Source organism: Dendropsophus ebraccatus, chromosome 4 (genome assembly GCF_027789765.1).
Source record: "Dendropsophus ebraccatus isolate aDenEbr1 chromosome 4, aDenEbr1.pat, whole genome shotgun sequence".
NCBI classification, from domain to species: Eukaryota; Metazoa; Chordata; class Amphibia; order Anura; family Hylidae; genus Dendropsophus; species Dendropsophus ebraccatus.
The window spans coordinates 9,503,207-9,770,516 of record NC_091457.1 but is presented as its reverse complement, the minus strand read 5'-3'; the positions used below and the strand labels follow the sequence as shown (position 1 = coordinate 9,770,516).

At 45.2% G+C, this 267,310-nt stretch overlaps 4 protein-coding genes, 1 long non-coding RNA gene and 1 other non-coding gene across 6 annotated transcripts; all 6 read right to left on the bottom strand.

The window, feature by feature from the left end:
* Window positions 1-28,386: 28,386 nt before the first annotated feature.
* Window positions 28,387-57,864, bottom strand: LOC138789194 (uncharacterized). The gene is made up of 6 exons (XM_069967801.1): window positions 57,795-57,864; window positions 57,307-57,654; window positions 56,429-56,770; window positions 55,862-55,966; window positions 54,851-55,324; window positions 28,387-28,709 (listed from the first exon to the last, which is right to left on the bottom strand). Exons 1-6 carry the CDS (start codon window positions 57,862-57,864, stop codon window positions 28,387-28,389), a joined length of 1,662 nt encoding a protein of 553 aa, XP_069823902.1.
* Window positions 57,865-66,348: 8,484 nt separating this feature from the next.
* Window positions 66,349-66,537, bottom strand: LOC138790155 (U2 spliceosomal RNA). The gene has a single exon (XR_011362860.1). It is a non-coding gene; the product is annotated as a U2 spliceosomal RNA (small nuclear RNA).
* An 11,876-nt stretch (window positions 66,538-78,413) lies between these two features.
* On the bottom strand, window positions 78,414-237,929 carry LOC138789193 (uncharacterized). Its single transcript, XM_069967800.1, has 15 exons — window positions 237,905-237,929; window positions 237,324-237,520; window positions 235,953-235,960; window positions 234,788-234,839; window positions 233,994-234,210; window positions 233,153-233,299; window positions 224,003-224,350; window positions 221,764-222,084; window positions 218,618-218,722; window positions 216,383-216,754; window positions 213,004-213,378; window positions 81,716-82,090; window positions 80,397-80,593; window positions 78,966-79,100; window positions 78,414-78,542 (listed from the first exon to the last, which is right to left on the bottom strand). Exons 1-15 carry the CDS (start codon window positions 237,927-237,929, stop codon window positions 78,414-78,416), a joined length of 3,003 nt encoding a protein of 1,000 aa, XP_069823901.1.
* LOC138787851 (uncharacterized) lies at window positions 120,184-150,342 on the bottom strand. The gene is made up of 8 exons (XM_069965112.1): window positions 150,001-150,342; window positions 146,098-146,436; window positions 145,114-145,212; window positions 144,490-144,864; window positions 128,246-128,593; window positions 124,147-124,488; window positions 123,544-123,621; window positions 120,184-120,896 (listed from the first exon to the last, which is right to left on the bottom strand). Exons 1-8 carry the CDS (start codon window positions 150,119-150,121, stop codon window positions 120,499-120,501), a joined length of 2,100 nt encoding a protein of 699 aa, XP_069821213.1. The 5' UTR covers window positions 150,122-150,342; the 3' UTR covers window positions 120,184-120,498.
* On the bottom strand, window positions 158,376-171,962 carry LOC138787852 (uncharacterized). The gene is made up of 3 exons (XR_011362524.1): window positions 171,646-171,962; window positions 160,336-160,674; window positions 158,376-158,658 (listed from the first exon to the last, which is right to left on the bottom strand). It is a non-coding gene; the product is annotated as an uncharacterized lncRNA (long non-coding RNA).
* A 356-nt stretch (window positions 237,930-238,285) lies between the features above and the next one.
* On the bottom strand, window positions 238,286-265,585 carry LOC138789192 (uncharacterized). The gene is made up of 8 exons (XM_069967799.1): window positions 265,423-265,585; window positions 264,075-264,275; window positions 261,431-261,781; window positions 251,066-251,407; window positions 248,885-248,980; window positions 246,571-246,945; window positions 240,314-240,679; window positions 238,286-239,263 (listed from the first exon to the last, which is right to left on the bottom strand). The coding sequence occupies exons 1-8, from the start codon at window positions 265,583-265,585 to the stop codon at window positions 238,863-238,865; spliced, it is 2,295 nt and encodes a 764-aa protein (XP_069823900.1). The 3' UTR covers window positions 238,286-238,862.
* Between the last annotated feature and the right edge of the window lie 1,725 nt (window positions 265,586-267,310).

Below are 267,310 nucleotides of genomic sequence, written 5' to 3'. Positions count from 1 at the left end.
ACACCTCTCTATAAGACCCACACCAGATATGTATAGTGCCCACCTAGTCCTATTCTCATGGGGGCTGCACCGTGTATAGTGCACTAGATACAGTACACATGGGCATATGTAGGTTAGTACCGCCAGATCGGACATATGTGCCGGTACTGTACCATTAGTATCATCCTATTCCTGCTGGTTATGTGTTGGTTATGTGACTACCACCACCATCAGCCATATAGGTCTCCAGGGGTTTCTCCTTCTGTCACCCACTGGCTCCTCTTTCTTCTTCATGCAGATGTAGGTTTCCGGGGGGGCAGTAAGATATGGCCGAGGGTTCACAGTCTTTGGACAAATCTTTACAGTTTTTCCTCCTCATATAACAGTGGCTCGGTACGGTTTGTGGTTACAATTGACAGAAGAGGACAACAAGCTTGCTGATTACAGTACGCCTTAGGTGGCGTTAAGGAACTGACTATTCCAACGTAACCACCCGGCAGAACCATCAGAGCCAACTCTTCTCAGGGCTGAAAGTTCTCTCTGTCCACCAGCAACAGTCCCTCTGTCAGGTCACCGTCTTCTCCATGATGATCTCCCAGTCTCGGTAGGTGACACTGTGATGGCACTTCTCACCCATTACCACCTACAGCACTGCAGATGACCCACAACTCAGTATTTCCTCGGGCACCTTATCACTTTCTCTCCAGTCCACCAACACTCTTCTGATGGAGGAGCCCACTCCAACCCACAACCCACCAATACTCTTGCAATGGACAAGACCACTCCAGTCTTCAGGCCACCAACATTAGGATGGACATATTACTCCAGTCTCCGGCTTATCAACGCTCTTTTGATGGAGGAGCCCACTCCAGCCCACAACCCACCATGAATGGACAAGACCACTCCAGTCTCCAGGCCACCAACCTTAAGATGGACATATTACTCCAGTCTCCGGCTCATCAACACTCTTCTGATAGACAAGCCCACTCCAGTCTCCAGCCCACCAACATTGTTATGATGGACAAGTTACCCCAGTGTCCGGCGCACCAACATTGAACGAGCCTACTCCAGCCTACTAACAGCATCTCCATGGACAAGACCTCGCCAAAAAATTACACACATCACTAACTGGTTCTCCAGACAGGTCACGTGGCCCAACTGCACTGAGATCCTTGGTGTCAAGGCACTCCTAATAAATCTGCACATCTCTTCCCCTATCTCCTCTTAGGGCTGATAGTACTCTCAGTCCACCAGCAACAGTTCCCACTGTCAGGTCACCGTCTTTTCCATGATGACCTCCCAGTCTTGGTAGGTGACAATGTGATGGCACTTCTTACCCATGAACCCTCACAGCACTTTTGATGACCACTACTCAGCATTTCCTCAGGCACCATATCACTTTCTCTCCAGCCCACCAATGCTCTTTTGTTAAATATAACCCACCAACACTCTTTTGGTGGACAAGACAACTCCAGCCCCAACCCACCAATACTCTTGCAATGGACAAACCCACTCCAGTCTCCGAGCCACCAACATTGTTAAGATGGACATGTTACTCCAGTGTTGGCCCACCGACACTCTTCTGGTAGACAAGCCCACTCCAGTCTTCAGCACAAAAACATTGTTTTGATGGACAAGTTGCTCCAGTCACCGGCCCACCAACATTGGATGAGCCCCCTCCAGCCCCCAACCCACGAATACTCTTGCAATGGACAAGACAACTCCAGTCTCCGGGCCACCAACATTCAGATGAATTTATTACTTTCGTCTCCAGCTCATCAACACTTTTCTGATAGACAAGCCCACTCCAGTCTCTGGCCCACCAACATTGGACGAGCTTACTCCAGCCCCCAGTCCATACTGTTGCAATGGACAAACCCACTGCAGTCTCTGAGCCACCAACATTTTTATGATGGACATGATACTCCAGTGTTGGCCCACCGACAATCTTCTGGTAGACAAGCCCACTCCAGTCTTCAGCACACCAACATTGTTTTGATGGACAAGTTACTCCAGTTTCCGACCCACCAACATTGGACGAGCCCACTCCAGCCCTCAACCCACCAATACTCTTGCAATGGATAAGACCACTCCAGTCTCCAACACACCAACATTGTTGTGATAGACAAGTTACTCCAGTCTCCGGCCCACCAACAATGGACGAGCTCACTCTAGCCCCCAGTCCACCAATACTCTTGCAATAGACAAGCCCATTTCAGTCTCTGGGCCACCAACATTGTTAAGGTGGACAAGTTACTCCAGTTTCTGTCCCACCAACATTGAACGAGCCCACTCCAGCCTACCAACAGCATCTACATGGACAAGACCTGGCCAAAGAATTACACAGATTACTAACTGGTATTCCAGATAGATCACGTGGCCCAACTGCACTGAGATCCTTGGTGTCGAGACACTCTTAATACATCTCCTCATCTCTTTACCTATTATCAGCCTTGTGGTAGTTGTTATCTCCTGGAATACATGGGCCCCGGCCTCAACCAACTTTATTTGCTCCTCACACAAGAAAATCCCATACACAATACCAAAGAAAATCCTCACTACAAAAAAACTACATCTAGTTACATCACACCCTTCCCACTGGGGTGATTTTTTTTGAAAAATACTTAATACTAAATAAAATGTAACACACAATGATTAATATTACCAATAATATCACTATACTAGGCCCAAATAATACCGTCGGACCATGAGAACTAATATTACTACATAGTGACTAAATAATTCTACCATAGTGTCACTTAATAAAAACTATTATACAAAAGTCAAGTGGGTAGCATAGCTACATCTAATGACCACAGGGTGGCATCTTCTCTAATTGGTGTTGTTCACATTAGTAGTAACACATAGAAGGTATCATTGAAAACAGTAGTGCCAGATAGATAATGCCCATAAAATAATAGTCACAATCAGAAAGGGTCCCATAATTTGCTCCAGACAGTAGTGATGTCCCAGATAACCACATAGTAAAGGTGCTCCCTTTTATATGGCACAAAGGAGTATTACTACCTTCTGTACCTCACACCGAAATATTGCCCCTTACACTCCACACTAAGTAACAGTGCTCCTCTTAGTGTACCTCATGATGATTATGTCCAACATTGTGCCCCAACACAGTGATAATGTCCACCATTGTGCCCCCACAATGGCCACCATAGTGCCCCCACTCAGTAATGAAATCCAACATTGTGCACCCCCACATAGTGATAATGTCCACCATTGTGCCCCCACACAGTAATAATGTCCACCATTGTGCCCCCACATAGTAATGATATCCAACATTGTGATCTCACATAGTGATAATGTCCGTCATTGTGCCCCCACATAGTTATAATATCAACTATTGTGCCCCCACATAATGATAATGTCCACCATTGCGCCCCCACATAGTGATAATGTCCACCATTGTGCCCCCACATAGTAATGATATCCACCATTGTGCCCCCACACTGTGATAATGTCCACCATTGTGCCCCCACACAGTAATGATATCCACCATTGTGCCCCCACACAGTAATGATATCCACCATTGTGCCCCCACACAGTAATGATATCCACCATTGTGTCCCCACACAGTAATGATATCCACCATTGTGTCCCCACACAGTAATGATATTCACCATTGTGCCCCCACACTGTAATGGTATCCACCATTGTGCCCCCCCACAGTAATGATATCCACCATTGTGTCCCCACACAGTAATGATATCCACCATTGTGCCCCCAAACTTTAATGGTATCTACCATTGTACCCCCCACAGTAATGATATCCACCATTGTGCCCCCACACTGTAATGATATCCACCATTGTGTCCCCACACAGTAATGATATCCACCATTGTGCCCCCCACAGTAATAATATCCACCATTGTGACCCCCCCACAGTAATGATATCCCCCATTGTGTCCCCACACAGTAATGATATCCACCATTGTGCCCCCAAACTGTAATGGTATCCACCATTGTGCCCCCACACTGTGATAATGTCCACCATTGTGCCCCCACACAGTAATGATACCCCCCATTGTGCCCCCACACAGTAATGATATCTCCCATTGTGCCCCCACACAGTAATGATATCCACCATTGTGCCCCACACAGTATTGATATCCACCATTGTGCCCCCACACAGTAATGATACCCACCATTGTGCCCCCACACAGTAATGATACCCACCATTGTGCCTCCACACACTAATGATATCCACCATTGTGCCCCCACACAGTAATGATATCCAACATTGTGACCTCACATAGTGATAATGTCCGTCATTGTGCCCCCACACAGTAATGATATCCCCCACACAGTAATGATATCCACCATTGTGCCCCCACATTGTGCCCCCACACAGTATTGATATCCACCATTGTGCCCCCACACAGTAATGATACCCACCATTGTGCCCCCACACAGTAATGATACCCACCATTGTGCCCCCACACAGTAATGATACCCACCATTGTGCCCCCACACAGTAATGATACCCACCATTGTGCCCCCACACACTAATGATATCCACCATTGTGCCCCCACACAGTAATGATATCCAACATTTTTATATGGCACAAAGGAGTATTACTACCTTCTGTACCTCACACCGAAATATTGCCCCTTACACTCCACACTAAGTAACAGTGCTCCTCTTAGTGTACCTCATGATGATTATGTCCAACATTGTGCCCCGACACAGTGATAATGTCCACCATTGTGCCCCCACAATGGCCACCATAGTGCCCCCACTCAGTAATGAAATCCAACATTGTGCACCCCCACATAGTGATAATGTCCACCATTGTGCCCCCACACAGTAATAATGTCCACCATTGTGCCCCCACATAGTAATGATATCCAACATTGTGATCTCACATAGTGATAATGTCCGTCATTGTGCCCCCACACAGTAATAATGTCCACCATTGTGCCCCCACATAGTAATGATATCCAACATTGTGATCTCACATAGTGATAATGTCCACCATTGTGCCCCCACATAGTAATGATATCCAACATTGTGATCTCACATAGTGATAATGTCCGTCATTGTGCCCCCACATAGTTATAATATCAACTATTGTGCCCCCACATAATGATAATGTCCACCATTGCGCCCCCACATAGTGATAATGTCCACCATTGTGCCCCCACATAGTAATGATATCCACCATTGTGCCCCCACACTGTGATAATGTCCACCATTGTGCCCCCACACAGTAATGATATCCACCATTGTGCCCCCACACAGTAATGATATCCACCATTGTGCCCCCACACAGTAATGATATCCACCATTGTGTCCCCACACAGTAATGATATCCACCATTGTGCCCCCACACAGTAATGATATCCACCATTGTGCCCCCAAACTTTAATGGTATCTACCATTGTACCCCCCACAGTAATGATATCCACCATTGTGCCCCCACACTGTAATGGTATCCACCATTGTGTCCCCCCACAGTAATGATATCCACCATTGTGCCCCCCACAGTAATGATATCCACCATTGTGCCCCCACACATTAATAATATCCACCATTGTGCCCCCCACAGTAATGATATCCACCATTGTGTCCCCAGACAGTAATGATATCCACCATTGTGCCCCCACACTGTGATAATGTCCACCATTGTGCCCCCACACAGTAATGATATCCACCATTGTGCCCCCACACTGTGATAATGTCCACCATTGTGCCCCCACACAGTAATGATATCCACCATTGTGCCCCCACACAGTAATGATATCCACCATTGTGCCCCCACACAGTAATGATATCCACCATTGTGTCCCCACACAGTAATGATATCCACCATTGTGCCCCCACACAGTAATGATATCCACCATTGTGCCCCCAAACTTTAATGGTATCTACCATTGTACCCCCCACAGTAATGATATCCACCATTGTGCCCCCACACTGTAATGGTATCCACCATTGTGTCCCCCCACAGTAATGATATCCACCATTGTGCCCCCCACAGTAATGATATCCACCATTGTGCCCCCACACATTAATAATATCCACCATTGTGCCCCCCACAGTAATGATATCCACCATTGTGTCCCCAGACAGTAATGATATCCACCATTGTGCCCCCACACAGTAATGATATCCACCATTGTACCCCCACACAGTAATGATATCCACCATTGTGTCCCCACACAGTAATGATATCCACCATTGTGCCCCCCACAGTAATAATATCCACCATTGTGACCCCCCCACAGTAATGATATCCCCCATTGTGTCCCCACACAGTAATGATATCCACCATTGTGCCCCCAAACTGTAATGGTATCCACCATTGTGCCCCCACACTGTGATAATGTCCACCATTGTGCCCCCACACAGTAATGATACCCCCCATTGTGCCCCCACACAGTAATGATATCTCCCATTGTGCCCCCACACAGTAATGATATCCACCATTGTGCCCCACACAGTATTGATATCCACCATTGTGCCCCCACACAGTAATGATACCCACCATTGTGCCCCCACACAGTAATGATACCCACCATTGTGCCTCCACACACTAATGATATCCACCATTGTGCCCCCACACAGTAATGATATCCAACATTGTGACCTCACATAGTGATAATGTCCGTCATTGTGCCCCCACACAGTAATGATATCTCCCATTGTGCCCCCACACAGTAATGATATCCACCATTGTGCCCCCACACAGTATTGATATCCACCATTGTGCCCCCACACAGTAATGATACCCACCATTGTGCCCCCACACAGTAATGATACCCACCATTGTGCCCCCACACAGTAATGATACCCACCATTGTGCCCCCACACAGTAATGATACCCACCATTGTGCCCCCACACACTAATGATATCCACCATTGTGCCCCCACACAGTAATGATATCCAACATTGTGACCTCACATAGTGATAATGTCCGTCATTGTGCCCCCACACAGTAGTAATGTCCGTCATTGTGCCCCCACACAGTAGTAATGTCCACCATTGTGCCCCCACACAGTAATAATGTCCACCATTGTGCCCCCACACAGTAATGAAATTCACCATTGGGCCCCTACATAGTGATAATGTCCGCCATTGTGCCCCCACATAGTTATAATATCAACCATTGTGCCCCCACATAATGATAATGTCCACCATTGTGCCCCCACATAGTAATGATATCCACCATTGTGCCCCCACACTGTGATAATGTCCACCATTGTGCCCCCACACAGTAATGATATCCACCATTGTGCCCCCACATAGTAATGATATCCACCATTGTGCCCACACTGTGATAATGTCCACCATTGTGCCCCCACACAGTAATGATATCCACCATTGTGCCCACACTGTGATAATGTCCACCATTGTGCCCCCACACAGTAATGATATCCACCATTGTGCCCACACTGTGATAATGTCCACCATTGTGCCCCCACACAGTAATGATATCCACCATTGTGCCCCCACACAGTAATGATATCCACCATTGTGCCCCCACACAGTAATGATATCCACCATTGTGTCCCCACACAGTAATTATATCCACCATTGTGCCCCCACACTGTAATGGTATCCACCATTGTGCCCCCCACAGAAATGATATCCACCATTGTGTCCCCACACAGTAATGATATCCCCCATTGTGCCCCCACACAGTAATGATATCCACCATTGTGCCCCCCACAGTAATGATATCCACCATTGTGCCCCCCACAGTAATGATCTCCACCATTGTGTCCCCACACTGTGATAATGTCCACCATTGTGTCCCCACACAGTAATGATATCCACCATTGTGCCCCCACACAGTAATGATATCCGCCATTGTGTCCCCACACAGTAATGATATCCCCCATTGTGCCCCCACACAGTAATGATATCCACCATTGTGCCCCCCACAGTAATGATATCCACCATTGTGTCCCCAGACAGTAATGATACCCACCATTGTGCCCCCCACAGTAATGATATCCACCATTGTGCCCCCACACAGTATTGATATCCACCATTGTGCCCCCACACAGTAATGATATCCGCCATTGTGTCCCCACACAGTAATGATATCCGCCATTGTGTCCCCACACAGTAATGATATCCACCATTGTGTCCCCAGACAGTAATAATATCCACCATTGTGCCCCCCACAGTAATGATATCCACCATTGTGTCCCCACACAGTAATGATATCCGCCATTGTGCCCCCACACAGTAATGGTATCCAACATTGTGCCCCCACACTGTGATAATGTCCACCATTGTGCCCCCACACAGTAATGATATCCACCATTGTGCCCCCACACAGTATTGATATCCCCCATTGTGCCCCCACACAGTAATGATATCCACCATTGTGCCCCCCACAGTAATGGTACCCACCATTGTGCCTCCACACACTAATGATATCCACCATTGTGCCCCCACACAGTAATGATATCCACCATTGTGCCCCCACACAGTAATGATATCCACCATTGTGCCTCCACACACTAATGATATCCACCATTGTGCCCCCACACAGTATTGATATCCCCCATTGTGCCCCCACACAGTAATGATATCCACCATTGTGCCCCCACACAGTAATGATATCCACCATTGTGCCCCCACACAGTAATGATATCCACCATTGTGCCCCCACACAGTAATGGTATCCACCATTGTGCCCCCACACAGTAATGGTATCCACCATTGTGCCCCCACACAGTAATGATATCCACCATTGTGCCCCCCACAGTAATGGTGCACTCTCTGAGCTCCAACCCACTAATAAATCCATGTGCCACACACAGTACACCTAAAATTATACTTTTATGCCCCCAAGAAAGTAATAATGCCCCAATTATACAATAATGGTTGGCATTTTATTGTATAAAGGCACAAAACTTATCACTGGTTTGTGATTCCCCTTTTGTGCTAAAATATAATAATAACAGCCCCCTTGGTTGTTATAATACTCACCTTACGCCCATTGTTATAATACTCACCTTACCCCCATATTATATATCAATTTACATAAAAGTGAATGGCAGTGACATTAACCCTTTAACTACGCTAGGCAACCAGAAGTAGAGCATTATCTGCGGTATTGCCTGAGAGTGTGCTGCCACATAGAGCTCTCACTATTGTGTATAGAAAATTCTGATTACACTCTGCCGCCACCATTGTTTATGGAGTGGACGATATAACGGTGCTATTTCTGGGGTTGTTGTACAAACACTGTCATCCGGCATACTATGACAGCACTGTTCAGTAACAGTATTGCTGGTATTTGTACGGTATGTGTACAGTATGGCGACATTAGTTATGTAAAGAATGGCGACATTATCTATTTGTACTACATTTGTATATTATAGTGACATTAGTATATGTACAGTATGGCAGCATTATTTATTTGTATGGTACGTGTACAGTATGCTGGTATGTATTACACTAACCATCAATTGCAAAGTATTTTCACCATATAACAGCATTATTTATTTGTATAGAATGTGTACACTGTATGATGACATTAAGTACGTGTACAGTATGGCAGCATTGTCTGTGTACACTGTATGGTGACATCAGTTATGTGTACAGTATGGCAGTGTTGTCTGTGTACACTGTATGGTGTCATTAGCTGTGTGTACAGTATGGCAGTTTTATAGTTACATAGTTACATAGTTAATACGGTTGAAAAAAGACACATGTCCATCAAGTTCAACCAAGGAGGGGATGGATACAGGGAAGGGGGATATACAAGGAGGGGATGGATACAGGGAAGGGGGATATACAAGGAGGGGATGGATACAGGGAAGGGGGAGGGGTGATATGTTCTATACATATGCATCTATATTATTTTGCTAACTTATTATTGTTATTGTCTGTGTACAGTATAGTTACATTAGTTATGTGTACAGTATGGCAGCATTGTCTGTGCACACTGTATGGTGTCATTAGTTGTGTGTACAGTATGGCAGTATTGTCTGTGTACAGTATAGTTACATTAGTTATGTGTATAGTATGGCAGCATTGTCTGTGCACACTGTATGGTGTCATTAGTTATGTGTACAGTATGGCAGCACTGTCTGTGTACACTGTATGGTGTCATAAGTTATGTGAAAGGACGCTGGTTGAGCTCAACCAAAACACCACAGAGACCCCATCACATGTCTCAACGTCAGTGTATTCTAGAACATTGCCCCCTGGGAAATCAAATACGCAAAAGAACACTGCAGAGACACCATCACATGTCTCGACGTCAGTGAACTAGCCAGACCTTCCTCCGGGAAGGAACAACCAAGCCAAGCAAACCTACTCCACACTGATGAGGGGCAAAACCCCGAAACAGCTGTCTGTGGATGGATACCTTGCTTAGGTGGTTTCCTTAATTGGAGACATTCCTTGGCTTGGTTGTTCCTTCCCGGAGAAAGGTCTGGCTAGTTCACTGACGGCGAGACACGTGATGGTGTCTCTGCAGTGTTCTCTTGCATATTAGTTATGTGTACAGTATGGCAGTATTGTCTGTGTACACTGTATGGTGTCATTAGTTATGTGTCCAGTATAGTTACGTTAGTTATGTGTACAGTATGACGGCATTGTCTGTGTACACTGTATGTGCACACTATGGACCTTACCAGTTCTCATTGAGGTTTATGGGAGATACAAATAACAGAGGCTGATAGAGAGGAATCGTCCATAGACAGCTTCCTACCACCAGTGGGGTCAGTGATCTCCAACTTCAGCAGGACTGAAGACTCCAGCTGTCCACCCCATGACCAGACTCTAATAGGAGGTCACACTGATAGAACATACATAGGATTTCAGGACCATGGACAGCGGTTTGTATCGAATATGTTCTCTTAAAGGGGTTGTATTATTTGAGAAACCCTAATACCCTAGTGTGGGCGCTAGGTTTGGACCCCCCGACAGAGAATAGCTACAAGAAACTTGTCTATAGAGGATCCAGCTCCCCCACGTGCTATACTGACAGCTTATTGATTTCAATGTAAAAGGTGTAATGCATCACTTACCCTGCGGAGGCGCTGCAGAAAAATTAACTACTACCAGGTTTCTGTGATCCACCTTTACACTTCATCGCACCCTAGGGTCTGAGGGTATACACGTCCCATAAGAGGGATTTATCCATGTCTTACATAGGAGCTGCTTCTCCTTTAACAAAAATCCAACCTGCGACAGTCCCGCAGAGAAACCCCCCTTATGTAGGGGCCCCCCGGTCATCTATATATAGCTCCTTTATTCTTTGATGGTTACATGATGAATACGTGTGACCCTGCGGAACTGCTGTTACAGAACGAGTGTCCTTGAAGAAGAGCCGGCAAGTGAGATGTTGATTGTGGTTGTCAGATTAAAAAGATGGAAAATTACTGAAATGCCATTAGTTACTGTGCAACAAGACTCGCTGTTGGGAAGGACTATTGTGAGCGAGCGCGGCCGTGAAATGCGTCCGTGCGAGAGGATCAAGTCCTGGTCCTGAGATTATCCATACGGCAATGTCTATGGGGTTGGGATCCCAGTTATCTTATAATGTCCAGATGGTTATAGGGAATCTGTCAGCTCTGTATCATGTTCCTGGCAAATCCTGACTGCTATTCCTGACTCCATTCCTGACACAAGTTGGGTATGGACAGAGTGGACAGCACACATGGGGACAGCTCACACAGGCTGTAGATAGGGAGGAGAGCATACATAGAGGACAGCTCACACAGGCTGTAGATAGGGAGGAGAGCATACATAGAGGACAGCCCACACAGGCTGTAGATAGGGAGGAGAGCATACATAGAGGACAGCTCACACAGGCTGTAGATAGGGAGGAGAGCATACATAGAGGACAGCTCACACAGGCTGTAGATAGAGGGAGGGCATATAAGGAGGACAGCTCACACATGGTGAAGATAAGGAGGAGAGCATACATAGAGGACAGCTCACACAGGCTGTAGATAGGGAGGAGAGCATACATAGAGGACAGCTCACACAGGCTGTAGATAGGGAGGAGAGCATACATAGAGGACAGCTCACACAGGCTGTAGATAGAGGGAGGGCATATATGGAGGACAGCTCACACATGGTGAAGATAGAGAAGAGCACATACATGGAGGGCAGTTGACACAGGCTGTAGAATGGGAGGAGAGCAGACATGGAGGGCAGCTCAGAAAAGTTAAAGATAGGGAGGAGAGCACACATGGAGGGTGTCTCACACAGACTGTAGATAGGGAGGAGTGCATACATGGAGGTAATGTCACACAGGCTGTAGCTAGGGAGGAGAGCATACATGGACAGCAGCTCGCACAGGCTGTAGCTAGGGAGGAGAGCATACTTGAAGGGCGGTTCACAGACTGTAGATAAAGAGGTCGCTGGCTTTTTTAGCTTGCCAGCGAGCTGCTGGTGAAACATGTTAGGAAATGGCAGCAGTGCGTTTTTAGACTAGTACTTGGGTGATTAAGTATTGGGGATTGTAGGTATGCGTATATCAAATCGCATATACTGAGACATTCAGCGTGCTCCCAAGTACATGCGCCTGCATCCCTCAACATTGGAACTAATGTGAGGGAATATAAGGAGAGAATCAGTAGCAGTCAGGGACAGCAAACGTGTTTTATGTGTTAGGACTCTGGTCATGCGCTCGGCTCGGCTTTCTCAGCCATAATGCTTCACATGTTTTTCACATACTCAGCTCTGCTGTTCTTTGTTATAGCAGAGGCCAGGGTTTCACTCCCCTGGCTGTTCAGCATAGGTGTTGTGTGTGTTCACTGATTATTGATTGACAGCTGACTTACCAGTTAGCTTTCTGTATCTGGCAGGACCTGGAGACTCAGCCCCAATCAAGTCTGGGGCGGGGACTCCAGACTGAATAAATATCAGACCTGAGGTCTCATTTCTTGCCTGCGATAGAACCTGGTTCCTCCTGTGTATCTTGACCTAGCATTACTCTGACTTTGTACTTCTGATACCTGACCTTTTGGCTTGGACCTCGACTATTCTTTGGATCACGATTTTGTACCTATACTGACCAGCTGTTACCGACTCGGACCTCTGACTTTCCCTTGCTTGTTTGTTAGTCTTGTCTCTGTTTTTCGTGTATGCACTTTGCCAGGTTAGGGAACGCCGCCCAGTTGTCCGCAGCTGTTTAGAGCTGTCGCGGCAAGCAGGTAGGGCCAGCTGGGGTGGCTGCCAGTTCTAGGGCTGCACTCGTCTTGTTTTCCCAGACCCCCTACCTGACATTATGCTTATCGTTTGCCTGTCACGTCCTGCAAAAGTCGAACAGTTGTTCACTTGTCTAGCACCTACAGCCGAGTTGCTTCTACTCTGAACGTTATCTCTTCCTATAGTATGCCAGCCCCTTATTTTTGCTAGAAGGCAGCAACCCCCCAGTACTATTTTAATTCACCACCGCACATGTTTGTTTGAGCACCTTCTCATTTTACCTGTACAGATAAATAAAAGTTAAGTTTTAAGCCTCCGGGCTATCCATAGGCACTAGGGGATCTCTCCCCACAGTAGTAACCAGGTGCCACATTTAACACCGCCATACCAGGCCTGACCAATACCGCCATACTGTGCCTGGATAACACCTCCATGCCAGACCTGACCAATACCGCCATACTGTGCCTGGATAACACCGCCACACCAGACCTGACCAATACCGCCATACTGTGACTGGATAACACCGCCACACCAGACCTGATACGACCATACTGTGCCTGAATAACACCGCCATACCAGACCTGACCAATACCGCCATACTGTGCCTGGATAACACCGCCATGCCAGACCTAACCAATACCGCCATACTGTGCCTGGATAACACCGGCACACCAGACCTGACTAATACCACCATACTGTGACTGGATAACACTGCCATACCAGACCTGACCAATACCACCATACTGTGACTGGATAACACCACCATACCAGGCCTGATACGACCATTCTGTGCCTGGATAACACTACCACACCAGACCTGAACAACACCGCCTTACTGTGCCTGGATAACACCGCCATGCCAGACTTGACCAATACCGCCATACTGTGACTGGATAAAACTGCCACACCAGACCTGACCAATACCACCATACTGTGCCTTGATAACACCGCCACACCCGACCTGATACGACCATACTGTGCCTGGATAACACCGCCACACCAGACCTGACCAATACCGCCATACTGTGACTGGATAACATCGCCATACCAGACCTGATACGACCATACTGTGCCTGGATAACACCGGCACACCAGACCTGACTAATACCACCATACTGTGACTGGATAACACCGCCATACCAGACCTGATACGACCATACTGTGCCTGGATTAAACCGCCACACCAGACCTGACCAATACCGCCATACTGTGCCTTGATAACACCGCCACACCAGACCTGATACGACCATACTGTGCCTGGATAACACCGCCACACCAGACCTGACCAATACCGCCATACTGTGACTGGATAACATCGCCATACCAGACCTGATACGACCATACTGTGCCTGGATAACACCGCCACACCAGACCTGATACGACCATACTGTGCCTGGATAACACCGCCATACCAGACCTGAACAATACCACCATACTGTGCCTGGATAACACCGCCATACCAGACCTGAACAATACTGCCATACTGTGACTGGATAACACTGCCATACCACACCTGACCAATACCGCCATACTGTGCCTGGATACCCTGAAACACCAGACCTGACCAATACTACCATACTGTGCATGGATAACACCGCCATAACAGACCTAAACAATTCCAAGGATGTTGGTATATAACAACGCCAGGATGTTGGTAATATATGGTTGGTATATATTGATGTTGGTATATATGGTTTGATCAAATTATATACCAACATCCTGACGTTGGGTTTTAAATGTAGCCGAGAGGCATTAGTGTCAGCCATAGGTGGGATGTGCAGCAGCTCCTTTCTTTCTCTTCATGACTGTATAGTAAGTGTTATATGGGTACAGTATGGCAGTATTATATGGGCATAGTAAAGTTGTGTATGGTTATGCTATGGCAGTATTATATGGGCACAGTATAGTAGTGTATGATTATGCTATGGCAGTATTATATGGGCACAGTATAGTAGTGTATGATTATGCTATGGCAGTATTATATGGGCACAGTATAAGGCTATGTTCACACTATGTAAAAGTACCATCGGCAACAATAGCCGTACTTTGTACGGTGTGGAACACTGCCTTTACTGCTATGGGATCCATAGTATACGCTCCGGCTGGGATCCCATACGGCGCCCCAAACAACTGACATGTCAGTTTTCTGCGGCCGCAATTAAGTGAAATGTGGCCGCAGAAAGACCTGTCAGTTTACACTATGAAGCGAGCGGCTCTGGCCGCTTGCTTCATTGTGCGCTATTGGAAATTCTGATGCGGGCGCGCGCTGATGCGCCCACATCAGGGCTCTGCGGCCGGAAAGATCATCCGGCCGGTACTTAAGTACAGTACCGGCCAGAATGATCTTTGCAGAGACCAACAGTTCCGTGACCCGGCCGGGGTCACGGAACGGCCTGTCGTTCACGTAATGTGAACATAGCCTAGTAGTGTAAGGTTATGCTATGGCAATATTATATGGGCACAGTATAGTAGTTTATGGTTATAGTATGGCAGTATTATATAGGCACAGTTTAGTAGTGTATGGTTATGGTAAGGCAGTATTATATGGGCACAGTATAGTAGTGTATGGTTATGGTAAGGCAGTATTATATGGGCACAGTATAGTAGTGTATGGTTATGGTAAGGCAGTATTATATGGGCACAGTATAGTAGAGTATGGTTATGGTAAGGCAGTATTATATTGGCACAGTATAGTAGTGTATGGTTATGCTATGGCAGCATTATATGGGAACAGTATAGTAATGTATGGTTATGCTATGGCAGTATTATATGGGCACAGTTTAGTAGTGTATGGTTATGGTATGGCAGTATTATATGGGCACAGTATAGTACTGTATGTTTATGCTATGGCAGTATTATATGGGCACATTATGGTAGTATCACTAGACTGATTTTGCTTCTTCCACAAGGGGCGGACCTCATTCGAACTATGGACCTTGCTCCACCCCGGGGGTTGTATATCACATCTATAATATGGGGGTGCAATCTTTTAGCAGAAACCATCAGTGAATTGTTTCCATATGGAACAAATAACCATAATGGAACCAGTAAAAGGATAGGCCGACCCCAGCCCTGGTGTGCAGCCTCCTCATAGACCAGGAATGCCTTCCACTCCAGCGACTATCCGCAGCTCCCCTGATGGATTTTACCTGCCGCACCTCGGGAGGCGATGACAATGGGTTTGTTGTGAAGTCCGGCTCTATTTCATCAATCATATCTTTCAGCCGGCATTGTGTTTTAAAGAGGAGCCATTAAGGTAAATCACCACCCACAAAGACAGCTGCGTGACACAAACACAAGACAGGACGCACGGCGAACGCCGGGGAAGAAAAGACGCCGATGGGGCTCCTAACAAAAGAATATATTATTGGCTGCCACACGGAAAGAATGGAGAGGTAGACGCGTTCAATAGCGGCATTCACATCACACATTCAGCAGCTCGGCCAGATGTGGCGGCACTCTCTGCCTCCAATGTCACCCAGCATCGGGGAAACTATAAGGTTTTTGTTGGGAAGAGGGGGTTGTTGTTTTAGATAAAATTAGGTTTTGTTGTGTATGAAAGGGCGAGCACAATGTGGGGCGCTGGGGGAGCAGATAGGGATCCGTGTTCCGGTGTGGGCTGAAAAGACTCTTTTTTTTTTTTTAGTATTTCCACTATACGCGATTGTATAGCGTTGACTGTGCGCAGCTATCTCCCGAGTTACAACCACCCACCTTCTCTCTATTATGCGCTTACATCACACAGTGTTATGTCACTCCGGCTGGTAATGAACCTAAGTAACCTGAAAGTTCACTCCAAAGCCTAAAGAAAATTGGATTAAAGGGGCACTAACCCATAGTAAAGGGGCAGTAACTTATAGCGAAGGGCACTAACCTATAATAAAGGGGCACTAACCTATAGTAAAGGGCAATAACTTATAGTAAAGGGCACTAACTTGTAGTAAAGGGCACTAACCTATAGTAAAGGGCACTAGCCTATAGTAAAGGGCACTAACTTATAGTAAAAGGCACTACCCATAGTAAAGGGGCATGAACCTATAGTAAAGGGGCACTAACCCATAGTAAAGGGGCACTAACCCATAGTAAAGGGGCACTAACCTATAGTAAAGGGCACTAACTTATAGTAAAGGGCACTAACTTATAGTAAAGGGCACTAACCTATAGTAAAGGGCACTAACTTATAGTAAATGGGCACTAACCCATAGTAAAGGGCACAAACTTATAGTAAAAGGCACTACCCATAGTAAAGGGGCACGAACCTATAGTAAAGGGGCACTAACCCATAGTAAAGGGGCACTAACCTATAGTAAAGGGCACTAACTTATAGTAAAGGGCACTAGCTTATAGTAAAGGGCACTAACCTATAGTATAGGGGCACTAACCCATAGTATAGGGGCACTAACCCATAGTAAAGGGGCACTAACTCATAGTAAAGGGGTACTAACCTATAGTAAAGGGCACTAACCTTTAGTAAAGGGGTACTAACCTATAGTAAATGGGTACTAACCTATAGTAAAGGGCATTAACCTTTAGTAAAGGGCACTAACCTACAGTAAAGAGGCACTAACCCATAGTAAAGGGGCACTAACCTACAGTAAAGGGGCACTAAGCTATAGTAAAGAGGCACTAACCTATAGTAAAGGGCCACTAACCTATAATAAAGGGGTACTAACCTATAGTCAAGGGGCAGTAACCTATAGTCAAGGGGCAGTAACCCATAGTAAAGGGACACTAACCCATAGTAAAGGGGCAGTGATCTATAGTAAAGGGGCACTAACCCATAGTATAGGGGCACTAACCCATAGTAAAGGGGCACTAACTCATAGTAAAGGGGGGATACTAACCTATAGTAAAGGGCACTAACCTTTAGTAAAGGGGTACTAACCTATAGTAAATGGGTACTAACCTATAGTAAAGGGCATTAACCTTTAGTAAAGCAGCACGATGGCTCAGTGGGCAGCACAGTTAGCACTGTAGCCTTGCCTAGCGCTGGGGTCCTGGGTTCAAATCCCACCAAGGACAACATCTGCAAGGAGTTTGTGTTTGCGTGGGTGTTCTCCGGGTACTCCGGTTTCCTCCCACACCCAAAACATACAGATATTTAGATTGTGAGCCAGGGGCACAGGGAGCAATAATTGGCAAAAACTATGTAAAGTGCTGCGGAATCTGTGTGCGCTATACAAATAAGAAAAAGCATTATAATAAAGCATTACTAACCTACAGTAAAGAGGCACTAACCTATAGTAAAGGGCCACTAACCTATAGTCAAGGGGCAGTAACCCATAGTAAAGGGGCAGTGATCTATAGTTAAGGGACACTAACCCATAGTATAGGGACACCAACCCATAGTAAAGGGGTACTAACCTGTAGTAAAGAGGCACTAACCCATAGTAAAGGGGTACTAACCTACAGTAAAGGGCCACTAACCTATAATAAAGGGCCACTAACCTATAGTCAAGGAGCAGTAACCCATAGTAAAGAGGCACTAACCCATAGTAAACGGGTACTAACCTATATTAAAGAGGCAGTAACCCATAGTAAAGGGCACTAACCTATAGTAAAGAGGCAGTAACCCATAGTAAAGGGCACTAACCTATAGTAAAGGGGCAGTAACCCATAGTAAAGGGCACTTATCTATAGTAAAGGGCACTAACCTATAGTAAAGGGGCACTAACCTATAGTAAAGGGCACTAATCTATAGTGAAGGGGTACTAACCTATAGTAAAGGGGTACTAACCTATAGTAAAGGGGCAGTAATGTTTAGTAAAGGGCACTAACCTATAGTAAAGGGGTACTAACCCATAGTAAAGGGTACTAACCTATAATAAAGTGACAGTAACCCATAGTATAGTGGCACTAACCTATAGTAAAGAGGCCCTAACCCATAGTAAAGGGGCACTAACCTATAGTAAAGGGGGAGTAAAGTATAGTATAGTATAGGGGCACTAACTCATAGTAAAGGGCACTAACCTATAGTAAAGGGGAAGTAAAGTATAGTAATGGGGTACTAACCCATAGTAAAGGGTACTAACCTATAATAAAGGGGCAGTAACCCATAGTATAGGGGCACTAACCTATAGTGAAGAGGCCCTAACCCATAGTAAAGAGGCCCTAACCCATAGTAAAGGGGCACTAACCCATAGTAAAGGGGCACTTACCTATAGTGAAGAGGCACTAACCCATAGTAAAGGGGCACTAACCTATAGTAAAGGGGCAGTAACCCATAGTATAGGGGCACTAACCCATAGTAAAGGTCACTTACCTATAGTAAAGGGCACTAACCTATAGTAAAGGGGCACTAACCCATAGTAAAGGTCACTAACCTATAGTAAAGGTCACTAACCCATAGTAAAGGTCACTAACCTATAGTAAAGGGCACTAACCTATAGTAAAGGGGTACTAACCTATAGTAAAGGGGCACTAACCTATAGTAAAGGGGCAGTAACGTTTAGTAAAGGGCAATAACCTATAGTAAAGGGCACTAACTTATAGCAAAGGGCACTAATCTATAGTAAAGGGGTACTAACCTATACTAAAGGAGCACTAACCTATAGTAAAGGGGTACTAACCCATAGTAAAGGCCACTAACAAATAGTAAAGGGCCACTAACCCATAGAAAAGGAGCAGTAACCTATAGTAAAGGGGTTCTATAATCACAGAGATGAGTGCAGGGAGGGGGATAGAGAGGACTGTGCAGCTTTAACTCTATGACCACACAGTTCTCTCTATTATCATGGAGATGAGTGCAGGGAGGGGGATAGAGAGGGCTGTGCAGCTGTAACTCTATGACCACACAGTTCTCTCTGTAATCACAGAGATGAGTGCAGGGAGGGGATGGAGAGGACTGTGCAGCGGTAACTGGATGACCGCACAGATCTCTCTATGATCATAGAGATGAGTGCAGGGAGGGGATAGAGAGGACTGTGCAGCTGTAACTGTATGACCGCCCAGATCTCTCTATGATCATAGAGATGAGTGCAGGGAGGGGATAGAGAGGACTGTGCAGCTGTAACTCTATGCCCACACGGTTCTCTCTATGATCCAGCAGAGTGATTCAGGCGTACTCTGCCTGATCAATGGAGGATTGTTTAGGGAGCCGGCATGGCAGCAGAGAGAGGTTAGCTCCTGAGCTGTGCAGTTTGGAAGCCCCGGCAGTGCCCGATCCCAGCCGCTCTAACACCACAAGGCAGAACAGGTTTCTACCTATCTCATCCATCTCTCATACTGATCTCTCTGCTCTTCTTGATACATAAGAATGGTCGTAATAGATTGCGTAATCTCAGAGAACAAACCAGATGTACAAGGGCCATAAAGATCAGACATGTTCTCTATAATATATGTCGCGTTATGGAACATAGAGCTGGGCCTGAGCTTCCACTTGTTTCAGTGCATGAAATCTAGTGACAATGCTGCCCTCTGCTGGACACCTTGCAGTATTACAGGATTGTGAAGGTTTTGTATAGGAATAATCTTTGCGCCTGCCTTTAGCTCTCTGTATATAAGTGCTTTGCTTTTTATACGGCTAATATTTTATATAACCATTAAAAACCCTGACCTGTGTAGATGTGTTCCTCATTCTCTGTATCCCTTACTGTTGTACAAATGTCCCTATGGGCCTAATGGTGTGCAATGATCCTCACCGCTATATCCATGTCCTTGTAGATACCTGTCGGTATGGCAGCTCTAACAAACCTTTTGGTATTATAATAGCAGGATATTAAGCTGTCGCTGCTTTTGTTAATGTGCCAAAACATTGTAGGCCGGACAGACTCCTAATAATCTGCTAATACTTGTGGCAGGACATAACGCTGCCCATATAATGCCACCATACAGTGCCACCATATACTAACAAATAACAGGGATATATAAGGGGAGATTTATGGTGTGAAGTGAAACAGGCCCAGTTGCCCCTAGCAACCAATCAGATTCCACCTCTCATTCCTCACAGACTCTTTGGAAAATGAAAGGTGGAATCTGATTGGTTGCTAAGGGCGACTGAGCCAGTTTCACTTTACACCATGGTTGATAAATCTCCCCCATAGTGCCTTGTGGTGAATACATAACAGCACAAAACAGTGGACACATAATGCTGCCATACAATATACTGTATAATGCCAATCATCAATACTTAATAACAACATAAGAGAACCATGTACGTTACATTAATATATAGTGCCAAATAACAAAACTATAGTGCCGTAATATAGTCATGTAGTGAATGCATAACAATGTTAGCAGTGCACACATAGTATTGCCATACATTGCACTATACAAGGCTAAATAACAGTGCTATACAGTGCGGTATAGAGTTCAGCCTGTACGGCCCGGGCCTAGGATGGAACCTGTCACCTCACTGTACGGTGTTTATTGGATGTGATAAGATGAATGTAATGTGCTCTGTGTATTCTCCAATATCAGTGTTACTGGCAGTGGTGGATGGTTACACACACACACACACACACACACCTAGCCGATAGGCAGCAGTGTCAGGTAGGTAAATCAGTCAGTCAGTGCACAGACAGATGGTCAGTCAGTGAATCAGTGCAGGCAAGGAGTCAATCTGTGCAGGCAGGGAGTCAGTCAGTCAGTGCAGACAGGGAGTCTGTCAGTGCAGGCAGGAAGTAAGTCAGTCAGTGCAGCCATGGAGTCAGTCATTGCAGGCAGGGAGTCAGTAAGAGCAGGCAGGGAGTCAGTATAGAAAGGGAGTCAGTCAGTCAGGGAGTCAGTCAGAGCAGGCAGGGAGTCAGTCAGTATAGACAGGCAGTCAGTCAGGAAGTCAGTCAGTATAGACAGGGAGTCAGTCAGTCAGTACAAAATAATAGTGCCATATAATGCCTTTACAGAGCCAGGTGGTCAATACATAACAGTAGATAATAGTGTCCACATTATCTGCTATACAATGCTATGATATACTGCCAAATAACTGCACCTATACAGCCATAATAGTGTTGTGTGGTGAATATGAGTAATCTTAGTATTACAGCCATATAATACCACAATGTGCTACCAAATAGCCATGTCATATAGAGCCTTAATAGAGCTGTGTGGTGGATATCTATTAGTATTAAACATTGTCGCAATATGCTGCTACATTAGAGTGCCATATAGTGCCTTATTATTGCTGTAAGGTTAATACATAGTAGTATCAAACAGTGCCCATGCAATACTGCCAAACAGTGCCACCATATGCAAATGACATATCAAACAATGCCCATGCAATACTGCCAAACAGTGCCACCATATGCAAATAACATCTCAAACAGTGCCCATATAATACTGCCATACAGTGCCACCATATGCAAATAACATCTCAAACAATGCCCATGCAATACTGCCATACAGTGCCACCATATGCAAATGACATATCAAACAATGCCCATATAATACTGCCATACAGTGCCACCATATGCAAATAACATATCAAACAGTGCCCATATAATACTGCCATACAGTGCCACCTTATGCAACAGTGCCCATATAATACTGCCAAAAACTAGGTTCACACTTCATCAATATAATATAGTCCAATGTTCAGCCTTGGGCTATCAGGGAATGCTGGGGGTTGTAGTTTCGCAAAAGCTGGAGATTCCCAGGTTGGAGACCACTGCTGTCCTACCCCCTCCCTATTTACCTCCTCCATTATGCCGTATATACGCTCCTCATACAATAAGGAATGATTTTTGAATCATTTTCCTGGTGAACGTCTCGGTGATTCCTGATGTTTTGTTGTAAACAATTGCCTTGTTTTTCTGCTGTTTCCCGGCTCTGACGCTCTTATTAGACTCCCATCAGATAGGAATGAGGCGTCACGACCCGCGGAGGGGCCCATTATCTAGCGGCGGCGTGGTATTATGCGCTTCGGGAGAGTTTATGTTTTGCATTTGAATTCAGGGAACACTCAGCTCCATCCGTTCCACTTACCCTTATCTAATGCTGCCGTTTCTATAGTAATCTCTGCATCCTGAGCCTCGATAAGTAACTTCTTTCCATCTCATGCCACCATCTCCCTGCGCCAAGCAATATGGCGTCTCTTCTTGGAAACTTTCAGTCCGCAAGATACCATTGAGAACGATGGACTCTGTGTCATATTATGTACATTCATCATGCTATTCCTACAGTGCCATCTGCTTCATCACAGCTCAGCTGCACCTATAGGTTACTGTAGCTGGGTCATGTGACCAGCACTCAGATCACCACAAAATTACATGGTGAAAGGGACTGTCCAGAGTCAGCTGACTTTAGGTGACCATATAACTGACCGCAGAATGATCTTTCAGCTGTCATTTATCCCCACCCCCCCACAGGAACTTTTGGCATGGTCGAGTGTCCCTGTGTTCTCTAAGGGAAGGGGCAAGCTGCAGCAAGAGAGATTTGGCTGCCATTTATTCCTCCCAGAACAAAGGGGTTAGGTGGTGATTTTCCGTGATGCCCAACTCCTATCTACACCGACATCATCCATTGGTGGTCAGCCAGGAGAGCCCCATACCCTAGCAAGCTGACAAAAGTGTAAGGTGTATTGGGAAAAAGGAGAAAGGATGACGCTGAACCATACTCTATATTGAAAGGAAGTTGAAGGAGAACACTGGTGCTTTAAGTGGTAAAAAGCTTTGCAGTAGAGAGAGAGAGGGAGGAGAGGAGTTGCCAGAGGGCCCCTGCCCAATATAGTAGCGTGCTTTGCCAAAACAGGTGAAGTAAACAGAAGAGGTGAAAGAGAATACTCATACTCACGGATGACTGTTCTAGTCCTTGACTGCCTTATGTCCCCCAGTTGCAGGCTACCCATCCTAGGTGAGTAGTGCAAGCCCCAGTCCACGTTATCTAGATGAAGCAGACTCCCGGGCCAGTTGTCCTGCACTGCGCAGTGGGATATGTAGATGTTCCGTACCTTTGTCTCACTGGGGTCAGTTCCTATAGCTTCTCAGGTAACTGCCTTGCACACTTTAGAGAGGTTCCTGGCGTGGGCAAGGTGTTTCCTGTTTGGCTTCTCCCCCCCTTGTAAGTGTTTAGCACTGCATAGCTGTTTTAGGTCTCACTAGAAGATTTCTGTGTCTGAGCTGATTCTCACACATTCACTCACTTGGACCTACAGACACTAACTCCCCAGTTTCTCCCACCAGGAACTAACTCCTCCTACTGGGGCTAAAATAAACTCTCCTGTGAGTGGTGGGGGCTGTGTGTGTGCGTGTGTGGAGAAAGAGAGGATAGGATCAGAGAGAGAAAAGCACCAGCACATGTGGATGGACAATACATAACATGTGACACATAGCATAGTTAACCCTTTTGCTCCTTCAGCTGTGCATAAAGTTAGAAAAAATAGTAGTGAAACCTAGTGGAGAAAACAGAATAATACACCATCTCCCACTTGAGGAAGTCACTTACTCAGGTGCAAAGGAACAGCACCCTGTGCTGGGACACTACATACTCCCCCACTTGAAATAAGCTATCCACGGCATAGCACCTAGAGGAAGTTACGAGGGAAGGTGAGCATAGCATGGCTTAAATAAGACAATCAATGAAAACACTTACAGAATGTGAAAGTATAAAACATTTCAAAACTTTTATAAAGTGCAGAAGGCAATGGTGAGATCGTCTATAGTGCAAAAACGTTGGTAAACTGGAACTGGTCATCAGAAGTCTCCGAGAGCAATATATGTACAAGAAGTGAAAGTGCATGGTTTAGAATCAATCCCTAACTATCTAACTAAATATACACAGTATAATCGAGAGGAAATAGACAAATAGAGGGGCAAAGTTCAAGGGGTAATTCTAATGAAAGTCCAGGTCCCTGGAGCACTGTGGATGTCCTTTGGTGGACCTGATACGAATCGTACGAATCGATCGTTCGAATCTACACGATAATTGTTCGGTTGAAATGCAGTTAACAATTAACGACCGAACGAGAAATCGTTGATCGCTTTATAAGACCTGGACCTATTTTTATCGTTGCTCGTTCTCAAAACGTTCGCAAAATGTTCGCATTGAATAAGACATCGTTCGGTCGTTTGCAATAGATACGAACTCAATAGCGAATAAATAGCGAAGAAAAACAATCGCAATTACGATCGTAAGTAACGATTATCGTTCCATGGAAATTAGTGAAAGTTTTCAGGTCTTTTCGCAATAGCGGTCGTTTGAGATTGTTAATCGTTAACAATTATACAAACGATAATCGTCCAGTGGAATAGGGCCCTTAGTTGGCCCTGACTCTCACAGTCTTCTGCTTCATTCTTCTTGCACTCGTGGCTGTTTTGCTAACTGTTAAAGGGCCTATTCTACGGGTCTTTAAGAGGAGCAATCGAGCGCTCTCAGCGCTCTTTTGCTCCTCGTTCCCCACTCGCTGCCGCCGCTATTCGTTGCGGCAGCAGCGAGCGGGTGAGTGCGGGAGGGGGCTGCGGGGAGCTGTGGGGGGGGGGGGGCTGCCCGGGTGATCGCTGATCGCCCAGGCAGCCCATAGGATATAGCAGCGTCTGCTGACGACGCTCCTATTCAACGGAACGACGGCAGCAGATCGCTGCTATATTAGTCGTTTGTTTTTCAACATGTTGAAAAACAAGCGACTGCAACGATCAGCCGACATGAACGATGTCGGCTGATCGTTGCACTCTATTCCACGGGACGATAATCGTTCTGTGGAATAGGCCCTTAAGCAAAAGGTTCAGATACATCTTTAGGGAGAATCTGTCACTAGGTTTATTCCACCTTAAATGAGAGCAGCATAAACTAGTGACAGAAATGCTGAACAGATAGGTGTATTATTTACATCATTCTGCTCAGCTGTTCTCCTAATATGCAGGAGAATAGGATTCATGCCACCGCCCATCCTCCAGCTGCTGATTGACAGTTGACTGCCTATATAGAGCATGGTTAGATCAGCAGCTGGTGGGTGGAGTTTTCTGCTTCTCATGAATATCCAGGACTACTGAGTACATGCACATAATGGAGAGGACTACTTATTGTTCATGTTATTCAGGAGGATCTCTCTGGATCAGTAAGTGATACATCATTCTGTTCAGCTTCTCTGTCAATAGTTTATGTTACCCTGAGAAAGGACGGCATAAATCTACTGACAGAGTCTCTTTAAAAAAGGCCACTAATAAAGATACAACGCATTTTTTTTTATCAAATTGATTTAAAAGATTATAAAAAAATATATAAAAGGATTATATACAGATGGTATGGCAGAAATACAATAACCAGGTGTTCTTTGGAAATAGTATGAGAGTGCGGACACTTTTGCATAGATAGGAATACAAAGGTGCATAGTGCATAGTTACGTCATCCATCCTCCAAGCATAGGCCCCTGATGAAACCGCAAGTGGCTAAAACAAAACATGAGCTGCAAATCGGTGCAGGACAGAGACCAAGACACTGGGGGTCACTCCAGAGATATTCAGTCCATACAGTAAATACTGTCCATAATTACTATTTGCAGTCCATCAACTACACACAATACGAGGTGACAGGCAGGTGATATGGGCTATGTTGTCCTCCAGGCCATGGTCACTCTCCTGTGGTCTCACTTGTACACCAGGGTGGAACATTGGTTCTCTCCAATTTTCTTCATCCATATGCAAAGGGGCAGACGCACAAACTGGCTCATAAATCCTCTTGGCTTGGTAGTTGCCAATCTTTTTATCTCCGAGTTGCCCTCAGTTCCTTTTAGGACCCAATCTCTCCTTGGTGACACTACTTGGTGGCTCTTACTGCCATATACTGCCCACACTGCATCCCTCTCCATTCTGCTATAGAACTACTTTCTGCTCTCTATGGTTAGTCCTCCTGCTTCCCCACCTTAAATTTACCTCAACAGAAAGACAAAAGTTCCTGTATACCAGGTGCATATAGTAGGTTCCCTTCTTCTCTGGCCAGGTTGCAGAAGACAAGCTCAGGGTTCAGGCTCCATTTTCTCTGGATACTCATGCTGACCGCAATCTCCTCCGGGGTCTTCAGTATCGGACCCCTTCTCTCTCTGCGATGCAGGGTCTGTAACAATAATAAATAGCAGTTTAGCCACTTGGCAGCATAGTACTAGACACAGCTCTTGTAGCAGGCTGCTCATTGTGGTTGGTACCAAACATTTTAATGTGCAGAGACATTAGCTGCCATTAAAGGGGTACTCCAGGCTGGAGGGCTTTTTTTGTTATGGCCAGGCAGGGGGTGGACATCCATATACCTCTATGGTTCCAACGTTGGGTCCCGCATCTCACTGCTCCGGTCTGTGCCCGGCCGCTTCCTGGTCTGTGATGCGGCTTGAGATGTGACGTTTCCAGCCCACTTAGCCATTTAGCCTTCATTCACCCCCTCCCCAGCCATAGCAAACCTGCTCGGAGTACCCCTTTAAGGGGAATCAGCTGCCAATAAAGTGTACCTGTAATTTCAAAAAACTTTCGACATGTAAAAAATTTTGATTGGTCTGAGTCTGAGTGTTCACACCCGTCCGCTCCCTGCTTTGCGTTAGAAAAAGGGGCTGGGCTCATAATGGAGCTCTATGGAGCCTTTTTCCTAACACATGATTAAAATAATCATCAGCATCAACTGCAACTATAGTCATCGTATAGCAGGACATAATGAATGTGGACAAGTGAACTGGGCGACAGCCTGTTTCGCACACCACCTGCGTGCTTCTTCCCAAGAGGAGTTCACAGAGTGGTAAGTGCCTCATCTTTAAAAGCAAAAGAAGAGACTGTGGAGCCTCATTGAAGAGCCTCGAAACACAGGACTCTGAGGATGTTTCAAGACTCTTCAATGAGGCTCCAAAGGCTCTTCTTGTGCATATTCATGTTTCCCAGGGGGCAATGCACCTAGGATTTCACTGAATTGAGTGCTTTCACTAGCAGCCGGCAGTGTTATAGTTTGGCTGGTCTCTCTGAGATCAGCGATCTGTTTCTCATCTTTACAAGGACTTTGTTGGTTTCTTAATTTCCGAAAGAACTATATTGGGTGATAGAGCACCACCTAAGTGCAAGATCAATAGCGGCAGTTCACATTGTCCGGCTCTTCTGGGATGGTAGTGCCGAGACGCTCTTTGCCTATACCTGTGTGTCCTATGAAATCTGGTCTGGATAAGAGTGGTTTCTTATCAAAAAGGTGGTCTTTTTGGACAGGTTTCACATTATATTCAAAAAGACCAAATTTCACCTGACGGATCACATGGATGGATTAAATCATATATTATACATTGATCATTTTCGTTTAAATGACCACCCCCATAGAAGATGCAGATTTTGTGGTCTTTGTTTCAGCTTTATGGCTATGACCATCAGTCACCTTTCTTATGTAATGTCCATGTGACGCCTTCATCATCTTCTTCATCTGATGTTCCCTGGTGATCAACTTTACACCGGAATATCTTCCCATAGTCTTCCTCTATAACAGTGACCCTCACACAGCTGGTGGTGGAGAATAATCCATCTTCACCTTTTTGAGCCTCACTGCTTATTGATGGTAACGTTTCCTCCTCTTTGTACCAGATGACATTTATGTATCGTGGATGAAAGGAGTGAATTCTGCAGCTTAGCTCCACATGGTCCCCGACATTGTAGGATTCCTGGTCGGCCTCTATTGGATCCAGAACAGGTGGAGCTACAGATAGAGAGAATAAAGGAACCTTGTCAGATTTGGGAAAGTTGAAATAATAAGTGTGAATAGGATCCATGGCAGATGCAATTGGTCACCATGCTTAGAAAACAGGTGTCGGACCCCTCTGTCCTTTGATCATGATGCGCCAAGTGCTTAAGATGGCAAACAGTGAAGGCCTTTAGGCCTGCCATCTTAGTACTCCTAGTACACCCTGTCTTTGCAGTAGTCAAATCGCCATACACTGCAATACATTATTATTGCAGTGTACTGTACATGTGATCAAGCTATTTTTTTTTTTTTAATTTTAAAAGAAAAGAAAGTAAGAGGAATTAATAACACAACCTTTCCTTTTTATCATATAAATAAATTTAATGGGAACCTGTCAGCCAGGAGACCAGGGCCAAGCCCACACAAACCCTTAAGGGAAAAGTCACTGTCTTGGACAAAGTCATGGACTTTAAAAAAAAAAATTGTTTGGGAGGAGGTGGGTGAACATAACAACACACGTCGGTGTGTGCTATGCTTTGCTCCGGTCCCTGGCTGCCTCCTGGTCTAGAGAGGTGACTTGGGACGTGACATGTCAGGCCTGCTCAGAAAGTCAGCAACCATAGCGGGGTCCTGCCTTGGCCACTGACTGGCTGAATGGGCCTGACATGTCACGTCCCAGATCTCACTCAGACCTAGCAACAGCCGGGGATCGGGAATAGAAGTGGAGGACAGTGGACACTATGTTGTTATGTTTACCCACCTCACCCCCAGATGTCGCCTTTAACAGAGCACTGGATACTTACCCCATCCTCCTGGTCCGTTGCCAAGGAATCACCTCTGCTGGTCTTTGCTCTCATTTTGCTGACGTGCAGAGATGAGTCCATTGGAAATGGGAAATCACTGCTCATCTCGTCTCCTTAGCATAATGAGCGCAAAGACCAGTGGTGGCGATTGCTAGGCGATGGGACCGACATCCGGAGTATCCGGCACTCTGTTAGGGCGTAGGGTGGGCTCTGCCCTGGTCTCTCGGCTGACAGGTTTCTTTTAAAAAAATGACTGCAGCAAGAATTTCAGAAAAATCCATTTCGCTAATAACATGGACCCACCCTAAGCCGAGACCGTACGAGGAGCCGGACAACTTATCTAAGAGATGGAGGAGAAGGATGAGATAACTGGTGACATCTTATAGAGATCAGTAGTAAGACAATCCATTCCTACCCATACCTCCCAACTTTAGGCGAGAGGAAAGAGGGACATGGATACGCCCCTAACCCCACCCAAAGACACGCCCCTAAACCACAAGACACGCCCCTAAATCAGTCATAAACGCGACGTTTCGGTGAGTCGATCGCCATTTTCACACTTCAAAATGGTGATTGACTCGCCGAAACGCAGCATTTGTGTGTTTGCTGTGCTGCACTATTTGTTAATGCTTTGCATGTTGATGGAATAAACACTTCTTTCTCTATCTCTCTCCTATCTATCTATCTCCTATCTATCTATCTCCTATCTATCTATCTATCTATCTCCTATCTATCTATCTATTTATCTATCTATCTCTATCTATCTGTCTCCTATCTATCTATCTCCTATCTATCTCCTATCTATCTCCTATCTATCTATCTATCTATCTATCTATCTCCTATCTATCTATCTATCTTTCTATCTATCTATCTATCTATCTATCTATCTATCTATCTATCTCCTATCTATCTATCTATCTATCTATCTCTCTCCTATCTATCTCTCTCCTATCTATCTATCTATCTATCTATCTATCTATCTATCTATCTATCTATCTCTATCTATCTATCTCCTATCTATCTATCTCCTATCTATCTATCTATCTATCTATCTATCTATCTATCTATCTATCTATCTATCTATCTATCTATCTCCTATCTATCTATCTATCTATCTATCTCCTATCTATCTATCTCCTATCTATCTATCTCCTATCTATCTATCTATCTATCTATCTATCTATCTATCTATCTATCTATCTCTCTCCTATCTATCTCTCTCCTATCTATCTATCTATCTATCTATCTATCTATCTATCTATCTCTATCTATCTGTCTCCTATCTATCTATCTATCTATCTATCTATCTATCTATCTATCTATCTATCTATCTATCTATCTATCTATCTTTCTCCTATCTATCATCTATCTCTAGTTAGATAGATAGATAGATAGATAGATTGATAGATAGATAGATAGATAGATAGATAGATAGATAGATAGATAGGAGATAGATAGATAGATAGATAGATAGATAGATAGGAGATAGATAGATGATAGATAGGAGATAGATAGGAGACAGACAGATAGATAGATAGGAGATGGATAGATAGATAGATAGGAGATAGATAGGAGACAGACAGATAGATAGGAGATAGATAGATAGATAGATAGATAGATAGATAGGAGATAGATAGATAGAAGATAGGTAGGTAGATAGACAGACAGGTAGGAGATAGGTAGGTAGATAGTCTATCTATCTACCTATCTAAGTAAAGCCCCCCTGTGTACCAGAAAAATAAAAAAGGATACTGACATGGCAGCACAGCAGTGGCTTTCTCCCCAGTAGTGGCTACTTGCACACCTCACACACAGCTCCCAGCCCCCGCAGCTCCTATGTCCAGTCCCGCGGCCCCTGCACTCTCTTCTCTCCTGCTTGTCCCAGACAGGTGAGCTCATCAGCAGCGAGGAGAAGATAAGCAGGGGAGAAGATAAGCAGGGAAGATGAATGCCAGTGCCGCGGGGCTGGAGATAAGAGCTTCGGGGGCTGGGCGGTATGTGAGCTGCCCGCTCAGAGCTTTGAAAGGGACAGAGAATGTGACCTGTCAGTGGCCACTGACTGATACTGAAGGCCGCAGCTGCTGAGTGTCAGATGGCCTTCAGTGTCAGTCAGTGGTCAGTGTGTGGCAGCAGCGGCACCCCCCTCCCACATGTAACTGCGGCACCCCCCAGGGACCGCTCACTATGTCCAACCCCTTCCCTGCCAGCTAGCCTCCCCCCACCATCCCTGGAATAAGGACGTACTCACTGCAGTTGTGTGCTTCAGCCCTCCAGCGTCTCCTTCCATCTCGGCTCTGGGCAGACATCACTCCTCTGCTCCGCGCGGGAACGCAGGGGATGAGAGAGGCCTCTAGTGACCGGAGGCAGAATGCAGCTTCCGGCCACTAGAGGGAGCTGTGCACAGCCCGTATCTGCGAGCGCTCCATCAGGAGCGCTCACAGTTAAAGGGACAGGTATGTTTTGGGAAGCGGGACACAAGGGGGCCGTTCCGGGACTGTGCCGCTGAATCCGGGACGGTTGGGAGGTATGCCTACCTGTCACCCGCAGCGTCACTGCTTTACGGATCGGAGATTCCAGAGCTTCATGGTGAACTTCCAAAATAAGCTTAGTTCCATGATGTTTATATACATCAGGTGTTATAGATATAGAGCAGATACAGCTGGAGACATTATTCTTCGATGATGTTATAAGAGGTTCCAACACCAGATGAGAAGGTCTCAATAATGGAGTAGCCTCATCCTTGCTTTCTGGCAGTTTGTTGGACCACGACGATACTAGATTCTCGTCACTGACTTCGTTTAAATATAAGGAGAAAGCAATATATTTTGGACGGAAGTTTACTATAGTACAGGCCAGAGATGTCTCTTTATTATGGATCAGGGCAGGTCCAACGATGTCCCAAACCTCAGGTGGAGCTGCCAAAATAATTACATATAGCGTCTATTAGAACATTGTATGATAACTGTTTCTTAGCAATAATAAATCCTAGGTCCCTTATTAAGGCTGCGTTCACACTACGTATATTTCAGTCAGTATTGTGGTCCTCATATTGCAACCAAAACCAGGAGTGGATTGAAAACACAGAAAGGATCTGTTCACATAATGTTGTAATTGAGTGGATGGCCGTCATTTAATGGCAAATATTTGCTGTTATTTTAAAACAACGGCTGTTATATTGAAATAATGGCCGTTATTTACTGTTATATGGCGGCCATCCACTCAATTTCAACATTGTGGGGACAAATCCTTTCTTTGTTTTTAATCCACTCCTGGTTTTGGTTGCAATATGAGGACCACAATACTGACTGAAATATACGTAGTGTGAACCCAGCCTTATACATCTATGAGCGATCTATGCACATAAGTATGGCTGCTTACATTTATATTACTGATAAAACGTCGCACTTTATGGGTACGAAATTGCTGTTTTTTGACCAGACCTCTGACTGTACGCTTGTTTGCACTTTATATACAACTTATATACAGCTTTTACCTCTTTTAATATAAATTGTGTACACAAAGAACAAGGACAGTAACAGCAGCAGCAGGATCCCAGATACAATCCCAACGATTTGACCGATACCATGACCGCTATCTAGAAGAATATAAAACAAATACGGTACAAGAAATTAGCATTTATATTTAGTCTTCTACTCTGATCGGTGGGAAAATAATTCCCCATAGGAACCTCCATTTATGTATTACCAACGTGTCAACTGGACACACATGTACACCCCAGGTGGCCATAAATGTCAATTTGCTCCCAGTTACATGGCTGGGATTGGATATCTCCCATTCTGGCCATTTCAGTGGGATGTCAGCTGATAGCGAGCACCCATTGTGTAAATGTAATGTGTGAAGTGTGCAGGTCGCTCAACGCATATACGAAATGTACTCATCAGAACACTGTGCTTGACCACCACAGACATGTAGCTAGATGAGCCAATGGTCTGCAGATAAATCCCATGTCTCTAGTCAGCTTCAAAGTAGCCGTACACCCTATACTGTGTGTATATATATATATATATATATATATATATATATATATATATATATATAATGGTTGATTATGCATGTGCTACTTTTGGATATAGGGGAATAAGCTGCGGATAGTTGCTTATGACAGAAGCTTATGTCCTGTTAAAATATATGCCATTGGTCGGAATTCAGAAGACCCCCCACACTCCTTTAAATAGTCAACCAGTCCCTCTAAAACTGCCAAGTTCCATCAGTGTTCTTGGATTGTTTATGGTTATACCACACTGGACCTTGATGTCAGATGTATAGATACGTAATTGATAAGGTTGTAGAGTACTTCAAGACCTGTGTCATGACACTGCTGGTGGATATCGGACAGGGTAGACAGTGGACCCTGTCCCAGTCCACTGTCCCCGCCTATTTGCCTCGGTCCGCCCTAGGCGGCTGCAGGCAACTGGGTGACAGTCCCTGACTTGTGATACATACAAACAATGGACACAGACTAGATGAACAAACAAATAATGGAGAGTCAGATAGTCGAGGTCAAACCTAATGGGCAGCAGAGGTACCGAATCACAAACCAAAGAGAAGTCAGGTCACAATAGCCAAAGTTTAACCAAGCGGGCAGCAAAGTACAGAGTCATAGACAAGGGGGTAGTCAGATCACAGAGGTGAGTAGAGGAACGCGCTTCGGGCAGGACTCTGGCCCCATGAGGATGTCGCTGGAGCATGGGTAGGTAAGGGTCTTACAACCAGATTATATCCTTACACCAGATATACATTAGATTCTGCAAAAGTACATGCAAAAGTACATACCTAGCACAGGCTGCACCGATATAGTAACATTACAGGTGAGGGCATATTCTTTCAGTGACCTGTGGCTGATCACACAGGAATATACATCTCCATCCTCCTCACTGCTCATAGGTCTTACAGACAGCAGACTTGTCACATTGTAGGTTCCATCATGGTTCTGTACTGGTATACTGGTGCAGGTCCGGTTATCCAGTTTGGATTTGTTGGACGAAGCTTCACTGTATTTCACCCAACGTATTTTCACAGGTTCTGGATAGAAGCCGCTCACATCACAGGTAAGAGATGTCTTTGTGTCTAGAATCATCTCTAGTCTGGAGTCACTCACTGCACAAGTCGGTACGGCTGAGGAGGAACAGAGACACAGAAATAGGAACGGACATAAAATAACAAAATCTTAAAGCGTCACTGTCGTTTCATTTTTTGTTGTTGCCTAAATCAATAGTCCAGGCGATTTTGAGAAACTTTGTGATTGGGTTTATTAGCCGAAAAATGCATTTTTATCATGAGAGTCAGTTGAAGCTCCCCCCCCCCCCTCCCTGTCTTCATGGTTCTCTATGGAGAGGGGAGGGGTGGAGGGAGACGAGGCACCAAAACAGAACAACAAAGAGTTAATTTACAGCTACATCACCTATCTCCTCTGAAGTCAGCACTGACCTCTCTGACCTCTGAATACCGGCTTTCACACAGCTCCCGCTAATCCCGTAATCCTTTGTTCTCTGCTCTCTGCTGGCGACTAATCTCCTAAAGAGTCAATAGAACTAAGGAAGGAGGAGGAGGAGGAAGAAGAAGAAGTAGTTGTGGGAAGCTAGCAGACCCCTTGGTCATCACACTTTGTTCCACCATTGTACTTACCTGACACCTCCATAGTGACTTTCCTTGTTGCTTTCTCAGGAGTGACGATAACAGTGCAGGTGTATTCTCCTTCATCACTGGGCTGTATATTGGATATATACAGGCTGCCGTCTCCTCCTATAAGGCCACTGTCTGGTATATGTGACCGAAGTCTGGTTTGGATATGATCTCCAGCGTGGAACCAATAGACAGGTTTTTCTCCTTTCAACGTTGTTAGAGTCCAACGGACAGAAACCGTAGAGAGATCCAGAGGTGACTCCTCATATCCATAGAAGAGACAAGGGAGGGTTATATTGTGACCTGGAGGTGTCTCTATAGTAGAATCTGTCCTGCGGATTTGTAATAAACCTGGAAGACAGACAAGGGTCACTTAGTTTAGTAACATCTACTTAGTTTAGTAGTTTAAAACATATCTTGCCATGGCCATTTCACGCGCATGCGCGCTTCATCAGATGATCTGATGAAACGCGCATGCGCGTGAAATGGCCATCATGACTATGCTGTGAAGCGGTATGGTGTATGTTTTGGCAAGATATGTTTTTCAGAGCTTTTAATTGCACCCTGGAATAAAGCAACTTTCAACAGATGGGTGAGTGCCCTCAGCTTTTTTTCTACTTACTGGACTGTGTAGATGTATGTGTCTTTTGCCTATGAGGAGCACCTCGTTGCTGATTGGCATTAGCCCATTATACGTCCTTCTAACTGCATATGTATTACAATATAGAAGTAGGTGCCGGTGAACTTCTTCATTAACCCCATCCTATAATCATAGAGACGAGTGCAGGGAGGGGATAGAGAGGACTGTGCAGCCGCGACTTCATGGATATACAGTTCATATACAATATACACTGTGTATAATATATGTAGCATATCTATGGCTGCATAATGAATTGATGTACGGGGGTATATTACATAATACATATATAGGGGCACTCGGGGAGGTTTATCAAACATGGTGTAAAGTGAAACTGGCTCAGTTGCCCCTAGCAACCAATCAGATTCCACCTTTCATTTTACTAACAGTCTGTGAGGAATGAAAGGTGGAATCTGATTGGTTGCTAGGGGCAACTGAGCCAGTTTCACTTTACACCATGTTTGATAAATCTCCTCCAATGTGTATAAAAAAAAAACATGTATGGGGGGGGGGGGGGGGGGGGGAGATTATTTCATTCATATACGTGGGGCACAGTGTATATCAAATTTATGTGGGGGAGTATAGTATATAACTTACATATGGCAGCATTCTATATAGTTTATATATGCAGCACAGTGCGTAATGAATTTACGTATGGGGGTATATTATATCATTTATATACGGGGGCACCGTGTATAATGAATTTATATATGGGGGTATATTATATCATAAATGGGGGCACCATACACCTGGGTCTACTGAGAGCAGGTGTATTCAGTGTGATGGTGTACATGCAGGGCCGGCGTCAGCACCCGGCTAAGTAGGGCAAATGCCGGGGCCCCCAGCTCCTCTAGGGGCCCACTCCCGTTTGTTACTACATTTTTTTTGTTAGTAAAAAAGAAAAAAAAGTGTAGTAACAAAGAGGACTGGGCCCCTAGAGGCCGCATGTGACAGTTAGGGGCCCGCCGATCCATACTGGGGCCCCCGAGCACCTGTCCTCCATCACAAATCTTCCCTACAGCCGAGTAGGAAAGAGGACCTTTGAGTCTGAAGGACCTTTGATGATGTCACGGGTCATGTGATCGGACACATGACCTGAGGGCAGCAGGTAGGCTCTGCAAACTAAGTGTCCTGTATGTGCTGGTTCTTCTACTTGTTTTGTGTATAGAGGTCCTGCTGTAATATATCTATATCTATTACAGCAGGATATATATATATATATATATATATATATATATATATATATATATATATTACAGCAGGACCTCTATACAGAAAACAACTAGATATCTGTATCTATCTATCTATCTATCTATCTATCTATCTCCTATCTATCTATCTATCTATCTATCTATCTATCTATCTATCTCCTATCTATCTCCTATCTATCTCCTATCTATCTATCTATCTCCTATCTATCTATCTATCTATCTATCTATCTATCTATCTATCTATCTCCTATCTATCTATCTATCTATCTATCTATCTCCTATCTATCTATCTATCTCCTATCTATCTATCTATCTCCTATCTATCTATCTATCTATCTATCTATCTATCTCCTATCTATCTATCTATCTATCTATCTATCTATCTATCTATCTGTCTGTCTGTCTGTCTATCTATCTATCTATCTATCTATCTATCTATCTATCTATCTATCTATCTCCTATCTATCTCCTATCTATCTATCTCCTATCTATCTATCTCCTATCTATCTATCTATCTATCTATCTATCTATCTATCTATCTATCTCCTATCTATCTATCTCCTATCTATCTATCTATCTATCTATCTATCTATCTATCTATCTATCTATCTATCTATTTCCCTATCTTCTATCTATCATATGAACATGGTGAGACCTCTAGTTCTCCTATATTCAGGCCCTGCAGTGATATACAGTGTGTGTGTGTGTGTGTGTGTGTATATATATATATATATATATATATATATATATATATATATATATATATATATATATACACACACTGTATATCACTGCAGGGCCTGAATATAGGAGAACTAGAGGTCTCACCATGTTCATATTATAAATATATATATATATATATATATATATATATATATATATATATATAATGCTGGTGCTGCTAGTTCTCTAGTATACAGCTCCTGCTCTGTGTGTGTGTATATATACACACACACACACACACACACACAGAAGGAGCTGTATACTAGAGAACTAGCAGCACCAGCATGATATATATATATATTCCTGTCACTGTGTCTGACTCCTCCAGAGTCCTGACTACTGCAGAGATCAGGAGATACAGGAGGAGAAAGATATGCAGCAGCTGCATGTTTCTTCTGCTGCAAATCTTTCCTCGCCTGTCTCTCCATGATTTGCTCCTCAAAGGGGCCCGCCGAGGCTCTGTCGCCCAAGGGCCCACAAAAAGCTGGAGCCGGCCCTGTGTACATGTTGTCTATCACTGTCTCCTGCATGTATATGTATATACTGTAGGCCAACACAATGTATACATGTAGCAGCAGGTATACTGAGGGTCCCTGGGTGTGAGACCACTCAGAGTCCCTCGCCCCCTTCTAGCTCTGGCTGCCTGTCACCCCAGCCTCGTGCTCCATTGTCTCTCTGAGTCTATAGGGTCACACAGGCTGAATACATAAGGAATCTATGGTGTCTGCTCTCATAGGCCTACTCTTCATTCTCTGGTCTTATAATAGATGAGACTTACCAGCTGCTGGATGGAGGAGGCTGAGGAGTGTAACCCCCATCATCAGGAGGAGCCTCCGCTCTGTGATCTGGGTGTCTGCCATCCTTCTGAGTTACTCTCCCAGCACGGGTATGGGGGAGGAGACGGGGCCACGTGCTGTGTGTATACTGTCCTGCTATGCTGTGTTTCTACTGTCCTGGCAGCACATGAGCTTTGTAATTGCGACATGGCCTCCATCCTCCATTCCAGCCTCTAAATGGCGCTCTGTCCTTTTGGTGGCTTGCCCTGTGCCCATATGGCACATTATGTCCACATGTGGGGTATTTTCGTTCTCAGAAGAAATTACCCAACACGTTTTGTGTTCATTTTCTTTTTTAACCCCTTGTGGAAATAGAAAAAAATCAAGGCTAGACCAACATTTAGTGTAAAAAATGTTTTTAATTTTTACACTAAATCATTGATCTTGTCTTGATTTTTTCATTTTCACAAGGGGTTAAAAGATAAAAAAAAAACACAAAATGTGTAGCGCAATTTCCCAGTCAGTAAGTCAGTAAATACCCCACATGTGGACATAAAGCGCCATGCGGGTGCAGGGCAAGCCTCTGAAGGGAAGGAGCGCCATTTGGATTTTGGAGTCTGGATTTGGCTGGAATGGATTTTGAGGGCCTTGATGCAGTTGAAACCCCCCACATGTGACCCTATTCTGGAAACTACACCCCTCAAGGAACCTAACAAGGGGTGCATTATGAATATCGAATATTTGTGCCGTGAATGTGAAAAAATGAAAAATTTCCCTTTCACGTCACATTGTTCCACATTTGTGCCCGTCACCAGTGGGGTTCATATGCTCACTGCCCCCCTTGTTAGATTCCTTGAGGGGTGTAGTTCGCATAATGGGGTCACTTGTCGGGGGTTTCCAGTGTCTTGGCAGCACGAGGGCTCTGTAAATGGCCCTTGAAATCCTTTCCAGTGAAATCCAGCTTCCAAAAGCCAATTGGCGCTCCTTCCCTTTGGAGGCTCGTCCTGCGCCCGCTTGGCACTTTATGTCCACATGTGGGGTATTTCTGTACTCGGGAGAAACTGTGCTACACGTTTGGTGTTTTTTTTTCTTTTATCCCCTTGTAAAAATGAAAAATTGAAGGTTTTAGTGTAAAAATATAGAATTTTTCCTTTTTCACGCCACATTGTACTGAAAATCTGTGAAGCACCTGTGGGGTCCAGATGCTCACCGCACCCCTTGTTACATTCCTTGAGGGGTGCAGTTTTCTAAAGGGTGTCCCTTTAGGGGTGTTTTTTAGGTTTTGGCACCCCAGAGCCTCTTCCAACCTGAAGTGGTACAGTCAGAAATGACCAAATATAACGGAGCCATTGAAATGCACTAGGCGCTCCTTTGTATCTGAGGCTTGTGGTTGCGTCAAATAACGCAATAGGGCCACATGTGGGGTATTTCTATAAACTGCAGAAATGGGGCGATCAATATTGGGGTGCATTTCTCTGGTAATAGGTTTATAATTATGAAAAATATTGGATTACAATAAAATCTCTGCACAGAAAATTTAAATTTCAAATTTCTTACATACTTAGCTTTTATTTCTGTGACTCTCCTAAAGGGTTAAAAAACTTTCTGGATGTGCTTTTGCAGAGTTTAGGGGGTGCAGTTTCTGAAATGGGGTGCTGTGTGGGGATTTCTAACATACAGGCCCCTCAAATACACTTGAAATCTGAACAGGTCCCTAAAAATATCTGATTTTGAAATTTTACTGAAAATTTGGAAAATTGCTGCTAATGTTTTAAGCTTCCTATTGTCTAAAAAAATGAAATATAGTTAAAGAAATGCCGCCAACATAAAGTAGACATGTTGCTAATGCTATTTAATATGACATTTCTGATGCATAACCATTTTCTGTATAAATATGAACCAATGTAGAGGGCTCTCTAGAAGCGGGTGGTATGTTGCGAACACTGTGGAGACATATGACTTATGCACCTATATAGATTGTACATCAACATTTATTACTTAAATTCATATATCATGTTTGGTCTGAATCTTATCAGTCGATCATCGCTATAAAAAACCTTGTATAGGTCAAACTTGTAATAGAAAACAATCTAAATACATAGAAAATACATAAAAATCCTAACTAGTATAAAGATATAAAAAGGTAGAACAATGGAAGAGTAAAAATCTGTATAATAAAATCTATGTGTATGGGGAGCCTAGTGAAGTTGCCTGCGCCGGGCCCAGCGCAGGCAGCTCACCTGAGTGAATTTAGCGGTAGTCCCGAATCTCAAGGTCTGGCATGAGCTCGTATCGCTGTGTAGCCGTTAAAATAATTGTATCAATATTAATGTCTTGGTTAGATGGTTTTGCTTTTCAGGTTATACACATTGGAGGTAAGATAAAGTGATACTTGAATGACAAATGGTGGGATGTCCACCTCTCACCCTGTTGGTGGTAGCTCTCACGGTCCGATATGGTATTGTAGCGGTAGTCCGTGTCTCAGTCAGTTCGGCTTCTTTGAGATCCGTGCAATTGAGATCTGATTCAGCACAGTGAGCTATCTCATGCTGTTTGCGGCGTCCGCATGCATGTGAGCGCGCGCTCTTACTAACTGCCGCTTGGTTTGAATGTCCAGGCAGATACGGCTTAAGTTCGGGATCTATACTCCAAAATCAGTAGATTTTAAAAGGCTCTGTTATCCTTGATTCTTGAACGCGTTTCAGGAGGTCTACTTGCTCCTTTCCTCAGCAAAGAACTTTGGATAAACTTAGGATTCCATCCTTAGGGGTTAGGTGAAGCAGACCTCCACTATTTTTCATTTTCTGTATAAGCAGAAAAGTTTCAAAGTTGGAAAAATGCATTTTTTTCACAATTTTTCTTTTTTTTTTTTCATAAAGATTCGTTATAAGTATCGACTTCAATTTACCAGAAATGTAAAGTACAATATGTCACGAGAAAACAATCTCAGAATCAGCCGGATAGGTAAAAGCATCCCGAAGTTATTAATAAATAAAGTGACACTGGTCATATTCATAAAATTTGTCTCGGTCCTTAAGGCCATTTCAAGCCCGGTCCTTAAGGGGTTAAAAGACCATAGTGCTTACATTTTTTTTTCACCTTTTATTTTTCTTTTCTTGACACCGATTGTTCTTTGGAACGACACTCTTCATGTCATAAAATTTTCAGCAAAACTGGAAAAAAATCATAATTCAGGTGGGTTTCGTGTTTATAAAGCGTATTTGATTTTACTAGTTTAAAAAAAAATTAAGATGTTAAAAAAAACTGTTCAAAAATAGCTTTGTTATGATCCTTATAACTAGAGATGAGCGAGTAGTGAAATATTCGACTTTCGAGAATTCAAATCGAATAGGCACCGATATTCGACTATTCGAACGAATACTCAATCCCATTATAGTCTATGGGAAAAAAATTCTCGGCACTTGTAAATCCAAATTCAACCACTTGGAGGTCACCAAGTCCCCCATGAAGCCTCCCTAAACGATGCCAACACCTCCGGAATGACACTGGGACATTAGAGGGAGCATGCCTGGGTGCACCCAACACCCCAAAATCACAGTATAATGCCACTCTCCGCAGTTGCGAATGAAAAATATTTGCGAACACTTTACGAACGTTTACGGCAATATTCACACATTTCCTTTGTATTTCTTGTGCAGTGTTACATACATTCATACATTACTTACATTCCAATGTGCGTCCGTAGAGCGTCATGTTATTTGCGCGTATCACGCGTCATGCTGTACGAACGTTACTGCAACAGTATGTTGCCTTTTACTCTGCTACTGGCACAATAGATATCACGTGCCTTTTACTGGGCAACTGCTGCAAGATCTCTCCCTGACTAGGTTGAAAGCTCATCTGCGGTCGAGAGGCGGGCACCAAGTATTTAAGATTCGAGGTCATGTGGTTCAGCCATCCAATGAGGGTAGACGCCGTTTTCGTGCTGCGTGCGTACTCCAAAGGTCCCTCACAGCCTCCCTGCATGGTGATTGGTTTAAAAAAAGCGCCAACTGCGATGGGAGGGCTTTCCCGCTTATTCGTCACACTACTCGATTGTATTCGAATCTTTCGAAACCGTATTTGCTCATCTCTACTTATAACCTTTTTTATATGTGATTTTTTAAATCAGTTTTTATTGCATTTTTTTCTGGGATATTATATGACCAAAAATCATAAATTGCAGTTTGACAGTCCTGTGCGCTTACGCATTTTACTGTGCGAGATAAGAAATGTAATAATTCAATAATTTATATGATTTCACATGTGTCGATACAAAATATGCTTATGCTTTTTTTTTTTAAACATTTTTTTAACCCCTTTATGACTGAGGTCATTGATGCCCAGATGTCCAGGTCACAATGAAGCAATGTTTCTCCCCGCCTTCTAAAAGCCGTAATACTTTTATTTTTCCACCTACAGGGCTGGTTAGGGTGTCATTTTTTGCAGCATGATCTATAGTGTTTATTGGTATCATATTGGTGTAAAAAAATTTTTTTTATAGGTTTTAATTAACTTCATGATACATAAATCAAATAAATACAAAAATCAGCAATTCTGGCGTTTTATTTTATTTTTTTCTGTTCACCGTTCACCGTGTGGGAACAATATTGTTGAATTTCAATAGATCGGACAATTCCACACGCTATGATATATAATATGTTTATTTTTTTACATATTTTTTATTGGGGTTTCAAGGGTTTGAAAAAAAATATTTTTTAATTTCTTTTTTCTTTTACCATTTTTTTTTCTTTTTTTTACACTTTTTCTTACAGTTAAATATGCAATCATTAGATTGCATATACTGATGCATGCTCTGCCATAGCATAACTCAGAACAGACAACACAGCAAGCTGATGCTAGAGGAAAGTTAAGGGTTAATTTTCACACACACAAAGGGGTGGTACTAGAGAACACTGGCAGCGGAGCAGGATACACATGAGGGAACAGAGAGCGGGGAAAGGGGATCCGGTGAATGGGTGAACTACTGTAGATCAAGACCAAAGCAGGAAGACCATCTGTCATTTTATTTATTGCAGGAAGGGGGGGGGGGGGGGTGCACAGAGGAGAGGAAAACACGGACAGGACCAAGAAGACCTTCACTTTTTTGTATTTCTGTACTCTTTATCTCCTGCATAAGGGCCAGTTCACACGGAGTAAAACTGGCGGAATCCCACGACAAAGAATCCCGCCAGCCTCCGTGTCATACAGGCAGTCTATGGGGCCTATTCCACGGAGCGATAATCGGCCCGATTTGGCCGATTATCACTCTGTGGAATAGAGGGAATGATCAGTAGATGATCGTGTCATCGGCTGATCAGTTATTTAGGTTCAAACCTAAAATCACGTTGATTTCGAAACCGACGATTTTGAAACATCATACATTACCTGTCCGGGCTGCAGGTCTTCTCCTTCTCTCCCTGTCCCGCGCTGCAGCAGCACCTGTCTGAGCTGACAGACTGCTCAGCCAATCACTGGCCGGGACCGCCGCGGTCAGTGATTGGCTCAGTGGTCTGTCAGTTCAGACAGCCCCGCTCCGAAGCTGCTGCAGCGCGGGACCGGGAGAGAAGGAGAAAACCTGCAGCCCGGACAGGTAATGTATGAAACAAGGGCTGCAAGGACAATGGTAATGATGTCCCTGCAGCCCTCGCTAAACGATTGTCGGGCCGTGGAATAAGCCCAGTAAACGAGCGCCGATCAAGCAGATTGGCGCTCGTTTACATCATTGATTGGGCCCCCATTGGCCCGTGGAATAGAACCCTATGGGAGGGCTTGTGCGCCTCCTCTCTCCGCTCAGAAGAATTGACCAAGAGGAGAGGCGCGGAGAGATGAGGCACGCCAGCCCTCCCATAGACTGCCTGTATGACACGGGATTCCGCGGCGGAGTGTGAACTGGCGCTAAGACATTGCGGATACTCTGCCTGCTCTAAAACAAACTCACTGCTCACAAAAAATTAGGGATATTTGACTTGTGGGTGAAATGTATGGAAAATGTAAAAAATCTCCATTGATGTTATATCACGGGGAATGTAAGTAGAAGAAGCAATGGTGATTTCCTCACTCAAAAACCAATATACCCCAACATCATGTCACCATCTCTATAACTTGTCACGTGTCCATGAGCATCAGTTACAGATTTTCGCCGAAGTCTCCTGCTGGCACCCCACTCTTCTTGAAAGGCGTCCCTCAGGTCATTGAGGTTCTGGGGTACAGAGTTACCAGCTTTTACACGGCAACTCAACTGATTCCATAGGTTTTCTATAGGATTCAGGTCTGGAGAAAGAGCAAGGGGAGAGAAGGGACGGGGGGGCCTCCTGGTGTGATATAGTATAGCAATCATTTTCACCATATGAGAAGAAAAGGACTTACCTGGTGGAGTTGTGCTAATACATAGGCGCTATCGAGCATGTGAAAGGAAGTATACCGCAGCACCTGCTGGGAAACGCCGACCAAGGGGGGTGTGCGAGACAATGCAATTGTGATCCCAGGGGGATAACTGGACCACGGGCAATCCCAGCGTGTCGTCGGGCGCAGGTATCTGCGTAACCTACGTGATGACGTGTATACGCATGTTACATAAGCCCGTAGTGACGGCGTCTAGGATATGCTATCTACGTTGTTAGTCCTCTGTTACGCAGAAGTCTTACTTTTTCGTAGACTGGAGACATACTAGCCAATGTTTCCTGATTACTGTTACAGTAGCTAAAACAATGATAAATACACTGATTTATAAAATATTATGAACAACTAGGGGATTAAATACATAAATAAATCAATAAATCAATGTTAAAATAAATAATCACTCACAATTGCAATATCTGTAAACTAATAGAGAAAATCTAGCGGCGCCATCTGGTGGTGACACTAAAGAACCACAGTGTGAGATTTTCTTTTATTATCCCTTCTGCTAGTTCTATCTCTCAGTGGCATCTAGTGGAAATAAAAAGCAACTGCAGTATTATGTTTTCTCTATATCGTTATACTAGTTCTATGCATTCATTTAAACCATCAGGGATCAGTGTTTGGATCTGATAAATCCGAAATAATTCCCTTTTAGAGAATTATGAATTGTCATACAATTCATAATTATCCTCATTCTTGTCCTCAAGAAAGTTGCGGAACTTTGTTGAATATGTTTGCATGTACACGGGCTGCACACATACATGTTGCGGACTTGACCCGGAAGTAATCATGATGCTTGTTCAGTTTAGCCTTTTTAGGTTGAGTCGCCGCTATGTGAATGTTAGCTTGATAAAGGCCCCCTTTTGATGCGGAGAGCCGAAACGCGTTGCAAAGCCAAATAAATTATATATTCATTATCCGCGGATCACGGATGGTTCATCTCGGCTACCCATTGATGACCTCTACCCACTAGGAATATTGTATACCTGCGCACGACGACATGCTGGGATTGCCCGTGGTCCAGTTATCCACCTGGGATCACAATTGCATGCCTTAGCAGACAATATGGAGACTTGTCCATATTGTATATCCTGATATAATATGACTGGAGCAGGAACGTTTTCCATCATTTACACCCACAAGCCAAATATCCCTGACTTTTTGTGCGTAGTGTAGTGGTGCATTTCTCCAGATAAATGACTGAATGATAAATCCCTATGTGGTTATATGTCTGACTTCTCCCTACATATACCTGCCTATGCTTGTCGTGTCATACCATACCAATTGCCTACTAAAAACACCATTTAGTTTTCTTCCATATAAAAAAGGTTATATCTTATAAGAAGGAAAAACCTCCTCAATTGTACACTTTTTTTTACAATAAATATCAAAGTTGGCCCGCAACTCTGTGTATTTGAGTTGGACACCTCTGCCATCGAAAACCTCTCCTGCTCTGGACACTTCCTGACATGGACAGAGGTGGCAGCAGAGAGCACTGTGTCAGACTGGAGAGAATACACCACTTCCTGCAGGACATACAGCAGCTGATAAGTACTGGAAGACTGGAGATTTTTTTATTTAATGGCATTTACAAATCTGTAAAACTTTTTGACAGCAATTTTTTTCTCTCGATTACCCCTTTTAATAAATGTCACAGAGAGACAATTACAAAATCAGAACAATACAAAAAAGAAAAAGTGATAACAATACTCATCAGGTATCTCTATAATTTAGGAGGTGTAAAAATTTGATATAAATTTCATGTGCTGTTACATAAAAAATACAACTATATATAAATGTAAACAATATTAAATACATGAAGCTGGCAATAGCAGAATATAAATGGAGGAGTGTAGTGGATGACCCCCAATAATACCGGAGGAAGAGCAGCGATTCTGTGACTGTGACGGTAAGTGTAGGTGAATACAGGATCGGCTATATCACAAGTATCAGGCAACAACAGGTCATCTCCTCCAGGATTAGTGAGTAGCCCAAGATTAGCAGCTTTATGTATTATTCTGGCTCAGCGCAGCATTTGGCACATTTAGGTTAAAAAAAGTCCTCCAGCTTCCTGTCCCCCATATAATCCCCCTCTCCCCCTTTATAATCCCCCTCTCCCCCATATAATGCACTTTATCACCACTATCCCTACAGTGCCATCTGTTTCATCCCAGCTCAGCTGCATTCATCTATTTCATTGCTGTAACACTGTACTCTATACAACATGATCAGCACCGGGCATTTGTACAGTAATCAGAAAACATTTGGAAGAAGTCATCGAGGACAAAACATTATTATAAGACATCTTGCAGTCTCAATTTTAGGATTACACAAGAGGCGAGTTGGAAAAACCACGTGGAATACTGTAACTCGCTGTGCTGTGGGTTCAGGTCCAGATTTCATGCAGCCATAAGGCTAATAAATATAGTTCCTGGTCGATCTGACAGTAACAGCTGATGAATCCAGACACAGGGAGTACTCCAAAATGAAAGACCAGAATGAACGCCATGTGAACATGGCCTTAAGATTTGAGCTCCCCAAAGGCAAAAATTGATCATTGGGCTCTCTGTTTGTGGTGACCCGATACAGGCCCCTAAACCTTTATTGCACCTCAGTAAGGTAACTCCCTCGGGTTCACACAAGAGGGATGAGGTATCCACTGCAGTTAGTGTTTTTTCCCACTAGGTGTCACTAGAGTGTCTTGTTTAGTGTGCACAGCTAAAGGAGGCTAAGGGTTAACTATTGTATGTCACATGTTGTTCTTACAGGTGCAGGTTAGTGATGAGCGAATACTGTTCGATCGAATAGTGAGATATTTGAATATTCAATATTTGTACGAATATCCTGCGAATATTCAATAAATATTCAATATGCGTTCAAATCCCCCTGCTTCCGGTTTCACCCTGTAAATGGTCAAATAGATGTTTTTCACTAATCGAATACTTGTTCCCATAGACTTTAATGGGATCGAATATTCGATCGAATATTCGAATATTTGCGGGATATTCGTACGAATATTGAATATTCGAATATCTCACTATTCGCTCATCACTAGTGCAGGTGTTTCCCCTTCTTTCTTCACCCTACCTTCTGCTCTCTCTCTCTCTACATACACAGCCCCACCAATCACAGGCAGGATTAGACGGCCCCCCGAGGAAGGACTTATGCTGGGTTTACACGGAACGATTATCGTGCGAATTTGCACGATAATGATAGAATTCGAACAATAATCGTACGTGTAAATGCAGCAAACGATCGAACGATGAGCGAGAAATCGTTCATTTTGATCTTTTAACTTGTTCTTAAATCGTTTGCAAAAAATTCACAGATCGTTCTGTGTAAACAGTTGTCGCGCGAAAGTCCGGCCAACCGCAGCCCGGCCCCCGCTCATCCGCAGCCCCCTGCGCCGGCTCGATCGCCACCCCCGCCGCCCCGAACGCCGCGGCCGCTCCAATTGTCACCCCCGATCGGAGCGGGGGTGGCGATCAGAGCGGCGGGGGTGGCGATCGGAGCAGCTCATGGGGCTGCGGTTGACCGTGGGGCCGGGCTGCGGATGAGCGGGGGGCCGGGCTGCGGATGAGCGGGGGGGCCGGGCTATCTTAAAACGCGCGATATCTTAAAACGATCACAAAACGATTTTTCCGTACAATATATCGTACCGTCTAAATGCTGATCGTTATGAAAAAAAAATCGTTACTCCAACATTGTTAATCGTGCTATCGGGCCAATTATCGTCCCGTGTAAACCCAGCATTAGGGTCTATTTACACAGACAGATTATCTGTCAGAGATTTGAAGCCAAAGCCAGAAACAGACTATAAACAGAGATCAGGTCATAAAGGAAAGCCTGAGATTTCTCCTCTTTTCAAATCCATTCCTATTTTTGGCTTCAAATCTTTGGCAGATAATCTTTCTGTGTAAATGGTCCCTTAGTTCCTGGTGGGAGAAGTTAGTTGCCTGGAGTGAGAGGGACCCAACTAAGCAAGCCACAGTTCTTCCTTATGAGTAATACAACCAAGATGCAGTACTAAGGAAGTACCCAGGGGAGAGTAGCCACACAGGGATCACCTTGTCCACATCAAAAACCTCTCTAAATGTGCAGGGCGGTTACCTCAGCAATCAGCAATGGTTGAACTTGATGGACATGTGTCTTTTTTCAACCGTATTAACTATGTAACTATGTAACTATGTAAAAACTGATCCCAGTGGAACAAAGGTACGGAAAGTCTATGTATTCCATTGCGCAGTGTAGGACGACTAGGAAGTCTGGTGAGTCTGCTTAGCCCAGATAACAAGGCCTGGAGCTCGTATTACCCACCTAGGATGGGTAGTCCGCAACTAGGGGGCAGAAGGCGGCCAGACTAGTGTTTATACATGAGTGTTCTCTCTCTCTCTCTGTATATATATATATATATATATATATGTGTCTTCTACACACCTACAACTGGTCCAGGCAGAGTACACTTCTACATTGGACAAGGCCCCTCAGGCACCTCCTCTCCTCTCCTCTCTACTTCAAAGCTCTCTTCTTAAGCACCTTGTTTCTACCTCAACTACAAGCACCTTAGTAACTCGCAAGATTGTACTTTTATATTGCACTGAACTGTATTCCTACCAAAGTACTTTTTTCTATTGCACTAAGTTCTTCCAAGTAAACCGTTCTGTTTTTATTCAAAGCATTGGACTCTGGCTTATCCTTACGCACCCACACACACCTGCACACATGGGTTAACCTTTCTTACCGTCCTGCTGCGGTGCCAAACTGTCCGGGGTGGGTCCAACACTACTCCAGGCTACCGTGATAAGTGACCCTAGACCCACTCAGCTACCACACCACCGTACCAGCTGACACGGCAGGTAGACCAAACCTCTCCCGATTGCGGCACCGCACCACATGTTGAAAAAAATACTAGAGAGAATTTTGACCTCTCTATTAAATCTGCAGTAATTCCCCAATGAATCTGACAGAACATTGGACATACTGGAGATTTATGATTTCTACTGGGTTCCCACGCACACGCACACACACAAACACACATACACACACACATACACACAGTACATTGGTTAGTATGCTTGTACACTATGCCCAGATGCAGTTTGAGTCTAGACCCCTGTCAGCTCCTTTCTCACTTTCTCTCTTACAGTTGGCACCGACTCTCATAGACTTCCAATTCACCGCACTCACTTCCCGGCAGTAAAGTCCTCACAGTATAAGACGTCTCAATAACATATCGGCATAAGACTTTTTGCCCAATAGTAGCAGACATTGGGGGTTACTCCAGTGACATCCAGTCCATAATCATTATTTGCAATTCTTTACACCATAGGCTGTATCCATGTTTTCCAGGACTCCCTTGGGCTGTATTCAAATACGGAACGATTGGATGCCAGCATGCTCGAGTTTCGATCATCTCTAGTCCTGAGCACACAACGCAGTAATAAGGCAGTTTAACCACTTGATGGCAGCATAGCACTGGAGACATATACTGTACATAAACCCAGAATAGGTGAAAGTTGAGGACCTTAAAGTCGAGAGGGGGGTGCTCCCCTACCTGCATCCTCCAGTTAATCTGAATGAAAAAGGTTTCTTGGACAATTCCTGTAATGGCTGATGTGTATATTTAGTTTCTCTATATACCAGGTGCATATAGTAGGCGCCCTTCTTCTCTGGCCAGGTTGCAGAAGACTGGCTCAGGGTTCAGTCTCCATTTTTTCCGGATCTTCATGCTGACCGCAATCTCCTTCGGGGTCTTCAGTATCGGACCCCCTCTCTCTCTGCGATGCAGGGTCTGTAACAGTAATAATGCAGTTTAGCCACTTGTTGGCAGCATAGTACTAGACACAGCTCTTGTAGCAGGTTGTCTCATGTAGATCATGTAGTATGACGGCTGTTATTATAGATTCATGTTTATAGTGGTTGGCACCAGACATTGTAACGTCCAGAGACATTAGCTGCCATTAAAGGGAATCTAGCGGACGATTGGAGGAATCCCACCTGCTGATAGATACTGATAATACCTCCCCTGTCTCTTTCTCGCTGTGTGAGGATGGAAGAGAAAGAGGACGGATACCCAAACCGTGGAAGAGGTTGATGCCGGACGTTAGTGGACTAAAAGATGTTATAAGATATCATTGATCACATGAGCTCTGCTGTACTTATACAGCCCAGATTTATCAATTTGTATGAGAAAAAATTTCCGTGTGGTCCATAACCACCAATAGGGCTTTCATTTTGTTTTAGACCCCTCTAGCTCCTTCCAGTCCCTGCATCCTAATCTTTCCTGCCTCTAGGATGAGAGGTCCAAGCAGGACCTGCACACTCAGCCAATCACTAGTGGAGGCGGGACACTGCTACATGCAGTGATTGGCTGAGCGGGCAGGTCCTGCTCTGGCCTCGTAGGACCAGATGACCATAGGACCAGGACCAGATGGAAGCAGCAGGGGTTTGGGGGTGGGCAAGTATCACTCTTTTTCCCTTTTTTTTAACACTATATCAAGTTTTACTAGACAATGGCATAACCCTTTACTATTTCCCAGTATGATCATCAGCATTAACTCCAACCAAAGTCTTACTCGGGGTTCTCCAATAAGGAATCCCATTTCGCTGCATCCCTGCTGCCCTTAGTGTTAAGGTCCCCATATAATTTATACTTTTGCTGGCCGTACTCACCCCTCTCGGTGGGTGTCGCATTTGGCATAGGGTGCATGGGGGGGGGGGGGTCTCCCAAACATCCACTGTCCGAGCAGTCTAGCTGGGGCTCTCAACCCTCCCCTCACCATAGAGAACATGGGAACGCTCGACCATGCCAAATGTTCCTGTGTATGGGGATCTGGTGTGATCCATTCCCGAGACCCGTGTAACATGAAATCTGGTCTGGATAAGAGGGGTTTCTTTTTAAAAAGAAAAAAAAAAGCTCAATGTTCCAGCTTTATGGCTATGACGATCAATTACCTTTCTTTTGTAATGTCCATGCGACGCCTTCATCTTCATCTGATGTTCCCTGGTGATCAACTGTACACCGGAATATCTTCCCATAGTCTTCCTCTATAACAGTGACCCTCACAGAGCTGGTGATAGAGAACAATCCGTCTCCATCTTCTTCAGCCTCACTGGTTATTGATGGTAACGGTTCCTCCTCTTTGTACCAGATGACATTTATGTATCGTGGATGAAAGGAGTGAATTCTGCAGCTTAGCTCCACATGGTCCCCGACATTGTAGGATTCCTGGTCGGCCTCTATTGGATCCAAAGTAGGTGGAGCTACAGATAGAGAGAATACAGAAACCTTGTCAGATGTGGGAACCTGGACCAATGAGTGTAAAATGGAGTTCATGGTAAAGTTGGTAACCAGTTATTCACTTACAGGCAATAAGTCACCGTGGTTAGAAAACAAGTGGCGGCTCCTTCTCCCCTGTGATCATGATGCGCCAAGTGCGTAAGACGGCAACTAGTAAGGGCCTATGGGTCTGCCATCTTAGTACTGCTATTACGCCCTGTCTTTGGAGTACTCACATCATACACTGCAATACAGTATTATTGCAGTGTACTGTACATTAGATCAAGCAATATTTTAAAGGAGAAGTCCGGCGAAAATTTTTATTAAAGTATTGCATTGCCCCCCAAAAGTTATACAAATCCCCAATATACACTTATTACTGGAAATGCTTATAAAGTGCTTTTTTCCCTGCACTTACTACTTCATCAAGGCTTCACTTCCTGGATAACATGGTGATGTCACTTCCTTGATAACATGGTGATGTCACTTCCTTGATAACATGGTGATGTCACTTCCTGGATAACATGGTGATGTGACTTCCTGGATAAAATGGTGATGTGACTTCCTGGATAAAATGGTGATGTCACGACCCGACTGTGCAGGCTGTGGCTGCTGGAGAGGATGATGGCAGGGGGACACTGAGGGACACAGGGCACTGGAGGGACGCTGAGCATCCCTCTGCCATCATCCTCTCCAGCAGCCACAGCCCGTACAGCTTTGAGAGTCGGGTCGTGACATGTTATCCTGGAAGTGACATCATCATTTTATCCAGGAAGTGACATCACCATGTTATCCAGGAAGTGACATCACCATTTTTATCCAGGAAGTGACATCACCATGTTATCCAGGAAGTGACATCACCATGTTATCCAGGAAGTGACATCACCATGTTTATCCAGGAAGTGACATCACCATTTTATCCAGGAAGTGACATCACCATGTTATCCAGGAAGTGACATCACCATGTTTATCCAGGAAGTGACATCACCATTTTATCCAGGAAGTGACATCACCATTTTTATCCAGGAAGTGACATCACCATGTTATCCAGGAAGTGACATCACCATGTTATCCAGGAAGTGACATCACCATTTTTATCCAGGAAGTGACATCACCATGTTATCCAGGAAGTGACATCACCATGTTATCCAGGAAGTGACATCACCATGTTTATCCAGGAAGTGACATCACCATTTTATCCAGGAAGTGACATCACCATGTTATCCAGGAAGTGACATGACCATGTTATCCAGGAAGTGACATCACTATGTTATCCAGGAAGTTACACCACCATGTTATCGAAGAAATGACATCACCATGTTATCCATGAAGTGAAGCCTTGACGCAGCAGTAAGTGCAGGGAAAAAAGCACTTTATAAGCATTTCCCATAATAAGTGTATATTGGGGATTTGTATAACTTTTGGGGGGCAATGCAATACAAAAAATTGGACTTCTCCTTTAACCCCATAAAGGCCACGGGCATACATTTACGCCCCCGCTGCCTGGGCTTTAAGGCAGGAGGACTTAAATGTACGCCCTGCCGCGGTCGCGGGCTATGGAGCGGGATCACAAGCTGAGCCCGCCCCCATAGCGGGTGAGGACTGGCTGCTATTTGCAGCCAGGACCTCACCCTTAATGGCGGGCCGCCGGTTTCGCTCGGCCGCCCGCCATTAACCCCTTAAATGCCACAATCGCGCTGCAACCGCAGCGTATAAGTGACCGGAGCATCTCCGGTTACTTAGCGATCGGGACCCCCGCAGGGTGTCTGCGGGGGTCCCGATCGCATTCCCTGACTGCCAGAGGTCTTCTCCTTACCTCCGTGCAGTCCTCGGATCGGTCCTCTGATTCAGCCTGCCATGGCATAGCAGGGATCAGTGTTACTGATCTAATGTATGTAAGTGATAGTTCCCTGAGGGAATTATAAAAGTGTAAATAAATAAATAAATAAATGTTTTACAAAGTGCCCCAAAGCCCCTCCCCCAATAAAAGTGTAAATCACCCCCCCCCTTCCCTTTTCATACATTAAACACATAGAAAGTAATAAAGTTAATTAACATATAATACACCGTAGCATTCGTAATCGCCCGATCTATTAAAATAAAACATTATTTTTCCCGCACGGTGAACGGCGTTAACAAAAAGCGGTAAAAAGAACACAGAGATTGCTTTTCTTAAATGACATCTTATGTATAAAAAAATTACTAAAAAGCGATCAATACGTTTGATCTAGAAAAAAAAAAATTATTAATAAAAACTTAAGATAATGACGCAAAAAATGACACCCCATACGACCCCGTAGGTGAAAAAAATAAAAGCCCTATAGGAGTTACAATAGGGCCATTTTAAATATGCCTTTTTGCAAAAAAAAATATTTTACTGCTAATAAAAATGGTAAAATGATAGAAAACCTAGTAAACCTGCATATGGCCGTGTTCAGGAAAAAACGAAAACGCAAAAGTGACAATTGGCCGGGTCCTTAAGGGGTTAAGAATCCCACAAGTATAAACGAAAAAGAAATAAGAACACCCCATTTTCCCAGAGTCCAGAGAAATCCATTCCACTAATCCCATGGACTCACCCCAAGCCAAGACCATACGAGGAGCCCGACAACTTATCTAACAGATGGAAGAGATAACTGGTGACATGTTATAGAGATCAGTAGTAAGACGATCCATTCCTACCTGTCACCCGCAGGGTCACATCTTTACATTTTGGAGCTTCCAGAGCTTCATGGTGAACTTCCAGGATAAGTTTGGCTCCATTGTGTACATATACATCAGGCGTTATATATATAAAGCAGATACAGCTGGAGACATTATTCTTTGATGAAGTTATACGAGGTTCCAGCACCAGACGGGGTCTCAATAATGGAAGATCCTCATCCACGCTTTGCGTCTTTGTGTTGGACCATGAAGATACTAGATTCTCATCCACGCTTTGCGTCTTTGTGTTGGACCATGAAGATACTAGATCCTCATCCACGCTTGCCGTCTTTGTGTTGGACCATGAAGATACTAAGTTGTTATCATTGACTTCATTTAAATATAAGGAAAAATATATTTTTTTGGGACTAAAATTTACTACAGGACAGGCTAGGGTTGACTTTTTATTATGGATTAGTTCAGGTCCAACGATGTCCCAAACCTCAGGTGGAGCTGCCAAAATAATGATATATGGCGTCTATTAGAACATTGTATGATCACCGTTTGCTTAGCAATAATAAATACAAACAATTTAGATACTAGACATTAATCCTGGAAAAAAAAAAAACAAGAATCATAAGATCGGCACATCTAAAATTTTTACATTGATCTCTTACTGGAAAGGAAATAAGTATAGGCTACAAAGAGAAAAATAGGCAAAGCCAGGGGATGACCTCACCGATATACCGGGAATGGTAACCTCCAGCCATGTCATCAACACAGATAGACCCACTACAGACATGAAAATAGTTAAAAGCAGCCCCCCCCCCCAACTGCTAAAAAAAAAAATCCCACAAAAATAATGGGGCTCTTGGTTACCATTTGCAAACAGTGTAAACCCCCCCACCAATGATATGGTGGCCCCATGCCGGGGTGGACCTATACTGTACTCTGGCCTCTCCGCGGCATGTAATATGCCTATGCTATGGGCATGCAAGATCCATCTTATACCGGCAGATATACTATATACTGTATATATACAGCTCTTACCTCTTTTAAAATAAATTCTATAAATAATGATCATGGAAACTAACAGCAGCAGGAGAAGGATCCCGGATACAATCCCAATGATTTGACCGATACTATGATCGCGATCTAAAAGAATATAAATAAGTGAATCTGTTGTATGTCCCTCTATAGCCATATAGTAATATACATCAACCATTGGTCACAATGCAAAAAAGTCCAGAAGAAGCTGCGCTCATGTGTCAGGTGAGAGCGGCGCTGCCACGGGCGAAGGCTAGCTTGTTACAGGGCGGTAATATGACCTGGTAGGTTCCCCTTCATTTTGAATTTAGGCTTGGACTGCAACCAGTGGTGATGCTCCAATAGAAAACAAAATGAGAAGACATGGTAGACGCTATACAGTATATATAAATATATATCTATATCTATATATATATATCTATCTATATATATATATATATATATATATATATATATATATATAAATATATATACTATATATATATATATATATATATATATATATATATATATATACATATATAATTAACATCTGTATATATCTGATCTGACTCTGCAGAATGTATATACCTGCTATAGGCTGCACTGATATAGTAACATTACAGGTAAGAGCGTCGTCTCTCAGTGACCTGTGGGTGATCACACAGGAATATACTTCTCCATCCTCCTCTCTGCTCATAGGTCTCACAGACATCACACTTCTGACATCAAATGTTCCATCATGGTTCTGTACTGGTATACTGGTGCAGGTCTGGTTACCCAGTTTAGCTTTTTTGGAGGAAACTTTACTGTACTTCATCCAATATATTTTCACAGTTTCTGGATAGAAGCCACTGACATAGCATGTAACTGATCTCTCAGTGTCTCGATGCATCTCTAGTCTGGAGTCACTGACTGTACAGGTCGGTACGGCTGAGGAGGAACAGAGACATAGAAATAGGAACAGACATTGAAATACATAAGTTCTAGGCCGAGCTATGACTCCTTCCCTTCCCCCCCAACCTCTTATCTCGTTCTCTCCTCTGTTTTTCCTCCAGCTTCTTCCCTCCCTTTTTTCTCTACATTCTTTGGCATTTATTCCTTCTCTTGTCTATATGTTGTATTTAGCTTTTTTTTGGTGGAATGTGTTTATTCACGTTCCTTAGAAAAGTGTGGAAAAAGTTGGACACCCACTTTGAGATTTTTTCACCAAAAACAGACATCACTTTTTAAAAAATTTTTTAATAAATAATCTCATCAAGCCATTTATGTACAATAAATGACTGTGAGCATTCTGTCTCTGTCGGTAGAAACAATGATTGTGCTAGAACTTAGCCTGGTTCATGGCAGTCTATACCTCTACCCCTGATGATGATGTTCAGGAGAAAGACGTAAGGGTAAAAACATATGTATAGTAATTGACAGGAAATGTACCAGTTGGGGCAAGTGTTAAGCAATGCAAGACTTACCTGACACCTCCATAGTGACTTTACTTGTTTCTTTCTCAGGAGTGACAGTCACAGTGCAGGTGTATTCTCCTTCATCACTGGGCTGTATGCTGGGTATATACAGACTGCCATCTCCTCTCTCAAGTTCATGCTGTGGTATATGTGACCCAGATCTACTCTGCATATGACGTCCACCATGGAACCAGTATACTCGTTCTTCTTCTCCTTCTGATGTTCTCAGAGTCCAACGTACAGAAACCATAGAGAGATCCAAGGGCGTCTGATATCCAAAGAAGAGACAAGGGAGGGTGGTATTGTGACCCAGTAATGTCACTATAGGGGAATCCACCCTGCCGATCTCTAATAAACCTGGAGGATAAACAAGAATCACATCATTTAGTAACATCCTACAATTCTACAAAAGTCCCATCAGAATATGTGAGAACAGGCAGGTTTATTGGCTGGGGGAGAATTCCCAGTACTGAGTGGTGTCCAGTGGCTGCAGATACCGGTAGAGGAACCAACAAGAAGGTGACCTGACCGGGCAGGGGGGCTATTGTCATCACATATCTCCTTCATGTTGCAGTGTTACACCTCTGAGGATTACACCGGACACCCCTCAGAATGACAGAAGAGCACATTTCCTCGTAAACCTTATACACTTCCCCTTTGCCCCAAAATAAATTAAAGGGAACAAATCAGCCCAATCTAACACGCAGGACAGTATCCTGAAGCAAGAGGAACTGATCCAGATAGAGCAAAGTTGCTAGAAGCCTACATACTCTATCTTGCCGCGCAGTTGTAACCAGAAGATTCTGACCACTCTGCTCAACTCAGGTAACAAGGTCTGGGGCTTGTGTCACCCTAGAAGGACGGGTCACCCAACACTGCAGGGCAATAGGTGGTGCAAAGACAGAAGTCAAAACACGGGCACAAATATTCTCTCTATTCTGAAGTATTCTACTTCACCTATTTCTAAAGTTCCGGCAGAGCACATTACTACTTGGGTTGGGACTCTCGTGACATCCTCCTCTCCACTTCTCTGAACTTACTCTATTTCTCAGCACACAACTAAGCCAGTACGACTATACTACCTCTCAAGCTCTCAGCACACATCTTGCACCTTTCCTGGGTCATCTCCCCTTTCTGTGGGTGGCGGTACCAATAGTCTGGGTGGGCCACAACTCCACTCCAGATCACCGTGATAAGTACCCAAGGGACCCCCTCACATCCCGGCAGGTCACGACCACAGAGGAAAGGGTATAGCCAGCCTCACTAAACTAAAAACAGGTGTGCCCCCATACCTGTGCTCAACCGGCACTGGCATCACGACAACCTACCATCTGGCCAACCACTACTGCAATGGCATCACACAGCACCATCTAGCAAGTGACCAGTCGCAGTTGTCGCAACACCGCACGAGCAGCCACCATATACTGTATGTGTGTATATGTCAGTAGTGTCTGTAACACTGGTGTATGTGTGTGTATGTCAGTAGTGTCTGTAACATTGTTATGTGTGTTTGTGTATGTCAGTAGTGTCTGTAACACAGGTGTATTTGTGTGTGTGTATGTCAGTAGTGTCTGTAACACTGTTATGTATGTGTATGTCAGCAGTGTCTGTAACACTGGTGTGTGTGTTTGTGTATGTCAGTAGTGTCTGTAACACTGGTGTATATGTGTGTGTATGTCAGCAGTGTCTGTAACACTGGTGTGTGTGTTTGTGTATGTCAGTAGTGTCTGTAACACTGGTGTATATGTGTGTGTATGTCAGTAGTGTCTGTAACACTGGTGTATATGTGTGTGTGTATGTCAGTAGTGTCTGTAACATTGTTATGTATGTGTATGTCAGTAGTGTCTGTAACACTGGTATGTGTGTTTGTGTATGTCAGTAGTGTCTGTAACACTGGTGTATATGTGTGTGTATGTCAGTAGTGTCTGTAACACTGGTGTATATGTGTGTATGTCAGTAGTGTCTGTAACACTGGTGTATATGTGTGTGTATGTCAGTAGTGTCTGTAACACTGGTGTATATGTAAGTAATGTCTGTAACACTGGTGTATATGTGTGTGTATGTCAGTAGTGTCTGTAACACTGGTGTATTTGTGTGTGTATGTCAGTAGTGTCTGTAACACTGGTGTATATGTGTGTATGTCAGTAGTGTCTGTAACACTGGTGTATATGTGTGTGTATGTCAGCAGTGTCTGTAACACTGGTGTGTGTGTTTGTGTATGTCAGTCAAGGCCCGGACAAACAGTGGGCAGGGGTAGGTGATGGCCTAGGGTGCCAAACGTCAGGGGGCGCAGTCTGGATGAAGTAATTAATTTACTTACCCATCCATCCTGCCCCCCTCGCTGGCCTGCCCCGCACTGAAACTATGAGCGCTCCTTTACAACTCCTTCGTGTCCAGAAGGTGTAAAGGACCTTTGATGACGTCATGCCCATGTGACCAGTGTGGGAGGAGCTATCTTCCTCTGCTAGGCTTTCTACGAGGCAGCTGGTTTCCTGGGCTTTTTGTGCAGTGAATATGATCAGCAGGAGGTAAGCCACATTGAGGGCACTGTTCTGCAGGGTCAGGGGTGTATGGGTGCGATGATCTGCAGGGTCAGGGGTGTGTGGGTGCACTGTTATGCGATGTTCTGCAGGGTCAGGGGTGTGTGGGTGCACTGTATGCGATGTTCTGCAGGGTCAGGGGTGTGTGGGTGCACTGTTATGTGATGTTCTGCAGGGTCAGGGGTGTGTGGGTGCACTGTTATGCGATGTTCTGCAGGGTCAGGGGTGTGTGGGTGCACTGTTATGCGATTTTCTGCAGGGTCAGGGGTGTGTGGGTGCACTGTTATGCAATGGTCTGCAGGGTCAGGGGTGTGTGAGTGCACTGTTATGTGATGTTCTGCAGGGTCAGGGGTGTGTGGGTGCCCTGTATGCAATGTTTTGCAGGGTCAGGGGTGTGTGGGTGCACTGTTATGTGATGTTCTGCAGGGTCAGGGGTGTGTGGGTGCACTGTTATGTGATGTTCTGCAGGGTCAGGGGTGTGTGGTTGCACTGTTATGTGATGTTCTGCAGGGTCAGGGGTGTGTTGGTGCACTGTTATGTGATGTTCGCCAGGGTCAGGGGTGCGTGGGTGCACTGTTATGTAATGTTCTGCAGGTTCAGGGGTGTGTGAGTGCACTGTTATGTAATGTTCTGCAGGGTCAGGTTGTGCTGCCAGCGGCCACAAGAGTGTGGGGAAGAGAAGACGGGTGCCCCAGTTGAGTATAAGTGTTTTTTTTTTTTTTTTAGTTGGTTTGGTTGTTTTGGAGGATTACTGCTATATGGGAAGGGTAAGTGAGCACACAGGGGGGGCTATATACTACTGGGGGCAGTACACAGGAGTGTATATACTACTGGGGGCAGCACACAGGGGTCTATATATAACTGGGGGCAGCACACAGAAGTGTATATACTACTGGGGGCAGCACACAGGGGTCTATAGATAACTGGGGGGAGCACATAGGGGTGCTATATATAACTGGGGGCAGCACATAGGGGGGGCTAAATATAACTGGGGGCAGCACACAGGGGTCTATATATAACTGGGGGCAGCACATAGGGGTCTATATATAACTGGGGGCAGCACATAGGGGTCTATATATAACTGGGGGCAGCACATAGGGGTCTATATATAACTGGGGGCAGCACATAGGGGTCTATATATAACTGGGGCAGCACACAGGGGTCTATATATAACTGGGGGCACCACATAGGGGGTCTATATATAACTGGGGGCAGCACATAGGGGGGCTATATATAACTGGGGGCACCACATAGGGGGTCTATATATAACTGGGGGCAGCACATAGGGGTCTATATATAACTGGGGGCAGCACATAGGGGGTCTATATATAACTGGGGGCAGCACATAAGGGTCTATATATAACTGGGGGCAGCACATAGGGGTCTATAAATAACTGGGGGCAGCACATAGTGGTCTATTTATAACTGGGGCAGCACATAGGGGTCTATATATAACTGGGGGCAGAACATAGGGGTCTATATATAACTGGGGGCAGCACATAGTGGTCTATTTATAACTGGGGCAGCACATAGGGGGTCTATATATAACTAGGGGCAGCACATAGGGGGTCTGTATAGAACTGGGGGCAGCACATAAGGGTCTATATATAACTGGGGGCAGCACATAGGGGTCTATATATAACTGGGGGCAGTACATAGGGGTCTATATATAACTGGGGGCAGCACATAGGGGTCTATATATAACTGGGGGCACCACATAGGGGGTCTATATATAACTGGGGGCAGCACATAGGGGGTCTATATATAACTGGGGGCAGCACATAGGGGGTCTGTATAGAACTGGGGGCAGCACATAGGGGGCTATATATAACTGGGGGCAGCACATAGGGGTCTATATATAACTGGGGGCAGTACATAGGGGTCTATATATAACCGGGGCAGCACATAGGGGGGCAATATATAACTGGTAGAGTGCACAGGGGGTCTATATATAACTGGGGGCAGCACATAGGGGGTCTATATATAACTGGGGGCAGCACATAGGGGGTCTAAATATAACTGGGGGCAGCACATAGGGGGTCTATATATAACTGGGGGCAGCACACAGGAGTCTATATATAACGGGGGCAGCACAAAGGGGGTCTATATATAACTGGGGGCAGCACATAGGGGTCTATATATAACTGGTTCAGCACATAGGGAGTCTATATATAACTGGGGGCAGCACAGAGGGGGTCTATATATAACTGGGGGCAGCACATAGGGGTCTATATATAACTGGGGGCAGCACATAGGGGTCTATATATAACTGGGGGCAGCACATAGGGGGTCTATATATAACTGGGGGCAGCACATAGTGGTCTATATATAACTGGGGGCAGCACATAGGGGGTTTATATATAAGTGGCTCAGCACATAGGGGTCTATATATAACTGGGGGCAGCACATAGGGGTCTATATATAACTGGGGGCAGCACACCGGGTCTATATATAACTGGGGGAGCACATAGGGGGGCTACATATAACCGGGGGAGCACATCGGGGGTCTATATAAAACTGTTTCAGCACACAGAGGTCTATATATAACTGGGGCAGCACACAGAGGTCTATATATAACTGTTTCAGCACATAGGGGTCTATATATAACTTGGGGCAGCACATAGGGGGTCTATATATAACTGGGGGCAGCACATAGGGGGGGCTATATATAACTGGTGGAGTGCACAGGGGGTCTATATATAACTGGGGCAGCACATAGGGGGTCTATATATAACTGGGGGCAGCACATAGGGAGTCTATATATAACTGGGGGCAGCACATAGGGGGGCTATATATAACTGGGGGCAGCACATAGGGGTCTATATATAACTGGGGGCAGCACATAGGGGGTCTATATATAACTGGGGGCAGCACATATGGGGTCTGTATATAACTGGGGGCAGCACATAGGGGTCTATATATAACTGGGGGCAGCACACAGAGGTCTATATATAACTGGGGGCAGCACATAGGAGTCTATATATAACTGGGGGCAGCACATAGGGGGGCTATATATAACTGGGGGCAGCACATAGGAGTCTATATATAACTGGGGGCAGCACATAGGGGGGCTATATATAACTGGGGGCAGCACATAGGGGTCTATATATAACTGGGGGCAGAACATAGGTCTATATATAACTGGGGGCAGCACACAGGGGGTCTATATATAACTGGGGGCAGCACACAGGGGTCTATATATAACTGGGGGCAGCACATAGGGGGTCTATATATAACTGGGGGCAGCACATAGGGGGTCTATATATAACTGGGGGCAGCACATAGGGGGGCTATATATAACTGGAGGCAGCACATAGGGGGTCTATATATAACTGGAGGCAGCACATAGGGGTCTATATATAACTGGGGGCAGCACACAGAGGTCTATATATAACTGGGGGCAGCACACAGGGGGTCTATATATAACTGGGGGCAGCACACAGGGGTCTATATATAACTGGGGGCAGCACACAGAGGTCTAAATATAACTGGGGGCAGCACACAGAGGTCTATATATAACTGGGGGCAGCACATAGGGGTCTAAATATAACTGGGGGCAGCACATAGGGGGTCTATATATAACTGGGGGCAGCACATAGGGGTCTATATATAACTGGGGGCAGCACATAGGGGTCTATATATAACTGGGGGCAGCACATAGGGGTCTATATATAACTGGGGGCAGCACATAGGGGTCTATATATAACTGGGGGCAGCACATAGGGGGGCTATATATAACTGGGGGCAGCACATAGAGGTCTATATATAACTGGGGGCAGCACACAGGGGTCTATATATAACTGGGGGCAGCACACAGGGGTCTATATATAACTGGAGGCAGCACATAGGGGTCTATATATAACTGGGGGCAGCAAACAGAGGTCTATATATAACTGGGGGCAGCACATAGGGGTCTGTATATAACTGGGGGCAGCACACAGAGGTCTAAATATAACTGGGGGCAGCACATAGGGGTCTATATATAACTGGGGGCAGCACACAGAGGTCTATATATAACTGGAGGCAGCACATAGGGGGTCTATATATAACTGGGGGCAGCACATAGGGGTCTATATATAACTGGGGGCAGCACATAGGGGGTCTATATATAACTGGGGGCAGCACATAGGGGGTCTATATATAAATGGGGGCAGCACACAGAGGTCTATATATAACTGGGGGCAGCACACAGAGGTCTATATATAACTGGGGGCAGCACACAGAGGTCTATATATAACTGGGGGCAGCACACAGAGGTCTATATATAACTGGAGGCAGCACATAGGGGTCTATATATAACTGGGGGCAGCACATAGGGGGGCTATATATAACTGGGGGCAGCACATAGGGGTCTATATATAACTGGGGGCAGAACATAGGGGTCTATATATAACTGGGGCAGCACATAGGGGTCTATATATAACTGGGGGCAGCACATAGGGGGGCTATATATAACTGGGGGCAGCACATAGGGGTCTATATATAACTGGGGGCAGAACATAGGGGTTTATATATAACTGGAGGCAGCACATAGGGGTCTATATATAACTGGTTCAGCACATAGGGGGTCTATATATAACTGGGGGCAGCACACAGAGGTCTATATATAACTGGGGGCAGCACACAGAGGTCTATATATAACTGGGGGCAGCACATAGGGGGTCTATATATAACTGGGGCAGCACATAGGCGGTCTATATATAACTGGGGGCAGCACATAGGGGGTCTATATATAACTGGGGCAGCACATAGGGGTCTATATATAACTGGGGGCAGCACATAGGGGGTCTATATATAACTGGGGCAGCACATAGGCGGTCTATATATAACTGGGGGCAGCACATAGGGGGTCTATATATAACTGGGGCAGCACATAGGCGGTCTATATATAACTGGGGGCAGCACATAGGGGGTCTATATATAACTGGGGCAGCACATAGGCGGTCTATATATAACTGGGGCAGCACACAGAGGTCTATATATAACTGGGGGCAGCACATAGGGGTCTATATATAACTGGGGGCAGCACACAGAGGTCTATATATAACTGGGGGCAGCACATAGGGGTCTATATATAACTGGGGGCAGCACATAGGGGTCTATATATATAGCTGGGGGCAGCACACAGAGGTCTATATATAACTGGGGGCAGCACATAGGGGTCTATATATAACTGGGGGCAGCACATAGGGGTCTATATATAACTGGGGGCAGCACATAGGGGTCTATATATAACTGGGGGCAGCACATAGGGGTCTAAATATAACTGGGGGCAGCACACAGAGGTCTATATATAACTGGGGGCAGCACATAGGGGGTCTATATATAACTGGGGGCAGCACACAGGGGTCTATATATAACTGGGGGCAGCACATAGGGGGGCTATATATAACTGGGGGCAGCACATAGGGGGTCTATATATAACTGGGGGCAGCACATAGGGGGTCTATATATAAATGGGGGCAGCACATAGGGGGTCTGTATATAACTGGGGGCAGCACACAGAGGTCTATATATAACTGGGGGCAGCACATAGGGGTCTATATATATAGCTGGGGGCAGCACACAGAGGTCTATATATAACTGGGGGCAGCACATAGGGGTCTATATATAACTGGGGGAGCACATAGGGGTCTATATATAACTGGGGGCAGCACATAGGGGGGCTATATATAACTGGAGGAGCACATAGGGGGGCTATATATAACTGGGGGCAGCACATAGGGGGGCTATATATAACTGTGTGTGTTCTGCCCCGATAATCTATAAATAGAGGAGATTGTTTCACAGGGGTTAAAGGTCACAAAGTTTCTGATAATAACACTGATCGGCAGTTCACGGCCGCAGGTGTACCGCAAAACACGCTAAAAGAAAGTGTAAACAGGCAAGGCAATAACCACAATATTGTGTTATATTGCAACAGTGATTGCGTGCGGTACATTACTGCTAGGTGTGAACACAGCCTCACCCCACCATTTACACATACAGAATGTACAGTATCTGCTCCTACAGAGACACTGCCTTGCCAGATACTATGGTCGCCCATACATATAAATGTCTCCTATTACATGACTTACCGGCTGCTGGATGGAGGAGGATGAGGAGTATAACCCCCATCATCAGGAGGAGGCTCCGCTCTGTAATCTCGGTGTACGCCATCCTTTCCAAGCTTCTCCTCAGCATGTATACAGCTATATACACGCCATGTTCCAGCACAGTTCTGTTCTTTACTTTCACTTTCACATATCTGAGAAACAAGAGGAAGTTCTTGGAACTTTTAAGACCGATACTCACCTTGATATGGTAAATGCCTGTGTAGATTTTATAGACTATAAACCTATATCACCTGTAGATAACTACCGCATCAAAAAACAAGTCATGGTCAAACTGCGTGTATTTTTTTTAAACAAATGTACCACTAGGTAAACCAGCCGAGCATGAAGCAGCGGAAGCCCCCAGTGGGGTGGTCCTCCCTCCCCTCTGTGACGCAGCTCTATCGATTCTTTTTTTTTTTGTGTGCACTGAACCTGGAAGCACTGCAATACCAGGTCACTGCCTGCAGAGGACACAGCAAGCTCTTTTTTACATCTCCCTGTTCTAAAAATCCATTTAATATATGGTCCCCAGAAAGGGAACGTATCAGATATTAAACCGATAAGAACAGACACTACACTTGATCTTACCACCCACAGAAAGGGGAAATGTCCCAAAGAGTGTGTGTACACTATGTTGGTGCGGGATGAAGAATCACAGAGTCTCTTTACCATAAATAAAATCTTGTTTACTCTGAGGGTTCTTGTGTGTAGCATAATATACAGCTTTCTCTTGACAGAATACTTTATACTTGATAACACACTTAATGGTTCAGGATCCAGATCTGTGATAGGAGTATAGCGAGTGGTATAGTTGTGCTGAGTGAGTTGCGTGTTGAGACACAAGGAATCAGAGTAGCAGAGCGGAGGAAGTCGTGAGAGTCCCAACCCAAGTAGTACTGTGATCTGCCGGGATGTTGGAGGATGAGGTAGAAATAGAAGAAGACTTGTGAGATAATATTTGTGCCCGTGCATCGACTATTGTCGAAATGAACCACCTGTTGCCCTACCAGTGTCGGGGGACCCGTCCTAGTGGGTGACACAAGCCCCAGACCTTGTTACCTGGGATGAGCAGGATGAGAGGGTTTCCTGCTGACAACCACGCTGCGAGATAGAGTTCCTAGGCTTCTAGCAACTTTGCTCTATCTGGATCAGTTCCTAGCTTCTTTGGCTTTTGTGTGGATACTGTCCTGCACTGTGACTCTCCTAGTCCACGGCGTGGGTTGAGATGATCTCTGACATGTCCTCTCCTGTAAGGGGTTAACACTGCATAGTGTTGTGCAGAGTCACTTGAAGAGAAACTCTACGGTGCGTCTTGTCTTTCTTCCTCACCATTCAGGAAATTGACTAAGACTGACTCACACTTCCTCTACCCACGTGATTTCCTAACTACAGCTCCCTGTAAAGTGTGCTGGGAGTGGGTGAAGAGTGCATAAAGAAGAAGTAAAGAAAGAGATGATAGGACAGGAGAAGAAGATAGGGATTTGCTGCTGCTCTGGACAGTTCCTGACATGGACAGAGGTGGCAGCAGAGAGCACTGTGTCAGACTGGAGAGAATACACCACTTCCTGCAGGACATACAGCAGCTGATAAGTAGTGACAGACATTTAGTAAAGGGAAAAAAATTAATGGAATACCCCTTTAAGTTTCTTCTTAAGGAGAGCGTTATAATGACTTCTAGAATAGTAGTGGCCTTTTTTTTCCACTGGGATTTTTTGAAAGAAACTTTGGAGTGAGACACTGACTTTAAAGGGATTATTCAGGACTAGATAAAGCAAAGTTACTTTCTTGCACAGTGCCACCCCTATCCTCAGGCTGTGTGTGGTCCTGCAATTCATGTCTATTCACTTCAAAGCAACTGAGCAAATATGTATGTTTGTTTATTTATTTATTTATTTTTATTTATAAAATAGGAAAAGGGGGGTGATTCAGACTTTTATAAGGGGAGGGGATTTTTTTAATGATGAAAAAAACTTTTTTCTTATTTTTTTTACTTTAACCTCTTAAGGACGGAGCCCAAAATGGCCTTAAGGACCGGACCAAATTTCAGGAATATGGAAATTTCGGGATGCTTTTACCTATCCGGCTGATTCTGAGAATGTTTTCTCGTGACGTGTTATACTTTATATTTTTGGTAAATTTGAGTCGATACTTGTAGCCTATCTTTATGAAAAACCCCAAAATAACATGAAAAATAGAGATAAATTGCATTTTTCTAACTTTGAAATTTTCAGCTTGCAAAGAAAATGGTTATGCCACATAAATTAGATATTAAATAGCATTAGCAACATGTCTACTTTATGTTGGCGGCATTTATTAAACTTTCATTAAAATTTTTAAGACAATAGAAAGCTTCAAAGTTTAGCAGCATTTTTTCAAATTTTCTCAAGAATTTCAAAATCAGATTTTGCTAGGGACCAGTTCACATTTGAAGTGGATTTGAGGGGACTGTATATTTTGAAGCCCCACAAAGCACCCCATTTCAGAAACTGCACCCCCCCCCCAAACTCTGCAAAATCATTTCCAGAAAGTTTTTTTTTAACCCTTTTGGGGAGTCACAGAAATAAAAGCTAAGAGAGTAAGAAAATTGAAAATTTCAATTTTCTTTGCAGAAATTATATTGTGATCCAATATCTCACATAATAGAAAACCTATTTCCAGAGAAATGCACCACAATTTGTATTGCCCCATATCTGCAGTTTATAGAAATACCCCATATGTGGCCATATTGCGCTATTTGACGCAACCACAAAGGATTACAAAGGAGCGCCTAGTGAATTTTGAAGCCTCCTTACAATTGGCCAATTTTCAAAGTACCACTTCTGGTTGGCAGAGGCTCAGGGGTGCCAAAACCTAACAAACACCCCTAAAGGGACACCATTTAGGAAACTACACCCCTTATGGAATGTAACAAGGGGTATAGTGAGCACATGGACCCCACTGGTGACAGACACAATGTGCCGTGAGATTGAAAAATTAAATTTTTTTTACTCTAAAACTTGGTCTAGTCTTAAATTTTTCAGGTTGACAAGGGGTTAAAAGGAAAAAACTTGTAGAGAAATTTCCCTCGAGTACAAAAATACCCCACATGGGGACATAATGTATCATGCGGGCGCAGGACAGGCCTCAAAAAGGAAGGAGCACCATTTGGCTTTTGGGAGCTGGATTTGACCAGAATGGAGGACGAAGGCCATGTCTGGTTTACAGAGCCCCTGTGTTGCCAAAACAGTGGAAACCCCCCACAAGTGACCCCATTATGGAAACGACACCCCTCAGGGAATGTAACAAGGGGTGTAATGAGCATATGGACCCCACTGGTGACGGGCACAAATGTGGGACAATGTGCCGTGAAAATGAAAAATTAAATTTTTGACACTAAAACGTTGGCGTAACTTTGAATTTTTCATGTTCACAAGGGGTTAAAAGCAAAAATAAATGACTAATCATGCAGAGCAATTTCCCCGATTACAGGAGTACCCCACATGTGGACACAAAGTGCAAAGCCGGCGCACGGAAAGCCGCCAAAGGGAAGGAGCGCAATTTGGATTTTGGAAGCTGGATTTGGCCAGAATGAAGGACGAAGGCCATGTGGGGTTCGCAGAGCCCTCGTGCTGCCAAAACATTGTAACCCCCCACAAGTGACCCCATTATGGAAACTGCACCCCTCAGGGAATGAATTTACACATACAGAATGTACAGTATCTGCTCCTACAAGGACACTCCCTAGCCTGATACTATGCATGGTCTCCTATATACATAAATGTCTCTTATTACATGACTTACCGGCTGTTGGATGGAGGAGGATGAGGAGTATAACCCCCATCATCAGGAGGAGGCTCCGCTCTGTAATCTGGATGTCCGCCATCCTGTCCAAGCTTCTCCCCAGCATATGTCCAGCTATATACACACCATGTTCCAGCATAGTCCCATTTGTTCTTTACTTTCCCTTTCACATTAGAGAAATCCGAGAACCAGGAGGAAGTTCTTGTAAGGGGGGTGGTGGGGGAGTAGTAGTTATCAGGGGATTCTTGATTAAAAAACTGATCAGACCGATAAGCACCGGAAGGCCCCCAGTGGGATGATCCTTCACGGGGAGGTGTGTGTGTGGGGGGGGGGGGGGAGCTGCCTGGGCGATCACTCCAGTCTCCAGTCTGACACAGTGCTCTCTGCTGCCACCTCTGTCCATGTCAGGAACTGTCCAGAGCAGGAGAGGTTTTCTGTTTCAATATATTTATTGGATTTTTTAACATATTTTTAATGACAGTTGTACACCATTAAGCAGTGCAACATAGATATCCAACAAAGAACAGGAAAATGTTACAATAAACAATAGACACAGTAAAGCAGAGAATATCGCAGGTACACACTACAGAGACATGCTATATGTATATAATTGCAAGGTAGAAATAGCAGGTTTCAGTAGGAATTATGCTATATAGGTAGCTAATAATAAGCAGGTAGGTAACTGACCACCACGGTCAGTCGTTTTAAATGACATAACTAAATTTCGTTGTGCGTGTAACAAGAACACAGATAAGTATAAGATTATAAGTAGAAATGTAAGGTGTGATAATGCAAGCAGACGATCATTAAGGTGGGGTAAGGCGTAAAACAAGTGAGAGCTATTACTCCAGGATGATGCTGTTATGGCTGCTTAAGAAATATGGCCTCAAAAAGCTGGGTGTAATTAAACATAGAGCAGACCAAAGAAAAAGCCTATGCATGGCTGCTTATATACAACTATAGATATTGTGAGATGATAGCGTTCTGTCTCTTATCACAAAAATAAGCTTCTATACGAGCTATGCAGAAATAGGTAACTACACACACGATTCTAATATATACATAGAAGAAAGAACAGCGTGTTGTACTAACAAATATTAGTCACGCAGATTGGGTGGGGCATATAGTCCGGCCAATGCCAGAGTCCAATAAGGAGGTATAGAACACCAAGGTGTAGAAGGCAACCTCCCGTCCGATAATGCCTAATATTGACCGTTGTTAGATTGCCAGGAGTTCCATAGTTGCATCCCTTCCTCCGGGCTTGAGATCCTGTAGGTAACGTCCCCTTTAAATACGATGAGATGAGTGGGAGATCGCCACTTGTATAAGACATGGTTGTCTCTTAGTATTTTTGTGAGAGCGGAAAAGGACTTGCGCCACTGTAAAGTTCCTGGAGATAAATCTGAGAACACTGATATCCGCTGGTATTCGTCTGGTAAACTCTCTGCCTTTCTAGTAGCGTCCAAGAATGCCGATTTAACATGAAGAAAATGAACGCGTACGATTACGTCTCTTGGAGTGTCCATAGGTAGATGTCTGGGTCTGGGGACCCTTCGGGCCCAATCCACAATCATTTCTTTATTGGCACATTTGGGTAAGACTGTTTTGATAAACTTTTGAATATAGGAAGGTAAGTCCGCTGATGGAATAGACTCCGGAATTCCTCGTATGAGCTGGTCCTCCAAGATCATGGTTCTGTTTTTCAACTGGTGCATCTCCTCCTCCAGTCTCCTGCATGTATCTGATAACAAGTTATTCGAGGAGACCAGCTCTCCCATTTTTGTTTCTGTAAGTAGGACTCTGTCCTCCACCGCTCTGATAGATAAGCTGAAAGACTGAAAAATCTGGTCTATGCTGCAAAGGAGAGAGTCTCTGAAGGATAATAGTATGTTCCTGAGTGAGGAGCTGGTCACTGGTGAATCAGGAGTCTGTAGCACGTCAAACTCCATAGGAACGCACTTAGACATGAACGCTGCTGCTATAGTTGGTAGGTTAGGTGCAGGGTTCAAAGATGATGCAGACCAGATATTTTGCCAGGTAGCAGCAGCAGATGGAAGGTGATCCTGTGTATTAGAATGGGGCAGTGAGCATGGACTGCCAGAGCTGAGCTGTTCAGCATTGCTTATGAACACAGGAGCTGCAGGGGAGAGAGTGGTAGCTTTAGCAGTAGTGTCCGGCACAGCAACAGGGGGTCCAGCATTAGCATTTGGATGATAAGCAGAGGTAGGGGGATCTGCAGGAGAGTCCTTTGGTAGTTGAGCAGACTCAGCAGTTTTAGTTGGCTTGTTGCCAGAGATGTCATGTGTCAGTGTAAGGAGAGGGTCCGGCAGGACAGGCTGAGAGGCAGGAGCTGGCTTCATGCCAGAAGTAGGAAGGATACAGTCCGTCCCTGTGTGTGGGGTGCTGCATGAGGGAGCCCCTGTCTGTGATCCCAGGAGTTCAGAGACATGTTGTGTGAGCAGGCTCTTACCAGTGTCAGGTAGCGCTCGTTTAGGACGGATATCAGGAAGAACTCTGTCAGTCTCTGCAGGCAGCTTCTTCCTGTCTGGGCCGGCACCATCTTGTTTCCTCACATGGGGATGCCATATTACTTTCTGTATCCTCTGTGGTTGTGATAATCGGCGATGCATGGTGCCAGGACCTGCTCTAGGTGGTCACCGATGTAAAATGCCCGGAGAGATAAGCCAGAGATATAAAAAGAGGGTCTTAGTTGCTGTTATAAGCAGGGTCAGACAGGAGCTCAAGCAGAATGCAGGAGAGGTTTTCTATGGGGATTTGCTCCTGCTCTGTACAGTTCCTCACATGGACAGAGGTGGCAGCAGAGAGCACTGTGTCAGACTGGAGAGAATACACCACTTCCTGCAGGACATACAGCAGCTGATAAGCACTGGGAGACTTTCAGTATATTACAAATCTGTATAACTTTCTGAAAACAGTTGTTTTGGAAGGGGGGAAAAAAATCAATGGAATAATACCCCTTTAAGTTTCTTCTTAAGGAGAGCGTTATAAAGACTTCTAGAATAGTATTGGCCTTTTTTTTTCGCTGGGATTTTTTGAAAGAATCTTTGGATTGAAACACTGACTTTAAAGGGATTATTCAGGACTAGAAAAAGCTAAGTTACTTTCTTGCACAGTGCCACCCCTATCCTCAGGCTGTGTGTGGTATTGCAATTCATGTCCATTAACTTCAATGCAACTGAGCTGCTATGCCACGCCCAAACTGAGGACAGGTAGAGGCGCTGTTTCTGAAACCCTTTTAAGCGAAAACTATCTTCAAAAGATGGTGTGGGAGAACTACTTTATATAGATGGACTAATAGATTTTAACCCTTTCAGGACCGGTCCAGATAGCACCCTCAGGACCAGAGCCCGTTTTTTAAATCTGACCAGTCTCACTTTCTGTGGTTATACCTCCGTTATATTATGACTTATTTTAGCAATTCTGAGATTGTTTTCTCATGACATATTGTACTTTAGGCTAGTGGTAAATTTTTTGTGTGAAAAATCCCTACATTTCATGAAAAAAATGACAAAATTAGTGGTTTTATGATTTTTTTTTCTTCAGTCACTGTGCGGGTTTAGTTATGTGATCATTTTATTGCCAGCGTCTTTACGCATGCGCCAATGCTGAATGTGTACTTTTTTATTTATTTAATTATTTACATTTATTATTGTATTAGGGGCTATGGGGATTTTATGTGTTGTGTACTTCATTTATTTGTGGGTGTGTTTTGTGTACTCTTATACTTTATTTTACTGTCCCACCATGGGGACATCACTATTTGATTGCCTGACACATTACATTGCAATACAGATCTGTAATAGGCAAAGCTGTCAAGGCTCAGCCACCGTAGTTATGAGACAGGAGGCTTCAGGGAATCCTCCTGGTTTCATAACAACCATCGGGGATGTACGATCGGGGAATAGAGGGAGGATACTATAGGTGCTGTGATCGGCCTGATCGCAGCACCTATAGGGTTAATTGCTGCAATCCGCGCCCAGCGCGGGTAGCGGCTGATTCGGCGGGTGCCGACTATCACTGACAGCCGGGACTTGCCGCAGGATGGCACAGGCACAGCTCCTGCGCCCGTTTCATCCCAGGACGTTACTGTACGTCCTTGAGCGGGAACTCACTGCAAAAAAAAGGACGTCCATTACAATATGAAAAATATCTTTATTATATCACACGCTCAAAATGGATAAAGCACTTTAACCTCTTAATGACGGAGCCAATTTTCGGTATTTTGCATTTTCATTTTTTCCTCCTTGTGTTAAAAACGTTCCTTAAAATCGCTCCCTTCCCAGGCTTATAGCGCTTTTATCCTTTGGTCTATGGGGCTGTGTGAGGTGTCATTTTTTGCGCCATGATGTGTTCTTTCTATCGTATATGCGACTTTTTGATCGCTTTTTATTCCAATTTTTCTGGATTTGATGCTGTATTACACATCACCGATCCATGATCCATCTATTGCTCTGGCCTGCTGCAGACCAATGCAATAGAATACCTAGCCGGGATCAGAGTTGTTCTGACGCTGAGGCCCGGCGTGGTAAGATGAAGGGATCCCCCCTCCGCGCTCGCATCGTGGGGGCGGGGGGATCCCACCACTAGACCCCAGGGAATGCCGCATTGAAGACTGTTAGATACAGCTATCAAACGTGACAGCTGCATCTAACGGTCTTAATTTTTTTTAATAATCTTTCTGGATTTGATGTGTCAAAAAATCTGCAATTTTGCACTTTGGTGGAATTTTGCGCTTACGCCGTTTACCGTGCGAGATCAGGAATGTGATCATGTAATAGTCAGGGCGATTACGCACGCGGTTATACCAAATATGTATGTTTGTTTATTTATTTATTTTTATTTATGAAATAGGAAAAAGGGGGGTGATTCAGATTTTTTTAATGATGAAAAAAACTTTTTTCTTATTTTTTTTACTTTAACTTTTAGTCCCATAGAGATCACTGCAGTATACTTACAATACACTGATCAATGAGATCAGTGATAGATTAGGGCTGCTGCAGCCAGAAGCAATCTACTAACGAGCCGGGATCAGCGTCAGTCAGACGCTGAGGCCGGCCGGGAAGGCAGAAGAGACCAACAATGCTATAAAATTGGCCACTAGGTGTCTCACTTACTGGAAACTGCAGTTGAGGTTCCGTCACTAAGGCCAGTCTGTCTTTTGTAACAGCAAAAAAAGAGACCACATGCCGGAAGTGATGTCAGCTGCTCTGCTCAGGCTGGCCCAGCGATGATGAATGCTGATTGGCCGGCAGCCATACACACCCCCGTACACGCCCCTTTACACCCCCCATGTGCACTGCTGCAGTGGCGTAAACTAACTAATCTAGCTCCAAAATGGGAGGAAACAAAATGCACAAACATAGAGAAATATAACAATAAATAAAACCGTAATAACAGTCATTTGTAATTTATATAAAATGAAGCAAACGCCGCCTGGTGGTCACCTAATGTATGGCATGAAATTAAGTAAACATAGAAAAAATAGAGAATATGGATATATATGTATATGTGTGTGTATATATGCGGAGCTCCTGTGGAAGTGAACAAAACGTACATCAGGCTCTCAGTGTTGGCTGGTTCTCACCCATATTACCATATATATTTGGCTTTATATGGATCATCTAAATGTGCTTAGGCCTGGTTGTTACTTTTATGGGGGCTAACCTAATGTAGTTTCACCAAACCAGTTTGAAGAGATACATACAGCCTCTCTTCAGGCCGCATATATACACACATATACATATAGAAAATAGAGAATATGGATATATATGTTTACTTAATTTCATGCCATACATTAGGTGACCACCAGGTGGCGCTTGTGCTTTGTGCCTGCACCATATTATCTAAATTGTATGATTTCTGTTACATACATCATACGGTTATATATACCACGCTGATATTTTCCTCCCCCTCTGGATTTGTGACCTCTGTGTTTTTTCCCATATTTTAAGCTGTCTTTTATTTATTTGAATGATGTTGAAATAAAAGGAATTTGTTATATTTCCTTATGTTTGTGCAAGTTTGCATTAGTTTTTGATTGCACCAATAGTTACTTGGCAGGACTTTTTCTTAGGTGAAATGCAGAATCATGAGCCGCACAATGGCGACTAAACAGACCGCTGGAACTGCAAAATTATAATGAAAACGGGACGGCATAAATGAGGCAGACAAGAACTGTATATTTGCGGTATATTTTAAAAAAAAAATTTTTTTTTTTTTTAAATATTATGACAGATACATATTTATGTTTATATACAGATATATTTTTCATTTATAAAAAAAACCCAAAACATGAATTAATACAATAGCAAAATATTATTGCAGCATAAGTTGCATACAAAAAAAATTATAAAAAAAGAGAGCAGCATTTTTTGATGTTCGTCTGAAAAGACGTCCGCAAAACAACTGTCTGCACATGGACTAAAAATGTTACTGATCATAATCGTTATTTGAGTCCGTTGTTATACGAAAAGACAATCTCAATCCGACAGCATTGGAACCCGGCCTTATAGCATAGACGTCACATTACACGTCTTCTGGATTAGGTTATAGTTACAGAATGTTCGGCCATTTACAGCGATCCCTTCTTTGTTATCTATCAAGTCTGTTAACCTATTTTTTTTATTTTTTTTATTTTTTTTTTTTTTTACAATTTGTTTACACTATAGGCCAAGGGGGGTTATAAGAGACTGGAAGTGAGTGAGTGTATTAGTATTGTCCAGACTGAGGAGGAGAATTGGAAAACCAGGAGATGGCAGCAGAATCAGGAGCTGCAATGGCAGAGATACACAGTATGGCTAGGTTCACACAGTGTATGACAGCGGCCGTGTCACAGAATGGCCACTGTCTGTGAAGTTCACGCTGCCGTACCGGCCGTATTTAACTTCACTTCTTTTGATTTGGAATGTGGCATTCGGGTGTGCCCACATTCCAATTACCCATAGCAGTCAATGTAAAGTGTGGCCAGAGCTGCACTTTACATTGTCTGCACTGTCAGTTTTGGGCGGCCCCTATTCAATGAATAGCGGCTGCACAAAACTGACGTCAGTTTTCCATGCGGCTGCATGGTATCCCGGCTGGAGTGTATACAGAGTGTAAACACTTTGCCCAGGATTCTATAGGACACAATGTTATTTTAATTTTCAACAAATAGCGGTTGATGTTGAAACGGCCATTATTTATTGAAAATTTACGTTGTGTGAACTTAGCCTATAGCTGTCAGGGAGCAGCATCATAACACTTACTGCTTACAGTTCTAGGATTAAGCTCAATGGAAGATGTATACAGTGGTCCCTCAAGTTACAATATGTTTGCTGTTGGTGTAGTTAGAGGATAGACCAAGAACATAAACACCAGCAACAAGACCAATTATACCATAGAAGAAGCAAATATTATTGCCTCACCTTTACCACCACATAGTGACTAATACCATAATACCATTATTACACATCCACTGTACAAAGACCACTATCTCCCCATATACTGACCTGTATAGAGGTAGATTACATCCAGTGACTCACAGGTGACGCCTCCTCGGAATCATTCGCTTTTCACTTTCTTCTCCATCTGGCCCGTCCATCATGAAGACTTCTCCTAGCCACAACTTGTCTCCGCAGAATCTGCCAGACAAACATTTTAGTCTTCTCACTCATATAGTACAGGTGTCCTCTGTGACCCCATATAGTAGTTAGGCATCTCTGTGCAGGTAGTATCCCCCACTATGTAGGTTATCTCCCCTGTAGGTAGTATCCTCCACAGTAGGTATTCTCCTTGGATTTTAGTCCCAACGTCCCAGAAGATAGTACCCCCCATTTCAGGCATCCCCTTGTAAGTAATTCCCTCCCTCAATAGGTAGTATCCCCCATGACCACATGTAGTAGCCATCCCCCAGTGCATAATCTCTCTATTAGTTAACCCTCCCCCAGTAGATAGTACCCCCCATGTAGTAGGCTTCCCAATGTAGGTAGCTCCCCTGCTAGCCCCCAAATAGGTACTATCCCCCATGTTGTAGATATCTGCCTGTAGTTAACACCCCCTGCTAACTCTCCCAGTAAATAGCCTAGCCCCCCCAGTAGATAGTATCCCCCATGTAGTAGATAACCACTGTTGTTGATTCCCCTGGTACCCCCCCCAGTTGATAGCCCAATAAGTACCATTCCCTAGTACATCCCCCTAGAATTAATACCCCTGCTACCCCCCCCATATCCTCTTTGCTGTAATGTTGTAGGTGTCCCTCTGAAGGTAATGCCCCCCGTTCCCCGTAGAGCCCCCCATAGCAGTTAGATTCCCACCTTAATTAGGGCATCTTCCTTTTGTTATTATTAAAAAAAACATACTCACCTGTACTTTGCAGTCTTCCCTGCTCTCCAGTGTCGCTCCCCACATGCTTCGGCGAAGGCCGCTCCCCCCCGCCTCCATTGCTCCAACACACATGTGACATCACTCCCGTACCAGAGCCATGGGGGGAGGGGCGACCTCTTGTGGCTGGAGGTAGAATGCTGCCTGCGGCCACAAGAGTGATTGGCAATTCGGGGAGCCCATGGCTTCCCACTCTCCAATCACAGTGCCGCATTTAACTGCAATAACTCACCAGGAGCTCAGCCGCCGGGTGCTGCCAGTGATGCCAGCTCAGGGGGCTTAGTCCATTGGCACCCTTTTGCGCCAGGCCCCGTAGCAGCGGTCACTGGGCCTGGTAGTTACGCTGTTTATGCTGGTTCTGGGTTGAGGGCCCATTGGAGGATCCTCTGGTTTCTCCGATGGCCCAGTCCGACACTATGCCCTCACCTGGTGTCCAAAGGAGCAACTCATCCTGGCACAGTAAAGAGCAGTATAGGACATGTAGTATCACTCTGTACTGTAGAGAGGCGCTACTAGGTAGCCAATCACTGCATGCACTGCAGTAATACTGGGGTTTTACTAGTAAAATTGCCAATTTGATTGGTCAGTCATCTAGTTATGTAGTTATGTTTGTAGCTTTCTATGTTGAATCTGGTCTCAAGTTATCATAGCCCAGAAAGGACTATTGTATGTTGAAAATATTGTAACCTGAGACCATTGTAAGTTGAGGGATCACTGTACATCCTTATGTAGTGAGCTCCCCCTAGTGGTGGCTGCAGGCAGGGAACAATATAATCTATTTTAGAAAAAGAGAAGCAGGAGATTTAGCGTGACCTTTCCACAACACAAAAGTGTGGATCTAAAGGCAAAACTATGTCCAGAATTGGAGAAATACTGTATGATGTGTAACCAGGACATTAGAAAAGGTTATAGCAGACGGCTCAGCAATAGGAGATGTAGGATCTGTAGTCGTTCTCGTGTTGTAGATTGAAAAAGTGTCCTGTGGATGATTCTTAGATTTCTCAATCACCTAGAAAACAAAGAGGAAGATTTCAAGAGACGAAACAAAACCATTAAAGAACTGTCAAATGAATGTAGTAATATATGTATACAGGGAAATTCTAATAATCTGGCATCTGATAATCTGGTGTTTGTTTTCTGCAATATTATATGGACGTAAAGAAAACCAGAAGCAGAAGATTGAGCCGGGAGAACCAAAGAGGAAATGAAAGTGTAAATGACAGCTATATGATCATATTTGTCCCAGTGGCATAGCTATAGCTGCCGCCATGGTGACTGGGGCCCTTAGCCAGGCAGGGCCCATCACAGGGCTCCCATAGCCACTTCACTATGTTCCCTCATTAGCTGTGGTGCATCCAGGGGTCACATGCAGAACCATGAATGGAACCTGCTGCTGTATGAAAGTGCACGTGCAGGGTGGGGGCTTTCTCTCCTGGAAAGTCAGTGATGCAAAGTCACCCCAACTAAGGGGGTGGGGGTCAAAGATTGGATGAGCAGAAGGCTCAGGCAATTTGCCAGTAAGGGGTTAAGTAGGGATGCTGTGAACTTTAAGTGCACTTAGTACAGCAAGTGGGCGGACAGTTAGCAGTAATCTATACAGAGGCCTACTGTAGAGGAGCAGAACACCGGTCAAAATGACTGGTGTTATGCTTCTCAGTGGGTGATTGTACTGATCCCTCCCTGCTCCCTGCTGTGTCTTCAGCTGCACTGCAACCTCTAGTGACTATTACATAATCACCAGAGGTTGCAGTGCAGAGGAAGAGGTCATACAGACAGGAGAGGGAAGGAGTGAGTGGAAGGCTGCCTTCCCACATTGTATTTATGTTTAAAAAAACAATGTGGCAACACAGCCTTTCAGCACATTATGGGCACTCTTCCTGGCACTAGGGCTGGCATATGCACTTGCATACTGCAAGAAGGACCTTACCTGCCAATTACAATCACATGCGGTAGCTGCAGCTATTAGTAAATAGAGGACGCTTTTCCCCGTTGTACTAGCTGCTGCAGCTACTGCAGGTAAACTGTGGGTGGGACCTGGACTTGCAAGTCCTGTCTGCAGTTCTCAAGCGCATTCACTAACCCCTTGTTTGGGACTGTAAATCAAGTCAGGATAGGGATGGAAGGGGGAGTGAGAAAACATTACAGCTATTAGCATGTCATGGTATAATTCTCTACCTTACCATCATCACTTACCTGGCCGTTGTAATGTCCATGTGACCTCCTCATCTTTTTCAGGTCTACCTGGGTGATTGACTTTACACCTGAATATTTTTCCATAGTCTTTCTCTATAACAGTGGCCCTCACACAGCTGGTGATAGAGAACAATCTATCATTGTCTTCTTCAACTTCAGTATTTGTTGAAGGTAAAGTTTCCCCATTTTTGTACCAGATGACATTTATGTATCGTGGATGAAAGGAGTGAATTCTGCAGGTTAGCTCCACATGGTCCCCAACATTGTAGGACTTCTTGTTGGCCACTATTGGATCCAAAACAGGTGAAGCTACAGAAAGAAAAAAATAAGGAAAATGTTGGCAGATCTGGAAAACATAGTCTGTAAAATAATTATAAAACAGTAATGTCATCTGAATGGCTGCCATGTAATACTATATGTACCCTGAAAACATTTGACCAAGTGGTACCTCCCAGGAATCGGGTGCCGTGAGCGCCTTTTAACTTGTAGTTCTTCTGACCAGCACTTGCAGTTAAAATTAGCTATGTGATTGACAGAACAAGGAGCTATTGGCTCCCAGCTCTGCCAAACACCCTTGCATTATGCCTCCAGCCACACAAGGCTGCTGCCTGGTCAGTATGTAGTTTCTCACTGGTATTACATTTGTGGGCTTCCAAGATCAGTTCCACTGGTGGGTCCTAGGTACCCCAGTCCGATAGTGGGACTTACTCAGACTCAGTACAGCACAGATGTTGGAGCCCACCAGAGACTTCTCCAGTAGGCCCCAACATCTTGCAAGTTACAGGCAAGTTTTGGTGGACTCACAGAGGATGTTAAACCTCATGGTGGTGAACAGGCTGAGCCATTGAAGTGGTCAGCCTAAGGGTGTCATAATGGTGAACATCATCCAGGAACGGGCAAGGGGAATAAGTACAAGAGTGAGGATCTTCGGTAGGGTCATATGTTCCTTAAAGTGTACTGTCTCTGCTAGAATGGGGCAGCCAGAATGTGATCCCCCCCCCCATTGTTGTCTGGTCCGGTGTTGTATGTCAGGCAGCTGGGGATCTCACAGTATTTGAGAATCCCAGTGGCCTAGAACTTCACCTGACTCCTGTGAAGTACAAGGGAGAAGTAAGTGGCCATCTTATATCCAAAAGTCAGGTGTTTAACCTCAGCAGCAGAAGGGTTTCCCCATTGCTGGACCTTGTTATGGCCGCTCCTTGTTGTGGTATCAGAGCTCATGGCCATCTTCAGGTGTATGTGTCCCTTAGGCTACAGAGTCACAGCGCCCCCTGTCTGCCGCCTGATCAGTGTAGAGCATGCTTCCCCATATTACCCACCCCAAGCCGAGACCATACGAGGAGCCGGACAACTTATCTAAGAGATGGAGGAGAAGGATGAGATAACTGGTGACATGTTATAGAGATCAGTAATAAGACAATCCATTCCTACCTGTCACCCGCAGCGTCACATCTTTACATATCGGATCTTCCAGAGCTTCATGGTGAACTTCCAGGATAAGTTTAGCTCCATCATGTTCATGTACATCAGGTCTTATATATATAACGCAGAAACAGCTGAATACACCATTTATAGAAGATGATATAACAAGATCCATCATAAGGGGAGGTTTTAATATTAGATCTTCTTCATTGCTTTTCGTCCTTGTGGTGGACCCGGTGGCCACAAGAATCTTCTCATTGTCTTTCTTAAAATATAAAAGGATGGGGATTTTGGGGGGGCTGAAGTTCGCTATATGACATGTCAGAATTGTCTTTTTCCCATGGATCAGTTCAGGTCCAGTGATGTCCATAACCTCAGGCGGAGCTGTCAGAATGAGAATATATGTTGTCTATTAGAACCTGATATAAACTGATATAATAAGCAATCGCGCAGAAAAATCAATCACAAACTATATATGCAGTATATGTAATTGTAATTATATTTAACCCCTTCGCAACCTATGAGATAGAGTTACAGCATAGGTGTCAGGATTGTGCAGTTACCTGGTGTGAACTGGGCCTGTTTTTACTATTATGTGCCACACCCGATTACTTCTCAGCTTCCGTCAATACAGGAGTTAAGCTGAGAAGCTTTTGGACTTATGCAGCTGAGTAGGTCTTTAGACTGACTGGTTTCTCTGCCTATCTGGGACCTGGAAGATCATAACGCCGGTCCAATGGGGATCCGGACCGGGCTCTTGTTCAGCATAAAAGAAAGCTGAGGCAGTCTCCCAGGGCTGGCTATTTAGGTTTCATACTCTGGTCCCAGCTCCCCCTGTCTATTCCTGTGATTCCCATCTGATTGTTACCTGATTTTGTAATACGCTGCCCATTTGGTTCTGACCTTGCTTGTTTGATTATCGTATATTGTGTATGTTTGTTTGTCTGTCTTGTTCTGTGTGCATGTATCCAGTACAGGGAACGTCTTTGTGGTTGTCCGTGGCTGCCTAGGGCCATTTGAGGCAAGTAGGTAGGGACAGTTGGTGGGTTCAGTATTAGGGCTCACTGTCGTGTCTTGTCCCTGCCTCCCTGTCCTGACAATAGTTCAGTTGTGGATCATTGGAGAACTTGTAGATTTTAAGTCCTTGCCGGCAGGGTCCTCTTTCCCCATCTACCAGCCTGCCATTGATCTTCATGTAATGTGTTTTTGATCTTATAATATTCCTGTTTGTTAACCCCTATCGCTTATACAATTCCCTGGAATCAAGGGCGCTTTAGAAATAAATGAATAATTAGGAATACTAATCAGTTTTTCCTCCGTGTTAGAGGAAGGTCATTACTCAAGTACACAATGCGAGGAGAAGTTCTACAACTTTGTTCTTGTCCAGGGTTGGATAATTCTGCTCAAGTGCTCCCTGACATTTGCCTTTTTCTTAGTGGTCCTGTGGTTGACGATGATGCTGATTGACTTCAACCAATGGCTCGCTGGCATATTTTTTCTGGGGGTCAAGCACATAGCACTGGCCCATTAGTAGTGGTCAATCTTTAGGGTATGTTCTGATGTACTTAATCCCTCGTGGATATGATTCTGCAGATTTTATGTATTTAATTTGATGAAATCATCAGTATCAAATCATCAAATCCTGAATGGTTTAAGTGCGAACGTACCCTTAACCCCTTCCCTTCGCAGGATGTACCAGCACTTCCGGTGGCAGGTGAGGAGGTTCAGAGAGGGGCCGGTCGTCGCACCTGCTATTTAGGACAGTTAAATGCAGCTGTCAATCATGACAGCTGCATTTAAGCCTCCTTTGCAGCCTTATCCCTGGTGTCTAGTGGCCGGATCTCCCCCCGATCGTGGGAGGGGAGATCCAGCATACTGGCCGGGGCTAAGCGTCGGAATGACGCTGATCCCGGCTAGGCAATCCATGTATCTGGTCTGCAGCAGTCCAGTATAATATAAATGATCTGATGGATCAGTGCTCTATTATATGCACAGCATTGATCTCAATGGGAGATCACTGCTGTGTATATAGAAGTCCCCCAGGGGGATCAGTGCTGTGTATATAGAAGTCCCACAGGGGGATCAGTGCTGTGTATATAGAAGTCCCCCAGGGGGATCAGTGCTGTGTATATAGGAATCCCACAGGGGGATCAGTGCTGTGTATATAGAAGTCCCCCAGGGGGATCAGTGCTGTGTATATAGGAGTCCCACAGGGGGATCAGTGCTGTGTATATAGGAGTCCCCCAGGGGCATCAGTGCTGTGTGTGTTTTTTATAACAGGTAGACTGTCTGGTGTAAATTGATAAGTCATCATGCTGTTGGGGTTACGTGGAGAAAAACAGGGGTGTATACTTACCCGTCCTGCTGGTTTCCAGGCTACCTGGTGTCTGCTGCTGTCTTTTTCTTTAAAACTTCCGTTGACGTCGTGTCGTGGGGTAAGGAAATGACCGTTCAGCATAGAAAGAATAGAGATCACTGGGGTTGTGCTGCAAATGATTATGATAATTTAACCCTTTTAATGCCATGACCATCAGACCAAACAAAGGACCCCACATTGTGAGTTTCCCAAGTGCCGTACCTTGTGGGTCTTGTTATGGCCGCTCCTTGTGGTATCAGAGCTCAGGTATGTGTGGCCCTTAGGCTACAGAGTCACAGCGCCCCCTGTCTGCCCCCTGATCAGTGTAGAGCATGCTTCCCCATATCACCCACCCCAAGCCGAGACCATACGAGGAGCCTGACAACTTATCTAAGAGATGGAGGAGAAGGATGAGATAAATGGTGACATGTTATAGAGATCAGTAGTAAGACAATCCATTCCTACCTGTCACCCGCAGGGTCAGCTCCTTACGGATCGGATATATCAGAGCTTCATGGTGAACTTCCAGGATAAGTTTAGCTCTGTTATGTTCCTGTACATCAGGTGTTATATGTATATAGCAGGTACAGCTGGAAACACCATGTACAGGTGGTGATATAACCGGATCCAACATCAGGGGATGATGTAATAATGGATTCTCTTCATCGCTTCCTATCTTTCTGGGGGGCCAAGATGCTACTAGAGTCTCCTCATTATCTTTCTTCAAATATAAGAAGATTTCGATATCTCTTAGTCTGAAGTTCACTATAGGACATGTCAGTATTGTCTTTTTCCCATGGATCAGTTCAGATGCAGTAAAGTCCATAATCTCAGGTGGAGCTGTCAGAATGAGAATATATGGCGTCTATTAGAATGTTATATATAACCGGATACTTAGACATATACAACACAAGCAATACAGATACCAGGAATTATCTCTAAAAAAGAGAAACATTAGTTAGTTGGGTTAATTGAAGGTAAGTTAAGCTTGACTTGGAGTAAGGCTAGGGGTCTTCCGATGGGCCTTGCTTAATTAGTAACAGTACTGTGTTGGGGGCGACTCAACTTGTAGACAATCTTGATAGAGGAACTCGTTCTCACAGTTTAGGATAAGATACAGATACCAGAGGGCCAGTTCTGGTAGAACGAGCCCCAAGCTTGCACAACTGGGCGTAGCTAGCCACTCAAGGTTCCCTGAGATTGCCAAGCGAAGATCAATGGAGTACTTTGGCTTTATCTGCTTTTTGCTCTGCTGCAGATGAACCGACAGTTTTGTGGAATGTCCTGGCTTGGATAGGGATCCCAGTGGACTGGTAATAATACTTGGAAAGAATCAGTAATAGCGTCTAGTCCCTGTCTGGGGACCTGGCCTCCAGGCCAGGCCCTGGAGTGAGCTTCTGCAGAAACAACTTGCTCTCTACACTCTCTCTCTCAGAATACCGACTAGATTAACCCAACCAGGAACCAGCAAGGAGTTATATAGGAGTGGGAGGGACTGCTGGAAGGGAAAGAATATAAGTGTCTAAATAGGTTAGTGTGGTGTGTGGTATCAAGGTTAAGGATTGGTGAGACAGTGAACTAAACAAGTGTAGTATCACAGGTGGTTCTCTGGTTGTCCAGTGATTCTGGTGGGATTGGCTGACCGTCTGAAGTGTATAGTGGCCTCCTGACTCATGTGCAAATGTTGGCAAAAGACAGGATGATATATATATATATCTCACCTATATACAACACTTACCTTTCTTTATATAACGTTTGTAAATAAGCAATAAAACTGCTATCAGCAGCGGCAGCGTGACAAGTACCCCGAGTACAATCCCAGTTACTCGAGCATTGTTGTCTTCTATGAGAATAAAAACAAAGACAAGAAATAATCAGATTACATGTAGTTATATACACTGATCGGTAGGGAAATCATTCCTCCACATCCCCCAACAGTATCTGGCAGATAGATGAAAACCTATACCCCAGGCTGCCATAGCAAACCCATCTGAGCCACTTATCTTCCATTGTTACTTCTAAGTAATTGGATTTATCCCCCTCTGTTCCCTCATGTAGTGGTTGGGCCTAATTCTGTGCCTCCATATACTGTAGTATCAATCCCCCCACCACCATACCCGCAAATAATATTAGTCCTTTCTCCGCAACCTCAGTATAGTATCAGGCTCTTCTGTGTCTGTGCTGACCCATATAGTATAAGGCCCCTCTGTGAACCCCCCATATAGTGATGGTCCCCTCTCTGCAGCCCCATATAGTAGATGGCCCCCTTTGTAATGGATCCCCTATATTGTGATACCTTGGTTCTTTTCCAGAACCGAGCAGTTTGAGAACCAAGCAGAGATTTTTCATAGGAAATCATGGAAATGCATTTAATTGTTTTTTACACTCCATGGGTGAGGTGCAGAGAGTGTAAAAAGCTACATAGTGATGCAATAGCTGCTTACCTCCTCTATCTATGCAGTAAGTACAGTAGCAGTGCATTACACATGGCCCCTTACTGCAGGAGTGAGGAATCCCAATTGATTGATTATTAGAGTGAAGCGTAATGATTATAAAAAATGTATATACCTGGTACAGGCTGCACTGATATAGTAACATTACAGATAAGAGGGTCTTTCAGCGTCCTGTGGGTGATCACACAGGAATATACATCTCCATCCTCCTCCATGCTCATAGCTCTCACAGGCAGCACATTCTTCATATTATACGTTCCATCAGGGCTCTGTACTGGTATACTGGTGCAGGTCCTGTTATCCAGCTTAGCTTTGTTGGAGGAGGCTTTACTGTACCTCAGCCAACGTATAGTGACAGGTTGTGGATAGAAGCCGCTGACATAGCATGTAACCGATCTCTCAGTGTCTGGATACATCACTAGTCTGGAGTCACTCACTGTACAGGTCGGTGCGGCTGAGGAGAAACAAAGACATAGAAACAAAAGCAGGTGTAGAATAATAATAATAATAATAACTAGATTTGCATTTCCAGGGAAATACATAGTACTTGAAAAGAGCGCCCCTTTACCAGTGACTTCCAGAGCGCCCCTTTACCAGTGACTTCCAGAGCGCCCCTTTACCAGTGACTTCCAGAGCGCCCCTTTACCAGTGACTTCCAGAGCGCCCCTTTACCAGTGACTTCCTTTTAACTTTAATCCTGGGTGCCGTCCCTTTAAGAGTGACTTGGGTCCCATCCCTTTAAGAGCAACTTGGCTCCCGTCCCTTTAGGAGCGACATGGGTCCCTTTAGTAGCGACCTGGGTCGCTTTAAGAGCGACGTGGGTCCTTTGCTCTTAAAGGGACCCAGGTCGCTTTTAAAGGGACCCATTTCGCTCTTAATGGGACCTATTTCGCTCTTAAAGGGACCCAGGTCGCTTTTGAAGGGACCCAGGTCGCACATAAAGGGACCCATTTCGCTCTTAAAGGGACCCATTTCACTCTTACAGGGACCCAGGTCGCTATTAAAGAGACCAATTTCGCTCTTAAAGGGACACAGGTCGCTCTTAAAGGGACTCAGCTTGCTCCTAAAGGGACCCATTTTGCTCTTAAAGGGACCCAGGTCGCTATTAAAGAGACCAATTTCGCTCTTAAAGGGACACAGGTTGCTCTTAAAGGGACCCAGGTCGCTCTTAAAAGGACCCATTTTGCTCTTAAAGGGACCAATTTCACGCTAAAATACATAGTGCTTGAAAAGAGCGCCCCTTTACCAGTGACTTCCAGAGCGCCCCTTTACCAGTGGCTTCCTTTTAACTTTAATCCTGGGTGCCGTCCCTTTAAGAGTGAGTTGGGTCCCATCCCTTTAAGAGCAACTTGGCTCCCGTCCCTTTAGGAGCGACATGGGTCCCTTTAGTAGCAACCTGGGTCGCTTTAAGAGCGACGTGGGTCCTTTGCTCTTAAAGGGACCCAGGTCGCTTTTAAAGGGACCTATTTCGCTCTTAAAGGGACCCAGGTCGCTCTTAAAGGGACCCAGGTCGCTTTTAAAGGGACCCAGGTCGCACATAAAGGGACCCATTTCGCTCTTAAAGGGACCCATTTCACTCTTACAGGGACCCAGGTCGCTATTAAACAGACCAATTTCGCTCTTAAAGGGACACAGGTCGCTCTTAAAGGGACTCAGCTTGCTCCTAAAGGGACCCATTTTGCTCTTAAAGGGACCCAGGTCGCTATTAAAGAGACCAATTTCGCTCTTAAAGGGACACAGGTTGCTCTTAAAGGGACCCAGGTCGCTCTTAAAAGGACCCATTTTGCTCTTAAAGGGACCAATTTCACGCTAAAAGGGACCCAGGTCGCTCTTAAAGGGACCAATTTCACTCTTAAAGGGACCAATTTCACGCTTAAAGGGACCAATTTTGCTCTTAAAGGGACCCAGGTCGCTCTTAACCCATAGCTGCACCAGGACGTTATTTAACGTCCTCGTGCCGCTATGGGAGTTCAGAGGGGGGTCGCGCGGCGACCACCCTCTGAACTGCCGCGATCCCGGGTGCCGCGAGTAGCCCGGGCTCGCGGCTATTAGCGGGCACGGTCCGATCGCCGTGCCCGCTAATTAAGTACTTAGAAGCAGCTGTCAAAGTTGACAGCTGCTTCTAAATACTTGCGGTTACACATCCCTGGTGGTCTAGTGGGGGGATCGCCCCCCGGCGGCGCGATTGCGGGGGGGCGATCCCTGCATCCATACCGGGCCGGGGTCTGCTCCGTAATGGCGCTGATCCCGGCTCGGCATTCTATTGCTTTTGGCTGCAGCAGCCAAAAGTAATAGAACACCGATCTCATGGATTCATGCAGTATAACTATACTGCATGGATCTCTATGAGAGATCAGAGTGCATATACTAGAAGCCCCCCTGGGGGGCTTCTAGTATATGTCTAAAGTAAAAGAAAAAAGTATTTTTAATAACACAAAACCCCCTCCCCTAATAAAAGTCTGAATCACCCCCCTTTCCCCATTTTATAAATAAAAATAAATAAATTAATTAATAAACAAACATGTTTGCTATCGCCGCGTGCGTAATCGCCCGAACTATTAATTAATCACATTCCTGATCTCACACGGTAAACGGCGTCAGCACAAAAAAATCCCAAAGTGCAAAATTGCGCATTTTTGGTCGCATCAAATCCAGAATAATTGTAATAAAAAGCGATCAAAAAGTCATATATGCGCAATCAAGGTACCGATAGAAAGATCACATCATGGCGCAAAAAATGACACCTCACACAGACCCATAGACCAAAGGATAAAAGCGCTATAAGCCCGGGAATGGAGCGATTTTAAGGAACGTATATTGGTTAACAACGGTTTGAATTTTATACAGGCCATCAGATACAATATAAGTTATACATGTTATATATCGTTTTAATCGTAACGACTTGAGGAACATGCATAACAAGTCAGTTTTACCCCAGGGCGAATGGCGTAAAAACACATTTCCCCCAAATAAAAGAAATGCGTTTTTTTTTTCAATTTCACCACACATATAATTTTTTTCTGGTTTCCCGGCACATTTTAGGCAAAAATTACATCTGCCTTAGCAAAGTACAATTAGTTGCGCAAAAAATAAGGGCTCATTTGGGTCTCTAGGTGGAAAAATGCAGGCGCTATGGCCTTATATACACGAGGAGGGAAAAACGAAAACGCAAAAAATGAAAACTGGCTGTGTCCCCTAAGGGTTAAAGGGACCCAGGTTGCTCTTAAAGGGACCCAGGTCGCTCTTAAAGGGACCCAGGTTGCTCTTAAAGGGACCAGTTTCACTCTTAAAGGGACCAATTTCACTCTTAAAGGGACCAATTTCACGCTTAAAGGGACCCATTTCACTCTTAAAGGGACCCAGATCGCTCTTAAAAGGACCCATTTTGCTCTTAAAGGGACCCAGGTTGCTCTTAAAGGGACCCATTTCGCTCTTAAAGGGACCCATTTCGCTCTTAAAGGGACCCAGGTCGCTCTTAAAGGGAGCCATTTCGCTCTTAAAGGGACCCAGGTCGCTCTAAAAGGGACCCAGGTCGCTCTTAAAGGGACAAATTTCACTCTTAAAGGGACCAATTTTACGCTTAAAGGGACCCATTTCGCTCTTAAAGGGACCCAGGTCGCTCTTAAAGGGACCCAGGTCGCTCTTAAAAGGACCCACTTTGCTCTTAAAGGGACCCAGGTCGCTCTTAAAGGGACCAATTTCACTCTTAAAGGGACCCATTCCGCTCTTAAAGGGACCCAGGTCGCTCTTAAAGGGACCCAGGTCGCTCTTAAAAGGACCCATTTCGCTCTTAAAGGGACATATTTCGTTCTTAAAGGGACCCAGGTCGCTCTTAAAGGGACCCAGGTCACTCTTAAAGAAACCCAGGTCGCTCTTAAAGGGACCAATTTCACTCTTAAAGGGACCAATTTCATGCTTAAAGGGACCCATTTAGCTCTTAAAGGGACCCAGGTTGCTCTTAAGGGGACCCAGGTAGCTCTTAAAGGGACCCAGGGTGCTCTTAAAGGGACCCATTTTGCTCTTAAAGGGACCCAGGTCGCTCTTAAAGGGACCCAGGTCGCTCTTAAAAGGACCCACTTTGCTCTTAAAGGGACCCAGGTCGCTCTTAAAGGGACCAATTTCACTCTTAAAGGGACCCATTCCGCTCTTAAAGGGACCCAGGTCGCTCTTAAAGGGACCCAGGTCGCTCTTAAAAGGACCCATTTCGCTCTTAAAGGGACATATTTCGTTCTTAAAGGGACCCAGGTCGCTCTTAAAGGGACCCAGGTCACTCTTAAAGAAACCCAGGTCGCTCTTAAAGGGACCAATTTCACTCTTAAAGGGACCAATTTCATGCTTAAAGGGACCCATTTAGCTCTTAAAGGGACCCAGGTTGCTCTTAAGGGGACCCAGGTAGCTCTTAAAGGGACCCAGGGTGCTCTTAAAGGGACCCATTTTGCTCTTAAAGGGACCCATTTCGCTCTTAAAGGGACATATTTCGCTCTTTAAGGGACATATTTTGCTCTTAAAGGGACCCAGGTCGCTCTTAAAGGAACCCACTTCGCTCTTAAAGGGATCCATTTCGCTCTTAAAGGGACCCAGGTCGATCTTAAAAGGACCCAGATCGCACTTAAAGGGACCCACTTTGCTCTTAAAGGGACATATTTTGCTCTTAAAGGGACCCAGGTCGCTCTTAAAGGGACCCATTTTGCTCTTAAAGGGACATATTTTGCTCTTAAAGGGACATATTTCACTCTTAAAGGGACATATTTCGCTCTTAAAGGCTACCAGGTCGCTCTTAAAGGGACCCATTTCGCTCTTAAAGGGATCCATTTCGCTCTTAAAGGGACCCAGGTCGATCTTAAAAGGACCCAGATCGCACTTAAAGGGACCCATTTTGCTCTTAAAGGGGCATATTTCGCTCTTAAAGGGACATATTTTGCTCTTAAAGGGACCCAGGTCACTCTTAAAGGGACCCAGGTCGCTCTTAAAGGGACCCATTTTGCTCTTACAGGGACATATTTCGCTCTTAAAGGGACATATTTTGCTCTTAAAGGGACCCAGGTCGCTCTTAAAGGGACCCAGGTCGCTCTTAAAAGGACCCATTTCGCTCTTAAAGGGACATATTTCGTTCTTAAAGGGACCCAGGTCGCTCTTAAAGGGACCCAGGTCACTCTTAAAGAAACCCAGGTCGCTCTTAAAGGGACCAATTTCACTCTTAAAGGGACCAATTTCATGCTTAAAGGGACCCATTTAGCTCTTAAAGGGACCCAGGTTGCTCTTAAAGGGACCCAGGTAGCTCTTAAAGGGACCCAGGGTGCTCTTAAAGGGACCCATTTTGCTCTTAAAGGGACACAGGTCGCTCTTAAAGGGACCCAGGTCGCTCTTAAAAGGACCCACTTTGCTCTTAAAGGGACCCAGGTCGCTCTTAAAGGGACCAATTTCACTCTTAAAGGGACCCATTCCGCTCTTAAAGGGACCCAGGTCGCTCTTAAAGGGACCCAGGTCGCTCTTAAAAGGACCCATTTCGCTCTTAAAGGGACATATTTCGTTCTTAAAGGGACCCAGGTCGCTCTTAAAGGGACCCAGGTCACTCTTAAAGAAACCCAGGTCGCTCTTAAAGGGACCAATTTCACTCTTAAAGGGACCAATTTCATGCTTAAAGGGACCCATTTAGCTCTTAAAGGGACCCAGGTTGCTCTTAAGGGGACCCAGGTAGCTCTTAAAGGGACCCAGGGTGCTCTTAAAGGGACCCATTTTGCTCTTAAAGGGACCCATTTCGCTCTTAAAGGGACATATTTCGCTCTTTAAGGGACATATTTTGCTCTTAAAGGGACCCAGGTCTCTCTTAAAGGAACCCACTTCGCTCTTAAAGGGATCCATTTCGCTCTTAAAGGGACCCAGGTCGATCTTAAAAGGACCCAGATCGCACTTAAAGGGACCCACTTTGCTCTTAAAGGGACATATTTTGCTCTTAAAGGGACCCAGGTAGCTCTTAAAGGGACCCATTTTGCTCTTAAAGGGACATATTTTGCTCTTAAAGGGACATATTTCACTCTTAAAGGGACATATTTCGCTCTTAAAGGCTACCAGGTCGCTCTTAAAGGGACCCATTTCGCTCTTAAAGGGATCCATTTCGCTCTTAAAGGGACCCAGGTCGATCTTAAAAGGACCCAGATCGCACTTAAAGGGACCCATTTTGCTCTTAAAGGGGCATATTTCGCTCTTAAAGGGACATATTTTGCTCTTAAAGGGACCCAGGTCACTCTTAAAGGGACCCAGGTCGCTCTTAAAGGGACCCATTTTGCTCTTACAGGGACATATTTCGCTCTTAAAGGGACATATTTTGCTCTTAAAGGGACCCAGGTCGCTCTTAAAGGGACCCAGGTCGCTCTTAAAGGGACCCAGGTCGCTCATAAGGGGACCCAGTTTGCTCTTAAAGGGACCCAGGTCGATCTTAAAAGGACCCAGATCGCACTTAAAGGGACCCATTTTGCTCTTAAAGGGACATATTTCGCTCTTAAAGGGACCCAGGTCACTCTTAAAGGGACCCAGGTCGCTCTTAAAGGGACCCATTTTGCTCTTAAAGGGACATATTTCGCTCTTAAAGGGACCCAGGTCGCTCTTAAAGGGACCCAGGTCGCTCTTAAAGGGACCCAGGTCGCTCTTAAGGGGACCCAGGTAGCTCTTAAAGGGACCCAGGGTGCTCTTAAAGGGACCCATTTCGCTCTTAAAGGGACCCATTTCGCTCTTAAAGGGACCCAGGTCGCTCTTAAAAGGACTCATTTTGCTCTTAAAGGGACATATTTCGCTCTTAAAGGGACATATTTAGCTCTTAAAGGGACCCAGGTCACTCTTAAAGGGACCCAGGTCGCTTTTAAAGGGACCCATTTGGCTCTTAAAGGGATCCATTTCGCTCTTAAAGGGACCCAGGTCGATCTTAAAAGGACCCAGATCGCACTTAAAGGGACCCATTTCGCTCTTAAAGGGACATATTTTGCTCTTAAAGAGACCCAGGTCGCTCTTAAAGGGACCCAGGTCACTCTTAAAGGGACCCAGGTCGCTTTTAAAGGGACCCAGGTCGCTCTTAAAGGGAGCCAGGTTGCTCTTAAAGGGACCCAGTTTGCTCTTAAAGGGACCCAGATCGCTCTTAAAGGGAACCAGGTCGATCTTAAAGGGACCAATTTCACTCTTAAAGGGACCAATTTCAGGCTTAAAGGGACCCAGGTCGCTCTTAAAGGGACCCATTTTGCTCTTAAAGGGACCCGGGTCGCTTTTAAAAGGACCCAGGTCGCTCTAGCGACATGCGTCTCTTTAAGAGCGACATGGGTCCCATACCTTTTGGAGTGACTTGGGTCCCTTTTAAGAGCAACATGCATCCCGTCCGTTTAAGAGCAACTTGGGTCCCGTCAGTTTAAGAGCGACTTGGATCCCTTTAAGAGCTACATGGGACCCTTTAAGAGTGACTTGGGTCCCGTCCTTTTAAAAGCGACTTGGGTCCCTTTGAGAATGACTTGGGTCCCTTTAAGAGCGACATGGCTCCCGTCCCTTTAAGAGCGACTTGGGTCCTTTTAAGAGCGACTTGCGTTCCTTTAAGGGCGACCTGGGTCCCTTTAAGAGCGATCTGGGTACTTATAATGGTAAAGACCATTGCTCGGTTACCATGACAATCTTCCTCATGTCAGTGAGACAAAATCATTAAGGACCTTCCATATATTACATCTTCTATTGGCCAATAGTGGACATGTGACTGTGGATGGTGTGATACATTGCATGACGAGACCTTAGAGTTCCTATTGGCTGCTATATTTCAGCTATTTGCATATGTGCTGTGATTGGCTGTCAGCGGTTAGAGTGTGGCCATTATTTGCAATGGGCCATTATTTTCTATGGGAAATTTGGGGTCGTTTAACGTAAATTTCTTAAAAACGACAAATCCGATCGAAATGAAAAATAGATAGCACACCACACACCGCCGAGGGCTTCGAAAAGCAGTTTGAATGGAGTGTGTGCGCAAAGCGGTTCGGGCTGTATTACGCGCAGAAAAATGGCTGGAAGAAGAAGAAGAAGAAGAAGAAGAAGAAGAATACGGATTACAATATAGGGATTTTCAAGCACTATAATAATGATAATATTAGCAGCAATAATACAATTGAGGAATGGTAACTCTTGGGTGTCATTTTACGAGAGGAATTTATTAAGGTGTTTGGTAAACATTTTGACCCCAAAGGTGTTCTGTCGAGGGCCATGTGTACACCATGTATTTGTGCTCATTTTTTGAGCTGTAAAATGTCCATAAAGTGTCCACTTAATTTCTTTCTTTTTTTTTTTTTTTTTTTTCTATTCAATTCTATTAGACTCAAAAGTAACATAGCAGTTAGTACTCTGCTATTAGTAGTTAATTCTTATGGCTGTAAAATTAAACAACACACTCTGATTTATGATTAATTATGGCTAAAAAAAACAGTTTTTTAATTGGTATTTCCAAAGGTTGGCCGTATTTTTCTGCTTCATTCATGCATAGAGGCCTTATACTGTGTTAAATATATTGTATGAGCTGTGACCTCCATTATATCTATAGCAGCACTTACCTGACAGTATACATAGATGCCTTATACTGTGGTATATACTGTATATTGTATGAGCTGTGACCTCCATTATATCTATAGCAGCACTTACCTGACAGTATACATAGATGCCTTATACTGTGGTATATACTGTATATTGTATGAGCTGTGACCCCCATTGTGTGTATAGCAGCACTTACCTGACAGTATACATGGATGCCTTATACTGTGGTATATACTGTATATTGTAAGAGCTGTGACCTCCATTGTGTGTATAGCAGCACTTACCTGACAGCAGGCCCGGACTGGTAATCTGGCAAGCCGGGCAAATGCCCGCTGGGCTGGCCAGATTACCAGTCCGTGGGCCGCCCGGGCTGCATCAAAAAAAAAAAAAATCACCGCCGCGGCCCGTTTCTCTTTCCGGTCCGCTTCTGCCCGCTCCGGTCACTGCAGCCCGCTCTGTCCGCCACCTGTCACCGGATCACAGCCTCTGCCCGCTCCAGTCACTGCAGCCCGCTCGGCCCGCCCCTGACGTGCTCCGCTAATCCAATCAACGTGGAGCAGCGTGTGGCCGCTGCGGCCGGCCGTGGAACGCGCGTTACGTGCACCGCAGCGGCCCCACGCTGCTCCACGTTGATTGGATTAGCGCACGTCAGGAGCGGGCCGAGCGGGCTGCAGCGACCGGAGCGGGCAGAGGCTGTGATCCGGTGACAGGAGGCGGACCGAGCGGGCAGCGGTGACCGGAGCGGGCAGAGGCGGGCTCGGGTGACAGGAGGCGGGCTGCGGTGACCGGAGCGGGCAGAGGCGGGCTCCGGTGACAGGAGGCCACAGGAGCGAGCTGCGGTGATAGGAGGTAACAGGAGCGGGCTGCAGTGACCGGGGGCCATCTATAAAGGAGGGGGGAGAAGAGAGAGGGGGGACATCTATAAAGGAGGGGGGAGAAGAGAGAGGGGGGCCATCTATAAAGGAGGGGGGAGAAGAGAGAGGGGGCACATCTATAAAGGAGGGGCGAGAAGAGAGAGGGGGCACATCTATAAAGGAGGGGGGAGAAGAGAGAGGGGGGACATCTATAAAGGAGGGGGGAGAAGAGAGAGGGGGCCATCTATAAAGGAGGGGGGAGAAGAGAGAGGGGGGACATCTATAAAGGAGGGGGGAGAAGAGAGAGGGGGGACATCTATAAAGGAGGGGGATGAAGAGAGAGGGGGGACATCTATAAAGGAGGGGCGAGAAGAGAGAGGGGGGACATCTATAAAGGAGGGGGGAGAAGAGAGAGGGGGGACATCTATAAAGGAGGGGGGAGAAGAGAGAGGGGGGCCATCTATAAAGGAGGGGGGAGAAGAGAGAGGGGGGACATCTATAAAGGAGGGGGGACATCTATAAAGGAGGGGGGAGAAGAGAGAGGGGACATCTATAAAGGAGGGGGGAGAAGAGAGAGGGGGCACATCTATAAAGGAGGGGGGAGAAGAGAGAGAGGGGGCCATCTATAAAGGAGGGGGGAGAAGAGAGAGAGGGGGCCATCTATAAAGGAGGGGGGAGAAGAGAGAGAGGGGGCCATCTATAAAGGAGGGGGGAGAAGAGAGAGAGGGGGCCATCTATAAAGGAGGGGGGAGAAGAGAGAGGGGGGACATCTATAAAGGAGGGGGGACATCTATAAAGGAGGGGGGAGAAGAGAGAGGGGGGACATCTATAAAGGAGGGGGGAGAAGAGAGAGGGGGGACATCTATAAAGGAGGGGGGAGAAGAGAGAGGGGGGACATCTATAAAGGAGGGGGGAGAAGAGAGAGGGGGCACATCTATAAAGGAGGGGGGAGAAGAGAGAGGGGGCACATCTATAAAGGAGGGGGGAGAAGAGAGAGGGGGGACATCTATAAAGGAGGGGGGAGAAGAGAGAGGGGGGACATCTATAAAGGAGGGGGGAGAAGAGAGAGGGGGGACATCTATAAAGGAGGGGGGAGAAGAGAGAGGGGGGACATCTATAAAGGAGGGGGGAGAAGAGAGAGGGGGGACATCTATAAAGGAGGGGGGAGAAGAGAGAGGGGGGACATCTATAAAGGAGGGGGGAGAAGAGATAGAGGGGGGACATCTATAAAGGAGGGGGGAGAAGAGAGAGGGGGCACATCTATAAAGGAGGGGGGAGAAGAGAGAGGGGAGACATCTATAAAGGAGGGGGGAGAAGAGAGAGGGGGGACATCTATAAAGGAGGGGGGAGAAGAGAGAGGGGGCACATCTATAAAGGAGGGGGGAGAAGAGAGAGGGGGTACATCTATAAAGGAGGGGGGACATCTATAAAGGAGGGGGGAGAAGAGAGAGGGGGGACATCTATAAAGGAGGGGGGGGAGAAGAGAGAGGGGGACATCTATAAAGGAGGGGGGAGAAGAGAGAGGGGGCCATCTATAAAGGAGGGGGGGAGAAGAGATAGAGGGGGCCATCTATAAAGGAGGGGGGAGAAGAGAGAGAGGGGGCCATCTATAAAGGAGGGGGGAGAAGAGAGAGGGGGGGACATCTATAAAGGAGGGGGGAGAAGAGAGAGGGGGGACATCTATAAAGGAGGGGGGAGAAGAGAGAGGGGGGACATCTATAAAGGAGGGGGGGAGAAGAGAGAGGGGGACATCTATAAAGGAGGGGGGAGAAGAGAGAGGGGGGACATCTATAAAGGAGGGGGGAGAAGAGAGAGGGGGGCCATCTATAAAGGAGGGGGGAGAAGAGAGAGGGGGGACATCTATAAAGGAGGGGGGACATCTATAAAGGAGGGGGGAGAAGAGAGAGGGGACATCTATAAAGGAGGGGGGAGAAGAGAGAGGGGGCACATCTATAAAGGAGGGGGGAGAAGAGAGAGAGGGGGCCATCTATAAAGGAGGGGGGAGAAGAGAGAGAGGGGGCCATCTATAAAGGAGGGGGGAGAAGAGAGAGAGGGGGCCATCTATAAAGGAGGGGGGAGAAGAGAGATAGGGGGCCATCTATAAAGGAGGGGGGAGAAGAGAGAGGGGGGACATCTATAAAGGAGGGGGGACATCTATAAAGGAGGGGGGAGAAGAGAGAGGGGGGACATCTATAAAGGAGGGGGGAGAAGAGAGAGGGGGGACATCTATAAAGGAGGGGGGAGAAGAGAGAGGGGGGACATCTATAAAGGAGGGGGGAGAAGAGAGAGGGGGGACATCTATAAAGGAGGGGGGAGAAGAGAGAGGGGGCACATCTATAAAGGAGGGGGGAGAAGAGAGAGGGGGCACATCTATAAAGGAGGGGGGAGAAGAGAGAGGGGGGACATCTATAAAGGAGGGGGGAGAAGAGAGAGGGGGGACATCTATAAAGGAGGGGGGAGAAGAGAGAGGGGGGACATCTATAAAGGAGGGGGGAGAAGAGAGAGGGGGGACATCTATAAAGGAGGGGGGAGAAGAGAGAGGGGGTACATCTATAAAGGAGGGGGGAGAAGAGATAGAGGGGGGACATCTATAAAGGAGGGGGGAGAAGAGAGAGGGGGCACATCTATAAAGGAGGGGGGAGAAGAGAGAGGGGAGACATCTATAAAGGAGGGGGGAGAAGAGAGAGGGGGGACATCTATAAAGGAGGGGGGAGAAGAGAGAGGGGGCACATCTATAAAGGAGGGGGGAGAAGAGAGAGGGGGTACATCTATAAAGGAGGGGGGACATCTATAAAGGAGGGGGGAGAAGAGAGAGGGGGGACATCTATAAAGGAGGGGGGGAGAAGAAAGAGGGGGACATCTATAAAGGAGGGGGGAGAAGAGAGAGGGGGCCATCTATAAAGGAGGGGGGGAGAAGAGATAGAGGGGGCCATCTATAAAGGAGGGGGGAGAAGAGAGAGAGGGGGCCATCTATAAAGGAGGGGGGAGAAGAGAGAGGGGGGGACATCTATAAAGGAGGGGGGAGAAGAGAGAGGGGGGACATCTTTAAAGGAGGGGGGAGAAGAGAGAGGGGGGACATCTATAAAGGAGGGGGGGAGAAGAGAGAGGGGGACATCTATAAAGGAGGGGGGAGAAGAGAGAGGGGGCCATCTATAAAGGAGGGGGGAGAAGAGAGAGGGGGCACATCTATAAAGGAGGGGGGAGAAAAGAGAGGGGGTACATCTATAAAGGAGGGGGGGAGAACAGAGAGGGGGACATCTATAAAGGAGGGGGGAGAAGAGAGAGGGGGCCATCTATAAAGGAGGGGGGAGAAGAGAGAGGGGGCACATCTATAAAGGAGGGGGGAGAAGAGAGAGGGGGCACATCTATAAAGGAGGGGGGGAGAAGAGAGAGGGGGACATCTATAAAGGAGGGGGGAGAAGAGAGAGGGGGGACATCTATAAAGGAGGGGGGGGAGAAGAGAGAGGGGGACATCTATAAAGGAGGGGGGAGAAGAGAGAGGGGGCACATCTATAAAGGAGGGGGGGAGAAGAGAGAGGGGGGACATCTATAAAGGAGGGGGGAGAAGAGAGAGGGGGCACATCTATAAAGGAGGGGGGAGAAGAGAGAGGAGGGACATCTATAAAGGAGGGGGGAGAAGAGAGAGGGGGGACATCTATAAAGGAGGGGGGAGAAGAGAGAGGGGGCACATCTATAAAGGAGGGGGGAGAAGAGAGAGGGGGTACATCTATAAAGGAAGGGGGACATCTATAAAGGAGGGGGGACATCTATAAAGGAGGGGGGAGAAGAGAGAGGGGGACATCTATAAAGGAGGGGGGAGAAGAGAGAGGGGCCATCTATAAAGGAGGGGGGGAGAAGAGAGAGGGGGCCATCTATAAAGGAGGGGGGAGAAGAGAGAGGGGGTACATCTATAAAGGAGGGGGGACATATATAAAGGAGGGGGGACATCTATAAAGGAGGGGGGAGAAGAGAGAGGGGGTACATCTATAAAGGAGGGGGGGCATCTATAAAGGAGGGGGGAGAAGAGAGAGGAGGACATCTATAAAGGAGGGGGGAGAAGAGAGAGGGGGCCATCTATAAAGGAGGGGGGGAGAAGAGAGAGGGGGCCATCTATAAAGGAGAGGGGAGAAGAGAGAGGGGGACATCTATAAAGGAGGGGGGAGAAGAGAGGGGGGACATCTATAAAGGAGGGGGGAGAAGAGAGAGGGGGACATCTATAAAGGAGGGGGGAGAAGAGAGGGGGTCCATCTATAAGGGAGGGGGAGAAGAGAGGGGGCCATCTATAAGGGAGGGGGAGAAGAGACTGTATGAGGTGATAGTGATATGTGTACAGTGGAAGTTAGTTAGTAGCAGCGGTGGTGTTAGTCAGTATGGGATGGTATTAGTCAGTATGCGGTGGTATTAGTCAGTGTGCGGTGGTATTAGTCAGTGTGCGGTGGTATTAGTCAGTGTGCGGTGGTATTAGCCAGTGTGCGGTGGTATTAGTCAGTGTGCGGTGGTATTAGTCAGTGTGCGGTGGTATTAGTCAGTATGCGGTGGTATTAGCCAGTGTGCGGTGGTATTAGTCAGTGTGCGGTGGTATTAGTCAGTGTGCGGTGGTGGTGTTAAACAGAGCACAGTGACCGAAGCTTCTGACCCCATTTACTGTGTTATTATCTGTAATTCCAGTCATGGCTGTGATGATACAACATGTAGCCGCGCTGCACTCACAACATCGTCTCATAACTTATCACCGCACGGCGAGTGGGCCTGTGTGCTTGGAAATGCCAGGGCTGATTTTTAGTCCCAGTCCGGCCCTGCCTGACAGTATACATGGATGCCTTATACTGTGGTATATACTGTATATTGTAAGAGCTGTGACCTCCATTGTGTGTATAGCAGCACTTACCTGACACCTCCATAGTGAGTTTCCTTATTGCTTTCTCAGGAGTGACGATAACAGTGCAGGTGTATTCTCCTTCATCACTGGGCTTTATATTGGATATATACAGGCTGCCATCTCCTCCCATAAGCCCACTGTCTGGTATATGTGACCCAGGTCTGTACTGCGTATGACGCCCAGCATGGAACCAATATATTCTGTCATCTCTCTTTGATGTTCTCAGAGTCCAGAGCACAGAAACTATAGAGAGATCCAGGGGTGACGTCTCATATCCATAGAAGAGACAAGGGAGGGTTGTATTGTGACCAGGTGGTGCCTGTATGGGGGAATCCATCCTGCCGATTTCTAATTTACCTGGAATATAATGAATGAATTACCGTATAATAATAACATCCTAAAACTGTCAGTCAGAGCCTTCTTCAGATTTAAGTCCCATTAGAATAACTCATAATTCTGTAGCTGCCCGGGTAGTTACTGGAAGTGCCGACCGACTCCTGCAGTGTCCCACTTCGTCTCTGTTAGTATAGGTTGGCAAAGTGTCGCACAAATGACCTGTTTACATACCTTTGTAGAGTGAACAGTTTAACCCCTTAAAGAAGAAGTCCCACCAAAGTAAAAAAAAATTGCAGGCAGGGGGGTGCGGGATATTAATAAAGAAAGCATACTTACCCATCCGTGTGCTCCTGCAGCGCTGATCTACTGATTCATGCCAGCAGCTGGTGTCCTGTGGCTCCTCCTACTGCAATGTCACTTCACTGCTGATGTAATACCTGCTCAGCCAATCAGTGACTGGGGCGGGACACCATTGCAGTCAACGACTGGCTGATCGGGCAGTCCATCAGCCAAGCTGTGACGTTGCAGCTGGAGGAGCCGTGTACATGACGTACCCAGCTGCTGGGTGAGAGTTAAAACCGGCGGCTAACAGCGGCATGACGCGGGCACATGGATGGGTAAGTATATTTTCTTTATTATGTTCCTGCACCCCTCTACCTGCCTGAGATTTTTAACTTTGGAGGGACTTCTCCTTTAACTCCGCCATGATATAAAATATAAAAAAAATTTTTTGCAGTCGTAGCATTTTTGTTCCTATGTTGTTCACTGTGCAGGAACCATGTTATTATATTTGAATAATTTGGAGAATTCCGCACACTAAAATATTTTGCATATTTGTATTAGTAAAATAAAATTGTTTTGGGGGAGGGGCTTTGTAATATATTTTCAGCCGAGTCAGGTATTTTCTTCCAATTCGTGACAACATTGGGAGAGAAAATGAGTTCTGGCGAGGGTCCTGCAGTAAGTGACATGGTGCTACGAGGAAACGGGGAGAGGTAAGTAGCACTTGTTTATTATGTTCCCTCCTGCACCTGTCTGCTTGCAAATTATCATTTTTCACTGGACATCTCCTTTAATGGGTTAATGAGGGTTTAAGCCACATGGCTGATGTGAAGGGGTTAAGGACCAAGCTAATTTTGGCCTCACTTTGTAATACTTTAATGGCTCAGTTATTAATAAATATTGGTCAATAACTTTGGTGATCAATTGAGGAAAATGTCAATATTTAGCATAAATTTTGCAAAAATTTGGACCATGGGGTCAGCAAAGGTGCAACTCAGGAGCCGGCCTGACTGGTTGCTAGGGGCAACTGAGCCAATTCTACTTTACACCATGTTTTATAAATTCCCCCAATGCAATTTATAGACATAGGGATCAATGTACAGTACTCTCGAATCATATAACTACAGTAACTACACAGGGAAAACACAATTGTTGCCTTGGGGATCATAACACAGCAACACTGGACAAGTAGTACAGGTATTGGGACTGCATAGTGTTAAAGTGGTACTTCAGCGAAAATCTGTTTCATTCAAATCAACTGTTATCAGAAATTTATATAGATTTGTAATTTTCTTCTATTAAAAAAATGTTCAGTCTTCCCGTACTTATCAGCTGCTGTATGTCCTGCAGGAAGTGGTGTATTCTTTTCAGTCTGACACAGTGTTCTCTGCCAGGAACTGTCCAGAGTAGGAGAGGTTTTCTATGGGATTCCTAATGTATCTATAAATCTCTTCATTTACCAAAACTCACTCCCCGGCCCCCCGGAAACCCCTAAAGTTGTGGTATTTATACTATACTATGTATGGTCTCCCATACACTTGAATGTCTCTTATTACAAGACTTACCGGCTGCTGGATGGAGGAGGGTGAGGAGTATAACCCCCATCCTCAGGAGTAGTCTCCGCTCTGTAATCTGGGTGTCCGCCATCCTGTCTGAGCTGCTCCCCCGCATGTATACAGCTATATACACTCCACAACTCCAGTACACTTCTGTCTGTCCATCTGTCTTACTTTTTTTCACTGTACATATACAAGGAAGTCTTGAAAAATGAAGACGAAGCCTTTGATCTGATCATAAATTGCGTAGACTTTGGCTGAGGAGATAAGCAACAACCTTCTGTAACTTCCCTGACAGCTCAGGATATAGATTATCATTATATTTTTCATACTTACAGATACTGAAATTGCTTTTGTATTATTTGTACTAAGTAGGAGTATAACAAAAAGCCTTTTAAAACCGTCTATAGCTGGGAGAAAACGCAAGCGGTAGGATTAGTGAATTACAGGGACACTTCTGTTGGATATTTTTAAAATATTCATGGAAATTTTTTTAGATTTTATGGCAGGTTTATTTTATTTTACAGTACTATGCAGTTTGATATTATATATTTTATTGTAGCTGGATAACCCACCAGCAATCGGCCATTCAGGGGGTTTCCGGCCTTTTCACTAGGGCCGCTTCTGCCATGAGACAAAGTGAGCACTTAAGCAACTCGGCCTGTCATTTTAGTGAAGTCAGTCTGACAGGGCTGACCAACTCACTAAATGTTGTGTTAGGTACCCCTGGCGTGTGCTGCGGGCGGCAGCCTCCCTATCTATATATGTGCCCTCCTGTCAGTCCTCCCCAGCGCTTAGCATTATCAGGTTCAGCACCTGTGTGTGTTCTGTGCAGCTTCATCATCACACACAGGTCCTGCACCTGATCTGCGCTTGGAAGCTGGTGCGGTGTTTGCTGGGCTCTTGGTCTGGATGCTGAACTGTCAGGACCTTCCTGACAGTACAGACTGCTGGTGTCCCCCTCCCCCCTACCTGACCACCACGCTGCTGCCGCCATTCTTCTCCTCCTGTGGTCAGGTGAATGACAGGGTCAGGGAGGTATGGGGTTAGGGAGGTCACTTGACCATGTAAGCAGTGGCGTAGCTATAGGGGTCACAATGGTCGCCATGGCGACCGGGCCCATAGCTACAGGGGGCCCGCTGGGCTCCCTCGCCACTTCCTGCCTCTCTGCAGTCCTCCCGAATCAGCTGTGATAATGGCAGCCGATTCGCGAGAAGAGCACTGAGCCAGGCTGCCTAATGCTGCAGTGTGGGGTCCTGAGTCCTTCCCACAGGGCCGGCTTCAGCACCCGGCTAACTAGGGCAAGTGCCAGGGCCCACAGCTCCTCTAGGGGCCCACACCCGTCTGTTAAAATTCCACCGCCTGTACGCACTCACGGACGCGCGCTTTTCCGCCGGCTCCATAGACATCACATCTATCCACCGAAAGAATTGACGTGTCAATTCTTTCGGCGGAATGTGGAATCCGCTTGTGCATAGAATGGTGTCTATGGCACAGGCGGAAAGGAGCCCGTCCGTGAGCGCGTACAGGCGGCGGAATTCCAAGGGATTTATCCGCGAGAAGAGCAGACTTCCTCCTCTGATGCTCTGGACACAGTTTACACCTTGCAGATCCATAAGCCATGTATTTAGTGTATGTTCCCTCTTCTCACTGTGTCCTTATTCCTATACACTTCACTAAAAGGCAATGTGAACCCAGCCTTAGGCCACCGGGTAATAACAGCTGCTGTTGTCTTACATGTTCACCCGGCCGAAACTGCAGTGTGTGAACTTCCCCATATTCTTGTAAAATTACTAAACATGGATAGTGAACCCTCGACCGTCAAGCTTTTGCAGAACTACAATTCTTATCATGCCTGGACAGCCAAAGCAAAGGAGGAACAAAGGTTTCAGGCATACAGGAAACTGCAAGTTTTGCAGGGAAATCCCCTGTGATCCCATGTCCTGTCGTTCCATACTCACAGTGGAATTTCCACTCTGTTGTGAACATGTGAAACCCCCATCCCCCTTAATCCACTGCTGACCGGTGGAAACTATACCCAATCATACTCCGGCCTGATTCCGCCCGGATCCCTGACGTCCCTCTCAGCCAATCAGTGGTTGCGGCAGGACAGCGCACTGATGGTAGAACATCTGGGAGCCACAGAAGCTGGCTGGAGCGTGGAAGGGTAAAGTTTTTACTGGTCAGCAGTTGGTTAAGGGGGACAGGGGTTTCACACAGTGGCGTAACTACCATAGATCTACTAGATCGCCGCTTGTTTACTGGGCCTATTCCACAGCCCGATGATCGTTGAGCGAGGGCTGCAAGGACATCATTACCGATGTCCTTGCAGCCCTTGCAGCATCATACATTACCTGCAGGGCTTCTTCTCCGCGCTGTCTTCCTCCCCGGGTCCCGCGCGCTCTATCTTCAGAATGGCCGGTCAGCTGACAGGCCACACTCAGCCGATCACAGGCCGCGGCGGTCCCGGCCAATCAGTGCTCCGTCAGCTGACCGGCCATTCTGAAGATAGAGCGTGCAGGACCCAGGGATGAAGACAGCGCGGAGAAGAAGCCCTGCAGGTAATGTATGATGTTGCTTCTTGTCAAATTGTCGGTCGCCCGCCGCGCACCGCTATTCAAACGTAGCGATGCGCGGTGGGGGAACGATGATTTTAGGTCTGGCCCTAAATGAACGATCATTGGCTGATCGTTCTCTCTATTTCACAGAGCGATAATCGGCCAAATGGGGCCGATCCGGCCGATTATCGTTGCTTTGGAATAGGGCCCTTACAGTATTACACCACTATCACAGCCCGTCTACAATACACTCCAACCACATTATAATATCTATGTAAACTAAAAACCACCAGGAAACCTCTCCTCTACCTCAGCATTGACAGAAAGCCAAATTTTAAGCAAAAAAAAATAATAATTTTCATGCACCTCTTTAAATCTTGTTGACTATGACAACCACAAGAAATCAGACAGCACCCACCCCTGTGGTTCTTTTCTATGTCTTATTCGCACCGTTCGCAAAAGTTTTGTATCCAGGTTAAGTGGCGATGAAGTATGTTTGTTGTTTCACTACTAGATGTCAGTGTTGTATATGTCTAGGTATTGCACAGCTGTAGTTTATAATAAGTAAAGGTTTTCTGTGTTTCTGACCTATCTCTCTTCTTCCAATATTACCCCAACTGCAAAAAGTAGTGAGGGGGGAAGGTCATATCCTTGCCCTGTTCATTCTAGAAACATAAAAAGCAAGTTATTGAGCTATCTGCGGCTCAGAGGACGCAGTCATTGACTTCCTTTTCTCTGACCACCAGTGGCGTTTCATAGTTGATTAAAAAAAAAAAAATTAGAACCCTGGGTTGAGCCACAAATTGAATTTAAGTCCCTTTAGGTCAACTCTCCAAGCATTGAAATGGACACCAAGGTTGTAGTAATAAAAACAAAGTCAGGAGGGTCGGCACTACCATTTGCCTTGCAACCAGATCTCCGCTGGGAGCAACAGGACAGGTGGTGCAGGCTTGAAGACATGAAGACGTACAGCTAGTCAGTCCAATTGCAACAAAAGAGAGAGAAAGCCGCACTCATCACACTTTCATTGCTGTATTTCATACCGAAAAACACAACAGACACAGTGTGGATAAAACAAGGGCAGGCGCCAGGCAGGTATGGTAACAGCCTGTTTCATGCTATCGCGCTTCTACGGACCACCTACATTGTACATGTCATCACGTCTTAATTACCTAAACAGGTAGACTGATGGCCTTCAAGTCATGTGATACATATATCCTTACATAATAATAAAACAAAAGAAAAAAAGAGACATACATATTAATAACAAATCGTAACAAACCCAAATCATGAATTTACAAAAGAAATGGACACCCCTGGGTTGAGTCTTGTGTCGTTTCGCCTTAAATGTGTTTTTTTTTTTTTTTTTAAATAGCCCATAAATCCGGTGGTTGAGGAGGAGGAATTAAACTAAACCATGCACTTCATAGACTTTGGTGGGTTGATAGGGGTGCATTGGAATTGTCTGTCAGAGCGAGAATGTAGTCTTTATTCATTGGTTGGCTTACTCATGTGACCTCCAGAGTATAAGAACTTGGGATTTCCTGTTTGTCGTTAGATGCCATCTTGGACCTAGACAGGGAGAGTTTGTGCAGCAGGGAGTGTTAGGTTTTAGCGGATTTTAGGCAGGAGGGACCTCTCCAAAGACCTTTTTTAGGGCTACAACTATACACAGCACAGTTTTGTCACCCGATATACAGCGATTGTATCAGCGGCTAGCAGCCCACAAGGGTGTTCTTACAGACAGACAGCAGAGCGCAGTGTGAAGAATAGGCTGCAGTTGAACTACTTCCTCATTCAGTATATGTGTTGATATTTTATTAGGTTCATCTTTTGGAGAGAGGAAATTGAGGATTTTAGAAGATTGTAGGCAGGAGGAATCGTTAAAGCCCTTATTAGAGCTACTACACAGCACAGTATATAGCAGTTTCCCTTATAGCGGAGAGACTGTCTAGCAGCCTTTCATATAGTGACACAGACAGTCTTGCTGAATAGAATTCTGCTGCGTTTATTGCTGCGACAGATTTGAAAACAAAAAAGTAGGCGTACAGTAATAGGCAATATCTAAAGATATATTTCTTAAAAATATGTTGCACAGCAGACTATTGCGACAGTGTAATATCCCAACAGAAGTACGCCAATTTTAGCAGAAACAGCAGGTGTTTTCAATTTTTAGGTACAGCAATAGGCAAAACATGAAAATTCTGATCTGCTAGACTGTCTGTGTCACTATATGATATGCTGCTAGACAGTCTCTCCACTATAATGGAAGCAGCTATATACTGTGCTGTGTAGTAGTCCTAATAAGGGCTTTAACGTTTCCTCCTGCCTACAATCTTCTAAAATCCTCAATTTCCTCTCTCCAAAAGATGAACCTAATAAAATATCAACACATACACTGAATGAGGAAGTAGTTCAACTGCAGCTTATTCTTCAGTCACCATGCTTACTAATAGTAGGGACGGCCACCATGCTTACTAATAGTAGGGCTAGTCACCATACTTACTAATAGTAGGGCCCATCACCATACTTACTAATAGTAGGGCCAGTCACCATACTGACTAATAGTAGGGCCTGTCACCATACTTACTAATAGTAGGGCCAGTACCCATGCGATCCTGCAGCTGCCTGTCTTTAACCCCTTAAACGCTGCCATCTATAGCGATTGCGGCGTTTAAGGTAGTGACAGGACGAACCCCTGTCACTGACTGGGGGTCCCGATCTCTTGTACTGACGGACAGGGGTACGTCACTTACCTCCATCCTGTCGGATCAGCGTTCTATGTATAGAGTCTGCTCTCAGGCAGGTACTATGAATAGATCGCCGATAACACTGATCTATGCTATGTTATGGCATAGCATAGATCAGTATATGCAATCTAATGATTGCATGTGTTAAAGTGAATAAAAGTGTTTAAAAAAAGGGTAATAAAAAATGTTTTAAAAACCCCTTATAAAACCCCCAATAAACATTTAATAAACCTCCTTGCCCATTATAAAAAAAATATATTTAAAATAAATAAACATATTATATATCGTAGCGTGCAGAATTGTCCGATCTATTAAAATATAACATTATTGTTCCCACACGGTGAACGTCGTAAACGGGGGAAAAAAACCCACCAGGATTGCTGATTTTTTTAAGGCGACTCTGTACCCACAATCTGACCCCCCAAATCACTTGTACCTTCAGATCTGTCCTTGTGTCCGTTCGGCAGGTGATGCAGCTATTCTCCTAAAAATAACTTTTAATCCTACAGCGCTGTGTCTAAAGGCCGGGGCTTACATTTTTATATGCATTAATCTGGCACACCCCTCTGTCCTTCTTCCCCACCCTCCTCATCATTAGGAATGCTCCAGGCAGATTGCTTCCTATTCCCCACCTGTGTGTATAATGAACATGGGCTGGATCGTTAAGACACCTGTGCAAAGTTTAAACAGCAGTAAATGTTCCTGGATCATTTCTAATGATGAGGAGGGTGGGGAGGAGGGAAGGAGAGGTGGTGCCAGCCTAATGCATATACAAATGTAAGCCCCGGCCGTTAAACACAGCGCTGCAGGATTAAAAGTTGTTTTTATGACAATAACTGCATCCCCTGCCGAACGGACCCCAGGACAGATCTTGGATTAAAAGCAGATATCTGAAGGTACAAGTGGTTTGTGGGGGTCAGATTGTGGGTACAGAGTCGCTTTAAATTATATATCAGAAAAAAATTTAAATTTTTCTTTTAGACTAATATGATATTAATAAAAACTAGACACCCAAAAAATGACACCCCAACCAGCCCTGTAGGTGGAAAAATAAAAGTGCTATGGCTCTTAAAAGGCGAGGAGGAACATTGCACTAATTTGACACAGACATCCGGGCATCAATGGGCTCGGTCATGATGGGGTCAAATAAAAATGTTTAGATTGTTTTGTTTTTGTTTTTTTTATAAATATTAAAATTGTATAATAAAGTAGTTTCTAAATAAAGAGGCATATAATAAACATCTATAGTTTAAAAACTGCAAGCTTTATTATACACGACATAGCAATATAGAAGCTCATTCATTTACATTTTACATATCATTTTACAATAGTCACCAGTAGTAAACACATCAGCATAAGAGAGAACAGAGTTTATAGATTTTACCTATAATTTATACCAATTACCTTATAGTTATTAACATACAATGTAAATTTGTTCTGTTCACTATAGTTTTGTACATTTTATTTTATAGCATAAAAATCACATGACACGTCTTGCAGGTCACTACTCTCAGAGTAATTCCTGTTAGCTACAGCTGATGTATACAAGCTGTATCCTAGGAGCAGACAATAGATATAGCATACCTAGCACAAAGCACTCAGGGAGCAGACAATAGGTATAGCAGGGGCGGGCTGGGCCGGGGGGCAAGGGGGGACCTGCCCCCTGGGCCGGTCTTCCCCACCAATGAGTGGGCCGCCGCGCTATTCCCTCAGTCTCTTCCGGGCCGCCTGATCCCCCCCTAGGAGCCGCAGACGTGCCGCGCGCAGGCACCTACATCAGACGGTGATGTCCCAGTGGTGATGTCACTTCCCTGACGCGCCGCTGAGGACCTGAGAGCGGAGAGAGGAGCCGCCGTGCTGCAGCAGCAGGGAGAAGCTGCTGCAGACTGAAGATCCGGCCCAAGGAGAGGTGAGTTGTTTTTCTTTTTTTTTAAACCCCTTCACATGAGGCCATCCGGGTGGGGGGGGGGGGGGGCTATTCTATAAAGGAGAATGCACAGGGGGGCTATTCTATAAGGGAGGATGCACAGGGGGGGCTATTCTATAAGGGAGGATGCACGGGGGGGGGGCTATTCTATAAGGGACAATGCATGGGGGGCTATTCTATGAGGGGGGATTCTTAGGGGGGGTGTACAGGGGGGCTATTCTTTTAGGGGAGATGCACAGGGGGGGCTATTCTATGGGGAGATGCAGGGGGTCTATTCTTTTAGGGGGGGTGCACAGGGGGCTATTCTATATGGGGAGATGCAGGGGGGGCTATTCTTTTAGGGGGGATGAACAGGGGGGCTATTCTATAAGGGAGGATGCACAGGGGGGCTATTCTATAAGGGGGGATGCACAGGGGGGCTATTCTATAAGGGAGAATGTACACGGGGGCTATTCTATAAGAGAGAATGCACAGGGGGGCTATTCTATAACGGGGGATCCATAGGGGGGCTATTCTATATGGGGGGGATGCACAGAGGGGCTATTCTATAAGGGGGGATGCACAGGGGGGCTATTCTATATGGGGGATGCACAGGGGGGCTATTCTATAAGGGAGAATGAACAGGGGGGCTATTCTATAAGGGAGAATGCACAGGGGGGGGGGCTATTCTATAAGGGGGGATGCACAGGGGGGGCTATTCTATATGGGGAGATGCAGTAAAGGGGGCTATTCTAAAAGGGGGATGCACAAGGGGGCTATTCTATAAGGGGGATGCACAGGGGGGGCTATTCTATATGGGGAGATGCAGTAAAGGGGGCTATTCTATAAGGGGGATGCACAAGGGGGCTATTCTATAAGGGGGATGCACAGGGGGGCTATTCTATAAGGGGGGATGCACAGGGGGGCTATTCTATAAGGGGGATGCACAGGGGGGGCTATTCTATATGGGGTGATGCACTGGGTGGCTATTCTAAAAGGGCGGATGCACAGGGGGCTATTCTATAAGGGGAGATGCAGGGGGGGGCTATTCTTTTAGGGGGGATGAACAGGGGGGCTATTCTATAAGGGAGGATGAACAGGGGGGCTATTCTATAAGGGGGATGCACAGGGGGGCTATTCTATAAGGGAGAATGCACAGGGGGGCTATTCTATAAGGGGGGATGCACAGGGGGGCTATTCTATAAGGGAGAATGCACAGGGGGGCTATTCTATAAGGGAGGATGCACAGGGGGGGGGCTATTCTATAAGGGAGGATGCACAGGGGGGCTATTCTATAAGGGGGATGCACAGGGGGGGCTATTCTATAAGGGGGATGCATAGGGGGCTATTCTATAAGGGAAAATGAACAGGGGGCATTCTATGAGGGGGGGATGCACAGGGGGGGGGCTATTCTATAAGGGAGAATGAACAGGGGGGGGGCTATTCTGTATAGGGGATGCACAGAGGGGCTATTCTATATGGAGAGATGTGCACGGGGGGGGGGGGGGGGGTATTTTATATGGAGGCATGTACAGCAGGGGGGCTATTCTATATGGAGAGATGTGCAGCGGGGGGGGGGGGGCTATTCTATATAAAGAGATGTGCAGCGGGGGGGGGCTATTCTATATGGGGGGATGTGCAGCGGGGGGGGGGGGGGGGGGGGCTATTCTATATGGAGGGATGTATAAATGAGGATGTTGCTGGAGCAAGAAGCCTAAAATGTCTGTCTGGCAGATCCCGTGGAGAGGAGTCATGGCCAGGGAAGCCTTCATGATGGCCGGAGCCAGATGGAGAAGAAAAAGAAAAGTGGACGTCTCTTCATGCAGAGAAGACGCCTACTGTGAGTCACTAAATGTAACTGCACTATAATAACTTATAAGGTCTTATAACTTATCAGGGGTGTCAAACTCCGTCCCTCCAGGTGTTGCAAAACTACAATTCCCGTCATGCTTTATCTGTACAGTCATGATAGATAGATAGATAGATAGATAGATAGATAAATAGATAGGAGATAGATAGATGGATAGATAGATAGATAGATAGATAGGAGATAGATAGATAGATAGATAGATAGATAGATAGATAGATAGATAGATAGGAGATAGATAGATAGATAGATAGATAGGAGATAGGGAGATAGATAGGAGATAGATAGATAGATAGATAGATAGATAGATAAGAGATAGATAGATAGATAGATAGATAGATAGGAGATAGATAGATAGATAGATAGATAGATAGATAGAGAGATAGGAGATAGATAGATAGATAGATAGATAGATAGAAGATAGATAGATAGATAGATAGATAGATAGGAGATAGATAGGAGATAGATAGATAGATAGATAGATAGATAGATAGATAGATAGATAGATAGATAGGAGATAGATAGATAGATGATAGATAGGAGATAGATATATAGATAGATAGATAGATAGATAGATAGATGATAGATAGGAGATAGATATATAGATAGATAGATAGGAGATAGATAGATAGATAGATAGATAGATAGATAGATAGATAGGAGATAGATAGATAGATAGATAGATAGGAGATAGATAGATAGATAGATAGATAGATGATAGATAGGAGATAGATATATAGATAGATAGATAGGAGATAGATAGATAGATAGATAGGAGATAGATAGATAGATAGATAGATAGATAGATAGATAGATAGATAGATAGATAGATAGGAGATAGATAGATAGATAGGAGATAGATAGATAGATAGATAGATAGGAGATAGATCAGTAGCGAAATTTGATGGGGGGCAGGGGGGGCGACCGCCCCCGGGCCCACTCTGGCAGGGGCCCACTCAGATCGCTAGTGATTTTTTACGCCGCCCGCCATCTTAAGTGCTGCCACAGCTCCCCCGGCTGCCGGCATCTTAATCTGATGCGTACGGCCTCAGCGCACCACTGCTGGTGCGTGCGCCGCCCTGGCCCGCCCACCTGCCAATCACATACCTCCCAACCGTCCCGGATTTCGCGGGACAGTCCCGTTTTCGGGGTTCTGTCCCGCGGTCCCGGAACGGCCCCCCGTGTCCCGCATTTTAAGTGGCCCCAGCGAAAAAAACAATAAATCAGTTACTCACCTGTCCTCCGGTCCCAGCAGCTCCTCTCCCGGCAGAGCGCGCACTCCCGTCATCCTCCGGGGCGGGCAGCGGGGGTACAGAGTCACTAACTGTACCGGAAGTGACCTGCTCATGAATCACTTCCGGCACAGTCAGTGTCTGTATATCCCGCTGCCTGCCCCGGAGGATGACGGGAGTGCGCGCTCTGCCGGGAGAGGAGCTGCTGGGACCGGAGGACAGGTGAGTTACTGGTTTATTGTTTTTGCCGCTGGTGCCACACTAATGGGGGGATTGGCTACTCTGTGGGGCGCTATATGGGGGATTGGCTACTATGTGGGGCACTATATGGAGGCATTAGCTACTATATGGGGGGCATTGGCTACTATGTGGGGCACTATATGGAGGCATTAGCTACTATATGGGGGGCATTGGCTACTATGTGGGGCACTATATGGAGGCATTAGCTACTATATGGGGGGCATTGGCTACTATGTGGGGCATATTTGGGGGATTGGCTACTATGTGGGGCATATATGGCGGCATTGTTTACTATGTGGGGCATATATGGGGGATTGGCTACTATGTGGGGCATATATGGGGGATTGGCTACTATGTGGGGCACTATATGGGGGATTGGCTACTATGTGGGGCATATATGGGGGCATTGGCTACTATGTGGGCACTATATGGGGGATTGGCTACTATGTGGGGCATATATGGGGGCATGGCTACTATGTGGGGCACTATATGGGGCATTGGATACTATGTGGGGCACTATATGGGGCATTGCTACTATGTGGGGCTCTATATGGGGGCATTGGATACTATGTGGGGCACTATATGGGGGATTGGCTACTATGTGGGGCACTATATGGGGGATTGGCTACTATATGGGGCACTATATGGGGGCATTGGCTACTATGTGGGGCTCTATATGGGGCATTGGCTACTATATGGGGCACTATATGGGGGCATTGGCTACTATGTGGGGCTCTATATGGGGCATTGGATACTATGTGGGGCACTATATGGGGCATTGGATACTATGTGGGGCACTATATGGGGGATTGGATACTATGTGGGGCACTATATGGGGGATTGGATTCTATGTGGGGCACTATGTGGGGGATTGGATACTATGTGGGGCACTATGTGGGGGATTGGATTCTATGTGGGGCACTATGTGGGGGATTGGATACTTTGTGGGGCACTATGTGGGGGATTGGATTCTATGTGGGGCACTATGTGAGGATTGGATACTATGTTGGTCACTATATGGGGGCATTGGATACTATGTGGGGCACTATGTGGGGGATTGGATACTATGTGGGGCACTATGTGGGGGATTGGATACTATGTGGGGCACTATATGGGGGCATTGGATACTATGTGTGGCACTATTGGGGGGATTGAATACTATGTGGGGCACTATAATGGGGGATTGGATACCATATAGGGCATTTTTGGCGGGATTGGATACTGTATAGGGCACTATTCAGTCAGCAGCATGTGGTGACTGTAGGGGAGTGGCTATGGAGGGTTGATATAGGGGCGTGGCTATGGAGGGTTGCTATGGGGGTGTGGCTATGGAGGGTCGCTATGGGGGCGTGGCTATTGGGACCGCGGCGCACATGTCCCTCTTTGCTCTTTGCAAAAGTTGGGAGGTATGCAATCACCTCTGGCGCCGCGCTGTTCCGTCTCCCGCGCTCGCACCAGGTCAGTGCCGGACGGCCGCCTAATGACTGCTGCAGCACACAGACAACCCAGCTGGTAAACAGGCCGACCTGGACATGTGGACGCAGGGGGAGCTGGACATGTGGACGCAGGGGGAGCTGGACATGTGGACCCAGGGGGAGCTGGACATGTGGACCCAGGGGGAGCTGGACATGTGGACGCAGGGGGAGCTGGACATGTGGACGCAGGGGGAGCTGGACATGTGGACGCAGGGGGAGCTGGACATGTGGACGCAGGGGGAGCTGGACATGTGGACGCAGGGGGAGCTGGACATGTGGACGCAGGGGGAGCTGGACATGTGGACGCAGGGGGAGCTGGACATGTGGACGCAGGGGGAGCTGGACATGTGGACGCAGGGGGAGCTGGACATGTGGACGCAGGGGGAGCTGGACATGTGGACGCAGGGGGAGCTGGACATGTGGACGCAGGGGGAGCTGGACATGTGGGAAACAGGGGGAGCTGGACATGTGGAACACTGGGGGAGCTGGACATGTGGCAAACAGGGGGAGCTGGACATGTGGAACACTGGGGGAGCTGGACATGTAGAAACAGGGGGAGCTGGACATGTGGACGCAGGGGGAGCTGGACATGTGGACGAAGGGGGAGCTGGACATGTGGACGCAGGGGGAGCTGGACATGTGGACACAGGGGGAGCTGGACATGTGGACACAGGGGGAGCTGGACATGTGGGAAACAGGGGGAGCTGGACATGTGGGAAACAGGGGGAGCTGGACATGTGGACGCAGGGGGAGCTGGACATGTGGACGCAGGGGGAGCTGGACATGTGGACGCAGGGGGAGCTGGACATGTGGACGCAGGGGGAGCTGGACATGTGGACGCAGGGGGAGCTGGACATGTGGACGCAGGGGGAGCTGGACATGTGGGAAACAGGGGGAGCTGGACATGTGGAACACTGGGGGAGCTGGACATGTGGGAAACAGGGGGAGCTGGACATGTGGAACACTGGGGGAGCTGGACATGTAGAAACAGGGGGAGCTGGACATGTGGACGCAGGGGGAGCTGGACATGTGGACGAAGGGGGAGCTGGACATGTGGACGCAGGGGGAGCTGGACATGTGGAAACAGAGGGAGCTGGACATGTGGAACACTGGGGGAGCTGGACATGTAGAAACAGGGGGAGCTGGACATGTAGAAACAGGGGGAGCTGGTAAACAGAGGGAGCTGGACATGTAGAAACAGGGGGAGCTGGACATGTAGAAACAGGGGGAGCTGGTAAACAGGGGGAGCTGGACATGTAGAAACAGGGGGAGCTGGTAAACAGGGGGAGCTGGTAGACAGAGGGAGCTGGACATGTAGAAACAGAGGGAGCTGGTAAACAGAGGGAGCTGGTAAACAGAGGGAGCTGGTAAACAGGGGAAGCTGGTAAACAGAGGGAGCTGGTAAACAGGGGGAGCTGATAAACAGAGGGAGCTGGTAAACAGAGGGAGCTGGTAAACCGAGGGAGCTGGTAAACAGGGGAAGCTGGTAAACAGAGGGAGCTGGTAAACAGGGGGAGCTGGTAAACAGGGGGAGCTGGTAAACAGGGGGAGCTGGTAAACAGAGGGAGCTGGTAAACAGAGGGAGCTGGTAAACAGGGGGAGCTGGTAAACAGGGGGAGCTGGTAAACAGAGGGAGCTGGTAAACAGGGGGAGCTGGTAAACAGGGGGAGCTGGTAAACAGGGGGAGCTGGTAAACAGAGGGAGCTGGTAAACAGGGGAAGCTGGTAAACAGAGGGAGCTGGACATGTAGAAACAGGGGGAGCTGGTAAACAGGGGGAGCTGGACATGTGGAAAACAGTGTGGGACATGTGGAAACAGGGGGAGCTGGACTCACAACCAAGCTGAAGCGGCCTCCAGTCATATATAGTGCACTGTCCACGGAGTTTTCTCATCCCAGGGGTTTTCTGATTTAACCCTACTTGGCCCAGTTCTCTCTGGCAGCTTCATAGAGGAGCTGGGGGCTGATCTAGAGATCCTGGGGGGAATGGGGGCAGAGGTCCGACCCCCCCAGTCTCTCACAGGATAAGGGACAAGTATGTTTAAATCAGAAAGCTGTGATTCGGATCACAGAGAGCAGGGTGCAGCAGCCTGAGCTCTATTGTAGTGGCTGCCCGAGTTAGCTAGTGATTGAGCCTGCGGTACCTCCCTGTGAGTGATGCACCTGTCTTAGGCAGAATGCAAATTATCTACCTCTATGGTATATGGGTCAGTCAGTGTATAGGGAAAATAATAGTCTTTGCATAATGGATTTAACTTTTTTTATGGTTTTAACTACAGATCTCAGGTCACCCTGTTATACTGCCCATACATCCATGACATTGGGATAGTGAGCGACTCCGATGAGAAGACACCCCTTGTAAGTCACTGTATTTATCTACACTGTAGTCACTTATATGGTGTGCAGTGCCTTTGTACCATTGGTATATACCTGTACGGTTTATGGGTCAGTGTATAGGGAAAATAATGTTTGTTTGTTTTTTTACAGTTTTAACTACAGATCTAAGGTGAACCTCTACTGCCCATACATCCATGACATTGGGATAGTGAGCGACTCCGATGAGAAGACACCCCTTGTAAGTCACTGTTTCATTTTATGTGTCTATATATGTAAATGTAGAAGCCTCTAACACTGCTCTTAATCTTAATTCACTCTGAGTAATGGAGCAGAATATACCCTTTATTATTTAGAAAGCATTGTTGTCAAGTGAGGTTCCCTTTGGGTAACATAATCGGTTGGGGGCCCACTCAGACTTGCTCGCCCCCCCTAGGCTGAACCCCTAGCTACGCCCCTGAGATAGATAGTAGGAAGTGGCTATCTAGCAGCTCATTATGTATCTTCGATTACACATGAGATCACAACCATCTGACACATTTTAATAATGAGAACCTTCTATGGGGATGATCCTGGTATTTGTACAGTGGATGTTAGTTAGTAATGGCGGCGGTGGTGGTGGTGAAGGGGTTGTGATATTTGTTTCCTTTATACTGGTATTATTGGTCTGGGTATACTGGATCTCAGTTATGGTGTGGTGGTATTAGTTAGTATAGGGTGGTAATGGTTGTGGTCACAGTGATAATATTGGTTTCTTATATACTGGTGTATTGGATTTGGTCAGTAACAGTATATTTCTTCTATCCCCTATTAGTTCTGTTCTGGGGTCTCATGCACATACTGAGCCTCCACAGAACTATGTATTCTGATCTCCCACAAAGCCTCCAGTACACAATACACCAAGAATCCTCCAAGTACAACAGCTGCAAACACTACAACTCCCAGCATTTACTGACAGTCTGCAGCCCTCAGGATATGCTGGGAGTTGTAGTACATCCTCTGATAACAGCTGGTGCTGTAGAGATTCAGGGCTGATGGTTGTAACATGAGAAGAGAACCAGAAGGGCAATGTAAATGATTACAGCACTGATAACAGGGTCACCAGGTACACAGCATGGTACCTTAACCCGGGTGCATTCACACAGACAGATTTAGCTGACAGATTTTTGAAGCCAAAGCCAGGAATGGAGTTGAAAAGAGGAGAAATCTCAGTTTTTCCTTTATTACCTGTTCTCTGCTTATAGTCTGTTCCTGGCTTTGGCTTCAAACATCTGTCAGATAAATCTCTGTGTGTAAAGGCACCCTAAGGTACTATGCTGTGAACCTGAGCTAGGTTCCCTTTAATCCAATAGATATATATCCTGGGATAGCTCTCATTACATACTATATAGCATGTGAGAGACCACTAGGTAAAGAAGTACTCAGGGGCTTGAGACATTTCATCCGGAGGTGAGACAATTACAAGGGCTTTTCGTGGCTGGGAACACTGGCCACAATACTATAATTCTGTGGCGCATGTGGTATCTTATTTTCCCGCACTTATTTGGGGAGGGTAATACCAGGTAAGGGCCAGAGTGGTCCTTGAAGGATGGGCCGCTAGCCTGCCAGTCAAGGGCCAGTGCCGTGTGCTTGCCCCCCAGGCTAAAATCTGCCAGCCAGCCCCTGAGGTATAGTATACCTAACACACAGCACTCAGGGAGCAGACAATAGATATAGTATACCTAACACACAGCACTCAGGGAGCAGACAATAGATATAGTATACCTAACACACAGCACTCAGGGAGCAGACAATAGGTATAGTATACCTAACACACAGCACTCAGGGAGCAGACAATAAGTATAACAAACCTAACACACAGCACTCAGGGAGCAGACAATACATATAGTATACCTAACACACAGCACTCAGGGAGCAGACTATAGATATATCATACCTGACATACAGCACTCAGAGAGCAGACAATAGATATAGTATACCTAACACACAGCACTCAGGGAGCAGACAATAGATATAGTATACCTAACACACAGCACTCAGGGAGCAGACAATAGATATAGTATACCTAACACACAGCACTCAGGGAGCAGACTATAGATATAGTATACCTAACACACAGCACTCAGGGAGCAGACTATAGATATAGTATACCTAACACACAGCACTCAGGGAGCAGACAATACATATAGTATACCTAACACACAGCACTCAGGGAGCAGACAATAGATATAGTATACCTAACACACAGCACTCAGGGAGCAGACTATAGATATAGTATACCTAACACACAGCACTCAGGGAGCAGACAATACATATAGTATACCTAACACACAGCACTCAGGGAGCAGACTATAGATATAGTATACCTAACTCACAGCACTCAGGGAGCAGACAATACATATAGTATACCTAACACACAGCACTCAGGGAGCAGACTATAGATATAGTATACCTAACTCACAGCACTCAGGGAGCAGACTATAGATATAGTATACCTAACACACAGCACTCAGGGAGCAGACTATAGATATAGTATACCTAACACACAGCACTCAGGGAGCAGACAATAGATATAGTACAGGCAAGTCGTTCAAGAATCTAGTATGTCAGAAAAGGAGAATATAGTTCAGAAGAAAAAAAAAAAACTGTAAACAAGATCTACGGACAATTTTGCTTAGACAATACATCCTGGAGAAAAAGAAGAAGGGAAAAAAAAAAAAAAATATATATATATATATATATATATATATATTTTTTTTTTTTATTTTTTTTATTTTTTTTATTTTTTTTTTATTTTATTTTATTTTTTTTTTATAAAAAAAAAATTGCAAAAAAATTGGTATTGTTGCATGTGGAATTGCCCGAACTATTAAGTTATAAAAAGCTATCAAAAAGTCACATATTGTATATGCAAATTTGGTGCTGAGAATACAGAGAACAAGATAAACATACCCCCCCCCCCCTTCCAAATGTGAAATAATTTTTTTTAAATTTCACATAAAAAAAATTATTTTCGGTTTTGACACGTTTTATGGAAAACTCAAGGGTATAATTTGTACTGCAAAGAAAATAAGCCTCATATAATTTTGTACATGGAAAAGAAAACTGCTATATAATAATAATAATAGTATTATTATTATTATTATTATTATTATTATTATTGAGATCAGTAGTAAGATTCATTTTTTCCTGTCACCTTCATCCTCAACTTTTTAACAATCGGAGATGTCAGAGCTTTATGGTGAACTTCCAGCATCAGTTTAGCTCCATCATGTACATGTATATCTGGTATTATATATATATAGCAGGTACAGAGGAAAGCGCCGTTTATAGACGGTGATATAACAGGGAGCAAGGTCAGGGGGTGATGTAATAACGGATATTCTTCATCATTTTCGTTCCTTCGGGGGGGCCAAGTGTCTGCTAGAGTCTCCTCATTGTCTCTTATTAGATATAAGTTGATCTCAATATCGCTTGGTCTGAAGTTCACTATGTGACATGTCAGGGTCGTCTGTTTCCCATGGATCAGCTCCGGTGCAGCGATATCCAAAACCTTAGGTGGAGCTGTCAGAATCAGAATATATGGAGGCTATTAGAATGTTACATATATCCAGATGCTTAGACATTTAGACATTCAGAAAAGCATTCAGTCCACAGTTGGCAACCAGCCTGGTAAGACCTTAGTACGGGCCCGCTCCTTTCTCCCTCACATTACCTCTCCCTCTGGCGAGAATCTTTCCTTAACCTCCCATATAGCAGATACTTTCCGCTCTTAGCCTTTAAGGACTTCCTTCCCATCCTTCTGACCTTTCCTCTACCATTGCCTCTTATATCAAAGATTCAGGTCTCCCAACCCTCCCTTCTCACTGGAACTACCATCACCTCCACAGAGTGGGACTGTGCAATTAAAACATTCCCCTCCGGAAAGGACTGGATGGCCTGACCCTGCCCTATTACAAAACGTTCTCTTCCCTCCTCCGAGATCACTTCCTCGTGGTATTTATCTCCTTATCTAGTGACCAGGTGCTCCCTTGGGACTCACTCCATGACCACATTACAGTGATACCTAAGGAGGGAACAGATTTCTCGTTATGTCAGAACCAACGACCAATCTCTCTACTAAATCTTGACCTTAAACTATTTGCCAAGATTTTAGCTTCCCATTTGACCCCCTGCTCCAGGATGTCATTCACCATGATCAAGTGGGCTTCATTCTTACCCATGAAGCAAGGGATAATACAATCCGGGCAATTAATTTCAATCACCATGTCCCTGGCTCCTCTCTTCTGGCCATGCTGCTCTCTACTGACACCAAAAAGGCATTTGACCGAACCATTCCTCACCTCCTCACTTCGCCACTTAGGTTTTGGCCCACATATGTTGGCTTTGATCAGTTCTCTATATTCTCACCCTTCTGCCCAAGTCTAGATCAATTGTCTACTTTCCATGCCATTCTCCATCTACAATGGTACCTAATGGTGTTGCCAATTATAGCCCCCTTCGTTACCCTTACTCTCTAGCCCTTTTTATGCCACAATCATCTTAACCCTGGTATCTCTGGTGTCTCTCTAGGTGGCCACGTTCACAAGGTTGCGGCATACGTTGACAAGCTTCCCTTTTTCCTCACCGATCCTTCCACCTCCCTTCCTAACTTCTGAACTTGCAAAATACCATTCCCTGGCCAATTATAAGATTAGCCAAAAGTCAGAAACCCTGAACATATCCTTACCCCCGGCCCTTGCCCAAACTCTCGCAGACTCTTTTCCATTCCAATGGACGCAGTCCTCCCTAACCTCCCCAATCTCAGAGTTCAGCTTACTGCCAACATTGCTACTTGGTTCAAGACAAATTATCCCCCCCCTGAAAAAATCACAGAGAGCTTACAGAGGTGACACAGGGGTACATTCACCTGGCTTGGCCGATGTTCTACTCTACTTATTCTGGTCTCTTCCAATCAGTATATCCTCGTGCTACTTCTGGTAACTCTGCCCCCTACTCACAAAATTTATGTGAGCTCATAAATCGCCCTGTTTAGCCAAAGACCCGGGGTGAGGGGGGGCACCTCTCTATAGTATTAAGCTGGCATAGACATGCCCCTACTAAACTATGGGTGAACATTGGGTCCGCCCTCTAACCCATCTCCTTTCTAGCTGCCACCTGGCTACCCTCCTAAGCTCACTTAGTGACCTTTCATACCACCTTTGGCCCTACCCTAAAAATTGGCCACAATCCTGCGAAATCTCGCTTTTCTGACTGGTTTGAAGTACCTTATGTTCCACATGTGGCCCAAGACGAGTAATTTCAGAGCCAAGACCTTTCTTCATACGTCGTCTTGGCTTTCCCTTTCCTCTCTCGAAGAGCTCAGGCCAATGCCCATTGGGATTCTGGAAAGCCTTACAGCTGCACCATAACCTCCTTTCTTTGCCTTATCCCTCTATCTTTTGAAACGCTCTGTTTGGACTGTAGCCCTCTCTGCCACTCCCTTTTCCTTCTTTATACCAAGCTGGGGTCCCTGTCGGAGCAATCATTCCTGGCTGCTTGGCTTCTCTCTTTCTGCAGCACAGTTTTTTTGCGTATTTCAATTTACCCACTCTTCCTCAATCTCTTCACATATGCAAGAAAGGGGGGGGGGGGTACAAGGTGCTATCTCGGTAGTACTTGGTCCCTACGCACATCCATAGGATTTTTTTTGATGCCTCGCCGAGGTGCTAAAGGAACTGTGGTGAAGGGGGCACCCTACTGAACACGTTCTAGAGCTGCCTCAAACTATCTTTCTTCTGGAAGGAGGTATGGCTCTTATTGGATTCATTCACCCCAACATACTTCCTCCTGCACATCTCTGATATCCCCCTAAAGACTTATTGTCACTCTGTGTTACGCCATCTGGTCAACACTTCCAGATTCTGTATTCCGGCTCTCTGGAGAAAACCTAACCCTCTGTCCATCTCCAGTTGGCTGTGTAGAGTCCAGGACATCAGGCAAATGGAGGATCTCACAGCTCAGCTTGACGACCATTCATTCTCAGTTCACCTAACCCACCAAATATAAAACCCTCTTGGCTCAGTGAGTGGTACATACACAGATAAGTGGCAGAGTCAGGGGATGACCACAGCGACCTACCGGGAGTATGTCACCAACAGATAAAATATATATATATATATATATATATATATACATACATACATACCTGTACCTTATATACAGCACTTACCTTTCCTAATATGACTGAAGTAATATAGCAGCAGAAGAAGGATCCCGAGTACAGCCCCAGTTATTAGAACAGTGTTGTCTGTTATAAGAATATGAGAACATATTTAACCACAACTCAAGGCAAGTGAATAGAACACATTGGTGGGGGTCCATGTATTGATTGATAGACTGAGGCCTTTTTACTGTATATGGGTATATGCACAGGGAATTTTTGCCCTCTCCACCAGCTCCATAGGCTGTCCGCCCAAAGAATTGACATGACAATTCTTTGGGCAGATAGCGGAATCTGCCCAAGCATATAATGGAGCCGGTGGAGAGAGCAGCGGGAGCGCATGGGGACTAGAGGCGGATTCAGCACAGAGTTTTCGGCGACAATTACTCCATGTGGATATACCCTAAGGACCAGTTCACACAGAGTAAAATCGAGCGGAGCGACAGAAGCAGAGGCTTCTGTGTGAACTGGCCCACAATACATATTCTCAGCGGTTGTACATAACAGAATAATGATTTTGACTACACCCAATGATGAGACCCCAGCAGATAATCTTCGAGAAGCTGTAGACAACATGAACGTTGCTATATGACAGATTGTAAAAATATATACCTGCTAAAGGGTGCACCGATATTGTAAGATTACAGGTAAGAGCATCATCTTTCAGCGTCCTGTGGGTGATCACACAAGAATATACATCTCCATCCTCCTCCGTGCTCATAGGTCTCACAGACAGCAGACTCTTCATATTGTAGGTTCCATCATAGTTCTGTATTGGTATACTTATGTAGGTCCTATCATCCAATTTAAAATTTTTGGAGGAAACTTTACTGTACTTTATCCAACGTATAGTCACAGGTTCTGGATAGAAGGCACTCACGTGACAGGTAACAGATCTCTCAGTGTCTGGAGTCATCTCTAGGCTGGGGTCACTCACTGTACAGGTCGGTACGACTGAGGAGAAACAGACACACAGAAATAGGAACAGACATAACTTCACCCAGGAGAGCTGTGGATGTTGGTGGATCACTGGCGTAGAGTGAATCACTTTATGTCCACAGCTCTACTGGGTGAAGTTAAATCTGGCAGTCTGTTGTCAGGTTACATCAAGTGTTAACTGTGCCTGGCAGCAGAATAAGTGTCATTGTCAGTTATAGTTATTCCATTGCCAGACACGGTTTTAGAACAGGCCACCAGACGTAACCTGTCAGGTGACTCACTGGGTTAACTTCACACAAGAGAGCTGTGGACAAGGGTGTGCTGGCATGTAAATTGACAGGACAGAAGCAATTTCACAGCTTCACAGCTTACACTACTACCTTAAAATTGTTCCTCCATCTGTCCCTGATACTTCATCAACCTTCTATAACCTTCTCTAACCCTGCCTTGCCTCTAAATATCTAGCTAGTATAAATGTATGTGTTCAGTTCATTGTGCAAGAGAAAGTGTAATGGCACAGGGGGGTGCCTTGAAGCAAGGACTCATGGATAACCTCTTGCCCCCGCATTTTTGCTGTATTGTAATGTACAATGTGTGGATGCCATTTTGGACGAACTTTGGGGCGAACTGTCCAAAAATTTGCTTTGTTCCCAAATCACATTTTTGTAAAGTTTGGAGCAAATCTCGGTTCAGGAAGTTTGGTTCACTTATCTCTACTAATAACTAAAACAGATGTAACAGGCAATGGATGTGGACCTGCTTTGCGACCCAACCAGTTTCTTTTTTGGGGGGGGGACAAACTTGAGAGCTTAATTTAAGCAGCCCCTTTGGTTTTCACCATTTATCCCACTCCAGGGTGTGGAAGCTGCACTTAGCTGCAGGGGTTTAACAGGCTGCTACCTCAGAAGTGGTCCTGGTATTGATAGTGGCTGGTCCTGCGGACCAAGGGAAAATGGTGCATTACACCGAGGCATCAGGGTGGAGCACGTCCCGGTTTAGGCAACAATATGGCCATTATGGAATTTTTAGAGGCAGACAATATGTTCATGGCTGTATGGAGGGTCAGGCAGAGGAACAGTTAAGACGACAGGCCAAGGTCATACACAAAATGATAAATCCTATAGTCACTGAGCAGAGATTGACAGGGGACAGTGTTTTGGGTATGTGCAGTAGCCAGGGGTGCTTTGTGGAACTAGCAAGGGCAGGTGTTGCAGCACTGCTGAGGCAACTGTCACAGGAGTATATGCCCTCCTTGGGTCCCAGACACACATGCCCGTTAAAGTTGCCGTCCCTGTAGTGTGGTGACGGTGACACTACACTACACGGGCAACTAATGGGTGGTTCTGCTAATGTATCGTCTGCAATGCACACTCAAGATAGCTGTTTTGGAGGGGAAGGTAGCCAACTAGCAGAGAGAGATGATGTGCACTTCAGGAGCTTCTGTCACTATCCCATTTTACAAAATACACCCCCTCTACCCTTCTACCTCCATCGCTACAGTACTCCCACCTCACCAGCAGCAATTTTAGGGGTTCCCCTTCTCACTATAATCCTGAGGAGCCTGGGGTCTTCCCCATATGCCACAGGACTGCTCCACGCACAGGGCCATCGTTCGTCTCAGGGACCGGAGCGGCCTTGCTGGAGATGGGGAGGTGACTGCACATTATTTCTTTCAGCCCCAACACTTCTAGAAAAAAGCACCCTGCCCAGACTTCTCCTTTAACACAGAAGGAACCTATTAGAGCACTCATTACTGAGCAAACCAAACTGGATTATGCTGCGTTTACACGGAACGATTATTGGCCTGATTGTAAGATTAATGATGTCGGAGTAAGGATTTTTTTCCCTAACGATCAGCGTTTAGATGGTACGATATATCGTACGGAAAATTCGTTTTGCGATCGCTTAAGCCTATCTCACACATTGGTTATATCGGCGAACGACTGTTTACACGGAAAGATCTGCAAATTTTTTGCAAACGACCAACAACGCTTTGAGAACATGTTGTAAGATCAAAATGAACGATTTCTCGTTCGTCGTTTGATTGTTCACTGTGTTTACACGTACGATTATCGTTCGAATTCGATCGTTATCGCGCAAATTCATACGATAATCATTACATGTAAACGCAGCATTAGAGTCTTCTGTGTATTACACAGTACCCACACTTCTGTCTTCATGCAATATTTATGAGTATTTGGTATGGTGCAAGTGCCTTCCTAAATATTCCGCAGTTAGTCTATACTGCTACTACAGCTCACCAATACAATACCTCTAAAGAAAAAAACAAAACACAGCTACTTTTACTTTCACTTTCTCTTCTGGCCATATCCAACATCGCCATCTAGTGGCCAAAGGCAATTACTGCCTTCACATAACCCACAGCAGCAATCTACAGGAATAGTATACAACCCTCATAACAGTGGTGCACATACAGCATGTGCAGCCGAGGGGCCCACCGCTGTAATGTTCAGCCTGATCACTGTAATGTACAGTGAGCGGGCTGACCAGAGGAGCAGCGTCCTGCACATAGAAAAGGAGAGTATTAAAGGACCTGGATCAAATGACCCTCAGGTCCTCAATATTACCATGTGGAGATCAGTCCCACTACAGAAAGGAAGAGGGGGTAGAATGAAAGCTGTAGGTGTTGTGTGTTTGTGGGTGTCAGTGTGTATATATGTACAGTATATGTCAGTGTGTGTGTGTGTGTCAGTAGTGTCTGTCACAGTGGTGTGTGTGTTTGTGTATTTTAGCAGTTCTCAAGTCGACAAAGATGTTCTGCAGCAGCTTCTATTAATGCTGTGTTCTTATAAGAGAACCCACCACTTAAAGAGAATGCTTCCCAGCTTATACTGTTTCTCATTCCAACAATCTGGTGACTGACAGATCTGCTTATTAAGATATAATTTAAAAAAATCTTTTACACAGTTTTGCACACTAATTCGATGGCAGTTATGTATAACTTAAAACTACAAGTCCAGGCAGTCATTATTAATGATACCCTGCCTAAATAATACCGTCCCACCACAACCATTAAAATTACCACCACAACCCATATAAACCCTTTAAAAGATTACAGTGCAGTTCTATCCAGTTACAGGGGGTGTCTTCCCTGATTGGAATCAACTAGAGATGATCGAGTATACTCATTCAAGCTCACTGCTCAAATAACATTGATAGTCTCCTCCCTGCCTGTTTGGGGGCTTTAATCAGTTTCAAGTCCCCAGCTGCTCAATTTATATTTAGGAGTGCCACCTTCTTTGTGTATATATATATATATATATATATATATATATATATATATACTTTTTACACAGTTTTGCACACAGTTTTGCACACTAATTAAGTGCCATTAACGTATAACTTAGAACTACAGGTCCAGGCAGAAACTATGAAAATTGTGCAAAACAAAGCTTCAGCACTCAGGAAAGGAAAAAACCCCTGTGGAGGAAACCTGTAGGGAAGCATGGTTGAAGGATTGTCCTTCCATTGGGCCATGAGGCTTAATGCCCAACTGCAACTAATCAAATGTAAAATAAAATCAATATTGTCATCACATATATCCAAAACAAAGGAGAAGACAGCACTTCCAAAAGATTTCAAGGTTACTAATTTGGAGCCCCCAGGTATAGCTGAGAGACTTTATTCAAAGTCTTACCCCAACAGTATCCAAGACCTACCCCAAGGGTCCAGTCCTTATATATACATGGCTGAATTCTACTGCGGTAGATATATGAGCTGAGATGCTGATTGTGTGTATAGCAGCACTTACCTGACACCTCCATAGTGACTTTACTTATTGCATTCTCAGGAGTGACAATCACAGCGCAGGTGTATTCTCCATCATCACTGGGATGAAGGTTATATATATACAGGCTGCCATCTCCTCCCGTAAGTCCACTTTCTGATATATGTGACTCAGGTCTGTTTTGGAAATGAATTCCACCATTGAACCAATATACTTGTCTTTCTCCTTCTGATGTTCTTAGAGTCCAGCGCACAGAAACCGTAGAGAGATCCAGAGGTGAAGCCTCATATCCATAGAAGAGACAAGGGAGGATTATATCATGACCCTGCAATTTCTCTATAGGGGAATCCATCCTGCGGATTTCTAATGTACCTGGAGGATAGAAAAAGTTACTGGCAGTGGAAGCAGAATAAGTAACATTAAGGCAGCCAGTGACCTGACCTCAGGGTCTCCTATATCTCCTTTATGTTTAGACCTCTGGGGATGAGACTGGACACCACTCAGGATGACAAGGGGAGTGAATTGATACAGGAAGATATACACTAGATTTATATTTCTCCCTCTATATTTCTCCACAAAATAACCAGTGATCGTCACAAGGAAGCTTAATCAGAGTAGCTCTGTAGAGGGTGTCGGGGATGATCTGCAGTCCTGCTCTTTGTGGCTATGGTTGACTGTGTCCACCATCTCACCATGACAATAATGCTCATCATGGTGCACCACCTCACAGTCAACCATCGTTTTTCCATTTTGTCATGGATTTAAAAGGTTAAAGGAGAAGTTCGTCTATTTTTAAAATCTGGCAGGAGTAGGGGGGAATTTGTCTAAAAGTGCAGGACAGTATCCTGAAGAAAAAGGAACTGATCCGGATAGAGCAAAGTTGCTAGAATCCTACGTACTCTATCTTGCAGCATGGGTGTCATCAGAGAACTCTGACCACTCTGCTCTTCCCAGGTAACAAGGTATGGCACTTGTGTCACCCTCTAGGACAGGTCGCCCGACACTGGTCGGCAATAGGTGGTGCAAAGACCAAAGGGTCAAAACACGGGCACAAGTGTTCTTTCTACTCTCAAGTATTCTACTTATTCTCCTTCTAAAGTTCCGGCAGAGCACAGTACTACTTTGGGTTGGGACAAAATCCTCCTCTCTACTTCCCTGAACCTCTTCTACCTCTCAGCACGCAACTCAGTCAGCACGGCTGTACTTCTCCTTGAGCTCTCAGCACAGGTCGTGTCACTAAAGATTAAAGTATATTATTATTATTAATATTATATTATCACTGTATTAAGCCTTCCTGCATTAAAGAAGAGTTTATTTATTTTAACTGGACTCAGTGGTTATTCGCTAAGCACCTACACAGCCAAGGGTCATCTTCCCTTTCTGTGGGTGGTGGTACCAATTGTCCGGGTGGGTCATAACTCCAATCCGGACCACCGTGATAAGCGCCCAAGGGACCCCCTCACACCCCGGCAGGTTACCAATCACGGGATAAAGGGTATAGCCAGCTGAAATAAAAGCAGGTGTGCCACCATACCTGTGTGCTTAAACGGCACTGGCGTCACAACAACCTATCATCTGAGTTATATTGCGACCAACCATCACAGAAGTGGCGTCACACATTACCATCTAGCAAGTGACCGGTCGAGCATACACCACAGAATGGTTGCTCTACCCGTCAGTGACTAATTGCCAGAGGGGCCACTCCATCAGCCAGGACGGAATTCTCCCCCGTGAGTTGTGATGTCATCACAACTCGGAGGAAAATGCCTTCTGACGGAGGTCCTGATGCCAGTCCTGCCACTCACCGTGGGCACAGGAAGGTAAGTTTGTACTTCAGATCAAATTCCCCCATGCCAGCTGCCAGATTTAAAAAATGGCCGGACTTCTCCTTTAAAGGGGTATGCTGGGGAAAGTAATTTTTACATATATAAATAAATATACAGTGGCATCCCACCTCAGACAGTGATTGGCTGGGTAGGCAGTTCTCTTTGACACAGACACAAGGTTCAGAGCAGGGTTGGTGGCAGGACCAAGGAAGCAGGGCAGATTTTTGGTAATTTGGCTAAACGTATAAGTATCCCACACCCACAAACCCCTTGTCCCCACCCAACCTCCACCCCCACCCCACACACACACGCAGTGCCACACAACTCCAAAACCACAACCATATCCTCACCCCACAGGCAGAAATGTGCTAATTTAGCTATGGTGGTACAGGCAGGGCTGCTTCTAACTTTTTTGTTGCCGGAAGCTGTGCCCTCCATATAGTAATAACACCCCTTGTTGTGCTCCCACATATAGTAATAATGTCTTCTGCTGTGCCCCATATAGTAATAATGCCCCCTGCTGTGCCCTCCATGTAGTAATAATGTCCCCTGGTGTGCCCTCTATATAGTAATAATGCCTCCTGCTGTGCCCCCACATATAGTAATAATTTTCCCTGCTGTGCCCTCCATATAGTAATAATGTCCCCTGGTGTGCCCTCCATATAGTAATAATGCCCCCTGCTGTGCCCCATATAGTAATAATGTCCCCTGCATTAGTAATAATGCCCCATGCTGTGCCCCCATATAGTAATAATGTCTCCTGCTGTGCACCCATATAGTAATAATGCCCCCTGCTGTGCCCCATATATTAATAATGTCCCCTGCTGTGCCCTCCATATAGTAATAATGCTTCCTGCTGTGCCCACCATATTGTAATAATGCCTCCTGCTGTGCCAACTATATAGTCCTAATGCCTCCTGCTGTGCCAACCATATAGTAATAATGCCTCCTGCTGTGCCCACCATATAGTAATAATGCCTCCTGCTGTGCCCACCATATAGTAATTATGCCCACTGGAGAAGATTGTGTCCACCAATCCCCCAAGCGTTGAGCTTCCCATCTGCAGCATCAAGAGGCAGTGGTGTGGTCAGAGGGAGGAGGCAGGTCCTAGCAAATGGTCCTGCAAGTGTTCCCCAGGGCACCCTGTGGGGGGGGCAGGTCTTCTGCAGTGTGGCATCATTTGGATGACAGTCCTAAGGACAAACAATTTCTCTTTTGCAAACTGTGCTGTGTGAAGATCAGCAGGGAAGCCCCCACCATCAGACTGACCACCCCCAGCATGCGCTGTCACATGTTAGCAAAGCACCTGTATAGCTAGGATGAAGTCCGTTCTCCTCAATGAGCAACTGTGGGTCCCGCCACTGCCTCCTGCCTTGCATGCTCCCCCTTTTGCCCAAATTTTTTAGACGGTCACAACCGTCTCCCGTCCACAATTTTTTAGACAGTCCCAACCGGCTCTTCAATTCACAATTAGAATTAGGTTCACAACCGCCTCCTATCCACAATTATGGGCAACAACAGGCTCGTACCAACAATTGTAAGGTAAGTCACAATTTTTACAGGGGTCACCACCAGGCTTTCTCCCCCAATTACAAGGAGGGTCACCAACAGGCTCTCGCATAAATTTATGTGTAATGAAGGGTGTATGGGATTCCCTCTTTACCCTCAACTTTTGGCAGCCCCTGCACTTGGTGCATTGGCTTGATGGACCTACCAGTCCATGTTTTCAATTTTGAAAAACTTTTGACATTTCATAGAGACATGTCAAAAGTTTTGATCACTCCACGTCCGAGTGTTCAGACCTGTACCCATCAGGAGAACGAGCCAGGAGAGGACCGCAATGCAACAAGTCCACGTCCCGCTCTGTGTAAGAAAAAAAGAGTCCGGCTCCATAGATGAGTACATTATGAGCCCAACTTTTTTCTAACACAGAGTGGGGAGAGGATTCGCTGCATTGCGGTCCTCTCCCTGCTCATTCTCGCGATCGGCAGGGGTCTGAACACTAAGACCCGGAATGATCTAAACTTTTGACATGTCTCTACATATATAAGTTTTCAAAACAACAGTGACACTTTAAGCAGGATGGGCCTGACCATGTCACACACATATGCAGTTACTAGCGGGTTTAGTTTGAGCGGTGATAGCATGAGAGCACAACCTTCTAAGACCTTGGCTCAGCAGCGATGGACAGCACCCCTGCGCCTAAATCAGCTCACCAGTGATACACTGTGGGGACACAGCAGGAAAGGAGACATTATTACTATATGAGAGAGCACATCAGGGGGCATTTTACTATTGGGGGGCACAGCAGGAGGCATTATTAATATATGGGGCACAGCAGGGAGAATTATTACTATATGGGGGCATTATTAATATATGGGGGCACAGCAGAGGACATTATTACTTTATGGAGGGCACAGTAGATGGCATTATTACTATATAAGGGCACAGCAGGGGTCATTATGGGGGGCACAGCAAGGGACATAACTACTATATGGGGGCACAATTAATATATAGGGGTCACAGCCGGGGGCATACTTGCTATATGGGGTCCAACAGAGGACATTATTACTATATAGGGACCCAACAGGGGGCATTGTTACTATATAGGGACCCAACAGGGGGCATTATTGCTATATGGGGCACAGCAGGGGGCATTATTACTATATGGGGCACAGCAGGGGGCATTATTACTATATGGGGACCCAACAGGGTAAAATTATTATTACATAATGGGGGCCCACCGGGGGGAATTATTACTATATGTGGGGCACAGCAGGGGGTAGCATTATAATATAGGAGCACAGCAGTTGATCCTACATACACAACCCGCATACCTACCTTTATTACACATGACACCAAACAGCAGAATTACTGCCAGTTTGTCTCGCAGGTTCTGAAGAGATGAATTGTGGCTGGAAGAAATCATCATGGTGGCCGGGGCCGGATGGGGAGGAAAGGTGAAAGTGACGCCTCAGAACAAAGAAGACGTCACCTGTGAGTCACTAAATTAGGTTTTTTGTATTTTGCAGAACATTATACATAACACTTACACTGCTCCTACCTTGCAACTCCACCCCTCCCCCACCCCGGACCTCGCTCAGCAGTGATTGATAGCACAACCAAGTCTCTTATTCCAATACTTACCGGCTGCTGGATGGAGGAGGATGAGGAGTATAACCCCCATCCTCAGGAGTAGTCTCTGCTCTGTGATCTGGATGTCTGCCATCCTGTGCCCGTTCCCTGGCAGGTACACGGCTATATACACTCCACAGCTCGGGACACTCCTTATTCTTACCTGTACTTCCTCTATACAGACAGGACACATTTTCACAATCAGAACAGGTTTGTTGATTACAGGGTCATGAGGCAGAATGAGCATGAGCTATCTGTCACCAGTGACCGCCATTCTGTTGTGTTTTTCTATTAGCGCCCCCACAGCCTGTACACATAGTCACCTTACTGGGGAAGCTATAGAAAACCCCTAGATGCCATAGCTATAGCCGCACACTGTAATATATACCATAAGGATTAGTATACACTACTTACATTATTACTGCAGTGTACTGTAATATATACCATAAGGATTAGTATACACTACTTACATTATTACTGCAGTGTAATATATACCATAAGGATTAGTATACACTACTTACATTATTACTGCAGTGTAATATATACCATAAGGATTAGTATACACTACTTACATTATTACTGCAGTGTACTGTAATATATACCATAAGGATTAGTATATACACTACTTACATTATTACTGCAGTGTAATATATACCATAAGGATTAGTATATACACTACTTACATTATTAGTGCAGTGTAATATATACCATAAGGATTAGTATACACTACTTACATTATTAGTGCAGTGTACTGTAATATATACCATAAGGATTAGTATACACTACTTACATTATTACTGCAGTGTACTGTAATACCATAAGGATTAGTATATACACTACTTACATTATTACTGCAGTGTAATATATACCATAAGGATTAGTATATACACTACTTACATTATTACTGCAGTGTAATATATACCATAAGGATTAGTATACACTACTTACATTATTACTGCAGTGTAATATATACCATAAGGATTAGTATATACACTACTTACATTATTACTGCAGTGTAATATATACCATAAGGATTAGTATATACACTACTTACATTATTACTGCAGTGTAATATATACCATAAGGATTAGTATACACTACTTACATTATTACTGCAGTGTAATATATACCATAAGGATTAGTATACACTACTTACATTATTACTGCAGTGTACTATATACCATAAGGATTAGTATACACTACTTACATTATTACTGCAGTGTACTGTAATATATACCATAAGGATTAGTATACACTACTTACATTATTACTGCAGTGTAATATATACCATAAGGATTAGTATATACACTACTTACATTATTACTGCAGTGTACTGTAATATATACCATAAGGATTAGTATACACTACTTACATTATTACTGCAGTGTACTGTAATATATACCATAAGGATTAGTATATACACTACTTACATTATTACTGCAGTGTAATATATACCATAAGGATTAGTATACACTACTTACATTATTACTGCAGTGTAATATATACCATAAGGATTAGTATACACTACTTACATTATTACTGCAGTGTAATACCATAAGGATTAGTATACACTACTTACATTATTACTGCAGTGTAATATATACCATAAGGATTAGTATACACTACTTACATTATTACTGCAGTGTACTGTAATATATACCATAAGGATTAGTATACACTCCTTACATTATTACTGCAGTGTAATATATACCATAAGGATTAGTATACACTACTTACATTATTACTGCAGTGTACTGTAATATATACCATAAGGATTAGTATATACTACTTACATTATTAGTGCAGTGTACTGTAATATATATCATAAGGATTAGTATACACTACTTACATTATTACTGCAGTGTACTGTAATATATACCATAAGGATTAGTATACACTACTTACATTATTACTGCAGTGTAATATATACCATAAGGATTAGTATACACTACTTACATTATTACTGCAGTGTAATACCATAAGGATTAGTATATACACTACTTACATTATTACTGCAGTGTAATATATACCATAAGGATTAGTATACACTATTACATTATTACTGCAGTGTAATACCATAAGGATTAGTATATACACTACTTACATTATTACTGCAGTGTAATATATACCATAAGGATTAGTATACACTACTTACATTATTACTGCAGTGTAATATATACCATAAGGATTAGTATACACTACTTACATTATTACTGCAGTGTAATATATACCATAAGGATTAGTATATACACTACTTACATTATTACTGCAGTGTACTGTAATATATACCATAAGGATTAGTATACACTACTTACATTATTAGTGCAGTGTAATATATACCATAAGGATTAGTATATACACTACTTACATTATTACTGCAGTGTAATATATACCATAAGGATTAGTATACACTACTTACATTATTACTGCAGTGTAATATATACCATAAGGATTAGTATACACTACTTACATTATTAGTGCTGTGTACTGTAATATATACCATAAGGATTAGTATACACTACTTACATTATTACTGCAGTGTACTGTAATATATACCATAAGGATTAGTATACACTACTTACATTATTACTGCAGTGTAATATATACCATAAGGATTAGTATACACTACTTACATTATTACTGCAGTGTAATATATACCATAAGGATTAGTATATACACTACTTACATTATTACTGCAGTGTAATATATACCATAAGGATTAGTATACACTACTTACATTATTACTGCAGTGTAATATATACCATAAGGATTAGTATATACACTACTTACATTATTACTGCAGTGTAATATATACCATAAGGATTAGTATACACTACTTACATTATTACTGCAGTGTACTGTAATATATACCATAAGGATTAGTATACACTACTTACATTATTAGTGCAGTGTAATATATACCATAAGGATTAGTATACACTACTTACATTATTACTGCAGTGTAATATATACCATAAGGATTAGTATACACTCCTTACATTATTACTGCAGTGTAATATATACCATAAGGATTAGTATATACACTACTTACATTATTACTGCAGTGTAATATATACCATAAGGATTAGTATACACTCCTTACATTATTACTGCAGTGTAATATATACCATAAGGATTAGTATACACTACTTACATTATTACTGCAGTGTAATACCATAAGGATTAGTATATACACTACTTACATTATTACTGCAGTGTAATATATACCATAAGGATTAGTATATACACTACTTACATTATTACTGCAGTGTACTGTAATATATACCATAAGGATTAGTATACACTACTTACATTATTACTGCAGTGTACTATATACCATAAGGATTAGTATATACACTACTTACATTATTACTGCAGTGTAATATATACCATAAGGATTAGTATACACTATTACATTATTACTGCAGTGTACTGTAATATATACCATAAGGATTAGTATACACTACTTACATTATTAGTGCAGTGTAATATATACCATAAGGATTAGTATACACTACTTACATTATTACTGCAGTCTACTGTGAAAAGATGTAAAAAAAAAAATAATAAGAATAAAGGAATCCACTGTATAACAAAAATTGAAAATCACTACTTTTCCCTATTTTTCAAATAAAAAAAACCTAAACAAAAATATATACAACAATGAGTGTATGTTCACACTATGAAATACGTTTGGAAATTTCAAGCGGAGACAATGCTCAATTCTCTGGGCGGACGACAGATTGAGCTTGAGAATATCAGACGGAACTTCCAGCAAAGTTCGCCACACGGCCTCCACTTGAAATTTTTGAGTGTATTTCGTAGTGTGAACATACCCTGAGTCAATAGAAACTATATATAACTATAGAAATATCTGAACTAAAAAAAAACTACACTAATTTTCTTGCATGGTGAATGCCATAAAAAGAATATATTTGTGCAATATATTCACTATTGGCATATATGTGCTGTATATTGCTGCTAGTATATATCTGTGCATGTATATATCTGTTTATGCAGTTGGCTACATACTAATTGTTAATTGGGGGGGGGGGGGGGCATTTCAATTCTCGCCTCAGGCAGCAGAAATCCTAGAATCGGCCCTGGTTGGTGTTTGGTTTGGAAATATGGCTACATTAGGTATAAAACATAACATAATGGTCCAAGTTAAAGGGTTGTTTATCAAAAAAGAAAAACTTAAATTAGTTTTTGTCTAAAAGTTATATAGATTTGTAATTTACTTCTATTCAAAAATCTCCAGTCTTCTAGTACTTATCAGCTGCAGTATGTCCTGCAGGAAGTGGTGTATTCTTTCATCCAACAGCAACCAACCTAAACTTTTGGCAAGTCTATGTGACTTGACAAAAGTTTATTTAAATGACAGTGAAGATCATCATTCACCTTAGACTGCGGATTCGGCTGCTGGTATAAAGTGTCATCTAGAACAACCACTGAGGAACGTTCTTGTGTGCGGGGAGGACAGTCAGGAGAGATAACTGACAGACGTACAATGTGTGGCCATCAGTAGTTGTAGGTGTATGGGGACCATAAGGCTTTAACAGGGTTTGCCAGCCTATACACAAACTAACTGCAGGAATGAGACATCTCATATGAGGATCAGGACCGTATCTACCAATTTTTTACTTTTAACCCCTTAAGAACCCACGGCGTACCTGACATGCCGTCACTACGGGGGGTACAGAGAAGGCTGATTGGCCTTGCACTGCCACTTTCAAAACTGAAATGGCTTGGAAATGCCATGCCTGGTGGTTCTGTTATACTCACAGCCCTGGTCCTCTTCCGACCCCTTCAGCAGTCTGTAGCAATCAAGCACAGATAGGATCAATCAATGCAGTACATGTGTACTACATTGAACCCTATAAGAAATTAAGGTATCGCTCATAGGAATTCCCTAGGGGGACAACAAAACTTATATACATTGCCTTTTAAACACAAGGAGGAAGAAACAAAAAGTGCACAAATTATAATTTGCTTTGCCCTTAAAGGGGAACTATCCGCAGGATAGACTAATCTAACCTGCTGATATCTCCCTATTGCACAGGAGACGCAGAGGAGGAGAATATGTGTCTTACTTTCCTCCTCGGCGGCGTTCTCGTGCTGTTAGCAGTTTAATCCTCAGTCCGGAGCACCGTTAGGAGTACTGCTCCACCCTCAGAGTACCAATCCGGCCCATTGATTATCATTAGAAGGAGTCAGCCGGATTAGCGCTCTAGGGGCGGGGCAGTGCTAACCGTGCTCAGATTGAGGATTACACTGCATACAACACAGGAACGATGCAGAGGAGGAAGGTAAGAGTCATACCTTCCTCCTCAGCATAATAGGGAGCTGTCAGCAGGTTAGATTTATCTAACCTACTAATAGTTCCCCTTTAAGGGTATTGGCTCCCATAGGTTTCTATTGGATTTCTGCGCATACACCAAAATAATACAAACATACAAAAATCACAGGTAAATATTCAAAATGACGAATAACATGCAAATAGTAATCTAATCTAGTAATAGTATAATTCTATAATAATATTACAAAACTGTTGTTGACACCAATGAAACTAACTCAGAGGTTTAATTAAAACGTCATTACACGTCTTCTGGTCCACATCACAGATACAGAACGGAGCTTAGCGGAGGCTCCTACAAGAAGAAGAAGCACCGGAGGAGGAACAGCAATCCTGTAGCGTCTCAAGAGGAGACTCCAGGAGCAACTATAAGGCTGGGTTCACACTAGCCTAAATCAAGCATAATTTTAGGTATTACGGCTGCACTTCCCAGTCTGATCTGAGGACCAAGAGTGACAGCTGTCGGGTCACGTCATGAGACCTGTAGTCAGAGGCACCCAAATCCCCTATCATTGCAAATTTTGCTGTGGACCAACGTTCAAATCTGCAGTATTGCCATAGGAATGTCAGGAGAGGTGAGTATGTTTTTTTTGTTTGTTTTTTTTACAGATTTGATGTGCAGATTTTCCTTAGCTTATGCTATGGAGATGTATTATAACAATATCCAGTATGTCAGAGCATATCCATACAATACACAGGCTGTAAGCCCTCACAGCCGCATAGGGTAGTGCACACCTACCCGGGCCCTATCCTAGGTCCGTTCATAAATGAAAAAATTCTTCCCAAGACTGCACTCTTTCTTGTAGTGAAGGGGGGGAGGGGGATATCGGGATGCTGCGGACGGTGTTTTCCAGATTTCTAGGGTGGAATTTACAATACTTACCTCCTCGGCTCCCCCGCTGTGCCTGCTCCTGCCCTGTGACTGTGAGCGTGTGGCAGTGAAACGTTATCAGAAAAAAAAAAAAAAAAAGAACAGGACCATAGAACCATAGAGGGGACTTAAAGATCTGACAGTGCCATCAGACTCCCAATAATATAGTCTTTATTCCAAGCACTAAAGGATCCTGCGTGTACATATCCATAGACCCCATAATATCATGATGGCAGACGGTTGTATGAACAGCACCGAGTATCTATACAGTCAGTGATTGTATAGGATCACAATGGAGTGGAGGTGGAGATGTGGAGTAACAGGTTGTGCTGCGGGCCGAGCACCAAATGTCCTGCTTCAGTTCCTACAGTCATAGAGCAAATAGATACCAGTCAGGTCACTACCCTCACAGTAATCTCCTAAAGCTCCAGATCCCTCCAGAACATGATGGATCAAGTGCTGTATCCTAGGAGCGGAGAATAGACACAGCAGATCAGGCAGCGGTCAGGGCGGGAGGAAATCTCGCAGGACATGGCGGACACAGAACAGAGAGATGTGAGGAATCTAGTCAGGTGAGGGATGGAGCACCTGGATCAGGGGAACACCTTAAGGGTAGATTCAAACCTACCGGATTCCACGATGTGAGTTTGCAGCAAGATCCTGTAATTCTTGTAGTGTGAAGTTCAATGGGGTTACATACCCGCAGCAGAATTTTCATTATGCTACGAGTATGTAACCCGACCCCTTTAACCCCCCGCACCCCGGAGCATACATTACATATTCGGCACCGCGGCTGTATTTAAGGCTCCCGGCTCCCAACGGTCCCGCTCAGCCAATCAGTGCACGGCAGCACTGATTGGCTGATGGGGACGCGACAGGAGCTGAGAGCCTTAAATACAGCTGCGGTGCCGAATATGTAATGTATGTTCCGGGGTGCGGGGGGTTAAAGGGGTCGGGTTACATACTCGCAGCATAATGAAAATTCTGACTCTCTAGCTTATATTTTTTGCACAAAAAAAACAACAACAACACCATGATATTTGAGCAAAAACGCTGCAGCCAGATATTAGCTGTGAGTAGAGATGAGGGAACCTGGAGCATGCTGGAGTCCATCCGAACACGAGCGTTCGGCATTTGATTAGCGGTGGCTGCTGAACTTGGATAAAGCCCTAAGGCTATGTGGAAAACATGGATATAGTCATTGGCTGTATCCATGTTTTCCACATAGACCTAGGGCTTTATCCAAGTTCAGCAGCCACCGCTAATCAAATGCCGAAAGTTCGGGTTCGGATGGACTCCAGCATGCTCCAGGTTCGCTCATCTCAAGCTGTGAGTCAAGTTTATGATATGTTGTTTGTCAATCTCGTTCTGTGTGCACTTTATCAGCGTAGGGAACGTCAACGTGGTTGTCCACGGCCGCCTAGGGCCGATCGAGGCAAGTAGGCAGGGACAGTGGGTGGGTTCAGACCTAGGACCCACTGTCTTGTAGTCTCTGTATCGTCCAATCCTGACACTTCCCTTTTTAAAAATAACCTTATCCTAATGGGAAAGGATAAAAGAAATCGGCCTATTGTTCCTAAATAAAAAGGCATATAATACCGTCTATGGTTTTAAAAACTTTATTATAAACACACATAGATATGGACTCAAGTATTTAATTTACATTTGCATTATACAGTATATACATTTCATTTCAAAATAGAAAGAATAAATACAGCTGCATAATGTTACTCCAGGCAACCTGAGGCCGCTGTACAGGACACGACGACGTGTGGTGTGAATGATGCAGTATAATGCAGTGCACCATCCATATATATAGTATAATACAGTGCACCATCCATATATATATAGTATAATACAGTGTACCATCCATCCATATAGTATAATGCAGTGTACCATCCATATATACAGTATATTGCAGTGCACCATCCATCCATATAGTATAATACAGTGCACCATCCATACATATAGTATAATGCAGTGCACCATCCATATATATAGTATAATGCAGTGCACCATCTATATATATAGTATAATGCAGTGCACCATCTATATATATAGTATAATACAGTGCACCATCCATCCATATAGTATAATGCAGTGTACCATCCATATATATAGTATAATACAGTGTACCATCCATATATACAGTATAATACAGTGTACCATCCATATATACAGTATATTGCAGTGCACCATCCATACATATAGTATAATACAGTGCACCATCCATACATATAGTATAATGCAGTGTACCATCCATATATATAGTATAATGCAGTGTACCATCCATATATATAGTATAATGCAGTGTACCATCTATATATATATATATATATATATATATATATATATAGTATAATACAGTGCACCATTTATATATACAGTATAATACAGTGTACCATCCAAACATACAGTAAAATTCAGTGCACCATCCATCCATATAGTATAATACAGTGTACCATCGATATATAGTATATTGCAGTGTACCATCCATACATATAGTATAATACAGTGTACCATCCATATATACAGTATATTGCAGTGTACCATCCATCCATATAGTATAATACAGTGTACCATCCATATATACAGTATAAGGCCATGTGCAGACACCAGGGGCGTAGCTAGGGGTTCAGCCTAGGGGGGGGGGGGCGAGTGAGCCTCAGTGGGCCCCCAACCAATTACAGTATGTTACCCATAAGGAACCTCAGCAGATTTCCGAATAATATAGGGTATTTTCTAAAACATTATTCATAGTGAACAGAGACTGAGAACAGTGGAAAAGACTTTCTACATCTCACATATATAACTGTGTAAAAATTAAAGGGGTTATCCAGCATTGCTAAAACATAGCTGCCTTTTTTCCAGAAACAGCGCCACTCTCCTCCAAAGCTTGGATGTGGTAGTGCAGCTCAGTTCCACTAAAAGAGATTACAACAAGTTGTAATACCACAAACAACATAGAGGAAGCTGTGGTGCTGTTTCTGTTTTCTATCTAGCCATCTATCCATTCTTCTATCTCTCTTTTTTTCATATCTATCTGTCTAATATCTATTGGGCAGCATGAGGACTACACCATAGCTGATGGTCAATGACCAAATTAGCAACACCCAAAGGAGTACAAATAGAGTAAATGTATAGTACAAATGCTGGGTAATAATAAATAGTCCGATGCAGTTCAAGGCAACTATTTTAAATAACCTGTATACATAACTAAAAGGAATAATTACTATAAATCCATAGAAACAATACATGAAAAATGTAGGAGAAATCAGCCCAGATAACCATGGTGTACAGGGTATATGAGAGCAGCCAATGTATGCCTCCATGTAGTATTTAGACCCAATTTTAGCCCTCATATAGTTTGCAGGGTCCCTCTATGCTCTCATATTGTAAAAAGCCCACCATCTATATCCTAACATAGTAGATTATCCCCCCTTGTTCATCCATATAGAAGATAGACCCTCCCTGTGCTTCCCCATATAGTATTGAGGTCCCTCTGTAGTTAGGCCTTCTGTGCCCCAATATAGTTATTATTTTCCTCTGTTTCCATGTAGTACTAGTTAGGGCCCTCTGTGCCCTCATATAGAAGTTAGCTACCCCTTTGCGCATCTATCCAGTATTTAGACCTCCATGTAGTATCCTCCATGTAGGCATCCCCTCCAGCACTATCTCATCTAGGTAATCCCCCTGGTATGTATTCCCCATGTGGCCACCCCCTTTCCCAGCAGTAATCTACCTGGTAATGCTCCTGGTGGGTAGACACCACCACCACTGTAAGTAGACTGTACTGTACCTCCAAATTAGGTATCCCCTTTTAAGTTAGCCAGGACATCCCATACCCCAACCCCCATATATGAAATCCTTCCTAGGAGTTAGCCCCACCCACCCACATAGGTCTCCTCCTCTAAAACTAAGGGGAAAAAAGCCATACTTACCTGCTGTGCGGTTGCAGTACTGTAGTCTTCTGATGTCAACTCTCTCCCTGCTCTGTGACCACACAAGTGACATCATCTATGTCCCACAGCTGTAAGGGAGGGAACGGCCTCTTTTGGCCACAACAGTGATTGGCAGGGTGGAGAGCCAATGCTCTCCTCTCCTTGTCAATCACCCTGCTGCATTCAACTGTATCTTCTCCTCGCATACAAGCGCATACAGCTAAATAGTCAGACAAAACATTCGGTAGCCGTGTGGGCCTCCCTGGAGCACTAAATGATGGCCAGGGGCCACCTACAGCCAATAAACATTTGTTAAATCTGTCTGCAAAAGCAATAGCTTTTGCGGTCAGCATTAACTGGCGAAATCTTCAGTGGGCCCCCTGCCTGTGTGGGCCCGGGAGCGTCCGCCCCCTCTGCCCCCACCAAATTACGCTACTGGCAGACACTGTAAGAGATCGACCGTTCCGTGCCCTGGTCACAGAAAAGATCATCCCGGACAGTACTTCAGTACCGGCCAGATGATCTTTAGCGCTGCTTAGTTCTGATGCGGGAGATCCGTGCGCCCACATCAGAACTCCCCACCGCACACAATGGAGCGAGCGTCCGGAGCCGCTCCATCCACAGTGTGCACGGACAGGGATCCCGGCCGGAGAGTATTCTATGTGTATACACTCCACCTGGGATTCCTTCCATAGAAATCACAGCTGTTGTTACTACAGAACTTACGTAGTGTGAACATAGCCTAAAGCAGTGTACCATCTGTAACAGTCCTAAAATCACAAGATTTATCCAGATAGTATAGCCTGTTTTCCTTCATGTGAACGTACCCTTATCTCTGTTAGCTACCGCTGACGACTACCAGCACTGTATCCTAGGAGCAGATAACAGACGCAGCAGATCGGGCAGGGGGAATTCTCGCAGTACAGTAAACATGGTCAGGAATGGAGTACGGTCAGAAAAGGTGAAGGAAACCTTTACAGTAAACAGGATCTAAGGAGACAAATGCTGGAGGAGAAGACCTCTATATAGGCTATGGCCAAGGAGCCTTGGTAAGAAAAACTGATCTTAAAGGGGTATTCCCACCTCATTTAACATAGTTATACTTGTCTCCTTCTCCTGATAGCAGGTTATGTTCCTACCTGTCACCCACAGCGTTAGACCTTTACGGATCGGAGCTTCCAGAGCTTTATGGTGAACTTCCAGGATAAGTTTAGCTCCATGATGTTCCTGTTTATCAGGTGTTATATGTATATAGCAGATACAGCTGGAAACACCATGTACAGGTGGTAATATAACCGGATCCAACACCAGGGGGCGATATAATAATGACCGATTCTCATCACTGTCTGTCTGTCTGATAGACCAGGCATCTACTAGAGTCTCTTCATCGTCTTTCATTAGGTATAAGTTGATCTCCATATTTCTTGGTCTGTAGTTCAGTATAGGACATGTCAGGGTTGTCCTTATTCCATGGATGAGTTCAGGTGCAGCGACATCCAAAACCTGAGGTGGAGCTGTCAGAATGAGAATATATGGCGTCTATTAGAAACTTATATATAACTGGACACTTAGAAAGATTAGAAACACCACAAAACAGATACGGCGCAGGAGGCGCGGGGGGGGGGGGGGGGGGGGGGTCGAGGTGATAGCCATGGATTAAAAAAAACAACATTTCGCCCACAGATACAGTATCCTATATGTGTAGGGCCAGACTGACAGTACGTAGAGGTATACACTATATATAACGTATATTCACCACTTACCTTTCCTAATATAATGTCCATAAATAACGGATAGAACCAGTGACAGCAGCAGCAGGAGAGCTATCCCAAGTCCAATCCCAATCATTAGACATGTGACCTCTAGAAGAATATAAGCAAACACGAGAAATCAGCAGGTTTAGGGTGGGATCACACACAGTATTTAGCTCAGTATTTTTAGCCAAAACCAGAAGCCAACACAGAGAGAACTACAGTATGGTGTGTAATTGTATATATTTACCAATAAGTTATGTCACTATGAGCATAGAGCAGAGTCAAGCTGTTTACCAGGTCTGGTGAAGAATGAAGAAGACGTGAGTCCTGGAGGGTAAGTATTATACCTACCGCCAATAGAAAGTGCACTATGCGTGCCCCGGCAAGGAAGGGGGTCACTTAAATGCCTTCCTTGCTGGGGTGAGTGCAAAGCGAGTAGAGAACAGTCATGCCCTCAGGGGGTTAAGTGGGGATGCTACTGCATTCCTACTTAACCCCCTGGGAGCCAGACTGTAAAACCGGCGACCTGACTCTTTGTGAACTTGACGAGCTGAAATTTTCTAAACATTTCTCATTTCTAATCACGACATATTGTTACTCCATAGTGCAAGGTAGGTCTATTAAAAGAATTAAGGAGCTGGGTTTGCTTCATACAAGGTGAGTTCTCACAGTCAATAACAGATAGCAGTAATGCTGCCCGCCATTAACTCCTTAAATATATATGAAAAAAAAGTTTGCAGAACTCACCGGATGAGTAGCCCCATCTTTTATTGTTCACATCCCTTTAGAACCTATAAATGGCAACAATTTTTTCACTTTACAAAAGCTTCATCGTGGCTACGGCAATACAATTGTTGCTATTTTTAGGCTGTGTCTCTTTTAATTTACATTTACTGACTATAAGCCCATGCCCCCATGTGTTCACCAATGGCAGTTCATTGGCTATATACAACATATACATTTCTATATACCAGATTGTATAACTGTATATACCTTGTACAGGCTGCAGCGATATAGTAACATTACAGGTAAGAGGGTCCCTCAGTGACCTGTGGGAGATCACACAGGAATATACATCTCCATCCTCATCTCTGCTCATAGGCCTCACAGACAGTAAACTTCTCACATTGTAGGTTCCATCATGGTTCTGTACTGGTATACTGGTGTAGGTCCAGTCATCCAGTTTAGCTTTGTTGAAGGAAACTTTACTGTACTTCTCCCAATGTATTCTCACAGATTGTGGATAAAAGCCGCTGACATAGCATGTAACCGATCTCTCAGTGTCTGGATGCATCTCTAGTCTGGAGTCACTGACTGTACAGGTCGGTACGGCTGAGGAGAAACAGAGACATAGAAGTAGGAACAGTGATAAAGTCATAATATCAGTCATACAATCATTAAAGCGAATGTATTATCAGGTACATCACTGCTTCTTTTACCTGAATCGATCGGCGTCGGCTTGGGGATGCCGGTGGCGCTGTCCTTTTTTATCAAATGACGCCGTGTTTCTGTGCTTAGAGCCTGCCCCGGAGTACTGGGAACAGGCCTGCTGCCCCCAGTGTTACCATATGCCTCCACTCTGTGACGCGGCTCTAAGGGGAGGTTTTTTGTCACACTGGGGGGCGGCGGGCCTGCCCCTAGTGCTCTGCAGGGCCGTATTTACCACTAGGCATCCGTGGTCCGGTGCCTAGGGCGACAACTTTCAGGGATCAGAGGGAAGGAAACAACTTTTTTATTTTTTATTTTATTTTTTTTAGTCTCCCACATATCAGTTCAGACTTGCCAGTAAATGTCTTTTTTTAAGGGGGTGGGGGAGGTATGATCATTTCTGGTGTGGCGGTAGTGTTCAGGTCTGGTATGACTGTGACTCTTGGAGCTTTTACCTACGAATCTACCAGTTCTGTGGGGAGAATGCCTTCACACAATATGCAGACGGCTCTAATCATTGATTCAATGTGGAAATTTGTTTATGTTTTAAGCAGTTAAAACCCTGAAAAATGCGATTCAGAAAATGTTTCTCCATGTAGAGAAATGCATGTGGCCGAAATCACGCTCCCCAAGATGGGGCGTCTTCAGGTTTAGTGCCTAGGGCAGCAGCAGCTGGTAATACGGCCCTGGTGCTCTAGGGCGGAAAGACCGGCACAGAGTGTGGGAACCAGATGACATTTTAAAAAACACGTCAACGCTATCCCCGCAATGGCGCCAATTGATACAGGTTAAAAAAGCACAATGGTGTGCCTGATGGTACATTCTTTAGTCACATTGTTAGCAAACTAGAGAATCATGGATGGCTGTTCTCACTTTCCTTGTCAAGTCAGGACTAACTAGAAAATTCCAGCCCTCTGGGCAGAGTAGGTTTGGCCTTACAGGGATTGGTTCTAACCAGTGTCGGACTGGTCCACCAGAGGACTGGAGGGTCCTCCAGTGGGCCCCAAGCTTTAGAACCTGCACTGCTTTAGACTGACATGTTGTTTCTCATTGGTGAGTCCCTAGGATAATTTCCTCTGGTGGGCCCCAGATACCCCAGCCCAACACTGGTTCTAACCCAGAAAGAGGTTCACCTGGGTGACTCCTCCCTTCAATGAAACTTCATATTGCATGTGTGGGAAAGGGGTTTTATTAGAAACAATTCTCACCTACTCTCAAGATAGTGACTGAGGCTCTCACTCGTGGACCCCCAGATCGCCATTCACACTAAATAGGACTGCCAAAAATACTTCAATGCTGCTATCTTTGGCACTTCTTCCAAAAATTTTGGGTATATGCATGAGGAGGGTTTAAGAAGGACGCAATCCACCAGTATAATTTCAGCCCCACAAATCCAGATCTATGCTTCAAAGAATGCTTTACTATTAGAGAGGAACAAACTTTTTGCTGGCAGGTCTGCTGAATTTTGGAATAAAGTTCAGGTTCGTCCGTACCGAACAATGATTGAATCATGCACTGAAAACCGCATAAAAAATGCATGTTTTTTTGTGACAAAAAGTGTAGCAGTCCCACTGAGGCTGCCATGCGATGACCGTGTAGTAGTCCCACTGAGGTAGCCATGCGATGACTGTGTTGCAGTACCACTGAGGCAGCCATGCGATGACTATGTTGCAGTCCCACTGAGGTAGCCATGCGATGACTGTGTTCCAGTACCACTGAGGTAGCCATGCGATGACTGTGTTGCAGTCTCACTGAGGCCGCCATGCGATGACCGTGTTGAAGTCCCACTGAGGCCACCATGAGAAGACCTTGTTGCAGTCCCACTGAGGCCACCATGAGAAAACTGTGTTGAAGTCCCACTGAGGCCACCATGCGATGACCGTGTTAAAGTCCCACTGAGGCCACCATGAGAAGACTGTGTTGCAGTCCCACTGAGGCCACCATGAGAAGACTGTGTTGAAGTCCCACAGAGGCCACCATGTGATGATCGTGTTGCAGTCCCACTGAGGCCGCCATGCGATGACCATGTAGCAGTCCCACTGAGGCTGCCATGCGATGACTGTGATGTAGTCCCACAGAGGCAGCCATACGATGACTGTGTAGCAGTCCCACTGAGGCAGCCATGTGATGACCTTGTTGAAGTTCCACCGAGGCCACCATGCGATGACCGCGTAGCAGTCCCACTGAGGCTGCCATGCGATTGCCATGTTGCAGTCCCACTGAGGCCGCCATACTTGCCTGAGCACCCTCCAAGAGCCCTTAATGGCCGGAGAAAAAGACAGTCACCCTCTCCTTAACAGCACCATCCCCTTCTACGCTACTCTTGTCCTTTCGCAAATGTTTTGGAGGAAAGAAGCATTAGAAATGAGACATCAGAAGATGTCTGAAGCACCTGGACCCCGGTAAAGAGTGTTTACTCTGCTGTAAGAGGTTTTAAACACTTTGGTTCGATGGTGCTATACAGGCTATCACAATACACCTTTTGCTGGTCAAGGCACCAAGGACCCCACCATAGGGTGAGCTAGCCATTGGGGCAACCTCGTACGCTCTAGCATAGAGCAGGTGAGTAAGTTGGATATAGTTACTCTTTAATAATAATTTAATAATAATTTTTAGTTATATAGCGCCAACAGATTCTGCAGCGCGTTACAATTCTACAAACTTCTATGTTTGAAGCTCCTGGTGAAGTGGCAGGGAGAGAAGAACGTTTAGGATATCTGTGTGTACCCTTTGGCTGTCTCTTTGCAGGACCCACTTTTTTCTGGCTCTGACTAGCACTAAAAAACTCACTGAACTACTGTAAACTACCCCTGACCTGCTTCATGCACACAGTTAACCCTTTGCACTTAGGCCCTCAGCTGGGGCTCATAGCACCCCTAGGGGCCCAGAGAGGGAGAGGGGCCCGATGCTCTGATGTTCACAGTAGTGCAGGGTGAGGGGCTGAACATCAGAAGACACAGGAGACAGAGCAGGACCTGCAGAGAGAGAAAAGGGACCTAATCACATGACCCGAGGTGTGGAGAACAGCCCATCAGAGAGGAAGAGGGAGAAGACTGAACTCTAAGTGCTGTGTAATAGTGTCTGAGTCAGTCAGTGTCTGTGTCAGTCAATGTCAGTCAGTCAGCTAGTGTCAGTCAATGTCAGTCAGTGTCATTCATTCAGTCAGTGTCAGTCAGTCAATGTCAGTCAGTCAGTGTCAGTAAGTCAATGTGAGTCAGTCAGTGTCTGTGTCAATAATGTGTGTTTGTGTATGTTAGTCACGTCTCAAGGGATTGTACATAGTGAATAGATAATAGGTGCATAGTGAATGGATGAGGGGCCCATCGAGGCTCTTTCACCCAAGATTGCTCTGTCCCACAAAAACCTGGATCTGGCCCTGCACCTAGTGGGGAAGAAGACCTTTCAGTGCCGACCTACATAGAGACAGAACAGCAATGGCACACTGGTTCTGGGACATTGCACACTTACCTGACACCTCCATAGTGACTTTCCTTATTGCTTTCTCAGGTGTGACAATAACAGTGCAGGTGTATTCTCCATCATCACTGGGCTGTATGTTGGGTATATACAGGCTGCCATCTCCTCCCATAAGGCCACTGTCTGGTATATATGAACCAGGTCTGGTTTGGATATGACGTCCAGCATGGAACCAATATACTTGTTTGTCTCCTTCGGATGTTCTCAGAGTCCAACGTACAGAAACTATAGAGAGATCTAGAGGCGTCTCATATCCATAGAAGAGACAAGGGAGGGTTGTATTATCACCCAGCAATGTCTCTACAGGGGAATCCACCCTGCCGATCTCTAATTTACCTGGAAGATATTAAAAGTTACTGGCAGTGGAGTCAGAATAAGCAACATGAAGGCAGCCGGTGACCTGACCCTGGGGCTCCTATATCTCCTTTATACTGAGACCTCTGGGGATGAGAATGGACACCATGTAGGATAACGGGGGATCGGATTCATACTAGAAGATATACACTAGGTTTATATTACTCTGTACACTCACCACACTCCTTCCCGGGCTGAGTGCTGTACCATAGAAGGTTACCAGTGAGCTCTGCTTCTTATTTCCATAGCCTGATACTCCGATCTCCTATACACATACATTCCCTCAGTAGACAAGACTTACCAGCTGCTGGATGGAGGAGGAAGAAGAGTATAACCCCCATTGTGTGCCCTGTAATCTGTGTGTACGCCATCCTGCCTGAGCTGTCCCCAGCATGTGTATAGCTAAATACATTGCTTTCACTTACATTTCCTTGTCTCTATAGACATCAGAACAGGTTTGGTGGTTTATGCATAACAAAGGTGACATTAAGCTGGAGGCAAGGTGTCGTTTTATCGCTATGTCACAGTGGCCAAGAGTGCTCAACCCTGAATGTACCAACACACTCTTTTTTTAACCCCTTAAAGACGGAGCCAATTTAGATTTTTGCGTTTTCGTTTTTTCCTCCTTGTGCTTAAAAGGCCATAGCACTTGCATTTTTCCACCTAGAGACCCACATGAGCCCTTATTTTTTGCGTCACTAATTGTACTTTGCATTGACAGGCTGCATTTTTGCATAAAGTACACTGCGAAACCAGGAAAAAATTCATAGTGTGGTGAAATTGAAAAAAAAAAGGCATTTTGTTTATTTGGGGGAAATGTGTTTTTACGCCATTCGCCCTGGGGTAAAACTGACTTGTTATATATGTTCCTCAAGTAGTTACGATTACAACGATATATAACATGTATAACTTATGTTGTATCTGATGGCCTGTAAAAAATTCAAACCATTGTCAGCAAATATACGTCACTTAAAACCGCTCCATTCCCAGGCTTATAGCGCTTTTATCCTTTGGTCTATGGGGCTGTGTCAGGTGTTATTTTTTGCGCCATGATGTGTTCTTTCTATCGGTACCTTGATTGCGCATATACAACTTTTTGTTCTCTTTTTATTACAATTTTTCTGGATTTGATGCGACCAGAAATGTGCAATTTTGCACTTTGGGATTCTTTTGCGCTGACGCCGTTTACCGTGCGAGATCAGGAATGTGATTAATTAATAGTTCGGGCGATTACGCACGCGGCGATAGCAAACATGTTTGTTTATTTATTTATTTTTATTTATAACCTGGGAAAAGGGGGGTGATTCTGACTTTTATTAGGGGAGAGGGATTTTTATTAATAATGACACTTTTTTTTTTTAACTTTTACACTTATACTAGAAGCCCCCCTGGGGTTAGGGTTATCTCCCCCCCCCCCCCCCCGGGGTTAGGGTTATTGTGAGCCCTCACGGGCAGGGTCCTCTTCCCCCATGTACCAGTCTTACTCTTGTATTGTTCCTGCCTGTTGCCTATCTATTGTATAGCGCTCTGGAACTAAGGGCGCTTTATAAATAAATAATAATAATAACAATTTCACCCCCCCCCCCCCTGGGGTTAGGGTTATTTCACCCCCCCCCCCCCCGGGGTTAGGGTTATTTCCCCCCCCCCCCCCGGGGTTAGGGTTATTTCCCCCCCCCCCCCCGGGGTTAGGGTTATTTCCCCCCCCTCCCCCGGGGTTAGGGTTATTTCCCCCCCCCCCTCCCGGGGTTAGGGTTATTTCCCTAACCCCGAAAAGTCCAAAGTGAAAAAGTGAAAAAGTCCAAAATGTTGTGAAATTTTTTTCAAAAAATTGCATTTCTCTAAATTTGAAAGTCTCTGCCAATAAGGAAAATAGTAATACTACATAAGTTATTTATTTATATCTATAACATGTCTACTTTATATTAACAGCATTTGGTGAACATGCTTTTATTTTTTTAGGATGTTATAGGCCGTAAATGTTTAGTAGCAATTTTCATGAAAATTTTTAACTCAGAAATTCTTTAGGAACCAGTTCAGGTTTGGAGTATATTTTAGAGGCCTGTATACTAGAAATCCCCATCATTCACCCCATTTTGAAATCTTCACCCTTTTAAGTATTCAAATTGACATTCATACAGTTTTTTAACCCCTTGGGCATTTCACAGGAATAAAAGCAAAGTAAGAGTGAAAAGTTAAAATTTTCATTTTCTTTGCAGAGATTCCAATGTAATGCTAAGTATTTTTTCCCTCTCCGATCCACCAATGGCGGCGATTGCCGATGCCGGACCCTCAAAAAGTAAAGTGGCAGTTACACTAGACTGTCTGCTATCAGCTGACAGTTAAGTTGTGGATCCCGGTCACTGTTTGTGTAAACATTGAGCATCAAAAGCATGTCAGTAAATATACGTCCTGGTGCTGAAACTAACCCCCTACAAGGACGTACATGTACTGACTTCTTCTTTTTTTTCATTCTCATTTCTGGATAAGGAGGCATATAATAAATAAGAAAAACTATTACTATTAAACATTAATGTATTTTATTCATCCAAAAACATAATATGTACAGGTAAAAAAAAACAGGTAAAAAAAATTTATAGTTTCCTTGGGACAATGTTAGGAATGTGACTTTGTGCTCCTCGGTCCGTGCCGGGCTGCCATGGAAGCGCTGAATCTCTGTTTTTTCTGAATTGTGTCTGAAATTTCCAGCCACACCCGCCTCGCCTGTCAGGCTTCTGGGAGTGCAGGGGTTACTGCACTGCTAGATTTGCTCAGTTAAGCTTGGTGCTGGGATCAGAGTTGGTCCAATCAGCTACTGGGCCCAGTCTGATCCTGTGTAAATAGCAGCAGACTCCTCTTTTCCCTGCTGACTATTAGAGTTTACTCACCTGCTCAGCTGCCTATCCCTTCTCTCTGTTCTCTGTGTTTCTGACCTCTATCGCTTACCTCGACTTTGCGTATTGCCGCCAGACCTGACCTTTTGCATGGTACCCCAACTATCCACCTGCTTATTGTCTTTGTACTGCGCCGCCTGACTGTTGCTGACCTGGTTTGTCTGACTTCACTTATTGTGTTTGTTTGTCTGTCAGTGTTTTGTGTTCCACATATCAAGAGTAGGGAATGCCTTTGTGGTTGTCTAGGGCCGTTGAGGCAAGTAGGCAGGGACAGTGGGCGGGACTAGTCAGCGCTCACTGTCCTTCTTTTGTGTATGCTATTTTGCCTTTCCTGACAGACAATTTTTTTTTTTCAAATTTTGCCCCATATACTGCAATAATAACAGTTAATACACAAATACATATAAAAAGTAGTCCAACAGTAAAACTATATATAAACATTTCCAATAATGTTGTTGACACATTTGTTACTAAATAAATATAATCCAGTTTGATTTATCAATAAAAATTTAAATTAATTTAAAACACCGATTTGAACGTCGCACATATTACTTCAGTTGTGATCCGGAGTCTCTGAACGGTAAATTCTTCAAAAATAAAGAAAACAAAATCTATACTTTATAACTTTGTCAAATATCCTTCTCATTCTTCTGTTGTATCTTGATATTATTTGTACCTAAAGGGGCCCCTGTGGGGAGAAAAACACATACAAGGAAAAGTTCTTCAGCCCTTCATCTGAATTGTGCTCAGGTGATGGTCCAGTAGTACAGGACCCACGTACAAAATGGAAATGTTTCTGAATTGTAGCACAACGTACGCCATTTATTTAGCTCACTGCACAGCATGCGATCTCCAATAGGTTGGCTTAACAAAGAGAAAACTTAAAACAAGAATTAGTGAGCATATTGGAGATATACATGCCGATATTGGATTTACCCTTAAAAAAATCCATGGCAGAAATTTCCAAACATTTCTATGACCAACATAAGGCAGACGCTACAAGTCTTTCTATATGTGCTATAGAGAGAGTAGATAAGCCACAAAGAGGTGGGGATTGGGAAGCCTATTGGATTCTCTGTCTTTAGTGAAGATCTTCCAATGGCTTAAAGGCAGGGGCTGGCTGGCAAATTTTAGCCTGGGGGGCAAGCACACAGCACTGGCCCATGAGTAGCCGGCTAGCGGCCCATCTTTCAAGGACCACTCTGGCCCTCACTTATTATTACGCTCCCCACACCAGTGCAGGGAAGGTAGATGCCACCCACTCCAATACTTCCTCCAGCGGCAATGCTCTGACACTTCGGATAACACATTCGGCCCTTCCAGTCATTTGTAAACAGGGAATTCCTACTGCTCGCTGTGAAGGGGTCGGAGATCTCCTTCCTGTATAAGTCTATGGGAGGACTCAGCGCTGACACGAAACCATCCCATAGACTTACATTGAGAAAGTGACTTCTGGCCCCTTCACACAGAGCAGTAGGAATTCCCTGTCACAAATGACTGGAGGGGCTGGAGACGTTATCCAAACTGTTGGAACATCGCCGCTGGCAGAAGTACAGGTCCGGAGTGCCATCTACCGTCCCTGCACTGATGTGAGGAGGGTAATAAGGGCTGGAGTGCTCCTTAAAGGGAACCAATTTGCACAATTGTTCTGATATGGTTTTCCGCTGCACAGTATAGAGCTACTGTTCAGCTCCCTGAGGCTACCAGGCACTGAGTATAAGATGGTGGGAAAGCAGGGTGACCTCCATCATACTGAGTATAAGATGCTGGGAAAGCTGGGTGACCTCCATCATACTGAGTATAAGATGGTGGGAAAGCTGGGTGACCTCCATCATACTGAGTATAAGATGGGTAGAAAGCTGGGTGACCACATCATACTGACTACAATACAAGATGCTGGGTAACTGGGGTTTCTGTATTTTCACTATAGTTTTTATCACTTTTGCTGGAAGTCTAAAATTATATTATCACTGGAGTTCTCCTTTAAATAGGCAATGTCACCAGAAAAAAATGTTTTGTATGTCATAAAAACATATAAAACATTTTTATTGGTCAGAGTGTGAATGTTCAGACAGCAACCAATCAGAACAAACTGGGAGAGGTCCATGCTCTGTATTTTCCCTCAGCTCTGTGCCACATGACTGTGACGGTCACATAATGGAAGTCTTTGGGGACATGTTGCTATGGGTGTATATTGTTCTGTATGGTTGTGTATTGTACTGTATGGGTGTATATTGTACTGTATGGGTGTATATTGTACTGTATGGTTCTGTATGAGTGTGTATTGTACTCTATGGTTCTGTATGAGTGTGTATTGTACTGTATGGTTCTGTATGGTGTGTATTGTACTGTATGGTTCTGTATGGTGTATATTGTACTGTATGGGTGTATATTGTACTGTATGGTTCTGTATGGTGTATATTGTACTGTATGGTTCTGTATGGTGTATATTGTACTGTATGGTTCTGTATGGTGTATATTGTACTGTATGGGTGTATATTGTACTGTATGGGTGTATATTGTACTGTATGGTTCTGTATGGGTGTATATTGTACTGTATGGTTCTGTATGGGTGTATATTGTACTGTATGGTTCTGTATGGGTGTACTGTATATTGCTCTGTATGGGTGTATATTGTACTGTATGGGTGTATATTGTACTGTATGGTTCCGTATGAGTGTGTATTGTACTGTATGGTTCTGTATGGTGTATATTGTACTGTATGGGTGTATATTGTACTGTATGGTTCCGTATGAGTGTGTATTGTACTGTATGGTTCTGTATGGGTGTATATTGTACTGTATGGTGTATATTGTTCTGTATGGTTGTGTATTGTACTGTATGGGTGTATATTGTACTGTATGGTTCCGTATGAGTGTGTATTGTACTCTATGGTTCTGTATGGGTGTATATTGTACTGTATGGTTCTGTATGGTGTATATTGTACTGTATGGTTCTGTATGGTGTGTATTGTACTGTATGGTTCTGTATGGTGTATATTGTACTGTATGGGTGTATATGGTACTGTATGGTTCTGTATGGGTGTATATTGTACTGTATGGTTCTGTATGGGTGTATATTGTACTGTATGGTTCTGTATGGGTGTATATTGTACTGTATGGGTGTATATTGTACTGTATGGTTCTGTATGGGTGTATATTGTACTGTATGGTTCTGTATGGTGTATATTGTACTGTATGGGTGTATATTGTACTGTATGGTTCTGTATGGGTGTATATTGTACTGTATGGGTGTATATTGCTCTGTATGGTTCTGTATGGGTGTATATTGCTCTGTATGGTTCTGTATGGGTGTATATTGCTCTGTTTGGTTCTGTATGGGTGTATATTGTGCTGTATGGTTCTGTATGGGTGTATATTGCTCTGTTTGGTTCTGTATGGGTGTATATTGTACTGTATGGTTCTGTATGAGTGTGTATTGTACTGTATGGTTCTGTATGGGTGTATATTGTACTGTATGGTTCTGTATGGGTGTATATTGTACTGTATGGGTGTATATTGTACTGTATGGTTCTGTATGGGTGTATATTGTACTGTATGGGTGTATATTGTACTGTATGGTTCTGTATGAGTGTGTATTGTACTGTATGGTTCTGTATGGGTGTATATTGTACTGTATGGTTCTGTATGGGTGTATATTGTACTGTATGGGTGTATATTGTACTGTATGGCTCTGTATGGGTGTATATTGTACTGTATGGTTCTGTATGAGTGTGTATTGTACTGTATGGTGTATATTGTACTGTATGGGTGTATATTGTACTGTATGGTTCTGTATGGGTGTATATTGCTCTGTATGGGTGTATATTGTACTGTATGGTTGTATATTGTACTGTATGGTTCTGTATGGGTGTATATTGTACTGTATGGTTCTGTATGGGTGTATATTGTACTGTATGGGTGTATATTGCTCTGTATGGGTGTATATTGTTCTGTATGGGTGTATATTGTGCTGTATGGTTCTGTATGGGTGTATATTGCTCTGTTTGGTTCTGTATGGGTGTATATTGTACTGTATGGTTCTGTATGGGTGTATATTGTACTGTATGGTTCTGTATGGGTGTATATTGTGCTGTATGGTTCTGTATGGGTGTATATTGTGCTGTATGGGTGTATATTTTTCTGTATGGTTCTGTATGGGTGTATATTGAACTGTATGGTTCTGTATGGGTGTATATTTTTCTGTATGGTTCTGTATGGGTGTATATTTTTCTGTATGGTTCTGTATGGGTGTATATTGTTCTGTATGGGTGTATATTTTTCTGTATGGTTCTGTATGGGTGTATATTGTACTGTATAGTTCTGTATGGGTGTATATTGTACTGTATGGCTCTGTATGGGTGTATATTGTTCTGTATGGGTGTATATTGTACTGTATGGTTCTGTATGGGTGTATATTGTACTGTATGGTTCTGTATGGGTGTATATTGTTCTGTATGAATGCATATGGTTCTGTATGGATGTGTATGTTATACTCACAGCCGACAGTCTGTGAGTGTAACTGAATTAGTATAATAAGCTGTGCTGTGCTGTGCTGCCGCCGCCCCGCTGTCCTCTCCCCCTTCAGGAAGTCCTGGGCCAGGAGAAACATGGGACCAGGAGGCGGGGCTTAACGGGGGAGGGGTTGGGGGAAGCAGCTTCAGCCCCAGCCCGGCAGCCTCTTTATGTGGCAGAGAGGAGAGCGCTGGGGCGGTAAGCAGCCTCAGTGCGGCCCTGTAATGTACTGGGGAAGGCCGGCCTGGGGGGGCAGATGCCACCCTGCCCCCCGGCCCAGCCCGCCCCTGACAGGTGTTATATGTATATAGCAGATACAGCTGGAAACACCATGTACAGGTGGTAATATAACCGGATCCAACACCAGGGGGCGATATAATAATGACCGATTCTCATCACTGTCTGTCTGTCTGATAGACCAGGCATCTACTAGAGTCTCCTCATCGTCTTTCATTAGATATAAGTTGATCTCCATATTTCTTGGTCTGTAGTTCAGTATAGGACATGTCAGGGTTGTCCTTATTCCATGGATGAGTTCAGGTGCAGCGACATCCAAAACCTAAGGTGGAGCTGTCAGAATGAGAATATATGGCGTCTATTAGAGAGTTATATATAACTGGACACTTAGAAAGATCACAACCACCACAAAACAGATATGGCGGCGAGCGGTGGCGGTGATAGCCATGGATTAAAGAAACATTTCGCCCACAGATACAGTATCCTATATGTGTAGGGCCAGACTGACAGTACATAGAGGTATACACTATATATAACGTATATACACCACTTACCTTTCCTAATATAATGTCCATAAATAACGGATAGAACCAGTGACAGCAGCAGCAGGAGAGCTATCCCAAGTCCAATCCCAATCATTAGACATGTGACCTCTAGAAGAATATAAGCAAACACGAGAAATCAGCAGGTTTAGGTTGGGATTACACACAGTATTTTGCTCAGTATTTTAACAATTATGATGTGGAATTGTATATTTAACAATAAGTTATGTCACTATGAGCAGAGACTGCACGAACAAGCGCTGTTTGCCAGGTCTGGTGAAGAATGAAGACGTGAGCCCAGGAGGGTTGGTATTATACCTACCGCCAATAGAAAGCGCACTACACTCGCCCCAGCAAGGAAGGTGGTCACTTAACCACCTTCCTTGCTAGGGTGAGTGCAGAGCGAGAAGAACAGTCATGCCCTCAGCGGGTTAAGTGGGCATGCTATTGCATTCCTACTTAACCCCCTGGGAGCCAGACTGTAAAACCTGGTTTGTTAAGAACCTAACTGGCAACCTGACTCTTTGCGAACTGGATGAGCTGAACTTTTCTAAACATTTCTCATCTCTAATCACGACATATCATTCCTCCATAGTGCACAGTAGGTCTATTAAGAGAATTAACCCCTTAAGGACCTTGCCAATTTTCGTTTTTACGTTTTCGTTTTTTCCTCCTTGTGTTTAAAAGGCCATAGCACTTGCATTTTTCCACCTAGAAACCCACATGAGCCCTTATTTTTTGCGTCACTAATTGTACTTTGCAATGACAGGCTGAATTTTTGCATTAAGTACACTGCGAAACCAGAAGAAAATTCAATGTGTGGTGAAATTGAACAAAAAAAAAAACGCATTTCTTTTATTTGGGTGGTATGTGTTTTTACGCCATTCACCCTGGGGTAAAACTGACTTGTTGTGCATGTTCCTCAAGTCATTACGATTACAATGATATATAACATGTATTACTTATATTGTATCTGATGGCCTGTAAAAAATTCAAACCATTGTTAACAAATATACGTTCCTTAAAATTGCTCCATTCCCAGGCTTATAGCGCTTTTATCCTTTGGTCTATGGGGCTGTGTCAGGTGTCATTTTTTGCGCCATGATGTTTACTTTCTATCGGTACCTTGATTGCGCATATACGACCTTTTGATCGGGGTTAGGGTTATTCCCCCCTGGGGTTAGGGTTATTCCCCCGAGGGGACTTCTAGTATATACACTTTGATCTCTCATTGAGATCTTTGCTGTATAGTTATACAGCAAAGATCAATGAGATCGGCACTCGTTTGCTTTCGGCTGCTGCAGCCGATAACAAACGAGTGCCGAGCCGGGGACGGCGCCATCTTGGACGAGTCCCCGGCCGGCATCAGACAGGGAGATAGCTCCTCCGGGACAACATCCCGGAGGAGCGATCTCCCCCACTACACACCAGGGAACGGTTGCCTCCGGTAATCGGAGGCAGCTGTCAACTTTGACAGCTGCCTCCGATTAGCTTATTAGTGGGCACGTAATAATGCTGCCCGCCATTAACTCCTTAAACAGATGAGTAGCACCATTGTTTATTGTTTACATCTCGTCAGAATGGAAACAATTGTTTTGATTTACAAAAGCTTCATCGTTGCTACGGCGATACAATTGTTGCGATTTTTAGGCTGTGTCATTCAAAGGTTATTATTGTATTTACGTTTACTGACTATAAGCCCCTACCCCCATGTGTTCACCAATGGCAGTTCTGAAGCCATACACAACATGAACATTTCTATATACCAGATTGTAGAACTGTATATACCTGCTACAGGCTGCAGCGATATAGTAACATTACAGGTAAGTGGATCTCTCAGTGACCTGTGGGTGATCACACAGGAATATACATCTCCATCCTCCTCCAAGCTCCTAGGCTTCACAGGCAGCAGACTCTTCACATTGTATGTTCCATCCTGATTCTGTACTGGTATACTGGTGTAGGTCCAGTCATCCAGTTTAGCTTTGTTGAAGGAAACTTTACTGAACTTCTCCCAACGTATTCTCACAGATTGTGGATAGAAGCCACTGACATAGCATGTAACCGATCTCTCAGTGTCTGGATGCATCTCTAGTCTGGAGTCACTGACTGTACAGGTCGGTACGGCTGAGGAGGAACAAACACATAGAAGTAGGAACAGTGATAAAGTCACAATATCAGTCATACAATTATTAAAGCGAATGTATTATCAGGTACATCGCTGCTTTTTTTACCTGAATCGATCGTTGCCCGCTTAGGCATGCCGGTGTCGCGGACCTTTTTTTCAAATGACGCCCTGTTTCTGTGCTTAGAGCCTGCCCCGGAGTACTGGGAACAGGATTGCTGCCCCCAGTGTGACCATATCCCTCCACTCTGTAAAGTGGCTCCATTAATTCTAAGGGGAGGGGGTTGCGTCACACTGGGGGACGACAGGCCTGCCCCCAGTGCTCTAGGGCGGACCTGTACTCGGAGAAAGACCGGCACAGAGCATGGGAACCAGGTGGCGTTTAAAAAAAGGCCCATGTTACTGATATCCCCGCAAATCGATTCAGGTAAAAAAGCACAGCGATGTGTCTGATGGTAGATTCTTTAGTTACTTGCTTTAGCAGTTTGCCTGTAACTAGAAAGTGTCTAGGGCCAACGCTAGAGGCCACCACGCGATGACCGTGTAGCAGTGCCACTGAGGCCGCCATACTTGCCTGAGCCCCCTCTAAGAGCCCTTAGTGGCTGATCCTCATGTGGGCTTGGAAGAGGACAATCACCCTCTCCTTACCAGCACAATCCCCTTCTACTCCACCCCTGTTCTTTCACAAATGGTTTGAAGAAGCAGAAGGAATGGGACATCAGAAGATGTCTGAAGCAGGTAAAGCGTGTCCTGGACTGCCTTAAGGGGGACCTATCCAGACACTAAAGGGGGGGATTTATGAAGACCGGCGTACAAGTACGCTGGTCTTATATAAAGCCCGCCCCCTTTTCCCTGGCAGGATTCACTAAGAGGCGCACGCCTCTTAGTGCAGTGATTTTCAACCAGTGTGCCGCGACACATGGTCGGGTGTGCCGCGGGGAAAGTTCCCCAAACTATGGTGCCCTGTGAAACAGGAGAAAACAATGGGGGAGAGAAACCTGGGGATAGGGGAGAAACAGGGGAGAGAAACATGGGGATGGGGGGAGAAACAGCGGAGAGAAGTATGGTGGAGAGAAGCACAGGAGAGAAGTTTGGTGGAGAGAAGCACAGGAGAGAAGCACAGGAGAGAAGCAGGGGGGAGAAGTATGGTGGAGAGAAGCACAGGAAAGAAGCAGGGGGGAGAAGTATGGTGGAGAAAAGCACAGCAGAGAAGCACAGGAGAGAAGCAGGGGGGAGAAGTATGGTGGAGAGAAGCACAGGAAAGAAGCAGGGGGGAGAAGTATGGTGGAGAAAAGCACAGGAGAGAAGCAGGGGGGAGAAGTATGGTGGAGAGAAGCACAGGAGAGAAGCAGGGGGGAGAAGTATGGTGGAGAGAAGCACATGAGAGAAGCAGGGGGAAGTATGGTGGAGAGAAGCAGGGGGGAGAAGTATGGTGGAGAGAAGCACAGGAGAGAAGCATGGGGGAGAGAAGCACAGGGGGGAGAAGAAAACAGGCTCAGGTTTCGCACTGAGTGAGTATAGAGTATAAATACATTTAGAATCTATATTATTAACTATATGTATAATATGTACTGTTTTAGTGTCATTTTGTGCCATTTTGGTTGGTGGTGTGCCCCGGGATTTTTTAAGTATAAAAAGTGTGCCGCGGCTCAAAAAAGGTTGAAAATCACTGTCTTAGTGAATCTGGCTGTCTGGGTGCCCGAACCTGCGCCTGGTGTACTAAATCATACCTGCTTCCAGCAGATTTGGATCAAGGTGTAAATTATGATAAATGAGGTGCGGAAGGAGGCCACGCCTCCTCCCCGCCTTGGCACCCCTTCCCTTAAGCTCCCCCAGCGCGCCCATCGGGCGAGCAGGCATGCGGCAGTTATACTCCAGGTGCAGATTCGCCCCTTCTCCCTGGCGTACGCCTCGGGTGGACCGTTCATAAATGTCCCCCTAAGTACTCAGCTGTAAGAGGTTTTACCACTTTGGTTCAGTGGTGCTATACTTGAGAGAAGTACCTATAGTAATGGCTATCACGATACACCTTTTGCTGGCCAAGGGACTAAGGGCCCCACCATAGGGTGAGCTAGCCATTGGGGTGACCTGTACATTTTGGCGTTGTGCAGCAGAGTACGTTGGATTTAAAGGGGTAGTGCGGCACTAAGAAATTATTGACAGAATAACACACATTACAAAGTTATACAACTTTGTAATGTATGTTATGTCTATGAATCGCCCTTCCCGTGACCCACCACCCCCGCCCGTGTACCCGGAAATGTATCCGTGTCGTGCATGTCCGCCATCTTGTGGCAAACGTCATCTTCGGACGGACGGCCGAATCGCTGCCGCCGTCCCCCCTCTGCAGCGTCATAACCAGGGGCTGGCTGGCAGATTTTAGCCTGGGGGGCAAGCACACGGCACTGGCCCTTGATTGGCAGGCTAGCGGCCCATCCTTCAAGGACCACTCTGGCCCTTACCTGGTATTACCCTCCCCAAATAAGTGCGGAAAAGGAAGATACCACATGCGCCACAGAATTATAGTATTGTGGCCAGTGTTCCCAGCCACGAAAAGCCCTTGTAATTGTCTCACCTCCGGATGAAATGTCTCAAGCCCCTGAGTACTTCTTTAAACCTAGTGGTCTCTCACATGCTATATAGTATGTAATGAGAGCTATCCCAGGATATATATCTATTGGATTAAAGGGAACCTAGCTCAGGTGCACAGCATAGTACCTTAGGGTGCCTTTACACAGAGAGATTTATCTGACAGATGTTTGAAGCCAAAGCCAGGAACAGACTATAAGCAGAGAACAGGTAATAAAGGAAAAACTGAGATTTCTCCTCTTTTCAACTCCATTCCTGGCTTTGGCTTCAAAAATCTGTCAGCTAAATCTGTCTGTGTGAATGCACCAGGGTCAGTGCTGTAATCATTTACATTGCCCTTCTGGTTCTCTTATGTTACAACCATCAGCCCTGAATCTCTACATTACCAGCTGTTATCAGAGGAGGTACTACAACTCCCAGCATATCCTGAGGGCTGCAGACTGTAAGTAAATGCTGGGAGTTGTAGTGTTTGCAGCTGTTGTACTTGGAGGATTCTTGGTGTATTGTGTACTGGAGGCTTTGTGAGAGATCAGTATACATAGTTCTGTGGGGGCTCAGTGTGTGGATGTGACCCCAGAACAGAACTAATAACGTTATATACCGTTACTGACCAAATCCAATACACCAGTATATAAGAAACATATATTATCACTGTGACCACAACCATTACCACCCCATACTAACTAATACCACCAAACCATAACTGAGATCCAGTATACCCAGACCAATAATACCAGTATAAAAGAAACAAATATCACAACCCCTTCACCACCGCCGCCATTACTAACTAACATCCACCGTACAAATACCAGGATCATCCACATAGAACATGGGTCTCAAACTCGCGGCCCTCCAGCTGTTGCAAAACTACAATTCCCATCATGCCTGGGACAGCCAAAGCTTTGCTTTGGCTGTCCCAGGCATGATGAGAATTGTAGTTTTGCAACAGCTGGAGGGCCGCGAGTTTGAGACCCCTGCCATAGAAGGTTCTCATTATTAAAATGTGTCTGCTGGTCAAGATATCATGTGTAATCGAAGATACAGAATGAGCTGCTAGATAGGAGAGCGGAGAGCCACTTCCTACTATCTATCTCCTATCTATCTATCTCCTATCTATCTATCTCCTATCTATCTATCTCCTATCTATCTATCTCCTATCTATCTATCTATCTATCTATCTACCTATCTATCTATCTCCTATCTATCTCCTATCTATCTCCTATCTATCTCCTATCTATCTATCTACCTATCTATCTCCTATCTATCTATCTATCTCCTATCTATCTATCTATCTATCTATCTATCTATCTATCTCCTATCTATCTATCTATCTCCTATCTATCTATCTCCTATCTATCTATCTATCTATCTATCTATCTATCTATCTATCTCCTATCTATCTATCTATCTATCTATCTATCTATCTATCTATCTATCTATCTATCTATCTATCAGGTATAAGAACACTGACAATAGAGCACACTTGTCAAACTCCGTCCCTCCAGTTGTTACAAAACTACAAATCCCATCATGACTGGACAGATAAAGCATGACGGGAATTGTAGTTTTGCAAAACCTGGAGGGACGGAGTTTGACACCCCTGATAAGTTATAAGACCTTATAAATGATTATAGTGCAGTTACATTCGGTGACTCACAGTAGGCGTCTTCTCTGCATGAAGAGACGTCCACTTTTCTTTTTCTTCTCCATCTGGCTCCGGCTATCATGAAGGCTTCTCTGGCCAGGACTCCTCTCCACGGGATCTGTCAGACAGACATTTTAGGCTTCTTGCTCCAGCAACATCCTCATTTGTACATCCCACCATATAGAATGCCCCCCCCCCCCCCGCTGCACATCTCTCCATATAGAAAAGCCCCCCTGCTGTACATCCCCCATATAGAATAGCCCCCCTGCTGTACATCCCTCCATATAGAATAGCCCCCCCCAGTGCACATCTCTCCATATAGAAAAGCCCCCCTGTGCATCCCCCATATAGAATAGCCCCCCCCCTGTGCATTCTCCCTCATAGAATAGCCCCCTGTGCATCCCCCCTCATAGAATAGCCCCCTGTGCATCCCCCCTCATAGAATAGCCCCCTGTGCATCCCCCCTCATAGAATAGCCCCCTGTTCATTCTCGCTTATAGAATAGCCCCCCGGTTCATTCTCCCTTATAAAATAGCCCCCCTGTGCATTCTCCCTTATAGAAAAGCCCCCCTGTGCATCCCCCTTATAGAAAAGCCCCCCTGTGCATCCCCCCTTATAGAAAAGCCCCCCTGTGCATCCCCCTTATAGAATAGCCCCCCTGTGCATCCTCCCTCATAGAATAGCCCCCCTGTACATCCCCCCCTCATAGAACAGCCCCCCTAAGCATCCCCCCTCATAGAACAGCCCCCCTGTACATCCCCCCCCTAATAGAATAGCCCCCCTGTGCATCCCCCCTAATAGAATAGCCCCCCTGTGCATCCCCTCCTCATAGAATAGCCCCCCTGTGCATCCCCCCTAATAGAATAGCCCCCCTGTGCATCCCCCCTCATAGAATAGCCCCCCTGTGCATCCCCCCTCATAGAATAGCCCCCCTGTGCATCCCCCCTAATAGAATAGCCCCCCTGTGCATCCCCCCTCATAGAATAGCCCCCCTGTGCATCTCCCCATATAGAATAGCCCCCCTGTGCATCCACCCTAATAGAATAGCCCCCCTGTGCATCCCCCCTCATAGAATAGCCCCCCTGTGCATCCCCCCTAATAGAATAGCCCCCCTGTGCATCCCCCCTAATAGAATAGCCCCCCTGTGCATCCCCCCTCATAGAATAGCCCCCCTGTGCATCCACCCTAATAGAATAGCCCCCCTGTGCATCCCCCCTCATAGAATAGCCCCCCTGTGCATCCACCCTCATAGAATAGCCCCCCTGTGCATCCACCCTCATAGAATAGCCCCCCTGTGCATCCTCCCTCATAGAATAGCCCCCTAAGCATCCCCCCCTTATAGAATAGCCCCCCCTGTGCATCCTCCCTGAAGGGGTTAAAAAAAAAAATAAGAAAAACAACTCACCTCTCCTCGGCCCGGATCTTCAGTCTGCAGCAGCTTCTCCCTGCTGCTGCAGCGCGGCGGCTCCTCTCTCCGCTCTCAGGTCCTCAGCGGCGCGTCAGGGAAGTGACGTCACCGCTGGGGACCTGATGTAGGTGCCTGCAGACGTGCCTGCGCGCGGCACGTCTGCGGCTACTGAAGGGGAACAGGCGGCCTGAAAGAGACTGAGGGAATAGCGCGGCGGCCGGCCGCGCTATTCTTTCAGTCTCAATTATAGCAGAGGGTCGGCCACGGGTCGCGGCCCACTTATTGGTGGGGAAGACCAGCCCGGGGGGCACATGCCCCCTTGCCCCCCGGGCCAGCCCGCCCCTGGTCATAACTGTGCTCAGTTATGCTCAGCCAATCGTGGCTGAGCATCTGATGACGCTGCAGAGGGCGGCCGGCACTTGGGACGGTCGGATCGGTTCGGCCGTCCGTCCGAAGACGACGTTTGGCACAAGATGGCAGACATGTGCGACACGGATCAGGTAATGTATAATGCACCACACTTCCGGGTACACGTGCAGGGGTGGTGGGACACGGGGAAGGGGGCGATTCACAGACATAACATACATTACCAAGTTGTATAACTTTGTAATGTGTGTTATTCTGTCAATAATTTCTTAGCGCTGCACTACCCCTTTAATTGTTCTCTCCAAGCTTCTATATGTTTGAAGCTCCTGGTGAAGTTGCAGGGCTCTTGGAGAGAAGAAAGTTCAGGATATCTGTGTGTACCCTTTGACTGTCTCTCTACAGCTAGTTGCAGGAGAAAGTATCAGTCCAGACGTGCACACAGTTAACCCTTTGCATTTAGACCCTCAGCTGTGCTATGTGTAATCACAGAGAATACAGTGAGACACATAGTAAGGGCCGGCGTCAGCAAAGGGCTTACCTGGGGCCCACAGCACCTCTAGGGATGCTCTGATGTTCATCCCGATCAATGTAGTGCAGGGTGAGGGGCTGAACATCAAAAGACAGGAGACAGAGCAGGACCTGCAAAGAGAGAAAAGGGTGAAGGACCTGATCACATGACCCGAGGTGTGGAGAACAGCCCATCAGAGAGGAAGAGGGAGAAGACTGAGCTGTAAGTGCTGTGTATTAATGTCAAGAGTCAATCAGTCAGTCAGTGCCAATGTCTGTGTCAGCCAATCAGTGTCAGTCAGTTAGTGTCAGTCAGTCAGTCAGTCGGTCAGTGTCTGTGTCAGTAATGTGTGTTTGTGTATGTTAGTGGTGTCTAAAGGGATTGTGCATAGTGTGTAGATAATGGGTGCAAAGTGGATTGATAAGGGGCCCATCGAGGCTCTGTCGCTCAAGATTGCTCTGGAGCCAGCCCTGCACCTAGTGGTGGGAAAGCAGAAGACACCTTACTATCCACAGAACACTTAGCCCAGGGGTCCCCAAACTTTTTACACAGGGGGCCAGTTCACTGTCCCAAAGACCGTCGGAGGGCCGGACTATAAAAAAAAAAAAAATGTAATCAAATGCCAATGCAAAATGCCCCCCCCCCCCCCAAACAAAAAAAGTTAAAGCATCCCTCTTTCTTTCCAGCCCCCACTACACCCTGAACCAGTCTCCCCTCACTCCCCCTTCATCCCCTGCTAACTCCATGCTCCCTGTGCGGGATAGTTGTGCTATCGATCACTGCTGAATAAGAGTTATGTCTGAATACAGGATAGAGCAGCTTCATATCACCTACCAGTGCTGACTCTGCAAAAGGGAGAGGCAAAAGAGCAGACCAGCGATTGGAGGGTTAATAAATTTTACCAAGAGCCATTCAAGAGTGGCCCAAAAAGGACCCTAAATTTCCCAATACACCTTTTTTTTTTTAAACTGGATGCATTATTATATATTCATTAACAAAACACACATTTAAAAGTTGTGTGAATGGGCCCATAGGCTGAGTTCACAGAGTAAAACTGGCGGAATCCCGTTAGCCTCCGTGTCATACTGCGCACCTCCTCTCTCCACGCTGAAGAATGGACTTGTCAAATCTTCAGCGCGGAGAGAACAGGTGCGCCCAGTATGACCAGAGGCTGGCGGGATTTTGCCAGTTTTACTCCGCGTGAAAGGCGCTATACAGTGAAAATGATCTGCAGTCGGGTTAGGCAGGATACAAAGCTGCATGTGGCCAATGACAGTGTCCGTACTGTGTATATGGCCAAAACTACTGCTGGTTTTTGAGACTATGATATACTGGAGGGACTGCGCAGCCTTTATGTGTGTTTTGTTAATAAATATCTAATTTTAACAACACTAAGTTGGTGTATTATGAAATTCAGGGCCACTCTGGAAGACTCCAGGTATAATGGCTCCTACTCAGTAGCGGTCTTGGGCACCACGCATACCACGCAATTGCGTGGGGCCCCGGACATCCAGGGGGGCCCCGCTCTGGTGCCCAAGACCGCTGCGGCTAACTATGTGCGCTCGTAACGAGCGCACATAGTTACAGGCAGCAATGGCACTGACAGGGCAGGAGCCATTGGCTCCCTCCCTGTCAGTTACTCTTGTGGCCGCAGGAAGTGTTTTCCCTGCGGTCACAAGAGGCTGCTCTGTGTCTCTGGTGCCGGCGCTCGAGCGCCGGTGCCATGACAACGGGAGAGCGGCCTCTTGTGACCGCAGGGAAACACTTCCCGCGGCCACAAGAGGGAAGAGACGAGAAGAGGAGACGCCGGACCCAGGTGAGTAAAAATGTTTTTTTTTTGTTTTTTTGTGTGTTATATATTGGGGGCCTATATAAAACGGGAGGAGCGCACAGGGGGGCTATATAAACGGGGGGAGCGCACATGGGGCTATATAAACGGGGGGAGCGCACAGGGGGGCTATATAAACGGGGGGAGCGCACAGGGGGCTATATAAACGGGGGGAGCGCACAGGGGGCTATATAAACGGGGGGAGCGCACAGGGGGGCTATATAAACGGGGGGAGCGCACAGGGGGCTATATAAACGGGGGGAGCGCACAGGGGGGCTATATAAACGTGGGGAGCGCACAGGGGGGCTATATAAACGGGGGGAGCGCACAGGGGGCTATATAAACGGGGGGAGCGCACAGGGGGGCTATATAAACGGGGGAGCGCACAGGGGGCTATATAAACGGGGGGAGCGCACAGGGGGGCTATATAAACGGGGGAGCGCACAGGGGGGCTATATAAACGGGGGGAGCGCACAGGGGGCTATATAAACGGGGGAGCGCACAGGGGGGCTATATAAACGGGGGGAGCGCACAGGGGGGCTATATAAACGGGGGGAGCGCACAGGGGGGCTATATAAACAGGGGGAGCACACAGGGGGCTATATAAACGGGGGAGCGCACAGGGGGGGCTATATAAACGGGGGAGCGCACAGGGGGGGCTATATAAACGGGGGAGCGCACAGGGGGGGGGCTATATAAACAGGAGAGCACACAGGGGGGCTCTATATAAGTGGGGGAGTGCACGGGGGCTATATAAACGGGGGGAGCGCACAGGGGGGCTATATAAACGGGGGGAGCGCACAGGGGGCTATATACAAGTGGGGGAGCTCACAGGGGGCTATATACAAGTGGGGGAGCTCACAGGGGGGCTATATACAAGTGGAGATCACAGGAAGGCTATATACAAGTGGGGGAGCACACAGGGGGTATATAAAACGGGCAGCACACGAGGTATATACAACTGGGGGCAGCACACGGGGGGTATATACAACTGGGGGGAGCACACGGGGTATATACGACTGGGAGAAGCACACAGGGGGTCTATATAGTATACTGGGGGAGCACACAGGGGGGCTATGTATAACTGGGGGATCACACAGGTCTATATATAACTGCGGGAGCACACAGGGGGGTCTATATACCACTGGGGACAGCACACAAGAGGTATATACTACTGGGGGCAGCACACAAGTGGTATTTACTACTGTCGGCAGCGCACAAGGGGTCTATATAACTGGGGGCAGCACACAGCGGTCTTTATTACATTGGGACTGCACAGAAGTGCCTATATGCCTCACTACTATACTGGGGCACAGAACATACCTAATTATTAAGTGGGGGCACAGGGACACCTTTAATCTGTGGGGGCACAGAGGGGCGTAACTACTATATAGGGGTACAGGGGACCTAACTACTGTATGTGTTGGAGCCTAAAATATTTCTCTGACAGATTCTGGAGGGAAGATTACCAGCCGGGAGAAGACTTCAAGGTGGCTCAGGCTGGATGGAGAGAGAAAGAAAAAAAAGTAAAAGACACTGATCAGAGAAGACGCCTCCTGTAAGTCACTGGATGTAACTGCACTCTGTTATAGGGTCTGTAGTGATAGGGGTCATGGTGTGGCAGTATTATGTTATGGCATCATTGGTAATATCTTCCTGTTTTGTTCAGAGCAGTTTTGAGGTGATATGTAATATCTGTATGGTGGTAAGAGGGTTATAAAGAGGACTACATGCATGGGGGGACCCCAGACATGACTTTGCTTGGGGCCCCAGAAATGCCAAGACCGCCACTGCTCCTACTACATGACACACTCCACTCTGTGAGGACAAACCAAACCTCAGCACCTTTACATTTGGTGGGGTGTGAAGCACCTGTAAGAGCTGGGATGGAAGCAGCCTCTGTCTTTCCTCTGTGTGTGTCCCTGATTGCAGGTGCTGGGGCAGCAGGGAAGATCAGAGTGACCAGGAGTATACGCTGAGCCCTGTAATGGGCACCTATGGTTTCTCTCTTGTGACCCTGCCTGCTGGGGGGGGGGGAAGGGCTGCAGGAGAGGTCAGCTGCTATTCCCATGTGGTCGCTTTGGGGTTAACTCCTGTCAGCTTTGCTGCTGCTGTGCCTGGAGGGGTTAATGAATCCCAGCACTGGCTCTTCTGTTGTGGCTCTTGCTGTGCTTCCCCTGGCCTCCTCAGCGTCTCGGCAGGGGAGGGAAGTGTCCTCTCACAGATACAGGAGCTGTGGAGTGCGGCAGAGGATGTGTCTCCTGCACAACATGGTGCCCGCTCAGATACACAGCTGCTCTGTATGCAGGGCACTGCTGCGGTAGGGGGAGGGGAGGTCGGGCTGCTACCAGCACACACTAGATGTTGGAGCCCCTGGTGTATGCAGTGGCTCTCATTATAATCCGCCTATGGGGAGGATACCTGCTGTCGGCGCGGGAGCGGTATCAATTCACTCCTCTCAATGACCACCAATTAAAGAGGCGCCCCTTCCGGAAGGGTGGCGGGGGCCGGATGAAAAGCGGGCCGTAGTTTGGGGACCCCTGACTTAGCCTATGGCTCCCTTTCAGTGCCAACCTACATAGAGACAGAACAGCAATGGCACACTGGTTCTGGGACATTGCACACTTACCTGACACCTCCATAGTGACTTTCCTTATTGCTTTCTCAGGAGTGACGATAACAGTGCAGGTGTATTCTCCTTCATCACTGGGCTGTATGTTGGATATATACAGGCTGCCATCTCCTCCCATAAGGCCACTGACTGGTATATGTGACTCGGGTCTGGTTTGGGTATGATCTCCACCATGGAACCAATATACTTGTTTGTCTCCTTCTGATGTTCTCAGAGTCCAACGTACAGAAACCGTAGAGAGATCCAGAGGCGCCTCATATCCATAGAAGAGACAAGGGAGGGTTGTATTATCACCCAGCAATGCCTCTACAGGGGAATCCGTCCTGCGGATCTCTAATTTACCTGGAAGATATTAAAAGTTACTGGCAGTGGACGTGGAGTCAGAATAAGCAACATGAAGGCAGCCGGTGACCTGACCCTGGGGCTCCTACATCTCCTTTATACTGAGACCTCTGGGGATGAGACTGGACACCATGTAGGATAACGGGGGATCGGATTCATACTAGAAGATATACACTAGGTTTATATTACTCTGTACACTCACCACACTCCTTCCCCGGCTGAGTGCTGTACCATAGAAGGTTACCGGTGAGCTCTGCTTCTTATTTCCATAGCCTGATACTCCGATCTCCTATACACATACATTCCCTCAGTAGACAAGACTTACCAGCTGCTGGATGGAGGAGGAAGAAGAGTATAACCCCCATTGTGTGCCCTGTAATCTGTGTGTACGCCATCCTGCCTGACCTGTCCCCAGCATGTGTATAGGCAGCTATCCTTTACATATCCTTGTCTCTATAGACATCAGAACAGGTTTGGTGGTATTTATGCATAACACAGGTGACATTAAGCTGGAGGCAAGGTGTCGTTTTACCGCTATGTCACAGTGGCCAAGAGTGCTCACCCCTGAATGTACCAACACACTCTTTTTTTAACCCCTTAAAGACGGAGCCAATTTAGATTTTTGCGTTTTCGTTTTTTCCTCCTTGTGCTTAAAAGGCCATAGCACTTGCATTTTTCCACCTAGAAACCCACATGAGCCCTTATTTTTTGCGCCACTAATTGTACTTTGCATTGACAGGCTGAATTTTTGCATAAAGTACACTGCGAAACCAGGAAAAAATTCAAAGTGTGGTGAAATTGAAAAAAAAAAGGCATTTTGTTTATTTGGGGGAAATGTGTTTTTACGCCATTCGCCCTGGGGTAAAACTGACTTGTTATATATGTTCCTCAAGTAGTTACGATTACAACAATATATAACATGTATAACTTATATTGTATCTGATGGCCTGTAAAAAATTCAAACCATTGTCAACAAATATACGACACTTAAAACCGCTCCATTCCCAGGCTTATAGCGCTTTTATCCTTTGGTCTATGGGGCTGTGTCAGGTGTCATTTTTTGCGCCATGATGTGTTCTTTCTATCGGTACCTTGATTGCGCATATATGACTTTTTGTTCGCTTTTTTTTTTTTTTTTTAACTGTATTTTTATTGAGATTTTACATTTATACACCAAAAGTAGTACACAGAAACAAAAAGAAGCCAGAAGCAGAGTATCCCAGGATAACAGTGGTATCTAGTCATAAAATAGCATAATAAACATCGAATAACTATGTATAAGATGAAGAGAGAAACGGGACCTCATCCCAACTGATTATAATGAGACACAAAACATGAAACAATGAACACAATAACAGGGAGGGAAGACATCGGACACAACAGAAAAAACTAATAGGTGTGGAAGGGGGGGGGGGATGGGGGTGGGGGGTGAACCTAGGATTACGTCAAGTTGGGTCTGGGCCACAGTAGGAGTCCCACGGAGACCATATAGATTCAAATTTTGAGATGTTATTATTGAGCATTGCAGTCAACTTCTCTAAGGATCTCAATTCCTTGATTTTAGATTGTAGGCAATCCATAGAGGGAGGGGAAGTGCGTTTCCAGTTCCTGGCAATCAGGGTTTTTGCCGCGGTGAGGATCGTCAATAACAATTTGGCAGATTTCTTACCCAGTCTCTTAGGGAAAAGATTGAGAAGACACACCGCTGGGTCTTTAGGTACTTCCACCTGCAGAACCGTAGTAGAGAGAGCACAAACCTCTCCCCAGAATCCCTGAATTAGGGGGCAGTCCCAAAAAATATGAAACTGAGTACCGACAGCTCCCAGGCATCTCCAACATTGTGGGGAAATACTACTGTGAATTTTATGGAGTAGCTCCGGTGTGTGGTACCAGAACATAAGTACTTTGTAATGCACTTCTTTATACGTTGTACATATAGATGAGGTTGCTGCCCTGCTCCAAACCACACTCCAGGATTCCGGAGGTAATTGTCTCCGGAGGATATTCTCCCACCTATCCATATAGGTATGTCTAACCTGTTCATCGCCCACCGGGGACATTAGAATACGGTAGATATCAGATATCAATCCTTTGGTAGATGTGCCAGATCTAGCCAGTTGTTCAAAGGCTGTGGGTTTAGATACTGTAAGGGATCCTAGGTGGGAGTGCATAAAATGTCTCAGTTTAAGGTAGGTGAAATGTTCGGATGCCGGGAGATGGAACCTGTCCACTAGTTTTTCAAAGGGCAGTATGGTGCGAGTGAGAGGGTCAACAACGTCTGCAAACTGAAAAAGTCGTAAGGAACCCCAGGTTCGAACAGTTTGAGATTGTAAACCTGAAGAAAAAGCTGGAAATAGTAGGAAGGAAACAAGCGGGGAGGAGCGAGAGAAGAGGCCAAATTTAGCAGCACAGGTATTCCAAATGTGCATCGTGAATCTAATAGGACCAAGCAGGAGAAGGTGGGATGAGCTAGGGGGGGAGACGTGCCAAAGGAAGGAGTTGGGGTGGGACGGGGCCAACCAAATCTTCTCAATCTCAACCCACTTCCTAAATGGCAAATAGGAGGACCACGCCGGCACATGTCTCAGGTGGGACGCCTAGTAGTACAGAACAAGATCCGGGACTCCGAGTCCCCCAAGCGATTTACTTCGCAACATTACAGACTTAGGTATGCGATGCCTCCTAGAGGCCCAAATAAATTTAAGTAGGTCCTTCTGTAACTTTCTGAGCTCCTGGAGAGGGACACGTACCGGCAAGGTCTCAAAATAGTAGAGAACCTTAGGAAGGATGGTCATTTTGACTGCCGAAATCCTCCCCAGAAGGGAGATGTAATGTGAGGACCATTTGGCAAGTAGGGATCTAATGTCCTTAAACAAACCGGGAAAATTAGCTGAGTATAGGGAGGAATATGTGGGTGTCAGGCGGATCCCGAGATATTTAATAGAGGAGGAGGTCCAGCGGAAGTGGAAGGTAGAGGACAGAAGAGAGACTATAGAGCTAGGTATGTTAAGTGGCATAGCCTCTGATTTAGAGGTATTCACTTTGTACCCCGATAATGTGCCATATTTAGTCAGCAGAGCATGGAGGTTAGACAGAGTAGTCACAGGGTCAGACAGGGAGAGGAGGACATCATCAGCAAACAGCATGATTTTGAATTCTTTTCCTCTAATGGAGGCTCCCTTGATGTCCGGGCAGTTCCGAATGGCAGCCGCCAGGGGCTCAATACATAGAACAAAAAGTAGGGGTGATAAAGGACAGCCCTGCCGGGTGCCATTCGAAAGTGGGAAGGAGTTGGACACCATATGAGGAAATTTAAGGGCTGCAGTGGGGCGTGAATAAAGACCACGCACTGCCGTTAAGAAAGGTCCGGTGAAGCCAAAACAGCCAAGTGTCTCGAACAAAAAGGGCCAGCCCAGGCGATCAAACGCCTTTTCTGCGTCCAGACTTAAAATAAGGGCCTCACTGGATTGCTGATTCACAGCATCTATGACATCAATCACACGCCTAGTGTTGTCCCCTCCCTGTCGACCAGGGACAAATCCCACCTGATCTGCATGTATTAGGGAAGGCAGCCAATTACCCAAACGGGTGGCCAGCAGTTTGGTGAATAGCTTAAAGTCGGAGTTCAAGAGGGAGATGGGTCTATAGTTAGCACAATCTAGGGGATCTTTACCAGGTTTAGGGATAAGAGTAATAGAGGAGTGGGACATAGAGGAGGGTATAGAGGATCCTTGTAGGAAAGAGTTAAAGAGAGTAAGAAGGCGGGGGGTTAGTTCAGCGGGGAAAGTCTTATAGTAAAGATACGTGAAGCCATCAGGCCCCGGGGAGCGCCCCGACGGAAGGGATTTAAGAATTTCTGCGAGTTCCTCTGTCGTAACCGGAGCATTCAGCTCCTCCAGAGCCTCACTCGAAAGAGAAGGTAAATTACAACCTGCTAGGAAATCCTTGATGCGTTGGGAGCGCAAACCCGGGTCTGAGGGTAGAGTGGAGGGCAAGGAATACAATTTAGAATAGAAGTCAGAGAAGATATTAGAAATTTCCTTTGGGTTATAAGTAAGATTACCTTGTCCGTTCCTGAGGACCTGCGGGGACTGAACAGCAGAGCGATCATTGAGCATACGAGCAAGGAGGGTATGGGCTTTGTTTCCTTTCTCGTAAAATCTTTGTTTAGAGTACAGGAGAAGCCTCTCAACCTTATGAAGGGAAAGGTCTTTCAATTTAGCTCGGGCTGCCGTCAACCGTCGCAGGACCCCAAGGGAGGGGCGTTGGTTAAGAAGGCGTTCCAAGGTCTGTATTTCCGCTTTGGTGGTGTCCATAAGTGCACGGGCGTCTTTTTTTTGGCGCGAGCTTAGGGCTATGCAGTGACCCCGAACCACAGCCTTATGGGCTTCCCAGAGGATGGCTTCCGAGGACACGGAGCCGTCATTAGTGCGAAAATAGTCAATAATGGCGGTCTTGATAGAATCTCTGGTGATTTGGTTCTTTAAGAGACTCTCATTTAGCCTCCAGTGGCAGTGGCGAGTCGGGGCAAGAAAGGAGGCTAACTTAAGCATAACTGGGCCATGATCCGACCAAGAAATAGGCTCAATGTGGGCACCACGCAGTAGGCGGACTGTAGGGACGTTGCCAAAAAAGTAATCGATACGTGAGTGGGTGTTGTGAGGGGAGGAAAAGAATGTATAGGTTCGCTCCGTAGGGTGGTCTAGTCGCCAAAGGTCATAAAATTGGTGCCTACGAATCAGTTTGCGGAACTCCAGGGAGAGTTTGGCTTGTTCGATTGGTATAGGCCGGCCGGAGACCGAATGTCTGTCCATGGTCTCGGAAAAGGAGAGGTTAAAGTCACCTCCCACGATCCTGGGACCAGGAGGATACTTGGAGAGGCGAGAGAGGACCCTACGGAGGAAGGGTATCTGAGATCTATTAGGGGCATAGATGTTACAGAAAAGGATACTGGTACCCTGCAGTATGCCCTCTACTATTACAAATCTCCCGCCAGGGTCAGAGTAGGAGGAGGAGATCTGGATGGGACAAGAGCGGGAGAACAGGACAGCAACCCCAGCAGTTTTGTTACCTTTAGAGGCCGACACCACCGTTGGATAAGCGTGCCTGGCAAAGCGGAAATTGGCTGTATTATCAAAGTGGGTCTCTTGCAAAAAAGCCACATCAGCCTGTAAATGACGTAGTTCCCTCAGAGCTAAGCGCCTCTTAGAGTTGGAATTGAGGCCCTTTACATTCAAAGATACACAATTAATCATTGGGACAGAGAGAGAGGGTGGACCAAAGTGTAATGAAACTCACCGCACCCCGATAGCCAGGCCAGGAACCCTTGAAGGAGGATCCAATTGAGTCCAGGATAAAGTCAGTACCCCGCGACCTAGGGAGAAAACACCAGGGAACACACAAAAGGGAGGACAGGGGAGAAGACAGATACAAGACGTAAACAAAAGTAACACAAAACAGCATCCTAAGATTGGACAGGGCACACGGCCCAACATCCTGAGTAACAGTACTCGGATAGGAGCAAAAGCAACTATGGGAGGGATACTCCCCAATGAGGGAATGTAAACTTAGAAGTGGGGTTGCATAAACAAAGCTCCATGCGGGGGGAAGGAGACTCCACCAGAGCATGACAGCAGGGAAACAGAACGAGTGCTACCCTATTCCCCACAGCTATGTGAATTAACTACATTAACAACTTGGAAGGCCCAGATAGCAGATCAGAAACTACTGAAAGGACATTAGAAACCAGGAGGAGGAATCATCATAGGGACCCCATTTGCTGCAGAGCAGCGTCTCAGGCAGGGCAACTACCCTCCATGTTGGGTAGCGGTGGAGATCTCTCAGAGCGTCTACGCCTCCTCTTCTGACGGACCGTTTGCCACACCGGTGGAGGTGGTGGAGGTGGGGGGGGCAACAGTCCAGTCTGAAATCTGAGGGACCGGGATTCCTAGGGTGTTGCAGAAGCCAGGGAGGTCCGACAGATCACGTAGGACTGCAGAGCGTCCGTTCTTCCTAGCTGACAGGGCAAAGGGGAAATTCCAGCGATACAGTACATCATGATCCTTCAGGGCAGTTAGCAAGGGGCGCAGGAGGCGCCTTTTTTGCAGAGTGACCCAGGACAAATCAGGAAAAAGTTGAATGGGGGCCCCATCAAAATCAAAGTTGCGAAGCATACGGGCTTTGGTCATGATGCGCTCCTTCACCGAGTAGTCGTGCAAGCAGCAGATGACGTCTCTGGGGGGTCCTGAAGCAGGTTTCGGCCTAAGGGCCCGGTGAGCTCTGTCCAGCTTGATTTTATGGGACGGTGGTTCCCCCAGGATGGTGTTAAATAAGCCCTCTAGTGTCGAAGCCAGATCATCGTTCTGTGTGGCCTCCGGTAAGCCCCTGACTCTTATGTTACATCTCCTGCCCCTGTTATCCAAATCTTCCAGGTGCCTTTGCATATTGTCTAAGACGGCTGTCTGGGAGCAAATGGTAGATTGTAGATGGCAGATGTAGTCGCGGGTGGAATCATGCTCGTCTTCCAGGGACTCCACTCGTGTTGAAACATGGCGAATGTCTTTCCTGACCTCCGACAGCTCTTTTCGGAAGGCCTCTTTGACCTCCGATATCAGGGATTGGAAGTCTTGTTTAGTGGGAAGCTGAGAGATCAGGTCCCGGACATCATTTTGGGAGCGGAGGCCCGCACAAGAAGTATCAGAGTCTGAGTCAGCATGGTGCAGCAACGTTTTGTCTCTGTGAAGGGACTGTCGGGCCGAGGCAGGCACTGCCCTAGTACAATCTGGGTCCATGGTATGCGTAGCCATGAGGGCTTTGTCAGCGCGGCGAGATTTTGTGGAAGACGCCATACTGTACAGACTCTGGCCCTTTAAGACACCCGACGAGGTTGCAATATCTATCCCCACTGCAGGGGGTGCGTTTCCCAGGGGACAGTCAGTAAGCAGGGTATGGTGAAGTGAGGATGGGGCAGGAGTAGCAGTGTAGGCCAGAGCCCGAGGGGTTAACAGTTCAGCTGCCGTTCTCCCTGCTAGGGGCTGTGCTGCGTCCGGGAGGCAAGATGGCACCTCGTCACGTGATGGCTGTGCAGGGGACTGCAGCTTACCTTGCCCGTCTGAAGGCACTGGAGAGAGGTGCTGGGAGGAAGACCGAGACTCGGGGCACAGCTGGGGTTGAAGAAGGTGCTCGTCCACCCCGGGTGCCGGACTGACCGCTGCTCCCGCCTGTGGCTGCTCCGTGTGAGGGAGGCAAGATGGCGCCTCACCACGTGGCGTCCGGGCGAAAGGCCGCGACTCACCCGATCCACCGGGGAGTGCAGACAGCAAATGACGGGAGGAGGGCTGAGGCACAGAGCGCAGCGGAGTGTCCGGAAGGTCGTTCCCCACACCGAGGGATGGACCGATCCCGGTCCCGGGTTGCCGGATGGGAGGACGAACCGCGGCGGGATCACAGCTCCTTGTAAGGTACCGGAGGAGCGTCCGCAGACGGGTACCGGGTCCGGGGTGTTGAGGGGTAGATCGGGTTGGTCTCCTTGGTCGTATGCCCATCGGTGGGGTGTGCAAATGTAGCTAGGGCCGCTTATGTAGCTGCGAGGAGCGGGAGCTCAGTTAATGCACGTCTGCTCTCATGGACGGCTCGCCACGCCCTTTGTTCGCTTTTTATTACAATTTTTCTGGATTTGATGCAACCAGAAATGTGCAATTTTGCACTTTGGGATTCTTTTGCGCTGACGCCGTTTACCGTGCGAGATCAGGAATGTGATTAATTAATAGTTCGGGCGATTACGCACGCGGCGATACCAAACATGTTTATTTATTTATTTATTTATTTATTTTTATTTATAACCTGGGAAAAGGGGGGTGATTCAGACTTTTATTAGGGGAGGGGGATTTTTATTAATAATGACACTTTTTTTTTAACTTTTACACTTATACTAGAAGCCCCCCTGGGGTTAGGGTTAGTTCCCCCCCCCCCCGGGGTTAGGGTTATTCTCCCCCCCCCCTGGGGTTAGGGTTATTCTCCCCCCCCCCCTGGGGTTAGGGTTATTCCCCCCCCCGGGGTTAGGGTTAATTCCCCCCCCCCCCCCGGGGTTAGGGTTAATTCCCCCCCCCCCCCCCCCCCCGGGGTTAGGGTTATTTCCCCCCCCCCCCGGGGTTAGGGTTATTTCCCCCCCCCCCCGGGGTTAGGGTTATTCCCCCCCCCCTGGGGTTAGGGTTTTTTCCCCCCCCTGGGGTTTGGGTTTTTTCCCCCCCCCCCCCCCGGGGTTAGGGTTGTTTCCCCCCCCCCACCTCCGCCTATGGGGAGGATACCTGCTGTCGGCGCTGGAGCGGTATCAATTCACTCCTCTCAATGACCACCAATTAAAGAGGCGCCCCTTCCGGAAGGGCGGCGGGGGCCGGATGAAAAGCGGGCCGTAGTTTGGGGACCCCTGACTTAGCCTATGGCTCCCTTTCAGTGCCGACCTACATAGAGACAGAACAGCAATGGCACACTGGTTCTGGGACATTGCACACTTACCTGACACCTCCATAGTGACTTTCCTTATTGCTTTCTCAGGTGTGACGATAACAGTGCAGGTGTATTCTCCATCATCACTGGGCTGTATGTTGGATATATACAGACTGCCATCTCCTCCCATAAGGCCACTGTCTGGTATATATGAACCAGGTCTGGTCTGGATATGATCTCCACCATGGAACCAATATACTTGTTTGTCTCCTTCTGATGTTCTCAGAGTCCAACGTACAGAAACCTTAGAGAGATCCAGAGGCGTCTCATATCCATAGAAGAGACAAGGGAGGGTTGTATTGTCACCCAGCAATGTCTCTACAGGGGAATCCGTCCTGCGGATCTCTAATTTACCTGGAAGATATTAATAGTTACTGGCAGTGGAGTCAGAATAAGCAACATGAAGGCAGCCGGTGACCTGACCCTGGGGCTCCTACATCTCCTTTATACTGAGACCTCTGGGGATGAGACTGGACACCATGTAGAATAACGGGGGATTCATACTAGAAGATATACACTAGGTTTATATTACTCTGTACACTCACCACACTCCTTCCCCGGCTGAGTGCTGTACCATAGAAGGTTACCGGTGAGCTCTGCTTCTTATTTCCATACCCTGATACTCCGATCTCCTATACACATACATTCCCTCAGTAGACAAGACTTACCAGCTGCTGGATGGAGGAGGAAGAAGACTATAACCCCCATTGTGTGCCCTGTAATCTGTGTGTACGCCATCCTGCCTGAGCTGTCCCCAGCATGTGTATAGCTATACACTTTAGCTATCCTTTACATATCCTTGTCTCTATAGACACAGAGAACAGGTTTGGTGGTATTTATGCATAACACAGGTGAAGTTAAGCGGGAGGCAAGGTGTCGTTTTACCGCTATGACCACTGGCCAAGAGTGGTATGTAACCACCCCTGAATCTACCGGCGTGGGACCGGGTGAAGGAGAAGACCTGCGCCTGGACAAGTAATGTATGAAACAAGGGCTGCAAGGACATCAGTAACGATGTCCCGTGGCGCAGCAGCAGCTTCGGCACGGCCTGACTGAGCTGTCAGACCGCTCAGCCAATCACTGGCCGGGAACGCCGCGACCTGTGATTGGCTAAGCGGTCTGACTGCTCAGTCAGGCTGCTCCGGAGTTGATGCTGCGCCACGGGACCTGGGGAGGAAGACGGAGCAGAGGAGAAGCCCTGCAAGGTAATGTATGCTGCTTCTCAAATCGTCCGTCACCCGCCACGTACCGCTATTCCACAAAGCGATGCGTGGTGTGTGAATGATGATTTAAGGTTTGAGCTAAATAAACTATTAGCCGATGACATGATCATCGGCTGATTGTTTTCTCTATTCCACCGAGCGATAAACGGCCGAATAGGGCCAATTCGGACGATTATCGCTCCGTGGAAAAGGCCCCTAAGGGTACTATTACACTGAACGATTTTTAATGATTAACTACTAACGATAAACGATCACAAATGAGATTGTTTATCGTTAGCCTGAAATCGGTTACCATATTACACAGAACGATAATTATTAGTTACGATCGTTTATGCTGCATTTACATGGAACGATTATCGTTTGAATTTCGCATTAACAATCGCATTTGAGCGATAATCGTACCATGTAAACACAGCAAACGATCAAACGTCGAGCGAGAAATCCTTCATTTTGATATTTCAACATGTTCTTAAATTGTTGTTGCTCGTTTGCTGAAAATTCGCAGATTCGCTTTGTGTAAACAGTCTTTCACCGATTTACCCTATGTAAAAGATGCCCTTAAGCGATCTTAAAAACGATCGCAATAACGATTTTTCTTACGAATTTTCAATCGATTTTACGAACGATTTATTCGTCTAAACGCTGATTGTTATAAAAACCAAATTGTTGCTTCAAAATCGTTAAACGATCGATTGGGCGAATTATCGCCTCTTGTAAACGTAGCATTACTCCTTCTGATCCCAGCAAAACAATTAACAATGCGCTATTACACTGAACAATTAGTGAAAAAAAGCGGAACTTGAGCGAACGAATGTGGAATTACAGCCAACGATTAGCGAATAGTGATGAGCGAGTACTAAAATGCTCTGGTGCTCGTTACTCGAGGGGACCCAAGTTCGGTAGAGGGAAGGTCGTGTGAAAACCCGTCAACCTTAGAAATTGATGGAAACACAACGGAAATGGACAGGAAACAGCAGGGGCAGCATGTATGCATGCCTCTGAGGCTGCTTAATGGCACCATTATGCCTAATTCTGTGCAACAGCCTGGTTAAAACAGAGGTAGGCATATGGACCACCCAAAAATTCAGCCTGACACAGCATAGCGGTGAGGACAGAGTGAACAAGGTAGAAGCGGTAGCCAGTCAGCCTTCCAAAAATTATACCAGACCTAGCATGGCAGTGAGCACACAGAGAACCATTAAAAGTGAGTGAGGAAGCAAGTGAGCTTCCCTAAAATTAGGCCAAACACTGCATGGCATTGAGCACACAGAAAACTGCCGGGATCAGCAGTAGCCAACATGGAGGCCTGGCAGGTGCAACAGTAACCAACATGGAGGCCAGGCAGGAGCAACAGTAACCAACATGGAGGCCAGGCAGGAGCAACAGTAGTTAACATGGAGGCCAGGCAGGATCAGCAGTAGCCAACATAGAGGCAAGGGCAGGCACACCAGTAGTCAGCAGTAGTCAACATGGATGCCAGTTAAGGCCCAGCAATAGCCAACATGGAGGCAAGGGCAGGCACACCAGTAGTCAACATGGATGCCAGTTAAGGCCCAGCAGTAGCCAACATGCATGCCAGTAAAGAGCCAGCAATAGTCAACATGGATGCTAGTTAAGGCCCAGCAAAAAGGAAGCAAGGGCAGGCCCAGCAGTAGTCAACATGGATGCCAGTAAAGGCCCAGCAGTAGTCAACATGGATGCCAGTTAAGGCCCAGTAAGCGAGGTAAGGGCAGGCACACCTAGTGAGGCTCCCCAAAACTAGGCCAGACACTGCAGGGCCTTGAACACACAGAGAGCCATTACAAGTGAGTGAGGAAGCTAGTGAGGCTCCCCAAAACTAGGCCAGACACAGCATGGCATTCAGCATACAGAGAACCATTACAAGTGAGTGAGGAAGCTCAGGGCCGGATTAAAGGGAGGGCACCAGGGGCACGTGCCTCGGCGCCTCCACCACTTAGGGGCCCCCACCAGCTCGAACCCTAACAGAACAGTGCTGCTTACCCAGGATATCAGGCCATGTAATAGGTCCCTAATACAGTAGGCAACAGCGCGCAGAAACTGCTGTGTTCTCACATTGCGTTATTAACTCAAACACAATGTGGGAATACACTCTGATACTTAGTCCACCCCCCCTCCCCCTCTGCTCCTGTCTCTAGGGCCTTGCATCTTCCCCTGTACTGCAGCCTCTAGTGGCCACGAGCATAACAGAAGAGGATGCTGAGCCATACAGCCAGGAGCGAGGAGGGGTCTGTGCTAAGTCACCTACAGTAAGCAGCCATCTGTATAGATCGCGGTATAGTTCATTTATTATTATAATTTATTTTTTTTTGGAGGGGGGGAATGGCGCCCGGGGCCTCCACCAACCTTAATCCGGCCCTGAGGAAGCTAGTGAGGCTCCCCAAAACTAGGCCAGACACAGCATGGCATTCAGCACACAAGGAACCATTACAAGTTAGTGAGGAAGCTAGTGAGGCTCCCCAAAACTAGGTCAGACAGTGCAGGGCCTTGAACACATAGAGAACCATTACAAGTAAGTGAGGAAGCTAGTGAGCCTCCCAAAAATTAGGCCAGACACTGCATGGCTTTCAGCACACAGAGAGCCATTACAAGAGAGTGAGGAATCAAGTGAGCCCACCAAAAATTGGAGTGAGTCCAGGGGCTGGGATATGTAGTGGACATGAACCCGGGTGCTGACAGCTAACTGACTAGGCCAGTTGTCAGTCAGCACTCACCATCAAGGGTACACTTGATGCCTCTCGACTGGGGGTGGTGAGGCCCCGGCCATGGCTACACAAAAAAAAACATAAGGCTGGTTGGCGGGGGCGCGATTGGCGGTCCCCCGGCAACCAGTCCCGCTCCTCCGCAGACGTAGTGTGACGTCAGAGCATGGCAGTGAGGACACAGAGAACCATTAGGAGTGAGGAAGCAATTGAGCGTCCCAATAATTAGGCCGGACCCTGCATGGCAGAAGAAGACTTGGCAGTTGGCTGAGAATTGTAGAAAGAGGAGGAGGAGGAGGAGGAGAGGAGATACCAAGAATCTTCATGTTCAGCAGCTTTCCCCGGGTGGACAGTTGAATTCAGGTGAAATCCAGGCTTTGTTCATTTTTTATAAAAGTCAGCCTGTCAGCGCTGTCAGTGGACAGGCGGGTGCGCTTATCAGTGATGATGGCACCAGCTGCACTGAAGACCCGCTCTGACAGCACGCTAGCGGCAGGGCAGGCCAGCACCTCCAAGGCGTAAAGCGCCAGTTGGGGCCACGTATCCAGCTTTGAAACCCAGTAGTTGTAGGTAGCAGAGTGATCGGGAAGGACGGTGGTATGGTCAGCAAGGTACTCCCTCACCATCTTCCTGAAGGCTTCCCCCCTACTCTGTCTAGACTGGGGACGGTTGACATAGTCTTGCTGGGGTGCCATGAAACTGTCAAAGACCTTGGAGAGTGTTCCCCTGTCCCTTTACAAGCTGCCTGCTCCATCGCTCCTCTCCCCCGCTCTTTGGCCCACAGAACTACGTCTTCTGGCGCTAGTGGTGTCAGATGGGAAGTACATTTTCAGCTTCTGTACCAGGGCCTGTTGATATTGATTCACTCTCATACTGCGTTCCTCGGCAGGAATGACAGTGGAAAAGTTTGGTTTCTACCAAGGGTCCAGGAGAGTGAACACCCAGTAATCTGTGTTGTCCAAAACCAGTAGTCAACATGGATGCCAGTTAAGGCCCAGCAGTAGCCAACATGGATGTCAGTTAAGGCCCAGCAGTAGTCAACATGGATGCCAGTTAAGGCCCAGCAACAAGGATGCAAGGGCAGGCACACCAGTAGTCAACATGGATGCCAGTTAAGGCCCAGCAGTAGCCAACATGGATGCCAGTTAAGGCCCAGCAGTAGTCAACATGGATGCCAGTTAAGGCCCAGCAGTAGCCAACATGGATGTCAGTTAAGGCCCGGCAGTAGTCAACATGGATGCCAGTTAAGGCCCAGCAACAAGGATGCAAGGGCAGGCACACCATTAGTCAACATGGATGTCAGTTAAGGCCCAGCAGTAGTCAACATGAATGCCAGTTAAAGCCCAGCAGTAGCCAACATGGATGTCAGTTAAGGCCCAGCAGTAGTCAACATAGATGCCAGTTAAGGCCCAGCAACAAGGATGCAAGGGCAGGCACACCAGTAGTCAACGTGGATGCCAGTTAAGGCCCAGAAGTACTCAACATGGATGCCAGTTAAGGCCCAGCAGTAGCCAACATGGATGCCAGTTAAGGCCCAGCAGTAGTCAACATGGATGCCAGTTAAGGCCCAGCAGTAGCCAACATGGATGTCAGTTAAGGCTAAGCAGTGGCCAACATGGAGGCAAGGGCAGGCACACCAGTAGTCAGCAGTAGTCAACATGGATGCCAGTTGACTTACATATATGCGCACAGATGCGGTGCACCTTGTTGAGCAATTCAGCCACATTGGGGTAAGTTTTAAGGAACCGCAGCAACATTAGGTTGAAGACGTGGGCCAGGCATGGTACATGTGTGAGGCTGCCGAGTTGCAGAGCCGCCACCAGATTCCGCCCCTTGTCACACGCAACCAAGCTCACTGCTAATTACACACGAACCCGGGTGCTGACAGCTAACTGGCTAGGCCAGCTGTCAGTCACCATCAAGGAAGGTAGAAGGTGCTGTTCAGCAGTTTGAGCACCGCCTGTTGGCGCTTACCCACAGCAGTGCTGCTGCGCCTAAAAGTAAAATAGCCGGATTATGGCTAGATTTAGCCTCACACCCTCATGCAGTTGTGCGTGATAGGCAGCTCTTTGGAGGTAGGGACGAAGAATAACAATACAGTCTTCTCAAGAGGCCCTAAAAAAATGAAAGGACGGCAGAGAACCCCCGCAAGTTAACATCCACAGATTATATGGTTTAAAATAACACAAGGATGCTAAATTAGGATCCACCATTATCACTGTCTGTTCCTTTGAACAGTGGCGTGTATCTTGGAGATACAATAGATGACCAGACAGCCCTGCAAAATTGCACTTGAATTGAAGTCAATTTGATTTTAAAATTTAAATTGAAGGTTAGAAAATAAAAAAACATAAAGTGGCCATCCCGGCCTTTAGATGAGGCAGTCGTGGAACCTCACCAAAATTAGGCCTGACACAGTAGAGTAAGAGTAAAAAAAAAATAGCTAGCTGGTTGGCGGGGGCGCGATCGGCAGGCCCCCGGCAACCAGTGCCGTTCCTCCACAGACGTAGTGTCACGTCAGAGCATTGTAGTGAGGACACAGAGAACAACGAGGCAAGGGCAGGCACACCAAGAGTCTACATAGATGCCAGTTAAGGCCCAGCAACAACGAGGCAAGGGCAGGCACACCACTAGTCTACATGGATGTCAGTTAAGGCCCAGCAACAACGAGGCAAGAGTAGGCACACCAGTAGTCTACATGGATTCCAGTTAAGGTCCAGCAACAACGAGGCAAGGGCAGGCACACCAGTAGCCTACATGGATACCAGTTAAGGCCCAGCAACAACGAGGCAAGGGCAGGCACACCAGTGGTCTACATGGATGCCAGAGGTAGGCATATGGACCACAAATCATTTGGTACGAAATGGACAAAACAATGAGGCAAAATTAGGGACGCCAGTAAACTATAGGCCCAGCAGTAGTCGACATGGATGCCAGTTAAGGCCCAGCCAAAAGGAGGCAAGGGCAGGCACACCAGTAGTCAACATGGATGGCAGAAGTAGGCATATGGACCACAAATCATTTGGTTTGAAATGGACAAAACCGAGGTTGACATCTGGCATTCCATCTGGCTCTGCGTTGCTGATAAACCCTGGCTACCATCTGGAAGGTGGAATTCCACCTTGTGGGCACGTCGCACAGCAGTCTGTGAGCTGGCAGTTGCAAGCGCCTTTACACTGCCCTAAGGGTGGCAGCATCCGTGGTGATGCGCCGCACCTTGGTGAGCAAGTCAGCCAAATTGGGGTAGGTCTTAAGAAACAGCTGCAACACTAGGTTGAACACGTGGGCCAGCAGTGAAGTTCTATGCAGGATGTACTACAAATCCCAGCAATACAGTGTAGTACCCACTAGTTTTGGGGGGGCTGTACGGTACAATCCGGCTTAGGCCAGCTGTCAGTCACCATCAAGGGTACACTTGATGCCTCTCGACCGGGGGTGGTGAGGCCCGGCCACGGCTAGACCAAAAAAATAAGATAAAACAGCTGGCTGGTTTGCGGGGGTGCGATCGGCGGGCCCCCAGCAACCAGTCCCACTCCTCCGCAGACATAGTGTGACGTTAGAGCCTGGCAATGAGGACACAGAGAACCATTAGAAGTGATACAGAAGCAATACAGTGTAGTGCCCACTAGTTTAAGGGGCTTGACGGTGCTATCCGGTATGGGCAACAACTGTACACACTTTGTCACCCCAATACAGTGAGCAGTGAAGGAAGTTCTATGCAGGATGCACTAAAAATCCCAGCTATACACTGCAGTACACACTAGTTTAGGGGGGGGCTTGACGGTGCTATCTGGTATGGGCAAAAACTGTACACACTTTGTCACCCCAATACAATGAGCAGTGAAGTAAGTTCTATGCAGGATGCACTACATATCCCAGCTATACAGTGCAGTACACACTAGTTTAGGGGGGGCTTGACGGTGCTATCTGGTATGGGCAAAAACTGTACACACTTTGTCACCCCAATACAATGAGCAGTGAAGTAAGTTCTATGCAGGATGCACTACAAATCCCAGCTATACAGTGTAGTACACCAAGACCACCAGCCCCAAAATCGAAAAGGAGTACACTGAGCACTTCTTAGGGGTGTGTATGCAACACCTAATGTCCCCTTTCTGCCAGCAGCCGGTCACCACAGTGTGCTGGTGAAATCGCGGTAGCAGCACTGCAACTCCCAGCAAGCAGTCTGTAGTAATAGTATTAATAAAAGCTTTTAAGCCCTGAAAAGGTCTGTGTGTTTGTATTGCTATATACCCTGCCTACTGGAAAGCTATATCCTACACTGACACTCTCCCTGACCAGCAGCAGCTCTCTCCCTGATCTCTCACAGCATGCGTCTGAAGCGAGTACTGCCGGCGCCGAGTTTTATATGGCAGGGTCATCTGATCTGGCCAACCAATCGCTGCTATCGCCATGTATGGGATGTACCAAAGAGTCTCCTGCATGTTTATTGGCTGAGAAATAGCGCCCAAACTTACAGGAAACGGATGATGAGATTTCCTCGAGTATCGCGAGATGCTCGTCCGAGTAATGAGTACCATCGAGTACCCTAATACTCGATCGAGTACCAAGCTCGGACGAGCATGTTCGCTCATCTCTATTAGCGAACAATTAACTGTAATTTTAAGTTCGGATCTAAATCAACGATCAACGACATACGAGCGATTTTTCGATCGTTGCCATCAATTACACAGAACGATTATCGTTTAAATTTTAACGATTTAACAATTTTTCGCAAGATAAGAGTCTCAGTGTAACCCAACCCATCACACAGATTGTTTATTACACGCAAATGCAGTGCTGGGACAAATGTACCGCCTATTCAAACTAGTGCCGCATTATAGGATCCTCCCCACACCATAGAGTCTGATTACATGATCCACCCATGCGTCCAGTTACATAACCGATGCCACATCGCATTGTCACATGACTGCCTAACCTTAAGAGCTAAAAGACTAAAAAAAAACATACACCTATATGCAGACTGTGAAACATACTTATGCCTTTACTCAAGTGCTCGACTTGAGTAACGAACCACATTGAAATCAATTGAAGACTCAAGCATTTAACCAGGTGCCCCCTGCTTGACAAAACAGAGGGTGCCTGGATCACCTTAAAATAACACATTGACCCATTGCACTTTTTCATATTTTGTCCCTTGAAGGGATGTGTAAAGGAAGTATACAAAAATTAGAATGAAAAAATGTGATAGGTTTCCTCTGGCCCTCTATGCTCCTATATAGTAGTTAGGTCTCCTCTGTCCTCCCATACAGTAGTTAGGTCTCCTCTGTCCTTCCATATAGTAGTTAGGTCTCCTATGTCCTCCCATATAGTAGTTAGGTCCCCTCTGTCCTCCCATATAGTAGTTAGGTCACCTCTGTCCTCCCATATAGTAGTTAGGTCTCCTATGTCCTCCCATATAGTAGTTAGGTCCCCTCTGTCCTCCCATATAGTAGTTAGGACACCTCAGTCCTCTCATATAGTAGTTAGGTCTCCTCTGTCCTCCCATATAGTAGTTAGGTCTCCTCTGTCCTCCCATACAGTAGTTAGGTCTCCTCTGTCCTTCCATATAGTAGTTAGGTCCCCTCTGTCCTCCCATATAGTAGTTAGGTTACCTCTGTCCTCCCATATAGTAGTTAGGTCCCCTCTGTCCTCCCATATAGTAGTTAGGACACCTCTGTCCTCCCATATAGTAGTTAGGTCTCCTATGTCCTCCCATATAGTAGTTCGGTCCCCTCTGTCCTCCCATATAGTAGTTAGGTCTCCTATGTCCTCCCATATAGCAATTAGGCCCCTGGTAGTTAGTACAGTAGGTATTCCCCTTTTATACATTCCTTGTGGTAGTCCCCCCCCCCAGTATCCCCAATGTAAGTAGCCCCTATGTAAGTAGCCCCCCGGCGATCCTCGAAAATACCCCCCTGCCCGGAGTACCCCTTTGAGGGGTTGCCCAGCCAATGTTATTTTTATTTTAATGTTCAGGAAGGAAATAAGGAAAACCGATATGATACCATCCTCACTCCCCATAAGAGTCACAAAGGTCTCGTCTCTGTTCCAGAAGGCTTCTGGATTATTTGACATGAAATCACAAACCCACAGAAGAACACGGATGGAGAACAATGGAGTTGCATGAAACTGGTGCCGTAGGGGGAGTGAGGAAGGTAAGGGTGTTTTTCCCCCCAACTCTCTGGGTAACATTTAAAAAAAAATAAAAAAAAACTTTAATACAATAAAATCCATTAAAATACACAGGTACAGAGGTTATGATTGTAAAAAAAAAAAAAAAAAAGCACCTGTAAAAACAGTGCAGTCAGTTGCAAAATCTCTGTCCAACCCGTGATGATTGTCTGCAGAGCCATTGTCTTTAGAACAGTATGTTACTACTATGTGTGAACACAGCCTCACCCTGCTATCAGATACAAGCTATCAGATACAGTCTCCTTTATGGGGTACAGACTAAACCCATAGTGAATTTAGTGTCTACTCACATGGAACACTCCCTTCCCAGATACTATGGTCCCTATGAAAGGGTGATTTGGGTGATTTGTATCACCCCTCTTCGAATGACCATCCCTGTCCAAATTATAACGCTGAGGCCGGCAGTGAGAAAATAACACCAAACACGTGCGTTGGTATCGCTCCTCTCTCAGCAGGGTGCACCACTTTATTGCAAATACAGTGGGGTCTTATACAGTTTAGGGTGGGCTCAAAATGGACAAGAATATACATGTTAAGTTCTCATTGGCTACAGTCCAGAGACAGGGCACAGTTCTTTGTATATTCATGACTTCACAGTAAAGGTCTGGTACTTCCATTTAGGGCCAAGGCTCCTCTCAATACATCCAGGATGGTATAGCTTGATTGACAAGAGGGTCTGTTGTCCAGCAGCATGGCAGAAACAGAAAACCTTCACACGCAGATTCCATATGCTAAATATATATTGGGCTAAGACTGTAGTTAAGGAATAGCAATGGTTTTTGATATATATTTATATTATTATATACCTTCACAGTCCCCCCTAAAAACAATTGCAATTCATAAACTTTCCCTAATATCCCTTGGGGCCTTTGAGTCCGTCTGGTCCCAGGCGGGTAGGGTAAAGGAGGTTTCACCAATTTTGAGACGAGAGACCCCTAATGGGTCACCCCCCTTTGTACTTGGACTTCCCAGGACCAGGGGACTCCCACTAAATTATCCCTGAATCCTATTTTATGCTATTACAACCTTGATAATATATGGTCGTCTTAAGAGAGGGAATATCATCTGAATCATAATCATTTCCCATTTACTTTAATGTTACAACTCCCCAATATCTAGAGTCATCACATTAAAATTATCTTTCACCCAAAATCTTATATCATTATTAAACAAAACCCCTCATCTACCTCTCCTAAATCTGTCTGTTGCTATTGACAGAAACCGGTGCGGTCATAACTGGACTTAAAAACAAATCAAAAGACTTATAGAAAAATGAAAAAAGAGTTCAATTACACAAAATACACTGTCTGTGAATGTCATGTTTGGGTGTGTTTATTATAATTATGTGTATGCGTCTACACATATGTAACCATGACAAATATACCTCTATATGTCTGCATAACCTGTTTACAGTTATGTATGTATAGATATCGTACTATATACTATGTTCTTATTTATAACTAGCAACACTACCCTCCATATGATATGTAACCATGAATAGTGCATATGAAATTATGAATAGTGCTATACTAAAATGGTATCAGTAGTTTATAAACGTGCACTCCAATCCAATACAATCCAATTGTTCATTGTAAAATCAACCCATCATATTTAACATTTCCCCCCTCATGAGGGTGAGATACATTGTATCGATCCTTCAAAGCATTAAGATTTTTCAATGAACAATAACCTTAAAAGCAAACCATTACTGAATCTTCTTTCTTCATCTCCTCTCATGGATACACATGGCAATGTCCATAATAACCTGTCTATATAAGGACCATAAATATAAGCATACTATGATTTATAATATTTGTGTTATGATAAACTGTGATTGGTTTCACAAAACAATAGAATACTACCTAAACCTAATCTAAAAATGCACCTTCTTGTCTTCATTGTGAGCCATGATAAATTTAGTAGTTCAGATGACTTCATTCTTCTTGGTATAACAAACTTATAGATCTCCCTCATTATTAATTAAATATTTGATTGCTAAAGTTCTTAAAGTTCATCCAAATAATAAAAAAGTAAACAACAAGCTAATGTCCATAGATTATTCCTCATGCAGCCATACACTTCACTTTCTTTGCATGGAAAGCATTCTTTGTTTCTTTGTCTCTCTGGAGTTGAAACTGTGAGGTAACATCTGCTAGGCCTCTGGAAGAGCAAACCAAGGGTTAAAAATCCTTGAAACCCCCCTTGATGAACAGCAGCTTTCACATTTCATCTGACTTCTCATAGGAAACCTCTGCAAGGGTCGTCTTTAATTCTTATTCAGCTTATATAGATATAGGCTTTCCTCTCTCATCGTGACCACTTGAGGAGATTCAATTAAATGAACAAAATCTTTAAAAGTCCATTGTAAACTTGTTGTAGACTGTAAAAAACCATACACAACTTCCCTCATAGGCCGCATACTTGGTCTCAGGTCATGGCATCTGTAGTTAGCTTGATAAGGTTACAGAAAATGTCGCTCATGAAGATGGCATAGTCTCAGGATAGATGGCCTGAAGAAAGTTCAATGATAATATAGCGATGTAGATGTCTCAGCATGTCTGTTGTCTAAACAAAACAATAGAAAAAACTGTCCATGGTTCATGTTCTCATATCAAGTGCTTCGCTTGGATAAAGTTACAGGCCAGTCTCTTTCTCCTGCTTCTGGTCATCTGCTGGAGTTTGTAAACATCAGATATCAAGAATCTTTGCAAAGAATTGTAAGCTTTGATGTCTTGATTGAAGATTTTCTTTTCCTTCCCTATCCTATACCAAAAACTTGGTAATCATTGCTATCCTATGATAATCACAGTGTATCATAACATAGAATTCTATTTGCCTCTATATAATAGAACAATATGCTTATTATAGACCTTGTTTTGTTAATGTTTGTGCTCATGTGTTATTCCAATGTATATACTAATTCTTTTATTTACCTAAACAATGTCACAACATAAAATGTCATTTTTATTAATATTCCCACATTATATTGGTTTTTAACATTATTACCCACAAATTGGTATCAGTGAGTGGTGTTTAAACCCAGATTGATCTATGTGAAACACTCGCTGAACTTGGCAGCTGTCTTACTGTAATCTGAGACATCAGTGATGGGAAGTATACTAACAAGGACCCACTAAAAATAATCAGATATTCCCAATGACAATACAGCTGTGTGTATATGTATACATGCACTTATTCATACACCTATCCAATAATTATACACCTGTAGGTATATACACTGCATCTGTGTCATTATATGTAAACTCTTTTGAAATCCCACCATAAAGAGTCCTGTAGAAATAAAAACAAAATTTAGTTAACAATTCAACTCCAAATTCTGATTATGACATCATTATAACCACATGATTAAAATTACTCCCTTGTATCTAAAGCATCATGTACCTCTAAAATGTATCTTTATGTACATTCGGATAAATGTCAATATTTTTACTATAATGTCACAGAATAAAACATTGTGCACTTAATATTTTTTTTCCCCTATGTTTCCTCATGGAAACAACTAAGACACTTTTTCCTTAGTCATATGGTTTGTTTCAATTATTTTGTCACATCACACACACACATGGTACCATACATTCCCCTTACTGAGCAGCTGCTACAACACGTCACTCATTCATCATAGATAACTTTTACATTTACTCCACCATTCAAAAATGCGCATTGCAACTTTTTAGTATTTTCCTAGGAAAGTCCCAAAAAATAGATGTTTAATGGATCCAACAAGTCTCGGTGTATTGGTTGTTCCTCAATATTCTGATCCTTCCATGGTGAACAAAAATATATAGGCCTTTCCAAAAAAATTCTTCTAAAGACAAAATAGACATAAAAGAGAAAACATGGACACAAATGTATGCATCTATCTCAGGACATTCCAAGCCGTCCTGTTCCCATCAATCACCTCCTAAGCCCATGCTTTTATGCTCACACTAAATGGGAATTAAAATATCATGCAACAAGACTTGGTAGATACAATACATTGTTTAATCAAATGCATTCTGTTATATTAGTACAACATATTAACAACATAGTATAAAACAGTGCATGCTAACACAAAGCCACTATTTACAATCCACCATTATATACAAGGATGCACATATTCTTTTACATAGAGACTCTGTAACGAGAGAGAATAACATTAGAATCACATATTATAAAATTTAGCCATTGGGAGTGATTCTGAAAATAATCTAATAATGCTATATTATGTGGAAAAGTAATAGATACAATAGAGAAATATTGTACATACAAATTCTTCCTGACATCTGAGGAATGACTCCAATACTTATTAATAACTTTCAAATTTTCCACAGGAAATTTTAGGGGAAGAAAAATGTAACCCTAAACCATACATTTGTTATACTAACAACTAATAACTAATAATTCTCTTCTCTCAGGGTCAAATTATAATTACAATGTATTAATTAGCATATTCTTCTATATTGCTGCTAACAACAGAATAACTACTTTTTACTCCAGGTCATTTGCCAATAAATCACTATCCTTTATGTACTGGGCTACTTCTAGCCAATACCTATACCAGGCCTGATAACTCCCTGTTTCATTACATCATTGAATGCATTCCTACTCAAATATTGAGATTCACCTAATTTATACATTTTCCTGATCTTTTCATTAATAAGTGTAATGCTGCTTCGGTCTTCTATCACCTGTCAGTCTGTTATGGAGAAATTCTCTGTGTATTCTTCCTTGCCCTATCAATTACAGAGACAGTTTCAAAAATAACTCCCTAGCCAGAAACCAATACACAGGTCACAAGATCTAAAAATGGAACCAAAAACACAGATCCTCTAAACAGTCTCTCTTTAACCCTAAAAATCCCTTCACAGATAACAACTTACTTGCTCTAAGGGCCTTACAACAAAATTGTCCCCACAATACAACTCTGGTCTTTCCCATTAATTTATCTCACTTTTTATTTTTATCTCAAATAAACAAAACTTTTCAATTACTGAGATAAAGCAGCAGTCACTATTTTTTAGTCTAGTTTTCAAACATTCTAAACCTGAGACTAGAATTGTAAAAATCTTACACAATCTGATTGCAACTCTCAGAAATAACACACAACTGCAGTACCCCCAAAAATCATTATATACTCCAGACCTCAAAGATATTACTGAGCAGGGGGATGTGTCTGCCTCTGTAGAATGACATACTACTCACAAAATACACACATTTACAGCCGCCACCTTTCCCATAGAGATCTTTCAACATTTGCTATGCAATAGCACTACCCCCACCAACTCCATGTAACAGACATAGGCAATAAATCAGCCTCAGACCCTGCACTGAGAACACAAAACACAGAGGAAAGATATCACCTCATCCAGCAACCCAGCTTTCTAAGGAGCTAAGCTTTCCTAACATTCAGATTCACAACTCCATACAAGCTTCCATTTTCCACTATACTACCTAAAGAGACAGTTCAGACACCTTTCTACTTTCTCCCTTGATATTAACTAGGGACTTCCCCACTTTCCCCTAAAACAAGAGGATATGTAGATTGTGGCCTAGTGGGTGTACCCTAAGGAGTGTCCCTTCCTACAAGAAACACAATACTCAGCTGTGGGTGGGTTTTGCTGGCCACAATAGAGACACTCTCAGCACTGGGGATTGCTACCATTATAAGGTGGGGGCAGATTGTTTTCAACATGATATAAATATCCACTAACCTTTCCATTACAATATTCCAATTACATATATCCCACACAAATCCATCAGCTTTTTATCTCTACAAACCACCAAATCCACTGGAGTCTTGTATCCCTCAAGACACACTTTTGGCTTAAACAAAAATCGTAAGCCTTTCATTATGTATGTTGGTTTCTGTTCCCCGCAGGGGACTATGACTGGTTCCCCTACATCGCCGTCCAGGTGTCAGCTTGTTTCTTCCCCCGTGATTCAATCAGGGCTAATCCCAAATTGTTTCACAAGGTGAATATCGGATTACACCGAATGCTATCCTGTGTACAAAAATATCCTGCGTGTGAGACCAAAAGGTCACACACACTGTCCAGGACGCTCGCTGACCCCCGTAAAAATACAAAAAACAGCAAAAAAGAAAAATCACAACCTTCCTCAGACAGAGTATTCAATACAGTCATAATCTTCCCTTTGGAGTTCAGTAACCCCCAAAAACTGAGCAACTGAGTGAATTTCCTACTTCCGCGTCACACCGCGCCCAGTCTCCCTGCGTCAGCCTACTCCTCGTGTTATTACCGTAGCTAATCTATCGGTCTCAACAGGAGGCGGTTACCTGTAGAGATTACCTGTAGAAATCCCGCGTCCTCCTCAATGTAGGGTCCAATTTATACACAACAAGGGTCCCACGTCCCCCGCAGTGTGGAGCACGACTTAATAATCCCCAGAGGTCCCTCACAGTTCCTGGACATATAAAATGTCACTGACACAGTAAAAATTAACAACCGATAACTGTAAACTATTCCTCTAACCAAGAGTCCTCTAAAAAGAGTCCTCAGTCACACAGTTCCTAAGGGAAACCACTTCCACCAACCCAGGGTATGGTCATTCGGTACGGCTGTGTATGCACATATATATATACATATACACAATAAGGGTTCTTGGGTCAGTACAACAGGGACAATAAAACTGGCCGTTCAGTCCTGATCTAAAGGATCGATATAGCCACACCCAGTTTCCCAAGGACCGTCTAATACACGCATAAGCCACAGATTTATAAAAATCAGTAGACTTACCGTGTTTTAGTGGAGGTGATCAGCCTCCTAATTTAGGCGGGTCCTGGGGTCATCCAGTATGTAGCAAGTTGTCGGTCCTCGCGATCAATTGTCCCATGAAGACCTCAGGCCCCACGTTGGGCGCCACTGAAAGGGTGATTTGGGTGATTTGTATCACCCCTCTTCGAATGACCATCCCTGTCCAAATTATAACGCTGAGGCCGGCAGTGAGAAAATAACACCAAACACGTGCGTTGGTATCGCTCCTCTCTCAGCAGGGTGCACCACTTTATTGCAAATACAGTGGGGTCTTATACAGTTTAGGGTGGGCTCAAAATGGACAAGAATATACATGTTAAGTTCTCATTGGCTACAGTCCAGAGACAGGGCACAGTTCTTTGTATATTCATGACTTCACAGTAAAGGTCTGGTACTTCCATTTAGGGCCAAGGCTCCTCTCAATACATCCAGGATGGTATAGCTTGATTGACAAGAGGGTCTGTTGTCCAGCAGCATGGCAGAAACAGAAAACCTTCACACGCAGATTCCATATGCTAAATATATATTGGGCTAAGACTGTAGTTAAGGAATAGCAATGGTTTTTGATATATATTTATATTATTATATACCTTCACACCTATACATATAAATGTCTCTTATTACAAGACTTACCGGCTGCTGGATGGAGGAGGATGAAAAGTATAACCCCCATCATCAGGAGGAGCCTCCGCTCTGTGATCGCTGCGTATGTCATCCTGTCTGACCTTCTCCTCCAGCATGTATCCATATATATATATATATATATACTCCATGGCTCTAGTGCAATACCATCTATTCTCATCTACACTTTCACTTTAGAAAAGAAAAGCATCAGAAATTTTTTAACTGGTCATAAATCAGCTTAATAATTGGACCAGAAGACTGATAAGAAGCCATCACAGAATTACTTCTTCTCGGACATGACTGATAACTGAGGCCGTGGATCATAAACTGAACCGTTTCTTATAATACAAACTCAAAGTGAAAGTGTTCTTGTAAAGTAATAGGTGATAGGCAAGCATAAAAATAATAAACAGCTTGGACCTTGGAACGTGAGAGACCGTCTGTTCCGTGATCTGGCCGGGTCACGGAACAGCCGGTCTCTGAAAAAATCATCCTGCAGTACCAGCCGCATGATCTTTGCACCAGTTGTTCTTTGCACCAGAGATATTTTTCCTGTTTATTTAATGTGTGTGAACATAGATAACCTGAACATACACGGCTGGTGATAACATGCTGCAGGAGGTGTGGGCGTTATTAAAGGGGAACTATCAGCAGGTTAGACAAATCTAACCTGCTGATAGCTCCCTATTGTGTACGGGGCGCCGAGGATGATGGTATGCCTCTGACCTTCTTCCTCTGTGCCATTCCCGTCCTGTCAGCAGTTTAATCCTCGGTCTGGATCAATGTTAGGAGCTCTGCCCCGCCTCCATAGTGGTGCCATAAAGGCGGGGCAGGGCTCCTAACAGTGATCCAGACCGAGAATTAAACAGCTGACAGCACGGGAATGGCGCTGAGGAAGAAGGTAAGGGACATATCTACCTCCTCTGCGCCCCGTACACAATAGGGGGCTATCAGCAGGTTAGATTCCTCCACTTCCTGGTCCCCTCTTGACACACAAGAAATGCTAATCACTGGTGAATTTGGCTCCCGCTGAGCACTGTCCTTGGTTGGGGGGGATTTATTTACTTTTCTTATGTGTCTGGATGGGACCAGAAAGTGGAAATAAGTGAAATCAGGGAGCATCAGAAGGGCAACGGCGGGGTATAAGTGAGCTGAGTAATGATTTTATTTTCTCCCAATCTGCCCCTTTAAAAAAACAACATCATTTAGCTGAACAAACTCCTTAACCCCTTAGGGACACAGCCATTTTTTTCAAATATGACGTGTCCTACCGATTCTTGTGTTTCCAAGATTGTTTTTTTTTTGTGTGACATATTCTATTTTATTTTAGCGGTAAATTTGGGTTTATAGCTTTAGAATTTTTTTGTGAAAAACTCCAAAATGTTGTGAAATTTTTTTACAAAATTGCATTTCTCTAAATTTGAAAGTCTCTACCGATAAGAAAAATAGTAATATTACATACGTTATTGATTCATTCATATCTATAACATGTCTGCTTTATATTAACAGCATTTGGTGAACATACTTCTACTTTTTTAGGATGTTATAGGCCGTAAATGTTTAGTAGCAATTTTCAATATTTTTATGAAAATTTCTAACTCTTTTAATTATAATTCATTAGGAACCAGTTCAGGTTTGGAGTATATTTTAGAGGCCTGTATACTAGAACCCCCCATAATTCAACCCATTTTGAAATCTTCACCCTTTCAAGTATTCAAATTAACATTCATACCTTTTTTTTTTTTTTTTTTTTTACCCTTTGGGCGTTTCACAGGAATAACTTCAAAGTAAGAGTGAAAAGTTAAAATTTGCATTTTATTTGCAGAGATTCCAATGTAATCCTATGTATTTTTTCCCACTGCGATCCACCAATGGCGGCGATTGCCGATGCCGGACCCCCAAAGGGTGAAGTGGCAGTTACACTGAGGCATATAGCTGAGGCATATAATAAATAACTATAAGTAAAAAACTATTAACATTAACTATTAAACATGAATGTATGGGGCGTGGCCAACTTCCAGCATGAGCAGACGCAACTGAACTGAGCTCCGTCTGAGACCGCCGTTCCCTGCCTTAATCCTGCCGAAATCCTGAGGATTCTCACCGATTCTTCTGACATATCCCCTCCGGAGTTACTGCTGCACACCGGACCACAAGCATGAGTCGGTCCCGTCAAGCTACGCTGAAAGAATACAGCCGACCGGCTGGCCAACATGGCGCCGATACGCCACGAGGCCCCAGAGACGACGAGCCCATGCAGCATCCAGAGCAGGAGGATCCTGAACTGACGCTGGCACAAGTCTCAGCCCAGCTTCTGGAAGCTATCCAGACGGCAACTACCTCACTCAAGGGCAAAATAGAGGAGGTAAAGATCGATGTTGGCCTGCTCCGACAAGACCTCCACAATCTACGAGACCGGGTCAAAGATACCGAGGTACGTATTTCACAGTTAGAGGATGATGCGGCGCCCATTCCTGCTAAACTCACAGAGTTAGAAAAAGCAGCCTTCGGGTGGGCACAACGTGCAGATGACTTGGAGAATAGGCTGCGCCGTAACAACTTGCGCATATTGGGGCTACCTGAAAGAGCGGAAGGCAATGACCCATGTACATTCATGAAACAGTGGCTCAGGGAACACCTACCGACCGCCAACCTATCTTCTGCATACGCCATAGAACGTGCCCACCGAGTGCCAGCTAAACCGCCTGCCCCGGGAGCTCCACCTCGTCCATTCTTGGCGCGCCTTTTGAGCAGCCGTGACCGCGACGCCATTTTGCGTGCTGCCCGCCTGCAAGGCAAAATAGAGTACCAAAATTCAGTGGTGATGCTGTTCCCGGACTTCTCGGCATCCCTTCAAAAAACTAGAGCACCCTTCTCCTCCGTGAAGAACAAACTGCGTGGCTTGAACTTACCTTACTCCATGGCTTACCCGGCGAGGCTCAGGGTCGTTTACAAGGAGAGGACATACTTCTTCAACACGCCGGCCGAGGCGGACGAGTGGCTACAGCTCCATGAGAGACCACTTCAGCGGGACCGCTGATCACCCAGTGACTATGTCATGTTCTTATGTTTCTCGTTAGTTTTACCTCTTATGATACTGCTGTGCATAACTGTATAGTTACCTAATTTTGCCGTATACTGTTAGTGGTTATACTTGCTTCCGGGGTGCCAGCATTGTTCTATTTGACCTGTTTATGAGGTGCTGGTTAGATACTGCGTGCAACCTGCTGAGTTAGAATCCACCCTCCTTCTCAATATTGCATATGGCGGGACGGCGGGAGTACCGATGGATCTCGGACTACCCCTATCTATAGTCTGTGATTTTCTATTTATATCACAGACTCCCCCGTTATCTTCTGTGCCACGTGCATCTGTTTTTTATCCATTGCTGTTTTAGTTGTTTGTTTGTCCGTTTTTGTTACCCAATCGTGTTTGTAGTGTCCATGTCCTTCCGTGTCTTTTCTTTTAATGTAAGGGGACTGGGCTCCCCACATAAACGGTCCCTCACTTTTGTCTACATACGCAACCACAACCCCCAAATTATATGTCTCCAGGAGACCCACTTGACCCCCTCAACCACTGGCTGTCTCTCTAAACCGTGGATTCAGTGGGCGGCACATTTCACGCATACTTCTTATTCTAGAGGAGTTTCCCTGCTGATCCACAAGACTGTTAGATGGGAACCAGGTAGACTGTTTAAGGACCCTGAAGGTAGAGCCTTATTCGTTCAAGGATGGTTGGAGACACAGCCAGTGGTTATTATTGCACTATACCTGCCTCCCCCTGCGAACCTGCAACTTTTACATAATGCCGCTAACTATGTATCCCCAATCTCTGTTTCTGTGCATGGGAGACTTTAATATGCTATGGGACGTCAGCCGTGACAAGCTATATCCATCCCCGTCTGCCCCTTCCCCTTCTCAACCCTCTCCCTTTCAACAGTTCACTGAGGAAATTGGCTGGATAGATTTGTGGCGATCCAGACATCCTCATGCCTCTAAATATACATGCCACACACCGGGTAGAAATTCCCTATCTAGACTGGATTATATGTTTGGAAATCCAGCTATCAATTCTGCTCTAGTCTCCATCTCCCACCTACCAAGAGGTATATCAGACCACTCACCTCTACTGGCGCATTTCAATATCTTGCCACGTATGGCGAACAGAGGCCCGCGTAAAATACATCCTTTCTGGCTGTCTCTCATGCAGGATAATGATAGAATACCTGATCAGCTACAGATGTTCTTAACTAATAACAGGCTTGATGATAATCACTCTGCTTTTTGGGACTCCCTGAAGGCATACCTTCGGGGCTGTATCCAATCCTCTATATCTTACATCAAAAGAGAGACAGCCAGACAGGAGGATGACCTCGCTTCTCACTGTAGGCGTAGAGAGGAGATATTTATTGCCCAACCCACAGATAGTAACAGGCTGGAGTGGTTACAGGCTGGTAGAGCCTATATGTCACACCTCCATGATAAAACTAAACGAAGAATGTTCTTTCTTTCCCAAAAATACTTTGAACTGGGTAACCAATCAAGTAGCCTTCTTGCTCAGCTAATCCATCGCAATAGCGCCTCTCCAGCAGTACTTAAAATACGATCCTCCCAGGGTACGGTCCTGACTGCTAGTGTTGATATAGTGAGCAGATTTGCATCCTTTTATTCTGACCTTTACACCTCTCATCTTGTACCCTCTACAGAGGAAATAGCCCAATTCCTGTCTAACATCCCGTTACCTGAGCTTATGGAGGAGACCCGAACCCAGCTTGATGCTCCCATTACGCTGGAGGAATTACAGGAGGCACTGAAGGCGACGGCGAGAGGTAAGGCCTCGGGTCCGGATGCAATCCCTATAGAGGTGTATGCCCAATACTCCGATCACCTTCTGCCCACTTTCCTAAAGGTCCTTAACGCATCCCTGGAGTTAGGTAGGCTTCCCGATTCTTGCTATAACGCCAACATAGTGCTCATTTTGAAGCCAGATAAAGATCCACTTGATTGTGGCTCATACCACCCAATCTCGTTGGTGAATTCTGACTATAAATGTAAGGAACTTACCTTGTCCGGCTCCAGCGGCGTCTCCTTCCAGCTCGGCTCCGGCTGTCGGCTCGGGAGCGCGCCGCTGCTCCGCCCGCCGGAGCCGAGTGACGTCACGGAGACCCGACGGCGTCCCTAGCAACCGGGGACGCCGTGGGGTCACGTGACCGTCAGCTGGCCGGCCGGCACGCAGCTGATGTGTTTTGCACTCAGGCTGAGTGACAGGTCGCCCGGCCGCTCAGCCTGCAGTGCAACAGCTGCAGTGAGGCTGGACTCAGGAGGCCGGACCAATCAGCCTTTGGTCCGGGCTCCTGGTCCAGTATAAAGTTTCAGTGTGGCCAGCAGGTTATCGCTGGCTATTAGTTGTCCTGATCCCAGCTCCCCAGTCCCTTGTATTCTGTCCTATCCTTCTCCATTTTGTCTTGCCTGGATTCTGACCTTTTGCCTGTCCCCTGACTCTCCGCTCGGTTCTGATTTTGTACTGCGTTGCTCGTTTGGTTCCTGACTCGGCTAGTTGACTCTCCGCATTTTGTTTGTCTGTCTGTCTGCGTTTTATGTTCTGCACGTATTCAGTATAGGGATTGTCTTCGTGGTTGTCCGCGACCGCCTAGGGTCGACTGAGGCAAGTAGGCAGGTGACAGTGGGTGGGGTCAGATTTAGGGCCCACTGTCTTGTGTCTTATCTTCCCCCAGCCACTCGTGACAGAATAGCCAGCCCAAAAAATTTTTTGTGACGTGTGCCAACGATTTGTTATCATGGATCCTATGAAGGCACTAGTGGAACAGATGCAGAATCTGAACACATTGGTCCAGAATCTCGCTGAACGGGTTCAGGAGCAGGAGGCTGCTCCTCGACAGGTTACGATGACCACGCCCTCTCCCCCTGAACCGCCTGTACAACTCCCGGAAAAATTTAAGGGGGATAGAAAGAGTTTTCGAACCTTCAGAGAAGGGTGTCGGTTGTTTTTTCGACTGCGTCCCCGTTCGTCAGGAGATGAGGCCCAAAGAGTGGGAATAATCATGTCCCTCCTGCAGGGTCCCCCACAAGAGTGGGCATTCTCTCTCCCTCCTAACGCCATAGAACTAACTTCTGTGGACTTTTTCTTTTCGGCATTGGGACTATTGTACGATGACCCTGACAGGACTGCCGTGGCCGAGCGACAATTGACGTCCCTAAAACAGGGGAAAAGACCAGTGGAAGATTATTGCGCAGAGTTCCGCCAGTGGTGTATCCCATCTGGTTGGAACGACTCCGCTCTGCGCTACCAGTTCCGGGTGGGTCTCTCTGACCAGTTGAAGGACCTGTTAATAGCTTATCCTCCCCCTGAAACGTTAGAAGAGACAATGACGTTAGCCATTAGGGTAGACCGCCGGATGCGAGACAGACGAAGGGAGAAGGGCACCTCTGAACCCTGTAGTACCTCTTTCTCTCTTGTGTCTTTTCCTAAAAACCCCTCTTCCCTGCTGCCACCACCGGAGGAACCTATGCAAATTGGCGCCACCGATGCAAGAACTAGACGAGCCCATCGGATGCAGCATAATCTTTGCTTATACTGCGGCAAAGCTGGACACCGGGTTCGGGAATGTACCTCCAGGCCTGGAACATCGTCGGAAAACTCCAGCGCCTGAGTGACTATCGAGGGGGTCACTCAGGCGCACAGGTACCACTCGATAAGAATAAATTGATGGTTCCCATCTCGCTATGCTTGGGCGAGAGATGTATCTCGGGGTTTGCCCATGTTGACTCAGGGGCATCCGCTAATTTTGTTAATTCCGGGTTTTGGTCCGGTCTGGGGGTATGCCCGCTTCAGCTTAAATGCCCGCTGAGTATCACGGGGGCGGATTTTCCCCCATTGGCCCAAGGAAGGGTAAAATATATTACTCCTCCTCTCGAAGTGAAAGTGGGGTCGATCCATTCTGAGTGTCTAGATTTTTTGGTTATGGACAATTTGTCCTCTGATGTTATTTTAGGTTTACCGTGGTTGACCCAGCATAACCCTGTGTTTGATTGGGTAAACAGAGAACTTGTCCAATGGGGACCAGGTTGTGCCGCCCATTGTATTTCTTTGAATTTAACCGAATGTTCTTCGTTAGAAGGAGAGCTCCCTGAATTTCTATCTGATTTTCTTGATGTCTTTGATGAAAAATCGGTGGACGAGCTACCCCCTCATCGTCCATACGATTGTGCTATTGATTTAGTTCCTGAATCCAAGTACCCGAAAGGACGCATTTTTAACTTGTCTAAACCAGAGAGAGAGGCTATGCGTGATTATGTTAAAGAGAGTTTACATAAGGGTCACATCCGTCCTTCCTGTTCTCCCCTTGGTGCTGGGTTTTTCTTTGTGGGTAAAAAGGATGGTGGCTTACGCCCTTGCATTGACTATCGGGAATTAAATAAAATCACGATTAAAAATCAACATCCTCTCCCTCTGATTCCTAATTTGTTTGATCAGATTGTAGGGGCCCGGTGGTTCTCCAAAATTGACCTCCGGGGGGCCTATAATTTGATTCGTATAAAGGAGGGCGATGAATGGAAAACTGCCTTCAATACCCCCGAAGGACACTTCGAATATCTTGTCATGCCCTTCGGGTTGTGTAATGCACCTGCAGTTTTTCAACGTTTTGTTAACGATGTTTTTCGCGACTACCTGGGACGTTTTTTAGTGGTATACCTGGATGATATCCTGATTTTCTCTCCAGATTGGTCTTCGCATGTTGGTCATGTTCGTAAGGTTATGGAACTCCTAAGACTTAACCATTTATTTGCTAAATTGTCAAAGTGCCAGTTTGGTGTTCAGGAGGTCTCTTTTTTGGGATATAAAATCACCCCTAGTTCTTTTGGGATGGATCCCCTTAAGGTGACGGCCATTGCCAAGTGGGAGCGCCCAAGGAATCTTAAAGCTTTACAGAGATTTTTGGGATTTGCTAACTATTACAGAAAATTTATTAAGGGGTTCTCAGTGATTGCTAAGCCCTTAACAGATCTTACCAGAAAGGGAGCTGATGTGGATAACTGGACTCCTGAAGCCATTCTGGCATTTGACAAACTTAAACGATGTTTTTCTGTAGCCCCGGTGTTGATTCAACCTGACTTTGAGCAACCTTTTATTGTCGAGGTGGATGCCTCAGAGGTAGGGGTGGGGGCTGTTCTTTCACAGGGTCCTGAAACTCTCACCAATCTCCGACCCATTGCCTATTTCTCTAGAAAGTTCTCCAAAGCAGAATGCAACTATGATATAGGCAATAGGGAACTCCTTGCCATTAAGTGGGCGTTCGATGAATGGAGGCACTTTCTAGAGGGGGCTAAACACAAAGTTAAGGTTTTAACCGACCACAAAAACCTTGTTTATTTGGATAAAGCTAAGCGTCTTACTCCACGACAGGCCAGATGGGCACTCTTTTTCACACGGTTTAACTTTGAAATCACCTTCAGACCGGGTTCCAAAAATGTAAGGGCAGATGCTTTATCTCGTAGTTTCGACGTCAATGAAGTCCCCATAAAGGAGTCTGAAACCATCTTATCTCCGGGGGTGGTGGTGGCTATACTGCAGCCCTATCTGGCTGCCCAAGTCGTCCAGTCTCAATCTATGGCGCCTAGAAATGCCTAAAAATGCTCACTAAAGTGCTAGCACTCCGCCTTAACAAAATTGTTCCATATCTCATTCACAGCAACCAATCAGGTTTTGTGCCTGGCAGGAGCACTTCAGATAACTTGCGTCGTGCTCAGATAATCACACAGCTTGGAATGTCTCTTGGGCGGGACTGGGCCTTGGCCTCGCTAGACGCGGCCAAGGCCTTTGATTCGGTCGAGTGGCCATTTTTAGTGGAGGTGTTGCGGAGATTCCGATTTGGTGACACTTTTATCTCTTGGGTCTCTATATTGTACCATCATCCTGAAGCATCCATTGCTCTGAATGGCTTGCTTTCCCCGTCCTTTCGGCTGGGGCGCGGGACGAGGCAGGGCTGCCCCCTGTCCCCCCTCCTCTCCATGGAACCCCTGGCAGCCCTACTCCGGAGAGATAGTAACCTGTCTGGTATTCCACATTCCCTGGGAGAGGAGCGAGTTAGCCTGTATGCTGACGATCTATTGTTGACATTGTCAGACCCTGATAGATCTTTACCCAGAGCCATCACCATTATTAATGACTACGGTCGCTATTCCGGTCTGACCATTAATTGGTCTAAGTCTGCTCTCATGTACCTTAGTCCTACTAGGGATGGCCTGGAGGGCTCAATGGTGGCGGGTTTGAAGGTGATCCGCACATTTAAATACTTGGGCATACACATATGTAAAACACCCTCGGAGACTATAACCCTGAATGTGGATCCTCTTCTGATCCATTTCAGGGACAAATTCCGGATCTGGGGCTCGCTGCCTCTCTCTGTCCCCGAACAATAAATTTGGTAAAAATGGTTACCCTCCCTAAATGTCTTTATGTTCTGCAACATGTTTTTGTTCCACTAACCCAATTGTTTTTTAAATCCTTACACTCGGCTGTAACTCGGCTGTAATATAGGAAAATATCGGGTAGGGCCATGCCTGCTAAGTCCTTTTGGCCTTTGCAGCCTAGCTAGTTGGAGCTTAGAGCGGGATGAGCCCCAAACGACCTCCTAAAGTTAGAATGTGGATATCATTGGTTAATAAAATAGTGGAATATGAGAGAGTGGTGTTCACTCATAGGAAATGCCCTATGAAACATGATAAGGTATGGGGTTTGTGGAGTGCCTCTCCACTCACTATGACTTCTGACCATGAAGTGAGGACCTAATTGACTGTTTATTATTGTTTTTTCTGTGACTGGGTAATGGTCCCTGTTGGACCGTAAAGTTGGATTTTGTTATCCTATTGATGTATATAACATGATACCACACTGTTATCTTTCACCGTGTTCATGCCTTAATGCTTATACGTGTGATTCTGTGGAACTCATTCTAATAAACTGAGTTAAAAAAAAAAAAAAAAAAACATGAATGTATTTTATTCATCCAAAAACATAATATGTACAGGTAAAAAAAACAGGTAAAAAATATAGTTTCTTTGGGACTTTTATTTTTATTTTGCCCCATATACTGCAATAATAACAGTTAATACACACATACATATAAAAAGTAGTCCAACAGTAAAACTATATAAAAAACATTTCCAATAATGTTGTTGACACATTTGTAAGTTAATAAATATCATCCAGTTTGATTTATCAATAAATATTAATTTAAAACACTGTTTTGATGTCCGTACGGTAAATTCTTCAAAAATAAAGAAAACAAAATCTAGACTTAAAGGGGTACTCCGGGAAAAATGTATTTTTAAATTACGTAAAGAAAGTTATACAAATCTCTAATATACACTAATTATGGGAAATGCACATATACTGCTATTTCCCTAAGCGCTGCGGAATCTGTTGGCGCTATACAAATAAATTTATTTATTTATTTATTTATTCCCTCAATTTAGTAGATCAGGCAGGCTTTACTTCCTCAAAAAAAAAGTGACGTCACGTCTTAATTTTATCCACCAGTAGGGGGCGCATGTAGAGGTATAGAAATGGATTAGACGTCTATTCTCCCTTCCTGTGCTGATCCCCCCTTCCTCTGCCCGGTCCTATTACAGCTGCTGCTGCTGCAGCAGCAGGGTGAGCGCTCCTTATCTGACGCTCACCCCAACTAGCCACCCGTCCTCTTAGCCCGTCTCCCCCCTACCCGTTCCTGTGCAGTGAGTGCTCTTGCACTGCCCCCCAACTTACTACCCCGCTGATGTAAGTCGGCTGCCCCGTCCTGTGCAGGAGCGCTCACCCGCCGCCCGGTCCTGGCGAGGTAAGCGCTCATGCATCTTCTAACTTGCCGACCCGATCTAAGCTGGCCGCCCCATCCCGATCTAGCTGGCGCTCCTGCACCGCCCGCTGATGTAAGCCGGCCGCCTGGTCCTGTGCAGGAGCACTCACCCGCCGCCCGGTTCCGATAAGATTTATGCAGATATATTCTTTGTCACTGTTTTTACCTCACAAACACATGGACATTGCTTCATTTTACCTCACAACACATTGACTAGACTCAACACAAGATCCTTCTTTCCATTTCCCTATACTGTTCAGGAGACTGTCACCGTTTTGTTGTTTCCCTGCCCCTGGGCCAGGAGCTTTCTCATTGGTGTGATGTCAGTAGTGGGCGGGGTTAGAAATAAGGTGTTACAGCTTGCCTGGCAACAGAAGAGACCAAATTTATGTGACTTTGGTCTCAGAAGGGAGGGGGGGAACAGAGGTGCCGGGACCATGTGGACCAGGAAGTGAGGATTTTCTGCATCTTCAGGGTGTAAGTCAGGATGTGCTGCAGACAAACAATTCATGTCATAGAAACCTATTACACACAAGCTTAGATTATGGGTGGGCATTGAACAGGGTTAAATTTTATTAAGTGGAGTACCCCTTTAAACTATAGAAACAATCTATTGTATGTATACTGATTTGTACTAAGGAAGACTGTATACCTAATATTATTTCTGATTCCAGTGGCATCACATCTTACACACACAAAAGAGAAATAAGGGCAAATAACGGATACATGTGGCATATGATACAGCTAAAACACACACAATGCAACAAAAGGGTGCAAACTAAATAGTTGGTATTCCATCAGCGATCGTGTATAGAGACAAACCGATGTGAGGTATTTACACAGATCAGCATCTATAGATTTCACCTACAATTTACATCCATTAAGGGTGCGTTCACACCTACAGGATCTGCAGCAGATTTCATTTAAATAACTGAACACAACATTAAATCTGCACCATCAAATCTGCTGCGGATCCTGTAGGTGCGAACGCACCCTAAAGGAGTTGTTCACCAAAAATCTTTTTCTTTTAAATCAACTGGTGCTAGAAAGTTATATAGATTTATAATTTGCTTCTATTATAAAATCTCCAGTCTGCTCATACTTATCAGTTGCCGTATGCCCTGCAGAAAGTTGTGTATTCATTCCAGTCAGAAGAGCAGTAGAGGTTTTCTATAGGGATTTGCTGCTGCTCTGGACAGTTCCTGACATGGACAGAGGTGGCAGCAGAGAGCACTGTGTCAGACTGGAAAGAATATATAGATGTCTATAATCCATCAGTGATATATCCCAGAGGCCAATTATACTGTGTGATGTGTAGCCTGGACATTATAGAGATCTTGTAGCAGACTGATCAGCAATGGGTGATGTTGGTCCATGTGTTGTATACTGATCTGAGGTAAGAAGGGATCCTGTCGATCACCTTGGAAAGAGTTGATTCCTTCGATCAATTTTACTCTTTTCACCTAGAAAAACAAACTGTCAGATAAATTTAGTAATATTTGTAGAGAGAAGTTCCTATAATTTGATAATCTGGTGTTTATTTCCAGCACCGGACTATAAAGGTCCAATGATGTGTGAAAACAAACCATCACCAAAAAGACAAAACCATTCAGGACAAGAAAAAAAAAGTATAACAAATTAATTTCTTTCTTAGGGCACAAATAAAAAGTAGGCTACATAACAATGGCTGCCTGACCGGTACAGAAATATAGAGAGTGCTCACCATGAATGCTAAATCTACAAATACGCTAAATATAGAGAGAACTACACAAAACTGACTATCGCGTCTGGCACCTGCGCAGAGGGTACACGACATAACTGTGTGCAGAAACATCCATACTATTAAAATCTAATAATATTTATCCTTAAAGTGACTCTGTACCAACAATCTGCCCCCCCCCCCCCAAAAAAAAAAAACGCTTGTACCTTCGGATAGCTGCTTGTAATCCAAGATCTGTCCTGGGGTCGGTTCGGCAGGTGATGCAGTTATTGTCCTAAAAAAACTACTTTTAAACTGGCAGCCCCGTGCCCAACGGCCGGGGCTTACATTGTGTATGCATTAGGCTGGCACACCCTCCTGTCCGCCCTCCTCTTAATTAGGAATGCCCCTAGAACATTTTCTTCTGTCTAAACATTTGCACAGGTGCCTTAACGATCCAGCCCATGTGCCGGGCTGACACAGCTGAGGAATAGGAGGCAATCTGCCTGGAGCATTCCTAATGATGAGGAGGGCGGGGAGAAGGGACAGAGAGGGTGTGCCAGCCTAATGCATTCACAATCTAGGCCACGGCCGTTGGGCATGGGGCTGCAAGTTTAAAAGTAGTTTTTTAGGACAATAACTGCATCACCTGCAGAACAGACCCCAGAACAGATCTTGGATTAAAAGCAGCTATCTGAAAGTACAAGCGGTTTTGGGGGGGGGGCAGATTGTGGGTACAGAGTCAGGTACATTCACTTTATGTATTACCCATGTACAGAATGGAGCCCGTGTACGGCACCGTTCTATTCATGGGTACCGGGCTGGGGGTGAAGCACTGGAGGCGGGCTGGCACACCCCCATTCAAAGGAAACCCCCACCCCTCTATAATGCGGCTCCATTGATTCTAATAGAGCTGCATCATAGAGGCGCGGAGGGTTCCTCCCAATGAGGGCAGGCTGTCCCGTCTCCATTGCTTCACCCTGGCCTGGTACTCATGACTCGAACGGCGCAGTACACAGGAACCGGGCCGTGGTTCAAAAAAACAATGGCTTCCATGTGCCGGCGCCATTCTATACATGGGTAATGCATAAAGCGAATGTACCTGATGGTAGATTCGATTTAATGGTGAGCTGTAGGGATGAATAAAATACTCAATGCCTGAACTGCAGTTTCAAAAAAGTTGCAAAAAACACTGACTAAAAAAGTGATCAAAAAGCCCCACTACCTCAAATTGATAGCAATAAAACATGCAGAATAAAAACCAAGTCAGTTTTACCGCACAGTGACTGACATAAAAGCCCACCAACCCCCTCCCCAATAAGTGTGTTAATCGCTGGTACCAGGAACCCCAGCAATCTCCAGGGCATTGGTCTCCGAATGCCCCTTGTGAATGGAGATTCAGGGCTCTCCCATGGGCATCACTCCCTTGACTCGTGGCAGTAATTTTGCTATGTGTCCCGGAGACTCCACTATCACCTATACTGGAGAGCCGTCCAAGCTATGACATTTCCCCTCCAACTAGACATACTGTAGGTGGAGAGGAATCCCCAAATACTGTTCAAGTGCCATACCCAAGAGGACCTGACACTATAATTGCTGCAAAGCCATCAGTTTATCAGCTCTTAACGTCTACGTCCAAGTTCACTTACCTTGTTTTTGTAATTCCCAGGTGACATGCTTATCTATTCCCATTGTACCCGGATGCTCAACTGTACACCTGAATATCTTCCCATAGTCTTCCTCTATAACAGTGACCCTCACACAGCTGGTGATAGAGAACAATCCGTCTCCATCTTCTTCAGCCTCACTGCTTATTGATGGTAATGGTTCCTCCTCTTTGTACCAGATGACATTTATGTATCGTGGATGAAAGGAGTGAATCCTGCAGCTTAGCTCCACATGGTCCCCGACATTGTAGGATTCCTGGTCGGCCTCTATTGGATCCAAAATAGGTGGAGCTACAGATAGAGAGAATACAGAAACCTTGTCACATCTGGGGAACATGGACCAGTGTGGAAGGGAACATGGGGTAAATTTAGAAAAATATTGAATTCTCTGCTTGACTGCGAATATATACAGTAATGTCTTGTAAATGGCCACCAATGTAAACGTAAAAAAAAAAGAAGAAGCTTTAAATCACAATATTCTGACCACTTTATTTTATTTTTATGTCTATACAGCTTTAGGGCTTCATTTATTACACCACGATCTGTAGTTTTTACATATGCAAAAAAAAAAAGGAGAAAGGAGTCTAATCACATAATGGTTCCCTTCATGTGGAGCAAGGAAGACATAAGTCTCGGACCGTCCCCCCGCAATTATATTATATTATGTTAGGTTATGTTATATTATGCTATGTTATGTTATAGAGATCAGCAGTAAGACAATCCATTCCTACCTGTCACCCGCAGCGTCACTTCTTTATGGATCGGAGATTCCAGAGCCTCATGTCCAATGGATAAAACAAGTTTGGCTCCATCATGTTCCTGTACATCAGGTGTTATATGTATAGAGCAGGTACAGCTGAATACACCATTTACAGGTGGGGATATAACCAGTTCCAACATCACGGGACAATTTAGTGATGTAACTTCTTCATCTCTTTCTGTCCTCTCGGTCAGCCAAGTGTCTACTAGAGTCTTCTCATTGACTTTGGTCAAATATAAAAAGATCTCAATATTTTTTGGTCTGAAATTTTTTATAGGACATGTCAGTGTTGTCTTTTTCCTATGGATCAGGTCAGGTGCAGTGATGTCCATAACCTCAGGTGGAGCTGTCAGAATCAGAATATATGGCGTCTATTAGAATGTGATATATAACTGGAGTGGTTACTTAAAAATACATACACAATGGAGATACTAGAAATGACACTCTTGTCTCTTCACAACCCGTGTACCCTGATGGTCGGAGCAGAACTTTATGGACAAATTTCCCTATTCCCAAGCTTCTACTGCTTTTGGCTTCCCAGGCCATAGGGAGCCAGGAAGCCATCTTTACGAGATGGGAAGACTCCCATAATATTGTACATTGAGTTTGAAGAGGTGGACACTTTTTCTTTTGGGGGTGAGGTACATTTCGTCCTACATATTGGTTCTGGTCGGTGCTCAGCAACCAGTTGGTTCTGCCGTCAGAGGCAAAGATTTCTTGGGTGTCACATTGTGAGAGTACTATTCCTGAAAAGGCCCCACACTACCTTTGTCCCTGCTCTAGCCGCTCTCCCTGTCAGCTAACAGAATGCAAGTGAATGGAGTGTCAGGTGACCTGGGTCACCTAAAGCTGCCAGCCAATCAATGCTATGCTAGTGTGGTGCACCGCTATGGTGTTCAACCGGTCACTTGCTAGATGGTACTGTGTGACGCCACTACTGTGGTGGTTTGTTAGGGAATAGCTTAGCCAGGTGGTTGGTTGTCGTGACGCCAGTGCCGGTTGGGCACACAGGTATACTGGCACACCTGCTTTTAGTTTAGGGAGGCTGGCTGTACCCTTTCCCCTGTGGTCAGTGACCTGTCGGGCTGTGAGGGGTCCGGAGTGGAGTTGTGACCCACCCAGACTATTGGTACCGCCAACCACAGAAAGGGGAGATGACCCAAGGAAGGTGCAAATACTGTGTCGGTGTTAGAGTAATAATCACTAAATACTGTTACCATAAATAAAATCTTCTTTACTTCAGGTATATGTGACTTTTTGATTGTTTTTATCACAATTTTTCTGGATTTGATGCGACCAAAACGTGCAATTTTGCACTTTGGATTTTTTGGCGCTTACGCCATTTAACATTCGAGATCAGGAGTATATTAATTTAATAGTTCGGGCGATTACGCACGCAGTGATACCAAACATGTTTATTTATTTATTTATTTTGATTTATAAAATGTCAAAAGGGGTGTGATTCAGATGTTTATTAGGGGAGGGGATTTTTTTATTAAGTCCCCCCCAGTCCCCCCTAGTATAACTACTGTGATCTCTCATTGAGATCTATGCAGTATAGATATACTTCATAGATCAATGAGATCGGTGTTCGTTTGCTCTCGGCTGCTGCAGCCGAGAGCATTAGATTACCAAGGCGGGACAAGTTGCAGGAACCGCTCTTCCGCAACCGCGTCGCAGAGGGAGCAGTCCAACCACTAGACCACCACAGATGGGGCAAAAAAAGATATTTAGATGCAGCTGTCAACTTTGATCACTACAGTCTAGGCTACACTGGACTTGTCCCGGAGAGGAAACCTGGCAGAGCCAGGCTCCTGGCTAAACTCTGCAGGAGACTCTGGTTTGTGCATCTTGCCTCTACGAAAACCAGGATAAGACTAACTAGTACGTACTTGCACTCCCCCCCCCCCCATGTGACAACTTCTTACAGGGTATGTAAAAACTCCTGTCAGTGGTGGAGAAGAAAGTGCAAAAGAAGAAGGAGAATAGAGATAGGTGGAGAAGAGAAAAGAGCTCTCATTGGTACACAAATCACAAACAACAATAACCCCTTGAGTACCACAGCTGTGCAATACTTAGATACAAGATATACATACTAGCAACATTTAGTGGCAAAACTTAGGTACAACTTCATTACCACTTTGACTTAGAGCATAGGCTTTTGCGAGGGGTGTATAAACTAGTAACACCCGTTGTGGGACACCACACTAACAGCCATCATGGGTGCAGCATAGCAGGATGTGCCAGTCCCTTCCCCACATGTTTATTAGATAATTTAAGCCACCAAACATGCGGCGAGGGGACTTGCTATTTTACATGAGTATAAAACTCCCTGTAAGTTCCTGGGTGGGTTTTTTTTCTAGTCAGTATTTCTAGAGAGAATGTTTACAGAGAGGTTGTTCCTGTAAAAGCTTACTCCAGGGCCTGGCCTGAAGGCCAGGTCCCCTGACGGGGACTCTATGACTGATTAAGTTTTCTTGTAAAGTACCACAAATGCTAAGTTTGGGTAGCTACCTTCAAGGGATACAAACTTGGTTACGTCTGTGCTGACAGGGTGTTCCAGTAACAGAGGGTTTGTCTGTGGTGGAGCAAAGAGCAGCTACAGCTGAAGTACTCCACTGATTATTCGCTTAACCATCTCAGGAAACATTGAGCTTCTAGCTACACCCGGTTGTTCAATTGTGAGTATGGGTGTTTTTTCTATCAAGTATTCTACAGTCCACTGTAGGTCGTGCACTCCACCTGTCCCACCCAGGTGGTGTAATTACTCTTGCTGGTATTAGACGGATCTTGCATGCCGAGAGCATAGGCGTATTTTATGCCATGGAGAGGCCATAGTACAGTGTAGGACTGTCCCGAGCATGAGGCCGCTGTAACATGGTGGGGCAGTTTATACTATTTTCATCAGTGTGGAGCAGGATTCTGGCTAGGTGGGAGCAATGCCTAGTAGAGCTATAAAAGAAACAGTTCACTGATCTCAGGGAGACCAGCCAAAGATAATACTGCTGGCTGCTGGTTAAAGCGCTCAATGCTGTGAAATCCTAGGTGCATTGCCCCCTGGGAAATATGAATTTGAAAAGAAGAGCTTCATTTAAGAGTCTCGAAACACAGAAGTAGCCAGACATCCCTCCGGGAAGGACCCAGCCAAGGGGTGGCTCCGGTAGGGAAACCACCAAAACCACCATATTAAGTGGCCCTATAAGTCAATGTACTGACAAGGGAAAACCAAGGGCAGGTATCCATCCACAGACAGCTGTTTCGGGGTGCTGCCCCTCATCAGTGTGGAGCAGGATTCTGGCTAGGTGGGAGCAATGCCTAGTAGAGCCATAAGAGAAACAGATCATTCCTACCTGTCACCCGCAGCGTCACATCTTTACGGAGCGGAGATTTCAGAGCTTTATGGTGAACTTCCAGGATAAGTTTAGCTCCATCGTGTTCGTGTTTATCAGGTGTTATATGTATATAGCAGGCACAGCTAAAAGCACTATTTATAGATGATGATATAACAGGATGCAACATCAGGGGACGATGTAATAATGGAGCTTCATTTCTTTCTCTCGTTCTGGTAGACCAAGAGTCAATTACAGTCTCTGCATCGTCTTTTATTAAATATAAGAAGATTTCAATATCTCTTGGGCTGTAATTTACTATAGGACATGTCAGGGTTGTCTTTTTTCCATGGATCAGTTCAGGTCCAGTAATGTCCATAATCTCAGGTGGAGCTGTCAGAAACAGAGTACATGGCGTCTATTAGAATGTGATATATAACCGGATACTTAGAAATATACAACACAAGCAATACAGATACCAGGAATTATCTCTAAAAAGGAAAAATAAGTTCTGCACATCTGAAAAGATTGTCTGGTCCCAGTACACATTAGATCAATGTCGGCCAAATCCAGTAATTTCAGTGGCATCTGAATACAATTCTCCAAGGGTCATTCTCCTCAGTGATTATACAATGTGGTTATATACAGATAAGTGGCAGCGTCAGGGGATATATATATATATATATATATATATATATATATATATATATATATATATATAAATAACTTATATACAGCCCCAGCCATGTCACCACCACGCATATACTATATAACTTATATACAGCTCCAGCCATGTCACCATTACGCATACACCATATGTATATATATATATATTACTATACTTTCAATAGCAGAGAAACTCGCAGCAGGGATGTGCATCCCTGCTGCGATTTTGTCTGCAGCCCGCCCATTAACCCCCCCGCTGCCAGACATTATACATTACCGGTTCCCCGTTCCTGCTTGCTTCGGGGCTCCCGGTGTCTTTACGGCCCGCCCAGCCAATCAGTGCGCTGCGGCGGGGCAGCGCACTGATTGGCCGGGCAGAACGTGCCGGGAGCCGCTGAAGCAAGCAGGAGCCGGGATCAGGTAACGTATATCCTGCCCGCCCCCCTGCAGCCCAGATCGCCCCCAGCCCCCGGCCGCACCGTTGCCACCAGCCCCCGGCCGCACCATTGCCTCCGGCCGCACCATTGCCTCCAGCCCCTGGCCGCACAATCGCCCCCAGCCCCCGGCCGCACGATCGCCCCCAGCCCCCGGACGCACGATCGCCCCCAGCCGCACGGGGGCTGCGGGTGATCGTGCGGCCGGGGGCTGCGGGCGATCGTGCAACCGGGGGCTGGGGGCGATCATGTGGCCGGGGGCTGGGGGCGATCGTGTGGCCGGGGGCTGGGGGCGATCGTGCAGCCGGGGGCTGGGGGCGATCGTGCGGCCGGGGACGATCGTGCGGCCGGGGGCTGCGGGGCCGGGGGCGATCGTGCGGCTGGGGGCGATCGTGCGGCTGGGGGCTGGGGGCGATCGTACGGCTGGGGGCTGGGGATGATCGTGCGGCCGGGGGCTACGGGCGATCGTGCGGCTGGGGGCTGCGGGCGATCGTACGGCTGGAGGCGATCGTGCAGCCGGGGGCTGCGGGGCTGGGGGCGATCGTGCGGCCAGGGGCTGCGGGGCTGGGGGTGATCGTGCGGCCGGGGGCTGGGGGCGATCGTGCGGCCGGGGGCTGCGGGCGATCGGGGCGGCCAGGATACAGTATACATTACCAGGTCCCCTCTCCTGCTTGCTTCGGCGGCTCCCAGCACGTTCCGCCTGGCCAATCAGTGCGCTGCCCCGCCGCAGCGCACTGATTGGCCGGGCGGGCCGTGAAGACACTGGGAGCCCCGAAGCAAGCAGGAACGGGGACCCGGTAATGTATAATGTCCGGCGGCGGAGGGTTAATGGGGCGGGCTGCAGACAAAATTTTGTCTTCCATTGAAAGAATAGGAGCCAGATCCGCAGCGAGTCTCGCTGCAAATACGCAGCAAGGGGACTCGCTGCGGATCCGACAAGTGGGTTTGTAACCTTATACAGCTCTAGCTATGTCACCACCACACATATACTATATATATACCTTTATACAGCTCCAGCTATGTCACCACCACACATATCATATATATATATATATATATATATATATATATATATATATCTTATATACAGCTCCAGACATGTCACCACCACACATGTACTATATATATATACCTTATATACAGCTCCAGAACTTACCCTTTTTTATATAACGTCTGTAAATAGGGAACAGAGACATCAACAGCAGCGGCAGCAGCATCGCACCAGATATCTCAGATAACTTCCCATTTCTATAAGTTTTTTCTGTAATAATATAAAATAATAAGAGAAATCCTCAGATTACATGTAGTCATTTACCCTGACCAGTGGTGAGATAATGTCTCATAGGAGCCTCCATCCATCTGTTCCCCCATTAGGCATATAGCTGCTGAATGGCACCCGCCATGGCATCTCATCAGCGTCACCCAGATATCACCCAGTGATCCCATGGTCACTTCTATGGGGTTATATATCGGGACTGGAGTGTCTCTCATTGTGACCATGGCAGCGGGATATCAGCTAATGCCAGCAGAACTTCCCACCCCCAGCTGTTAGTCTATGTCCTGGTGTGTATACCGTATTTTCCGATGTATAAGTCGACTGAGCGTATAAGACTCCCGACTCCTGATTTTTTAGAAGATTGTCAGGGATTCGCCTTATACGCCGGAAAATGTTAACCTCTGCCTGACCGCAGCAGGGGTTAACAGCAGCTAAACTGAAAAAACAAACAAACATCCAAGTCACCTGGGGCCTGTTCCCGGCCTCCGCGTGCCTCCCGTACCGTTCCCGATGCAGGCAGTGTGACATACAAGACAAAGATCGGCGAAGCTTCGGGAGAATTAGAGAGGTGCTGGAAGTTCCCAAAGCCTCTCTTATTCTCCCGAAGCTCTCCCGGTGGCCGAGCATCTCTGAGCCTCTCCGATGAGACGCTCGGCTGCCCTGGAGAGGTTCGGCGATCTCAGTCTCAGGCGCAGGTAGTGTATATCACACTGCCTGCATCGGGAACGGTACGGGAGGCGCGCGGAGGCCGGGAACGGGCTTACACCGTATGAGGAGACCATATCCAGCGTATAAGATGACTCCCGATTTCTAAGAAGATTTTTCGGGGTTAAAAAGTCGTCTTATACGCCGGAAAATACAGTAAATAAAATGCTAAGTGGAGCATGGAGCACAGTGATAGACTGAGTACCACAGCCATAGACCGGTATTTCTAACTGTACTTACCGCTCCAGTCTTCTATCTTCTAGATTCACTATGACCGCTTAGCCAATCAGTGGCTGCATCGGTGTGCGGCCTCAGCTGCTGATTGGCTGAGTGGACACTGCAGGAGCCACTGATTGGCTGAGCAGCCATAGCTTGCGTTCCCAGATTACTTCTAGCCCTGCTCCACCTGTGGTACATTGCCATGTTCCTGAATCTGTGGCTCTTTGTCTGTTGAAGAACTACAACCCTCAGTATGCCTGACGAGCCTTCGGCCATAAAGCCATAGGCTGGTGAACAATGATTTTATAGATATTAATGTTATCCAAGCTGTGGCTCTCTGGCTGTTGACTTTGACTGTACTTTCTTTTTTTTGCTTGCTCGTCTTTAGTGTTTTTTCGCTATATAGGGTTTAGTATTGGACACCATCTTGTATACTGCATCGATTACTAGCATGTAAAATGGCTAACACTGACTCCCCTTTATTTACTGTACCCATGGATACAGGGGTACTGGTAAAAAGCAAGGTTCTGGCAAATATAAAAAATGGTGGTCTGTGCCTGGGGTTGGGAACAGACTGGCATTACGAAGCTAAGGACGGCCAATATAAATAGCATGGTCTTGTCTGGCTATTATTACTAAAAAATAAAGAAAAAAAACATGGGGTTACCCTTTATTTTCTATAATGAGCATGGTACAAACTAAGTAGTCACAGTCGGACTTAACCAGAGGGCGAAGCACCATTTATATTCACCCTCCCCAGCCTAATAATGCCAGTCTGTCCCAGACAACAGAGTTCCATTTTTTACATCACTGGAGCAGCACCAATCTTTCCAGCATCTTCCGAGCACCCCTGTGGCGGTGGGTACTGGGGTAATAGCAGCCATTTTACGGGCTAATGTTAAGTTCTGGCTTAGTAATTGATGCCATCTGGTAGTCCACTACTAAGCCACATGATGCGCCAAAACTTTCTGCTTCTGCCTGGGAAACCCCATGGCAGTAAGCATTTGACAGCAAGCCAACACTGTATACAGCAGCATTGGCTTGGTGTAGTTCATGCAGGAAGTTAAATCTCAGGGTCAGTGCGTCTGTCGGTGTCAGGTTTTTCTACAATAAAAATATTGTAAAACAAATATAATGCCAATTAACAGGTAAACACACCCTGTGTATGGGCATCATGAAGCACAACAGAAATTTTGAAAAACTGGTAGACAACTTGAAGTGCCAAGTTTTACACTGAACTCTTAAGTTCTGAACGTTTTGGCTATTTAACCATTTACTGCAACTTGAGGGCTTCCCGTGACTGCCTGATTCTGCAAATAATATAGCCGGCCTACATCAGGCTCGTGTTTTTTGTGACACCAACTATAATTTGCAATGACGCACTTAATATTTCCATAAATTATGTGGCAAAACTGGCAAAAAAAAATTATTTGCACAGTGAAATGGAAAAAAAAAATTAATGGGGTGGGGGGTTTTGTTTTTACTGTTTGCCCTATCGTAAAACTAATGTTATCTATGGCCCTTAAGCTAGCACGATTACAACAATAGGTAATTTATATAAGATCAGGAATGTGATAATTAAATAGTTTGAACAATAGAAAAAATGTATAATAAATATATATATATATATATATATATATATATATATATAATCGTATTATTAAAATGTATGTATTTTTATTTAGAAAATAAGAAAAGAGGGGTGATTTAAACTTTTATTATGAGTGGAGATTTTTTTTTGAACTGGGGGACTTCTGTGATCACTACACTGATCTCTCATAGAGATTAATGCAGTAGATATGAGGTCAGTGCTCGATTGCTATGGGCTTCTGCAGCCCATAGTAAACGATTGGCAAGACAGGATCACTGTCACAGCGACCAGAAGCGCAGGGGTGGAGAGGGGTTGGGGGTTATCTGGCACTAGACCACCAGGTGAGGGGTTTTAATCCTATTTAAATGCGGATTTAGGTGCAAAGTACATTTGGTCATGCAAAAAACAAGCCTTTATATGGCTCTATAGATGGACAAATTTAAATAAAATTTTCAGGGCCCTTAAATGGTTAAAGAGGCATTCCTATATTATAATGTGATTGTATATATACCTGCTATGGGCTGCACAGAGAGGGTAACATTACAGGTAACATTATTTCTCAGTGACCTGTGGGTGATCACACAGGAATATACATCTCCATCCTCCTCCAAGCTCATAGGCCTCACAAACAGCAGACTCTTTATATTATAGCTTCCATTGTGGTTCTGTACTGGTATACTGGTGTAGGTCCAGTTATCCTGTTTAACTTTGTTCTTCATCCAATATATAGTCACAGGTTCTGGATAGAAGCCGCTGACATAGCATGTAACCGATCTCTCAGTGTCTGGATGCATCTCTAGTCTGGGGTCACTCACTGTACAGGTCGGTGCGGCTGAGGAGAAACAAACACATAGAAGTAGGAACAGTGATAAAGTCATAATATTAGTCATACAATTATTAAAGCGAATGTATTATCAGGTACATCACTGCTTCTTTTACCTGAATCGATCGGCGTCGGCTTGGGGATGCCGGTGGCGCTGTCCTTTTTTTTCAAATAATGTAGGAAAAAAGGAAGGTGAAGTGGTCCCTATTTGTAATCAATTTGTGTTCAAATTCGAACTAGCCCCTTAAAGGGTTTGTTCACAAAAATTTGGTGTCAGAAAGTTATATAGATTTGTTATTTGCTTCTATTAAAAAAATCTCCAGTCTTCGGGTATGTGCACACTGCGGAATCCCTGCGGATCACCTGTTCATTCTTTGGGAGGACAGCGGAATCTGGCAAACAATGGAATGAAGCCTATTGGACCAGCAGAGATGCACGCGGCTACGAGTGGGGGTCAGTCGGAGAATCCGCGGCAGGTGACCCGCTGGAATTCCATATTGTGCATGCACCCTTTCAGTACTTATCAGCTGCTGTATGTTTTGTAGGAAGTGATGTATTTTTTTCAAGTCTGACACAGTGCTTTCCGCTGAAATTTTTTAATTATTATGCTTAGAATTGCCTTAGGTAGGTGTATGAGGGCTCATTTTTTTTTATTTGTACTGAAGGGACATTTTCTTTTCTTCTTTTTTTCTTTCTGAGACAGGAATAGGGATCAATGTAATACTACAGTATTACATTGATTAATCAGATTGACACTCTATTGCTACAGCCTGCCTAAAAATTCTGATGTTTTATGTCTGCAATAGAGAGCTTAGGGAAGCCACTATCCTCCAGTGTTATAGGAAAAAAAAGAAAACATAGCAATCGGCACTACTATCTTGTGGTGGGGTCAGCACGGATAAATAGGCAGAGTCTATAAGTTTCCAGTCAGTACGGGGTGCAATTTCCCAAGAATAAAGCCATTCAATATAATGCTTGTTGGTAAGAAGAACAAAGGCACTCACCAATATTCATGACTTTTAAATCTTTATTTTATCTGCATATTCCATATGATTCATTGTGCAGACGGCGAGGACCCAACCACCTATGTAATGTATGACAGCTGTTTCTCCCACGCTTGGATGATTCTTCAAATCGGTCTGAAACAGCTGTCACACATTACACAGGTGGTTGAGTCCTCCCCGTCTGCACAACAAATCATGTGGAATTTACAGATGAAAGAAGTCAAGAATATTGGTGAGTGCCTATGTTCTTCTTTCCAACAAGCATCCTCCAATGTTATACCTGCCGCACAAGACCAGATCTGTGCAGCAAAGAAAGCAATAAAATGTGAGGGGGCTCCGCCTCTGCCACTGACTGGCTGAAAGGGTTTGACACATCACGTCCCAGGACCTCTCTTAAAGCAGGGGGACCGGGTGACCAAAATAAGTCAGATTTGATTGACAGCTGCGTGGTTAAGCGTGATGCCATGCTCTTTACTCAGCTGTATCTCAGGATCGCAGTGGGTCTCAGAAGTGAAATGTGAGGCAATCTTTAAAGTTGATAATCTGTTTTTACTATTCCATTCAGTGGTGTGGCTACCATGAAGGCAGACCAAGCAACTGCTATGGGGCCCATGCAGTAAGGGGGCCCAGAGAGCCATCTTCAAAGTACGCCATTAACAACACCCTTCCCCCCTACACATACTCACCTGGCCTGCTGCAGTTCCCTGGCGTTCGTGTGTAGGGAGGGGGAAATACAGGATCCATGGGGCCCTAAACAGTTTTTTTGTTAAGGGGCTCCATGAATCCTGCCCCCCCCCCATTGTGTTACAACTGTGTGTAAAGCTGTTCTGTTGAATGAGGCCAATATTTATGGGACAGAAGTGCCTTATATTGTGCAGAATATATTCTATAAGCTTTAACCTCCATTGTTTAGTAACACTTACCTGACACCTCCAAAGTCACTGTCCTAGTTGCTTTATCAGGAGTGACGATAACAGTGCAGGTGTATTCTCCTTCATCGCTGGGCTGTATGTTGGGTATATACAGGCTGCCATCTCCTACCATAAGTTCACTTTTTGGTATATGTGACCCAGGTCTGTATTGGGTCTGATCTCCACCATTAAACACATATACTCGTTCTTCTTTTGGTGATCTCCAGCGAGTCCAACGTACAGCAACTGTAGAGAGATCCAAAGGGGACGCCTCATAGCCATAGAAGTGACAAGGGAGGGTTATATTATGACCCATTGGTGCCTCTATAGGGGAATGCACCCTGCGGATTCCTAATATACCTGGAAAATAATAAAGCAGGAAAGTGTGAGGAAAGTAGCAGTGGAATCTGTGTAGCTGGGAAATTGCTGCAGTCACCTTGGGTGACAATACACTGTGTCCACAGATCTCCTGGGTGATTTTAACCCTATGAATCAACTCTCAGGTCACATCCCTAGTCCTTTAAAAAAAAATTGTGTCTGGTAGTGTCAAGGTGGTAGTCCTATTTTTAGTCCACCTTGCTTCAATTAACTGTCTCTGTCCTGATTAATTCTAAGAAGTAGTACCGGGCCGCCCCCAGAACCCTGCATCAGAAGGAGCTCGATACAGATACTCTGGACACAAACTGTGGGTACTTCTCAGTTTAATAAGTTTCACCTTCTTCTTATATGCGATGACAAAAGGTGTGGTTATTAAGTCACACGGATATATTTGACAAAACATGATTGGATACATTTGATCTCTAGCCATATTTGGTATATTATAAGTGCGCAATATATTGTTGCATAGCAATGTCTCATATGAACGACTTCCTGAATTTTAGCTTCTTCAGCAGGCCTGCAAACTTCCTTTGTCAACCACACAGGAAATGTAGGTTTATGGAGGAGGCATAATCTTGCACTAAGCTGTTTTAAGCAAAAAGCATATCTGATATATTCATTAAGGATTTTATATATATATATATATATATATATATATATATATATATATATATATATTGATTATGGGTTCATATAAAATCATGGCACATTGAAACGTTTTCATTTTAATCTATCCCCAGACCCTTGACAGTAGCATAATACCCGTGATTGTACGTCAGCAATCCACCCCTGTCGGTTTCATTTAACCCTTTAACCGGTAATTTTACATCTTTCTCTAATAAAACAGTGTCTGGAAGTTCGACCAAACCAAATTATGCTACCATAGCACCTTGGAAACTCAGTGCATCAATAACCTCCTCTATACCAAACATGCCATCTATAGTAGTGTTCTGTAACTCAGGGGCAGCCTGTAAAGTAAGCACGGTATATCTTCTACATAGAGGAGGAGATAGATGCACCCCTGCGATTGGACAGTAAATCGATGGAGGCGGCCAGTCGGCTGTATGTGTGTGTATGGTGGAGAGCAGGATTGGAGCAGGCAGTTGGAGCAAGGAGAGCGATAGCGAGAGATAGGTAAAGAGAGGAGAGGAGGATGGATTGTGGGTGGTGTTCTTTGGGAGCAGTGAAGCCATTGTCCAGTATACCAAGTAACTGGGTAACTGTTGTGCATTATAGGAAGTCACTGGGAACAGAGAACACAGTGTCCATCTTAATATCTTACTGGGTGATGTAAAAACATTTCTTATCAACATTTAGTGGGTGTTCTGAAATCAATGGCACTATCCTCCTTCTAAAATTCTCAAAACAAGCAATATGTCCAAGTGTGCAAAAAAATCAGGGTAAGGGCAGTGTGCGTGGCCAGGGTGGCACAGAAGGTGGTCCCAGTCAAGACAGACTCATGGGAGTGGGGATTGGGGGTCTGAGACACAATGCGAATTGTCAGTGCCATCAGCAAGAGAGCTCCTGGTGAGCCTGGTAGACTGGCTAGTCCCTGAGATGCTGTAATTGGCAGATCTATTGGAGGAATCTCCTGAGAGGCAGGATATTGGAAGAAGCATTGAGACTCCTGGCAGGACGGCTACTGGATGCAGTACTGCATGGCTATGGAGGAAGAAAGATTGGGAAAGGACAAGTTTGTCCAAGATTACAATGGCAATGACACCCGATGCTCCGATATGAGGCCACCTTATCATGGTGGGGTGGTTTACACTGTTTCCAAATGGTTTTAGCAGTTGGGGGAGGGGGGCTGCTTTTAACTATTTTCATGTCTGTGGTGGGTCTGTATCTTGCCATTGCGGTGAGCTGTTGCATTTTTCTGTGTTTTTGTGTAAAAAGTAAAAAAAAAAAAAAAAAACAACAAACACATACATAAATAATAATAATGAAAAATAAAATAATAATAAAAAATAAATAAAAATAATACACACATTCCCTGTCCCCCCTTTATAAATCATCCCCTATAAATGAAACACACATATTTGGTATCGCCGTGTCCGTAATGACCCCATCTATTAACCTGTAACATTAATTAAATAAAAAACTAACCAGAATTACATTTTGTTAATTCCGCCCCCTAAAAAATCTAGAAAAAAAGCTATCAAAACGTCACATGTACCCAAAAAGTGTACCAAGTGGATGGGGTTAAAGGAAAGGAAAAGAAAAAAGTTAGAAAAATGACGAAAGAAAAAAAAAAAAATGTTATTTAATTGGCTTACATGTTGTATACTTGAGCTTTGGGATTGTATAGAGTTGTGAAGTGGTTGTAAGCAGTCTTTGTAATTGTTTTGTTTCTTGGTTTTAATTGTGGAATTTATAATAAAAATCACATGAACTTAAAAAAAATGATATACAAAAAATGATGAAAAACAGCTGCTAAACTGTCTTTTTTATTTGTCGCACCTCATAAAAAAAAATAATAAAAAATGATCAGGGTGTCACATGTCCCCCAGAATGGTACCTATGGAAACATCAACTTGTCTTGCTAAAATATTTTGGCACCGCAAGGCCTCTGTGACGTGGTATAATGGCTATAAAAAATTAAAATAAAAAAGGCCCCAAAATTCACCAGGCCTCTATCATGTCTAAGGCCTGTGGCCGAGTGACGCACTGCGGCCACATATGGGGTTATTCTAGAAACATTGGAATAAGCAGAATAAATATTGAGTTCCATTTCTCAGTAAGAGGAAAAAATGGATTAAAATAGAATATCTGCCAAAAAAATGAAAATTTTTAAATTTTCCCTCCAACTTGCTTAAATTCCTACAACACTCCTAAAGGGTTAATAAACTTATGAAATGTTACTTTGAATACTTTGAGGGGTGCAGTTTTTACAGTGGACGGATTTATGGGGATAACTAACATACAGGTCCCACAAATCCACTTCAGAACTGAACTGGTGCCTAAAAAAAAGAATATGAAATTTTTTCAGAAAATTTTAAAAATTGGTGCAAAATTTCGAAGCCTGCTACTATCCTAACAAGTAAAAGGACGTTCACCAAATGACGTCACCATAAAGCAGACATGTTGTAGATGTTGCAGTAATAATTACTTTATGTGGCAAGACTATTTTTCTTAGAAAAAGAGAATTTTGACTATAAAGAAAAGTAAATTTTTCTAATTTTTGCCTCACCCTGCATCAGATAGTAGCTTTCCACTCGTCCCTACGGCAGCACAACAGAGGGTTAACATTATTTCTCTTTTCCTACTAACAGAAGAACCAAAACAATAGTAATACACATATACTATCAATTAAGAGTAATTAGCACTAGGCACCTCTCCTACTGGCTATATAAACCCCTAGAGAACACACACACGTGTTCTTTTCTTCTGTTCCTTCTAAGAAGAACCTTTGTGTTATCTCCCCAGGCATACCGAGAGTGTCCTCGGCTCAGCCGGTCCCTATACATACCTATGGTCCAGTGTCGGGCTTCAAGGTAGGGTTTTGTTGCTCCCGGCTCTGCCTTCAGTGAAGGTCTCCGGTGATGCAAATGGCTGGACGTTTCCTCTGGCAGTGTTGTACAGAGGTGACTACCCTGCAGCCATGCCATACTGTCCCCGTGAGGATGGGGGAGGGGCCCTGTACATGTAGTATCGGCATGTATGGGTTAGACCCCGCCTACTCGTGGCGCTGCGCCATACAATTTTGGGTACACCTGCATTGTCCGGTGGCCTCCGGGGGGGGGGGGGGCGGGGTTTGCCTACGGTTTCCCGCGCGCGTGGTATCGGCGGGTGCGGGGGTGCTGTGGGCCGGCTCTGCTTCTCTCCCGGTGCGTCTGCCCCACTTCCGGGTTCCGTGGGCAGCGTCTCTGATGTGCGCTGCCCCACTTCCGGCCGCCTCGTCATCGTCACTTCCGGCAGTGACGTCAGCAGGTCCGGAGGCCGCGATTGGAGGTCGGGTAAGTCCGGCCCCTCTGTATTTGCCCGGGGCTTATGAATTTAAAGGTGCTGTGGACTTGAGCTAGCTCCCAGCACTCTGCCAGGAGCTCCCTCTCTGGTGCTAATAGGTATGTTAGCAGGCATAGGCTGTGCCCCCACCTGCATCTTCCATACCACTTTCAGCCTCCTTACTTACCTGCTTATATTTCAGGATGGACAATCAGCAGCACGGATCTTCTGGAAAAAGGAGACGCAAGGACAGACACAGGATGTGCCGCAGCTGCGACCAGCCACTACCAGATGACAGTAGATCTGATGTCTGCCGCATTTGTTCTGCCCCGTCTTCTCGAAGAAACCTGCAGTCGGAGGCTAAGGAGTTTATGGGATGATTCAAGAGCCAACTGTCAGATGTCTTCAGAGAGGTACAAAGCCATCACCATGCTGTGCCTACGACACAGGCTCTTGTCCCAGCCTCTGTTCTCTCTTCACCATGTCAGTCATCACAGGAGGAGGACGACTCAGTCTCAGAAGCCTCTCCTGATAAAGGTACCCCTGATCGTGGCCTCCCGGATGATTATTACTTACTGCATAAGGATCAGGTAACCTCCCTGATCACTGCGGTTAAGAAGACGGTAGAGGGCGAACCTAGGTCTTCCAAGCTTCCTAAGAAGGAGGCTCTTTTTTATTTTTCTGAGAGCTCTAGTCACTCCTTGCCTAAACAGCCGCTGTTGGACTCCCTCATGGAGGCCGAATGGGCGAAACCGGAAAAAAAGGCGGATCTAGGTTCCCGTTTCAAATCTGTCTATAAGTTAGACCCTGAGTGTTCAGAAGCATGGGATTCCGTTCCCAGTGTTGATATGGAGGTCGCCAGGTTATCTAAAAAATCGATGTTCCCCTCTGATGAATCGGTGCTGCTTAGAGACCAGATGGACAGGCGGGCCGATGGTTCTCTTAAGCGTGTTTACCTGGGGGCCGCCCAAGCACTTAAGGCTTCTGTTGCTTCTGTGTCGGTCAGTAGGGCACTCAGGGTCTGGCTAAGCCGTTTGTCCAAAGATCTCAAGGATGGTGTCCGGAGGGAAGATATCTTGAAAGATATCCCCGATATGAAGCTAGCCGCTGAATTCCTTTCGGACTACCCCTTGGACATGATCCGCCTTAATTCCAAGAATATGGCCTCGTCCACTGGGGCAAGGAGGGCATTATGGTTGAAGGAATGGGCAGGTGACATTTCTTCTAAAAACCATTTTTGTTCCTTGCCTTTTCAGGCTGGGAACCTTTTTGGCCCTCAGCTTACCCCCATCCTGGAGGGTATGAGCTCAAAGAAAGGGGTGGCATTTCCTCAACCCCCTAGGAAGCCTAGGTTTCGCCCGCAACAGAAATCCTATCGGAGGTCTCCAGCCAGAAGAAGATTTCAGCAGAAGTCTAAGCAGAGGAAGCCCAATTACCAGGCCGATACATCATCCACGTATAAGAAAAAGCCCTCTTCGGGAGGAGCGAAGGGCTCATCCTTCTGACGCCAGCAGGCTTGTGGGGGCCAGACTCGCCCAGTTTGTTGCAGTCTGGTTTCAAACATCATCAGACTCCTGGGTCCGATCTGTCATCAGCAGGGGCTATGCTCTGGAGTTAACCAGTATTCCCCCACACACATTCTTCCGCAACCGGAGCAGTCCGCATATCCTTGGCCTGGTTCAAGAGTTCCTGGAAAAAGGAGCTCTAGAGTAAGTTCCTCGACACCAGAGAGGTTTCGGGGTATACTCCCGAGTATTTGCGGTTCCAAAAAAAAGGAAGCTCTTGGAGACTGGTGGTCGATTTAATGTTCCTGAACACCTTCATAGCAAAAAAGCACTTCAGGATGGAATCAATAAGGTCCGTCAGCGCAGTCCTGCATCAAGGAGATTATATGGCGACATTAGACCTCAAGGATGCCTATTTACATGTGCCTATCCTCAGAAGTCATCGGAGGTTCCTGAGGATTGCTTTTTCGGCAGCAGGCCAGACGCGCCACTATCAGTTCACCTGTCTGCCATTCGGCCTGTCATCAGCGCCCCGGGTATTCACCAAGGTCGCGGTAATCTTAGCTGCTCATCTGAGGCTTCGGGGAGTATACATAATTCCGTACTTAGACGACTGGCTAGTCAAAGCCCCGTCTCCGGAGGAACTAGTTCACCATCTTCGCCTGACTCAGCAGACGCTAGAGGAGCATGGCTTCATCGTCAACAAGGAAAAGTCGTGCCTCTCCCCAGCAAGAGTCTGCAGGTTCCTGGGCTTCAGCATCAACTCCATCTCGATGAGACTGTTCCTCTCCGCGGAGAGGTTGGAGCGCTTGGTGACAGAAGTATCTCGCTTACTTCAGGAACCAGAGGTGACGGTTCGCTCCGCCATGAGCATGCTGGGGCTCATGACGTCTTCGCTGGACGCTGTTCCATGGGCCAGGGCTCACCTCAGACCCCTGCAGCTCGATATCCTATCTCAGTGGAACAGGAGGCCTTGGGGGCTGGACAGGCTAATAAGGTTATCATCTCCCACGAGATCAGATCTCACGTGGTGGCTTCGGCCGGACAAGATCTCGGTAGGCAAGTCTATGTCCAGTACCCCACGTCTGGTTGTGACCACAGATGCGTCAGCTCGAGGTTGGGGAGCCCACTTGAACGGCAAGTGGGTTCAAGAAAGGTGGTCCAGACAGGAAGCCTCGTACTCGTCCAACCGCAAAGAACTGCGTGCGATCCGCCTAGCCCTGCGTCATTTCGCTCCTCTGGTTCATCACCAAAGCATCCTGGTTCAGTCAGACAACCTCCCAGCGGTATTCTATGTGAACAAGCAGGGGGGCACCAGATCCTCGGGTTTGATGGAGGAATGCAGTCTCCTTATGTCATGGGCAGAGAATCATCTCCTAGACCTTCATGCAGTTCACATCCGGGGCTCGCTCAACATCCAAGCCGATCTCCTCAGCAGAGAACAGCTGAATCCGGCAGAATGGGGCCTTCATCCGGAGGTATTTGCTCATCTAGTCACCCTGTTCGGGAAGCCGCAATTGGATGTGATGGCAACGAGAGTCAATCGCAAGACAGAGACCTTCTGTTCAATTTACAGGACGGACGATCCAGATTACTTAGACGGTCTCTCGATCTCGTGGAAACACAAGTTCCTGTATGTCTTTCCTCCGTTTCCTCTGATCATGAGGGTTCTGACCAAGGTCAAGGAGGAGAAGGCATCAGCTCTGGCGGTCCTGCCTTATTGGCCCAGGAGGGCTTGGTTCCCTTTGGCGGTGTCTCTAGCCAAGGGACGCTTCTGGGAAATCCCTCTGAGACCAGACATTCTTCTGCAAGCAGGCCTCTTCCATCCGTGCCCAGAGAGACTGAGGTTGACAGCTTGGCTTCTGACAGGGTAGCCCTACAATCTATACGGTTATCAGAAGATGTAATCCATATTCTGTCAGCTGCCCACAGACCGGCTACGGTGAAGGTGTACAGCCGCATCCTGAGAAAATTCAACGACTGGTGTAATGCACATAATATCCTTGCTCCAGCGATTTCGCATGTATTAGAGTTTCTCAAGGAAGGTTTCAACAAAGGCCTCAAGTTCAACACCTTAAGGGTCCATTTCTCAGCGATCAATTTTCACTTTAATGGCGCATTTTCGAACCTGTCCCTTGTTACTAAGTTCTTCAGAGCCTTGAAAAATCTTCGCCCTCCCTTCAAGAGTCCATTACCTGCCTGGGACTTACCATTGGTGTTAGAGGCCCTTTCTCAGGCTCCGTTTGAGCCATTACAAACTACTGATATTAGATCCGTGTCTTGGAAGACTCTATTTCTGGTGGCCATCACCTCGGCAAAAAGAGTTGGGGAAATACAAGCTCTGTCGGCAGATCATCTATTTCTGAGAATAATGCAAGATTGCTTGATCCTTCGTATGAGACCTTCCTTCCTACCGAAGGTAGCATCCCTCGCCAACATTAACCACGAGATTTTTCTCCCAGATTTCTTTCCAGACCCTCAGGATGAGGCTCAAGCCAAACTCCACACCTTAGATGTTAAACGTGCGGTCCTAATTTATTTGGAGAAGACAAAGGACTTAAGACTCTCTGACTCTCTCTTTCTCCAATACATAGGACCAAATAAAGGGAAACCAGCTTCCAAAGTGTCCTTAGCACGGTGGATTAAAGGTACAGTTTCTCAATGCTACTCTTCCTCAGGTGTATCTGCTCCAGAAGGCATAAGAGCCCATTCGACCAGATCGACAGCTGCTTCCTGGGCGGAATTGGCACAAGTATCCATGGACCAAATCTGCAGAGCTGCATCGTGGTCATCACCTGATACTTTTATCAAGCATTACAGGCTGGATGTCCTTCCTAACAGAGAGGTGTCCTTTGGCAGGAGTGTGCTGGAACTGGCGACTACGTAAATCCCACCCTCTTGTTCTATTGCTTTATATATCCCTCTGTTGTGCTGCCGTAGGGACGAGTAGAAAGTTCAGATTTTCCTTACCGAAATCTTTTCTTTCCATGAAGTCCCAAGGCAGCACAAGTTACCCACCCTCATTAAATATTATTGCTGCATACTTCACGTGTGTGTGTGTTCTCTAGGGGTTTATATAGCCAGTAGGGGAGGTGCCTAGTGCTAATTACTCTTAATTGATAGTATATGTGTATTACTATTGTTTTGGTTCTTCTGTTAGTAGGAAAAGAGAAATAATGTTAACCCTCTGTTGTGCTGCCTTGGGACTTCATGGAAAGAAAAGATTTCGGTAAGGAAAATCTGAACTATAGACAGACTGAACACACACTGATTGTCTGCTTCCATAGGGCTATCCCCAGCCTTAAAACTGATTGCCTCTCATTACAAGACTTACCGGCTGCTGAATGGAGGAGACTGAGGAGTATAACCCCCACCATCAGGAGGAGCCTCCGCTCTGTGATCTGGATGTCTGCCATCCTGTCTGAGCTGCTCCCCCGCATGTGACCAGCTGCACGTCCTCCACAGCTTCGTTTTACTTTCACTATCAATTTACCATATAGAAAGAAAATATGACATATAGGAAGTCATATAAAAGATTAGACTTTGGCCGAGGAGATAAGAGCTGATAACAAACCTACCTTGTAAAAGTGGTGTTGGAGTTGCTGTGCATATGCTTTTTTTCCCAGAATTCCCAGTGCAGCATTACTGGCCATTCCTCTCTACCCAAGGAGAAACTGAATCTCTTTACCGATGAGAGAAGCCGTAGATCACAAATTGAACACTTTTTAAAATATAAACCTATAATGAAATTATTTTTTTGCCACAATAAGTTCTTAGCAAGTGTTAAAAAAACGCCATTCAAGGGCTTCCATAGCCTTTAATCTGATGAGATCTGAAAAAAATTGCAGAGCGCATTAAGTAACAAAGTGGCAAAACATACAATTAGTGAACTAAAGGGACACGTCTGTCGTCTATTATTTTTTTTAGAATATTTGGCAGGTTTCTTTTATTTAGGCAGTACTTTGCAGTTAGACATTACATACAAGCTGTCAGCAGTCAGGCATAGACAAGTTTTACAACCTTTTCCCCAAATAAACTGTGGTGTACCCCCGGAGATGTTGTTGTATCTGAGGAGCGGACGGTCACTTGCTAGGTGGTGGTCTTAACACCACCTTATACCCACTAGACTCAGCTGCACCTTCCTAATGGGTGACACAGGCCCCAGACTTTGTTACCTGGGATGAGCGGAATGCTTAGGGTTCCCTTCTGACACCCAGGCTGCGAGACAAAGGCTTGCTGCAACTTTACTCTGTCTGGATCAGTTCCTAGCTCTTCGGCTCTTTTGTGGATACTGTCCTGCTCTGTGACTTCTCCTTGTCCACAGCGTGTGTTGAGCTTGTCTCTGGCTTGTCCTCTTAACAGTTTAACAGTGCATAGTGCTATGTAGCATTTCTAGTAAAGAAGTTGTGAGAGGCATGCTGTCTTGCATCCTTCCCATGCGGGGTACTGACTAGGACTGACCTACTCTTCCTGTCTCCTGTGTGACTCACTTCCTCCCCAGCGTGTAAGATGCGCTGTGAGTGGGTGAAGAGTGCAACAAAAGAAGAAAGGAGGGAGATGATAGGAAAGAAGAAAGCTGTTCTCCTACTGGTCTACAGATTCTGGTGACACACACTACTACTAGAGTACTACTATAATATATATATATATATATATATATATATATATATATATATATATATATATATATATATATATATACAGTATATATATACACTTTAGTACTACTTTCATCACCATAATAACACAAGTACAGACTTTTACGACGGTTGTATATATACGTAACACCCGTGGTAGGACAGCACAGACCTATTACCGTATTTTTCAGCATATAAGACGACTTTTTAACCCTGAAAAATCTTCTCAGAAATGGGGGTCATCTTATATGCCAGGTACGGTCGCCGCTTACGGTGTTGGGAGCCGCACCGTATGCGGCTACCCCTGTAAAGAAACCAAACAGTTAACTCACCTGTGACCTGTTCCCAGCATCTCCCGTCCTGTACCTGGCGCAGGCGATGTGACTAAATATACAAAATATCACATCCTTGACAGCCGGTAGAGAAAAGCTGCTTCTATAAATCTAAAGCAGTTGGCCACATGCGCACCCTAGTGCCCTAGTGCACCTTTGGCCCCTGGGGGCGCCTTACCTCGCCCCGCTCCTGTTCGTCGCTGTGTCGGCCGGCGCGCGCGTCCCCTCCTCCTAGGGCGCGCGCGCGCCGGCTGTCTCGGAGTTAAAGGGGCAGTCCGTCCCTTATTGGTTCCTGCTCACACACTCTCCTATAAATTCCAGCCCTGCCCCACTACAGGTGTTGGAGCCTCTACATGCTTCCCATAGCATTTGGCCAAGCTCCCTGTTGTTCCTGACCTCAGTCCTTGTTCCTAGTTCCTGTCCGCTGTCCCGGTCCCTAGCCCCTGTCCGCTGCTTAACCCATTGTTTCCTGAGTTCTGTCTGCCACCTGCGGTTATGCCTACCTACAGACCTCCGCCTGCACTATCTTCTGCCTACTGCTCCTGCCACGCCTCGCCTGCCGTCACTAGCAACCAAACTAGGGGTAGCGACCTGGGGGCTGCCTGCCGCAGCAAGTCCATCCCGCCTTGCGGCGGGCTCTGGTGGAAACCAGCGGCACCTTAGACTCCACTCCCTGGTGCGGTTAGTGCCATCGCTTTTAACGTGTCAGTGGATCCACGACTCCAGGCGTTACATTCACTTTGTGGTGCTTTGATTTATTTTATTTTTTTTAAATAATAGTTTAATAAACGACTTAAAATGATAAGCATTAACTATTAAACATTAGTGTATTTTATTTATCCAAAAACATCATATGTACAACATGTATGCATGTTTCCTTAGGCCAAAAAATTATCTAATTTTGCCCCATATACTACAATAATACAAAAATAATAGTATATATTCATATACAGTATATAACTAATAACAAAAAATTGTCCTTTTTAAAGCTACAGTATAACTATACAAAACTATTACAAAAAATGTTGGCGACATCCAGTTTGGTTTATCAAGAATATAAAAAATTCATTTTATGGGCAAAATTAAGACGTCACACATTTAATTTTAGTTGCGATCAGGCGTCTCAGTACGGTAAATTGTTTTAACATAGTATCAAATAGCTAACCGAGCCCACTGTAAGGACAAGAACAAAAAGTGCTAAAGTAAATCCTAGGGGGGCTTTATAAATGTAACATGGCCTCCGACATTCATTCCTGCCAAATCCACTCTCCAAAATTTAAAGGGTGCTCCTTCTCTTCTGAGCCGTGTTGTGCGCCCGTAAATGGGGTATTTATAAAAACTGCGGATTCAGAGGAATAAATGTTTTATTGCATTTCATTTTTTTATAGCTGTGTGGTATGAAAGAAATAGAATTGAATTGGAATGTCTGCAAAGAAAATTGAAATTTTTACTTTTTACACTTACTATGGAATTATTCCTGTGAAATGCCTAAAGGGTTAATAAACTGTATGAATGTCAATTTGAATACTTCAAAGGGTGAAGAATTCGAAATGGGGTGAATTTGGGAACATTTTGAAAATTGCTACTTAACAATTACGACCTCTTAAATCCTAAAAACGTTAAAGCATGTTCACCAAATGCTGTCAATATAAAGTAGACATGTTAGAGATATGAATTAATCAATAATTCTACTATGTGGTAGAACTATCTTCCTTATTGGCAGAGGCTTTCAACTTTAGAGAAATGCAATTTTTTCCAATTTTTTCACAACATTTTGGAGTTTTTCACAAAAAAATTAAAAAGGTATCGGCCTAAATTTACTACTAACATAAAGTAGAATATGTCACGAAAAAACTATTTCGGAACCACAAGGATCGGTAAAAGCAGAGTTATTAATACATAAAGTGACACGTCATCATATTTGAAAAATTTGTCTGTGTCATAAACTCCAAAACTGGCTGTGTCCCCTGAGGGATAAACAACAGTCACCCAGTTACTTTGTATACTTGACAATGGCTTCACTGCTCCCACAGAAACCCACCCACAATCCACCCTCCTCTTCTCTCTGTCCCTATCTCTTTGTATTTCTCTCCCTGCTGCAGCCTACTCGCCACTATACACAGCCGACTGGCCGCCTCCAGGAAGCCAGTCACCTTATATAGGGGGGGGGGGGGGGGGGTTTGCTGACATCACAGTGGGGTTTGCAGGTGATTGAACGGGCGCTAGGGATTATGGATAATCCCTTGCTCCCGCCAAAAGACAGTACTGTAAGCTAACATGTGCGGCCACCATGTTTAGCGAATTTGGCGATACTGGCAAATTCACAAATCGCTACTAAAAAGTAAGCAGAAATAACGCTCAAACAACTCCAAACACAATCATTGTATCAGATGAACATCTTTTTGTCTAGGGCCGAGTATTCTTACCGTTTTTGTAATTCCCAAGTGACACAGTTATCTATTTTCATTGTACCTATTTGATCAACTATACACTTAAATATTTTCCCATAGTCTTCCTCTATAACAGCGACTCTCACAGAGGTGGTAATATAGAACAATCCATTTTCATCTTCTTTAGCTTTGTTACTTGTTGATGTTAAACTTTCTTCCCCTTTGTACCAGATGACATTTATGTTTTGTGGATAATATGAGTGAATTCTGCAGCTTAGCTCCACATGGTCCCCAACATTGTAGGATTCCTGGTCGGCCTCTATTGGATCCAGAACAGGTAGAGCTAAAGAAAAAGAGAAAACCTTGTCACATCTGGAAAGCTTAAACTGAGCAGAATGGAAGGGGAAACATAGCAACAGCCACAATTCTCTGATTGACTGTGAATATAAACAGTAATGTCCAGCATGTAATACTATATTTACCCTGCAGAGGAAACATCTGGTCATTATGAGGACATGAGCTGAGATATTTGCATATCTTAAGACTAATCAAAGTACAAGAGAGTAAAAGAGACATTTTAGCAAAAATATTGTATGGGAAACATTACTGCACATGCTCTGTGACCTTTGAAGAGGTCATATCATGGGAGGGGGAGCCTGAGCTGTGAGCTTTAGCTATTGTCGTCTCTATCTACTGGTGTAAACTTTTGTACATCTGTACAGCTCACTTTCCAGCAGAATTCTCCTTATCATCACAGACAAAACTAGAAGTCTCAGCTTAGTTTAAGGCCTGGTGGTAAGAAAGGAAACTAGAAGATTTCAGAATTACCTAAAAATATACATAGTAAAATTGTAAATTAGAAAAAAACAAACAAATACTAAGAATTCTTAAAAATATGTTTAAAATAAACAACTTGAATTAAGCAATAGGTCATATTACGATGACATGCTGCTTTGTGGGTTTTTTTTTTCTAATTCTCAGACTTGGCGCCCAATAGATGACAGGCATTACTAAACTGGGACTCAGTGTTAGCCCCCCCCCCCCCCCCCCCCCCCCCCCCCCCCCCCCCCAAAGAAAAGGCTAAGACTAATCCCCTAATTTTTAACCTAGTACACACTGCCACAGGGGTATTGGAGAGAGCAAAAAAAAAAAAAAGATGGTCTGGGACTGTAGCAGACTACTATTAGGCTGGGAAGGTACTACTAGGCTGCTGCTGTTTGATTTTTACCTGACTGGTGTTGGAAAATAAAAAAGGAGACACATTTTATTTATTTATTGAATTGAAAAAAAAAGTGTTTTGGCCCCCTCTGTCCACTAGCTAACTAGGTAAAAAAGCAGTGGCCTGATAATACCAAGGTATGAAGAGCCCTTTATTTTGGCCCTTCCTAGCCTAATAATACCAGCCTGCTCCAGTCCCAGACCAGGAGCGCTATTTATTTATTTTTACTCACTGGGACTAATGGTACCCAGTTTTATCCAATACTGCTGCGGCAGTGGGCACTGTGGTAACATTGCAGGATTATTGTTGGCCGTTTTATGGCCTACCACTAAGCCCCAGCTTAGTAATAGATGCTGTCAATCGGACGGTTTTCACTACTATGTCTGTAAGTGAGAAAATAAGTAAATGCAAACTTATCTAAGGGATTGCAGAAATGGATGAAACAAATGGAGACATGTTATAGAGATCAGTAGTAAGACAATTCATTCCTACCCATCACCCGCAGCGTCACATCCTTACGGATCGGAGATGTCAGAGCTTCATGGTGAACTTCCAGAATAAGTTTAGCTTCATTATGTTCCTGTACATCAGGTCTTATAGATATAGAGCAGGTACAGCTGGAAACACCATGTACAACTGGTGATATAACAGGTTTTAGCATCAGGAGACGATTTAGTAATGAAACTTCTTTATTGCTTTCTGTCTTTTTGGGGGTCCAAGAGGCTTCTATAGTGTTCTTATTGTCTTTTTTTAAATACAATTTGATTTCAATATTTTTTGGGCTGAAATTTATGATATCACAAGTCAGCGTTGTCTTTTTCCCATAGATCAATTCAGGAGCACTGATGTCCGAAACCTCAGGTGGAGCTGTCAGAATCAGAACATATGGCGTCTATTAGAATGTGATATATAACTGGTAACTTAAAAATATACACACAATGGAGATACTGGAAATGGCGTACCACAACCTCTGTACTCTATGTATAGCATCCCCACTTAACCCATTGGGGCAACACTGAACAGTCTGGTTCCCAGGGGGTTAAGTGAGGATGCTTAAGACTGAGGGGGGAAGTAATCATACTTGCCCTCCTGGGTTTAGGTCTTTTGTCTACAGCAGACCCATCACACACCACTTGATATGCCGGGTCCGCTCCTGCAGTGTCCGCTCAGCCAATAGGTGGCGGAGGTGGGAACCATTGCAGATGCTGATTGGCAATTGATGGAGCCAACTAGAACACTGCAAGCACTGTGTGCCAGTCTGGTGACAAAGGAAGAACAGAGCCCAGGACAGTAAGAATATTGCCCCCCATGGGTGATGACTGTGGCCCAATAGCCTTAAAGTTTGGTGATTACCCAAACGCTAGACCTGAACACAGATTTCACGGACTCAACACTAGTCCTGACATGTTGTTGGCTGTAGACATAAGGATCCTGCATCTTCTAAGAGGAAGAAACAGGTCATGAAGACAATGTTTCTCCACTCATCATATTTTTCAATGGATCTTCTTCGTGAAGAGGGGTCAGTGCCCTGACTGTCCTGTTGATTCCAGGATGGTTGGGGGTCTGGCTAAATTTCATGAGGTTTATTGGTAGCATGGTAGGGTTCATATATTGTACTGTATAACTTTCATGGTAAAATGGTAAATGCTAAAATGAAAGCTGAGCTCCGATTGGTTGCTTTAGGTAACAAAGTGCATTCTTACTGTGGGGTATGTGCATGTGTACTTAATCTGCTGCACGCAGTAGATGTTACCTGCTACCCATCGCTATTCACGCCTACGAGTTTTACACTCCATAGGTTGGGTATAGAGCGCATGACCCTGATGGAAAACATTACCCTGAAGATGGGAGTCTCTTCTTAAGAATGAGATAACTGGTGACGTTATAGAGATCAGTAGTAAGACAATCCATTCCTACCTGCCACCCGCATCCTAAGCTTTTTACGGATCGGATCTTCCAGAGCTTCGTGGTGAACTTTCAGGATAAGTTTGGCTCCATTATGTACATATACATCAGGTGTTACATATATATAGCAGGTACAGCTGGAATCACCATGTACAGGTGGTGACATAACAGGTTTCAGCATCAGGAGATGACTTAGTAATGAAACTTCTTTATTGCTTCTGTTCGGCCAACAGTCTACTAGAGTCTTCTTATTGTCTTTATTAAAATATAATTTTACTTTAATATTTTCTGGGCTAAAATGTATTATATCACATCTCAGGATTGTCTTTTTACCATGGATGAGTTCAGGTGCGATTATGTCCAAAACCTCAGGTGGCTCTGTCAGAATCAGAAAATATGGCGTCTATTAGAATGAGATATATAACATAAATATATAAACATGACCAGACAAAGACACAGACCAACTCTTGTGTTCTGTTTGATGAGGTTGATGATAATAACATTGAGGAAGGGGATCCTACAGAGTCTACTGTTTATTCTGGAGATAAAGTTCTTATTGCTCGTTTTCGTTTATTGAGAATGAAGTTGATTCCACCATTGCCACAGTTAATCATCACTCCTCTGAGATGGAGATATTGGCTGACCAGCTTGAGGAGGCTAATTCTAAAATAGAGGACTTGGAAAACAGGTCTGGAAGAGAAAACTTTCGCATCAGAGGTTTGCCTGAGACGGCAATGTCTGATATGTCTGACCGCTACTATGACCTTGACCGAGTTCATCGTGCTTTTACATCTCCAAGAGCAGATGACCTCCCCAGGTACATTATTGTTAAGCCACATTATTTATTACATTATGTCTCAGGACAAATATATGCAGACCTTGCACTACCCACCACCCAGAGAAGAAGCTAAGCCACTCTTGCGAAAGGGACATTCGCTAACATTGGGCTTTTCCCTTCCATTTGGTGTTCCTCTACAAGAACCGCAACCACAGCTTTACCTCACTGTCTGAAGGAGAAATAGTGATGGAATCTTTGGGGCTCCTGACTAGAGAGTCGCAACGATCACCTAGAGAATCTTCTACGCCATCTGCCTTGGAGAAAAGGAATTGTCCTTCTATCTCACCATTATGGAAGAGGATTGGCAGGCCGGCTCCCCCATGACCCCGTAGCCGGAGAACTAGTTTTTGATTTTTTATACCATGGGTTGCGGCCTACTCAAAGGTGATCTTTTGTGTTCATGGACTTTCTCTACTTGGCCTTTCTTTGTTCCCCTCCCCCTCTTGTTCTTTTTCATTATTTTTTTCTTGTCATTCTGTTTTCCTCTGTTTGTCTCCTGTGCCTAATTCTTTCTATGGCCCAGGGCCAGGTGCTGATAAATATGTAGTTAACCGGGGAAGTAACATGATACAGGGCTGTGGTGAGATGGTGTGGGTATGCCCTTGCGCTCTCCATGACTCCTAGGAAGGGTTCCCCACATGGGTGCTGGGAGCGCTCCAACCTGGGGTCCTTATAGGGGGCTTCGGCCCTATGGTCTAGTGTGACCTGTATGTATGTGATTGCATGGTGGTTGTTATGTCTGGTGTGGTCTTTGTCCTTGGTTTTGTCTTTTTATGTTCCTTTTGTGTGGTGTGTGTTTGTCCCTCGCTCCTCTCTACAGTTTGGTGGTATAAGCCCCTTCATTATTACACAAGATGGCGGATAAAACTGTATTTAGGGTGGTAACACATAATGTACAAGGACTAAATAGCCCTGTTAAGAGGAAAAAGGCATTCCAATTGTTTAAGTCTATGCGAGCAGATGTAATTTTTCTAATTTTTTCAAAAAATTCTGCTCCTAAATATATGCATAACCAACATCCTTTGTTTTTTCTTTCCTTAGCGGATTAGAAGAAGAGAGGAGTGGGCATCTTTTTCTCCAAGACTTTCTGTCTTCTGGATCACATTGTGACCCGGACAGTCGTTATCTATTGGTGACGGGCACACTCCAAGGTTCTCCAGTCTCCTTCCTATCCTTTTACGCACCTAGTACGGGTCAGGTAAAAAAAATTTCAGGATATGCTTCAGACACTTGCCCCTCATTTTGTGGGTCAGCTTATTTTTGCTGGGGACTCTAATTTAGCACTGGACTCCACAAGCTGGAGAAGTTCCTAAAAGAAGAGCCCCGACCAAATCTGGCTTGAGTTTGGCTAAATTTTTTCATGCGAATGACCTAATTGATGCTTTTTCTGTGGCCCACTCTTCATACTCTCATATTGATCATATCCTACTCTTCTCCCAACTTTCTTTTTATCTGGCTTCCTTTCTATTATGAAAGTTCTTAAAGGGGGATCAGCCCCAGGTCCTGATGATCTTTTTATCTGGTTTCCTTTCTACTATGAAAGTTCTTAAAGGGGGATGAGCCCCGGGTCCTGATGAGTTCTTCAGCTTATATTACAAAAAATTTGCTGATGTGTTGGCCCCCCTTTTGATGGACATGTTTATGCACTACGGGATGGCAGCATTCTCTGTCCGGAAACTTTGAAAGAATTAATTTCAATTATTCCGAAACCCGATAGAGATCATACCCATTGTGAAAATTTCCGCCCCATCTCACTTATTAATGTAGAAATGTTTGAAAATTCTTACTAAAATCTTGGCCATTCGCTTGAATTCTTTTTTAGAAGCATACATTCTTCCAGATCAAGTGGGGTTTGTCCCAAATAGACAGGCAGTGGATCAGACAAGGAGGGTAATAGACTTAATTTCTCTTGTTCAATCACAATGGGCCTCGTACTCCTCTAAACAAGCTTTATGTTTGTCCTTGGATTTACATAAAGCCTTTGATTCTCTTAATTGGGAATACCTCTTTTATATTCTTGAGCGTTGGGGATTTGGTCATCGGATCACTATGACTTTGCGTGGACTTTACTCCTCTCCCTTTGCTCAGGTTAATATAAAAGGTCACCTGTCTCTGATTTCCATAGCACGAGGTACGAGGCAAGGTTGCCCACTGTCACCAGCCTTGTTTATATTGGCGATTGAACCCCTGGCTCATCTACTTAGGTCTCATGGGAGCATTAAAGGAATTGAGGTCAATGGGGTCCAACATAAATGTGCATTGTATGCGGATGACATTTTGCTGATGCTCACCTCCCCATTGACCTCTCTTCCTAATGTCTACGATGTCCTAGATAAGTTTTCTCAAGTTTCTGGCCTTAAAGTGAATCATAATAAATCAGAAATTCTAAATATTAATATTCCGACAGAGGCTGCTAAATTGATAAAACAGAATTTTGATGTTAAATGGACAGAGGATAAACTTAAATATCTCGGGATCTTTTTAACCTCATCCTTGCCCTCCCTTTTTTCTGTTAATTATGGAATGATGAGATGGAAATTGAAGACGGAGCTGTCTTCATGGTCAACCCTGAACTTATCGTGGTTTGGCCATATAGCCGCTATTAAAATGACCTTGTTACAATTTTTTTTAATATCTGTTTAGAACGATACAGATTGATGTGCCCTCTGCATTTTTACGAACTTTCCAGAAGGAGATTCTGACCTTTGTATGGGGCCCCTGTCGTTGCCAGGTTGCCCGCCTTGCATCGGTTGTCGTTTTGCATCGTAGATCTTCCTGCCCATTATGGGTTGATATTGAACAGCAAAGCCTGTCCGAAGGTGCCTATAGACTTATTACCATGGGTGCCTATGCGCAAAAGACCTCCTATTCTTTGCCCACTCCTCTCTTCTTCATTAGCACTCTGAGATCGGTTGCATAAGCCTTTTGGTTTGCAATATAGACAATTTCAATGGTGGTTAGATAAAGGCTTATATAGGATAGGCAAATTTTTCTACCAAAACAGGATCCGTCCCAAAGATCATTTTATCTCTATGTATAAGATGCCATTGTAAGAATACTTTAGATTTAATCAAATTTCTCATTACCTTACTTCCGTGAAAGACAAAGCTGTTGATGTTATGGTTTCTACGGCCTTTGAAAATGTATGTATAAAATACTCTACCGTCTACTGCAGTTCTTATAGCTCCACCAGAAAAGTTGAGTTATATGACTCAATGGGAACGAGATCTGTCCTTATCATATTCCATGCTGGAATGGCCAGATGTGGCCCTCAATACGGCCCAAATTTCTATTAACGCTGCTTTGGTGGAAGCTAATTATAAAGTCCTTTTGAGGTGGTATTTAGTTCCTGCACGTATCTCTAAAATGGTACCTAAATATCCCTCTACTTGTTTTAGGAATTGTGGATCTGAGGGGAAAATGTATCACACATGGTGGTCGCGTGCAAAGGTAAAATGCGGAAAATTCTGCTGCGGATATGTTACCCCCATAGACCTTCTTAGTACATGGATCCGCTACGTGTGAAGGTACCCTTAAACACATTTAGGGTATATTCACACGAACGGTCTCGCAGCGAGATTCTCGCTGCGAGACCGGCAGGTCCTGGCAGTTCCCACAAACTATATACTCGCTGCGGTCTGAACGTCCGCAGCGAGTATGTAATTCTGCCGCCCTTAACCCCTTCTGCTCTCGGCCGGCTCCCCCGCTGTAAGCATACATTGCCTGTCCTCGCTGAACGGGTCCGGCGTCCTGCTCTCCCGTCCGGCCAATCAGTGGCTGTGGCTGGGCAACACACTGATTGGCCGGGCGGAAGAGCAGGACGCCGGACCCGTGCAGCAAGGACAGGTAATGTATGCTTACAGCGGGGGAGCCGGCCGGGTGCAGAAGGGGTTAAGGGTGGCAGAATTACATACTCGCTGCGGTCGTTCAGACCGCAGCGAGTATATAGTTTGTGGGAACTGCCAGGACCTGACGGGCTCGCAGCAAGAATCTCGCTGCGAGACCGTTCGTGTGAATATACCCTTAAAGGTTCTTCCCTCAAGACTATACAGATTTAAATCCTTACCCTCTTAATTATGCCATCTGCAATGTCATTGGAAGTAGACTCTATAAGAAGATTTACCGATTGGACAGGAAGGAGGTAAGTATTAAACATCCACCTGTCACTGTAAGTGATGGGAACCCCCACAGTTACGCTGCAGGGGCCCCAATCAGTCCCAATCAGATGCATAAAAATTCAGAGGCTACAGAGTCACAGCGCCCCCTGTCTGCCCCCTGATCAGTGTAGAGCAGGGGTCTCAAACTCGCGGCCCTCGGAACACTAGTTTGCGGCCCCCACCTCAATGGTAGCTTTCCTGTAAGTGCGGCCCTGAGACTGTGCTCGTCTTCGGGAGGCCGGCTGAACTGCTGCAGCCGTCCCTGATGCCGGCCCCCCTCTGCTGCATCATCAGCTGCTCAGCCGCGATTGGCTGAGCTTAACTATGCTCAGCCAATCGCGGCTGAGCAGCTGATGACGCGGAAGAGGGGGGCTGGCATCAGGGATGGCTGCAGCTGTTCGGCCGGCCTCCCGAAGACGAAGGAGAGGTGGGGGGCGGCGGTGGTGGTGGGAGGGGAGGTGTGCGGCGGCGGTGCGGGGCAGGTGAGCGGTGCAGGGGCCTACAGCCGCTGCAGTGCAGACCCCCTGCAGTGAGGACCCCCAATCCTGCTTTACAGCCCCAGGACTTGCGATCACCTTGCAGTCCCCGCGGCCTCCTCCTCCAGAGACCGGGGAGCTGCATGTGCGGCTGAGAGGAGAGCTCCGGTGCCGGGGGTGAGAGTAGGAGGAGGGGTGTGTGCCCAGCTCCCCCCAGTCCCCTCTCAGAGACTCCCAGTCCCCTGTGTCACCCCCTGCTCCCCCAGTCCCCTGTGTCACCAGCTCCCCCCAGTCCCCTGTGTCACCCCCCAGCTCCCGTCACCTTCTGCTCCCCCCAGTCCCCTGTGTCACCCACAGTGCCCTCTCAGAGACCCCCAGTCCCCTCTGTCACTCCCAGTCCCCTATGTCACCCCCCTGCTCCCCCCAGTCCCCTGTGTCACCCACAGTCCCCTCTCAGAGACCCCCAGTCCCCTCTCAGAGACCCCCAGTCCCCTGTTTCACCCCCCTGCTCCCCCCAGTCCCCTGTGTCACCCTCTCCTCCCCCCAGTCCCCTGTGTCACCCCCCAGTCCCCTTCTTGTGGAAAACCTGATGCGGCCCAGCCTCACCCAGACTCTACCTCCAGCGGCCCCCAGGGAAATTGAGTTTGAGACCCATGGTGTAGAGCATGCTTTCCCATATTACCCACCCCAAGCCGAGACCATACGAGGAGCCGGACAACTTATCTAAGAGATGGAAGAGAAGGATGAGATAACTGGTGACATGTTATAGAGATCAGTAGTCAGACAATCCATTCCTACCTGTCACCCGCAGCGTCACATCTTTACGGATCGGAGATTTCAGAGCTTCATGGTGAACTTCCAGGATAAGCTTAGCTCCACTATGTTCCTGTAAATCAGGAGTTATATATATAGAGCAGATACAGCTGAAAACGCCATTTATAGGTGATGATATAACCGGGTCTAACATCACGGGATGATGTAATAATGGAGCTTCTTCATCACTTCCTGTCCTTCCAGTAGTCCAAGAGTCTACTAGAGTCTCCTCATTGTCTTTCTTTAAATATAGGTAGATTTTTATATTTCTTGGTCTGAAATTTATTATCGGACATGTCATGGATGTCTTTTTCCCATGGATCAGTTCAGGTACAACAATGTCCAAAATCTCAGTTGGTTCTGTCAGAATCAGAATATATAGTATGGCATCTATTAGAATGTGATAAATAACTAGATGCTTAGAAATATACAACAAATACAGATACAGATACCAGAAATTAATTCTAAAGGCTACGTTCACACTACGTAAAAGTACGGCCGTTGTTGCAGATGGCAACAACGGCCGTACTTTTACAACGGTGGAACAATGCCTGTTGTATGGGATCCCGGTCGGAGCGTACACACATCGTACACGCTCCGGACGGGATCCCATACGCTGACATGTCAGTTTTCAGAATTCAGTATTGTAAATCCAATATTGTAAATCCAATAAAACACAGTACCAGATCATCCGGCCGGTACTTAAGTACCGGCCGAGATGATTCGGCCAGAGACCGCTGGTTTGGGCGCCTGACCGGACGGATTTACTAATAGGCTTGCGCCTCTTAGTGAATCCTGCCGGGGAAAAGGGGGCAGGGCCTAATACAAGACCGGCGTACTTGTGCGCCCGTCTTCATAAATCCCCCCCCTGCTGCAAAGACTGGTGACTGTACAAAATAGACAATAGATAGATAGATATATAGATAAAGACCGATATTACCAATAATACCAGTATATAGGAAATATTATCACCATAAATATTACCGCCATACTGTTACTGACCAAATCCTGTATAATGAGACCAATAATACTAATAATACCAGAATATAGGAAGCAAATATTAACGCCACAACCACTACCATCACCGCCATACTGTTACTGACCAAATCCAGTATTGTAAATCCAAAAAAACACAGTACTAGATTACGCATAACAAATATTACCACCACATGCTTACTAACACCACCACATACTGACTAACACCACCACATACTGACTAACACCGCCACATACTGACTAACACCACCGCTGCTACTGAATAATCCACTGTAGACAGATCACTATCACCTCATCCAGTCATATAGAGGTGGCCCCAGCTCTACACAGGCTCTATACACCATATACATTACAGTGCAGTTATATCAGGTGACTCGCAGGGGGCGTCTTCTCTGATCAGAGTTCTTCCCTTTTCATCCTCTTTTCCATCTGCCCTGGGCCAAGAACTTCTCTGAGCCACGAATCCACAGAATCTGCCATATTAAGCTCCACATTCTGGCACTATCCTCATCTCTATACAAACTGCACATCTGTATTGGCCCCTTTACACCCTCATTTAGTGGGTAGGCTGACCCTATGTGATCCCCCTTATAGTAGATGCCCCCCACATGTAGTTCCGTTTATAGATGGCCCCTTTAATGCCCCCTTATAGATGGTCCCCTCTGTGTATCCCCTATAGTATATGGCCCCCTCTATGTAATCCCCCTTACAGGTGCCCCCTGTGTTGTCCCCCTCGGCCCCCTTTTTGATGCCCCCCATGTTGTCCCCCTTATAGATGTATATATAACTTATATACCAGCCATGTCACCACCACACATATACTATATATATATAACTTATATACAGCTCCAGCCATGTCACCACCACACATATACTATATATATACATAACTTATATACAGCTCCAGCCATGTCACCACCACACATATACTATATATCTTATATACAGCTCCAGACATGTCACCACCACACATATACTATATATATATATATATATATACACCTTATATACAGCTCCAGCCATGTCACCACCACACATATACTATATATATATACATAACTTATATACAGCTCCAGCCATGTCACCACCACACATATACTATATATATATATATATATATACACCTTATATACAGCTCCAGCCATGTCACCACCACACATATACTATATATATATATACATAACTTATATACAGCTCCAGCCATGTCACCACCACACATATACTATATATCTTATATACAGCTCCAGCCATGTCACCACCACACATATACTATACATATATATACCTTATATACAGCTCTTACCCATCTTTATATTACGTCTGTAAATAAGGAATAGAGCCACAACGAGGGGCAGAAAAAGAATCCCGAGTACAATCCCAGTTATTAGAGCCGTATTATCTAGAACAATATAAGCAGATTAGAGGAATCCTTAGATCACATATAGTCATTTACACTGATCAGTGGGGGAGATAATTCCTCATAGGAGCTTCCAATGTTAAGCTGGGTTCACACTACGTATATTTCAGTCAGTATTGTGGTCCTCATATTGCAACCAAAACCAGGATTGGATTATAAACACAGAAAGGATCTGGTCACACAATGTTGAAATTGAGTGGATGGCCGCCATATAATAGTAAATAACGGCCATTATTTCAATATAACAGCCGTTGTTTTAAGATAACAGCAAATATTTGCCATTAAATGACGGCCATCCACTCAATTACAACATTGTGTGATCAGATCCTTTCTGTGTTTTTAATCCACTCCTGGTTTTGGTTGCAATATGAGGACCACAATACTGACTGAAATATACGTAGTGTGAACCCAGTATTATACTGTAACTGCTGAATCCGACATAAATATACTAGTGATAACTTATCAGCGCTACTCAGATGCCATGGTCACTTCTATCGGGTGATCTCTTATTGTGCCATAGCAGCGGACGACAGGATGTCGACTCTGTTTTTAGACTAAGGGGGGTATTTTTGAAATACACCTTCTCCCTGGCGCACGCCAGCTACAACAGGGGATGTGGCAAGGTGGAGAGGAGGCATGGACGTCTTCCATGCCAGATTTACCATGATTTAAATCATGGCAGAAGTCTACACCGGCTCAGAGCCAGATGTAGATATGTTAAAACGTTTATACCGAATTATAATGGAAGTAAGGAAGGCATTGAATTCAATGGAATGACGGACTCCCAATGCACATAGTGTAATGAATAGCGGACGTTTTCAGCATGGATGTCAAATAAATGTTCATGACAATAATTCACGGAAGTTATTTTGCAAGAAAAGGATTTTTTTTTGTTGTTCACACAGTCCTTGTTTTTCACAGTCCTTTTACTGTTTTTACTGTTAAATTCAATGGACCTTCAAAAAAGAACCATACCCAAAAGGGCCTGAACTAGAATAATGTACCAACGGCCGTCATTGTAGTGACGGATGCTCAAACTCAAAATGACGGACGTCATACGGTGCTCAAAATGACGGACGTTATACGGAACTCAAAATGACGAACGTCATACGGAACTTTAAATGACGGACGTCATACGGAACTCAAAATGACGGATGTCATACGGAACTCAAAATGACGGACGTCATACGGAACTTAAAATGACCGACATCATGACAGAAAAAAATAAACTGTAAAAAATGTTATGTGAACATAGCCTATTTGTTATTATTTGCTTATTTTAGTAAGAATAAACAGAATCAATAAAGCTATTGATGTAATTCACTTCTAATTTTATTTGTGGTTTCCAATTACTAAATAAGTGAATCTGATGAATTCCAAACCGCAGCGAATTGGGCGTTTAATTCGCCTCATTGCGATTTCGCCAGATTCGCTTTGCAAATTTGTCAAACATGGCGGCCGCAGAAGCAAACCCACGTTAGCTTATACTTACGTAGTTGCGAACATTACGCAGTTGCGTACATAACGAGATAAACGTTCGCATGTTCGAAAATGATTGTTATAACCATTCCGATCATTGAACAAATTGTATCGGCGAACAAGAAAAATTAGCGGCTTGTTCGTACGAACATGTTTGCTCGCCCCTATTTTTAATGAAACTCATTTGTATGCAATTCACTAATATTCCCGAATTCATGCGAATATTCGCAAAGCGAATTTCCGAGTAATTTGCTCATCTCTAACTATATCCTTTACTGCCAGCATTCTAATTTTATTTCTACTAACCTCCCTGCAGAAACCGTGATGATTATCCATGGGTAGGGGGCGTATTTTGAAATGTTAAATTCAATCCTCTTTGTATAACTCATCTCATGGCCTTAATCAGCAAGAGCGTGGAATACTAAAATGATCAAAGTTCTGTATACATTCTTAGTTTAATGGGTAGTTCTATAATGTAAAGTGATGGTATATAGCTAGGATACATGATCACTTTATGGTGAATGATTTTGATTAATGGTAAGGTAACATGAACATTGCTATTTACCAAAATGTAAAAATTATATATACCTGCTATAGGTTGCACTGATATAGTAACATTACAGGTAAGAGCGTCGTCTCTCAGTGACTTGTGGAGGATCACACAGGAATATACATCTCCATCCTCCTCCGTGCTCATAGCTCTCACAGACATCACACTTTGCACATTGTACGTCCCATCGTGGCTCTGTACTGGTATACTGGTGCAGGTCCGGTTATCCACTTTAGCTTTGCTGGAGGAAGCTTTAATGTACCTCAGCCAACGTACTTTTACAGGTTCTGGATAGAAGCCGCTCATATAGCATGTAACCGATCTCTCAGTGTCTGGATGCATCTCTAGTCTGGGATCACTCACTGTACAGGTCGGTACGGCTGAGGAGGAACAAAGACATAGAAATAGGAATAGAAGTAAAAAAAAAAAGTCCTTAAAGGGGTTATCCAGCGCTATAAAAACATGGCCACTTTCTTCCAGAGACAGCACCTCTCTTGTCTCCAGCTTGGGCAGGGTTTTGCTGCTCAGTTCCATTGAAGTGAATGGAGCTTAATTGCAAACCGCACCTGAACTGGAGACAAGAGTCGTGTTGTCTCTTAAAGAAAGTGGCCATGTTTTTGTAGCGCTGGATAACCCCTTTAAACCTTTGTAATGAAGGAAATCTTCATATAAGTTTCCTCAAGTGTGGAAATCTTTAGGTATTATACCTAAGCTGTGGTGAAACATCTGCACAGAGTGTTGATCAACAATTATACTCGAAGATGGCTGCTGGGAAGTCTGTATGAGGTCAATATCATACTAAGGGTATGTTCCCACTATTCATTAAGTCAAAGGGACGGAAATTCAAGTGGCTGGGGATGGAACGGGCCACTCAATACTGTCATTGGACGGGGCAAAGGAGTTTGACAGGGTGGAGTGGCCTTTCTGTGGGAAGTGTTGCTGAGATTTGGCATCGGAGAAGTGTTCCTGAATTGGGATAAACCGACTGATAAAGAGCCAAAGGCGAAGGTGTGTGTCAATGGAGAGGCCTCAAATTATTTTGTACTGCAGAGAGGTACTAGACAGAACTGTCCTCTCCCCCTTGTTCTTTGCATTGGCAGCTGAGCCATTGGCTAAGAAAATTATGAACATCCTGGATATCGAGGGATTCAGAGTGAGAGGGAAGAGAAGACAAAATAACTCTATCCTGTTGTTATTCGTGGAAGACTCTCAAACAGGTGCACAGAATGTGATGGAGAAGGTGGAGCGGTTTGGGAATTACTCTTGTTTGAGGATTAATTCAGGAAAGTCTGTGCTGTTACCGTTAAGGCCGATGGTAGAACGTGTCTCTGGTATATGGGCGTTAGGATAGAAAAAAATGTAAACACCTGGGGATTAGAGATGAGCGAACTGTTCGGACTTTTTATTACCCCAGTACCCAATGCCACCAGGGGTACTGGGAAGAGCCAGTGGTCCCGGAGCGTCAAAATTGGCGCTCCTGGACTTGGCGGCAGCAGGCTGGTAATATTTAGGCTGGGAAGGGCCTAAACCAATGGCTCTTCCCACCCTGGTGTTACCAGGCTGCTGTTGCTTGGTTTTTAACCCAGCTGGTCATGAAAATAGGGAGAACCCTATGTGTTTTTTGTTTTTTTTAAATAAATAATTATAAATAAAAAATATATTATAATTAATCTGATTAATTCCAAATTGCAGCGAATTGGGCGTGTCTGATGGTAGAACGTGTCTCTGGTATATGGGCATTAGGATAGAAAAAAATGTAAACACCTGGGGATTTGAGATGAGCGAACTGTTCGGACTTTTGGTCCGATGGCATCGGCGCTCTCTCTTCATGCCTGTGATCTCGGCCGCATAGTTGCGCTCCCGGGAATATGTGGCCAGGATATTCCAAGGAATCGATGTTGAAATCCCTGGAATATCCTGGCCGCATATTCGCGTGATCGCAACTATGTGGCCGGGATCACAGGCATGAAGAGAGAGCACCGATGCCGTCGGACCAAAAGTCTGACGGTCCACTCATTTCTACTGGGGATATGGTTGTTGGCCAACCTGGGTGGGTGCAGGGAGTTGATTGGATAAAATGAAGCGGCAAGAGCCCCTGATACTTATCCCCTTCCTGCCGCAGAAAAATCACCGCCCGATGGTCAATATGTAAATGAGAAGAGATGAGTCCGACGTCCATAGGAAATCACTCGATCAGTGCCCGGGTGAGAGGTTCCCTTTAATAAAAACAATATGGCTCCCACAATTGCTATATGTATTGTCAGGTTCACCTGTTTGGGAAGAATATATGTCGGAAAATAGAATGCTAAATGAATTAATTTGGAATAAGGAGCGTGTTAGACTGAAGTTGGCTTATAAGATGCTATCTGAAGAGGAAGGTGTATTGGATGGCAATAATAATAACGTGGCCGATGGGATGGAAAAAGGTGGAGTTTTTAGGAATGTGGATAAAACAACAGAATATATTTGCGTTTCTGGAGATAAAAACTGGAAAATTTGCCGTTATTTAAGGAAAAGTAAAAAATGTTCTGGGGGGGGGGGGGGCGTGGCTTGCCTATGGCAGAGTAAGCAGCACGGCTGAAGAGCTCCTGGGCCCACATAGCTCCCTACCTGCCCGAACCCCGTTATAAGAGGCACTAATCTTTCCTGAAGGTATGGGAAAGAGCAGAGGAAAGAATCTGGCTCCTTCTGACCCTGAAACGCCCAGCATACAGCACTTTTTCCCCACTTCGCAGCGCCCGAGAGCTGCTAACGCGGGATCCAAGATGGCGACGCGGACCTCGCGGGCGGCCTCGCCACACGCCCAGACAGCCAGCGGTCAGTCTCTCCAGGGCAGCGCCGAGATCCCTCTCCTGACTCGGATGATGAGGAGTTGAGCCTGAGGGACTTGGGAAGGTACATTAAATCTCTCCCCACAAAGCAAGATTTTGAGCAATGTGTAAACCGTATAGAAGCCACATACAAAAAGGAACTGCGTACTTTAAAGCATGATATTGGGGCAAGTTTTGACGATGTGGACAAGGTACAGGAAGACCTTAGATCCCAACTGACTGCCCACCGCACCGTTATTCAATACCAGTCGGTGAAAATAGAGGAAATTTTAGTGAAGCAAGAAGATGCGGAAAACCGCAACCGCAGAAATAACGTACGACTACGTGGTTTGCCCGAGTCAGTGACTGATCTTAATGCTGCTACACAATCTATATTCGCCATGCTGTTGGCCACAGATGGGTCTGATATGATAGAGCTGGACAGAATTCACCGGGCTCTAGGGCCAAAACCACCTCCCAATGGGCGACCGCGGGATGTTATATGCCGGGTGCATTTTTACAAAATCAAAGACGCCATTATGTTGGCTGCAAGGGAGAAAGGTACCATAGAGCATGATGGCGTGCCTATAACTTTATTGCCAGACTTGTCTGCCCGCACACTGCAATTGAGGAGAGCGCTGCGACCCCTGGTGGACGTGCTAAGATCTAATGGCATTGCTTACAGGTGGGGCTTCCCCATTAACCTACGGGCCCAAAAAGATGGCGTTTCTGGAACTTTCCGACAACTTGGTGATCTCCCCACGTTCCTGAGTACTTTCGGCTTACCAGTGGTCCAACTTCCTGATTGGCCTACACCACCGTTGTTGCTAGGAGAGCCAAGCGCGACATCCTCGGATTGGACACCAGTCAAGAGGAGAAGACGCCGTGGCAGTCGTGATGGTCCTGCACTGGAGGAATCAGGACTGGGTTAAAAGCTTTGGGCGTAACATTTTCAACATACCCGCGCCTCATTATGTGGCGCTTTAACCTTTTATTTTGGCCTTAATCCGTGCTGATTGTGGGAAACGATTTTCTTTCCACTGTGTGTTTTTTTGATATGTGATAGTCTAAACGTTTCATTTTTCCTCTATATCTTCCTAGAGAAACACCTTCTTTATTTAGTTTATCTCTCTTTGTGCCTTGACATGTTTGCATACTCTTAGAGTGTTCGTGTGTTTTCAGTGGGGGTTGGGGGGAGTTGCCGTGGGGTTTATCTGTTTGGGTTTCCACGCCTCTGAAGGCTATTCTCACCTTCTGGTGAGTGTATTGTGACTGCACTGTTACCATTGATGGTGCATCTAGCCATACTTGTCCTTGCTGCTCTACTAAGAGTAGTTTGGCTTATTCTGTTCATCTTGTCCCCGGTCCTTCAACTTCATATGTATTTGCTTTTTCCTTTATCTTTCCTCATCCTCTTTTCTACCCTTCTTGTCCTGTCCCTCATGTGGCTCCTTGTTTGTGGTCCCTACATGTTTGTTTGTCTGTGTTCTGCCTGTGATTGCCCGATACATTTTTTTGACCTATGATGGGTGTATTCAGTTTTTGTACCTTCAATGTGAAGGGACTGAATATCCCCGAGAGAGTTATGGTTGCGTTCTTGCAGGAAACCCACTTTAAAGTAGACCAAATTCCTAAGTGTGAATCGTATTATTATCCAACCTGGTATCATGCCCCAAACCCGGAGGGCAAATCTAAGGGGGTCTCTGTTGCTTTCCACAGATCATTTACTCCTGATGTCCTTTCTTCTTTTGTAGATCCCAATGGCAGATTTCTCTTCCTCAAGGTGCCCTGGCAGGGCCGCCATTATGTACTGGCAGGTGTCTACTTTCCTAATCAGGGACAGGTGACTTTTGCCAGACGTTGTCTGACCTGCTTGGCACAATTTGCGGAATCTCTTCCTATAATAATGGGCGGAGATTTTAACTTAGTGCTCGATCCCAAAATGGATTCTTCGTCTGGTAAATCCGCTCTCTCCCACCTGGCAAAACGTAAGATTCAGACCCTCCTTCATAAAATGCGGTTAGTAGACATGTGGCGCGCCTTACATCCAAAAGATAAAGATTATAGTTTCTATTCCCACGGTGCACTCCACGTATAGTAGGATTGACTTACTTTTTCTTTCTCAATCCCTTTTAGATTATTCCCCCACAGCCACCATAGAGGGAATATTGTGGTCAGATCATTCCCCGGTGGGTGGTTCCCTTGTACTGCAATGTGGGATAAGGAAATCATTCACTTGGAGACTTAATGAAAACCTCCTGTCAGATGTCCCGTGTCTGGCTGACCTAAAAAAAGCTATTTCAGACTTTAAGGACACTCAAGCCATGGATGACACCCCAGCCCCAGTAAAATGGGAGGCTCTCAAGGCGGTGTTGCGGGGGATTATTATCTCACATGGATCGCGCCTTAGGAAGGAACGGGGGGAAGGTATCCGTAAGCTCCTAGAGAAGATAGCAGACTTGGAGTTAAGGCATAAACGCTCTTTGTCTCCAGGAACATATACAGACCTGGCCGTGCAGAGAGCCAAACTGCTCCAAATTTTAGATAAAAAATCAGCATGCTTTAGATCTAAACTTCAGGCCCGTTACTATATGCTCGGAGACAAAAGTGGTCGATTACTCTCAAGGGCTCTTCACCCTAGGCTGTGTATTCCCCACGTTCCTTTTTTGCGCGATCCACAGGGTAATAAGAAACATGCCATAAAAGATATCCTGGGCATGTTTCGGGATTATTATGCCACCCTATATTCCATACAAAGCAAGTTTGCCACATTATCTAAATCAGCCCTGCAGGCCAAGATCCAAACATACATGGAATCGCACCCGATACCTAAACTCCCCCCTGACATTAGGGAAACAATGGAGAAAGATATCTTAGCTGTGGAGCTTGCTGAAGTTATCAAAGCCTCTAAAAATGGGAAAAGCCCGGGCCCGGATGGGTATTCATCTGGGTTCTATAAGATCCTTGGGGATTTGTTTTCTCCCGTGCTTCTCTCTGCTTTTAATGATGTGCTAAATGGAGGTGAATTTCCCCCTTCAGCCCTTTTGGCACATATAACAGTCCTCCCTAAACCTGGGAAGCCTCCAGATGTGTGTAGCAATTTCAGGCCCATTTCCTTGATTAACCTTGACGTTAAAATATATCCAAAAATTTTGGCCCAAAGACTAAGCCCTTTTATGCATTTACTTATCTCTAATGACCAGGTAGGATTTGTGAGGCAGAGGGAGGCACGGGACAATACGATCCGTGCACTTACTATAGTGGAGAGGGCTAGACATGCTGGTATTCCCCTGTGCATCCTGTCCCTTGATGCTGAGAAAGCTTTTGACAGGGTGCACTGGGGATTCCTAGAGTCTGCCTTGAGGATTGTGGGATTGGGCCCTGTTATGCAGAAGGGGGTCATGGCCCTATACTCCAGGCCATCCGCCCAAGTTAAGGTAAATGGGTCCCTTTCCTCTCCTTTCCCGATACTAAATGGGACACGGCAGGGGTGCCCCCTATCCCCTCTCCTCTATATCCTGGCAATGGAATTTTTTGCAGTCGCCATTCGAGACAATGATAACATACGGGGACCAATGGTGGGAGGGAGGGAGCATAAACTGGCCATGTTTGCGGACGATGTTTTATTGTTTGTCTCACAACCGTTAGTTAGTATCCCTAACATTCTAGCTGAAATAGGATCATATGGCGCTGTTAGTAATTTTAAAATAAAAACAACTAAATCTGAATTTCTTAATATATCTCTTCCTGACTCTGCCGTGTCCCATTTACGTACTGCTTTCCCCTTTAAGTGGCAACTGAGCTCCTTAAAATATTTAGGTATTCATATAACCCAAGACCCGACCTCCCTTTTTTCCACTAATTTTCTACCCTTACTCCGTGATATAGAACGGGACCTGAGTAAATGGCGCCAAGTGAACCTCTAATGGTTTGGAAGAATTGCAGCTGTAAAGATGGATATACTTCCACGGGTGCTGTACTTTTTCCAAACTCTACCCATGGTTCCGATAGGCTCCTTTCTGAAGAGACTTAGGACCATCGCTTTGAGGTTTATCTGGGGACACAAAAAAGCCAGGTTGCCCTATAGGCTACTTGCAAGGCCTAAATTGAAGGGGGGGACGGGCGCCCCTGACTTCAAAATATACCACCAGGCAGTATTGGGCACATGCCTATTAGATTTATTCCACAGTACAACCTCTAGGCAATGGGTCTCATTACTGAATAATCTTTCCATAGGCCCGCCCCTAACCTTATTGTGGTGTGCACAGGGACATAGACCTCCACTGGGTAACTCTCCAGCTCTAGTCAAAACTCTGGCAGGGTTTAGCGATAGATTTGCACTAACACATAAGCTTTTCCTTAGACCGGGCCCTCTAACCTCCGTCGTGGGCACAGGGATTCTGACTCCTGAGTTAACTGCTAGATTTCTGCGCCTGACAGTGAATGCTAATAATCTCCACTTGAGGCATGTATGCACAATTGAGGGCATTCGCCCGTTTGCAGAATTTATAGAAACGGGTATTCTGCAACCCTCTGAATGGTTACTATATGAACAACTACGCAGTCTTTTTCTTACCCTTAAAGACAGCTGGGGCTTGATTCATACCCTAACTGATTTCGAACAGCTATGCATAGCTACTGAAGTCCCTGAACACACCATCTCTTTACTGTATAACATGTTTCTGACTCTTAAGGACCACACATATACACTCCCATATGTTGCCAGGTGGGAGACAGCCTTAGGAAGAGTTTTGCGGGAAGAAGACTGGACTTCTGTCTTCCAACTCGTTTATAAATCTTCCTTATCCAGCTACGCCCAAGAGAAAAATTATAAAATTCTTTCCCATTGGTATTATTATCCGGAGAGATTACACAAAATGTTCCCCACAGTCGACCCTTGTTGTTGGCGGTGTGCAGAAGAAAGGGGTAATATGGAACATATATGGTGGTCCTGCCGGGCAATAAGGCCCTTCTGGCAACTAGTCTTTGCCTTATATGATAAAATCTGCTCGGTGTCTACCCGACCCTCCATGGAGTTAGCTCTTCTGTCTCTACGAGAGGGTTCCCTGCAAAAATTCAAAATAGGTTTACTGCGACATTTTCTGCATGCCGCTCGGCAGGCCATTCCTCGCAAATGGAAATCCACAGTGCCTCCCTCTCTTGGGGATTTTCTAGATTGCCTACTTTCTATTAGACGCATGGAAGAATTGTCGGCGTCTGATGACCGAGATAGGTCATTGTTTACCAAAACTTGGTTCTCCTGGGACCCCTTGTCTTGTTCCCTCTCCCCATTCATGTGCCCTTATGTGGTTTTGTCCCTCTCTGTTACCCCTCCCCACCCTGGGTTTTTCCCCACCCAGATTCACACTTGTCCTGTCTTCTCTTTCTCTCCCTTTTTCCTTTTTTTCGCATCTTTTTTATTGTTTTTCTTATTTTATACCTCTTTTGTGTCCTGACTCTCCATGGATCTTTACGGGACCATTTATTTACCACACATAGGAAACGTTTTATGATTTTACCTACATGGTTCTTAAACATTCTCTTGTGAGGTTTTGACTTATTGTTTTATGCCAACACATGTATATGTGACTTTCCCTTTTTTATTACGATACGACTGTTCAATATTGACGTGGATGTTTACTCGTTGATGTGACGACCTTGGAGGTCTGATGGAGTTTTATGTGTCTTTATTCTCAATAAAAACCTATATTTACCAAAAAAAATGTTCTGGGTCATAAGTTTACACCACTGCTCTGCAGAGGTAGAGAAGATCCCAAGTCCCCAATGTTGGGTAGTAAGAGGAATAACACTGGTCTCACAATTTTGTTTAGATGGTATATAAAAAAAAATTAGAGGAGTTAAACTGATAAAATGTGATGTTTGTGAAGGTATAATCATATATATAGTGCAATAAGAGAATTAGAGGATAGGGGAGGCATGAAGTTTTTGGTGGTGTACCCAAGAGTTATTCCACAAATAGTGGAAATGGGTGGTAGCCATAGGGGAAAAGTGAAAAAGATATGCAATATAAATTGTTGTCAGACACTAAAAATAATAGAAAATCACAAAGGGAAAAAAAAATCAGGCGTTTTGGATGCAAGTATTTGATTTTGTGAAGAAAATATATGGATTGATGGTTGAAGATAAATATATTTATTGTTGGACAGTGCGGGGCTTCACGGCTGTTGTGCCCCATATCTCCAAATACACCTGTATCATAGGCCCGCCCCTCCACAACCCCAAAGTAGGGGAAAATGTATACTGTATGTTTGGTTGTTGGTGGTTAGACAGGTATGACGCGATGTGTACACCCATGCTAGGATTGGGGAGAATAAAAAGGGTTGTGCTCTATTCATGAAGGTGAAAGGTGTAGTCTAAATGTCGGTGGACCAAGGGCAGCCCTGATGGAGGGAAAGATTGTGCCATTTGAAAATTAATGTAATATGAAAATTTGCTGGATATATGTTAAGACACTATACCCTACTGAGCCCAAGGTGTTTTTAAACTACTAAGTCTTTTTAGGGGCTTAAGGCCCTATTAAATGAAGTGATTATCGGCCCTATTTGGCCAATTATCATCATGGGGTCACCTGTGAGAAGCGACATGCCAACATGATTCTATCTTAGATTTATCAGTATCTGTGGCCACAACTTCATGAATAACAAGCTTCGACTACAAATCAGAAAGCCCTCGGATTTGTAGTGTCTGAGAGGACAACTCTAATAAATGATGGGTAACCACAGCAGATATAGGAGCATAAGTATCATTCTTTTTGCTCCAGTATTTTGGCAAATTTTTTTTTTAATGTTTCGCTCACAGGTGGCATGGTTTATATTAGCTGCTTTTGTAGCCAGATCTACTGTATGAAGTGTAAGTTTTTCCACGCAAAAAATTGTGCAGTAGTACTCCAGTCAGACCCTGGCATAGATTATTAGCCAAGCTGCGTAAGCAAAAAAAAAAGAGTGCTTTAAACAGCACCTGGTGGTGTTATCTTTGGCTGGTCTCCCTTAGATCAGCGATCAGTTTCTCTTATGGCTTTACTAGGCATTGCTCCCACCTAGCCAGAATCCTGCTCCACACTGATGAGGGGCAACACCCCAAAACAGCTGTATGTGGATGGATACCTGGCCTTGGTTTATCCCTTGTTATTACATTGACTTATAGGGCCAATTAACATGGTGGTTTCCTTACAGGAGCCACCCCTTGGCTGGGTCCTTCCCGGAGGTATATCTGGCTAGTCCTGTGTTTTATTTAAGACTGTTAAATGAGGCTCCACAGGCTCTTCTTTTGCATGTTCATGTTTCCGAGGGAGCAATGCACCTACAATTTCACTGTATTGAGCTTTTAACCGGCAGCCGGCAGTGTTATCGATTGGCTAGTCTCCCTGAGATCAGCGATCTGTTTCTCTTATTAAAAAAAAACCTGCAAAAATTGTGCAATATTTATCAAGGCCCATGCATCTAATGATACATTTTATGCATGGACTGTAGATTTTTGCGCTAATGAAAATTTTGCGTTAAAAAATTGCCCTAATGACACATACCCCTATTGCTTAGGAGCTGTGACCCCCATGGTGTGTATAGCAGCACTTACCTGACACCTCCATAGTGACTTTCCTTATTGCTTTCTCAGGAGTGACGATAACAGTGCAGGTGTATTCTCCTTCATCACTGGGCTGTATGTTGGATATATACAGGCTGCCATCTCCTCCCATAAGTCCACTGTCTGGTATATGTGACCCAGGTCTGGTTTGGGTATGATTTCCAGCATGGAGCCAATATATTTGTTTTTCTTTTCCTTCTGATGTTCTCAGCATCCAGCGCACAGAAACCGTAGAGAGATCCAGAGGTGACGTCTCATATCCATAGAAGATACAAGGGAGGGTTGTATCATGACCCATCGATGACTCTATAGGGGAATCCACTCTGCGGATCTGTAATATACCTGGAAAATAGTAAATAAATGATCATGTGATTTAAGAAATATAAAGAAAAAGGCAGTGGCACTCACCCATCCAGATATTTGTACAGGTTCCTTTATTCAAAACGCATGGACATATGAAGGGCAGATGCCAGACAGGTGCAGCTTACAAGCTTGTTTCGCGCATCTGCGCTTCAACAGACCCAACAGATTATATGATTTATTATCATCCTAGAAATGTGAGCGGCTTCTTCAGATTTCAGCAATAGATAGCACAAGACCCAGAAGCCAGTGAATGATGCAGGGTATACGGGCACAGCACATCATCTCTGACGGAAAGTAAAATTTAATGCTTTTTGTTCACACCCTTCACCGTGCAGGAATAATATTTTATTTCAATAGGTCGGACAATTACGCAGACTACGGTATATTATATGTTTATTTATTATTTTAATGTTTTATTTATAAAATGGGAAGGGGGGGATGATTTAGACTTTTGTTGGGGGAGGGGCTTTAGCACATTTTTAAAAACATTTATTTATTTACACTTTTTAGGTCCCCCCAGGGGACTATTACATACATACATAAGACTTCTCACACTGATCACTGCTATGTCATAGCAGGGATCAGTGTTATCTGCGATCTTCTGATAGAGTCTGCCTGTGGCCTGTGGCAGACTCTGTCAGAAGACTGAAGACCTGACTGAAAGGAGAAAGGTAAGAGACCTCCGTCAGTAAGGCCATGTGATCGGGACCCCTGTAGACACGCTGCGGGGGGTCCCGATCTGTATGTGACAGGAGCTGCTCCTGTCACTTACACTCAAACGGAGCGGTCGTGACGCGATTCCATTGTTTAAGGGGTTAATGGCGGGCAACCAGGTGATCGCGGCAGCCGCCACTGACGGTGTAGACCCGGATGCACATAGCAGACGATACCCCAGCAGGGCGTACATGTACACCCATTTGCATTAAAGGGGTTATCCAGGTAACAAAAACAATATTCTAAATGATCCCCCTTCCCAATACCACCCTCTGTCTAATATACACGTATGACCTATCTTGCACTCTTTTTCAGTTTTTTACTCATACGTACCGGCACTGGATGTATAATATCCTCTACTGTAGGTCCTCTCCGACCACGCTGCTCCCTCTACCCCCCTACTCCCTCCATGGTTGCTGAACACATGATCTCCTCTCTGGCCGGGTTAGCTGTCTATTGACTTGGTAACCCGGCTTCCAGGAGACATCATCTACAAAGTGCCACAGTGCCTGTTACGGCTCCCTCCCGCCACCAAGTCCTCCCCCCGAATCAGCTGCCAGCTTCATAACCCTGCACCCGCTAGTGGCGTAAGGATAGTGGGGACATACTGGCTCCATCACCCCCTCCAAGCTGCTGGCCCTCTCACCTGATGGACCCGCTCTCATCTATACCCATTTGCCGTAACGGGGTGGGTGGTTGATTTACTTATGGCAATGGAAGGGGTTGCTGGGCTGAGTGTGACTGCAGCTGAAAGGGGTGCTGGGCTGTGTGGTGCGCCGCGGCTAACAGGGAGGGGGGGTGTTTGCTCCTGGCAGGGGTTGCTGAGCTATGTGGTGCATGGCGGCCAACAAAGGGGGGGGGGGTATTTATGGTGATGGCAGGGGTTGCTGGGCTGTGTGTGTTTGGGGGTTGAAGCACTGCATGATGGGAAATGTAGTTTCCTGGCCGGGGCCATCATGGATATAGTTTGGGTTTTGGGAAAACTTGTAACTCAGGAACAGCAGCAGCTAGAAAGACGGGAGACGGCTCAAAATACTCAGGGGAAGCTTGGTGATTCAGACCAGCTAGGTCTGGGAGCATTTCATTTTTTTAGCACTTAGTTGGATAACCCCTTAAAAGAGGGTACTTCGGGCTGGAGGGCTTTTTTGTGTAAGGAGGGGTGGTGGATGAAGGCAACGATATCCACTTACCTGCCCAGGATCCCACCTCTACCACTGAACGGCTGAGGGAGCTGGAAACGTCAGATCTCAAGCCCGCGTCACAGACCAGGAAGTCCCTTCAGCCTGGAGTACCCCTTTAAGGCATGTACGCCCGTAGTCGTTAAAGGGTTAAAAATATATACTATAGCTACTGTATATACACTTTACACCAGACCACTGCTTGGAGCAGAGAGAGGGTTAGTAACTTAGACAGCAAGCTGTCAACAATAAGAGGGAAAAATGCAGTGTATCAGAAGAAGGAAGCAAGTTTGCTCAATGGAAGTATTTGCAAATTATTTTTACTCCTCTAAATACTCTACTTTTTTAAACACATAAATGTCTCTTATTAGAAGACTTACCGGCTGCTGGATGGAGCAGGGTGAGGAGTATAACCCCCATCCTCAGGAGTAGTCTCCGCTCTGTAATCTGGGTGTCTGCCATCCTGTCTGAGCTTCTCCCCAACATGTGTCCTCCATAACTCAATGCACTTTGATGTGTTCTCTCCTTTCCTTTCACTCCACATAGAAGAAGTCTTTGGAAAAGCAGATGAGATCTTTGATCTGATCATAAACCAGCGTAGACTTTGATCGAGGAGAGAAGTGCAAGATTGATAAGACGGCGTTAAGAATTACGACACTTATGCTGCTGATAACAAAGTTACCTTATAACGGTAGGGTAGGAGCTGCTTGCCTTCCCAAATATCCCAGTGCAGAAGCATTAATGGCCCGTTGTGACGTCTTCATACGTCTTTACAGATAACAGAGCTGTAAATAATACATTTTTCACAAAGAGGCATTCTTGTGAAATGGGGGGCTTGGGTGAAGAGGGAGAATATAGCGAAAATAACAGCCCTAACGGACAAAATTAATGCATTAGAATTCCAACATAAACAAACTTTAGCCCAAGAGACATTGTTGGAGCTGCTCTGAATATGAGAGGAACTTTAAGAATTATTAGATAAGAGATATAGATATCTTAGGGAACAACAAAGAAGGTTTTTCCATGAGCAGTCCAACAAGTGCGGACGTCCTTTGGCCAGACTTCCTCACCCCAGGGCCTCACAGAATAATGTAACTTGTGTTCTAGGTGCAGATGGAGTATTGGAGTAAGATCCCTCAAAGATACCGGAGATATTTAAGGCCTACGACGAGCAGTTATATAATATAAGGGGACATTTTGATGACTTGCCTAGTGAAGAATCGAAATCAAAGATGTCCTCTTATATTCAAGAAACAGCATTTCCAAGGATTCTAGATGAGTCCAAGGAATCTTTGGACGAGGATTTCTCGGTAGAGGAGATAAAAGATGCTATAAGGGCCACCCCGACAGGCGGAGCCCCGGGTCCGGACAGCTTTACTCCTTTGTTTTATAAAAAAAAAATTGGTATTGGCTCCATTTATGACAAAGGTTTTTAATATCATATCGGCTTCTTCTCCTTTTGCTAAGCAGTCTCTGGGGGCCAATGTCTTGGTTATTCCGAAGCCTGGTAAAGGTGGATCCCTGTGCTCCAGCCATTAATTTCGTTAATTAATGTGGATATCAAGATTTTTTCAAAAATCCTGGCAAATTGCCTAAACCCAATTCTTCCCTCTGTTATTCATTGGGATCAGGTGGGATTTATTAAAGGAAGAGAAGCCAGAGATAATATTAATAAAAAGGTCTTGGCAATGGCTAGGGCACAGGCTAAGGGAATTTCAATGTGTTTACTTTCAGTCGATGCAGAGAAGGCCTTCGACCGTGTGCACTGGGGCTTCCTGGGGGCATCCTTGGAGCAGATTGGTTTGGGGCTTAAGTTTAGGGTGAAGGTGATGTCCCTGTTTACTGAACCAACGGCCCAGGTGCGGGTCAATGGTTTCCTGTCTCGTTCCATTCCGGTGGCATTTCACCACTGTTGGGGTTAGAAGACCTGAAAACACGGTCACAAGGGGCTTTGATCACATGGATAGAATATAATCAATTGTTTTCGTTTAACGCTTCACATAATAAGCACACACTGATAGCCACCCCTACAATGTTAGAAAAAGTGTTTTTGCAGAGAGAAACCCCCACACGAACACTGTCACTATTGTATTCAGTTTTGCTGAGTACAGTATCGCAGGGTCTTCCCCCTTATACTGTATCATGGGAAAAAGAGATGAAGGTTAGTATCATGGAAGAATGGTCTACAGCCTTCAGATATACACATAAGATGTCCATTTTGTGCATTGCACAGGAGAGGAATTATAGATTACTTTCCAGATGGTATAGGTCTCCTGCCAAGTTACACAAGATGTACCCAGACGTACCGGTGGAATGTTGGAGATGTGGAGAGGGAGATGGGGCAATATTACATATATGGTGGCAATGCCCACTTATTCAGCCTTTCTGGGGGAAAATTTCTCAGGTTTGTTAAGAGATTGTGGGTTCTCCGTTAGATAGATCCCCCAAGATTGCTTTATTGTCTATCATGCCTGAGCATAGGACCTCCATTAGGTCGGGATTAATACGGTATCTTTTGGTACCGCATGGCCATAGTGTGAACCAGCACCTTAGGTAATGCTTTACCAGTAGGCAGTATTGTTCTTCAGAACTTTTTGATTTTGACACGTGTCGTTTATACAATGTTTATAGTCCCACCGAGTACGTAGATTATTTGATTACTGGTGTTTGGCACATCATCTTTACACCTTTGCCCATGTGTTTGCAAGCAGCTGTTCTGATTCATCCAGTGTTTTTATTATATTCTATTTTTTTTTAATCATGAGTAATAAAAATTATTTTTATTACATGTTTCTTGGGTACAGCATTTTTTGAAGGAAGTAAATCTTGCTAGTGTGTATATCAGGTGCTTTTAGTGCATTTTAACCCCTTAGTGGCATAGCATGTATTAGCCTTAAAAGGTATATACAGCGGTACCTTGGTTTAAAAGTAATTTGTATTGAAAGCGTTTTGCAAAAAGAGCTCACAGTTTTTCAAAATAGTAACTTGGTGTAAGAGCATTGCTTTGGTGTAAGAGCTCCCTCTACTGGGTGAGTTGGGGAATAGAGGAGGGGCATGGTCTGCATAGCGGGGTCTACAGCCCTGTACTCTGACCCAGGAAGTCTCCCTCACCCTCCAAAACATAGCAGATCCCCTTCAGGCTGGGGCTTACATCAGGGGACAGGACTCCCCGGACAGAGAGTGCTGCTATACTGTGCCCACATCTGTCCTGCTCATTCCTTCATGCTCCCTGCAGTCTCTGTCAGTCCTTGTGTTTCCCATCCTCTCCATTCCTGCTATAATGTGCCTGCACTCACACTCACATATACACACTGCTGCTATAATGTGCCTGCACTCACACTCAGTTATACACACTGCTACTATAATGTTCCTGCACTTACACTCAGCTATACACACTGCTGTATATAAAGTTTCTGTCACTGTCCTCCTGCACAGCTCTGTAATTCTCACTTCCTGATTGGTCCATGCTGAACACACCCCCTTACCCATTGCTGTCATGTGACCACACAGACCTCTGACAGCAGCCCTGCTTCTCTACTCTAGCCTGTTGTACTACATTACTGCATTATGGGGATCTGCCCCTGTATCTACAAACTGCTGCTGTGTTATCAGGGTT

Coding starts and splice junctions, on each gene's coding strand:
- LOC138789194 (XM_069967801.1), bottom strand. CDS start 57,864: ATGAAGGAGATATGTGATGACAATAGCCCCCCTGCCCGGTCAGGTCAC. Junction 56,771..57,306: donor AGTCACTATGGAGGTGTCAG/GTAAGTCTTGCA, acceptor GTTCCTCCTCAG/CCGTACCGACCTGTACAGTC. Junction 28,710..54,850: donor TGTGACCCTGCGGGTGACAG/GTAGGAATGGAT, acceptor CTCTATCTGTAG/CTCCACCTGTTCTGGATCCA.
- LOC138787851 (XM_069965112.1), bottom strand. CDS start 150,121: ATGGGAGGAGATGGCAGCCTGTATATACCCAACATACAGCCCAGTGAT. Junction 128,594..144,489: donor TCTAACGCTGTGGGTGACAG/GTAGGAACATAA, acceptor TCTATCCTCCAG/GTACATTAGAAATCCGCAGG. Junction 124,489..128,245: donor AGTCACTATGGAGGTGTCAG/GTAAGTGCTGCT, acceptor GTTTCTCCTCAG/TCGTACCGACCTGTACAGTG.
- LOC138789193 (XM_069967800.1), bottom strand. CDS start 237,929: ATGATAAGGAGAATTCTGCTGGAAA. Junction 213,379..216,382: donor TGTGACGCTGCGGGTGACAG/GTAGGAATGATC, acceptor TGATTCTGACAG/CTCCACCTGAGGTTATGGAC. Junction 82,091..213,003: donor AGTGACGCTGCGGGTGACAG/GTAGGAATGGAT, acceptor TCATTCTGACAG/CTCCGCCTGAGGTTATGGAC.
- LOC138789192 (XM_069967799.1), bottom strand. CDS start 265,585: ATGGAACGAGACAGGAAACCATTGACCCGCACCTGGGCCGTTGGTTCA. Junction 261,782..264,074: donor CCTGCTCCATCCAGCAGCCG/GTAAGTCTTCTA, acceptor ACTATTTTCCAG/GTATATTACAGATCCGCAGA. Junction 240,680..246,570: donor TGTGACGCTGCGGGTGACAG/GTAGGAATGGAT, acceptor TGATTCTGACAG/AGCCACCTGAGGTTTTGGAC.